The following is a 249,961-nucleotide window of genomic DNA, read 5'->3' on the forward strand; positions in this document are numbered from 1 at the left end:
ATCTCCAGTCAGAGACATGGAACTAGATGTGCTGAGACTTCCGTTGGGACACATTTTTGGAGATGAGACCGGCCGCACACTGGGTTGATGTGGCGAGGGTACTGGTTTTATATGATGTACCCGCATGTGATTAAAACTCGCAGCCATGTACATTGCTTCTCCTGATTCTCGCGGTGTGACTAGAGACCTACCGGGCGGGCCTTCACTCTTTTTCACGAGGAACCCAGGTTATGTATCAGAACGTCGCATTTTGGGTCCATCTCACGCCGTTTAGCATGCTTAGCTTAGCATTGTTAGCCTGACGCGTTATTCGGTAGGTTTAACATGACCCACACGTTTTTTGCTTACTTAGACGTTTTTGTTAGCTTAGCATAACCTAGCTTAGCCTAGCTTAGCATTATTAGCCTTTACCCAATTCGCTACTTTGCATGTTAGTTATGATCTATATCGTTTTTTGACCAATCTAGACGGTTTTTGTTAACTTAGCCTAGCTTAGCATTGTTAGCCTTTACCCAACTCACTAATTTGCATGTTAGACATGGTCTATATCGGTTTTTGACCAAATTGGATGGTTTTTGTTAGCTTAGCCTAGCTTAGCATTGTTAGCCTAACCTAGCTTTGTTAGCCTAGCCCCTCAATTTCTGCCGCTTAGCGTTTGTCCACACGGTTCACGTCGTTTAGATTGGTTTTGTTAGCTTAACCCTACTTAGCATTGTTAGCCTAACCTGACCTCATATTAGAAATCCAGTGGTTCGGGTTAGTTCAGCACTTTGCTCACGCTTTTGAGGCTCCCGTACCTGGTTCCTACTTATATAAGCCCCTAGGTTAGCCGAGCCCCCCTTCACTGGGGCGCTCTACTCCTGGTGGGCACTCTAGTCAGTTACCTTCAACCCGAGGCCTATCATCTCCGTCTCTCTGGTGTCCCTCCCTGCAACCAGGTTTAGTGGGGACACCCACACGCTAGTTGGGACTTGGGGCTCTCTCACATCATGGAGTGTGATCCCCCTCCCTGTGTTTAGTTTGGTTTTTTGAGTACCCGGACACCGTCACCTCTATCAGGGTTCGCCTCCCCTGGATACACTTAGGTGCTCTGACTGGGACCCCCCATTCTCTACCTGATCTGGATGGTATCGCCTGTTAGACACAAATAAATCTGATGTGGAGCCTTCTGGGAGAAGATACAATACACTTGTTTTGGATTTAAAGACCTCCATTGATCGCGTACGCGCGTCTGGACTTCTCCTCCAGACCTGGGTCCACAATACAAACTGTCCCTAATGTCCCCTGCATTCACAACATTCTCACCTAGAAGACCGTGGATGTGTTGGCTGGGGCTTCGACTAATTGACCTTACCAGCTCGCACAGTGGGGGGACCGCTTAGGGGGTGTGGATTTAGTATGGAGCCAGAATGGCCCCCATCAGACTGTCCGTGGAATGGTAGACCTTCCTACTCAGCCTGCCACAGCCGGTGGAGTTTGATTAGCTTGATATTTTCCCTCTAGCCTTTAGCCCGATTCCCCTTAAGCAGCCTCCTATCCTTATCTTACTACCATGAATGGACCTAGGTTGTGTTGCATGACGCTCGGCTCCTGGTTCAGCTGGCCTCCTCGGCCAATCACCCACCGGGAGCCTCCTGACGCCCAATGGCATAATCAGAGGACATGGCTCAACAGCAGCAAGTCAACCTAGCATGCGGAAGCCACTACTCAGAGTTTATTCACATCTAATAGCCTACGTATTTCTAGTTTTTGCTCTCCTTATTTGGATTCACATCCACGGACACTGAGGCCTGGACCGGTACTAAGGGCTATCACCGTGTGTTGGCCACCTGGGGATGTTCCTTTTATACATTCCCTCACTCCCACACGTGACGATGGAGCCCCCACCGCGTCACCCCCCTCACCACATGTGGAGAAGAATGAAGTGGACGCTACGGCCTGTATTCTCACAATACACATCCCTGTACAACTGCAGAGGTTGTGACCAGGTGACATCTACCCACAGAGGTGATTTTACCTGTGGCTGTGCCATTAGGTTTCCTGTGGAGTGGCGCCCTCACGCCTATTTTGTGTTTACACACCACTCTATGTGGTCATCTTCCTGGAGGGATTACACTGGAGACCAAGAAAAAGTGGATGCCACGGCCTGTACTCTCCAAATACACATCCCTGTACAGCTACAGAAGTGGTGACCAGGTGACATCTACCCACAGAGCTGTTTTTACCTGTGGCTATGCCATTAGGTTACCTGTGGAGTGGCGCCTTGACGCCTACTTTGTGTATACACACCACCTTTTGTGGTCATCTTCCTGGAGGGATTACGCTGGAGATCACCATATAGACTGGACCACATTTTTTCACACACATATGGATTTAGGCCTACTCTCTACTCTAGGAATCTAGACTGTTCTGTCCATTGAGGCCTAGGCCGGTGTCTTGATGAGTATCTTGTTCACTGGCTAATACCATAATCTCTGGACCACTTGGACTCACTGCGGGGCGTTTCACCCTCAGCGGTGATCTTGGTCTTGGGCCTTGTCATGGGGTTTTGGCCTTGGGTGACTGCCTGGGGTGGCTGTTGACATCAGGTATATCGGATGTGACCCTGGTGTCTTGCCTACCGGCTGTCATCTGTCAGGGCATGGATTAGGCACCATGGTCTGCATTGATGATTGGGGAATATCGGATGTGACCTCGACCACTTTGCGGACCCTGGTGGTCTGAGTTGTGTTGCTGTCCAGAGTAGGGATGTGCTTGTGTGACGTGGTTTCTCTGTGAGACGGCTGGCTCTAGGCCTCTGGATTATGTTGGTCGTGACCTCTATGGTGATTCTTAGTCTGAGAGCTGCTTTTATCACGTTTCTGCCACTGTTTTTTAGATACTTTGGCCATCCTTAGATTATCTTGGAGTCCTAATTTTACCTTGGAACGTTCTGGTTTTGCCTTTTATTCTAAGGGTTTATTATATAATATATTATATTATATTAATAGGGATAATATTAGTTTACTGTTTACTGCTAATGTGTAGTCCAGTCCCTTATTGCTGCTCAACATAATATTTTTTTCGCCTGTACCTACACCCTGTTGTAGAGACCACGGACGCGCAGGGGCTTCCCTGGGATTTCCTCTCAGTGACGTCACCGCAGCAGGTCGTTCTTCTGCGGCAGCTATTTTTCACATAACGTAGCAGTGCAGACCGGTTCTACACCTGTGTAAAACGTGATTCGTTTTCCCCTACACTCTGAGGATTGTACCACTCTACTGCCTCTTGGTTTGGAATTTTTTCTCATCTCCAAGTCTCCGTTTTCTGCTACCGAACGGCGTTGCTAGTTTTGCAGTGTTTGTTTACATCGGACTTGGCTGCACGTCCCGGTTTGCCACGTCAATCACAGACCTTACACTCCAATGGCTAGTGACGTGATTTGGAGATCCCGCCCCTTGACGTCCTCTCTCCAAAAACTTTTTTCTTCACCGTCACTAATACTCCGGTATTAATAAGCCTGTGTGTTCGTTTGAGACTGTGACTGCCGACCGGAGCTGCGTGACCGTAAGACCATTTCCCACCCCTCAATAATAAGTTTTCTAACTTGCTTTTGCTATCCATAAATTGTTTATCTAGTTTTTTTATCGAATGATTAGCTTGTTTTGTGTCATATTCAGTACCATGCTCTGAACGCATGCGTGCTAGCGGACCTGTTGCTAATTAGCCCACTTGTTTTTTGCCCATAAACGCACCTGCTGCTACCACGCGCTGCAAGCATCCATCTTAGGATCTCCCATCTCATCTTCACTTCTCCATCTTCTGGGGCCATATGTAAGTTTTTCTTTCTAGTCTAGTTTGGTTGCTTGATTGATTTAATAGGGTGCATTTATTAATAACTTGGGCCTACCACCTCATACTCATACCCCACGCGTTTGCATGAACTGCTGATAGTGTGTGTGCATGCTTGTACTACATGTCTGTGTATATGTATGCATGGATATAATGTACTTTCTCTTTTCTTCCCTCTCCCTCCTCCCCCTCCCATTCCATGCTCACACATTCATTTCTGTGCATAAGCACACACACATAATCTTAGGCTTTGCTCACACACATACTCTCTCACACACTCACACACACATTCTGTCTCTCTCTCTCTACTATTCTCTACTGGTCTGTTCCGCTCTCTCTCTTTCTCTAGGCACACACACATTTTAGGCTTCTCTGTGCATTAAGCACTCACACATAAAGACAATCCCCCCCCCCCCCCCCCCTCCTTCCACAGGTTTTTCTGGACCCCCTTTCACTAATCCTAACCCATGCTTCTTCTTTTACAGATCTTCTCCTCTCACTTAGCTTGTTCACCACCCTGAGTGTACACACATGCCTCGCACACACGCGCGCCCTCCCCCTCTCTCTCTCTCTCCCTCTCTACTCTTTTCCCTAGACAATAATTCTGAATACCGCTTCTGGTGGGCTGCCAGGAGGGCACCGGGGTGACCACCATCCTCCTTCTTTGGTGTAGCCTCGAGGTCCCCTGTCAGTCCGTAGCCTAGGATGGCCCTGGTTCCTGCTCATGTTTTATTTCCGTCACCTGACGAGTCCTGGGAGAGGACGAAACCGGTCGTGGCCAGTTAGGACCCCGTATATCCCTGCTTAATTTCTGGCATGGGCCCGGCAGGAGGCACCGCCCAGGGAATGGAGTCCTGCGTTTTTGACTACAACTTTTATTTGCTCTAACAGGAGCGCCTCTCTCTATATCTCTCTCACCCCACTCCCACCACTATTGTCTGCATGGCTTTATCTTCATCGCACTCATGTGCAGTGAGGACAGGGCTATGACACTCATGTATCTTGTTTATTAACCCCTTCCTTCCACAGCCCTGCATTTCCTTGGGGTCCTCCCCACATCTGCACCCGGGATTGGTATAGATTCTTAACTTTCCAGGTAGAACCTTTTTTAGCTTTTCAGATTAAGTTAGCTGCCCGGTCAAGGTAGGACACGCACTCACACACTCAGTTGCACCTCATATGTCCACACAGGCCCTTTATTTAATTTCTATCTATCCCTCCTGCGTTCCTCGGGTACTCCCCCTAGACGCCTGCATATTTCTCCCTTTCTTGCCCTCCTCCGCGTACCTCAACCCAACCGTCACCATCCCATAGGCTGACCTACTGTGATTTAATGGGGTGGAATAGCCCCCCTGTCACCTATCCTAACCCCAACCTGGGAGGGTCTACGCCTAAACTTAACCGTAAAGCTGACCTACTGTGACTTAATGGGCTAGGATAGCCCTCCTGTCACTTATCCTAACCCCAACCTGGGAGGGTCTACGCCTAAAACTTAACCAGACGACTGACCTGCTGTGACTTAATGGGGTGAGATAGCCCCCCTGTCACTTACCCTAACCCCAACCTGGGAGGGTCTACGCCTAAAACTTAACCGGAAGGCTTACCTACTGTGACTTTAAGGGGGTAAGATAACCCCCCTGTCACTTATCCTAACCCCAACCTGGGAGGGCCTACGCCTAGAACTTAACCGGACGACTAACCTACCGTGACTTAATGGGGTGGGATAGCCCCCCTGTCACTTATCCTAACCCCAACCTGGGGGGGGTCTACGCTTAAAACTTGACCGTTGCTTCCCCCCAGTGGGTTTATCTCTGATCACTGGGCCACCTCACTGAGTCATTTTTTCTAACCCCAACCAGTGAGAGTTCACGCCTAAGCGGGTCGAAGCACGAAACTGCTGGGCTCGAGGGATCATCAGACATCAAACCTGATTTATAATCTGAGGATGTGTACCTTGACCCCTTTGGGATCGGGACTCCAAGGATCAATACCATAGTTGGAATAATAACTCGGTTTCAAACAATTTATGACTTTTATATACTCTGATGGTGTTTACTTTGTCCCCAGGTGGACAGAGACCCTCCAGATAATAACTTCTACTAACTACAAGGGGCCTTTCTGACCCTGAGCATGCTTCCGCATTGACCCTGCTACCTGAACATGTCAAGTGGATACGGAGACGGCTATCCATGTGCTCGACCTATACTTATATATTATGCATTGTTTCTTACTGTATGTTTATATATTACTGTCCCTCTGGGTGCTCCTCACTCACCTTGTGTCGGGTGGCGAGCACTTCAGGGGTTACCCGGCCTGGGTTCCCCTCGGGGTTCCTAGAGGGGCCTAGCCCCTGTTCGGATGTGGTGGATGACTCAGCATTGGCATAGCGTGTGCCTCAGTCCTGAGCCTAAGTGGGTCGAAGTACCGAACTACTGGGCTCGGGGGATTTTCAGACGTCAAACCTAACCCGCCGGAGCATACAAGGCTGTGATCTGAATCCACATCAGGATGCCACCAATTTACCTGCCTGTTATATTGGGACCACTAACTTGTTCGCACCGTCTCCCTCCACTAGCGATCCAACCCTTTCATGCAACACCTCCTAGCTGGGCACGGGGATATGCCCCTCTAATTTGTGCATGGCAGATCTCCAGTCAGAGACATGGAACTAGATGTGCTGAGACTTCCGTTGGGACACATTTTTGGAGATGAGACCGGCCGCACACTGGGTTGATGTGGCGAGGGTACTGGTTTTATATGATGTACCCGCATGTGATTAAAACTCGCAGCCATGTACATTGCTTCTCCTGATTCTCGCGGTGTGACTAGAGACCTACCGGGCGGGCCTTCACTCTTTTTCACGAGGAACCCAGGTTATGTATCAGAACGTCGCATTTTGGGTCCATCTCACGCCGTTTAGCATGCTTAGCTTAGCATTGTTAGCCTGACGCGTTATTCGGTAGGTTTAACATGACCCACACGTTTTTTGCTTACTTAGACGTTTTTGTTAGCTTAGCATAACCTAGCTTAGCCTAGCTTAGCATTATTAGCCTTTACCCAATTCGCTACTTTGCATGTTAGTTATGATCTATATCGTTTTTTGACCAATCTAGACGGTTTTTGTTAACTTAGCCTAGCTTAGCATTGTTAGCCTTTACCCAACTCACTAATTTGCATGTTAGACATGGTCTATATCGGTTTTTGACCAAATTGGATGGTTTTTGTTAGCTTAGCCTAGCTTAGCATTGTTAGCCTAACCTAGCTTTGTTAGCCTAGCCCCTCAATTTCTGCCGCTTAGCGTTTGTCCACACGGTTCACGTCGTTTAGATTGGTTTTGTTAGCTTAACCCTACTTAGCATTGTTAGCCTAACCTGACCTCATATTAGAAATCCAGTGGTTCGGGTTAGTTCAGCACTTTGCTCACGCTTTTGAGGCTCCCGTACCTGGTTCCTACTTATATAAGCCCCTAGGTTAGCCGAGCCCCCCTTCACTGGGGCGCTCTACTCCTGGTGGGCACTCTAGTCAGTTACCTTCAACCCGAGGCCTATCATCTCCGTCTCTCTGGTGTCCCTCCCTGCAACCAGGTTTAGTGGGGACACCCACACGCTAGTTGGGACTTGGGGCTCTCTCACATCATGGAGTGTGATCCCCCTCCCTGTGTTTAGTTTGGTTTTTTGAGTACCCGGACACCGTCACCTCTATCAGGGTTCGCCTCCCCTGGATACACTTAGGTGCTCTGACTGGGACCCCCCATTCTCTACCTGATCTGGATGGTATCGCCTGTTAGACACAAATAAATCTGATGTGGAGCCTTCTGGGAGAAGATACAATACACTTGTTTTGGATTTAAAGACCTCCATTGATCGCGTACGCGCGTCTGGACTTCTCCTCCAGACCTGGGTCCACAATACAAACTGTCCCTAATGTCCCCTGCATTCACAACATTCTCACCTAGAAGACCGTGGATGTGTTGGCTGGGGCTTCGACTAATTGACCTTACCAGCTCGCACAGTGGGGGGACCGCTTAGGGGGTGTGGATTTAGTATGGAGCCAGAATGGCCCCCATCAGACTGTCCGTGGAATGGTAGACCTTCCTACTCAGCCTGCCACAGCCGGTGGAGTTTGATTAGCTTGATATTTTCCCTCTAGCCTTTAGCCCGATTCCCCTTAAGCAGCCTCCTATCCTTATCTTACTACCATGAATGGACCTAGGTTGTGTTGCATGACGCTCGGCTCCTGGTTCAGCTGGCCTCCTCGGCCAATCACCCACCGGGAGCCTCCTGACGCCCAATGGCATAATCAGAGGACATGGCTCAACAGCAGCAAGTCAACCTAGCATGCGGAAGCCACTACTCAGAGTTTATTCACATCTAATAGCCTACGTATTTCTAGTTTTTGCTCTCCTTATTTGGATTCACATCCACGGACACTGAGGCCTGGACCGGTACTAAGGGCTATCACCGTGTGTTGGCCACCTGGGGATGTTCCTTTTATACATTCCCTCACTCCCACACGTGACGATGGAGCCCCCACCGCGTCACCCCCCTCACCACATGTGGAGAAGAATGAAGTGGACGCTACGGCCTGTATTCTCACAATACACATCCCTGTACAACTGCAGAGGTTGTGACCAGGTGACATCTACCCACAGAGGTGATTTTACCTGTGGCTGTGCCATTAGGTTTCCTGTGGAGTGGCGCCCTCACGCCTATTTTGTGTTTACACACCACTCTATGTGGTCATCTTCCTGGAGGGATTACACTGGAGACCAAGAAAAAGTGGATGCCACGGCCTGTACTCTCCAAATACACATCCCTGTACAGCTACAGAAGTGGTGACCAGGTGACATCTACCCACAGAGCTGTTTTTACCTGTGGCTATGCCATTAGGTTACCTGTGGAGTGGCGCCTTGACGCCTACTTTGTGTATACACACCACCTTTTGTGGTCATCTTCCTGGAGGGATTACGCTGGAGATCACCATATAGACTGGACCACATTTTTTCACACACATATGGATTTAGGCCTACTCTCTACTCTAGGAATCTAGACTGTTCTGTCCATTGAGGCCTAGGCCGGTGTCTTGATGAGTATCTTGTTCACTGGCTAATACCATAATCTCTGGACCACTTGGACTCACTGCGGGGCGTTTCACCCTCAGCGGTGATCTTGGTCTTGGGCCTTGTCATGGGGTTTTGGCCTTGGGTGACTGCCTGGGGTGGCTGTTGACATCAGGTATATCGGATGTGACCCTGGTGTCTTGCCTACCGGCTGTCATCTGTCAGGGCATGGATTAGGCACCATGGTCTGCATTGATGATTGGGGAATATCGGATGTGACCTCGACCACTTTGCGGACCCTGGTGGTCTGAGTTGTGTTGCTGTCCAGAGTAGGGATGTGCTTGTGTGACGTGGTTTCTCTGTGAGACGGCTGGCTCTAGGCCTCTGGATTATGTTGGTCGTGACCTCTATGGTGATTCTTAGTCTGAGAGCTGCTTTTATCACGTTTCTGCCACTGTTTTTTAGATACTTTGGCCATCCTTAGATTATCTTGGAGTCCTAATTTTACCTTGGAACGTTCTGGTTTTGCCTTTTATTCTAAGGGTTTATTATATAATATATTATATTATATTAATAGGGATAATATTAGTTTACTGTTTACTGCTAATGTGTAGTCCAGTCCCTTATTGCTGCTCAACATAATATTTTTTTCGCCTGTACCTACACCCTGTTGTAGAGACCACGGACGCGCAGGGGCTTCCCTGGGATTTCCTCTCAGTGACGTCACCGCAGCAGGTCGTTCTTCTGCGGCAGCTATTTTTCACATAACGTAGCAGTGCAGACCGGTTCTACACCTGTGTAAAACGTGATTCGTTTTCCCCTACACTCTGAGGATTGTACCACTCTACTGCCTCTTGGTTTGGAATTTTTTCTCATCTCCAAGTCTCCGTTTTCTGCTACCGAACGGCGTTGCTAGTTTTGCAGTGTTTGTTTACATCGGACTTGGCTGCACGTCCCGGTTTGCCACGTCAATCACAGACCTTACACTCCAATGGCTAGTGACGTGATTTGGAGATCCCGCCCCTTGACGTCCTCTCTCCAAAAACTTTTTTCTTCACCGTCACTAATACTCCGGTATTAATAAGCCTGTGTGTTCGTTTGAGACTGTGACTGCCGACCGGAGCTGCGTGACCGTAAGACCATTTCCCACCCCTCAATAATAAGTTTTCTAACTTGCTTTTGCTATCCATAAATTGTTTATCTAGTTTTTTTATCGAATGATTAGCTTGTTTTGTGTCATATTCAGTACCATGCTCTGAACGCATGCGTGCTAGCGGACCTGTTGCTAATTAGCCCACTTGTTTTTTGCCCATAAACGCACCTGCTGCTACCACGCGCTGCAAGCATCCATCTTAGGATCTCCCATCTCATCTTCACTTCTCCATCTTCTGGGGCCATATGTAAGTTTTTCTTTCTAGTCTAGTTTGGTTGCTTGATTGATTTAATAGGGTGCATTTATTAATAACTTGGGCCTACCACCTCATACTCATACCCCACGCGTTTGCATGAACTGCTGATAGTGTGTGTGCATGCTTGTACTACATGTCTGTGTATATGTATGCATGGATATAATGTACTTTCTCTTTTCTTCCCTCTCCCTCCTCCCCCTCCCATTCCATGCTCACACATTCATTTCTGTGCATAAGCACACACACATAATCTTAGGCTTTGCTCACACACATACTCTCTCACACACTCACACACACATTCTGTCTCTCTCTCTCTACTATTCTCTACTGGTCTGTTCCGCTCTCTCTCTTTCTCTAGGCACACACACATTTTAGGCTTCTCTGTGCATTAAGCACTCACACATAAAGACAATCCCCCCCCCCCCCCCCCCTCCTTCCACAGGTTTTTCTGGACCCCCTTTCACTAATCCTAACCCATGCTTCTTCTTTTACAGATCTTCTCCTCTCACTTAGCTTGTTCACCACCCTGAGTGTACACACATGCCTCGCACACACGCGCGCCCTCCCCCTCTCTCTCTCTCTCCCTCTCTACTCTTTTCCCTAGACAATAATTCTGAATACCGCTTCTGGTGGGCTGCCAGGAGGGCACCGGGGTGACCACCATCCTCCTTCTTTGGTGTAGCCTCGAGGTCCCCTGTCAGTCCGTAGCCTAGGATGGCCCTGGTTCCTGCTCATGTTTTATTTCCGTCACCTGACGAGTCCTGGGAGAGGACGAAACCGGTCGTGGCCAGTTAGGACCCCGTATATCCCTGCTTAATTTCTGGCATGGGCCCGGCAGGAGGCACCGCCCAGGGAATGGAGTCCTGCGTTTTTGACTACAACTTTTATTTGCTCTAACAGGAGCGCCTCTCTCTATATCTCTCTCACCCCACTCCCACCACTATTGTCTGCATGGCTTTATCTTCATCGCACTCATGTGCAGTGAGGACAGGGCTATGACACTCATGTATCTTGTTTATTAACCCCTTCCTTCCACAGCCCTGCATTTCCTTGGGGTCCTCCCCACATCTGCACCCGGGATTGGTATAGATTCTTAACTTTCCAGGTAGAACCTTTTTTAGCTTTTCAGATTAAGTTAGCTGCCCGGTCAAGGTAGGACACGCACTCACACACTCAGTTGCACCTCATATGTCCACACAGGCCCTTTATTTAATTTCTATCTATCCCTCCTGCGTTCCTCGGGTACTCCCCCTAGACGCCTGCATATTTCTCCCTTTCTTGCCCTCCTCCGCGTACCTCAACCCAACCGTCACCATCCCATAGGCTGACCTACTGTGATTTAATGGGGTGGAATAGCCCCCCTGTCACCTATCCTAACCCCAACCTGGGAGGGTCTACGCCTAAACTTAACCGTAAAGCTGACCTACTGTGACTTAATGGGCTAGGATAGCCCTCCTGTCACTTATCCTAACCCCAACCTGGGAGGGTCTACGCCTAAAACTTAACCAGACGACTGACCTGCTGTGACTTAATGGGGTGAGATAGCCCCCCTGTCACTTACCCTAACCCCAACCTGGGAGGGTCTACGCCTAAAACTTAACCGGAAGGCTTACCTACTGTGACTTTAAGGGGGTAAGATAACCCCCCTGTCACTTATCCTAACCCCAACCTGGGAGGGCCTACGCCTAGAACTTAACCGGACGACTAACCTACCGTGACTTAATGGGGTGGGATAGCCCCCCTGTCACTTATCCTAACCCCAACCTGGGGGGGGTCTACGCTTAAAACTTGACCGTTGCTTCCCCCCAGTGGGTTTATCTCTGATCACTGGGCCACCTCACTGAGTCATTTTTTCTAACCCCAACCAGTGAGAGTTCACGCCTAAGCGGGTCGAAGCACGAAACTGCTGGGCTCGAGGGATCATCAGACATCAAACCTGATTTATAATCTGAGGATGTGTACCTTGACCCCTTTGGGATCGGGACTCCAAGGATCAATACCATAGTTGGAATAATAACTCGGTTTCAAACAATTTATGACTTTTATATACTCTGATGGTGTTTACTTTGTCCCCAGGTGGACAGAGACCCTCCAGATAATAACTTCTACTAACTACAAGGGGCCTTTCTGACCCTGAGCATGCTTCCGCATTGACCCTGCTACCTGAACATGTCAAGTGGATACGGAGACGGCTATCCATGTGCTCGACCTATACTTATATATTATGCATTGTTTCTTACTGTATGTTTATATATTACTGTCCCTCTGGGTGCTCCTCACTCACCTTGTGTCGGGTGGCGAGCACTTCAGGGGTTACCCGGCCTGGGTTCCCCTCGGGGTTCCTAGAGGGGCCTAGCCCCTGTTCGGATGTGGTGGATGACTCAGCATTGGCATAGCGTGTGCCTCAGTCCTGAGCCTAAGTGGGTCGAAGTACCGAACTACTGGGCTCGGGGGATTTTCAGACGTCAAACCTAACCCTAACCCTAACCCTAAAAAAACACACATTATTTCTCAACAGGTTTTTTTTATTTCTGTTTTCCTTTCTTTTGTTATATACATTTTTTTTAAACACAGGAATAATAGGCCCGTGCTCCTTAGGACCACCCAGTTTTTCTTTTAACCCTACCCTAACCCAAACCTAACCCTAACCCTAACCCTAACCCTAACCCTAACCCTAACCCTAACCCTAACCCTAACTCTTACCCTACACCGGGTTCGTATCCTGTATCCTCCCCCAATCTCCCTCCTGATCCTGAACCTTCCCTGGACTCTGCTGCGGAGCCCCATCCAACACCCCGTTATTACCCCATCTTTAATTTCACCCGTACTCACAGCCCCCAACCCAATCTTCCCCTTAACCCCACTTCCCCTCCTTCCAAAACCACACCTAGCCTGGTCCCTCACCCTAAACCCAACCCCTCGGATCCTGCGCCTAACCCCAACCCTCCCCGCAACCCCACCCCCTCTCCTTTTAATTCTATGGGTAGACCCAACCTGACTTTTAACCCTAATCCCAACCTTCCCGACCCCACGCCTAACCCTAACTCCCCCTTTAACATCTACGCGGACCCGCCCTTTAACCCCATCCCGGAATCACACCCCCCCTTTAACCCTACCTTTCCTCCCACCTCCCCGGCCACCCCACACACAACCGGCACAGACCTAGGTCCACCTAAAATCATAATCCCATTAGTTACGACATTCTCACATAGAACACGCCCACTGCAACATGCATTCAAACACAACTTCACCACAGCTCAACACACATATCCTCCGCTTAAACCATATAGGATCATCTCAGCATATAGAAAAAATAAAAGCCTTAAGGATATTCTTATACATACCAAATTCAGCAATATGCCCCCTCCAATAACCAAACCTCACACACTGCACTACAAGAACAGGAAATTCATTACAAACCCCCATAACCACACGTCGGCTCCAATCCCGGACAGCTTCACCCTACAAACCTCCAATGTGGTTTACATCATCACCTGCACCCTCTGCCATAAACACTACGTAGGAGAAACCGGAGCTTCAATAGACACTAGGTTGAAACAACATCTGAACAACATCTCACGGGCACACCTACAAACAACACTGGTCACACACTTCCAGGAGCACCCCGTCACTCACCTCATCATATCTGGTGTGGAGTCGGGGTCCGGGTGGTCCAGTGGACAGCGGAAGCATGCCGAAAGAAAATGGATCACACAGTTGAACACAATTACACCCCTGGGACTGAATGAGAAAACATAACATTCTTATTTCCACACAGGACCAGCTTCTTTTAATAAATAAAGTGTATACATGGTTTTTCATGGCAATTCTGTTAATATATACTTCCTTATGGTACTGACTACATAACACGCCCACACACATACACATGTCAGATCCATACACAACACATACATCTACACCCTCACACAGAGGCTCAAATATAAACACACACACATAGTCGACCCTTTTATTTATTCACATACAGCTCCACACAGACACATAGACCCATGCACTAAAAAACATTGCAAACACTTACCTTGATCTTCATCTTTAGCATCATCCACTTATTCATCGCCTCACAGCACCTGTAAAATACACTCATACATACTTACATGCACACACATAGATTTACACACTAAAAAGTAATTTCAACAACACTTACCTTGATCCTCAAATCCATAACACCATCCACTCATCCATCGCTACACAGCACCTGTAAAAAAACAAACACAATTTTACAACACATCCACTTGCATTCCTGCCCCTTTTCATTTCAATTTTAATTAGCTTAACAACACAGTAATAATAGGCCCGTGCTTTTTAAGACCATCCAGTTTTTCTTTTAACCCTACCCTAACCCAAACCTAACCCTGCCAGAGCCATTATTTCTGTTGTTTAGCCTTAGTTTAGTATTTACATTCACCTCTCACCACAACACATAAGAAGGACCCGCTGTCCACTGGTCACCATGTTGGGACCCACCGAGAACAAAACAACATCCACAACAACTGCAGCGAAGGCCCCCGGGGTGCCCACCTATGCCTTAGATAACATGCTTACAACAACAAACTCCTGGGATCCTGTATAGCCATGGGATGAACATTATGAGGGTTCTGATGTTTTGTTGGTCTTTGTGCTGTTGAAGCTGTTGTGTGTATGCATGTGAATTTCCAACCCCACAGTGTCAGCTTCTTCCATCCAGCAGCACACGGACACACTACAGACCTACAACACCACACAAGGGACACACTAGAATACTCCACACATCCCTCATAGCATTATGACACTAAACACCAACACACTAGCACACATACACACACATCGTCGTACATAATACAAACTACACTCTTGATGGATAAGAACACTACACTACACCTACACATTTAGCAGTAAAATATACATAATACACTTACCAGCAAAATATGGGACAAAAATGGCGGCATCTAGTGGACAAAGTTTTTAACTGCACCTGCTAGAACAAGAGAAACCAGATTACTGTGCAATTTTCTACAGTCTAGTTGTGCAGTTTCCCCATTTTTTACCATTTCATAACTATTTATCCATGTTTTTAATCTTTTAGTACCTGCCTCATCATGCCCATGATCAGAAAACATATACAATACACAACCCTTTTAAGATTTGCAGCAACATTTTTTTACCCTCATTGATCTACATTAACATATAGTACATTCAACATATCCCTATCTCTATACATAAGATAATCTCCACCATCCACCTTACATGATATCACTGGCCTTTTATACAATACAACACAGGTGTTTTAATTCCATATATACTACATTCACACTTACGTCTCACTCACATATTTATGATAATTGTGATTTTATGAGTACAAATGGTAGTGGAGTGGTCTGGGCATAAAACCCCACCATTTGCTTACGGAATACATATTTTAGGATGCACCCTAGATCCACAACACACACCCACATATGTTTTTTGAGTTACAGTTGTATCTTTTTGGTTTGGGTTCATATTCCCACCGTTTTACAGACTACACCTCCCACAATGCATTGCAGATGACACACACACACACACACAAACACTGACACATATTCCACACACACACACACACACACACACACACACACAGACACACACACACATACACACCTTTAAAAATTTCCACTCTGTATAAACCTCTGGAAACCTCTTAGGAAGGGAATGGAAATGTACCAGCACTCACCCCTATAATTTAAATGGACCAATCACAATAAAGAGGTAACCTAGAGAACCAATTAGAATAAGGTATAGCGTTAGGGACAGAGTGGGGATAACATTTTATCCAATCAGGTAGGGCCAATTAGGGCACCCTTGGGGGAGGGGCACTCCCCTCTCCCAAGGGTGCTAGTTCATAAATATTGGTGTGTTCTCCTGGGAGCCTATCTCCCCTGAGGAAGCAGTAAGTCTGCGAAACGTCGGGACAAAACTTGTCGATGCACACTTTGGTTTTATCCCTAAGCAGTTTGGACTTGATACTTTGTTTTTAAAGCTAATAAAATACAGTTTTAAAATCAGTTTGGGGAGGGCTCCCTTTTAGACTCCCTGCCACCAGAAGAATTCCCCAGGATTGTTTTACTCTTTTTAATCTCTGCCTACAGGCCCGGGCCTTTTTTACCTACACCAGGAACACTGACCCCTTTTTTTTAAATTTCCATTTGGAAACTAAGCACGAGACCTGGACCTGGAGAGAGAGAGAGAAGAGGACTACAACACTGGCCTAATCCACCATCTACGCCTCCTGAAACTCAACAACTACAAAAAGGCGGTAAGGGCCCGATCTGGGCAGCTTCTTAACACACACAGCTGTCCAGATCACCCATTCTGATTTTAAAACATGCACCACGGTAGGGGTAAACCATTTGTGCGCCTCAAGTCAGGAGAGCACACCAATAGATCAGATAGCATTTTTGGCAGTGTAGCCAGGCCTTCTTTACTGGGCCGGCCACCCCTTTTACATCTACAGACCCATCCACCACTCAGAGCACCACACACCTATACTCAATCATATAACACCCAGACACACAATAACTTTACACATAACTTTCACCCACATAATGGCCAGACACATAATAGCTTCACACATGACTTCCACCCACACAACATGCACCCACAGATTCATCCACCATCTAGAGCATCACACATGTACAACAGAACACCATATCCTCCCATTCAACCACACCACACCCAAACACATGATTACCACATTCATCCATACAACGCCCAGACACATAACATACACCCACGCAACACTCAATTGCAGTACACTCAAGCTCGCCAAGCTCAGACATACAACACACAAGGCCACAACACTCACACACACAACACTCAGCCCTACAACACACAGGCCCACAACACTCACCCACGATACATTCCTCCACCTAGGGTGCAGCCACACAACACTCAAACACATAACACTTATGTAGACCAACACAACACTCAGAGGCATAACACTCAGGCACACAACACTCATGTAGACACACATCACACTCAGAGACATAACACTCAAGCACACAACTCTCATACAGACACACACAACATTCAGAGGCATAACACTCAGACACACAACACTCATGCAAACACACACAACACGCAGACACATAGCACATACCACGCTGGAGCCACTGGTCAGGCACCAGATGAGGCCACCAGACAGGCGGCAAAACTGTATTTTAAGATCATACAGGCGGTCCACCATGGCGAAATCATGAACACAGCCATTTTAAGTAAGACTCACCCAAGAGGCATGATGAGGCAGGTGGGGAAACTCACTTCTTTTATCAGACCCTCTTCACCTACAGAACACACCACACAGTTAGTAGCACAAAACACCACATCATGGATGAACAATAACCTGGACATTCTACAGACACATTACAATAAGACCATCCAAACACTCATCCCGACAGCACCCACCTTAAACACCACTGCACTACACATAGCCATGGGCTGGGCACAGAAAAGATACACACACAGACTTACAGACACAACCATCACAACAGTAGAGACACTTTTACAGCTCCCCTCAGCCACACAACACGAACAGGCTCAAAGGACCATTCAAACACCACAATCACCCATCCTGCAGCCAGTCACTACACATAGGGTTACTCTCACAACAGGTCCACCCACACAGCAGCCACACACTACTACCACTACTACCACTACTACACACACAGCCATCCCTACATCACACACACCCACTCAACAGCCACGCAGGACATATGCAGACATGCTTAAACCACAGACACTTAGTCAACAGCCATCCAACACTTCCATACACACGATTACATCACAGGCACCTGCACCTCCATCACCTATTGCACAGCAAGCTACAATACACATAGCCAATAACACCTCACCACCACACACATCACCTAGGGCCAACAACACTACACAACACACACCACATACACTACAGTCATTCGCTCAACAGCAAATGACAACACACATAGCAGACAACACTACACCTCCAACATCACATACAGCCAACAGCATTACACAACACACACCACGTACAGTCAACAACACTGCACAACACACAAGTACACCACATGCATTCAACAACACTACACAAGACACACCACACACAACTAACAACACTAGACCTCATACATCACCCACAACCAACAACACTACACAACACACACCACATGCACTACAATTAGTCTCTCCACAACAAATTACAACACACATAGCTAACAACACCACAACACACACACCACACACAGACACCAGCACTACACAACACACACCCGACAACACTACACAACACTTACAATCTCCACAGCTACCTACCACACGCACAACCAACAACACTACAGCACACTCACACACACAACTTTCACCCATAGAATGCACAGCATCGGCTTCACCAGCACATCAGACCACGACACAGCACTTACCTCCGCCGATCGTCCAGTCCGCCACCTTGCCAGCCCCACGGTCACATCAGGCAGTCACGAACACACCTACAAAAGAGATAATTAACACACACATAGAAACACTTACAGAACAACACAACGCTGACATTTTATCTCACAACACACGGACATCCCCAGAAATCCCACTTCTTCCTAGACCCCCTCATGCATACAAATACACACTTAACTTAGGAGCACGTACATCGCAGATCCCCCTCCTGGCCACCGCACGCAGGACTCCCCCTACATTAGCCACTAAGTCCCTCACTCAGTCCCACTTCAAGAAACACACCTTCTCCCCTTCTAACGTACAGACACATGCACGGGGAGCTTTCTCCGCAGAGATAAGCTTCCCCTCCCCTGTAGGTCACCGATACTCCCCCGCATCAGCCTCCCCCACCCGTCAGCATCCAGTCCCAAACATCACCAAACACCCCTTAACTCCTTCTTTCTTCCTCCCTTCCCCAGGCGCCGAACAGGAGAGTCCCCCAAAAAACAGGCCCTCATTGCAGGCTACCATGATGAAAGGGCACCCAAAAGGCAAATCACCTTTGGCTAAAGCCTGCTCTGAGCCCTCCCCTTTCCACCCCACCAAGGGGCCTGTAGGGGACTCTCCGAAACTCGGCGCCGCAACACGCACATCCCTACAGCCAACACGTACTTCTCTTTTCCCGTCACAAGACCAAACCACCCCCCAATACACCCACACACTAGTTACACCATCTTACCACATGGCCCGGCCCGCACGCAAGGTGGCGGACTGGAACATCAAAGGCCTCAAGTCCCACCTATTCATTGGGGATTCCAATTTAAATAGGATCCCCCCCTTCCAGAACCCTAGGGCACAGGTGGATAGCTACCCCGGGGCCACCTTCAACCACTTCCAAAGGGTCTTGGAAAAAACCCAGGTACACCCACATACAGAGGTGGTGGTCCTCTCGGTGGGTCTCAACAATAAGGATCTCGACCCATACCAGACATCACTTAAACAACTAGCCAGTATGCACAGAGAAGCGAAGAGCACCTTTCCCAACGCCACCATCTACGTCCCCATCATAAGTCACTCACCATTTCTCACTCCACAACAAAAACAAAACATCAGGACCATAAATAGTTACATCAGCACACACTTACCCACACTGTATGAAATACCGCATGATTCATTCCGCACTAATAGGGACAACATTCACTGGACACCAGAAACAGCAGCAGCAATATTTTCACACTGGTGCTCACAATTAAATTTATAATTACTCATACTCACAACCCAGACACCGTTAACATTATCACACATTCACCAAGGACACACACATCTACGGCCCCCTCTCCTCCCCCCGCCCCCCAGCTCCCTCACTCACCACTACCATCCAGTTCCAACATTTTGAATCTGTCCAAAACATTTCACCCATCACCAACACAAGTAGCACTTCTGGAGAGAGGCCTCACTTTTGTGCCCCGCCCCACCACTTTTGACCAGGAGGAGCTTCAAAGGGACATCCACAAATATCACAGACGACTTAAAATACTGGACTACTTTGACTATACAGAGAGCGATAACCATCTGCCCTTCATCAATCCTTCCACCTGGGAGCCTAAACTCTCCCAGGTGGACCACCACATCAGGACCCTCATCAAGACGGACAGAAGGACTTTAAGAGACCACAACACACAGACGGACAGACAGGACAACCTCACTACCACACTCCGAGAATCACTACAAACACTTAAAAACAACCCACACATAGTCATCAAACCAGCGGACAAAGGATCCAAAATAGTTATCTTAGACAACCACCAATACATTTTTGAAGCAAATAGACAGTTAAACAACATCAGACATTATAAAATCATACCGGATAGCATACAACCACAGACACAGGTGAGACTTAGGACCATCATCAAATCACTCTACGACAGACGCTACATTACAGCTAAGCAACGGGACTACCTATACGGACCGGACACCCCACGACAAAGACTCTTTTACTTACTTCCCAAGATCCATAAAGAACCGGACACCTGGACCATTCCCTTTGAAGTTCCTCCTGGTAGACCCATAGTATCGGATTGTAACAGCGAGTCCTACAACATATCGGAATACATTGATCACTACATCAACCCTTTATCCACCCTTCACCCCAGTTATCTCAAGGACACATATCATTTTTTAGAGATGCTCAAGCCCATAGCCGTTCCCTCCCATACACACATTTTCACCATCGATGTCGACAGCCTGTACACCAACATCAACACCACAATGGGTGTACAGGCTGTCAAATCCTTGTTTCAAAAATACCCAGACAACAATAGACCGGATCAGGATATTTTACAGTTACTACAAATTAGTTTAGACAATAATGATTTTTTATTTAACAATAAACATTATCTACAAACAATGGGAACGGCTATGGGCAAGAAATTCGCCCCCGCATATGCAAACATTTACATGGCTGAGTGGGAGAGGGAAGCACTGTCAAAGTGTCCACTGCAACCATCATTCTACTTCAGGTTTTTGGACGATATCATAGGAGCATGGCCACATGACATCAAACACTTTACGGAGTTCATACACATACTTAACTCACACCATCCATCCATCACGGTGAAACACATCATTGATCCACAACAGGTTCACTTTTTAGACACCACGGTTTACTTTAACACAATAAATGCAACACATAAGACGCTTCAGACACGAGTATATTTCAAACCCACAGACACACACGCTCTATTACACAAACAAAGCTATCACCCCAAACACACATTTAAAGGTATCGTCAAATCACAGATCATCCGATTCTATAGAATATCATCTCACAAAGATGATTTACACATAGCCATTCAAACACTATTTCACTCACTCAGACAAAGGGGATATTCCAAAAGGTTTCTGCGCACCATCAAGAATGACACTTTGGCAGCTCTCTCTCCCACTCAGCCCACACACACATCCAACACTACAAACAACGATACACACACAACCAACACACACACATCACACACACCTCAGACACTCCAAATACAAGCAACAGTACATACACAACCTGCAGCAGAGTCCCTCCCCCTCCTGTCCCCCTCCCCCCCGAATCCTTTCCCTTACCCTACACCGGGTTCGTATCCTGTATCCTCCCCCAATCTCCCTCCTGATCCTGAACCTTCCCTGGACTCTGCTGCGGAGCCCCATCCAACACCCCGTTATTACCCCATCTTTAATTTCACCCGTACTCACAGCCCCCAACCCAATCTTCCCCTTAACCCCACTTCCCCTCCTTCCAAAACCACACCTAGCCTGGTCCCTCACCCTAAACCCAACCCCTCGGATCCTGCGCCTAACCCCAACCCTCCCCGCAACCCCACCCCCTCTCCTTTTAATTCTATGGGTAGACCCAACCTGACTTTTAACCCTAATCCCAACCTTCCCGACCCCACGCCTAACCCTAACTCCCCCTTTAACATCTACGCGGACCCGCCCTTTAACCCCATCCCGGAATCACACCCCCCCTTTAACCCTACCTTTCCTCCCACCTCCCCGGCCACCCCACACACAACCGGCACAGACCTAGGTCCACCTAAAATCATAATCCCATTAGTTACGACATTCTCACATAGAACACGCCCACTGCAACATGCATTCAAACACAACTTCACCACAGCTCAACACACATATCCTCCGCTTAAACCATATAGGATCATCTCAGCATATAGAAAAAATAAAAGCCTTAAGGATATTCTTATACATACCAAATTCAGCAATATGCCCCCTCCAATAACCAAACCTCACACACTGCACTACAAGAACAGGAAATTCATTACAAACCCCCATAACCACACGTCGGCTCCAATCCCGGACAGCTTCACCCTACAAACCTCCAATGTGGTTTACATCATCACCTGCACCCTCTGCCATAAACACTACGTAGGAGAAACCGGAGCTTCAATAGACACTAGGTTGAAACAACATCTGAACAACATCTCACGGGCACACCTACAAACAACACTGGTCACACACTTCCAGGAGCACCCCGTCACTCACCTCATCATATCTGGTGTGGAGTCGGGGTCCGGGTGGTCCAGTGGACAGCGGAAGCATGCCGAAAGAAAATGGATCACACAGTTGAACACAATTACACCCCTGGGACTGAATGAGAAAACATAACATTCTTATTTCCACACAGGACCAGCTTCTTTTAATAAATAAAGTGTATACATGGTTTTTCATGGCAATTCTGTTAATATATACTTCCTTATGGTACTGACTACATAACACGCCCACACACATACACATGTCAGATCCATACACAACACATACATCTACACCCTCACACAGAGGCTCAAATATAAACACACACACATAGTCGACCCTTTTATTTATTCACATACAGCTCCACACAGACACATAGACCCATGCACTAAAAAACATTGCAAACACTTACCTTGATCTTCATCTTTAGCATCATCCACTTATTCATCGCCTCACAGCACCTGTAAAATACACTCATACATACTTACATGCACACACATAGATTTACACACTAAAAAGTAATTTCAACAACACTTACCTTGATCCTCAAATCCATAACACCATCCACTCATCCATCGCTACACAGCACCTGTAAAAAAACAAACACAATTTTACAACACATCCACTTGCATTCCTGCCCCTTTTCATTTCAATTTTAATTAGCTTAACAACACAGTAATAATAGGCCCGTGCTTTTTAAGACCATCCAGTTTTTCTTTTAACCCTACCCTAACCCAAACCTAACCCTAACCCTAACCCTGCTCTGGGCGACGCAGCCTCCTGGCTCCGTCCCCTCCGCCTGGCGCCCCGCTGCCACCGGGCACACCGCCGCCTCCGCCTGGCGCCCCGCTGCCACCGGGCACACCGCCGCCTCCGCCTGGCGCCCCGCTGCCACCGGGCACACCGCCGCCGCCACCTGGCGCCCCGCTGCCACCGGGCACACCTCCGCCGCCTGGCGCCCCGCTGCCACCGGGCACACCGCCGCCGCCGCCGCCTGGCGCCCCGCTGCCACCGGGCACACCGCCGCCTGTTGCTCCGCCGCCGACCGCCGCTCCGCTCCCCGGTGCGCCTCCGTCTCCGACCGCCGCTCCACCAACCGCTCCCGTCGCTCCCCTGCCGCCGGTGCTGACGCCGGGTACCCCGACGCAGTCCGCCACGGACGTAACGCCAGCTGCAGGCGCGGGCGTCCCGCTGACCCCTGCAGCTCCGTCGACCCTTCCGCCCTGGGCCCCGCTCGCCTCTCCTCTCTCCTCCGCCAGTGACCGTGCCCCATACACCGCTCGGCCCCGATCACTGGCACCACCGACTCCGCCCTCCGACCCGCCACCGGCCATCACCGCCACACCGCTCTCCGCCACCGCCACTCCGCCGCTCGCCGCCACCGCCGCACCACCGTCCTCGGCCACCGTCTTCTCACCGTCGCTTTTGATAAGAACAGATACTACACTTGATCTTAGCCAAAAGGCCGAGAAGCGATGACCGCATTATCGGACGCCCCCGGCGCGCGGACCCTCCGTGCACCACCTGGGCCGCTCGGTCACCACACCGAGAACGGCCGAAACCACCAAAAGCCAAAACCAAAGCCGAGGCCAAAAGCCGCAGGACAAGCAGGGACGGAAGCGGAAAGCCCAGGCCAAAAGCCGCAGGACAAGCAGGGACGGAAGCGGAAAGCCCAGGCCAAAAGCCGCAGGACAAGCAGGGACGGAAGCGGAAAGCCCAGGCCAAAAGCCGCAGGACAAGCAGGGACGGAAGCGGAAAGCCCAGGCCAAAAGCCGCAGGACAAGCAGGGACGGAAGCGGAAAGCCCAGGCCAAAAGCCGCAGGACAAGCAGGGACGGAAGCGGAAAGCCCAGGCCAAAAGCCGCAGGACAAGCAGGGACGGAAGCGGAAAGCCCAGGCCAAAAGCCGCAGGACAAGCAGGGACGGAAGCGGAAAGCCCAGGCCAAAAGCCGCAGGACAAGCAGGGACGGAAGCGGAAAGCCCAGGCCAAAAGGCAACAGAATTGAAACAGCTACAGAAGAAGCAAAGACAAAACCTGCCTTACCCGCAGGCACGCACCTAACCCCAAAGCCAACCTCACCCTGCTTTTGTCACACGTCCATCAGGCTCTGCCCTCCCTCGGGCAAAGCCTCCCAAAAATACCACGTTCCACTCGTCGGCGCTCCCCTCCACGGAAGTCTTTAGTAAAAGGCGAAAGGCTTGTGCGTGCTGAAGGGGAACCAGAGCGTCGATTTGAAACGACCCAAACGGCCTACCCCCAACCCCTCCGTTGGCCCTGACTCACCCGTCCGCGGGGGCGAACCGGGGAGAACCGGGGCGAACCGCATCCTTCTCGGGAAAAAAAAGGCGCGGAAACGCCACGGGCCGCAGAGGGGCTCGGCCCGCCCGCTTGGCTTTTCTTTCCTTACCGCACTTTCTCCATTTCATTGATGGCTTTTTCTCCATTAAGATCCGTACGTGTTTATCGTATGCGCCTTCCAGCCAGTCCACTCCGTGTTGGTGTCGACTGACACGGCGATAAAAAACTCATTCCGATTGCCTTCCAGTTTTTCACCTCGGCCCCGCTGAATGTCAGCCAGCTCTCTCTCTCTCTCTCTCTCTCTCTCTCTCTCTCTCTCTCTCTCTCTCTCTCTCTCTCTGTCACTCACTCACTCAGTCACTCACTCAGTCACTCACTCACTCAGTCACTCACTTTTTTTTTTTTTTTTTTTTTTTTTTTTTTTTTTATATCTAAAAGGGCGGGAAAACGCCACCGGCCGACAGGGCTCCGCCCACACCCCCTTTTCACCCCGTTTTTTTGGTAGGGATCGCTTGTTCCGCTTTGTTGGGGGGCCCCCCCCTTTTGAGGGTTTTTTGACCCTCACCCCAAAAACCCTAGCCCTAACCTAAACCCCTCTCCCCCAAACCTCACTCATTCAGACATTCCCTCCTTCCCTCCCTCCTTCCTTCCTTCCTTCCTTCCCTCCCTCCCTCCCTCCCTCCCTCCCTCCCTCCCTCCCTCCCTCACTAGCTTTTCTCTTTGACACGCTTAGAAAGATTGCACCCTTCCCGGAGACGCTGCAATACCGGGGCGATGCGCGGAGCGGACGGAGCGAGCCCCTGTTCCGACTCCCTGTTGCAAAAATCCGTTTAATATGTTGTCCTCGCATGGAGGACATATCAGATATTAAACTGATAAGAACAGATACTACACTTGATCTTAGCCAAAAGGCCGAGAAGCGATGACCGCATTATCGGACGCCCCCGGCGCGCGGACCCTCCGTGCACCACCTGGGCCGCTCGGTCACCACACCGAGAACGGCCGAAACCACCAAAAGCCAAAACCAAAGCCGAGGCCAAAAGCCGCAGGACAAGCAGGGACGGAAGCGGAAAGCCCAGGCCAAAAGCCGCAGGACAAGCAGGGACGGAAGCGGAAAGCCCAGGCCAAAAGCCGCAGGACAAGCAGGGACGGAAGCGGAAAGCCCAGGCCAAAAGCCGCAGGACAAGCAGGGACGGAAGCGGAAAGCCCAGGCCAAAAGCCGCAGGACAAGCAGGGACGGAAGCGGAAAGCCCAGGCCAAAAGCCGCAGGACAAGCAGGGACGGAAGCGGAAAGCCCAGGCCAAAAGCCGCAGGACAAGCAGGGACGGAAGCGGAAAGCCCAGGCCAAAAGCCGCAGGACAAGCAGGGACGGAAGCGGAAAGCCCAGGCCAAAAGCCGCAGGACAAGCAGGGACGGAAGCGGAAAGCCCAGGCCAAAAGGCAACAGAATTGAAACAGCTACAGAAGAAGCAAAGACAAAACCTGCCTTACCCGCAGGCACGCACCTAACCCCAAAGCCAACCTCACCCTGCTTTTGTCACACGTCCATCAGGCTCTGCCCTCCCTCGGGCAAAGCCTCCCAAAAATACCACGTTCCACTCGTCGGCGCTCCCCTCCACGGAAGTCTTTAGTAAAAGGCGAAAGGCTTGTGCGTGCTGAAGGGGAACCAGAGCGTCGATTTGAAACGACCCAAACGGCCTACCCCCAACCCCTCCGTTGGCCCTGACTCACCCGTCCGCGGGGGCGAACCGGGGAGAACCGGGGCGAACCGCATCCTTCTCGGGAAAAAAAAGGCGCGGAAACGCCACGGGCCGCAGAGGGGCTCGGCCCGCCCGCTTGGCTTTTCTTTCCTTACCGCACTTTCTCCATTTCATTGATGGCTTTTTCTCCATTAAGATCCGTACGTGTTTATCGTATGCGCCTTCCAGCCAGTCCACTCCGTGTTGGTGTCGACTGACACGGCGATAAAAAACTCATTCCGATTGCCTTCCAGTTTTTCACCTCGGCCCCGCTGAATGTCAGCCAGCTCTCTCTCTCTCTCTCTCTCTCTCTCTCTCTCTCTCTCTCTCTCTCTCTCTCTCTGTCACTCACTCACTCAGTCACTCACTCAGTCACTCACTCACTCAGTCACTCACTTTTTTTTTTTTTTTTTTTTTTTTTTTTTTTTTTATATCTAAAAGGGCGGGAAAACGCCACCGGCCGACAGGGCTCCGCCCACACCCCCTTTTCACCCCGTTTTTTTGGTAGGGATCGCTTGTTCCGCTTTGTTGGGGGGCCCCCCCCTTTTGAGGGTTTTTTGACCCTCACCCCAAAAACCCTAGCCCTAACCTAAACCCCTCTCCCCCAAACCTCACTCATTCAGACATTCCCTCCTTCCCTCCCTCCTTCCTTCCTTCCTTCCTTCCCTCCCTCCCTCCCTCCCTCCCTCCCTCCCTCCCTCCCTCACTAGCTTTTCTCTTTGACACGCTTAGAAAGATTGCACCCTTCCCGGAGACGCTGCAATACCGGGGCGATGCGCGGAGCGGACGGAGCGAGCCCCTGTTCCGACTCCCTGTTGCAAAAATCCGTTTAATATGTTGTCCTCGCATGGAGGACATATCAGATATTAAACTGATAAGAACAGATACTACACTTGATCTTAGCCAAAAGGCCGAGAAGCGATGACCGCATTATCGGACGCCCCCGGCGCGCGGACCCTCCGTGCACCACCTGGGCCGCTCGGTCACCACACCGAGAACGGCCGAAACCACCAAAAGCCAAAACCAAAGCCGAGGCCAAAAGCCGCAGGACAAGCAGGGACGGAAGCGGAAAGCCCAGGCCAAAAGCCGCAGGACAAGCAGGGACGGAAGCGGAAAGCCCAGGCCAAAAGCCGCAGGACAAGCAGGGACGGAAGCGGAAAGCCCAGGCCAAAAGCCGCAGGACAAGCAGGGACGGAAGCGGAAAGCCCAGGCCAAAAGCCGCAGGACAAGCAGGGACGGAAGCGGAAAGCCCAGGCCAAAAGCCGCAGGACAAGCAGGGACGGAAGCGGAAAGCCCAGGCCAAAAGCCGCAGGACAAGCAGGGACGGAAGCGGAAAGCCCAGGCCAAAAGCCGCAGGACAAGCAGGGACGGAAGCGGAAAGCCCAGGCCAAAAGGCAACAGAATTGAAACAGCTACAGAAGAAGCAAAGACAAAACCTGCCTTACCCGCAGGCACGCACCTAACCCCAAAGCCAACCTCACCCTGCTTTTGTCACACGTCCATCAGGCTCTGCCCTCCCTCGGGCAAAGCCTCCCAAAAATACCACGTTCCACTCGTCGGCGCTCCCCTCCACGGAAGTCTTTAGTAAAAGGCGAAAGGCTTGTGCGTGCTGAAGGGGAACCAGAGCGTCGATTTGAAACGACCCAAACGGCCTACCCCCAACCCCTCCGTTGGCCCTGACTCACCCGTCCGCGGGGGCGAACCGGGGAGAACCGGGGCGAACCGCATCCTTCTCGGGAAAAAAAAGGCGCGGAAACGCCACGGGCCGCAGAGGGGCTCGGCCCGCCCGCTTGGCTTTTCTTTCCTTACCGCACTTTCTCCATTTCATTGATGGCTTTTTCTCCATTAAGATCCGTACGTGTTTATCGTATGCGCCTTCCAGCCAGTCCACTCCGTGTTGGTGTCGACTGACACGGCGATAAAAAACTCATTCCGATTGCCTTCCAGTTTTTCACCTCGGCCCCGCTGAATGTCAGCCAGCTCTCTCTCTCTCTCTCTCTCTCTCTCTCTCTCTCTCTCTCTCTCTCTCTCTCTCTCTGTCACTCACTCACTCAGTCACTCACTCAGTCACTCACTCACTCAGTCACTCACTTTTTTTTTTTTTTTTTTTTTTTTTTTTTTTTTTATATCTAAAAGGGCGGGAAAACGCCACCGGCCGACAGGGCTCCGCCCACACCCCCTTTTCACCCCGTTTTTTTGGTAGGGATCGCTTGTTCCGCTTTGTTGGGGGGCCCCCCCCTTTTGAGGGTTTTTTGACCCTCACCCCAAAAACCCTAGCCCTAACCTAAACCCCTCTCCCCCAAACCTCACTCATTCAGACATTCCCTCCTTCCCTCCCTCCTTCCTTCCTTCCTTCCCTCCCTCCCTCCCTCCCTCCCTCCCTCCCTCCCTCCCTCCCTCCCTCACTAGCTTTTCTCTTTGACACGCTTAGAAAGATTGCACCCTTCCCGGAGACGCTGCAATACCGGGGCGATGCGCGGAGCGGACGGAGCGAGCCCCTGTTCCGACTCCCTGTTGCAAAAATCCGTTTAATATGTTGTCCTCGCATGGAGGACATATCAGATATTAAACTGATAAGAACAGATACTACACTTGATCTTAGCCAAAAGGCCGAGAAGCGATGACCGCATTATCGGACGCCCCCGGCGCGCGGACCCTCCGTGCACCACCTGGGCCGCTCGGTCACCACACCGAGAACGGCCGAAACCACCAAAAGCCAAAACCAAAGCCGAGGCCAAAAGCCGCAGGACAAGCAGGGACGGAAGCGGAAAGCCCAGGCCAAAAGCCGCAGGACAAGCAGGGACGGAAGCGGAAAGCCCAGGCCAAAAGCCGCAGGACAAGCAGGGACGGAAGCGGAAAGCCCAGGCCAAAAGCCGCAGGACAAGCAGGGACGGAAGCGGAAAGCCCAGGCCAAAAGCCGCAGGACAAGCAGGGACGGAAGCGGAAAGCCCAGGCCAAAAGCCGCAGGACAAGCAGGGACGGAAGCGGAAAGCCCAGGCCAAAAGCCGCAGGACAAGCAGGGACGGAAGCGGAAAGCCCAGGCCAAAAGCCGCAGGACAAGCAGGGACGGAAGCGGAAAGCCCAGGCCAAAAGCCGCAGGACAAGCAGGGACGGAAGCGGAAAGCCCAGGCCAAAAGGCAACAGAATTGAAACAGCTACAGAAGAAGCAAAGACAAAACCTGCCTTACCCGCAGGCACGCACCTAACCCCAAAGCCAACCTCACCCTGCTTTTGTCACACGTCCATCAGGCTCTGCCCTCCCTCGGGCAAAGCCTCCCAAAAATACCACGTTCCACTCGTCGGCGCTCCCCTCCACGGAAGTCTTTAGTAAAAGGCGAAAGGCTTGTGCGTGCTGAAGGGGAACCAGAGCGTCGATTTGAAACGACCCAAACGGCCTACCCCCAACCCCTCCGTTGGCCCTGACTCACCCGTCCGCGGGGGCGAACCGGGGAGAACCGGGGCGAACCGCATCCTTCTCGGGAAAAAAAAGGCGCGGAAACGCCACGGGCCGCAGAGGGGCTCGGCCCGCCCGCTTGGCTTTTCTTTCCTTACCGCACTTTCTCCATTTCATTGATGGCTTTTTCTCCATTAAGATCCGTACGTGTTTATCGTATGCGCCTTCCAGCCAGTCCACTCCGTGTTGGTGTCGACTGACACGGCGATAAAAAACTCATTCCGATTGCCTTCCAGTTTTTCACCTCGGCCCCGCTGAATGTCAGCCAGCTCTCTCTCTCTCTCTCTCTCTCTCTCTCTCTCTCTCTCTCTCTCTCTCTCTCTCTCTCTCTGTCACTCACTCACTCAGTCACTCACTCAGTCACTCAGTCACTCACTTTTTTTTTTTTTTTTTTTTTTTTTTTTTTTATATCTAAAAGGGCGGGAAAACGCCACCGGCCGACAGGGCTCCGCCCACACCCCCTTTTCACCCCGTTTTTTTGGTAGGGATCGCTTGTTCCGCTTTGTTGGGGGGCCCCCCCCTTTTGAGGGTTTTTTGACCCTCACCCCAAAAACCCTAGCCCTAACCTAAACCCCTCTCCCCCAAACCTCACTCATTCAGACATTCCCTCCTTCCCTCCCTCCTTCCTTCCTTCCTTCCTTCCCTCCCTCCCTCCCTCCCTCCCTCCCTCCCTCCCTCCCTCCCTCCCTCCCTCCCTCCCTCCCTCACTAGCTTTTCTCTTTGACACGCTTAGAAAGATTGCACCCTTCCCGGAGACGCTGCAATACCGGGGCGATGCGCGGAGCGGACGGAGCGAGCCCCTGTTCCGACTCCCTGTTGCAAAAATCCGTTTAATATGTTGTCCTCGCATGGAGGACATATCAGATATTAAACTGATAAGAACAGATTTTTTTCTTTTGAAAGAATTTATTTATCATTTGCAGCCAGACAGAGCGTTAAAAACACATTTCAAGTATAAATTTCAATTTGCATGTCTTAAAAACACTTTAAAAGGGCATAAAATTGGATAAAAAACACATGTGCTCGATCAAATTTAAAAGTATGCATGTTAAAAGACAATACTTAAAACAAAACAATACTTTAAAACACAGTGTAATAAAAGCCATAAAAAGTGTTACATCAATACGGGGTTAAGACATGTTAAGAAATGTGTGTAAAAGTTTTAAAAGTCTCTGTTGTGCAAAGAAGGGGGAGCTTGGAGTCCATGAACGTGGCCGATTCCTCCCGCTCCACCGAACCGGTCACCGCTCCGGTCTTCCTATGGGGCCCAGCGGAGATCCTCGACCACGGCAGCCATTCCGGCGCAGTCAGGCCGCGGCCGCCCGGACCACTTCACGTGGGTGGGGGCCCCTTCCGAATGGCGCGTGGGACGTACCACCCTAGGGTCCCTGTAGCCAGCATCGCCACTGCCTGGGTGGCCGTCTCCACGCGCTTCCCCACCAGCAGGTTTCTGGAGGTCCACAGTGCCTCTTTGTAGCATGTCAGGGTGAGCCAGAGCTGGCGGAATTGTCCCGATGGTATGGGTCTCTGGCTCACCCCGTAGAGCACCAGCTGTGCTGTTAGGACCTCCCCTGCTGGCAGGCTCGGGGTTATCAGGGGCCCCGCTTGGATCCACAGGTCCCGGGCGGCCCTGCACTCCCAGAGCAGGTGCCGCACGGTCTCCTCTCCGCCACAAGTCGGCCGTGGGCACCTCGATGTTGTTCCCATGCCCCGGGAGTGCATGACGGCTCTGACCGGGAGGATCTCGTGGGCCACCATCCAGTTGAGGTCGCGGTGCCGGTTCAGCAGAGCAGGATGGGCCACGTTGCGCCAAACCGTGGAGGGCTCACCTAGCGCGAGCCCGCGCACTGGACTCACCGGCTCCCCCTCCTGCACAACAGAGAGAATAAAACGATGGTTAGTTAAAACTCGCTCTGTCTGCTGTTCAAGATTAAAATCCTTCAAAAACTTTTTTAAAACTGAGTAGGCCGGTGGGAGGTCGAAGGCCACCGGCACTCTCAGGTCGATGGGGAGGAGCCTCAGTGCTCGCAGGTACCCGCCCATCCAGAATCTCACCAGCTGGCCCGTCTTTGTGTCCTTGCTTGCCAGGCCCACATGGAGGGCGGTGTACCTGCTCGTCAAAAATAAAGCAAAATTTGGGAGGCCCCTCCCCCCATTAAAAAGGCTGTGCTTCATGACCTCTCTTTTCAGCCTTTCCCACTTGGACTTCCATACAAAGTAAAAGACCAAGCGGTCCAAGGCTAAAAGCACCCTTCTTGGGGGGATAAAAACAGCTGAAACCAATAAAAACAGAGGTAAAATCACAGTTTTTATGATTAAAATACGTCCTTCGATGGTCAAGTCACGCAGTCCCCAGAAAGCCAGTCGTTGCCTAGTCTTCCCAAGTAGACCACCCCAGTTCCCGCTGCCTAGCCCTAACCGGTCAAATTTAACCCCTAGAACCCTCAAGTCTGTTTGTGTGGTGAGTGGCAGTCCTGTCAAGTCCTGTGTGCGCCAGGGGCCGTGAAACTGGGCCTCTGTCTTGTTTCTGTTCAGTTTGGCCCCTGACGCCAGTCCGAACCAGTCAGTCCTGTCCAGAGTCCTGTCGATGGAAGGTCGGTCGGTGCATAAAACATTGACGTCGTCCATATATAAAACACATGTGGCTGAGAGCCCCCCGCTCCCCGGGACTCCCAGCCCAGTGATCCATTGGTCCCTTCTCAAAACCTGCGCCAAGGGTTCGATACAGGAGACAAAGAGAAGGGGAGATAACGGACAACCCTGACGGACGCCGCAGCGGACATTAACTGCGTTTGTGAGTTTCCCGTTAACTAGAACTCTGCTGTGTATACCCCTATACAACAGCCCCACCCACGCTATAAACCTGTCCGGATAGCCCATTTTTTGCAGTACCTGAAACAGGTACTGGTGCGAGACCCGATCAAAAGCTTTTTCAAAGTCTAAATTTAGTACTGCTAAACGAATGTTTCTGTCTCTCGCAAGACAGATGGCGTCTCTGATCAGTACGAGGCTGTCGGTGATCTTCCTTCCCGGGATGGCGCAGGTTTGATCCGGGTGGATCACTGAACCTAAAACCGTGGACATTCTGTTTGCTAAAAGTTTGCTAAAAAGTTTCAAATCAAAATTTAAAAGCGTGATGGGTCTCCAGTTTTTCAGGTCGGTCCTGTCGTCTTTTTTATGGAGTAATGACACTATCCCTACTCTAAAACTGTCTGGAAGTCTGTCGAGGTCCTCTAAGTCTTTAAAAACAGTCAGGAGGTCGTGTGCTAAAATGTCCCAAAAGGTGAGATAAAACTCCAGAGGCAGCCCATCTGCCCCCGGAGACTTCCCTCCCTTAAAACCCTTGACACACTTGTGTAGTTCTTCTATGTTAAAATCCTCCTCTAGTTGGCCCTTGTTCTCGACTGTTTTCTCTAAAAACCCTAAAACCTCTTTTGTTCGTTCTTTTAAAATTTCTTTTTCCCCAAACAGTTCCCCATAAAAAGTTTCTACTACCTTTAAAATGTCATCAGTTTTCTCCATCATTTTTCCTTCCTTGTTTTTTAACTTGGACATAGTCCCACTCCTACTTAAAATTTTCTTAAAAAAGTACCTGGTGCACTTTTCTCCCTCTTCTAAATCTCTTTCTTTACTTCTTAAAATAACCCCCTTGCTTTTTTCCCACGATAAAATAGCCATCTCTTGTTTTACTGCTTTTATCTCATCGTTAAAATCAATGCCCTGGTTTCTCAAAGTAAAATATCTTTCTAAACGTTTCTGCAGTCCCACCATGCACCTATCTGTTTTCTTTTTCCTAAATCTCCCTAACTGACTAAAAAAGGCTTTGGTCCTACCCTTCACCATCTCCCACCACTGTGCCCTAGTGTCAAAACAGTCCTGGAGGGTCTGCCAGTCCCTGAACTGCTCCCTGTACTGCCTTGCGGCCTCCTCATCCTCCAACAGGGAGCAGTTCAGTTTCCACAGACCCTTCCCTACAGTCACACCCGAGGATAGTGAAAGGGTGCAGGACAGCATAGAGTGGTCCGAGAAGAAAACCGGGGTCAATCTAGCATCGGTTGGGGGGGCGTCCCGGGTAAAAACGTAGTCTATGCGAGAGGCTTTGGTGCCGTCATCACTGAACCAGGTGAGGCCCTCCTCTCTGGGATGCAAGGTCTTGAAACAGTCAGTCAATCTAAAGTCTCGCACTGTACTGCTTAAAAGAGTCGACGCCTTGTCTACCTTAAAATCAACCCCTGCACCTCTCCTGTCAGCCCTGGTTAAAACACTGTTAAAATCCCCTGCTAAAATAAGGGGGGCCCTACCTAGCAGGTGGGACTGCAGATCTTCTAAAAGGGTAAAACGTTCATTTTTATCACTAAAACCATAGACATTGATTACTTTAAAATCCTTCCCTAAAAAAGTCAAATTCAGTAAAAGCGCCCGTCCATTTCTAAAAACAGTGCACCCCTTCACCAACACATGTGGATTCTTTATTAAAACCGCCACTCCGTCATTTTTGTTCGCATTGGAGCCGCTCCAGCAGGAGGGCCCGTGGCTCCACATCCGTTCCCACTTAAAATAAGAGTTTTTAAAAGGCAGTCCACATTCCTGTAATAAAATCACATCGCTTTTTACAGTACTTAAAAATGATAAAACGGACTGCGCCCTAAAAGTGGTCGTGATGCATCTTACATTTATGGTGCTAAAAGTGAGCGCCATTAAAAGGGGTAAAAGGGGTTAAAAGGACGTGCATTTAAACTAAAAACGTGGAGGGGGGGGATCTTAAAAGAGGGTAAAACAATAAAACAGGTACTAAAATCATAAAATCAGGCTTACCTCTTCGCTTTTGACTCCTTTTTTCTTTTTGTCGCGTCTGGGGAGGCCTGAGCTCTCCTTGGGGGTGGAAGTCGTGAGATTCATGTTTAAAAACGACACTTGGTTAGGAGAGCTGGAAGGAAATACCCTAGGAGAGGAATCTGACTCTCCAGAGCTCACTTCAGGCCTCCCCTTTTTACTGGCTGGATCGATGTCAGCGGACAGATCTCTATCGCGTTTGCCGAGTAAAAGCTGCCCACACTGGATAAAATCATCGCTGGCCGCCGAGTCACTGGTGCTGGGAGAGGAGCTGGAAGTTCCTGTCTCCTCTGATCCCCCAGCCTCCTCTCCCGCGCTCTGCTCTTTCTCCTTCTCCATTGACTGTCTGTGCTCGGCGGCCACCTGCTTAAAAGGAATTAAAACAGGGTCCGCCGCCACTTCCTCCACCTCTTCCTCCGCCACCTTCTCCATTTCTTTTACTCCCTCCGCCACCTCTTTGGCCCCCTCCGCCCTCTTTTCCACGGGCCCCCTTTCCGCCACCACAGGCTCCACGGGCGCCCTGACCGCCCGGAGCTTGTTGGCGAAGGACTGAGGACAGTCTCTGAACAGGTGGGAGAGCTCGCCACACAAGTTGCAAGCTCTCCCATTTGGGCACTCCGCGAAGACGTGCCCGATCTCCCGACATTTTCCGCAAACCACCTCCTGGCACGCCTCCGCGAGGTGCCCATGCTTCATGCACTTTCTGCATAACTTTGGCTGTCCCATGTAGTGCACGAAGCCCCTGTTCTCCCCCAACACTATGATTGAGGGTAACTGCCTCAGTCCCTTCAAAACCTGTCGGATCTGGAACCTGCTGGATGGGCACTCTCCAAGCTCCATTCCATATGCCATCCAGATCCTTCACTCTAACTGGAACCCCTTTAACTGTGCAGTACCTTTTCAACCAGACACAGATATCCTCGGGGTTCACAGTTTCATTAAACATCCTGACAATCACCACTTTCAAGGTGTTGTCAGTCAGTTTTTCCACGCAGAACGTTTGGGTAACTTGATCTTTGCTCACCTCGAAACGTGTCCAGAATTCTTTCAGTACCATGGCCGTGCTGAAGCTGACATCGAAGCCCTGCCCAGCAGGCAAGGCCACGATGCAGTTCAGCTCGGCCGGCGAGAACCTGAGCAGCTTCTGCAGCACCTTTCTTGAGAAGTCCAACCTGGACATCTCCACCTTCACTCCACCCACCACCTTGAACAAAAAACGGACACTGTTGTGCCTCCTCATGCCAGCACGAGCGGCCGACATTTTGGAGGCACGAACAACACTGAACAAAAAACAATCAGACACGTGGGGGGGGGGGGTGACACAGCAAGAGGGAACAGGAGGGGGGGGGGGAGGGAACACCAACACAAGAGGGTAGGGGAGAGACAAACACTGGTGTGGGGGGGGGGGGGGATAGGGGAGGGGATGGGGGGGGGGGGGGGGGGGGGGGACACTAACAATACAATGGAGGGTAACAAACACTGAACTGGACTACACAAACACCCCACCAAAAACCAAATCAACAAAGTAAAAGCAACTGAAAAGACCGGCCAAAAGAAATTAACCACAAATACACTTAGACAATACACAAAAACACAAGACAAGAATAAAAGAATACACCAAACGGAAAACTACTGAGACAAACACTCACACTAACAAGACACACCTGCCACCAATCAAGGATTGGTGGCTAGGCTACACCAAACAAACACTAAAACTCACAAAGAGACTATGGACAAACAAGCTATGGACAAACTACTAAAACAAGACAGAAAAGGAAACACCTAACAATATTTAAACAAATAGGACACACAAAACAAACAAGAAGATAAACAAAAAAACAGGCTAAACTACACAAACACAAGACAAGGCCCACAGGGGGACCGGAAAAGTACTGGCCTTGGAGGCACTCACCTGGCCTAGCACTGGGCTAGGCCAGTGGAAGAATGGAAATTTCCGGTGAGTGACTCCTCCTCCAGCACTGGCTCCGGCAACCGTCTGTGGACCTGGGAACAAGGACAGAGACAGAAATCAAACACAGTATCAAGACAAATCAAATTCAAAATGATAAGGACAAACACCAACTGAAAAGGGTAACGCCCACCGGCCGGTCGATCGCCCACGGCCCAAGGAGAGATTTCGATTAGTATCGATGTTACTCGATACTGCTCTTGATCTCAACCAAAAGGCCGAGAAGCGATGACCGCATTATCGGACGCCCCGGCGCGCGGACCCTCCGTGCACCACCTGGGCCGCTCGGTCACCACACCGAGAACGGCCGAAACCACCAAAAGCAAAACCAAAGCCGAGGCCAAAAGCCGCAGGACAAGCAGGGACGGAAGCGGAAAGCCCAGGCCAAAAGCCGCAGGACAAGCAGGGACGGAAGCGGAAAGCCCAGGCCAAAAGCCGCAGGACAAGCAGGGACGGAAGCGGAAAGCCCAGGCCAAAAGCCGCAGGACAAGCAGGGACGGAAGCGGAAAGCCCAGGCCAAAAGCCGCAGGACAAGCAGGGACGGAAGCGGAAAGCCCAGGCCAAAAGCCGCAGGACAAGCAGGGACGGAAGCGGAAAGCCCAGGCCAAAAGCCGCAGGACAAGCAGGGACGGAAGCGGAAAGCCCAGGCCAAAAGCCGCAGGACAAGCAGGGACGGAAGCGGAAAGCCCAGGCCAAAAGCCGCAGGACAAGCAGGGACGGAAGCGGAAAGCCCAGGCCAAAAGGCAACAGAATTGAAACAGCTACAGAAGAAGCAAAGACAAAACCTGCCTTACCCGCAGGCACGCACCTAACCCCAAAGCCAACCTCACCCTGCTTTTGTCACACGTCCATCAGGCTCTGCCCTCCCTCGGGCAAAGCCTCCCAAAAATACCACGTTCCACTCGTCGGCGCTCCCCTCCACGGAAGTCTTTAGTAAAAGGCGAAAGGCTTGTGCGTGCTGAAGGGGAACCAGAGCGTCGATTTGAAACGACCCAAACGGCCTACCCCCAACCCCTCCGTTGGCCCTGACTCACCCGTCCGCGGGGGCGAACCGGGGAGAACCGGGGCGAACCGCATCCTTCTCGGGAAAAAAAAGGCGCGGAAACGCCACGGGCCGCAGAGGGGCTCGGCCCGCCCGCTTGGCTTTTCTTTCCTTACCGCACTTTCTCCATTTCATTGATGGCTTTTTCTCCATTAAGATCCGTACGTGTTTATCGTATGCGCCTTCCAGCCAGTCCACTCCGTGTTGGTGTCGACTGACACGGCGATAAAAACTCATTCCGATTGCCTTCCAGTTTTTCACCTCGGCCCCGCTGAATGTCAGCCAGCTCTCTCTCTCTCTCTCTCTCTCTCTCTCTCTCTCTCTCTCTCTCTCTCTCTCTCTGTCACTCACTCACTCAGTCACTCACTCAGTCACTCACTCACTCAGTCACTCACTTTTTTTTTTTTTTTTTTTTTTTTTTTTTTTTTTATATCTAAAAGGGCGGGAAAACGCCACCGGCCGACAGGGCTCCGCCCACACCCCCTTTTCACCCCGTTTTTTTGGTAGGGATCGCTTGTTCCGCTTTGTTGGGGGGCCCCCCCCTTTTGAGGGTTTTTTGACCCTCACCCCAAAAACCCTAGCCCTAACCTAAACCCCTCTCCCCCAAACCTCACTCATTCAGACATTCCCTCCTTCCCTCCCTCCTTCCTTCCTTCCTTCCTTCCTTCCCTCCCTCCCTCCCTCCCTCCCTCCCTCCCTCCCTCACTAGCTTTTCTCTTTGACACGCTTAGAAAGATTGCACCCTTCCCGGAGACGCTGCAATACCGGGGCGATGCGCGGAGCGGACGGAGCGAGCCCCTGTTCCGACTCCCTGTTGCAAAAATCCGTTTAATATGTTGTCCTCGCATGGAGGACATATCAGATATTAAACTGATAAGAACAGATACTACACTTGATCTTAGCCAAAAGGCCGAGAAGCGATGACCGCATTATCGGACGCCCCCGGCGCGCGGACCCTCCGTGCACCACCTGGGCCGCTCGGTCACCACACCGAGAACGGCCGAAACCACCAAAAGCCAAAACCAAAGCCGAGGCCAAAAGCCGCAGGACAAGCAGGGACGGAAGCGGAAAGCCCAGGCCAAAAGCCGCAGGACAAGCAGGGACGGAAGCGGAAAGCCCAGGCCAAAAGCCGCAGGACAAGCAGGGACGGAAGCGGAAAGCCCAGGCCAAAAGCCGCAGGACAAGCAGGGACGGAAGCGGAAAGCCCAGGCCAAAAGCCGCAGGACAAGCAGGGACGGAAGCGGAAAGCCCAGGCCAAAAGCCGCAGGACAAGCAGGGACGGAAGCGGAAAGCCCAGGCCAAAAGCCGCAGGACAAGCAGGGACGGAAGCGGAAAGCCCAGGCCAAAAGCCGCAGGACAAGCAGGGACGGAAGCGGAAAGCCCAGGCCAAAAGGCAACAGAATTGAAACAGCTACAGAAGAAGCAAAGACAAAACCTGCCTTACCCGCAGGCACGCACCTAACCCCAAAGCCAACCTCACCCTGCTTTTGTCACACGTCCATCAGGCTCTGCCCTCCCTCGGGCAAAGCCTCCCAAAAATACCACGTTCCACTCGTCGGCGCTCCCCTCCACGGAAGTCTTTAGTAAAAGGCGAAAGGCTTGTGCGTGCTGAAGGGGAACCAGAGCGTCGATTTGAAACGACCCAAACGGCCTACCCCCAACCCCTCCGTTGGCCCTGACTCACCCGTCCGCGGGGGCGAACCGGGGAGAACCGGGGCGAACCGCATCCTTCTCGGGAAAAAAAAGGCGCGGAAACGCCACGGGCCGCAGAGGGGCTCGGCCCGCCCGCTTGGCTTTTCTTTCCTTACCGCACTTTCTCCATTTCATTGATGGCTTTTTATGGCTTTTTCTCCATTAAGATCCGTACGTGTTTATCGTATGCGCCTTCCAGCCAGTCCACTCCGTGTTGGTGTCGACTGACACGGCGATAAAAAACTCATTCCGATTGCCTTCCAGTTTTTCACCTCGGCCCCGCTGAATGTCAGCCAGCTCTCTCTCTCTCTCTCTCTCTCTCTCTCTCTCTCTCTCTCTCTCTCTCTCTCTCTGTCACTCACTCACTCAGTCACTCACTCAGTCACTCACTCACTCAGTCACTCACTTTTTTTTTTTTTTTTTTTTTTTTTTTTTTTTTTATATCTAAAAGGGCGGGAAAACGCCACCGGCCGACAGGGCTCCGCCCACACCCCCTTTTCACCCCGTTTTTTTGGTAGGGATCGCTTGTTCCGCTTTGTTGGGGGGCCCCCCCCTTTTGAGGGTTTTTTGACCCTCACCCCAAAAACCCTAGCCCTAACCTAAACCCCTCTCCCCCAAACCTCACTCATTCAGACATTCCCTCCTTCCCTCCCTCCTTCCTTCCTTCCTTCCTTCCCTCCCTCCCTCCCTCCCTCCCTCCCTCCCTCACTAGCTTTTCTCTTTGACACGCTTAGAAAGATTGCACCCTTCCCGGAGACGCTGCAATACCGGGGCGATGCGCGGAGCGGACGGAGCGAGCCCCTGTTCCGACTCCCTGTTGCAAAAATCCGTTTAATATGTTGTCCTCGCATGGAGGACATATCAGATATTAAACTGATAAGAACAGATACTACACTTGATCTTAGCCAAAAGGCCGAGAAGCGATGACCGCATTATCGGACGCCCCCGGCGCGCGGACCCTCCGTGCACCACCTGGGCCGCTCGGTCACCACACCGAGAACGGCCGAAACCACCAAAAGCCAAAACCAAAGCCGAGGCCAAAAGCCGCAGGACAAGCAGGGACGGAAGCGGAAAGCCCAGGCCAAAAGCCGCAGGACAAGCAGGGACGGAAGCGGAAAGCCCAGGCCAAAAGCCGCAGGACAAGCAGGGACGGAAGCGGAAAGCCCAGGCCAAAAGCCGCAGGACAAGCAGGGACGGAAGCGGAAAGCCCAGGCCAAAAGCCGCAGGACAAGCAGGGACGGAAGCGGAAAGCCCAGGCCAAAAGCCGCAGGACAAGCAGGGACGGAAGCGGAAAGCCCAGGCCAAAAGCCGCAGGACAAGCAGGGACGGAAGCGGAAAGCCCAGGCCAAAAGCCGCAGGACAAGCAGGGACGGAAGCGGAAAGCCCAGGCCAAAAGGCAACAGAATTGAAACAGCTACAGAAGAAGCAAAGACAAAACCTGCCTTACCCGCAGGCACGCACCTAACCCCAAAGCCAACCTCACCCTGCTTTTGTCACACGTCCATCAGGCTCTGCCCTCCCTCGGGCAAAGCCTCCCAAAAATACCACGTTCCACTCGTCGGCGCTCCCCTCCACGGAAGTCTTTAGTAAAAGGCGAAAGGCTTGTGCGTGCTGAAGGGGAACCAGAGCGTCGATTTGAAACGACCCAAACGGCCTACCCCCAACCCCTCCGTTGGCCCTGACTCACCCGTCCGCGGGGGCGAACCGGGGAGAACCGGGGCGAACCGCATCCTTCTCGGGAAAAAAAAGGCGCGGAAACGCCACGGGCCGCAGAGGGGCTCGGCCCGCCCGCTTGGCTTTTCTTTCCTTACCGCACTTTCTCCATTTCATTGATGGCTTTTTCTCCATTAAGATCCGTACGTGTTTATCGTATGCGCCTTCCAGCCAGTCCACTCCGTGTTGGTGTCGACTGACACGGCGATAAAAAACTCATTCCGATTGCCTTCCAGTTTTTCACCTCGGCCCCGCTGAATGTCAGCCAGCTCTCTCTCTCTCTCTCTCTCTCTCTCTCTCTCTCTCTCTCTCTCTCTCTCTCTCTGTCACTCACTCACTCAGTCACTCACTCAGTCACTCACTCACTCAGTCACTCACTTTTTTTTTTTTTTTTTTTTTTTTTTTTTTTTTTATATCTAAAAGGGCGGGAAAACGCCACCGGCCGACAGGGCTCCGCCCACACCCCCTTTTCACCCCGTTTTTTTGGTAGGGATCGCTTGTTCCGCTTTGTTGGGGGGCCCCCCCCTTTTGAGGGTTTTTTGACCCTCACCCCAAAAACCCTAGCCCTAACCTAAACCCCTCTCCCCCAAACCTCACTCATTCAGACATTCCCTCCTTCCCTCCCTCCTTCCTTCCTTCCTTCCTTCCCTCCCTCCCTCCCTCCCTCCCTCCCTCCCTCCCTCACTAGCTTTTCTCTTTGACACGCTTAGAAAGATTGCACCCTTCCCGGAGACGCTGCAATACCGGGGCGATGCGCGGAGCGGACGGAGCGAGCCCCTGTTCCGACTCCCTGTTGCAAAAATCCGTTTAATATGTTGTCCTCGCATGGAGGACATATCAGATATTAAACTGATAAGAACAGATACTACACTTGATCTTAGCCAAAAGGCCGAGAAGCGATGACCGCATTATCGGACGCCCCCGGCGCGCGGACCCTCCGTGCACCACCTGGGCCGCTCGGTCACCACACCGAGAACGGCCGAAACCACCAAAAGCCAAAACCAAAGCCGAGGCCAAAAGCCGCAGGACAAGCAGGGACGGAAGCGGAAAGCCCAGGCCAAAAGCCGCAGGACAAGCAGGGACGGAAGCGGAAAGCCCAGGCCAAAAGCCGCAGGACAAGCAGGGACGGAAGCGGAAAGCCCAGGCCAAAAGCCGCAGGACAAGCAGGGACGGAAGCGGAAAGCCCAGGCCAAAAGCCGCAGGACAAGCAGGGACGGAAGCGGAAAGCCCAGGCCAAAAGCCGCAGGACAAGCAGGGACGGAAGCGGAAAGCCCAGGCCAAAAGCCGCAGGACAAGCAGGGACGGAAGCGGAAAGCCCAGGCCAAAAGCCGCAGGACAAGCAGGGACGGAAGCGGAAAGCCCAGGCCAAAAGGCAACAGAATTGAAACAGCTACAGAAGAAGCAAAGACAAAACCTGCCTTACCCGCAGGCACGCACCTAACCCCAAAGCCAACCTCACCCTGCTTTTGTCACACGTCCATCAGGCTCTGCCCTCCCTCGGGCAAAGCCTCCCAAAAATACCACGTTCCACTCGTCGGCGCTCCCCTCCACGGAAGTCTTTAGTAAAAGGCGAAAGGCTTGTGCGTGCTGAAGGGGAACCAGAGCGTCGATTTGAAACGACCCAAACGGCCTACCCCCAACCCCTCCGTTGGCCCTGACTCACCCGTCCGCGGGGGCGAACCGGGGAGAACCGGGGCGAACCGCATCCTTCTCGGGAAAAAAAAGGCGCGGAAACGCCACGGGCCGCAGAGGGGCTCGGCCCGCCCGCTTGGCTTTTCTTTCCTTACCGCACTTTCTCCATTTCATTGATGGCTTTTTCTCCATTAAGATCCGTACGTGTTTATCGTATGCGCCTTCCAGCCAGTCCACTCCGTGTTGGTGTCGACTGACACGGCGATAAAAAACTCATTCCGATTGCCTTCCAGTTTTTCACCTCGGCCCCGCTGAATGTCAGCCAGCTCTCTCTCTCTCTCTCTCTCTCTCTCTCTCTCTCTCTCTCTCTCTCTCTCTCTCTGTCACTCACTCACTCAGTCACTCACTCAGTCACTCACTCACTCAGTCACTCACTTTTTTTTTTTTTTTTTTTTTTTTTTTTTTTTTTATATCTAAAAGGGCGGGAAAACGCCACCGGCCGACAGGGCTCCGCCCACACCCCCTTTTCACCCCGTTTTTTTGGTAGGGATCGCTTGTTCCGCTTTGTTGGGGGGCCCCCCCCTTTTGAGGGTTTTTTGACCCTCACCCCAAAAACCCTAGCCCTAACCTAAACCCCTCTCCCCCAAACCTCACTCATTCAGACATTCCCTCCTTCCCTCCCTCCTTCCTTCCTTCCTTCCTTCCCTCCCTCCCTCCCTCCCTCCCTCCCTCCCTCCCTCCCACTAGCTTTTCTCTTTGACACGCTTAGAAAGATTGCACCCTTCCCGGAGACGCTGCAATACCGGGGCGATGCGCGGAGCGGACGGAGCGAGCCCCTGTTCCGACTCCCTGTTGCAAAAATCCGTTTAATATGTTGTCCTCGCATGGAGGACATATCAGATATTAAACTGATAAGAACAGATACTACACTTGATCTTAGCCAAAAGGCCGAGAAGCGATGACCGCATTATCGGACGCCCCCGGCGCGCGGACCCTCCGTGCACCACCTGGGCCGCTCGGTCACCACACCGAGAACGGCCGAAACCACCAAAAGCCAAAACCAAAGCCGAGGCCAAAAGCCGCAGGACAAGCAGGGACGGAAGCGGAAAGCCCAGGCCAAAAGCCGCAGGACAAGCAGGGACGGAAGCGGAAAGCCCAGGCCAAAAGCCGCAGGACAAGCAGGGACGGAAGCGGAAAGCCCAGGCCAAAAGCCGCAGGACAAGCAGGGACGGAAGCGGAAAGCCCAGGCCAAAAGCCGCAGGACAAGCAGGGACGGAAGCGGAAAGCCCAGGCCAAAAGCCGCAGGACAAGCAGGGACGGAAGCGGAAAGCCCAGGCCAAAAGCCGCAGGACAAGCAGGGACGGAAGCGGAAAGCCCAGGCCAAAAGCCGCAGGACAAGCAGGGACGGAAGCGGAAAGCCCAGGCCAAAAGGCAACAGAATTGAAACAGCTACAGAAGAAGCAAAGACAAAACCTGCCTTACCCGCAGGCACGCACCTAACCCCAAAGCCAACCTCACCCTGCTTTTGTCACACGTCCATCAGGCTCTGCCCTCCCTCGGGCAAAGCCTCCCAAAAATACCACGTTCCACTCGTCGGCGCTCCCCTCCACGGAAGTCTTTAGTAAAAGGCGAAAGGCTTGTGCGTGCTGAAGGGGAACCAGAGCGTCGATTTGAAACGACCCAAACGGCCTACCCCCAACCCCTCCGTTGGCCCTGACTCACCCGTCCGCGGGGGCGAACCGGGGAGAACCGGGGCGAACCGCATCCTTCTCGGGAAAAAAAAGGCGCGGAAACGCCACGGGCCGCAGAGGGGCTCGGCCCGCCCGCTTGGCTTTTCTTTCCTTACCGCACTTTCTCCATTTCATTGATGGCTTTTTCTCCATTAAGATCCGTACGTGTTTATCGTATGCGCCTTCCAGCCAGTCCACTCCGTGTTGGTGTCGACTGACACGGCGATAAAAAACTCATTCCGATTGCCTTCCAGTTTTTCACCTCGGCCCCGCTGAATGTCAGCCAGCTCTCTCTCTCTCTCTCTCTCTCTCTCTCTCTCTCTCTCTCTCTCTCTCTCTCTGTCACTCACTCACTCAGTCACTCACTCAGTCACTCACTCACTCAGTCACTCACTTTTTTTTTTTTTTTTTTTTTTTTTTTTTTTTTTATATCTAAAAGGGCGGGAAAACGCCACCGGCCGACAGGGCTCCGCCCACACCCCCTTTTCACCCCGTTTTTTTGGTAGGGATCGCTTGTTCCGCTTTGTTGGGGGGCCCCCCCCTTTTGAGGGTTTTTTGACCCTCACCCCAAAAACCCTAGCCCTAACCTAAACCCCTCTCCCCCAAACCTCACTCATTCAGACATTCCCTCCTTCCCTCCCTCCTTCCTTCCTTCCTTCCTTCCCTCCCTCCCTCCCTCCCTCCCTCCCTCCCTCCCTCACTAGCTTTTCTCTTTGACACGCTTAGAAAGATTGCACCCTTCCCGGAGACGCTGCAATACCGGGGCGATGCGCGGAGCGGACGGAGCGAGCCCCTGTTCCGACTCCCTGTTGCAAAAATCCGTTTAATATGTTGTCCTCGCATGGAGGACATATCAGATATTAAACTGATAAGAACAGATACTACACTTGATCTTAGCCAAAAGGCCGAGAAGCGATGACCGCATTATCGGACGCCCCCGGCGCGCGGACCCTCCGTGCACCACCTGGGCCGCTCGGTCACCACACCGAGAACGGCCGAAACCACCAAAAGCCAAAACCAAAGCCGAGGCCAAAAGCCGCAGGACAAGCAGGGACGGAAGCGGAAAGCCCAGGCCAAAAGCCGCAGGACAAGCAGGGACGGAAGCGGAAAGCCCAGGCCAAAAGCCGCAGGACAAGCAGGGACGGAAGCGGAAAGCCCAGGCCAAAAGCCGCAGGACAAGCAGGGACGGAAGCGGAAAGCCCAGGCCAAAAGCCGCAGGACAAGCAGGGACGGAAGCGGAAAGCCCAGGCCAAAAGCCGCAGGACAAGCAGGGACGGAAGCGGAAAGCCCAGGCCAAAAGCCGCAGGACAAGCAGGGACGGAAGCGGAAAGCCCAGGCCAAAAGCCGCAGGACAAGCAGGGACGGAAGCGGAAAGCCCAGGCCAAAAGGCAACAGAATTGAAACAGCTACAGAAGAAGCAAAGACAAAACCTGCCTTACCCGCAGGCACGCACCTAACCCCAAAGCCAACCTCACCCTGCTTTTGTCACACGTCCATCAGGCTCTGCCCTCCCTCGGGCAAAGCCTCCCAAAAATACCACGTTCCACTCGTCGGCGCTCCCCTCCACGGAAGTCTTTAGTAAAAGGCGAAAGGCTTGTGCGTGCTGAAGGGGAACCAGAGCGTCGATTTGAAACGACCCAAACGGCCTACCCCCAACCCCTCCGTTGGCCCTGACTCACCCGTCCGCGGGGGCGAACCGGGGAGAACCGGGGCGAACCGCATCCTTCTCGGGAAAAAAAAGGCGCGGAAACGCCACGGGCCGCAGAGGGGCTCGGCCCGCCCGCTTGGCTTTTCTTTCCTTACCGCACTTTCTCCATTTCATTGATGGCTTTTTCTCCATTAAGATCCGTACGTGTTTATCGTATGCGCCTTCCAGCCAGTCCACTCCGTGTTGGTGTCGACTGACACGGCGATAAAAAACTCATTCCGATTGCCTTCCAGTTTTTCACCTCGGCCCCGCTGAATGTCAGCCAGCTCTCTCTCTCTCTCTCTCTCTCTCTCTCTCTCTCTCTCTCTCTCTCTCTGTCACTCACTCACTCAGTCACTCACTCAGTCACTCACTCACTCAGTCACTCACTTTTTTTTTTTTTTTTTTTTTTTTTTTTTTTTTTATATCTAAAAGGGCGGGAAAACGCCACCGGCCGACAGGGCTCCGCCCACACCCCCTTTTCACCCCGTTTTTTTGGTAGGGATCGCTTGTTCCGCTTTGTTGGGGGGCCCCCCCCTTTTGAGGGTTTTTTGACCCTCACCCCAAAAACCCTAGCCCTAACCTAAACCCCTCTCCCCCAAACCTCACTCATTCAGACATTCCCTCCTTCCCTCCCTCCTTCCTTCCTTCCTTCCTTCCCTCCCTCCCTCCCTCCCTCCCTCCCTCACTAGCTTTTCTCTTTGACACGCTTAGAAAGATTGCACCCTTCCCGGAGACGCTGCAATACCGGGGCGATGCGCGGAGCGGACGGAGCGAGCCCCTGTTCCGACTCCCTGTTGCAAAAATCCGTTTAATATGTTGTCCTCGCATGGAGGACATATCAGATATTAAACTGATAAGAACAGATACTACACTTGATCTTAGCCAAAAGGCCGAGAAGCGATGACCGCATTATCGGACGCCCCCGGCGCGCGGACCCTCCGTGCACCACCTGGGCCGCTCGGTCACCACACCGAGAACGGCCGAAACCACCAAAAGCCAAAACCAAAGCCGAGGCCAAAAGCCGCAGGACAAGCAGGGACGGAAGCGGAAAGCCCAGGCCAAAAGCCGCAGGACAAGCAGGGACGGAAGCGGAAAGCCCAGGCCAAAAGCCGCAGGACAAGCAGGGACGGAAGCGGAAAGCCCAGGCCAAAAGCCGCAGGACAAGCAGGGACGGAAGCGGAAAGCCCAGGCCAAAAGCCGCAGGACAAGCAGGGACGGAAGCGGAAAGCCCAGGCCAAAAGCCGCAGGACAAGCAGGGACGGAAGCGGAAAGCCCAGGCCAAAAGCCGCAGGACAAGCAGGGACGGAAGCGGAAAGCCCAGGCCAAAAGCCGCAGGACAAGCAGGGACGGAAGCGGAAAGCCCAGGCCAAAAGGCAACAGAATTGAAACAGCTACAGAAGAAGCAAAGACAAAACCTGCCTTACCCGCAGGCACGCACCTAACCCCAAAGCCAACCTCACCCTGCTTTTGTCACACGTCCATCAGGCTCTGCCCTCCCTCGGGCAAAGCCTCCCAAAAATACCACGTTCCACTCGTCGGCGCTCCCCTCCACGGAAGTCTTTAGTAAAAGGCGAAAGGCTTGTGCGTGCTGAAGGGGAACCAGAGCGTCGATTTGAAACGACCCAAACGGCCTACCCCCAACCCCTCCGTTGGCCCTGACTCACCCGTCCGCGGGGGCGAACCGGGGAGAACCGGGGCGAACCGCATCCTTCTCGGGAAAAAAAAGGCGCGGAAACGCCACGGGCCGCAGAGGGGCTCGGCCCGCCCGCTTGGCTTTTCTTTCCTTACCGCACTTTCTCCATTTCATTGATGGCTTTTTCTCCATTAAGATCCGTACGTGTTTATCGTATGCGCCTTCCAGCCAGTCCACTCCGTGTTGGTGTCGACTGACACGGCGATAAAAAACTCATTCCGATTGCCTTCCAGTTTTTCACCTCGGCCCCGCTGAATGTCAGCCAGCTCTCTCTCTCTCTCTCTCTCTCTCTCTCTCTCTCTCTCTCTCTCTCTCTCTCTCTCTGTCACTCACTCACTCAGTCACTCACTCAGTCACTCACTCACTCAGTCACTCACTTTTTTTTTTTTTTTTTTTTTTTTTTTTTTTTTTATATCTAAAAGGGCGGGAAAACGCCACCGGCCGACAGGGCTCCGCCCACACCCCCTTTTCACCCCGTTTTTTTGGTAGGGATCGCTTGTTCCGCTTTGTTGGGGGGCCCCCCCCTTTTGAGGGTTTTTTGACCCTCACCCCAAAAACCCTAGCCCTAACCTAAACCCCTCTCCCCCAAACCTCACTCATTCAGACATTCCCTCCTTCCCTCCCTCCTTCCTTCCTTCCTTCCTTCCCTCCCTCCCTCCCTCCCTCCCTCCCTCCCTCCCTCCCTCACTAGCTTTTCTCTTTGACACGCTTAGAAAGATTGCACCCTTCCCGGAGACGCTGCAATACCGGGGCGATGCGCGGAGCGGACGGAGCGAGCCCCTGTTCCGACTCCCTGTTGCAAAAATCCGTTTAATATGTTGTCCTCGCATGGAGGACATATCAGATATTAAACTGATAAGAACAGATACTACACTTGATCTTAGCCAAAAGGCCGAGAAGCGATGACCGCATTATCGGACGCCCCCGGCGCGCGGACCCTCCGTGCACCACCTGGGCCGCTCGGTCACCACACCGAGAACGGCCGAAACCACCAAAAGCCAAAACCAAAGCCGAGGCCAAAAGCCGCAGGACAAGCAGGGACGGAAGCGGAAAGCCCAGGCCAAAAGCCGCAGGACAAGCAGGGACGGAAGCGGAAAGCCCAGGCCAAAAGCCGCAGGACAAGCAGGGACGGAAGCGGAAAGCCCAGGCCAAAAGCCGCAGGACAAGCAGGGACGGAAGCGGAAAGCCCAGGCCAAAAGCCGCAGGACAAGCAGGGACGGAAGCGGAAAGCCCAGGCCAAAAGCCGCAGGACAAGCAGGGACGGAAGCGGAAAGCCCAGGCCAAAAGCCGCAGGACAAGCAGGGACGGAAGCGGAAAGCCCAGGCCAAAAGGCAACAGAATTGAAACAGCTACAGAAGAAGCAAAGACAAAACCTGCCTTACCCGCAGGCACGCACCTAACCCCAAAGCCAACCTCACCCTGCTTTTGTCACACGTCCATCAGGCTCTGCCCTCCCTCGGGCAAAGCCTCCCAAAAATACCACGTTCCACTCGTCGGCGCTCCCCTCCACGGAAGTCTTTAGTAAAAGGCGAAAGGCTTGTGCGTGCTGAAGGGGAACCAGAGCGTCGATTTGAAACGACCCAAACGGCCTACCCCCAACCCCTCCGTTGGCCCTGACTCACCCGTCCGCGGGGGCGAACCGGGGAGAACCGGGGCGAACCGCATCCTTCTCGGGAAAAAAAAGGCGCGGAAACGCCACGGGCCGCAGAGGGGCTCGGCCCGCCCGCTTGGCTTTTCTTTCCTTACCGCACTTTCTCCATTTCATTGATGGCTTTTTCTCCATTAAGATCCGTACGTGTTTATCGTATGCGCCTTCCAGCCAGTCCACTCCGTGTTGGTGTCGACTGACACGGCGATAAAAAACTCATTCCGATTGCCTTCCAGTTTTTCACCTCGGCCCCGCTGAATGTCAGCCAGCTCTCTCTCTCTCTCTCTCTCTCTCTCTCTCTCTCTCTCTCTCTCTCTCTCTCTCTGTCACTCACTCACTCAGTCACTCACTCAGTCACTCACTCACTCAGTCACTCACTTTTTTTTTTTTTTTTTTTTTTTTTTTTTTTTTTATATCTAAAAGGGCGGGAAAACGCCACCGGCCGACAGGGCTCCGCCCACACCCCCCTTTTCACCCCGTTTTTTTGGTAGGGATCGCTTGTTCCGCTTTGTTGGGGGGCCCCCCCCTTTTGAGGGTTTTTTGACCCTCACCCCAAAAACCCTAGCCCTAACCTAAACCCCTCTCCCCCAAACCTCACTCATTCAGACATTCCCTCCTTCCCTCCCTCCTTCCTTCCTTCCTTCCTTCCCTCCCTCCCTCCCTCCCTCCCTCCCTCCCTCCCTCCCTCCCTCCCTCCCTCCCTCCCTCCCTCACTAGCTTTTCTCTTTGACACGCTTAGAAAGATTGCACCCTTCCCGGAGACGCTGCAATACCGGGGCGATGCGCGGAGCGGACGGAGCGAGCCCCTGTTCCGACTCCCTGTTGCAAAAATCCGTTTAATATGTTGTCCTCGCATGGAGGACATATCAGATATTAAACTGATAAGAACAGATACTACACTTGATCTTAGCCAAAAGGCCGAGAAGCGATGACCGCATTATCGGACGCCCCCGGCGCGCGGACCCTCCGTGCACCACCTGGGCCGCTCGGTCACCACACCGAGAACGGCCGAAACCACCAAAAGCCAAAACCAAAGCCGAGGCCAAAAGCCGCAGGACAAGCAGGGACGGAAGCGGAAAGCCCAGGCCAAAAGCCGCAGGACAAGCAGGGACGGAAGCGGAAAGCCCAGGCCAAAAGCCGCAGGACAAGCAGGGACGGAAGCGGAAAGCCCAGGCCAAAAGCCGCAGGACAAGCAGGGACGGAAGCGGAAAGCCCAGGCCAAAAGCCGCAGGACAAGCAGGGACGGAAGCGGAAAGCCCAGGCCAAAAGCCGCAGGACAAGCAGGGACGGAAGCGGAAAGCCCAGGCCAAAAGCCGCAGGACAAGCAGGGACGGAAGCGGAAAGCCCAGGCCAAAAGCCGCAGGACAAGCAGGGACGGAAGCGGAAAGCCCAGGCCAAAAGGCAACAGAATTGAAACAGCTACAGAAGAAGCAAAGACAAAACCTGCCTTACCCGCAGGCACGCACCTAACCCCAAAGCCAACCTCACCCTGCTTTTGTCACACGTCCATCAGGCTCTGCCCTCCCTCGGGCAAAGCCTCCCAAAAATACCACGTTCCACTCGTCGGCGCTCCCCTCCACGGAAGTCTTTAGTAAAAGGCGAAAGGCTTGTGCGTGCTGAAGGGGAACCAGAGCGTCGATTTGAAACGACCCAAACGGCCTACCCCCAACCCCTCCGTTGGCCCTGACTCACCCGTCCGCGGGGGCGAACCGGGGAGAACCGGGGCGAACCGCATCCTTCTCGGGAAAAAAAAGGCGCGGAAACGCCACGGGCCGCAGAGGGGCTCGGCCCGCCCGCTTGGCTTTTCTTTCCTTACCGCACTTTCTCCATTTCATTGATGGCTTTTTCTCCATTAAGATCCGTACGTGTTTATCGTATGCGCCTTCCAGCCAGTCCACTCCGTGTTGGTGTCGACTGACACGGCGATAAAAAACTCATTCCGATTGCCTTCCAGTTTTTCACCTCGGCCCCGCTGAATGTCAGCCAGCTCTCTCTCTCTCTCTCTCTCTCTCTCTCTCTCTCTCTCTCTCTCTCTCTCTCTCTGTCACTCACTCACTCAGTCACTCACTCAGTCACTCACTCACTCAGTCACTCACTTTTTTTTTTTTTTTTTTTTTTTTTTTTTTTTTATATCTAAAAGGGCGGGAAAACGCCACCGGCCGACAGGGCTCCGCCCACACCCCCTTTTCACCCCGTTTTTTTGGTAGGGATCGCTTGTTCCGCTTTGTTGGGGGGCCCCCCCCTTTTGAGGGTTTTTTGACCCTCACCCCAAAAACCCTAGCCCTAACCTAAACCCCTCTCCCCCAAACCTCACTCATTCAGACATTCCCTCCTTCCCTCCCTCCTTCCTTCCTTCCTTCCTTCCCTCCCTCCCTCCCTCCCTCCCTCCCTCCCTCCCTCCCTCCCTCCCTCACTAGCTTTTCTCTTTGACACGCTTAGAAAGATTGCACCCTTCCCGGAGACGCTGCAATACCGGGGCGATGCGCGGAGCGGACGGAGCGAGCCCCTGTTCCGACTCCCTGTTGCAAAAATCCGTTTAATATGTTGTCCTCGCATGGAGGACATATCAGATATTAAACTGATAAGAACAGATACTACACTTGATCTTAGCCAAAAGGCCGAGAAGCGATGACCGCATTATCGGACGCCCCCGGCGCGCGGACCCTCCGTGCACCACCTGGGCCGCTCGGTCACCACACCGAGAACGGCCGAAACCACCAAAAGCCAAAACCAAAGCCGAGGCCAAAAGCCGCAGGACAAGCAGGGACGGAAGCGGAAAGCCCAGGCCAAAAGCCGCAGGACAAGCAGGGACGGAAGCGGAAAGCCCAGGCCAAAAGCCGCAGGACAAGCAGGGACGGAAGCGGAAAGCCCAGGCCAAAAGCCGCAGGACAAGCAGGGACGGAAGCGGAAAGCCCAGGCCAAAAGCCGCAGGACAAGCAGGGACGGAAGCGGAAAGCCCAGGCCAAAAGCCGCAGGACAAGCAGGGACGGAAGCGGAAAGCCCAGGCCAAAAGCCGCAGGACAAGCAGGGACGGAAGCGGAAAGCCCAGGCCAAAAGCCGCAGGACAAGCAGGGACGGAAGCGGAAAGCCCAGGCCAAAAGGCAACAGAATTGAAACAGCTACAGAAGAAGCAAAGACAAAACCTGCCTTACCCGCAGGCACGCACCTAACCCCAAAGCCAACCTCACCCTGCTTTTGTCACACGTCCATCAGGCTCTGCCCTCCCTCGGGCAAAGCCTCCCAAAAATACCACGTTTTCCACTCGTCGGCGCTCCCCTCCACGGAAGTCTTTAGTAAAAGGCGAAAGGCTTGTGCGTGCTGAAGGGGAACCAGAGCGTCGATTTGAAACGACCCAAACGGCCTACCCCCAACCCCTCCGTTGGCCCTGACTCACCCGTCCGCGGGGGCGAACCGGGGAGAACCGGGGCGAACCGCATCCTTCTCGGGAAAAAAAAGGCGCGGAAACGCCACGGGCCGCAGAGGGGCTCGGCCCGCCCGCTTGGCTTTTCTTTCCTTACCGCACTTTCTCCATTTCATTGATGGCTTTTTCTCAGATCCGTACGTGTTTATCGTATGCGCCTTCCAGCCAGTCCACTCCGTGTTGGTGTCGACTGACACGGCGATAAAAAACTCATTCCGATTGCCTTCCAGTTTTTCACCTCGGCCCCGCTGAATGTCAGCCAGCTCTCTCTCTCTCTCTCTCTCTCTCTCTCTCTCTCTCTCTCTCTCTCTCTCTCTGTCACTCACTCACTCAGTCACTCACTCAGTCACTCACTCACTCAGTCACTCACTTTTTTTTTTTTTTTTTTTTTTTTTTTTTTTTTTATATCTAAAAGGGCGGGAAAACGCCACCGGCCGACAGGGCTCCGCCCACACCCCCTTTTCACCCCGTTTTTTTGGTAGGGATCGCTTGTTCCGCTTTGTTGGGGGGCCCCCCCCTTTTGAGGGTTTTTTGACCCTCACCCCAAAAACCCTAGCCCTAACCTAAACCCCTCTCCCCCAAACCTCACTCATTCAGACATTCCCTCCTTCCCTCCCTCCTTCCTTCCTTCCTTCCTTCCCTCCCTCCCTCCCTCCCTCCCTCCCTCCCTCCCTCCCTCCCTCACTAGCTTTTCTCTTTGACACGCTTAGAAAGATTGCACCCTTCCCGGAGACGCTGCAATACCGGGGCGATGCGCGGAGCGGACGGAGCGAGCCCCTGTTCCGACTCCCTGTTGCAAAAATCCGTTTAATATGTTGTCCTCGCATGGAGGACATATCAGATATTAAACTGATAAGAACAGATACTACACTTGATCTTAGCCAAAAGGCCGAGAAGCGATGACCGCATTATCGGACGCCCCCGGCGCGCGGACCCTCCGTGCACCACCTGGGCCGCTCGGTCACCACACCGAGAACGGCCGAAACCACCAAAAGCCAAAACCAAAGCCGAGGCCAAAAGCCGCAGGACAAGCAGGGACGGAAGCGGAAAGCCCAGGCCAAAAGCCGCAGGACAAGCAGGGACGGAAGCGGAAAGCCCAGGCCAAAAGCCGCAGGACAAGCAGGGACGGAAGCGGAAAGCCCAGGCCAAAAGCCGCAGGACAAGCAGGGACGGAAGCGGAAAGCCCAGGCCAAAAGCCGCAGGACAAGCAGGGACGGAAGCGGAAAGCCCAGGCCAAAAGCCGCAGGACAAGCAGGGACGGAAGCGGAAAGCCCAGGCCAAAAGCCGCAGGACAAGCAGGGACGGAAGCGGAAAGCCCAGGCCAAAAGCCGCAGGACAAGCAGGGACGGAAGCGGAAAGCCCAGGCCAAAAGGCAACAGAATTGAAACAGCTACAGAAGAAGCAAAGACAAAACCTGCCTTACCCGCAGGCACGCACCTAACCCCAAAGCCAACCTCACCCTGCTTTTGTCACACGTCCATCAGGCTCTGCCCTCCCTCGGGCAAAGCCTCCCAAAAATACCACGTTCCACTCGTCGGCGCTCCCCTCCACGGAAGTCTTTAGTAAAAGGCGAAAGGCTTGTGCGTGCTGAAGGGGAACCAGAGCGTCGATTTGAAACGACCCAAACGGCCTACCCCCAACCCCTCCGTTGGCCCTGACTCACCCGTCCGCGGGGGCGAACCGGGGAGAACCGGGGCGAACCGCATCCTTCTCGGGAAAAAAAAGGCGCGGAAACGCCACGGGCCGCAGAGGGGCTCGGCCCGCCCGCTTGGCTTTTCTTTCCTTACCGCACTTTCTCCATTTCATTGATGGCTTTTTCTCCATTAAGATCCGTACGTGTTTATCGTATGCGCCTTCCAGCCAGTCCACTCCGTGTTGGTGTCGACTGACACGGCGATAAAAAACTCATTCCGATTGCCTTCCAGTTTTTCACCTCGGCCCCGCTGAATGTCAGCCAGCTCTCTCTCTCTCTCTCTCTCTCTCTCTCTCTCTCTCTCTCTCTCTCTCTCTCTGTCACTCACTCACTCAGTCACTCACTCAGTCACTCACTCACTCAGTCACTCACTTTTTTTTTTTTTTTTTTTTTTTTTTTTTTTTTATATCTAAAAGGGCGGGAAAACGCCACCGGCCGACAGGGCTCCGCCCACACCCCCTTTTCACCCCGTTTTTTTGGTAGGGATCGCTTGTTCCGCTTTGTTGGGGGGCCCCCCCCTTTTGAGGGTTTTTTGACCCTCACCCCAAAAACCCTAGCCCTAACCTAAACCCCTCTCCCCCAAACCTCACTCATTCAGACATTCCCTCCTTCCCTCCCTCCTTCCTTCCTTCCTTCCTTCCCTCCCTCCCTCCCTCCCTCCCTCCCTCCCTCCCTCCCTCCCTCACTAGCTTTTCTCTTTGACACGCTTAGAAAGATTGCACCCTTCCCGGAGACGCTGCAATACCGGGGCGATGCGCGGAGCGGACGGAGCGAGCCCCTGTTCCGACTCCCTGTTGCAAAAATCCGTTTAATATGTTGTCCTCGCATGGAGGACATATCAGATATTAAACTGATAAGAACAGATACTACACTTGATCTTAGCCAAAAGGCCGAGAAGCGATGACCGCATTATCGGACGCCCCCGGCGCGCGGACCCTCCGTGCACCACCTGGGCCGCTCGGTCACCACACCGAGAACGGCCGAAACCACCAAAAGCCAAAACCAAAGCCGAGGCCAAAAGCCGCAGGACAAGCAGGGACGGAAGCGGAAAGCCCAGGCCAAAAGCCGCAGGACAAGCAGGGACGGAAGCGGAAAGCCCAGGCCAAAAGCCGCAGGACAAGCAGGGACGGAAGCGGAAAGCCCAGGCCAAAAGCCGCAGGACAAGCAGGGACGGAAGCGGAAAGCCCAGGCCAAAAGCCGCAGGACAAGCAGGGACGGAAGCGGAAAGCCCAGGCCAAAAGCCGCAGGACAAGCAGGGACGGAAGCGGAAAGCCCAGGCCAAAAGCCGCAGGACAAGCAGGGACGGAAGCGGAAAGCCCAGGCCAAAAGGCAACAGAATTGAAACAGCTACAGAAGAAGCAAAGACAAAACCTGCCTTACCCGCAGGCACGCACCTAACCCCAAAGCCAACCTCACCCTGCTTTTGTCACACGTCCATCAGGCTCTGCCCTCCCTCGGGCAAAGCCTCCCAAAAATACCACGTTCCACTCGTCGGCGCTCCCCTCCACGGAAGTCTTTAGTAAAAGGCGAAAGGCTTGTGCGTGCTGAAGGGGAACCAGAGCGTCGATTTGAAACGACCCAAACGGCCTACCCCCAACCCCTCCGTTGGCCCTGACTCACCCGTCCGCGGGGGCGAACCGGGGAGAACCGGGGCGAACCGCATCCTTCTCGGGAAAAAAAAGGCGCGGAAACGCCACGGGCCGCAGAGGGGCTCGGCCCGCCCGCTTGGCTTTTCTTTCCTTACCGCACTTTCTCCATTTCATTGATGGCTTTTTCTCCATTAAGATCCGTACGTGTTTATCGTATGCGCCTTCCAGCCAGTCCACTCCGTGTTGGTGTCGACTGACACGGCGATAAAAAACTCATTCCGATTGCCTTCCAGTTTTTCACCTCGGCCCCGCTGAATGTCAGCCAGCTCTCTCTCTCTCTCTCTCTCTCTCTCTCTCTCTCTCTCTCTCTCTCTCTCTCTGTCACTCACTCACTCAGTCACTCACTCAGTCACTCACTCACTCAGTCACTCACTTTTTTTTTTTTTTTTTTTTTTTTTTTTTTTTTTATATCTAAAAGGGCGGGAAAACGCCACCGGCCGACAGGGCTCCGCCCACACCCCCTTTTCACCCCGTTTTTTTGGTAGGGATCGCTTGTTCCGCTTTGTTGGGGGGCCCCCCCCTTTTGAGGGTTTTTTGACCCTCACCCCAAAAACCCTAGCCCTAACCTAAACCCCTCTCCCCCAAACCTCACTCATTCAGACATTCCCTCCTTCCCTCCCTCCTTCCTTCCTTCCTTCCTTCCCTCCCTCCCTCCCTCCCTCCCTCCCTCCCTCCCTCCCTCCCTCACTAGCTTTTCTCTTTGACACGCTTAGAAAGATTGCACCCTTCCCGGAGACGCTGCAATACCGGGGCGATGCGCGGAGCGGACGGAGCGAGCCCCTGTTCCGACTCCCTGTTGCAAAAATCCGTTTAATATGTTGTCCTCGCATGGAGGACATATCAGATATTAAACTGATAAGAACAGATACTACACTTGATCTTAGCCAAAAGGCCGAGAAGCGATGACCGCATTATCGGACGCCCCCGGCGCGCGGACCCTCCGTGCACCACCTGGGCCGCTCGGTCACCACACCGAGAACGGCCGAAACCACCAAAAGCCAAAACCAAAGCCGAGGCCAAAAGCCGCAGGACAAGCAGGGACGGAAGCGGAAAGCCCAGGCCAAAAGCCGCAGGACAAGCAGGGACGGAAGCGGAAAGCCCAGGCCAAAAGCCGCAGGACAAGCAGGGACGGAAGCGGAAAGCCCAGGCCAAAAGCCGCAGGACAAGCAGGGACGGAAGCGGAAAGCCCAGGCCAAAAGCCGCAGGACAAGCAGGGACGGAAGCGGAAAGCCCAGGCCAAAAGCCGCAGGACAAGCAGGGACGGAAGCGGAAAGCCCAGGCCAAAAGCCGCAGGACAAGCAGGGACGGAAGCGGAAAGCCCAGGCCAAAAGCCGCAGGACAAGCAGGGACGGAAGCGGAAAGCCCAGGCCAAAAGGCAACAGAATTGAAACAGCTACAGAAGAAGCAAAGACAAAACCTGCCTTACCCGCAGGCACGCACCTAACCCCAAAGCCAACCTCACCCTGCTTTTGTCACACGTCCATCAGGCTCTGCCCTCCCTCGGGCAAAGCCTCCCAAAAATACCACGTTCCACTCGTCGGCGCTCCCCTCCACGGAAGTCTTTAGTAAAAGGCGAAAGGCTTGTGCGTGCTGAAGGGGAACCAGAGCGTCGATTTGAAACGACCCAAACGGCCTACCCCCAACCCCTCCGTTGGCCCTGACTCACCCGTCCGCGGGGGCGAACCGGGGAGAACCGGGGCGAACCGCATCCTTCTCGGGAAAAAAAAGGCGCGGAAACGCCACGGGCCGCAGAGGGGCTCGGCCCGCCCGCTTGGCTTTTCTTTCCTTACCGCACTTTCTCCATTTCATTGATGGCTTTTTCTCCATTAAGATCCGTACGTGTTTATCGTATGCGCCTTCCAGCCAGTCCACTCCGTGTTGGTGTCGACTGACACGGCGATAAAAAACTCATTCCGATTGCCTTCCAGTTTTTCACCTCGGCCCCGCTGAATGTCAGCCAGCTCTCTCTCTCTCTCTCTCTCTCTCTCTCTCTCTCTCTCTCTCTCTCTCTCTCTGTCACTCACTCACTCAGTCACTCACTCAGTCACTCACTCACTCAGTCACTCACTTTTTTTTTTTTTTTTTTTTTTTTTTTTTTTTTATATCTAAAAGGGCGGGAAAACGCCACCGGCCGACAGGGCTCCGCCCACACCCCCTTTTCACCCCGTTTTTTTGGTAGGGATCGCTTGTTCCGCTTTGTTGGGGGGCCCCCCCCTTTTGAGGGTTTTTTGACCCTCACCCCAAAAACCCTAGCCCTAACCTAAACCCCTCTCCCCCAAACCTCACTCATTCAGACATTCCCTCCTTCCCTCCCTCCTTCCTTCCTTCCTTCCTTCCCCTCCCTCCCTCCCTCCCTCCCTCCCTCCCTCCCTCCCTCCCTCCCTCCCTCCCTCCCTCCCTCCCTCACTAGCTTTTCTCTTTGACACGCTTAGAAAGATTGCACCCTTCCCGGAGACGCTGCAATACCGGGGCGATGCGCGGAGCGGACGGAGCGAGCCCCTGTTCCGACTCCCTGTTGCAAAAATCCGTTTAATATGTTGTCCTCGCATGGAGGACATATCAGATATTAAACTGATAAGAACAGATACTACACTTGATCTTAGCCAAAAGGCCGAGAAGCGATGACCGCATTATCGGACGCCCCCGGCGCGCGGACCCTCCGTGCACCACCTGGGCCGCTCGGTCACCACACCGAGAACGGCCGAAACCACCAAAAGCCAAAACCAAAGCCGAGGCCAAAAGCCGCAGGACAAGCAGGGACGGAAGCGGAAAGCCCAGGCCAAAAGCCGCAGGACAAGCAGGGACGGAAGCGGAAAGCCCAGGCCAAAAGCCGCAGGACAAGCAGGGACGGAAGCGGAAAGCCCAGGCCAAAAGCCGCAGGACAAGCAGGGACGGAAGCGGAAAGCCCAGGCCAAAAGCCGCAGGACAAGCAGGGACGGAAGCGGAAAGCCCAGGCCAAAAGCCGCAGGACAAGCAGGGACGGAAGCGGAAAGCCCAGGCCAAAAGCCGCAGGACAAGCAGGGACGGAAGCGGAAAGCCCAGGCCAAAAGCCGCAGGACAAGCAGGGACGGAAGCGGAAAGCCCAGGCCAAAAGCCGCAGGACAAGCAGGGACGGAAGCGGAAAGCCCAGGCCAAAAGCCGCAGGACAAGCAGGGACGGAAGCGGAAAGCCCAGGCCAAAAGCCGCAGGACAAGCAGGGACGGAAGCGGAAAGCCCAGGCCAAAAGGCAACAGAATTGAAACAGCTACAGAAGAAGCAAAGACAAAACCTGCCTTACCCGCAGGCACGCACCTAACCCCAAAGCCAACCTCACCCTGCTTTTGTCACACGTCCATCAGGCTCTGCCCTCCCTCGGGCAAAGCCTCCCAAAAATACCACGTTCCACTCGTCGGCGCTCCCCTCCACGGAAGTCTTTAGTAAAAGGCGAAAGGCTTGTGCGTGCTGAAGGGGAACCAGAGCGTCGATTTGAAACGACCCAAACGGCCTACCCCCAACCCCTCCGTTGGCCCTGACTCACCCGTCCGCGGGGGCGAACCGGGGAGAACCGGGGCGAACCGCATCCTTCTCGGGAAAAAAAAGGCGCGGAAACGCCACGGGCCGCAGAGGGGCTCGGCCCGCCCGCTTGGCTTTTCTTTCCTTACCGCACTTTCTCCATTTCATTGATGGCTTTTTCTCCATTAAGATCCGTACGTGTTTATCGTATGCGCCTTCCAGCCAGTCCACTCCGTGTTGGTGTCGACTGACACGGCGATAAAAAACTCATTCCGATTGCCTTCCAGTTTTTCACCTCGGCCCCGCTGAATGTCAGCCAGCTCTCTCTCTCTCTCTCTCTCTCTCTCTCTCTCTCTCTCTCTCTCTCTCTCTCTGTCACTCACTCACTCAGTCACTCACTCAGTCACTCACTCACTCAGTCACTCACTTTTTTTTTTTTTTTTTTTTTTTTTTTTTTTTTTATATCTAAAAGGGCGGGAAAACGCCACCGGCCGACAGGGCTCCGCCCACACCCCCTTTTCACCCCGTTTTTTTGGTAGGGATCGCTTGTTCCGCTTTGTTGGGGGGCCCCCCCCTTTTGAGGGTTTTTTGACCCTCACCCCAAAAACCCTAGCCCTAACCTAAACCCCTCTCCCCCAAACCTCACTCATTCAGACATTCCCTCCTTCCCTCCCTCCTTCCTTCCTTCCTTCCTTCCCTCCCTCCCTCCCTCCCTCCCTCCCTCCCTCCCTCCCTCCCTCCCTCCCTCCCTCCCTCCCTCACTAGCTTTTCTCTTTGACACGCTTAGAAAGATTGCACCCTTCCCGGAGACGCTGCAATACCGGGGCGATGCGCGGAGCGGACGGAGCGAGCCCCTGTTCCGACTCCCTGTTGCAAAAATCCGTTTAATATGTTGTCCTCGCATGGAGGACATATCAGATATTAAACTGATAAGAACAGATACTACACTTGATCTTAGCCAAAAGGCCGAGAAGCGATGACCGCATTATCGGACGCCCCCGGCGCGCGGACCCTCCGTGCACCACCTGGGCCGCTCGGTCACCACACCGAGAACGGCCGAAACCACCAAAAGCCAAAACCAAAGCCGAGGCCAAAAGCCGCAGGACAAGCAGGGACGGAAGCGGAAAGCCCAGGCCAAAAGCCGCAGGACAAGCAGGGACGGAAGCGGAAAGCCCAGGCCAAAAGCCGCAGGACAAGCAGGGACGGAAGCGGAAAGCCCAGGCCAAAAGCCGCAGGACAAGCAGGGACGGAAGCGGAAAGCCCAGGCCAAAAGCCGCAGGACAAGCAGGGACGGAAGCGGAAAGCCCAGGCCAAAAGCCGCAGGACAAGCAGGGACGGAAGCGGAAAGCCCAGGCCAAAAGCCGCAGGACAAGCAGGGACGGAAGCGGAAAGCCCAGGCCAAAAGCCGCAGGACAAGCAGGGACGGAAGCGGAAAGCCCAGGCCAAAAGCCGCAGGACAAGCAGGGACGGAAGCGGAAAGCCCAGGCCAAAAGGCAACAGAATTGAAACAGCTACAGAAGAAGCAAAGACAAAACCTGCCTTACCCGCAGGCACGCACCTAACCCCAAAGCCAACCTCACCCTGCTTTTGTCACACGTCCATCAGGCTCTGCCCTCCCTCGGGCAAAGCCTCCCAAAAATACCACGTTCCACTCGTCGGCGCTCCCCTCCACGGAAGTCTTTAGTAAAAGGCGAAAGGCTTGTGCGTGCTGAAGGGGAACCAGAGCGTCGATTTGAAACGACCCAAACGGCCTACCCCCAACCCCTCCGTTGGCCCTGACTCACCCGTCCGCGGGGGCGAACCGGGGAGAACCGGGGCGAACCGCATCCTTCTCGGGAAAAAAAAGGCGCGGAAACGCCACGGGCCGCAGAGGGGCTCGGCCCGCCCGCTTGGCTTTTCTTTCCTTACCGCACTTTCTCCATTTCATTGATGGCTTTTTCTCCATTAAGATCCGTACGTGTTTATCGTATGCGCCTTCCAGCCAGTCCACTCCGTGTTGGTGTCGACTGACACGGCGATAAAAAACTCATTCCGATTGCCTTCCAGTTTTTCACCTCGGCCCCGCTGAATGTCAGCCAGCTCTCTCTCTCTCTCTCTCTCTCTCTCTCTCTCTCTCTCTCTCTCTCTCTGTCACTCACTCACTCAGTCACTCACTCAGTCACTCACTCACTCAGTCACTCACTTTTTTTTTTTTTTTTTTTTTTTTTTTTTTTTTATATCTAAAAGGGCGGGAAAACGCCACCGGCCGACAGGGCTCCGCCCACACCCCCTTTTCACCCCGTTTTTTTGGTAGGGATCGCTTGTTCCGCTTTGTTGGGGGGCCCCCCCCTTTTGAGGGTTTTTTGACCCTCACCCCAAAAACCCTAGCCCTAACCTAAACCCCTCTCCCCCAAACCTCACTCATTCAGACATTCCCTCCTTCCCTCCCTCCTTCCTTCCTTCCTTCCTTCCCTCCCTCCCTCCCTCCCTCCCTCCCTCCCTCCCTCCCTCCCTCACTAGCTTTTCTCTTTGACACGCTTAGAAAGATTGCACCCTTCCCGGAGACGCTGCAATACCGGGGCGATGCGCGGAGCGGACGGAGCGAGCCCCTGTTCCGACTCCCTGTTGCAAAAATCCGTTTAATATGTTGTCCTCGCATGGAGGACATATCAGATATTAAACTGATAAGAACAGATACTACACTTGATCTTAGCCAAAAGGCCGAGAAGCGATGACCGCATTATCGGACGCCCCCGGCGCGCGGACCCTCCGTGCACCACCTGGGCCGCTCGGTCACCACACCGAGAACGGCCGAAACCACCAAAAGCCAAAACCAAAGCCGAGGCCAAAAGCCGCAGGACAAGCAGGGACGGAAGCGGAAAGCCCAGGCCAAAAGCCGCAGGACAAGCAGGGACGGAAGCGGAAAGCCCAGGCCAAAAGCCGCAGGACAAGCAGGGACGGAAGCGGAAAGCCCAGGCCAAAAGCCGCAGGACAAGCAGGGACGGAAGCGGAAAGCCCAGGCCAAAAGCCGCAGGACAAGCAGGGACGGAAGCGGAAAGCCCAGGCCAAAAGCCGCAGGACAAGCAGGGACGGAAGCGGAAAGCCCAGGCCAAAAGCCGCAGGACAAGCAGGGACGGAAGCGGAAAGCCCAGGCCAAAAGCCGCAGGACAAGCAGGGACGGAAGCGGAAAGCCCAGGCCAAAAGCCGCAGGACAAGCAGGGACGGAAGCGGAAAGCCCAGGCCAAAAGGCAACAGAATTGAAACAGCTACAGAAGAAGCAAAGACAAAACCTGCCTTACCCGCAGGCACGCACCTAACCCCAAAGCCAACCTCACCCTGCTTTTGTCACACGTCCATCAGGCTCTGCCCTCCCTCGGGCAAAGCCTCCCAAAAATACCACGTTCCACTCGTCGGCGCTCCCCTCCACGGAAGTCTTTAGTAAAAGGCGAAAGGCTTGTGCGTGCTGAAGGGGAACCAGAGCGTCGATTTGAAACGACCCAAACGGCCTACCCCCAACCCCTCCGTTGGCCCTGACTCACCCGTCCGCGGGGGCGAACCGGGGAGAACCGGGGCGAACCGCATCCTTCTCGGGAAAAAAAAGGCGCGGAAACGCCACGGGCCGCAGAGGGGCTCGGCCCGCCCGCTTGGCTTTTCTTTCCTTACCGCACTTTCTCCATTTCATTGATGGCTTTTTCTCCATTAAGATCCGTACGTGTTTATCGTATGCGCCTTCCAGCCAGTCCACTCCGTGTTGGTGTCGACTGACACGGCGATAAAAAACTCATTCCGATTGCCTTCCAGTTTTTCACCTCGGCCCCGCTGAATGTCAGCCAGCTCTCTCTCTCTCTCTCTCTCTCTCTCTCTCTCTCTCTCTCTCTCTCTCTCTCTGTCACTCACTCACTCAGTCACTCACTCAGTCACTCACTCACTCAGTCACTCACTTTTTTTTTTTTTTTTTTTTTTTTTTTTTTTTTATATCTAAAAGGGCGGGAAAACGCCACCGGCCGACAGGGCTCCGCCCACACCCCCTTTTCACCCCGTTTTTTTGGTAGGGATCGCTTGTTCCGCTTTGTTGGGGGGCCCCCCCCTTTTGAGGGTTTTTTGACCCTCACCCCAAAAACCCTAGCCCTAACCTAAACCCCTCTCCCCCAAACCTCACTCATTCAGACATTCCCTCCTTCCCTCCCTCCTTCCTTCCTTCCTTCCTTCCCTCCCTCCCTCCCTCCCTCCCTCCCTCCCTCCCTCCCTCCCTCCCTCCCTCCCTCCCTCACTAGCTTTTCTCTTTGACACGCTTAGAAAGATTGCACCCTTCCCGGAGACGCTGCAATACCGGGGCGATGCGCGGAGCGGACGGAGCGAGCCCCTGTTCCGACTCCCTGTTGCAAAAATCCGTTTAATATGTTGTCCTCGCATGGAGGACATATCAGATATTAAACTGATAAGAACAGATACTACACTTGATCTTAGCCAAAAGGCCGAGAAGCGATGACCGCATTATCGGACGCCCCCGGCGCGCGGACCCTCCGTGCACCACCTGGGCCGCTCGGTCACCACACCGAGAACGGCCGAAACCACCAAAAGCCAAAACCAAAGCCGAGGCCAAAAGCCGCAGGACAAGCAGGGACGGAAGCGGAAAGCCCAGGCCAAAAGCCGCAGGACAAGCAGGGACGGAAGCGGAAAGCCCAGGCCAAAAGCCGCAGGACAAGCAGGGACGGAAGCGGAAAGCCCAGGCCAAAAGCCGCAGGACAAGCAGGGACGGAAGCGGAAAGCCCAGGCCAAAAGCCGCAGGACAAGCAGGGACGGAAGCGGAAAGCCCAGGCCAAAAGCCGCAGGACAAGCAGGGACGGAAGCGGAAAGCCCAGGCCAAAAGCCGCAGGACAAGCAGGGACGGAAGCGGAAAGCCCAGGCCAAAAGCCGCAGGACAAGCAGGGACGGAAGCGGAAAGCCCAGGCCAAAAGCCGCAGGACAAGCAGGGACGGAAGCGGAAAGCCCAGGCCAAAAGGCAACAGAATTGAAACAGCTACAGAAGAAGCAAAGACAAAACCTGCCTTACCCGCAGGCACGCACCTAACCCCAAAGCCAACCTCACCCTGCTTTTGTCACACGTCCATCAGGCTCTGCCCTCCCTCGGGCAAAGCCTCCCAAAAATACCACGTTCCACTCGTCGGCGCTCCCCTCCACGGAAGTCTTTAGTAAAAGGCGAAAGGCTTGTGCGTGCTGAAGGGGAACCAGAGCGTCGATTTGAAACGACCCAAACGGCCTACCCCCAACCCCTCCGTTGGCCCTGACTCACCCGTCCGCGGGGGCGAACCGGGGAGAACCGGGGCGAACCGCATCCTTCTCGGGAAAAAAAAGGCGCGGAAACGCCACGGGCCGCAGAGGGGCTCGGCCCGCCCGCTTGGCTTTTCTTTCCTTACCGCACTTTCTCCATTTCATTGATGGCTTTTTCTCCATTAAGATCCGTACGTGTTTATCGTATGCGCCTTCCAGCCAGTCCACTCCGTGTTGGTGTCGACTGACACGGCGATAAAAAACTCATTCCGATTGCCTTCCAGTTTTTCACCTCGGCCCCGCTGAATGTCAGCCAGCTCTCTCTCTCTCTCTCTCTCTCTCTCTCTCTCTCTCTCTCTCTCTCTCTCTCTGTCACTCACTCACTCAGTCACTCACTCAGTCACTCACTCACTCAGTCACTCACTTTTTTTTTTTTTTTTTTTTTTTTTTTTTTTATATCTAAAAGGGCGGGAAAACGCCACCGGCCGACAGGGCTCCGCCCACACCCCCTTTTCACCCCGTTTTTTTGGTAGGGATCGCTTGTTCCGCTTTGTTGGGGGGCCCCCCCCTTTTGAGGGTTTTTTGACCCTCACCCCAAAAACCCTAGCCCTAACCTAAACCCCTCTCCCCCAAACCTCACTCATTCAGACATTCCCTCCTTCCCTCCCTCCTTCCTTCCTTCCTTCCCTCCCTCCCTCCCTCCCTCCCTCCCTCCCTCCCTCCCTCCCTCACTAGCTTTTCTCTTTGACACGCTTAGAAAGATTGCACCCTTCCCGGAGACGCTGCAATACCGGGGCGATGCGCGGAGCGGACGGAGCGAGCCCCTGTTCCGACTCCCTGTTGCAAAAATCCGTTTAATATGTTGTCCTCGCATGGAGGACATATCAGATATTAAACTGATAAGAACAGATACTACACTTGATCTTAGCCAAAAGGCCGAGAAGCGATGACCGCATTATCGGACGCCCCCGGCGCGCGGACCCTCCGTGCACCACCTGGGCCGCTCGGTCACCACACCGAGAACGGCCGAAACCACCAAAAGCCAAAACCAAAGCCGAGGCCAAAAGCCGCAGGACAAGCAGGGACGGAAGCGGAAAGCCCAGGCCAAAAGCCGCAGGACAAGCAGGGACGGAAGCGGAAAGCCCAGGCCAAAAGCCGCAGGACAAGCAGGGACGGAAGCGGAAAGCCCAGGCCAAAAGCCGCAGGACAAGCAGGGACGGAAGCGGAAAGCCCAGGCCAAAAGCCGCAGGACAAGCAGGGACGGAAGCGGAAAGCCCAGGCCAAAAGCCGCAGGACAAGCAGGGACGGAAGCGGAAAGCCCAGGCCAAAAGCCGCAGGACAAGCAGGGACGGAAGCGGAAAGCCCAGGCCAAAAGCCGCAGGACAAGCAGGGACGGAAGCGGAAAGCCCAGGCCAAAAGGCAACAGAATTGAAACAGCTACAGAAGAAGCAAAGACAAAACCTGCCTTACCCGCAGGCACGCACCTAACCCCAAAGCCAACCTCACCCTGCTTTTGTCACACGTCCATCAGGCTCTGCCCTCCCTCGGGCAAAGCCTCCCAAAAATACCACGTTCCACTCGTCGGCGCTCCCCTCCACGGAAGTCTTTAGTAAAAGGCGAAAGGCTTGTGCGTGCTGAAGGGGAACCAGAGCGTCGATTTGAAACGACCCAAACGGCCTACCCCCAACCCCTCCGTTGGCCCTGACTCACCCGTCCGCGGGGGCGAACCGGGGAGAACCGGGGCGAACCGCATCCTTCTCGGGAAAAAAAAGGCGCGGAAACGCCACGGGCCGCAGAGGGGCTCGGCCCGCCCGCTTGGCTTTTCTTTCCTTACCGCACTTTCTCCATTTCATTGATGGCTTTTTCTCCATTAAGATCCGTACGTGTTTATCGTATGCGCCTTCCAGCCAGTCCACTCCGTGTTGGTGTCGACTGACACGGCGATAAAAAACTCATTCCGATTGCCTTCCAGTTTTTCACCTCGGCCCCGCTGAATGTCAGCCAGCTCTCTCTCTCTCTCTCTCTCTCTCTCTCTCTCTCTCTCTCTCTCTCTCTCTCTGTCACTCACTCACTCAGTCACTCACTCAGTCACTCACTCACTCAGTCACTCACTTTTTTTTTTTTTTTTTTTTTTTTTTTTTTTTTATATCTAAAAGGGCGGGAAAACGCCACCGGCCGACAGGGCTCCGCCCACACCCCCTTTTCACCCCGTTTTTTTGGTAGGGATCGCTTGTTCCGCTTTGTTGGGGGGCCCCCCCCTTTTGAGGGTTTTTTGACCCTCACCCCAAAAACCCTAGCCCTAACCTAAACCCCTCTCCCCCAAACCTCACTCATTCAGACATTCCCTCCTTCCCTCCCTCCTTCCTTCCTTCCTTCCTTCCCTCCCTCCCTCCCTCCCTCCCTCCCTCCCTCCCTCCCTCCCTCCCTCCCTCCCTCCCTCCCTCCCTCCCTCACTAGCTTTTCTCTTTGACACGCTTAGAAAGATTGCACCCTTCCCGGAGACGCTGCAATACCGGGGCGATGCGCGGAGCGGACGGAGCGAGCCCCTGTTCCGACTCCCTGTTGCAAAAATCCGTTTAATATGTTGTCCTCGCATGGAGGACATATCAGATATTAAACTGATAAGAACAGATACTACACTTGATCTTAGCCAAAAGGCCGAGAAGCGATGACCGCATTATCGGACGCCCCCGGCGCGCGGACCCTCCGTGCACCACCTGGGCCGCTCGGTCACCACACCGAGAACGGCCGAAACCACCAAAAGCCAAAACCAAAGCCGAGGCCAAAAGCCGCAGGACAAGCAGGGACGGAAGCGGAAAGCCCAGGCCAAAAGCCGCAGGACAAGCAGGGACGGAAGCGGAAAGCCCAGGCCAAAAGCCGCAGGACAAGCAGGGACGGAAGCGGAAAGCCCAGGCCAAAAGCCGCAGGACAAGCAGGGACGGAAGCGGAAAGCCCAGGCCAAAAGCCGCAGGACAAGCAGGGACGGAAGCGGAAAGCCCAGGCCAAAAGCCGCAGGACAAGCAGGGACGGAAGCGGAAAGCCCAGGCCAAAAGCCGCAGGACAAGCAGGGACGGAAGCGGAAAGCCCAGGCCAAAAGCCGCAGGACAAGCAGGGACGGAAGCGGAAAGCCCAGGCCAAAAGCCGCAGGACAAGCAGGGACGGAAGCGGAAAGCCCAGGCCAAAAGCCGCAGGACAAGCAGGGACGGAAGCGGAAAGCCCAGGCCAAAAGCCGCAGGACAAGCAGGGACGGAAGCGGAAAGCCCAGGCCAAAAGGCAACAGAATTGAAACAGCTACAGAAGAAGCAAAGACAAAACCTGCCTTACCCGCAGGCACGCACCTAACCCCAAAGCCAACCTCACCCTGCTTTTGTCACACGTCCATCAGGCTCTGCCCTCCCTCGGGCAAAGCCTCCCAAAAATACCACGTTCCACTCGTCGGCGCTCCCCTCCACGGAAGTCTTTAGTAAAAGGCGAAAGGCTTGTGCGTGCTGAAGGGGAACCAGAGCGTCGATTTGAAACGACCCAAACGGCCTACCCCCAACCCCTCCGTTGGCCCTGACTCACCCGTCCGCGGGGGCGAACCGGGGAGAACCGGGGCGAACCGCATCCTTCTCGGGAAAAAAAAGGCGCGGAAACGCCACGGGCCGCAGAGGGGCTCGGCCCGCCCGCTTGGCTTTTCTTTCCTTACCGCACTTTCTCCATTTCATTGATGGCTTTTTCTCCATTAAGATCCGTACGTGTTTATCGTATGCGCCTTCCAGCCAGTCCACTCCGTGTTGGTGTCGACTGACACGGCGATAAAAAACTCATTCCGATTGCCTTCCAGTTTTTCACCTCGGCCCCGCTGAATGTCAGCCAGCTCTCTCTCTCTCTCTCTCTCTCTCTCTCTCTCTCTCTCTCTCTCTCTCTCTCTCTGTCACTCACTCACTCAGTCACTCACTCAGTCACTCACTCACTCAGTCACTCACTTTTTTTTTTTTTTTTTTTTTTTTTTTTTTTTTTATATCTAAAAGGGCGGGAAAACGCCACCGGCCGACAGGGCTCCGCCCACACCCCCTTTTCACCCCGTTTTTTTGGTAGGGATCGCTTGTTCCGCTTTGTTGGGGGGCCCCCCCCTTTTGAGGGTTTTTTGACCCTCACCCCAAAAACCCTAGCCCTAACCTAAACCCCTCTCCCCCAAACCTCACTCATTCAGACATTCCCTCCTTCCCTCCCTCCTTCCTTCCTTCCTTCCTTCCCTCCCTCCCTCCCTCCCTCCCTCCCTCCCTCCCTCCCTCACTAGCTTTTCTCTTTGACACGCTTAGAAAGATTGCACCCTTCCCGGAGACGCTGCAATACCGGGGCGATGCGCGGAGCGGACGGAGCGAGCCCCTGTTCCGACTCCCTGTTGCAAAAATCCGTTTAATATGTTGTCCTCGCATGGAGGACATATCAGATATTAAACTGATAAGAACAGATACTACACTTGATCTTAGCCAAAAGGCCGAGAAGCGATGACCGCATTATCGGACGCCCCCGGCGCGCGGACCCTCCGTGCACCACCTGGGCCGCTCGGTCACCACACCGAGAACGGCCGAAACCACCAAAAGCCAAAACCAAAGCCGAGGCCAAAAGCCGCAGGACAAGCAGGGACGGAAGCGGAAAGCCCAGGCCAAAAGCCGCAGGACAAGCAGGGACGGAAGCGGAAAGCCCAGGCCAAAAGCCGCAGGACAAGCAGGGACGGAAGCGGAAAGCCCAGGCCAAAAGCCGCAGGACAAGCAGGGACGGAAGCGGAAAGCCCAGGCCAAAAGCCGCAGGACAAGCAGGGACGGAAGCGGAAAGCCCAGGCCAAAAGCCGCAGGACAAGCAGGGACGGAAGCGGAAAGCCCAGGCCAAAAGCCGCAGGACAAGCAGGGACGGAAGCGGAAAGCCCAGGCCAAAAGCCGCAGGACAAGCAGGGACGGAAGCGGAAAGCCCAGGCCAAAAGGCAACAGAATTGAAACAGCTACAGAAGAAGCAAAGACAAAACCTGCCTTACCCGCAGGCACGCACCTAACCCCAAAGCCAACCTCACCCTGCTTTTGTCACACGTCCATCAGGCTCTGCCCTCCCTCGGGCAAAGCCTCCCAAAAATACCACGTTCCACTCGTCGGCGCTCCCCTCCACGGAAGTCTTTAGTAAAAGGCGAAAGGCTTGTGCGTGCTGAAGGGGAACCAGAGCGTCGATTTGAAACGACCCAAACGGCCTACCCCCAACCCCTCCGTTGGCCCTGACTCACCCGTCCGCGGGGGCGAACCGGGGAGAACCGGGGCGAACCGCATCCTTCTCGGGAAAAAAAAGGCGCGGAAACGCCACGGGCCGCAGAGGGGCTCGGCCCGCCCGCTTGGCTTTTCTTTCCTTACCGCACTTTCTCCATTTCATTGATGGCTTTTTCTCCATTAAGATCCGTACGTGTTTATCGTATGCGCCTTCCAGCCAGTCCACTCCGTGTTGGTGTCGACTGACACGGCGATAAAAAACTCATTCCGATTGCCTTCCAGTTTTTCACCTCGGCCCCGCTGAATGTCAGCCAGCTCTCTCTCTCTCTCTCTCTCTCTCTCTCTCTCTCTCTCTCTCTCTCTCTCTCTGTCACTCACTCACTCAGTCACTCACTCAGTCACTCACTCACTCAGTCACTCACTTTTTTTTTTTTTTTTTTTTTTTTTTTTTTTTTTATATCTAAAAGGGCGGGAAAACGCCACCGGCCGACAGGGCTCCGCCCACACCCCCTTTTCACCCCGTTTTTTTGGTAGGGATCGCTTGTTCCGCTTTGTTGGGGGGCCCCCCCCTTTTGAGGGTTTTTTGACCCTCACCCCAAAAACCCTAGCCCTAACCTAAACCCCTCTCCCCCAAACCTCACTCATTCAGACATTCCCTCCTTCCCTCCCTCCTTCCTTCCTTCCTTCCTTCCCTCCCTCCCTCCCTCCCTCCCTCCCTCCCTCCCTCCCTCCCTCCCTCCCTCCCTCCCTCCCTCCCTCCCTCCCTCCCTCACTAGCTTTTCTCTTTGACACGCTTAGAAAGATTGCACCCTTCCCGGAGACGCTGCAATACCGGGGCGATGCGCGGAGCGGACGGAGCGAGCCCCTGTTCCGACTCCCTGTTGCAAAAATCCGTTTAATATGTTGTCCTCGCATGGAGGACATATCAGATATTAAACTGATAAGAACAGATACTACACTTGATCTTAGCCAAAAGGCCGAGAAGCGATGACCGCATTATCGGACGCCCCCGGCGCGCGGACCCTCCGTGCACCACCTGGGCCGCTCGGTCACCACACCGAGAACGGCCGAAACCACCAAAAGCCAAAACCAAAGCCGAGGCCAAAAGCCGCAGGACAAGCAGGGACGGAAGCGGAAAGCCCAGGCCAAAAGCCGCAGGACAAGCAGGGACGGAAGCGGAAAGCCCAGGCCAAAAGCCGCAGGACAAGCAGGGACGGAAGCGGAAAGCCCAGGCCAAAAGCCGCAGGACAAGCAGGGACGGAAGCGGAAAGCCCAGGCCAAAAGCCGCAGGACAAGCAGGGACGGAAGCGGAAAGCCCAGGCCAAAAGCCGCAGGACAAGCAGGGACGGAAGCGGAAAGCCCAGGCCAAAAGCCGCAGGACAAGCAGGGACGGAAGCGGAAAGCCCAGGCCAAAAGCCGCAGGACAAGCAGGGACGGAAGCGGAAAGCCCAGGCCAAAAGCCGCAGGACAAGCAGGGACGGAAGCGGAAAGCCCAGGCCAAAAGCCGCAGGACAAGCAGGGACGGAAGCGGAAAGCCCAGGCCAAAAGCCGCAGGACAAGCAGGGACGGAAGCGGAAAGCCCAGGCCAAAAGGCAACAGAATTGAAACAGCTACAGAAGAAGCAAAGACAAAACCTGCCTTACCCGCAGGCACGCACCTAACCCCAAAGCCAACCTCACCCTGCTTTTGTCACACGTCCATCAGGCTCTGCCCTCCCTCGGGCAAAGCCTCCCAAAAATACCACGTTCCACTCGTCGGCGCTCCCCTCCACGGAAGTCTTTAGTAAAAGGCGAAAGGCTTGTGCGTGCTGAAGGGGAACCAGAGCGTCGATTTGAAACGACCCAAACGGCCTACCCCCAACCCCTCCGTTGGCCCTGACTCACCCGTCCGCGGGGGCGAACCGGGGAGAACCGGGGCGAACCGCATCCTTCTCGGGAAAAAAAAGGCGCGGAAACGCCACGGGCCGCAGAGGGGCTCGGCCCGCCCGCTTGGCTTTTCTTTCCTTACCGCACTTTCTCCATTTCATTGATGGCTTTTTCTCCATTAAGATCCGTACGTGTTTATCGTATGCGCCTTCCAGCCAGTCCACTCCGTGTTGGTGTCGACTGACACGGCGATAAAAAACTCATTCCGATTGCCTTCCAGTTTTTCACCTCGGCCCCGCTGAATGTCAGCCAGCTCTCTCTCTCTCTCTCTCTCTCTCTCTCTCTCTCTCTCTCTCTCTCTCTCTCTGTCACTCACTCACTCAGTCACTCACTCAGTCACTCACTCACTCAGTCACTCACTTTTTTTTTTTTTTTTTTTTTTTTTTTTTTTTTTATATCTAAAAGGGCGGGAAAACGCCACCGGCCGACAGGGCTCCGCCCACACCCCCTTTTCACCCCGTTTTTTTGGTAGGGATCGCTTGTTCCGCTTTGTTGGGGGGCCCCCCCCTTTTGAGGGTTTTTTGACCCTCACCCCAAAAACCCTAGCCCTAACCTAAACCCCTCTCCCCCAAACCTCACTCATTCAGACATTCCCTCCTTCCCTCCCTCCTTCCTTCCTTCCTTCCTTCCCTCCCTCCCTCCCTCCCTCCCTCCCTCCCTCCCTCACTAGCTTTTCTCTTTGACACGCTTAGAAAGATTGCACCCTTCCCGGAGACGCTGCAATACCGGGGCGATGCGCGGAGCGGACGGAGCGAGCCCCTGTTCCGACTCCCTGTTGCAAAAATCCGTTTAATATGTTGTCCTCGCATGGAGGACATATCAGATATTAAACTGATAAGAACAGATACTACACTTGATCTTAGCCAAAAGGCCGAGAAGCGATGACCGCATTATCGGACGCCCCCGGCGCGCGGACCCTCCGTGCACCACCTGGGCCGCTCGGTCACCACACCGAGAACGGCCGAAACCACCAAAAGCCAAAACCAAAGCCGAGGCCAAAAGCCGCAGGACAAGCAGGGACGGAAGCGGAAAGCCCAGGCCAAAAGCCGCAGGACAAGCAGGGACGGAAGCGGAAAGCCCAGGCCAAAAGCCGCAGGACAAGCAGGGACGGAAGCGGAAAGCCCAGGCCAAAAGCCGCAGGACAAGCAGGGACGGAAGCGGAAAGCCCAGGCCAAAAGCCGCAGGACAAGCAGGGACGGAAGCGGAAAGCCCAGGCCAAAAGCCGCAGGACAAGCAGGGACGGAAGCGGAAAGCCCAGGCCAAAAGCCGCAGGACAAGCAGGGACGGAAGCGGAAAGCCCAGGCCAAAAGCCGCAGGACAAGCAGGGACGGAAGCGGAAAGCCCAGGCCAAAAGGCAACAGAATTGAAACAGCTACAGAAGAAGCAAAGACAAAACCTGCCTTACCCGCAGGCACGCACCTAACCCCAAAGCCAACCTCACCCTGCTTTTGTCACACGTCCATCAGGCTCTGCCCTCCCTCGGGCAAAGCCTCCCAAAAATACCACGTTCCACTCGTCGGCGCTCCCCTCCACGGAAGTCTTTAGTAAAAGGCGAAAGGCTTGTGCGTGCTGAAGGGGAACCAGAGCGTCGATTTGAAACGACCCAAACGGCCTACCCCCAACCCCTCCGTTGGCCCTGACTCACCCGTCCGCGGGGGCGAACCGGGGAGAACCGGGGCGAACCGCATCCTTCTCGGGAAAAAAAAGGCGCGGAAACGCCACGGGCCGCAGAGGGGCTCGGCCCGCCCGCTTGGCTTTTCTTTCCTTACCGCACTTTCTCCATTTCATTGATGGCTTTTTCTCCATTAAGATCCGTACGTGTTTATCGTATGCGCCTTCCAGCCAGTCCACTCCGTGTTGGTGTCGACTGACACGGCGATAAAAAACTCATTCCGATTGCCTTCCAGTTTTTCACCTCGGCCCCGCTGAATGTCAGCCAGCTCTCTCTCTCTCTCTCTCTCTCTCTCTCTCTCTCTCTCTCTCTCTCTCTCTCTGTCACTCACTCACTCAGTCACTCACTCAGTCACTCACTCACTCAGTCACTCACTTTTTTTTTTTTTTTTTTTTTTTTTTTTTTTTTATATCTAAAAGGGCGGGAAAACGCCACCGGCCGACAGGGCTCCGCCCACACCCCCTTTTCACCCCGTTTTTTTGGTAGGGATCGCTTGTTCCGCTTTGTTGGGGGGCCCCCCCCTTTTGAGGGTTTTTTGACCCTCACCCCAAAAACCCTAGCCCTAACCTAAACCCCTCTCCCCCAAACCTCACTCATTCAGACATTCCCTCCTTCCCTCCCTCCTTCCTTCCTTCCTTCCTTCCCTCCCTCCCTCCCTCCCTCCCTCCCTCCCTCCCTCCCTCCCTCCCTCCCTCCCTCCCTCCCTCCCTCCCTCACTAGCTTTTCTCTTTGACACGCTTAGAAAGATTGCACCCTTCCCGGAGACGCTGCAATACCGGGGCGATGCGCGGAGCGGACGGAGCGAGCCCCTGTTCCGACTCCCTGTTGCAAAAATCCGTTTAATATGTTGTCCTCGCATGGAGGACATATCAGATATTAAACTGATAAGAACAGATACTACACTTGATCTTAGCCAAAAGGCCGAGAAGCGATGACCGCATTATCGGACGCCCCCGGCGCGCGGACCCTCCGTGCACCACCTGGGCCGCTCGGTCACCACACCGAGAACGGCCGAAACCACCAAAAGCCAAAACCAAAGCCGAGGCCAAAAGCCGCAGGACAAGCAGGGACGGAAGCGGAAAGCCCAGGCCAAAAGCCGCAGGACAAGCAGGGACGGAAGCGGAAAGCCCAGGCCAAAAGCCGCAGGACAAGCAGGGACGGAAGCGGAAAGCCCAGGCCAAAAGCCGCAGGACAAGCAGGGACGGAAGCGGAAAGCCCAGGCCAAAAGCCGCAGGACAAGCAGGGACGGAAGCGGAAAGCCCAGGCCAAAAGCCGCAGGACAAGCAGGGACGGAAGCGGAAAGCCCAGGCCAAAAGCCGCAGGACAAGCAGGGACGGAAGCGGAAAGCCCAGGCCAAAAGCCGCAGGACAAGCAGGGACGGAAGCGGAAAGCCCAGGCCAAAAGGCAACAGAATTGAAACAGCTACAGAAGAAGCAAAGACAAAACCTGCCTTACCCGCAGGCACGCACCTAACCCCAAAGCCAACCTCACCCTGCTTTTGTCACACGTCCATCAGGCTCTGCCCTCCCTCGGGCAAAGCCTCCCAAAAATACCACGTTCCACTCGTCGGCGCTCCCCTCCACGGAAGTCTTTAGTAAAAGGCGAAAGGCTTGTGCGTGCTGAAGGGGAACCAGAGCGTCGATTTGAAACGACCCAAACGGCCTACCCCCAACCCCTCCGTTGGCCCTGACTCACCCGTCCGCGGGGGCGAACCGGGGAGAACCGGGGCGAACCGCATCCTTCTCGGGAAAAAAAAGGCGCGGAAACGCCACGGGCCGCAGAGGGGCTCGGCCCGCCCGCTTGGCTTTTCTTTCCTTACCGCACTTTCTCCATTTCATTGATGGCTTTTTCTCCATTAAGATCCGTACGTGTTTATCGTATGCGCCTTCCAGCCAGTCCACTCCGTGTTGGTGTCGACTGACACGGCGATAAAAAACTCATTCCGATTGCCTTCCAGTTTTTCACCTCGGCCCCGCTGAATGTCAGCCAGCTCTCTCTCTCTCTCTCTCTCTCTCTCTCTCTCTCTCTCTCTCTCTCTCTCTCTCTGTCACTCACTCACTCAGTCACTCACTCAGTCACTCACTCACTCAGTCACTCACTTTTTTTTTTTTTTTTTTTTTTTTTTTTTTTTTATATCTAAAAGGGCGGGAAAACGCCACCGGCCGACAGGGCTCCGCCCACACCCCCTTTTCACCCCGTTTTTTTGGTAGGGATCGCTTGTTCCGCTTTGTTGGGGGGCCCCCCCCTTTTGAGGGTTTTTTGACCCTCACCCCAAAAACCCTAGCCCTAACCTAAACCCCTCTCCCCCAAACCTCACTCATTCAGACATTCCCTCCTTCCCTCCCTCCTTCCTTCCTTCCTTCCTTCCCTCCCTCCCTCCCTCCCTCCCTCCCTCCCTCCCTCCCTCCCTCCCTCCCTCCCTCACTAGCTTTTCTCTTTGACACGCTTAGAAAGATTGCACCCTTCCCGGAGACGCTGCAATACCGGGGCGATGCGCGGAGCGGACGGAGCGAGCCCCTGTTCCGACTCCCTGTTGCAAAAATCCGTTTAATATGTTGTCCTCGCATGGAGGACATATCAGATATTAAACTGATAAGAACAGATACTACACTTGATCTTAGCCAAAAGGCCGAGAAGCGATGACCGCATTATCGGACGCCCCCGGCGCGCGGACCCTCCGTGCACCACCTGGGCCGCTCGGTCACCACACCGAGAACGGCCGAAACCACCAAAAGCCAAAACCAAAGCCGAGGCCAAAAGCCGCAGGACAAGCAGGGACGGAAGCGGAAAGCCCAGGCCAAAAGCCGCAGGACAAGCAGGGACGGAAGCGGAAAGCCCAGGCCAAAAGCCGCAGGACAAGCAGGGACGGAAGCGGAAAGCCCAGGCCAAAAGCCGCAGGACAAGCAGGGACGGAAGCGGAAAGCCCAGGCCAAAAGCCGCAGGACAAGCAGGGACGGAAGCGGAAAGCCCAGGCCAAAAGCCGCAGGACAAGCAGGGACGGAAGCGGAAAGCCCAGGCCAAAAGCCGCAGGACAAGCAGGGACGGAAGCGGAAAGCCCAGGCCAAAAGCCGCAGGACAAGCAGGGACGGAAGCGGAAAGCCCAGGCCAAAAGCCGCAGGACAAGCAGGGACGGAAGCGGAAAGCCCAGGCCAAAAGCCGCAGGACAAGCAGGGACGGAAGCGGAAAGCCCAGGCCAAAAGCCGCAGGACAAGCAGGGACGGAAGCGGAAAGCCCAGGCCAAAAGGCAACAGAATTGAAACAGCTACAGAAGAAGCAAAGACAAAACCTGCCTTACCCGCAGGCACGCACCTAACCCCAAAGCCAACCTCACCCTGCTTTTGTCACACGTCCATCAGGCTCTGCCCTCCCTCGGGCAAAGCCTCCCAAAAATACCACGTTCCACTCGTCGGCGCTCCCCTCCACGGAAGTCTTTAGTAAAAGGCGAAAGGCTTGTGCGTGCTGAAGGGGAACCAGAGCGTCGATTTGAAACGACCCAAACGGCCTACCCCCAACCCCTCCGTTGGCCCTGACTCACCCGTCCGCGGGGGCGAACCGGGGAGAACCGGGGCGAACCGCATCCTTCTCGGGAAAAAAAAGGCGCGGAAACGCCACGGGCCGCAGAGGGGCTCGGCCCGCCCGCTTGGCTTTTCTTTCCTTACCGCACTTTCTCCATTTCATTGATGGCTTTTTCTCCATTAAGATCCGTACGTGTTTATCGTATGCGCCTTCCAGCCAGTCCACTCCGTGTTGGTGTCGACTGACACGGCGATAAAAAACTCATTCCGATTGCCTTCCAGTTTTTCACCTCGGCCCCGCTGAATGTCAGCCAGCTCTCTCTCTCTCTCTCTCTCTCTCTCTCTCTCTCTCTCTCTCTCTCTCTCTCTGTCACTCACTCACTCAGTCACTCACTCAGTCACTCACTCACTCAGTCACTCACTTTTTTTTTTTTTTTTTTTTTTTTTTTTTTTTTTATATCTAAAAGGGCGGGAAAACGCCACCGGCCGACAGGGCTCCGCCCACACCCCCTTTTCACCCCGTTTTTTTGGTAGGGATCGCTTGTTCCGCTTTGTTGGGGGGCCCCCCCCTTTTGAGGGTTTTTTGACCCTCACCCCAAAAACCCTAGCCCTAACCTAAACCCCTCTCCCCCAAACCTCACTCATTCAGACATTCCCTCCTTCCCTCCCTCCTTCCTTCCTTCCTTCCTTCCCTCCCTCCCTCCCTCCCTCCCTCCCTCCCTCCCTCACTAGCTTTTCTCTTTGACACGCTTAGAAAGATTGCACCCTTCCCGGAGACGCTGCAATACCGGGGCGATGCGCGGAGCGGACGGAGCGAGCCCCTGTTCCGACTCCCTGTTGCAAAAATCCGTTTAATATGTTGTCCTCGCATGGAGGACATATCAGATATTAAACTGATAAGAACAGATACTACACTTGATCTTAGCCAAAAGGCCGAGAAGCGATGACCGCATTATCGGACGCCCCCGGCGCGCGGACCCTCCGTGCACCACCTGGGCCGCTCGGTCACCACACCGAGAACGGCCGAAACCACCAAAAGCCAAAACCAAAGCCGAGGCCAAAAGCCGCAGGACAAGCAGGGACGGAAGCGGAAAGCCCAGGCCAAAAGCCGCAGGACAAGCAGGGACGGAAGCGGAAAGCCCAGGCCAAAAGCCGCAGGACAAGCAGGGACGGAAGCGGAAAGCCCAGGCCAAAAGCCGCAGGACAAGCAGGGACGGAAGCGGAAAGCCCAGGCCAAAAGCCGCAGGACAAGCAGGGACGGAAGCGGAAAGCCCAGGCCAAAAGCCGCAGGACAAGCAGGGACGGAAGCGGAAAGCCCAGGCCAAAAGCCGCAGGACAAGCAGGGACGGAAGCGGAAAGCCCAGGCCAAAAGCCGCAGGACAAGCAGGGACGGAAGCGGAAAGCCCAGGCCAAAAGCCGCAGGACAAGCAGGGACGGAAGCGGAAAGCCCAGGCCAAAAGGCAACAGAATTGAAACAGCTACAGAAGAAGCAAAGACAAAACCTGCCTTACCCGCAGGCACGCACCTAACCCCAAAGCCAACCTCACCCTGCTTTTGTCACACGTCCATCAGGCTCTGCCCTCCCTCGGGCAAAGCCTCCCAAAAATACCACGTTCCACTCGTCGGCGCTCCCCTCCACGGAAGTCTTTAGTAAAAGGCGAAAGGCTTGTGCGTGCTGAAGGGGAACCAGAGCGTCGATTTGAAACGACCCAAACGGCCTACCCCCAACCCCTCCGTTGGCCCTGACTCACCCGTCCGCGGGGGCGAACCGGGGAGAACCGGGGCGAACCGCATCCTTCTCGGGAAAAAAAAGGCGCGGAAACGCCACGGGCCGCAGAGGGGCTCGGCCCGCCCGCTTGGCTTTTCTTTCCTTACCGCACTTTCTCCATTTCATTGATGGCTTTTTCTCCATTAAGATCCGTACGTGTTTATCGTATGCGCCTTCCAGCCAGTCCACTCCGTGTTGGTGTCGACTGACACGGCGATAAAAAACTCATTCCGATTGCCTTCCAGTTTTTCACCTCGGCCCCGCTGAATGTCAGCCAGCTCTCTCTCTCTCTCTCTCTCTCTCTCTCTCTCTCTCTCTCTCTCTCTCTCTCTGTCACTCACTCACTCAGTCACTCACTCAGTCACTCACTCACTCAGTCACTCACTTTTTTTTTTTTTTTTTTTTTTTTTTTTTTTTTTATATCTAAAAGGGCGGGAAAACGCCACCGGCCGACAGGGCTCCGCCCACACCCCCTTTTCACCCCGTTTTTTTGGTAGGGATCGCTTGTTCCGCTTTGTTGGGGGGCCCCCCCCTTTTGAGGGTTTTTTGACCCTCACCCCAAAAACCCTAGCCCTAACCTAAACCCCTCTCCCCCAAACCTCACTCATTCAGACATTCCCTCCTTCCCTCCCTCCTTCCTTCCTTCCTTCCCTCCCTCCCTCCCTCCCTCCCTCCCTCCCTCCCTCACTAGCTTTTCTCTTTGACACGCTTAGAAAGATTGCACCCTTCCCGGAGACGCTGCAATACCGGGGCGATGCGCGGAGCGGACGGAGCGAGCCCCTGTTCCGACTCCCTGTTGCAAAAATCCGTTTAATATGTTGTCCTCGCATGGAGGACATATCAGATATTAAACTGATAAGAACAGATACTACACTTGATCTTAGCCAAAAGGCCGAGAAGCGATGACCGCATTATCGGACGCCCCCGGCGCGCGGACCCTCCGTGCACCACCTGGGCCGCTCGGTCACCACACCGAGAACGGCCGAAACCACCAAAAGCCAAAACCAAAGCCGAGGCCAAAAGCCGCAGGACAAGCAGGGACGGAAGCGGAAAGCCCAGGCCAAAAGCCGCAGGACAAGCAGGGACGGAAGCGGAAAGCCCAGGCCAAAAGCCGCAGGACAAGCAGGGACGGAAGCGGAAAGCCCAGGCCAAAAGCCGCAGGACAAGCAGGGACGGAAGCGGAAAGCCCAGGCCAAAAGCCGCAGGACAAGCAGGGACGGAAGCGGAAAGCCCAGGCCAAAAGCCGCAGGACAAGCAGGGACGGAAGCGGAAAGCCCAGGCCAAAAGCCGCAGGACAAGCAGGGACGGAAGCGGAAAGCCCAGGCCAAAAGCCGCAGGACAAGCAGGGACGGAAGCGGAAAGCCCAGGCCAAAAGGCAACAGAATTGAAACAGCTACAGAAGAAGCAAAGACAAAACCTGCCTTACCCGCAGGCACGCACCTAACCCCAAAGCCAACCTCACCCTGCTTTTGTCACACGTCCATCAGGCTCTGCCCTCCCTCGGGCAAAGCCTCCCAAAAATACCACGTTCCACTCGTCGGCGCTCCCCTCCACGGAAGTCTTTAGTAAAAGGCGAAAGGCTTGTGCGTGCTGAAGGGGAACCAGAGCGTCGATTTGAAACGACCCAAACGGCCTACCCCCAACCCCTCCGTTGGCCCTGACTCACCCGTCCGCGGGGGCGAACCGGGGAGAACCGGGGCGAACCGCATCCTTCTCGGGAAAAAAAAGGCGCGGAAACGCCACGGGCCGCAGAGGGGCTCGGCCCGCCCGCTTGGCTTTTCTTTCCTTACCGCACTTTCTCCATTTCATTGATGGCTTTTTCTCCATTAAGATCCGTACGTGTTTATCGTATGCGCCTTCCAGCCAGTCCACTCCGTGTTGGTGTCGACTGACACGGCGATAAAAAACTCATTCCGATTGCCTTCCAGTTTTTCACCTCGGCCCCGCTGAATGTCAGCCAGCTCTCTCTCTCTCTCTCTCTCTCTCTCTCTCTCTCTCTCTCTCTCTCTCTCTCTCTGTCACTCACTCACTCAGTCACTCACTCAGTCACTCACTCACTCAGTCACTCACTTTTTTTTTTTTTTTTTTTTTTTTTTTTTTTTTTATATCTAAAAGGGCGGGAAAACGCCACCGGCCGACAGGGCTCCGCCCACACCCCCTTTTCACCCCGTTTTTTTGGTAGGGATCGCTTGTTCCGCTTTGTTGGGGGGCCCCCCCCTTTTGAGGGTTTTTTGACCCTCACCCCAAAAACCCTAGCCCTAACCTAAACCCCTCTCCCCCAAACCTCACTCATTCAGACATTCCCTCCTTCCCTCCCTCCTTCCTTCCTTCCTTCCTTCCCTCCCTCCCTCCCTCCCTCCCTCCCTCCCTCCCTCCCTCACTAGCTTTTCTCTTTGACACGCTTAGAAAGATTGCACCCTTCCCGGAGACGCTGCAATACCGGGGCGATGCGCGGAGCGGACGGAGCGAGCCCCTGTTCCGACTCCCTGTTGCAAAAATCCGTTTAATATGTTGTCCTCGCATGGAGGACATATCAGATATTAAACTGATAAGAACAGATACTACACTTGATCTTAGCCAAAAGGCCGAGAAGCGATGACCGCATTATCGGACGCCCCCGGCGCGCGGACCCTCCGTGCACCACCTGGGCCGCTCGGTCACCACACCGAGAACGGCCGAAACCACCAAAAGCCAAAACCAAAGCCGAGGCCAAAAGCCGCAGGACAAGCAGGGACGGAAGCGGAAAGCCCAGGCCAAAAGCCGCAGGACAAGCAGGGACGGAAGCGGAAAGCCCAGGCCAAAAGCCGCAGGACAAGCAGGGACGGAAGCGGAAAGCCCAGGCCAAAAGCCGCAGGACAAGCAGGGACGGAAGCGGAAAGCCCAGGCCAAAAGCCGCAGGACAAGCAGGGACGGAAGCGGAAAGCCCAGGCCAAAAGCCGCAGGACAAGCAGGGACGGAAGCGGAAAGCCCAGGCCAAAAGCCGCAGGACAAGCAGGGACGGAAGCGGAAAGCCCAGGCCAAAAGCCGCAGGACAAGCAGGGACGGAAGCGGAAAGCCCAGGCCAAAAGGCAACAGAATTGAAACAGCTACAGAAGAAGCAAAGACAAAACCTGCCTTACCCGCAGGCACGCACCTAACCCCAAAGCCAACCTCACCCTGCTTTTGTCACACGTCCATCAGGCTCTGCCCTCCCTCGGGCAAAGCCTCCCAAAAATACCACGTTCCACTCGTCGGCGCTCCCCTCCACGGAAGTCTTTAGTAAAAGGCGAAAGGCTTGTGCGTGCTGAAGGGGAACCAGAGCGTCGATTTGAAACGACCCAAACGGCCTACCCCCAACCCCTCCGTTGGCCCTGACTCACCCGTCCGCGGGGGCGAACCGGGGAGAACCGGGGCGAACCGCATCCTTCTCGGGAAAAAAAAGGCGCGGAAACGCCACGGGCCGCAGAGGGGCTCGGCCCGCCCGCTTGGCTTTTCTTTCCTTACCGCACTTTCTCCATTTCATTGATGGCTTTTTCTCCATTAAGATCCGTACGTGTTTATCGTATGCGCCTTCCAGCCAGTCCACTCCGTGTTGGTGTCGACTGACACGGCGATAAAAAACTCATTCCGATTGCCTTCCAGTTTTTCACCTCGGCCCCGCTGAATGTCAGCCAGCTCTCTCTCTCTCTCTCTCTCTCTCTCTCTCTCTCTCTCTCTCTCTCTCTCTCTGTCACTCACTCACTCAGTCACTCACTCAGTCACTCACTCACTCAGTCACTCACTTTTTTTTTTTTTTTTTTTTTTTTTTTTTTTTTATATCTAAAAGGGCGGGAAAACGCCACCGGCCGACAGGGCTCCGCCCACACCCCCTTTTCACCCCGTTTTTTTGGTAGGGATCGCTTGTTCCGCTTTGTTGGGGGGCCCCCCCCTTTTGAGGGTTTTTTGACCCTCACCCCAAAAACCCTAGCCCTAACCTAAACCCCTCTCCCCCAAACCTCACTCATTCAGACATTCCCTCCTTCCCTCCCTCCTTCCTTCCTTCCTTCCTTCCCTCCCTCCCTCCCTCCCTCCCTCCCTCCCTCCCTCCCTCCCTCCCTCCCTCCCTCCCTCCCTCCCTCCCTCCCTCACTAGCTTTTCTCTTTGACACGCTTAGAAAGATTGCACCCTTCCCGGAGACGCTGCAATACCGGGGCGATGCGCGGAGCGGACGGAGCGAGCCCCTGTTCCGACTCCCTGTTGCAAAAATCCGTTTAATATGTTGTCCTCGCATGGAGGACATATCAGATATTAAACTGATAAGAACAGATACTACACTTGATCTTAGCCAAAAGGCCGAGAAGCGATGACCGCATTATCGGACGCCCCCGGCGCGCGGACCCTCCGTGCACCACCTGGGCCGCTCGGTCACCACACCGAGAACGGCCGAAACCACCAAAAGCCAAAACCAAAGCCGAGGCCAAAAGCCGCACAGGACAAGCAGGGGAGCGGAAGCGGAAAGCCCAGGCCAAAAGCCGCAGGACAAGCAGGGACGGAAGCGAAAGCCAGGCCAAAAGCCGCAGGACAAGCAGGACGGAAGCGGAAAGCCCAGGCCAAAAGCCGCAGGACAAGCAGGGACGGAAGCGGAAAGCCCAGGCCAAAAGCCGCAGGACAAGCAGGGACGGAAGCGGAAAGCCCAGGCCAAAAGCCGCAGGACAAGCAGGGACGGAAGCGGAAAGCCCAGGCCAAAAGCCGCAGGACAAGCAGGGACGGAAGCGGAAAGCCCAGGCCAAAAGCCGCAGGACAAGCAGGGACGGAAGCGGAAAGCCCAGGCCAAAAGCCGCAGGACAAGCAGGGACGGAAGCGGAAAGCCCAGGCCAAAAGCCGCAGGACAAGCAGGGACGGAAGCGGAAAGCCCAGGCCAAAAGGCAACAGAATTGAAACAGCTACAGAAGAAGCAAAGACAAAACCTGCCTTACCCGCAGGCACGCACCTAACCCCAAAGCCAACCTCACCCTGCTTTTGTCACACGTCCATCAGGCTCTGCCCTCCCTCGGGCAAAGCCTCCCAAAAATACCACGTTCCACTCGTCGGCGCTCCCCTCCACGGAAGTCTTTAGTAAAAGGCGAAAGGCTTGTGCGTGCTGAAGGGGAACCAGAGCGTCGATTTGAAACGACCCAAACGGCCTACCCCCAACCCCTCCGTTGGCCCTGACTCACCCGTCCGCGGGGGCGAACCGGGGAGAACCGGGGCGAACCGCATCCTTCTCGGGAAAAAAAAGGCGCGGAAACGCCACGGGCCGCAGAGGGGCTCGGCCCGCCCGCTTGGCTTTTCTTTCCTTACCGCACTTTCTCCATTTCATTGATGGCTTTTTCTCCATTAAGATCCGTACGTGTTTATCGTATGCGCCTTCCAGCCAGTCCACTCCGTGTTGGTGTCGACTGACACGGCGATAAAAAACTCATTCCGATTGCCTTCCAGTTTTTCACCTCGGCCCCGCTGAATGTCAGCCAGCTCTCTCTCTCTCTCTCTCTCTCTCTCTCTCTCTCTCTCTCTCTCTCTCTCTCTGTCACTCACTCACTCAGTCACTCACTCAGTCACTCACTCACTCAGTCACTCACTTTTTTTTTTTTTTTTTTTTTTTTTTTTTTTTTATATCTAAAAGGGCGGGAAAACGCCACCGGCCGACAGGGCTCCGCCCACACCCCCTTTTCACCCCGTTTTTTTGGTAGGGATCGCTTGTTCCGCTTTGTTGGGGGGCCCCCCCCTTTTGAGGGTTTTTTGACCCTCACCCCAAAAACCCTAGCCCTAACCTAAACCCCTCTCCCCCAAACCTCACTCATTCAGACATTCCCTCCTTCCCTCCCTCCTTCCTTCCTTCCTTCCTTCCCTCCCTCCCTCCCTCCCTCCCTCCCTCCCTCCCTCACTAGCTTTTCTCTTTGACACGCTTAGAAAGATTGCACCCTTCCCGGAGACGCTGCAAATACCGGGGCGATGCGCGGAGCGGACGGAGCGAGCCCCTGTTCCGACTCCCTGTTGCAAAAATCCGTTTAATATGTTGTCCTCGCATGGAGGACATATCAGATATTAAACTGATAAGAACAGATACTACACTTGATCTTAGCCAAAAGGCCGAGAAGCGATGACCGCATTATCGGACGCCCCCGGCGCGCGGACCCTCCGTGCACCACCTGGGCCGCTCGGTCACCACACCGAGAACGGCCGAAACCACCAAAAGCCAAAACCAAAGCCGAGGCCAAAAGCCGCAGGACAAGCAGGGACGGAAGCGGAAAGCCCAGGCCAAAAGCCGCAGGACAAGCAGGGACGGAAGCGGAAAGCCCAGGCCAAAAGCCGCAGGACAAGCAGGGACGGAAGCGGAAAGCCCAGGCCAAAAGCCGCAGGACAAGCAGGGACGGAAGCGGAAAGCCCAGGCCAAAAGCCGCAGGACAAGCAGGGACGGAAGCGGAAAGCCCAGGCCAAAAGCCGCAGGACAAGCAGGGACGGAAGCGGAAAGCCCAGGCCAAAAGCCGCAGGACAAGCAGGGACGGAAGCGGAAAGCCCAGGCCAAAAGCCGCAGGACAAGCAGGGACGGAAGCGGAAAGCCCAGGCCAAAAGGCAACAGAATTGAAACAGCTACAGAAGAAGCAAAGACAAAACCTGCCTTACCCGCAGGCACGCACCTAACCCCAAAGCCAACCTCACCCTGCTTTTGTCACACGTCCATCAGGCTCTGCCCTCCCTCGGGCAAAGCCTCCCAAAAATACCACGTTCCACTCGTCGGCGCTCCCCTCCACGGAAGTCTTTAGTAAAAGGCGAAAGGCTTGTGCGTGCTGAAGGGGAACCAGAGCGTCGATTTGAAACGACCCAAACGGCCTACCCCCAACCCCTCCGTTGGCCCTGACTCACCCGTCCGCGGGGGCGAACCGGGGAGAACCGGGGCGAACCGCATCCTTCTCGGGAAAAAAAAGGCGCGGAAACGCCACGGGCCGCAGAGGGGCTCGGCCCGCCCGCTTGGCTTTTCTTTCCTTACCGCACTTTCTCCATTTCATTGATGGCTTTTTCTCCATTAAGATCCGTACGTGTTTATCGTATGCGCCTTCCAGCCAGTCCACTCCGTGTTGGTGTCGACTGACACGGCGATAAAAAACTCATTCCGATTGCCTTCCAGTTTTTCACCTCGGCCCCGCTGAATGTCAGCCAGCTCTCTCTCTCTCTCTCTCTCTCTCTCTCTCTCTCTCTCTCTCTCTCTCTCTCTCTGTCACTCACTCACTCAGTCACTCACTCAGTCACTCACTCACTCAGTCACTCACTTTTTTTTTTTTTTTTTTTTTTTTTTTTTTTTTATATCTAAAAGGGCGGGAAAACGCCACCGGCCGACAGGGCTCCGCCCACACCCCCTTTTCACCCCGTTTTTTTGGTAGGGATCGCTTGTTCCGCTTTGTTGGGGGGCCCCCCCCTTTTGAGGGTTTTTTGACCCTCACCCCAAAAACCCTAGCCCTAACCTAAACCCCTCTCCCCCAAACCTCACTCATTCAGACATTCCCTCCTTCCCTCCCTCCTTCCTTCCTTCCTTCCTTCCCTCCCTCCCTCCCTCCCTCCCTCCCTCCCTCCCTCACTAGCTTTTCTCTTTGACACGCTTAGAAAGATTGCACCCTTCCCGGAGACGCTGCAATACCGGGGCGATGCGCGGAGCGGACGGAGCGAGCCCCTGTTCCGACTCCCTGTTGCAAAAATCCGTTTAATATGTTGTCCTCGCATGGAGGACATATCAGATATTAAACTGATAAGAACAGATACTACACTTGATCTTAGCCAAAAGGCCGAGAAGCGATGACCGCATTATCGGACGCCCCCGGCGCGCGGACCCTCCGTGCACCACCTGGGCCGCTCGGTCACCACACCGAGAACGGCCGAAACCACCAAAAGCCAAAACCAAAGCCGAGGCCAAAAGCCGCAGGACAAGCAGGGACGGAAGCGGAAAGCCCAGGCCAAAAGCCGCAGGACAAGCAGGGACGGAAGCGGAAAGCCCAGGCCAAAAGCCGCAGGACAAGCAGGGACGGAAGCGGAAAGCCCAGGCCAAAAGCCGCAGGACAAGCAGGGACGGAAGCGGAAAGCCCAGGCCAAAAGCCGCAGGACAAGCAGGGACGGAAGCGGAAAGCCCAGGCCAAAAGCCGCAGGACAAGCAGGGACGGAAGCGGAAAGCCCAGGCCAAAAGCCGCAGGACAAGCAGGGACGGAAGCGGAAAGCCCAGGCCAAAAGCCGCAGGACAAGCAGGGACGGAAGCGGAAAGCCCAGGCCAAAAGGCAACAGAATTGAAACAGCTACAGAAGAAGCAAAGACAAAACCTGCCTTACCCGCAGGCACGCACCTAACCCCAAAGCCAACCTCACCCTGCTTTTGTCACACGTCCATCAGGCTCTGCCCTCCCTCGGGCAAAGCCTCCCAAAAATACCACGTTCCACTCGTCGGCGCTCCCCTCCACGGAAGTCTTTAGTAAAAGGCGAAAGGCTTGTGCGTGCTGAAGGGGAACCAGAGCGTCGATTTGAAACGACCCAAACGGCCTACCCCCAACCCCTCCGTTGGCCCTGACTCACCCGTCCGCGGGGGCGAACCGGGGAGAACCGGGGCGAACCGCATCCTTCTCGGGAAAAAAAAGGCGCGGAAACGCCACGGGCCGCAGAGGGGCTCGGCCCGCCCGCTTGGCTTTTCTTTCCTTACCGCACTTTCTCCATTTCATTGATGGCTTTTTCTCCATTAAGATCCGTACGTGTTTATCGTATGCGCCTTCCAGCCAGTCCACTCCGTGTTGGTGTCGACTGACACGGCGATAAAAAACTCATTCCGATTGCCTTCCAGTTTTTCACCTCGGCCCCGCTGAATGTCAGCCAGCTCTCTCTCTCTCTCTCTCTCTCTCTCTCTCTCTCTCTCTCTCTCTCTCTCTCTCTCTGTCACTCACTCACTCAGTCACTCACTCAGTCACTCACTCACTCAGTCACTCACTTTTTTTTTTTTTTTTTTTTTTTTTTTTTATATCTAAAAGGGCGGGAAAACGCCACCGGCCGACAGGGCTCCGCCCACACCCCCTTTTCACCCCGTTTTTTTGGTAGGGATCGCTTGTTCCGCTTTGTTGGGGGGCCCCCCCCTTTTGAGGGTTTTTTGACCCTCACCCCAAAAACCCTAGCCCTAACCTAAACCCCTCTCCCCCAAACCTCACTCATTCAGACATTCCCTCCTTCCCTCCCTCCTTCCTTCCTTCCTTCCTTCCCTCCCTCCCTCCCTCCCTCCCTCCCTCCCTCCCTCCCTCACTAGCTTTTCTCTTTGACACGCTTAGAAAGATTGCACCCTTCCCGGAGACGCTGCAATACCGGGGCGATGCGCGGAGCGGACGGAGCGAGCCCCTGTTCCGACTCCCTGTTGCAAAAATCCGTTTAATATGTTGTCCTCGCATGGAGGACATATCAGATATTAAACTGATAAGAACAGATACTACACTTGATCTTAGCCAAAAGGCCGAGAAGCGATGACCGCATTATCGGACGCCCCCGGCGCGCGGACCCTCCGTGCACCACCTGGGCCGCTCGGTCACCACACCGAGAACGGCCGAAACCACCAAAAGCCAAAACCAAAGCCGAGGCCAAAAGCCGCAGGACAAGCAGGGACGGAAGCGGAAAGCCCAGGCCAAAAGCCGCAGGACAAGCAGGGACGGAAGCGGAAAGCCCAGGCCAAAAGCCGCAGGACAAGCAGGGACGGAAGCGGAAAGCCCAGGCCAAAAGCCGCAGGACAAGCAGGGACGGAAGCGGAAAGCCCAGGCCAAAAGCCGCAGGACAAGCAGGGACGGAAGCGGAAAGCCCAGGCCAAAAGCCGCAGGACAAGCAGGGACGGAAGCGGAAAGCCCAGGCCAAAAGCCGCAGGACAAGCAGGGACGGAAGCGGAAAGCCCAGGCCAAAAGCCGCAGGACAAGCAGGGACGGAAGCGGAAAGCCCAGGCCAAAAGGCAACAGAATTGAAACAGCTACAGAAGAAGCAAAGACAAAACCTGCCTTACCCGCAGGCACGCACCTAACCCCAAAGCCAACCTCACCCTGCTTTTGTCACACGTCCATCAGGCTCTGCCCTCCCTCGGGCAAAGCCTCCCAAAAATACCACGTTCCACTCGTCGGCGCTCCCCTCCACGGAAGTCTTTAGTAAAAGGCGAAAGGCTTGTGCGTGCTGAAGGGGAACCAGAGCGTCGATTTGAAACGACCCAAACGGCCTACCCCCAACCCCTCCGTTGGCCCTGACTCACCCGTCCGCGGGGGCGAACCGGGGAGAACCGGGGCGAACCGCATCCTTCTCGGGAAAAAAAAGGCGCGGAAACGCCACGGGCCGCAGAGGGGCTCGGCCCGCCCGCTTGGCTTTTCTTTCCTTACCGCACTTTCTCCATTTCATTGATGGCTTTTTCTCCATTAAGATCCGTACGTGTTTATCGTATGCGCCTTCCAGCCAGTCCACTCCGTGTTGGTGTCGACTGACACGGCGATAAAAAACTCATTCCGATTGCCTTCCAGTTTTTCACCTCGGCCCCGCTGAATGTCAGCCAGCTCTCTCTCTCTCTCTCTCTCTCTCTCTCTCTCTCTCTCTCTCTCTCTCTCTCTCTGTCACTCACTCACTCAGTCACTCACTCAGTCACTCACTCACTCAGTCACTCACTTTTTTTTTTTTTTTTTTTTTTTTTTTTTTTTTTATATCTAAAAGGGCGGGAAAACGCCACCGGCCGACAGGGCTCCGCCCACACCCCCTTTTCACCCCGTTTTTTTGGTAGGGATCGCTTGTTCCGCTTTGTTGGGGGGCCCCCCCCTTTTGAGGGTTTTTTGACCCTCACCCCAAAAACCCTAGCCCTAACCTAAACCCCTCTCCCCCAAACCTCACTCATTCAGACATTCCCTCCTTCCCTCCCTCCTTCCTTCCTTCCTTCCTTCCCTCCCTCCCTCCCTCCCTCCCTCCCTCCCTCCCTCCCTCCCTCACTAGCTTTTCTCTTTGACACGCTTAGAAAGATTGCACCCTTCCCGGAGACGCTGCAATACCGGGGCGATGCGCGGAGCGGACGGAGCGAGCCCCTGTTCCGACTCCCTGTTGCAAAAATCCGTTTAATATGTTGTCCTCGCATGGAGGACATATCAGATATTAAACTGATAAGAACAGATACTACACTTGATCTTAGCCAAAAGGCCGAGAAGCGATGACCGCATTATCGGACGCCCCCGGCGCGCGGACCCTCCGTGCACCACCTGGGCCGCTCGGTCACCACACCGAGAACGGCCGAAACCACCAAAAGCCAAAACCAAAGCCGAGGCCAAAAGCCGCAGGACAAGCAGGGACGGAAGCGGAAAGCCCAGGCCAAAAGCCGCAGGACAAGCAGGGACGGAAGCGGAAAGCCCAGGCCAAAAGCCGCAGGACAAGCAGGGACGGAAGCGGAAAGCCCAGGCCAAAAGCCGCAGGACAAGCAGGGACGGAAGCGGAAAGCCCAGGCCAAAAGCCGCAGGACAAGCAGGGACGGAAGCGGAAAGCCCAGGCCAAAAGCCGCAGGACAAGCAGGGACGGAAGCGGAAAGCCCAGGCCAAAAGCCGCAGGACAAGCAGGGACGGAAGCGGAAAGCCCAGGCCAAAAGCCGCAGGACAAGCAGGGACGGAAGCGGAAAGCCCAGGCCAAAAGGCAACAGAATTGAAACAGCTACAGAAGAAGCAAAGACAAAACCTGCCTTACCCGCAGGCACGCACCTAACCCCAAAGCCAACCTCACCCTGCTTTTGTCACACGTCCATCAGGCTCTGCCCTCCCTCGGGCAAAGCCTCCCAAAAATACCACGTTCCACTCGTCGGCGCTCCCCTCCACGGAAGTCTTTAGTAAAAGGCGAAAGGCTTGTGCGTGCTGAAGGGGAACCAGAGCGTCGATTTGAAACGACCCAAACGGCCTACCCCCAACCCCTCCGTTGGCCCTGACTCACCCGTCCGCGGGGGCGAACCGGGGAGAACCGGGGCGAACCGCATCCTTCTCGGGAAAAAAAAGGCGCGGAAACGCCACGGGCCGCAGAGGGGCTCGGCCCGCCCGCTTGGCTTTTCTTTCCTTACCGCACTTTCTCCATTTCATTGATGGCTTTTTCTCCATTAAGATCCGTACGTGTTTATCGTATGCGCCTTCCAGCCAGTCCACTCCGTGTTGGTGTCGACTGACACGGCGATAAAAAACTCATTCCGATTGCCTTCCAGTTTTTCACCTCGGCCCCGCTGAATGTCAGCCAGCTCTCTCTCTCTCTCTCTCTCTCTCTCTCTCTCTCTCTCTCTCTCTCTCTCTCTCTGTCACTCACTCACTCAGTCACTCACTCAGTCACTCACTCACTCAGTCACTCACTTTTTTTTTTTTTTTTTTTTTTTTTTTTTTTTTTATATCTAAAAGGGCGGGAAAACGCCACCGGCCGACAGGGCTCCGCCCACACCCCCTTTTCACCCCGTTTTTTTGGTAGGGATCGCTTGTTCCGCTTTGTTGGGGGGCCCCCCCCTTTTGAGGGTTTTTTGACCCTCACCCCAAAAACCCTAGCCCTAACCTAAACCCCTCTCCCCCAAACCTCACTCATTCAGACATTCCCTCCTTCCCTCCCTCCTTCCTTCCTTCCTTCCTTCCCTCCCTCCCTCCCTCCCTCCCTCCCTCCCTCCCTCCCTCCCTCCCTCCCTCCCTCACTAGCTTTTCTCTTTGACACGCTTAGAAAGATTGCACCCTTCCCGGAGACGCTGCAATACCGGGGCGATGCGCGGAGCGGACGGAGCGAGCCCCTGTTCCGACTCCCTGTTGCAAAAATCCGTTTAATATGTTGTCCTCGCATGGAGGACATATCAGATATTAAACTGATAAGAACAGATACTACACTTGATCTTAGCCAAAAGGCCGAGAAGCGATGACCGCATTATCGGACGCCCCCGGCGCGCGGACCCTCCGTGCACCACCTGGGCCGCTCGGTCACCACACCGAGAACGGCCGAAACCACCAAAAGCCAAAACCAAAGCCGAGGCCAAAAGCCGCAGGACAAGCAGGGACGGAAGCGGAAAGCCCAGGCCAAAAGCCGCAGGACAAGCAGGGACGGAAGCGGAAAGCCCAGGCCAAAAGCCGCAGGACAAGCAGGGACGGAAGCGGAAAGCCCAGGCCAAAAGCCGCAGGACAAGCAGGGACGGAAGCGGAAAGCCCAGGCCAAAAGCCGCAGGACAAGCAGGGACGGAAGCGGAAAGCCCAGGCCAAAAGCCGCAGGACAAGCAGGGACGGAAGCGGAAAGCCCAGGCCAAAAGCCGCAGGACAAGCAGGGACGGAAGCGGAAAGCCCAGGCCAAAAGCCGCAGGACAAGCAGGGACGGAAGCGGAAAGCCCAGGCCAAAAGCCGCAGGACAAGCAGGGACGGAAGCGGAAAGCCCAGGCCAAAAGGCAACAGAATTGAAACAGCTACAGAAGAAGCAAAGACAAAACCTGCCTTACCCGCAGGCACGCACCTAACCCCAAAGCCAACCTCACCCTGCTTTTGTCACACGTCCATCAGGCTCTGCCCTCCCTCGGGCAAAGCCTCCCAAAAATACCACGTTCCACTCGTCGGCGCTCCCCTCCACGGAAGTCTTTAGTAAAAGGCGAAAGGCTTGTGCGTGCTGAAGGGGAACCAGAGCGTCGATTTGAAACGACCCAAACGGCCTACCCCCAACCCCTCCGTTGGCCCTGACTCACCCGTCCGCGGGGGCGAACCGGGGAGAACCGGGGCGAACCGCATCCTTCTCGGGAAAAAAAAGGCGCGGAAACGCCACGGGCCGCAGAGGGGCTCGGCCCGCCCGCTTGGCTTTTCTTTCCTTACCGCACTTTCTCCATTTCATTGATGGCTTTTTCTCCATTAAGATCCGTACGTGTTTATCGTATGCGCCTTCCAGCCAGTCCACTCCGTGTTGGTGTCGACTGACACGGCGATAAAAAACTCATTCCGATTGCCTTCCAGTTTTTCACCTCGGCCCCGCTGAATGTCAGCCAGCTCTCTCTCTCTCTCTCTCTCTCTCTCTCTCTCTCTCTCTCTCTCTCTCTCTCTCTGTCACTCACTCACTCAGTCACTCACTCAGTCACTCACTCACTCAGTCACTCACTTTTTTTTTTTTTTTTTTTTTTTTTTTTTTTTTTATATCTAAAAGGGCGGGAAAACGCCACCGGCCGACAGGGCTCCGCCCACACCCCCTTTTCACCCCGTTTTTTTGGTAGGGATCGCTTGTTCCGCTTTGTTGGGGGGCCCCCCCCTTTTGAGGGTTTTTTGACCCTCACCCCAAAAACCCTAGCCCTAACCTAAACCCCTCTCCCCCAAACCTCACTCATTCAGACATTCCCTCCTTCCCTCCCTCCTTCCTTCCTTCCTTCCTTCCCTCCCTCCCTCCCTCCCTCCCTCCCTCCCTCCCTCCCTCCCTCCCTCCCTCCCTCCCTCCCTCCCTCCCTCCCTCACTAGCTTTTCTCTTTGACACGCTTAGAAAGATTGCACCCTTCCCGGAGACGCTGCAATACCGGGGCGATGCGCGGAGCGGACGGAGCGAGCCCCTGTTCCGACTCCCTGTTGCAAAAATCCGTTTAATATGTTGTCCTCGCATGGAGGACATATCAGATATTAAACTGATAAGAACAGATACTACACTTGATCTTAGCCAAAAGGCCGAGAAGCGATGACCGCATTATCGGACGCCCCCGGCGCGCGGACCCTCCGTGCACCACCTGGGCCGCTCGGTCACCACACCGAGAACGGCCGAAACCACCAAAAGCCAAAACCAAAGCCGAGGCCAAAAGCCGCAGGACAAGCAGGGACGGAAGCGGAAAGCCCAGGCCAAAAGCCGCAGGACAAGCAGGGACGGAAGCGGAAAGCCCAGGCCAAAAGCCGCAGGACAAGCAGGGACGGAAGCGGAAAGCCCAGGCCAAAAGCCGCAGGACAAGCAGGGACGGAAGCGGAAAGCCCAGGCCAAAAGCCGCAGGACAAGCAGGGACGGAAGCGGAAAGCCCAGGCCAAAAGCCGCAGGACAAGCAGGGACGGAAGCGGAAAGCCCAGGCCAAAAGCCGCAGGACAAGCAGGGACGGAAGCGGAAAGCCCAGGCCAAAAGCCGCAGGACAAGCAGGGACGGAAGCGGAAAGCCCAGGCCAAAAGGCAACAGAATTGAAACAGCTACAGAAGAAGCAAAGACAAAACCTGCCTTACCCGCAGGCACGCACCTAACCCCAAAGCCAACCTCACCCTGCTTTTGTCACACGTCCATCAGGCTCTGCCCTCCCTCGGGCAAAGCCTCCCAAAAATACCACGTTCCACTCGTCGGCGCTCCCCTCCACGGAAGTCTTTAGTAAAAGGCGAAAGGCTTGTGCGTGCTGAAGGGGAACCAGAGCGTCGATTTGAAACGACCCAAACGGCCTACCCCCAACCCCTCCGTTGGCCCTGACTCACCCGTCCGCGGGGGCGAACCGGGGAGAACCGGGGCGAACCGCATCCTTCTCGGGAAAAAAAAGGCGCGGAAACGCCACGGGCCGCAGAGGGGCTCGGCCCGCCCGCTTGGCTTTTCTTTCCTTACCGCACTTTCTCCATTTCATTGATGGCTTTTTCTCCATTAAGATCCGTACGTGTTTATCGTATGCGCCTTCCAGCCAGTCCACTCCGTGTTGGTGTCGACTGACACGGCGATAAAAAACTCATTCCGATTGCCTTCCAGTTTTTCACCTCGGCCCCGCTGAATGTCAGCCAGCTCTCTCTCTCTCTCTCTCTCTCTCTCTCTCTCTCTCTCTCTCTCTCTCTCTCTGTCACTCACTCACTCAGTCACTCACTCAGTCACTCACTCACTCAGTCACTCACTTTTTTTTTTTTTTTTTTTTTTTTTTTTTTTTTTTATATCTAAAAGGGCGGGAAAACGCCACCGGCCGACAGGGCTCCGCCCACACCCCCTTTTCACCCCGTTTTTTTGGTAGGGATCGCTTGTTCCGCTTTGTTGGGGGGCCCCCCCCCTTTTGAGGGTTTTTTGACCCTCACCCCAAAAACCCTAGCCCTAACCTAAACCCCTCTCCCCCAAACCTCACTCATTCAGACATTCCCTCCTTCCCTCCCTCCTTCCTTCCTTCCTTCCTTCCCTCCCTCCCTCCCTCCCTCCCTCCCTCCCTCCCTCCCTCCCTCCCTCACTAGCTTTTCTCTTTGACACGCTTAGAAAGATTGCACCCTTCCCGGAGACGCTGCAATACCGGGGCGATGCGCGGAGCGGACGGAGCGAGCCCCTGTTCCGACTCCCTGTTGCAAAAATCCGTTTAATATGTTGTCCTCGCATGGAGGACATATCAGATATTAAACTGATAAGAACAGATACTACACTTGATCTTAGCCAAAAGGCCGAGAAGCGATGACCGCATTATCGGACGCCCCCGGCGCGCGGACCCTCCGTGCACCACCTGGGCCGCTCGGTCACCACACCGAGAACGGCCGAAACCACCAAAAGCCAAAACCAAAGCCGAGGCCAAAAGCCGCAGGACAAGCAGGGACGGAAGCGGAAAGCCCAGGCCAAAAGCCGCAGGACAAGCAGGGACGGAAGCGGAAAGCCCAGGCCAAAAGCCGCAGGACAAGCAGGGACGGAAGCGGAAAGCCCAGGCCAAAAGCCGCAGGACAAGCAGGGACGGAAGCGGAAAGCCCAGGCCAAAAGCCGCAGGACAAGCAGGGACGGAAGCGGAAAGCCCAGGCCAAAAGCCGCAGGACAAGCAGGGACGGAAGCGGAAAGCCCAGGCCAAAAGCCGCAGGACAAGCAGGGACGGAAGCGGAAAGCCCAGGCCAAAAGCCGCAGGACAAGCAGGGACGGAAGCGGAAAGCCCAGGCCAAAAGCCGCAGGACAAGCAGGGACGGAAGCGGAAAGCCCAGGCCAAAAGGCAACAGAATTGAAACAGCTACAGAAGAAGCAAAGACAAAACCTGCCTTACCCGCAGGCACGCACCTAACCCCAAAGCCAACCTCACCCTGCTTTTGTCACACGTCCATCAGGCTCTGCCCTCCCTCGGGCAAAGCCTCCCAAAAATACCACGTTCCACTCGTCGGCGCTCCCCTCCACGGAAGTCTTTAGTAAAAGGCGAAAGGCTTGTGCGTGCTGAAGGGGAACCAGAGCGTCGATTTGAAACGACCCAAACGGCCTACCCCCAACCCCTCCGTTGGCCCTGACTCACCCGTCCGCGGGGGCGAACCGGGGAGAACCGGGGCGAACCGCATCCTTCTCGGGAAAAAAAAGGCGCGGAAACGCCACGGGCCGCAGAGGGGCTCGGCCCGCCCGCTTGGCTTTTCTTTCCTTACCGCACTTTCTCCATTTCATTGATGGCTTTTTCTCCATTAAGATCCGTACGTGTTTATCGTATGCGCCTTCCAGCCAGTCCACTCCGTGTTGGTGTCGACTGACACGGCGATAAAAAACTCATTCCGATTGCCTTCCAGTTTTTCACCTCGGCCCCGCTGAATGTCAGCCAGCTCTCTCTCTCTCTCTCTCTCTCTCTCTCTCTCTCTCTCTCTCTCTCTCTCTCTCTGTCACTCACTCACTCAGTCACTCACTCAGTCACTCACTCACTCAGTCACTCACTTTTTTTTTTTTTTTTTTTTTTTTTTTTTTTTTTATATCTAAAAGGGCGGGAAAACGCCACCGGCCGACAGGGCTCCGCCCACACCCCCTTTTCACCCCGTTTTTTTGGTAGGGATCGCTTGTTCCGCTTTGTTGGGGGGCCCCCCCCTTTTGAGGGTTTTTTGACCCTCACCCCAAAAACCCTAGCCCTAACCTAAACCCCTCTCCCCCAAACCTCACTCATTCAGACATTCCCTCCTTCCCTCCCTCCTTCCTTCCTTCCTTCCTTCCCTCCCTCCCTCCCTCCCTCCCTCCCTCCCTCCCTCACTAGCTTTTCTCTTTGACACGCTTAGAAAGATTGCACCCTTCCCGGAGACGCTGCAATACCGGGGCGATGCGCGGAGCGGACGGAGCGAGCCCCTGTTCCGACTCCCTGTTGCAAAAATCCGTTTAATATGTTGTCCTCGCATGGAGGACATATCAGATATTAAACTGATAAGAACAGATACTACACTTGATCTTAGCCAAAAGGCCGAGAAGCGATGACCGCATTATCGGACGCCCCCGGCGCGCGGACCCTCCGTGCACCACCTGGGCCGCTCGGTCACCACACCGAGAACGGCCGAAACCACCAAAAGCCAAAACCAAAGCCGAGGCCAAAAGCCGCAGGACAAGCAGGGACGGAAGCGGAAAGCCCAGGCCAAAAGCCGCAGGACAAGCAGGGACGGAAGCGGAAAGCCCAGGCCAAAAGCCGCAGGACAAGCAGGGACGGAAGCGGAAAGCCCAGGCCAAAAGCCGCAGGACAAGCAGGGACGGAAGCGGAAAGCCCAGGCCAAAAGCCGCAGGACAAGCAGGGACGGAAGCGGAAAGCCCAGGCCAAAAGCCGCAGGACAAGCAGGGACGGAAGCGGAAAGCCCAGGCCAAAAGCCGCAGGACAAGCAGGGACGGAAGCGGAAAGCCCAGGCCAAAAGCCGCAGGACAAGCAGGGACGGAAGCGGAAAGCCCAGGCCAAAAGGCAACAGAATTGAAACAGCTACAGAAGAAGCAAAGACAAAACCTGCCTTACCCGCAGGCACGCACCTAACCCCAAAGCCAACCTCACCCTGCTTTTGTCACACGTCCATCAGGCTCTGCCCTCCCTCGGGCAAAGCCTCCCAAAAATACCACGTTCCACTCGTCGGCGCTCCCCTCCACGGAAGTCTTTAGTAAAAGGCGAAAGGCTTGTGCGTGCTGAAGGGGAACCAGAGCGTCGATTTGAAACGACCCAAACGGCCTACCCCCAACCCCTCCGTTGGCCCTGACTCACCCGTCCGCGGGGGCGAACCGGGGAGAACCGGGGCGAACCGCATCCTTCTCGGGAAAAAAAAGGCGCGGAAACGCCACGGGCCGCAGAGGGGCTCGGCCCGCCCGCTTGGCTTTTCTTTCCTTACCGCACTTTCTCCATTTCATTGATGGCTTTTTCTCCATTAAGATCCGTACGTGTTTATCGTATGCGCCTTCCAGCCAGTCCACTCCGTGTTGGTGTCGACTGACACGGCGATAAAAAACTCATTCCGATTGCCTTCCAGTTTTTCACCTCGGCCCCGCTGAATGTCAGCCAGCTCTCTCTCTCTCTCTCTCTCTCTCTCTCTCTCTCTCTCTCTCTCTCTCTCTCTCTGTCACTCACTCACTCAGTCACTCACTCAGTCACTCACTCACTCAGTCACTCACTTTTTTTTTTTTTTTTTTTTTTTTTTTTTTTTTTATATCTAAAAGGGCGGGAAAACGCCACCGGCCGACAGGGCTCCGCCCACACCCCCTTTTCACCCCGTTTTTTTGGTAGGGATCGCTTGTTCCGCTTTGTTGGGGGGCCCCCCCCTTTTGAGGGTTTTTTGACCCTCACCCCAAAAACCCTAGCCCTAACCTAAACCCCTCTCCCCCAAACCTCACTCATTCAGACATTCCCTCCTTCCCTCCCTCCTTCCTTCCTTCCTTCCTTCCCTCCCTCCCTCCCTCCCTCCCTCCCTCCCTCCCTCCCTCACTAGCTTTTCTCTTTGACACGCTTAGAAAGATTGCACCCTTCCCGGAGACGCTGCAATACCGGGGCGATGCGCGGAGCGGACGGAGCGAGCCCCTGTTCCGACTCCCTGTTGCAAAAATCCGTTTAATATGTTGTCCTCGCATGGAGGACATATCAGATATTAAACTGATAAGAACAGATACTACACTTGATCTTAGCCAAAAGGCCGAGAAGCGATGACCGCATTATCGGACGCCCCCGGCGCGCGGACCCTCCGTGCACCACCTGGGCCGCTCGGTCACCACACCGAGAACGGCCGAAACCACCAAAAGCCAAAACCAAAGCCGAGGCCAAAAGCCGCAGGACAAGCAGGGACGGAAGCGGAAAGCCCAGGCCAAAAGCCGCAGGACAAGCAGGGACGGAAGCGGAAAGCCCAGGCCAAAAGCCGCAGGACAAGCAGGGACGGAAGCGGAAAGCCCAGGCCAAAAGCCGCAGGACAAGCAGGGACGGAAGCGGAAAGCCCAGGCCAAAAGCCGCAGGACAAGCAGGGACGGAAGCGGAAAGCCCAGGCCAAAAGCCGCAGGACAAGCAGGGACGGAAGCGGAAAGCCCAGGCCAAAAGCCGCAGGACAAGCAGGGACGGAAGCGGAAAGCCCAGGCCAAAAGCCGCAGGACAAGCAGGGACGGAAGCGGAAAGCCCAGGCCAAAAGGCAACAGAATTGAAACAGCTACAGAAGAAGCAAAGACAAAACCTGCCTTACCCGCAGGCACGCACCTAACCCCAAAGCCAACCTCACCCTGCTTTTGTCACACGTCCATCAGGCTCTGCCCTCCCTCGGGCAAAGCCTCCCAAAAATACCACGTTCCACTCGTCGGCGCTCCCCTCCACGGAAGTCTTTAGTAAAAGGCGAAAGGCTTGTGCGTGCTGAAGGGGAACCAGAGCGTCGATTTGAAACGACCCAAACGGCCTACCCCCAACCCCTCCGTTGGCCCTGACTCACCCGTCCGCGGGGGCGAACCGGGGAGAACCGGGGCGAACCGCATCCTTCTCGGGAAAAAAAAGGCGCGGAAACGCCACGGGCCGCAGAGGGGCTCGGCCCGCCCGCTTGGCTTTTCTTTCCTTACCGCACTTTCTCCATTTCATTGATGGCTTTTTCTCCATTAAGATCCGTACGTGTTTATCGTATGCGCCTTCCAGCCAGTCCACTCCGTGTTGGTGTCGACTGACACGGCGATAAAAAACTCATTCCGATTGCCTTCCAGTTTTTCACCTCGGCCCCGCTGAATGTCAGCCAGCTCTCTCTCTCTCTCTCTCTCTCTCTCTCTCTCTCTCTCTCTCTCTCTCTCTCTCTGTCACTCACTCACTCAGTCACTCACTCAGTCACTCACTCACTCAGTCACTCACTTTTTTTTTTTTTTTTTTTTTTTTTTTTTTTTTATATCTAAAAGGGCGGGAAAACGCCACCGGCCGACAGGGCTCCGCCCACACCCCCTTTTCACCCCGTTTTTTTGGTAGGGATCGCTTGTTCCGCTTTGTTGGGGGGCCCCCCCCTTTTGAGGGTTTTTTGACCCTCACCCCAAAAACCCTAGCCCTAACCTAAACCCCTCTCCCCCAAACCTCACTCATTCAGACATTCCCTCCTTCCCTCCCTCCTTCCTTCCTTCCTTCCTTCCCTCCCTCCCTCCCTCCCTCCCTCCCTCACTAGCTTTTCTCTTTGACACGCTTAGAAAGATTGCACCCTTCCCGGAGACGCTGCAATACCGGGGCGATGCGCGGAGCGGACGGAGCGAGCCCCTGTTCCGACTCCCTGTTGCAAAAATCCGTTTAATATGTTGTCCTCGCATGGAGGACATATCAGATATTAAACTGATAAGAACAGATACTACACTTGATCTTAGCCAAAAGGCCGAGAAGCGATGACCGCATTATCGGACGCCCCCGGCGCGCGGACCCTCCGTGCACCACCTGGGCCGCTCGGTCACCACACCGAGAACGGCCGAAACCACCAAAAGCCAAAACCAAAGCCGAGGCCAAAAGCCGCAGGACAAGCAGGGACGGAAGCGGAAAGCCCAGGCCAAAAGCCGCAGGACAAGCAGGGACGGAAGCGGAAAGCCCAGGCCAAAAGCCGCAGGACAAGCAGGGACGGAAGCGGAAAGCCCAGGCCAAAAGCCGCAGGACAAGCAGGGACGGAAGCGGAAAGCCCAGGCCAAAAGCCGCAGGACAAGCAGGGACGGAAGCGGAAAGCCCAGGCCAAAAGCCGCAGGACAAGCAGGGACGGAAGCGGAAAGCCCAGGCCAAAAGCCGCAGGACAAGCAGGGACGGAAGCGGAAAGCCCAGGCCAAAAGCCGCAGGACAAGCAGGGACGGAAGCGGAAAGCCCAGGCCAAAAGCCGCAGGACAAGCAGGGACGGAAGCGGAAAGCCCAGGCCAAAAGCCGCAGGACAAGCAGGGACGGAAGCGGAAAGCCCAGGCCAAAAGCCGCAGGACAAGCAGGGACGGAAGCGGAAAGCCCAGGCCAAAAGCCGCAGGACAAGCAGGGACGGAAGCGGAAAGCCCAGGCCAAAAGGCAACAGAATTGAAACAGCTACAGAAGAAGCAAAGACAAAACCTGCCTTACCCGCAGGCACGCACCTAACCCCAAAGCCAACCTCACCCTGCTTTTGTCACACGTCCATCAGGCTCTGCCCTCCCTCGGGCAAAGCCTCCCAAAAATACCACGTTCCACTCGTCGGCGCTCCCCTCCACGGAAGTCTTTAGTAAAAGGCGAAAGGCTTGTGCGTGCTGAAGGGGAACCAGAGCGTCGATTTGAAACGACCCAAACGGCCTACCCCCAACCCCTCCGTTGGCCCTGACTCACCCGTCCGCGGGGGCGAACCGGGGAGAACCGGGGCGAACCGCATCCTTCTCGGGAAAAAAAAGGCGCGGAAACGCCACGGGCCGCAGAGGGGCTCGGCCCGCCCGCTTGGCTTTTCTTTCCTTACCGCACTTTCTCCATTTCATTGATGGCTTTTTCTCCATTAAGATCCGTACGTGTTTATCGTATGCGCCTTCCAGCCAGTCCACTCCGTGTTGGTGTCGACTGACACGGCGATAAAAAACTCATTCCGATTGCCTTCCAGTTTTTCACCTCGGCCCCGCTGAATGTCAGCCAGCTCTCTCTCTCTCTCTCTCTCTCTCTCTCTCTCTCTCTCTCTCTCTCTCTCTCTGTCACTCACTCACTCAGTCACTCACTCAGTCACTCACTCACTCAGTCACTCACTTTTTTTTTTTTTTTTTTTTTTTTTTTTTTTTTTATATCTAAAAGGGCGGGAAAACGCCACCGGCCGACAGGGCTCCGCCCACACCCCCTTTTCACCCCGTTTTTTTGGTAGGGATCGCTTGTTCCGCTTTGTTGGGGGGCCCCCCCCCTTTTGAGGGTTTTTTGACCCTCACCCCAAAAACCCTAGCCCTAACCTAAACCCCTCTCCCCCAAACCTCACTCATTCAGACATTCCCTCCTTCCCTCCCTCCTTCCTTCCTTCCTTCCTTCCCTCCCTCCCTCCCTCCCTCCCTCCCTCCCTCCCTCCCTCACTAGCTTTTCTCTTTGACACGCTTAGAAAGATTGCACCCTTCCCGGAGACGCTGCAATACCGGGGCGATGCGCGGAGCGGACGGAGCGAGCCCCTGTTCCGACTCCCTGTTGCAAAAATCCGTTTAATATGTTGTCCTCGCATGGAGGACATATCAGATATTAAACTGATAAGAACAGATACTACACTTGATCTTAGCCAAAAGGCCGAGAAGCGATGACCGCATTATCGGACGCCCCCGGCGCGCGGACCCTCCGTGCACCACCTGGGCCGCTCGGTCACCACACCGAGAACGGCCGAAACCACCAAAAGCCAAAACCAAAGCCGAGGCCAAAAGCCGCAGGACAAGCAGGGACGGAAGCGGAAAGCCCAGGCCAAAAGCCGCAGGACAAGCAGGGACGGAAGCGGAAAGCCCAGGCCAAAAGCCGCAGGACAAGCAGGGACGGAAGCGGAAAGCCCAGGCCAAAAGCCGCAGGACAAGCAGGGACGGAAGCGGAAAGCCCAGGCCAAAAGCCGCAGGACAAGCAGGGACGGAAGCGGAAAGCCCAGGCCAAAAGCCGCAGGACAAGCAGGGACGGAAGCGGAAAGCCCAGGCCAAAAGCCGCAGGACAAGCAGGGACGGAAGCGGAAAGCCCAGGCCAAAAGCCGCAGGACAAGCAGGGACGGAAGCGGAAAGCCCAGGCCAAAAGGCAACAGAATTGAAACAGCTACAGAAGAAGCAAAGACAAAACCTGCCTTACCCGCAGGCACGCACCTAACCCCAAAGCCAACCTCACCCTGCTTTTGTCACACGTCCATCAGGCTCTGCCCTCCCTCGGGCAAAGCCTCCCAAAAATACCACGTTCCACTCGTCGGCGCTCCCCTCCACGGAAGTCTTTAGTAAAAGGCGAAAGGCTTGTGCGTGCTGAAGGGGAACCAGAGCGTCGATTTGAAACGACCCAAACGGCCTACCCCCAACCCCTCCGTTGGCCCTGACTCACCCGTCCGCGGGGGCGAACCGGGGAGAACCGGGGCGAACCGCATCCTTCTCGGGAAAAAAAAGGCGCGGAAACGCCACGGGCCGCAGAGGGGCTCGGCCCGCCCGCTTGGCTTTTCTTTCCTTACCGCACTTTCTCCATTTCATTGATGGCTTTTTCTCCATTAAGATCCGTACGTGTTTATCGTATGCGCCTTCCAGCCAGTCCACTCCGTGTTGGTGTCGACTGACACGGCGATAAAAAACTCATTCCGATTGCCTTCCAGTTTTTCACCTCGGCCCCGCTGAATGTCAGCCAGCTCTCTCTCTCTCTCTCTCTCTCTCTCTCTCTCTCTCTCTCTCTCTCTCTCTCTCTGTCACTCACTCACTCAGTCACTCACTCAGTCACTCACTCACTCAGTCACTCACTTTTTTTTTTTTTTTTTTTTTTTTTTTTTTTTTATATCTAAAAGGGCGGGAAAACGCCACCGGCCGACAGGGCTCCGCCCACACCCCCTTTTCACCCCGTTTTTTTGGTAGGGATCGCTTGTTCCGCTTTGTTGGGGGGCCCCCCCCTTTTGAGGGTTTTTTGACCCTCACCCCAAAAACCCTAGCCCTAACCTAAACCCCTCTCCCCCAAACCTCACTCATTCAGACATTCCCTCCTTCCCTCCCTCCTTCCTTCCTTCCTTCCTTCCCTCCCTCCCTCCCTCCCTCCCTCCCTCACTAGCTTTTCTCTTTGACACGCTTAGAAAGATTGCACCCTTCCCGGAGACGCTGCAATACCGGGGCGATGCGCGGAGCGGACGGAGCGAGCCCCTGTTCCGACTCCCTGTTGCAAAAATCCGTTTAATATGTTGTCCTCGCATGGAGGACATATCAGATATTAAACTGATAAGAACAGATACTACACTTGATCTTAGCCAAAAGGCCGAGAAGCGATGACCGCATTATCGGACGCCCCCGGCGCGCGGACCCTCCGTGCACCACCTGGGCCGCTCGGTCACCACACCGAGAACGGCCGAAACCACCAAAAGCCAAAACCAAAGCCGAGGCCAAAAGCCGCAGGACAAGCAGGGACGGAAGCGGAAAGCCCAGGCCAAAAGCCGCAGGACAAGCAGGGACGGAAGCGGAAAGCCCAGGCCAAAAGCCGCAGGACAAGCAGGGACGGAAGCGGAAAGCCCAGGCCAAAAGCCGCAGGACAAGCAGGGACGGAAGCGGAAAGCCCAGGCCAAAAGCCGCAGGACAAGCAGGGACGGAAGCGGAAAGCCCAGGCCAAAAGCCGCAGGACAAGCAGGGACGGAAGCGGAAAGCCCAGGCCAAAAGCCGCAGGACAAGCAGGGACGGAAGCGGAAAGCCCAGGCCAAAAGCCGCAGGACAAGCAGGGACGGAAGCGGAAAGCCCAGGCCAAAAGCCGCAGGACAAGCAGGGACGGAAGCGGAAAGCCCAGGCCAAAAGCCGCAGGACAAGCAGGGACGGAAGCGGAAAGCCCAGGCCAAAAGCCGCAGGACAAGCAGGGACGGAAGCGGAAAGCCCAGGCCAAAAGCCGCAGGACAAGCAGGGACGGAAGCGGAAAGCCCAGGCCAAAAGGCAACAGAATTGAAACAGCTACAGAAGAAGCAAAGACAAAACCTGCCTTACCCGCAGGCACGCACCTAACCCCAAAGCCAACCTCACCCTGCTTTTGTCACACGTCCATCAGGCTCTGCCCTCCCTCGGGCAAAGCCTCCCAAAAATACCACGTTCCACTCGTCGGCGCTCCCCTCCACGGAAGTCTTTAGTAAAAGGCGAAAGGCTTGTGCGTGCTGAAGGGGAACCAGAGCGTCGATTTGAAACGACCCAAACGGCCTACCCCCAACCCCTCCGTTGGCCCTGACTCACCCGTCCGCGGGGGCGAACCGGGGAGAACCGGGGCGAACCGCATCCTTCTCGGGAAAAAAAAGGCGCGGAAACGCCACGGGCCGCAGAGGGGCTCGGCCCGCCCGCTTGGCTTTTCTTTCCTTACCGCACTTTCTCCATTTCATTGATGGCTTTTTCTCCATTAAGATCCGTACGTGTTTATCGTATGCGCCTTCCAGCCAGTCCACTCCGTGTTGGTGTCGACTGACACGGCGATAAAAAACTCATTCCGATTGCCTTCCAGTTTTTCACCTCGGCCCCGCTGAATGTCAGCCAGCTCTCTCTCTCTCTCTCTCTCTCTCTCTCTCTCTCTCTCTCTCTCTCTCTCTCTCTGTCACTCACTCACTCAGTCACTCACTCAGTCACTCACTCACTCAGTCACTCACTTTTTTTTTTTTTTTTTTTTTTTTTTTTTTTTTATATCTAAAAGGGCGGGAAAACGCCACCGGCCGACAGGGCTCCGCCCACACCCCCTTTTCACCCCGTTTTTTTGGTAGGGATCGCTTGTTCCGCTTTGTTGGGGGGCCCCCCCCTTTTGAGGGTTTTTTGACCCTCACCCCAAAAACCCTAGCCCTAACCTAAACCCCTCTCCCCCAAACCTCACTCATTCAGACATTCCCTCCTTCCCTCCCTCCTTCCTTCCTTCCTTCCTTCCCTCCCTCCCTCCCTCCCTCCCTCCCTCCCTCCCTCCCTCCCTCCCTCCCTCACTAGCTTTTCTCTTTGACACGCTTAGAAAGATTGCACCCTTCCCGGAGACGCTGCAATACCGGGGCGATGCGCGGAGCGGACGGAGCGAGCCCCTGTTCCGACTCCCTGTTGCAAAAATCCGTTTAATATGTTGTCCTCGCATGGAGGACATATCAGATATTAAACTGATAAGAACAGATACTACACTTGATCTTAGCCAAAAGGCCGAGAAGCGATGACCGCATTATCGGACGCCCCCGGCGCGCGGACCCTCCGTGCACCACCTGGGCCGCTCGGTCACCACACCGAGAACGGCCGAAACCACCAAAAGCCAAAACCAAAGCCGAGGCCAAAAGCCGCAGGACAAGCAGGGACGGAAGCGGAAAGCCCAGGCCAAAAGCCGCAGGACAAGCAGGGACGGAAGCGGAAAGCCCAGGCCAAAAGCCGCAGGACAAGCAGGGACGGAAGCGGAAAGCCCAGGCCAAAAGCCGCAGGACAAGCAGGGACGGAAGCGGAAAGCCCAGGCCAAAAGCCGCAGGACAAGCAGGGACGGAAGCGGAAAGCCCAGGCCAAAAGCCGCAGGACAAGCAGGGACGGAAGCGGAAAGCCCAGGCCAAAAGCCGCAGGACAAGCAGGGACGGAAGCGGAAAGCCCAGGCCAAAAGCCGCAGGACAAGCAGGGACGGAAGCGGAAAGCCCAGGCCAAAAGCCGCAGGACAAGCAGGGACGGAAGCGGAAAGCCCAGGCCAAAAGCCGCAGGACAAGCAGGGACGGAAGCGGAAAGCCCAGGCCAAAAGCCGCAGGACAAGCAGGGACGGAAGCGGAAAGCCCAGGCCAAAAGCCGCAGGACAAGCAGGGACGGAAGCGGAAAGCCCAGGCCAAAAGCCGCAGGACAAGCAGGGACGGAAGCGGAAAGCCCAGGCCAAAAGGCAACAGAATTGAAACAGCTACAGAAGAAGCAAAGACAAAACCTGCCTTACCCGCAGGCACGCACCTAACCCCAAAGCCAACCTCACCCTGCTTTTGTCACACGTCCATCAGGCTCTGCCCTCCCTCGGGCAAAGCCTCCCAAAAATACCACGTTCCACTCGTCGGCGCTCCCCTCCACGGAAGTCTTTAGTAAAAGGCGAAAGGCTTGTGCGTGCTGAAGGGGAACCAGAGCGTCGATTTGAAACGACCCAAACGGCCTACCCCCAACCCCTCCGTTGGCCCTGACTCACCCGTCCGCGGGGGCGAACCGGGGAGAACCGGGGCGAACCGCATCCTTCTCGGGAAAAAAAAGGCGCGGAAACGCCACGGGCCGCAGAGGGGCTCGGCCCGCCCGCTTGGCTTTTCTTTCCTTACCGCACTTTCTCCATTTCATTGATGGCTTTTTCTCCATTAAGATCCGTACGTGTTTATCGTATGCGCCTTCCAGCCAGTCCACTCCGTGTTGGTGTCGACTGACACGGCGATAAAAAACTCATTCCGATTGCCTTCCAGTTTTTCACCTCGGCCCCGCTGAATGTCAGCCAGCTCTCTCTCTCTCTCTCTCTCTCTCTCTCTCTCTCTCTCTCTCTCTCTCTCTCTGTCACTCACTCACTCAGTCACTCACTCAGTCACTCACTCACTCAGTCACTCACTTTTTTTTTTTTTTTTTTTTTTTTTTTTTTTTTATATCTAAAAGGGCGGGAAAACGCCACCGGCCGACAGGGCTCCGCCCACACCCCCTTTTCACCCCGTTTTTTTGGTAGGGATCGCTTGTTCCGCTTTGTTGGGGGGCCCCCCCCTTTTGAGGGTTTTTTGACCCTCACCCCAAAAACCCTAGCCCTAACCTAAACCCCTCTCCCCCAAACCTCACTCATTCAGACATTCCCTCCTTCCCTCCCTCCTTCCTTCCTTCCTTCCTTCCCTCCCTCCCTCCCTCCCTCCCTCCCTCACTAGCTTTTCTCTTTGACACGCTTAGAAAGATTGCACCCTTCCCGGAGACGCTGCAATACCGGGGCGATGCGCGGAGCGGACGGAGCGAGCCCCTGTTCCGACTCCCTGTTGCAAAAATCCGTTTAATATGTTGTCCTCGCATGGAGGACATATCAGATATTAAACTGATAAGAACAGATACTACACTTGATCTTAGCCAAAAGGCCGAGAAGCGATGACCGCATTATCGGACGCCCCCGGCGCGCGGACCCTCCGTGCACCACCTGGGCCGCTCGGTCACCACACCGAGAACGGCCGAAACCACCAAAAGCCAAAACCAAAGCCGAGGCCAAAAGCCGCAGGACAAGCAGGGACGGAAGCGGAAAGCCCAGGCCAAAAGCCGCAGGACAAGCAGGGACGGAAGCGGAAAGCCCAGGCCAAAAGCCGCAGGACAAGCAGGGACGGAAGCGGAAAGCCCAGGCCAAAAGCCGCAGGACAAGCAGGGACGGAAGCGGAAAGCCCAGGCCAAAAGCCGCAGGACAAGCAGGGACGGAAGCGGAAAGCCCAGGCCAAAAGCCGCAGGACAAGCAGGGACGGAAGCGGAAAGCCCAGGCCAAAAGCCGCAGGACAAGCAGGGACGGAAGCGGAAAGCCCAGGCCAAAAGCCGCAGGACAAGCAGGGACGGAAGCGGAAAGCCCAGGCCAAAAGCCGCAGGACAAGCAGGGACGGAAGCGGAAAGCCCAGGCCAAAAGCCGCAGGACAAGCAGGGACGGAAGCGGAAAGCCCAGGCCAAAAGCCGCAGGACAAGCAGGGACGGAAGCGGAAAGCCCAGGCCAAAAGCCGCAGGACAAGCAGGGACGGAAGCGGAAAGCCCAGGCCAAAAGGCAACAGAATTGAAACAGCTACAGAAGAAGCAAAGACAAAACCTGCCTTACCCGCAGGCACGCACCTAACCCCAAAGCCAACCTCACCCTGCTTTTGTCACACGTCCATCAGGCTCTGCCCTCCCTCGGGCAAAGCCTCCCAAAAATACCACGTTCCACTCGTCGGCGCTCCCCTCCACGGAAGTCTTTAGTAAAAGGCGAAAGGCTTGTGCGTGCTGAAGGGGAACCAGAGCGTCGATTTGAAACGACCCAAACGGCCTACCCCCAACCCCTCCGTTGGCCCTGACTCACCCGTCCGCGGGGGCGAACCGGGGAGAACCGGGGCGAACCGCATCCTTCTCGGGAAAAAAAAGGCGCGGAAACGCCACGGGCCGCAGAGGGGCTCGGCCCGCCCGCTTGGCTTTTCTTTCCTTACCGCACTTTCTCCATTTCATTGATGGCTTTTTCTCCATTAAGATCCGTACGTGTTTATCGTATGCGCCTTCCAGCCAGTCCACTCCGTGTTGGTGTCGACTGACACGGCGATAAAAAACTCATTCCGATTGCCTTCCAGTTTTTCACCTCGGCCCCGCTGAATGTCAGCCAGCTCTCTCTCTCTCTCTCTCTCTCTCTCTCTCTCTCTCTCTCTCTCTCTCTCTCTCTGTCACTCACTCACTCAGTCACTCACTCAGTCACTCACTCACTCAGTCACTCACTTTTTTTTTTTTTTTTTTTTTTTTTTTTTTTTTTATATCTAAAAGGGCGGGAAAACGCCACCGGCCGACAGGGCTCCGCCCACACCCCCTTTTCACCCCGTTTTTTTGGTAGGGATCGCTTGTTCCGCTTTGTTGGGGGGCCCCCCCCTTTTGAGGGTTTTTTGACCCTCACCCCAAAAACCCTAGCCCTAACCTAAACCCCTCTCCCCCAAACCTCACTCATTCAGACATTCCCTCCTTCCCTCCCTCCTTCCTTCCTTCCTTCCTTCCCTCCCTCCCTCCCTCCCTCCCTCCCTCCCTCCCTCCCTCCCTCCCTCCCTCACTAGCTTTTCTCTTTGACACGCTTAGAAAGATTGCACCCTTCCCGGAGACGCTGCAATACCGGGGCGATGCGCGGAGCGGACGGAGCGAGCCCCTGTTCCGACTCCCTGTTGCAAAAATCCGTTTAATATGTTGTCCTCGCATGGAGGACATATCAGATATTAAACTGATAAGAACAGATACTACACTTGATCTTAGCCAAAAGGCCGAGAAGCGATGACCGCATTATCGGACGCCCCCGGCGCGCGGACCCTCCGTGCACCACCTGGGCCGCTCGGTCACCACACCGAGAACGGCCGAAACCACCAAAAGCCAAAACCAAAGCCGAGGCCAAAAGCCGCAGGACAAGCAGGGACGGAAGCGGAAAGCCCAGGCCAAAAGCCGCAGGACAAGCAGGGACGGAAGCGGAAAGCCCAGGCCAAAAGCCGCAGGACAAGCAGGGACGGAAGCGGAAAGCCCAGGCCAAAAGCCGCAGGACAAGCAGGGACGGAAGCGGAAAGCCCAGGCCAAAAGCCGCAGGACAAGCAGGGACGGAAGCGGAAAGCCCAGGCCAAAAGCCGCAGGACAAGCAGGGACGGAAGCGGAAAGCCCAGGCCAAAAGGCAACAGAATTGAAACAGCTACAGAAGAAGCAAAGACAAAACCTGCCTTACCCGCAGGCACGCACCTAACCCCAAAGCCAACCTCACCCTGCTTTTGTCACACGTCCATCAGGCTCTGCCCTCCCTCGGGCAAAGCCTCCCAAAAATACCACGTTCCACTCGTCGGCGCTCCCCTCCACGGAAGTCTTTAGTAAAAGGCGAAAGGCTTGTGCGTGCTGAAGGGGAACCAGAGCGTCGATTTGAAACGACCCAAACGGCCTACCCCCAACCCCTCCGTTGGCCCTGACTCACCCGTCCGCGGGGGCGAACCGGGGAGAACCGGGGCGAACCGCATCCTTCTCGGGAAAAAAAAGGCGCGGAAACGCCACGGGCCGCAGAGGGGCTCGGCCCGCCCGCTTGGCTTTTCTTTCCTTACCGCACTTTCTCCATTTCATTGATGGCTTTTTCTCCATTAAGATCCGTACGTGTTTATCGTATGCGCCTTCCAGCCAGTCCACTCCGTGTTGGTGTCGACTGACACGGCGATAAAAAACTCATTCCGATTGCCTTCCAGTTTTTCACCTCGGCCCCGCTGAATGTCAGCCAGCTCTCTCTCTCTCTCTCTCTCTCTCTCTCTCTCTCTCTCTCTCTCTCTCTCTCTCTGTCACTCACTCACTCAGTCACTCACTCAGTCACTCACTCACTCAGTCACTCACTTTTTTTTTTTTTTTTTTTTTTTTTTTTTTTTTTATATCTAAAAGGGCGGGAAAACGCCACCGGCCGACAGGGCTCCGCCCACACCCCCTTTTCACCCCGTTTTTTTGGTAGGGATCGCTTGTTCCGCTTTGTTGGGGGGCCCCCCCCTTTTGAGGGTTTTTTGACCCTCACCCCAAAAACCCTAGCCCTAACCTAAACCCCTCTCCCCCAAACCTCACTCATTCAGACATTCCCTCCTTCCCTCCCTCCTTCCTTCCTTCCTTCCTTCCCTCCCTCCCTCCCTCCCTCCCTCCCTCCCTCCCTCCCTCCCTCCCTCACTAGCTTTTCTCTTTGACACGCTTAGAAAGATTGCACCCTTCCCGGAGACGCTGCAATACCGGGGCGATGCGCGGAGCGGACGGAGCGAGCCCCTGTTCCGACTCCCTGTTGCAAAAATCCGTTTAATATGTTGTCCTCGCATGGAGGACATATCAGATATTAAACTGATAAGAACAGATACTACACTTGATCTTAGCCAAAAGGCCGAGAAGCGATGACCGCATTATCGGACGCCCCCGGCGCGCGGACCCTCCGTGCACCACCTGGGCCGCTCGGTCACCACACCGAGAACGGCCGAAACCACCAAAAGCCAAAACCAAAGCCGAGGCCAAAAGCCGCAGGACAAGCAGGGACGGAAGCGGAAAGCCCAGGCCAAAAGCCGCAGGACAAGCAGGGACGGAAGCGGAAAGCCCAGGCCAAAAGCCGCAGGACAAGCAGGGACGGAAGCGGAAAGCCCAGGCCAAAAGCCGCAGGACAAGCAGGGACGGAAGCGGAAAGCCCAGGCCAAAAGCCGCAGGACAAGCAGGGACGGAAGCGGAAAGCCCAGGCCAAAAGCCGCAGGACAAGCAGGGACGGAAGCGGAAAGCCCAGGCCAAAAGCCGCAGGACAAGCAGGGACGGAAGCGGAAAGCCCAGGCCAAAAGCCGCAGGACAAGCAGGGACGGAAGCGGAAAGCCCAGGCCAAAAGCCGCAGGACAAGCAGGGACGGAAGCGGAAAGCCCAGGCCAAAAGGCAACAGAATTGAAACAGCTACAGAAGAAGCAAAGACAAAACCTGCCTTACCCGCAGGCACGCACCTAACCCCAAAGCCAACCTCACCCTGCTTTTGTCACACGTCCATCAGGCTCTGCCCTCCCTCGGGCAAAGCCTCCCAAAAATACCACGTTCCACTCGTCGGCGCTCCCCTCCACGGAAGTCTTTAGTAAAAGGCGAAAGGCTTGTGCGTGCTGAAGGGGAACCAGAGCGTCGATTTGAAACGACCCAAACGGCCTACCCCCAACCCCTCCGTTGGCCCTGACTCACCCGTCCGCGGGGGCGAACCGGGGAGAACCGGGGCGAACCGCATCCTTCTCGGGAAAAAAAAGGCGCGGAAACGCCACGGGCCGCAGAGGGGCTCGGCCCGCCCGCTTGGCTTTTCTTTCCTTACCGCACTTTCTCCATTTCATTGATGGCTTTTTCTCCATTAAGATCCGTACGTGTTTATCGTATGCGCCTTCCAGCCAGTCCACTCCGTGTTGGTGTCGACTGACACGGCGATAAAAAACTCATTCCGATTGCCTTCCAGTTTTTCACCTCGGCCCCGCTGAATGTCAGCCAGCTCTCTCTCTCTCTCTCTCTCTCTCTCTCTCTCTCTCTCTCTCTCTCTCTCTCTCTGTCACTCACTCACTCAGTCACTCACTCAGTCACTCACTCACTCAGTCACTCACTTTTTTTTTTTTTTTTTTTTTTTTTTTTTTTTTATATCTAAAAGGGCGGGAAAACGCCACCGGCCGACAGGGCTCCGCCCACACCCCCTTTTCACCCCGTTTTTTTGGTAGGGATCGCTTGTTCCGCTTTGTTGGGGGGCCCCCCCCTTTTGAGGGTTTTTTGACCCTCACCCCAAAAACCCTAGCCCTAACCTAAACCCCTCTCCCCCAAACCTCACTCATTCAGACATTCCCTCCTTCCCTCCCTCCTTCCTTCCTTCCTTCCTTCCCTCCCTCCCTCCCTCCCTCCCTCCCTCCCTCCCTCCCTCACTAGCTTTTCTCTTTGACACGCTTAGAAAGATTGCACCCTTCCCGGAGACGCTGCAATACCGGGGCGATGCGCGGAGCGGACGGAGCGAGCCCCTGTTCCGACTCCCTGTTGCAAAAATCCGTTTAATATGTTGTCCTCGCATGGAGGACATATCAGATATTAAACTGATAAGAACAGATACTACACTTGATCTTAGCCAAAAGGCCGAGAAGCGATGACCGCATTATCGGACGCCCCCGGCGCGCGGACCCTCCGTGCACCACCTGGGCCGCTCGGTCACCACACCGAGAACGGCCGAAACCACCAAAAGCCAAAACCAAAGCCGAGGCCAAAAGCCGCAGGACAAGCAGGGACGGAAGCGGAAAGCCCAGGCCAAAAGCCGCAGGACAAGCAGGGACGGAAGCGGAAAGCCCAGGCCAAAAGCCGCAGGACAAGCAGGGACGGAAGCGGAAAGCCCAGGCCAAAAGCCGCAGGACAAGCAGGGACGGAAGCGGAAAGCCCAGGCCAAAAGCCGCAGGACAAGCAGGGACGGAAGCGGAAAGCCCAGGCCAAAAGCCGCAGGACAAGCAGGGACGGAAGCGGAAAGCCCAGGCCAAAAGCCGCAGGACAAGCAGGGACGGAAGCGGAAAGCCCAGGCCAAAAGCCGCAGGACAAGCAGGGACGGAAGCGGAAAGCCCAGGCCAAAAGGCAACAGAATTGAAACAGCTACAGAAGAAGCAAAGACAAAACCTGCCTTACCCGCAGGCACGCACCTAACCCCAAAGCCAACCTCACCCTGCTTTTGTCACACGTCCATCAGGCTCTGCCCTCCCTCGGGCAAAGCCTCCCAAAAATACCACGTTCCACTCGTCGGCGCTCCCCTCCACGGAAGTCTTTAGTAAAAGGCGAAAGGCTTGTGCGTGCTGAAGGGGAACCAGAGCGTCGATTTGAAACGACCCAAACGGCCTACCCCCAACCCCTCCGTTGGCCCTGACTCACCCGTCCGCGGGGGCGAACCGGGGAGAACCGGGGCGAACCGCATCCTTCTCGGGAAAAAAAAGGCGCGGAAACGCCACGGGCCGCAGAGGGGCTCGGCCCGCCCGCTTGGCTTTTCTTTCCTTACCGCACTTTCTCCATTTCATTGATGGCTTTTTCTCCATTAAGATCCGTACGTGTTTATCGTATGCGCCTTCCAGCCAGTCCACTCCGTGTTGGTGTCGCGACTGACACGGCGATAAAAAACTCATTCCGATTGCCTTCCAGTTTTTCACCTCGGCCCCGCTGAATGTCAGCCAGCTCTCTCTCTCTCTCTCTCTCTCTCTCTCTCTCTCTCTCTCTCTCTCTCTCTCTGTCACTCACTCACTCAGTCACTCACTCAGTCACTCACTCACTCAGTCACTCACTTTTTTTTTTTTTTTTTTTTTTTTTTTTTTTTTTATATCTAAAAGGGCGGGAAAACGCCACCGGCCGACAGGGCTCCGCCCACACCCCCTTTTCACCCCGTTTTTTTGGTAGGGATCGCTTGTTCCGCTTTGTTGGGGGGCCCCCCCCTTTTGAGGGTTTTTTGACCCTCACCCCAAAAACCCTAGCCCTAACCTAAACCCCTCTCCCCCAAACCTCACTCATTCAGACATTCCCTCCTTCCCTCCCTCCTTCCTTCCTTCCTTCCTTCCCTCCCTCCCTCCCTCCCTCCCTCCCTCCCTCCCTCCCTCCCTCACTAGCTTTTCTCTTTGACACGCTTAGAAAGATTGCACCCTTCCCGGAGACGCTGCAATACCGGGGCGATGCGCGGAGCGGACGGAGCGAGCCCCTGTTCCGACTCCCTGTTGCAAAAATCCGTTTAATATGTTGTCCTCGCATGGAGGACATATCAGATATTAAACTGATAAGAACAGATACTACACTTGATCTTAGCCAAAAGGCCGAGAAGCGATGACCGCATTATCGGACGCCCCCGGCGCGCGGACCCTCCGTGCACCACCTGGGCCGCTCGGTCACCACACCGAGAACGGCCGAAACCACCAAAAGCCAAAACCAAAGCCGAGGCCAAAAGCCGCAGGACAAGCAGGGACGGAAGCGGAAAGCCCAGGCCAAAAGCCGCAGGACAAGCAGGGACGGAAGCGGAAAGCCCAGGCCAAAAGCCGCAGGACAAGCAGGGACGGAAGCGGAAAGCCCAGGCCAAAAGCCGCAGGACAAGCAGGGACGGAAGCGGAAAGCCCAGGCCAAAAGCCGCAGGACAAGCAGGGACGGAAGCGGAAAGCCCAGGCCAAAAGCCGCAGGACAAGCAGGGACGGAAGCGGAAAGCCCAGGCCAAAAGGCAACAGAATTGAAACAGCTACAGAAGAAGCAAAGACAAAACCTGCCTTACCCGCAGGCACGCACCTAACCCCAAAGCCAACCTCACCCTGCTTTTGTCACACGTCCATCAGGCTCTGCCCTCCCTCGGGCAAAGCCTCCCAAAAATACCACGTTCCACTCGTCGGCGCTCCCCTCCACGGAAGTCTTTAGTAAAAGGCGAAAGGCTTGTGCGTGCTGAAGGGGAACCAGAGCGTCGATTTGAAACGACCCAAACGGCCTACCCCCAACCCCTCCGTTGGCCCTGACTCACCCGTCCGCGGGGGCGAACCGGGGAGAACCGGGGCGAACCGCATCCTTCTCGGGAAAAAAAAGGCGCGGAAACGCCACGGGCCGCAGAGGGGCTCGGCCCGCCCGCTTGGCTTTTCTTTCCTTACCGCACTTTCTCCATTTCATTGATGGCTTTTTCTCCATTAAGATCCGTACGTGTTTATCGTATGCGCCTTCCAGCCAGTCCACTCCGTGTTGGTGTCGACTGACACGGCGATAAAAAACTCATTCCGATTGCCTTCCAGTTTTTCACCTCGGCCCCGCTGAATGTCAGCCAGCTCTCTCTCTCTCTCTCTCTCTCTCTCTCTCTCTCTCTCTCTCTCTCTCTCTCTGTCACTCACTCACTCAGTCACTCACTCAGTCACTCACTCACTCAGTCACTCACTTTTTTTTTTTTTTTTTTTTTTTTTTTTTTTTTTATATCTAAAAGGGCGGGAAAACGCCACCGGCCGACAGGGCTCCGCCCACACCCCCTTTTCACCCCGTTTTTTTGGTAGGGATCGCTTGTTCCGCTTTGTTGGGGGGCCCCCCCCTTTTGAGGGTTTTTTGACCCTCACCCCAAAAACCCTAGCCCTAACCTAAACCCCTCTCCCCCAAACCTCACTCATTCAGACATTCCCTCCTTCCCTCCCTCCTTCCTTCCTTCCTTCCTTCCCTCCCTCCCTCCCTCCCTCCCTCCCTCCCTCCCTCCCTCCCTCACTAGCTTTTCTCTTTGACACGCTTAGAAAGATTGCACCCTTCCCGGAGACGCTGCAATACCGGGGCGATGCGCGGAGCGGACGGAGCGAGCCCCTGTTCCGACTCCCTGTTGCAAAAATCCGTTTAATATGTTGTCCTCGCATGGAGGACATATCAGATATTAAACTGATAAGAACAGATACTACACTTGATCTTAGCCAAAAGGCCGAGAAGCGATGACCGCATTATCGGACGCCCCCGGCGCGCGGACCCTCCGTGCACCACCTGGGCCGCTCGGTCACCACACCGAGAACGGCCGAAACCACCAAAAGCCAAAACCAAAGCCGAGGCCAAAAGCCGCAGGACAAGCAGGGACGGAAGCGGAAAGCCCAGGCCAAAAGCCGCAGGACAAGCAGGGACGGAAGCGGAAAGCCCAGGCCAAAAGCCGCAGGACAAGCAGGGACGGAAGCGGAAAGCCCAGGCCAAAAGCCGCAGGACAAGCAGGGACGGAAGCGGAAAGCCCAGGCCAAAAGCCGCAGGACAAGCAGGGACGGAAGCGGAAAGCCCAGGCCAAAAGCCGCAGGACAAGCAGGGACGGAAGCGGAAAGCCCAGGCCAAAAGCCGCAGGACAAGCAGGGACGGAAGCGGAAAGCCCAGGCCAAAAGCCGCAGGACAAGCAGGGACGGAAGCGGAAAGCCCAGGCCAAAAGGCAACAGAATTGAAACAGCTACAGAAGAAGCAAAGACAAAACCTGCCTTACCCGCAGGCACGCACCTAACCCCAAAGCCAACCTCACCCTGCTTTTGTCACACGTCCATCAGGCTCTGCCCTCCCTCGGGCAAAGCCTCCCAAAAATACCACGTTCCACTCGTCGGCGCTCCCCTCCACGGAAGTCTTTAGTAAAAGGCGAAAGGCTTGTGCGTGCTGAAGGGGAACCAGAGCGTCGATTTGAAACGACCCAAACGGCCTACCCCCAACCCCTCCGTTGGCCCTGACTCACCCGTCCGCGGGGGCGAACCGGGGAGAACCGGGGCGAACCGCATCCTTCTCGGGAAAAAAAAGGCGCGGAAACGCCACGGGCCGCAGAGGGGCTCGGCCCGCCCGCTTGGCTTTTCTTTCCTTACCGCACTTTCTCCATTTCATTGATGGCTTTTTCTCCATTAAGATCCGTACGTGTTTATCGTATGCGCCTTCCAGCCAGTCCACTCCGTGTTGGTGTCGACTGACACGGCGATAAAAAACTCATTCCGATTGCCTTCCAGTTTTTCACCTCGGCCCCGCTGAATGTCAGCCAGCTCTCTCTCTCTCTCTCTCTCTCTCTCTCTCTCTCTCTCTCTCTCTCTCTCTCTGTCACTCACTCACTCAGTCACTCACTCAGTCACTCACTCACTCAGTCACTCACTTTTTTTTTTTTTTTTTTTTTTTTTTTTTTTTTTATATCTAAAAGGGCGGGAAAACGCCACCGGCCGACAGGGCTCCGCCCACACCCCCTTTTCACCCCGTTTTTTTGGTAGGGATCGCTTGTTCCGCTTTGTTGGGGGGCCCCCCCCTTTTGAGGGTTTTTTGACCCTCACCCCAAAAACCCTAGCCCTAACCTAAACCCCTCTCCCCCAAACCTCACTCATTCAGACATTCCCTCCTTCCCTCCCTCCTTCCTTCCTTCCTTCCTTCCCTCCCTCCCTCCCTCCCTCCCTCCCTCCCTCCCTCCCTCCCTCCCTCACTAGCTTTTCTCTTTGACACGCTTAGAAAGATTGCACCCTTCCCGGAGACGCTGCAATACCGGGGCGATGCGCGGAGCGGACGGAGCGAGCCCCTGTTCCGACTCCCTGTTGCAAAAATCCGTTTAATATGTTGTCCTCGCATGGAGGACATATCAGATATTAAACTGATAAGAACAGATACTACACTTGATCTTAGCCAAAAGGCCGAGAAGCGATGACCGCATTATCGGACGCCCCCGGCGCGCGGACCCTCCGTGCACCACCTGGGCCGCTCGGTCACCACACCGAGAACGGCCGAAACCACCAAAAGCCAAAACCAAAGCCGAGGCCAAAAGCCGCAGGACAAGCAGGGACGGAAGCGGAAAGCCCAGGCCAAAAGCCGCAGGACAAGCAGGGACGGAAGCGGAAAGCCCAGGCCAAAAGCCGCAGGACAAGCAGGGACGGAAGCGGAAAGCCCAGGCCAAAAGCCGCAGGACAAGCAGGGACGGAAGCGGAAAGCCCAGGCCAAAAGCCGCAGGACAAGCAGGGACGGAAGCGGAAAGCCCAGGCCAAAAGCCGCAGGACAAGCAGGGACGGAAGCGGAAAGCCCAGGCCAAAAGCCGCAGGACAAGCAGGGACGGAAGCGGAAAGCCCAGGCCAAAAGCCGCAGGACAAGCAGGGACGGAAGCGGAAAGCCCAGGCCAAAAGCCGCAGGACAAGCAGGGACGGAAGCGGAAAGCCCAGGCCAAAAGGCAACAGAATTGAAACAGCTACAGAAGAAGCAAAGACAAAACCTGCCTTACCCGCAGGCACGCACCTAACCCCAAAGCCAACCTCACCCTGCTTTTGTCACACGTCCATCAGGCTCTGCCCTCCCTCGGGCAAAGCCTCCCAAAAATACCACGTTCCACTCGTCGGCGCTCCCCTCCACGGAAGTCTTTAGTAAAAGGCGAAAGGCTTGTGCGTGCTGAAGGGGAACCAGAGCGTCGATTTGAAACGACCCAAACGGCCTACCCCCAACCCCTCCGTTGGCCCTGACTCACCCGTCCGCGGGGGCGAACCGGGGAGAACCGGGGCGAACCGCATCCTTCTCGGGAAAAAAAAGGCGCGGAAACGCCACGGGCCGCAGAGGGGCTCGGCCCGCCCGCTTGGCTTTTCTTTCCTTACCGCACTTTCTCCATTTCATTGATGGCTTTTTCTCCATTAAGATCCGTACGTGTTTATCGTATGCGCCTTCCAGCCAGTCCACTCCGTGTTGGTGTCGACTGACACGGCGATAAAAAACTCATTCCGATTGCCTTCCAGTTTTTCACCTCGGCCCCGCTGAATGTCAGCCAGCTCTCTCTCTCTCTCTCTCTCTCTCTCTCTCTCTCTCTCTCTCTCTCTCTCTCTCTGTCACTCACTCACTCAGTCACTCACTCAGTCACTCACTCACTCAGTCACTCACTTTTTTTTTTTTTTTTTTTTTTTTTTTTTTTTTTATATCTAAAAGGGCGGGAAAACGCCACCGGCCGACAGGGCTCCGCCCACACCCCCTTTTCACCCCGTTTTTTTGGTAGGGATCGCTTGTTCCGCTTTGTTGGGGGGCCCCCCCCTTTTGAGGGTTTTTTGACCCTCACCCCAAAAACCCTAGCCCTAACCTAAACCCCTCTCCCCCAAACCTCACTCATTCAGACATTCCCTCCTTCCCTCCCTCCTTCCTTCCTTCCTTCCTTCCCTCCCTCCCTCCCTCCCTCCCTCCCTCCCTCCCTCCCTCCCTCCCTCCCTCACTAGCTTTTCTCTTTGACACGCTTAGAAAGATTGCACCCTTCCCGGAGACGCTGCAATACCGGGGCGATGCGCGGAGCGGACGGAGCGAGCCCCTGTTCCGACTCCCTGTTGCAAAAATCCGTTTAATATGTTGTCCTCGCATGGAGGACATATCAGATATTAAACTGATAAGAACAGATACTACACTTGATCTTAGCCAAAAGGCCGAGAAGCGATGACCGCATTATCGGACGCCCCCGGCGCGCGGACCCTCCGTGCACCACCTGGGCCGCTCGGTCACCACACCGAGAACGGCCGAAACCACCAAAAGCCAAAACCAAAGCCGAGGCCAAAAGCCGCAGGACAAGCAGGGACGGAAGCGGAAAGCCCAGGCCAAAAGCCGCAGGACAAGCAGGGACGGAAGCGGAAAGCCCAGGCCAAAAGCCGCAGGACAAGCAGGGACGGAAGCGGAAAGCCCAGGCCAAAAGCCGCAGGACAAGCAGGGACGGAAGCGGAAAGCCCAGGCCAAAAGCCGCAGGACAAGCAGGGACGGAAGCGGAAAGCCCAGGCCAAAAGCCGCAGGACAAGCAGGGACGGAAGCGGAAAGCCCAGGCCAAAAGCCGCAGGACAAGCAGGGACGGAAGCGGAAAGCCCAGGCCAAAAGCCGCAGGACAAGCAGGGACGGAAGCGGAAAGCCCAGGCCAAAAGCCGCAGGACAAGCAGGGACGGAAGCGGAAAGCCCAGGCCAAAAGCCGCAGGACAAGCAGGGACGGAAGCGGAAAGCCCAGGCCAAAAGCCGCAGGACAAGCAGGGACGGAAGCGGAAAGCCCAGGCCAAAAGCCGCAGGACAAGCAGGGACGGAAGCGGAAAGCCCAGGCCAAAAGGCAACAGAATTGAAACAGCTACAGAAGAAGCAAAGACAAAACCTGCCTTACCCGCAGGCACGCACCTAACCCCAAAGCCAACCTCACCCTGCTTTTGTCACACGTCCATCAGGCTCTGCCCTCCCTCGGGCAAAGCCTCCCAAAAATACCACGTTCCACTCGTCGGCGCTCCCCTCCACGGAAGTCTTTAGTAAAAGGCGAAAGGCTTGTGCGTGCTGAAGGGGAACCAGAGCGTCGATTTGAAACGACCCAAACGGCCTACCCCCAACCCCTCCGTTGGCCCTGACTCACCCGTCCGCGGGGGCGAACCGGGGAGAACCGGGGCGAACCGCATCCTTCTCGGGAAAAAAAAGGCGCGGAAACGCCACGGGCCGCAGAGGGGCTCGGCCCGCCCGCTTGGCTTTTCTTTCCTTACCGCACTTTCTCCATTTCATTGATGGCTTTTTCTCCATTAAGATCCGTACGTGTTTATCGTATGCGCCTTCCAGCCAGTCCACTCCGTGTTGGTGTCGACTGACACGGCGATAAAAAACTCATTCCGATTGCCTTCCAGTTTTTCACCTCGGCCCCGCTGAATGTCAGCCAGCTCTCTCTCTCTCTCTCTCTCTCTCTCTCTCTCTCTCTCTCTCTCTCTCTCTCTGTCACTCACTCACTCAGTCACTCACTCAGTCACTCACTCACTCAGTCACTCACTTTTTTTTTTTTTTTTTTTTTTTTTTTTTTTTTTATATCTAAAAGGGCGGGAAAACGCCACCGGCCGACAGGGCTCCGCCCACACCCCCTTTTCACCCCGTTTTTTTGGTAGGGATCGCTTGTTCCGCTTTGTTGGGGGGCCCCCCCCTTTTGAGGGTTTTTTGACCCTCACCCCAAAAACCCTAGCCCTAACCTAAACCCCTCTCCCCCAAACCTCACTCATTCAGACATTCCCTCCTTCCCTCCCTCCTTCCTTCCTTCCTTCCTTCCCTCCCTCCCTCCCTCCCTCCCTCCCTCCCTCCCTCCCTCCCTCACTAGCTTTTCTCTTTGACACGCTTAGAAAGATTGCACCCTTCCCGGAGACGCTGCAATACCGGGGCGATGCGCGGAGCGGACGGAGCGAGCCCCTGTTCCGACTCCCTGTTGCAAAAATCCGTTTAATATGTTGTCCTCGCATGGAGGACATATCAGATATTAAACTGATAAGAACAGATACTACACTTGATCTTAGCCAAAAGGCCGAGAAGCGATGACCGCATTATCGGACGCCCCCGGCGCGCGGACCCTCCGTGCACCACCTGGGCCGCTCGGTCACCACACCGAGAACGGCCGAAACCACCAAAAGCCAAAACCAAAGCCGAGGCCAAAAGCCGCAGGACAAGCAGGGACGGAAGCGGAAAGCCCAGGCCAAAAGCCGCAGGACAAGCAGGGACGGAAGCGGAAAGCCCAGGCCAAAAGCCGCAGGACAAGCAGGGACGGAAGCGGAAAGCCCAGGCCAAAAGCCGCAGGACAAGCAGGGACGGAAGCGGAAAGCCCAGGCCAAAAGCCGCAGGACAAGCAGGGACGGAAGCGGAAAGCCCAGGCCAAAAGCCGCAGGACAAGCAGGGACGGAAGCGGAAAGCCCAGGCCAAAAGCCGCAGGACAAGCAGGGACGGAAGCGGAAAGCCCAGGCCAAAAGCCGCAGGACAAGCAGGGACGGAAGCGGAAAGCCCAGGCCAAAAGGCAACAGAATTGAAACAGCTACAGAAGAAGCAAAGACAAAACCTGCCTTACCCGCAGGCACGCACCTAACCCCAAAGCCAACCTCACCCTGCTTTTGTCACACGTCCATCAGGCTCTGCCCTCCCTCGGGCAAAGCCTCCCAAAAATACCACGTTCCACTCGTCGGCGCTCCCCTCCACGGAAGTCTTTAGTAAAAGGCGAAAGGCTTGTGCGTGCTGAAGGGGAACCAGAGCGTCGATTTGAAACGACCCAAACGGCCTACCCCCAACCCCTCCGTTGGCCCTGACTCACCCGTCCGCGGGGGCGAACCGGGGAGAACCGGGGCGAACCGCATCCTTCTCGGGAAAAAAAAGGCGCGGAAACGCCACGGGCCGCAGAGGGGCTCGGCCCGCCCGCTTGGCTTTTCTTTCCTTACCGCACTTTCTCCATTTCATTGATGGCTTTTTCTCCATTAAGATCCGTACGTGTTTATCGTATGCGCCTTCCAGCCAGTCCACTCCGTGTTGGTGTCGACTGACACGGCGATAAAAAACTCATTCCGATTGCCTTCCAGTTTTTCACCTCGGCCCCGCTGAATGTCAGCCAGCTCTCTCTCTCTCTCTCTCTCTCTCTCTCTCTCTCTCTCTCTCTCTCTCTCTCTCTGTCACTCACTCACTCAGTCACTCACTCAGTCACTCACTCACTCAGTCACTCACTTTTTTTTTTTTTTTTTTTTTTTTTTTTTTTTTATATCTAAAAGGGCGGGAAAACGCCACCGGCCGACAGGGCTCCGCCCACACCCCCTTTTCACCCCGTTTTTTTGGTAGGGATCGCTTGTTCCGCTTTGTTGGGGGGCCCCCCCCTTTTGAGGGTTTTTTGACCCTCACCCCAAAAACCCTAGCCCTAACCTAAACCCCTCTCCCCCAAACCTCACTCATTCAGACATTCCCTCCTTCCCTCCCTCCTTCCTTCCTTCCTTCCTTCCCTCCCTCCCTCCCTCCCTCCCTCCCTCCCTCCCTCCCTCCCTCCCTCACTAGCTTTTCTCTTTGACACGCTTAGAAAGATTGCACCCTTCCCGGAGACGCTGCAATACCGGGGCGATGCGCGGAGCGGACGGAGCGAGCCCCTGTTCCGACTCCCTGTTGCAAAAATCCGTTTAATATGTTGTCCTCGCATGGAGGACATATCAGATATTAAACTGATAAGAACAGATACTACACTTGATCTTAGCCAAAAGGCCGAGAAGCGATGACCGCATTATCGGACGCCCCCGGCGCGCGGACCCTCCGTGCACCACCTGGGCCGCTCGGTCACCACACCGAGAACGGCCGAAACCACCAAAAGCCAAAACCAAAGCCGAGGCCAAAAGCCGCAGGACAAGCAGGGACGGAAGCGGAAAGCCCAGGCCAAAAGCCGCAGGACAAGCAGGGACGGAAGCGGAAAGCCCAGGCCAAAAGCCGCAGGACAAGCAGGGACGGAAGCGGAAAGCCCAGGCCAAAAGCCGCAGGACAAGCAGGGACGGAAGCGGAAAGCCCAGGCCAAAAGCCGCAGGACAAGCAGGGACGGAAGCGGAAAGCCCAGGCCAAAAGCCGCAGGACAAGCAGGGACGGAAGCGGAAAGCCCAGGCCAAAAGCCGCAGGACAAGCAGGGACGGAAGCGGAAAGCCCAGGCCAAAAGCCGCAGGACAAGCAGGGACGGAAGCGGAAAGCCCAGGCCAAAAGCCGCAGGACAAGCAGGGACGGAAGCGGAAAGCCCAGGCCAAAAGCCGCAGGACAAGCAGGGACGGAAGCGGAAAGCCCAGGCCAAAAGCCGCAGGACAAGCAGGGACGGAAGCGGAAAGCCCAGGCCAAAAGCCGCAGGACAAGCAGGGACGGAAGCGGAAAGCCCAGGCCAAAAGGCAACAGAATTGAAACAGCTACAGAAGAAGCAAAGACAAAACCTGCCTTACCCGCAGGCACGCACCTAACCCCAAAGCCAACCTCACCCTGCTTTTGTCACACGTCCATCAGGCTCTGCCCTCCCTCGGGCAAAGCCTCCCAAAAATACCACGTTCCACTCGTCGGCGCTCCCCTCCACGGAAGTCTTTAGTAAAAGGCGAAAGGCTTGTGCGTGCTGAAGGGGAACCAGAGCGTCGATTTGAAACGACCCAAACGGCCTACCCCCAACCCCTCCGTTGGCCCTGACTCACCCGTCCGCGGGGGCGAACCGGGGAGAACCGGGGCGAACCGCATCCTTCTCGGGAAAAAAAAGGCGCGGAAACGCCACGGGCCGCAGAGGGGCTCGGCCCGCCCGCTTGGCTTTTCTTTCCTTACCGCACTTTCTCCATTTCATTGATGGCTTTTTCTCCATTAAGATCCGTACGTGTTTATCGTATGCGCCTTCCAGCCAGTCCACTCCGTGTTGGTGTCGACTGACACGGCGATAAAAAACTCATTCCGATTGCCTTCCAGTTTTTCACCTCGGCCCCGCTGAATGTCAGCCAGCTCTCTCTCTCTCTCTCTCTCTCTCTCTCTCTCTCTCTCTCTCTCTCTCTCTCTGTCACTCACTCACTCAGTCACTCACTCAGTCACTCACTCACTCAGTCACTCACTTTTTTTTTTTTTTTTTTTTTTTTTTTTTTTTTATATCTAAAAGGGCGGGAAAACGCCACCGGCCGACAGGGCTCCGCCCACACCCCCTTTTCACCCCGTTTTTTTGGTAGGGATCGCTTGTTCCGCTTTGTTGGGGGGCCCCCCCCTTTTGAGGGTTTTTTGACCCTCACCCCAAAAACCCTAGCCCTAACCTAAACCCCTCTCCCCCAAACCTCACTCATTCAGACATTCCCTCCTTCCCTCCCTCCTTCCTTCCTTCCTTCCTTCCCTCCCTCCCTCCCTCCCTCCCTCCCTCCCTCCCTCCCTCCCTCCCTCCCTCCCTCCCTCCCTCACTAGCTTTTCTCTTTGACACGCTTAGAAAGATTGCACCCTTCCCGGAGACGCTGCAATACCGGGGCGATGCGCGGAGCGGACGGAGCGAGCCCCTGTTCCGACTCCCTGTTGCAAAAATCCGTTTAATATGTTGTCCTCGCATGGAGGACATATCAGATATTAAACTGATAAGAACAGATACTACACTTGATCTTAGCCAAAAGGCCGAGAAGCGATGACCGCATTATCGGACGCCCCCGGCGCGCGGACCCTCCGTGCACCACCTGGGCCGCTCGGTCACCACACCGAGAACGGCCGAAACCACCAAAAGCCAAAACCAAAGCCGAGGCCAAAAGCCGCAGGACAAGCAGGGACGGAAGCGGAAAGCCCAGGCCAAAAGCCGCAGGACAAGCAGGGACGGAAGCGGAAAGCCCAGGCCAAAAGCCGCAGGACAAGCAGGGACGGAAGCGGAAAGCCCAGGCCAAAAGCCGCAGGACAAGCAGGGACGGAAGCGGAAAGCCCAGGCCAAAAGCCGCAGGACAAGCAGGGACGGAAGCGGAAAGCCCAGGCCAAAAGCCGCAGGACAAGCAGGGACGGAAGCGGAAAGCCCAGGCCAAAAGCCGCAGGACAAGCAGGGACGGAAGCGGAAAGCCCAGGCCAAAAGCCGCAGGACAAGCAGGGACGGAAGCGGAAAGCCCAGGCCAAAAGCCGCAGGACAAGCAGGGACGGAAGCGGAAAGCCCAGGCCAAAAGCCGCAGGACAAGCAGGGACGGAAGCGGAAAGCCCAGGCCAAAAGCCGCAGGACAAGCAGGGACGGAAGCGGAAAGCCCAGGCCAAAAGCCGCAGGACAAGCAGGGACGGAAGCGGAAAGCCCAGGCCAAAAGGCAACAGAATTGAAACAGCTACAGAAGAAGCAAAGACAAAACCTGCCTTACCCGCAGGCACGCACCTAACCCCAAAGCCAACCTCACCCTGCTTTTGTCACACGTCCATCAGGCTCTGCCCTCCCTCGGGCAAAGCCTCCCAAAAATACCACGTTCCACTCGTCGGCGCTCCCCTCCACGGAAGTCTTTAGTAAAAGGCGAAAGGCTTGTGCGTGCTGAAGGGGAACCAGAGCGTCGATTTGAAACGACCCAAACGGCCTACCCCCAACCCCTCCGTTGGCCCTGACTCACCCGTCCGCGGGGGCGAACCGGGGAGAACCGGGGCGAACCGCATCCTTCTCGGGAAAAAAAAGGCGCGGAAACGCCACGGGCCGCAGAGGGGCTCGGCCCGCCCGCTTGGCTTTTCTTTCCTTACCGCACTTTCTCCATTTCATTGATGGCTTTTTCTCCATTAAGATCCGTACGTGTTTATCGTATGCGCCTTCCAGCCAGTCCACTCCGTGTTGGTGTCGACTGACACGGCGATAAAAAACTCATTCCGATTGCCTTCCAGTTTTTCACCTCGGCCCCGCTGAATGTCAGCCAGCTCTCTCTCTCTCTCTCTCTCTCTCTCTCTCTCTCTCTCTCTCTCTCTCTCTCTGTCACTCACTCACTCAGTCACTCACTCAGTCACTCACTCACTCAGTCACTCACTTTTTTTTTTTTTTTTTTTTTTTTTTTTTTTTTATATCTAAAAGGGCGGGAAAACGCCACCGGCCGACAGGGCTCCGCCCACACCCCCTTTTCACCCCGTTTTTTTGGTAGGGATCGCTTGTTCCGCTTTGTTGGGGGGCCCCCCCCTTTTGAGGGTTTTTTGACCCTCACCCCAAAAACCCTAGCCCTAACCTAAACCCCTCTCCCCCAAACCTCACTCATTCAGACATTCCCTCCTTCCCTCCCTCCTTCCTTCCTTCCTTCCTTCCCTCCCTCCCTCCCTCCCTCCCTCCCTCCCTCCCTCCCTCACTAGCTTTTCTCTTTGACACGCTTAGAAAGATTGCACCCTTCCCGGAGACGCTGCAATACCGGGGCGATGCGCGGAGCGGACGGAGCGAGCCCCTGTTCCGACTCCCTGTTGCAAAAATCCGTTTAATATGTTGTCCTCGCATGGAGGACATATCAGATATTAAACTGATAAGAACAGATACTACACTTGATCTTAGCCAAAAGGCCGAGAAGCGATGACCGCATTATCGGACGCCCCCGGCGCGCGGACCCTCCGTGCACCACCTGGGCCGCTCGGTCACCACACCGAGAACGGCCGAAACCACCAAAAGCCAAAACCAAAGCCGAGGCCAAAAGCCGCAGGACAAGCAGGGACGGAAGCGGAAAGCCCAGGCCAAAAGCCGCAGGACAAGCAGGGACGGAAGCGGAAAGCCCAGGCCAAAAGCCGCAGGACAAGCAGGGACGGAAGCGGAAAGCCCAGGCCAAAAGCCGCAGGACAAGCAGGGACGGAAGCGGAAAGCCCAGGCCAAAAGCCGCAGGACAAGCAGGGACGGAAGCGGAAAGCCCAGGCCAAAAGCCGCAGGACAAGCAGGGACGGAAGCGGAAAGCCCAGGCCAAAAGCCGCAGGACAAGCAGGGACGGAAGCGGAAAGCCCAGGCCAAAAGCCGCAGGACAAGCAGGGACGGAAGCGGAAAGCCCAGGCCAAAAGCCGCAGGACAAGCAGGGACGGAAGCGGAAAGCCCAGGCCAAAAGCCGCAGGACAAGCAGGGACGGAAGCGGAAAGCCCAGGCCAAAAGCCGCAGGACAAGCAGGGACGGAAGCGGAAAGCCCAGGCCAAAAGCCGCAGGACAAGCAGGGACGGAAGCGGAAAGCCCAGGCCAAAAGGCAACAGAATTGAAACAGCTACAGAAGAAGCAAAGACAAAACCTGCCTTACCCGCAGGCACGCACCTAACCCCAAAGCCAACCTCACCCTGCTTTTGTCACACGTCCATCAGGCTCTGCCCTCCCTCGGGCAAAGCCTCCCAAAAATACCACGTTCCACTCGTCGGCGCTCCCCTCCACGGAAGTCTTTAGTAAAAGGCGAAAGGCTTGTGCGTGCTGAAGGGGAACCAGAGCGTCGATTTGAAACGACCCAAACGGCCTACCCCCAACCCCTCCGTTGGCCCTGACTCACCCGTCCGCGGGGGCGAACCGGGGAGAACCGGGGCGAACCGCATCCTTCTCGGGAAAAAAAAGGCGCGGAAACGCCACGGGCCGCAGAGGGGCTCGGCCCGCCCGCTTGGCTTTTCTTTCCTTACCGCACTTTCTCCATTTCATTGATGGCTTTTTCTCCATTAAGATCCGTACGTGTTTATCGTATGCGCCTTCCAGCCAGTCCACTCCGTGTTGGTGTCGACTGACACGGCGATAAAAAACTCATTCCGATTGCCTTCCAGTTTTTCACCTCGGCCCCGCTGAATGTCAGCCAGCTCTCTCTCTCTCTCTCTCTCTCTCTCTCTCTCTCTCTCTCTCTCTCTCTCTCTCTGTCACTCACTCACTCAGTCACTCACTCAGTCACTCACTCACTCAGTCACTCACTTTTTTTTTTTTTTTTTTTTTTTTTTTTTTTTTTATATCTAAAAGGGCGGGAAAACGCCACCGGCCGACAGGGCTCCGCCCACACCCCCTTTTCACCCCGTTTTTTTGGTAGGGATCGCTTGTTCCGCTTTGTTGGGGGGCCCCCCCCTTTTGAGGGTTTTTTGACCCTCACCCCAAAAACCCTAGCCCTAACCTAAACCCCTCTCCCCCAAACCTCACTCATTCAGACATTCCCTCCTTCCCTCCCTCCTTCCTTCCTTCCTTCCTTCCCTCCCTCCCTCCCTCCCTCCCTCCCTCCCTCCCTCACTAGCTTTTCTCTTTGACACGCTTAGAAAGATTGCACCCTTCCCGGAGACGCTGCAATACCGGGGCGATGCGCGGAGCGGACGGAGCGAGCCCCTGTTCCGACTCCCTGTTGCAAAAATCCGTTTAATATGTTGTCCTCGCATGGAGGACATATCAGATATTAAACTGATAAGAACAGATACTACACTTGATCTTAGCCAAAAGGCCGAGAAGCGATGACCGCATTATCGGACGCCCCCGGCGCGCGGACCCTCCGTGCACCACCTGGGCCGCTCGGTCACCACACCGAGAACGGCCGAAACCACCAAAAGCCAAAACCAAAGCCGAGGCCAAAAGCCGCAGGACAAGCAGGGACGGAAGCGGAAAGCCCAGGCCAAAAGCCGCAGGACAAGCAGGGACGGAAGCGGAAAGCCCAGGCCAAAAGCCGCAGGACAAGCAGGGACGGAAGCGGAAAGCCCAGGCCAAAAGCCGCAGGACAAGCAGGGACGGAAGCGGAAAGCCCAGGCCAAAAGCCGCAGGACAAGCAGGGACGGAAGCGGAAAGCCCAGGCCAAAAGCCGCAGGACAAGCAGGGACGGAAGCGGAAAGCCCAGGCCAAAAGCCGCAGGACAAGCAGGGACGGAAGCGGAAAGCCCAGGCCAAAAGCCGCAGGACAAGCAGGGACGGAAGCGGAAAGCCCAGGCCAAAAGGCAACAGAATTGAAACAGCTACAGAAGAAGCAAAGACAAAACCTGCCTTACCCGCAGGCACGCACCTAACCCCAAAGCCAACCTCACCCTGCTTTTGTCACACGTCCATCAGGCTCTGCCCTCCCTCGGGCAAAGCCTCCCAAAAATACCACGTTCCACTCGTCGGCGCTCCCCTCCACGGAAGTCTTTAGTAAAAGGCGAAAGGCTTGTGCGTGCTGAAGGGGAACCAGAGCGTCGATTTGAAACGACCCAAACGGCCTACCCCCAACCCCTCCGTTGGCCCTGACTCACCCGTCCGCGGGGGCGAACCGGGGAGAACCGGGGCGAACCGCATCCTTCTCGGGAAAAAAAAGGCGCGGAAACGCCACGGGCCGCAGAGGGGCTCGGCCCGCCCGCTTGGCTTTTCTTTCCTTACCGCACTTTCTCCATTTCATTGATGGCTTTTTCTCCATTAAGATCCGTACGTGTTTATCGTATGCGCCTTCCAGCCAGTCCACTCCGTGTTGGTGTCGACTGACACGGCGATAAAAAACTCATTCCGATTGCCTTCCAGTTTTTCACCTCGGCCCCGCTGAATGTCAGCCAGCTCTCTCTCTCTCTCTCTCTCTCTCTCTCTCTCTCTCTCTCTCTCTCTCTCTCTGTCACTCACTCACTCAGTCACTCACTCAGTCACTCACTCACTCAGTCACTCACTTTTTTTTTTTTTTTTTTTTTTTTTTTTTTTTTTATATCTAAAAGGGCGGGAAAACGCCACCGGCCGACAGGGCTCCGCCCACACCCCCTTTTCACCCCGTTTTTTTGGTAGGGATCGCTTGTTCCGCTTTGTTGGGGGGCCCCCCCCTTTTGAGGGTTTTTTGACCCTCACCCCAAAAACCCTAGCCCTAACCTAAACCCCTCTCCCCCAAACCTCACTCATTCAGACATTCCCTCCTTCCCTCCCTCCTTCCTTCCTTCCTTCCTTCCCTCCCTCCCTCCCTCCCTCCCTCCCTCCCTCCCTCCCTCACTAGCTTTTCTCTTTGACACGCTTAGAAAGATTGCACCCTTCCCGGAGACGCTGCAATACCGGGGCGATGCGCGGAGCGGACGGAGCGAGCCCCTGTTCCGACTCCCTGTTGCAAAAATCCGTTTAATATGTTGTCCTCGCATGGAGGACATATCAGATATTAAACTGATAAGAACAGATACTACACTTGATCTTAGCCAAAAGGCCGAGAAGCGATGACCGCATTATCGGACGCCCCCGGCGCGCGGACCCTCCGTGCACCACCTGGGCCGCTCGGTCACCACACCGAGAACGGCCGAAACCACCAAAAGCCAAAACCAAAGCCGAGGCCAAAAGCCGCAGGACAAGCAGGGACGGAAGCGGAAAGCCCAGGCCAAAAGCCGCAGGACAAGCAGGGACGGAAGCGGAAAGCCCAGGCCAAAAGCCGCAGGACAAGCAGGGACGGAAGCGGAAAGCCCAGGCCAAAAGCCGCAGGACAAGCAGGGACGGAAGCGGAAAGCCCAGGCCAAAAGCCGCAGGACAAGCAGGGACGGAAGCGGAAAGCCCAGGCCAAAAGCCGCAGGACAAGCAGGGACGGAAGCGGAAAGCCCAGGCCAAAAGCCGCAGGACAAGCAGGGACGGAAGCGGAAAGCCCAGGCCAAAAGCCGCAGGACAAGCAGGGACGGAAGCGGAAAGCCCAGGCCAAAAGCCGCAGGACAAGCAGGGACGGAAGCGGAAAGCCCAGGCCAAAAGGCAACAGAATTGAAACAGCTACAGAAGAAGCAAAGACAAAACCTGCCTTACCCGCAGGCACGCACCTAACCCCAAAGCCAACCTCACCCTGCTTTTGTCACACGTCCATCAGGCTCTGCCCTCCCTCGGGCAAAGCCTCCCAAAAATACCACGTTCCACTCGTCGGCGCTCCCCTCCACGGAAGTCTTTAGTAAAAGGCGAAAGGCTTGTGCGTGCTGAAGGGGAACCAGAGCGTCGATTTGAAACGACCCAAACGGCCTACCCCCAACCCCTCCGTTGGCCCTGACTCACCCGTCCGCGGGGGCGAACCGGGGAGAACCGGGGCGAACCGCATCCTTCTCGGGAAAAAAAAGGCGCGGAAACGCCACGGGCCGCAGAGGGGCTCGGCCCGCCCGCTTGGCTTTTCTTTCCTTACCGCACTTTCTCCATTTCATTGATGGCTTTTTCTCCATTAAGATCCGTACGTGTTTATCGTATGCGCCTTCCAGCCAGTCCACTCCGTGTTGGTGTCGACTGACACGGCGATAAAAAACTCATTCCGATTGCCTTCCAGTTTTTCACCTCGGCCCCGCTGAATGTCAGCCAGCTCTCTCTCTCTCTCTCTCTCTCTCTCTCTCTCTCTCTCTCTCTCTCTCTCTCTCTGTCACTCACTCACTCAGTCACTCACTCAGTCACTCACTCACTCAGTCACTCACTTTTTTTTTTTTTTTTTTTTTTTTTTTTTTTTTTATATCTAAAAGGGCGGGAAAACGCCACCGGCCGACAGGGCTCCGCCCACACCCCCTTTTCACCCCGTTTTTTTGGTAGGGATCGCTTGTTCCGCTTTGTTGGGGGGCCCCCCCCTTTTGAGGGTTTTTTGACCCTCACCCCAAAAACCCTAGCCCTAACCTAAACCCCTCTCCCCCAAACCTCACTCATTCAGACATTCCCTCCTTCCCTCCCTCCTTCCTTCCTTCCTTCCTTCCCTCCCTCCCTCCCTCCCTCCCTCCCTCCCTCCCTCCCTCCCTCCCTCACTAGCTTTTCTCTTTGACACGCTTAGAAAGATTGCACCCTTCCCGGAGACGCTGCAATACCGGGGCGATGCGCGGAGCGGACGGAGCGAGCCCCTGTTCCGACTCCCTGTTGCAAAAATCCGTTTAATATGTTGTCCTCGCATGGAGGACATATCAGATATTAAACTGATAAGAACAGATACTACACTTGATCTTAGCCAAAAGGCCGAGAAGCGATGACCGCATTATCGGACGCCCCCGGCGCGCGGACCCTCCGTGCACCACCTGGGCCGCTCGGTCACCACACCGAGAACGGCCGAAACCACCAAAAGCCAAAACCAAAGCCGAGGCCAAAAGCCGCAGGACAAGCAGGGACGGAAGCGGAAAGCCCAGGCCAAAAGCCGCAGGACAAGCAGGGACGGAAGCGGAAAGCCCAGGCCAAAAGCCGCAGGACAAGCAGGGACGGAAGCGGAAAGCCCAGGCCAAAAGCCGCAGGACAAGCAGGGACGGAAGCGGAAAGCCCAGGCCAAAAGCCGCAGGACAAGCAGGGACGGAAGCGGAAAGCCCAGGCCAAAAGCCGCAGGACAAGCAGGGACGGAAGCGGAAAGCCCAGGCCAAAAGCCGCAGGACAAGCAGGGACGGAAGCGGAAAGCCCAGGCCAAAAGCCGCAGGACAAGCAGGGACGGAAGCGGAAAGCCCAGGCCAAAAGCCGCAGGACAAGCAGGGACGGAAGCGGAAAGCCCAGGCCAAAAGCCGCAGGACAAGCAGGGACGGAAGCGGAAAGCCCAGGCCAAAAGCCGCAGGACAAGCAGGGACGGAAGCGGAAAGCCCAGGCCAAAAGCCGCAGGACAAGCAGGGACGGAAGCGGAAAGCCCAGGCCAAAAGGCAACAGAATTGAAACAGCTACAGAAGAAGCAAAGACAAAACCTGCCTTACCCGCAGGCACGCACCTAACCCCAAAGCCAACCTCACCCTGCTTTTGTCACACGTCCATCAGGCTCTGCCCTCCCTCGGGCAAAGCCTCCCAAAAATACCACGTTCCACTCGTCGGCGCTCCCCTCCACGGAAGTCTTTAGTAAAAGGCGAAAGGCTTGTGCGTGCTGAAGGGGAACCAGAGCGTCGATTTGAAACGACCCAAACGGCCTACCCCCAACCCCTCCGTTGGCCCTGACTCACCCGTCCGCGGGGGCGAACCGGGGAGAACCGGGGCGAACCGCATCCTTCTCGGGAAAAAAAAGGCGCGGAAACGCCACGGGCCGCAGAGGGGCTCGGCCCGCCCGCTTGGCTTTTCTTTCCTTACCGCACTTTCTCCATTTCATTGATGGCTTTTTCTCCATTAAGATCCGTACGTGTTTATCGTATGCGCCTTCCAGCCAGTCCACTCCGTGTTGGTGTCGACTGACACGGCGATAAAAAACTCATTCCGATTGCCTTCCAGTTTTTCACCTCGGCCCCGCTGAATGTCAGCCAGCTCTCTCTCTCTCTCTCTCTCTCTCTCTCTCTCTCTCTCTCTCTCTCTCTCTCTGTCACTCACTCACTCAGTCACTCACTCAGTCACTCACTCACTCAGTCACTCACTTTTTTTTTTTTTTTTTTTTTTTTTTTTTTTTTATATCTAAAAGGGCGGGAAAACGCCACCGGCCGACAGGGCTCCGCCCACACCCCCTTTTCACCCCGTTTTTTTGGTAGGGATCGCTTGTTCCGCTTTGTTGGGGGGCCCCCCCCTTTTGAGGGTTTTTTGACCCTCACCCCAAAAACCCTAGCCCTAACCTAAACCCCTCTCCCCCAAACCTCACTCATTCAGACATTCCCTCCTTCCCTCCCTCCTTCCTTCCTTCCTTCCTTCCCTCCCTCCCTCCCTCCCTCCCTCCCTCCCTCACTAGCTTTTCTCTTTGACACGCTTAGAAAGATTGCACCCTTCCCGGAGACGCTGCAATACCGGGGCGATGCGCGGAGCGGACGGAGCGAGCCCCTGTTCCGACTCCCTGTTGCAAAAATCCGTTTAATATGTTGTCCTCGCATGGAGGACATATCAGATATTAAACTGATAAGAACAGATACTACACTTGATCTTAGCCAAAAGGCCGAGAAGCGATGACCGCATTATCGGACGCCCCCGGCGCGCGGACCCTCCGTGCACCACCTGGGCCGCTCGGTCACCACACCGAGAACGGCCGAAACCACCAAAAGCCAAAACCAAAGCCGAGGCCAAAAGCCGCAGGACAAGCAGGGACGGAAGCGGAAAGCCCAGGCCAAAAGCCGCAGGACAAGCAGGGACGGAAGCGGAAAGCCCAGGCCAAAAGCCGCAGGACAAGCAGGGACGGAAGCGGAAAGCCCAGGCCAAAAGCCGCAGGACAAGCAGGGACGGAAGCGGAAAGCCCAGGCCAAAAGCCGCAGGACAAGCAGGGACGGAAGCGGAAAGCCCAGGCCAAAAGCCGCAGGACAAGCAGGGACGGAAGCGGAAAGCCCAGGCCAAAAGCCGCAGGACAAGCAGGGACGGAAGCGGAAAGCCCAGGCCAAAAGCCGCAGGACAAGCAGGGACGGAAGCGGAAAGCCCAGGCCAAAAGGCAACAGAATTGAAACAGCTACAGAAGAAGCAAAGACAAAACCTGCCTTACCCGCAGGCACGCACCTAACCCCAAAGCCAACCTCACCCTGCTTTTGTCACACGTCCATCAGGCTCTGCCCTCCCTCGGGCAAAGCCTCCCAAAAATACCACGTTCCACTCGTCGGCGCTCCCCTCCACGGAAGTCTTTAGTAAAAGGCGAAAGGCTTGTGCGTGCTGAAGGGGAACCAGAGCGTCGATTTGAAACGACCCAAACGGCCTACCCCCAACCCCTCCGTTGGCCCTGACTCACCCGTCCGCGGGGGCGAACCGGGGAGAACCGGGGCGAACCGCATCCTTCTCGGGAAAAAAAAGGCGCGGAAACGCCACGGGCCGCAGAGGGGCTCGGCCCGCCCGCTTGGCTTTTCTTTCCTTACCGCACTTTCTCCATTTCATTGATGGCTTTTTCTCCATTAAGATCCGTACGTGTTTATCGTATGCGCCTTCCAGCCAGTCCACTCCGTGTTGGTGTCGACTGACACGGCGATAAAAAACTCATTCCGATTGCCTTCCAGTTTTTCACCTCGGCCCCGCTGAATGTCAGCCAGCTCTCTCTCTCTCTCTCTCTCTCTCTCTCTCTCTCTCTCTCTCTCTCTCTCTCTGTCACTCACTCACTCAGTCACTCACTCAGTCACTCACTCACTCAGTCACTCACTTTTTTTTTTTTTTTTTTTTTTTTTTTTTTTTTTATATCTAAAAGGGCGGGAAAACGCCACCGGCCGACAGGGCTCCGCCCACACCCCCTTTTCACCCCGTTTTTTTGGTAGGGATCGCTTGTTCCGCTTTGTTGGGGGGCCCCCCCCTTTTGAGGGTTTTTTGACCCTCACCCCAAAAACCCTAGCCCTAACCTAAACCCCTCTCCCCCAAACCTCACTCATTCAGACATTCCCTCCTTCCCTCCCTCCTTCCTTCCTTCCTTCCTTCCCTCCCTCCCTCCCTCCCTCCCTCCCTCCCTCCCTCCCTCCCTCCCTCACTAGCTTTTCTCTTTGACACGCTTAGAAAGATTGCACCCTTCCCGGAGACGCTGCAATACCGGGGCGATGCGCGGAGCGGACGGAGCGAGCCCCTGTTCCGACTCCCTGTTGCAAAAATCCGTTTAATATGTTGTCCTCGCATGGAGGACATATCAGATATTAAACTGATAAGAACAGATACTACACTTGATCTTAGCCAAAAGGCCGAGAAGCGATGACCGCATTATCGGACGCCCCCGGCGCGCGGACCCTCCGTGCACCACCTGGGCCGCTCGGTCACCACACCGAGAACGGCCGAAACCACCAAAAGCCAAAACCAAAGCCGAGGCCAAAAGCCGCAGGACAAGCAGGGACGGAAGCGGAAAGCCCAGGCCAAAAGCCGCAGGACAAGCAGGGACGGAAGCGGAAAGCCCAGGCCAAAAGCCGCAGGACAAGCAGGGACGGAAGCGGAAAGCCCAGGCCAAAAGCCGCAGGACAAGCAGGGACGGAAGCGGAAAGCCCAGGCCAAAAGCCGCAGGACAAGCAGGGACGGAAGCGGAAAGCCCAGGCCAAAAGCCGCAGGACAAGCAGGGACGGAAGCGGAAAGCCCAGGCCAAAAGCCGCAGGACAAGCAGGGACGGAAGCGGAAAGCCCAGGCCAAAAGCCGCAGGACAAGCAGGGACGGAAGCGGAAAGCCCAGGCCAAAAGCCGCAGGACAAGCAGGGACGGAAGCGGAAAGCCCAGGCCAAAAGCCGCAGGACAAGCAGGGACGGAAGCGGAAAGCCCAGGCCAAAAGCCGCAGGACAAGCAGGGACGGAAGCGGAAAGCCCAGGCCAAAAGCCGCAGGACAAGCAGGGACGGAAGCGGAAAGCCCAGGCCAAAAGGCAACAGAATTGAAACAGCTACAGAAGAAGCAAAGACAAAACCTGCCTTACCCGCAGGCACGCACCTAACCCCAAAGCCAACCTCACCCTGCTTTTGTCACACGTCCATCAGGCTCTGCCCTCCCTCGGGCAAAGCCTCCCAAAAATACCACGTTCCACTCGTCGGCGCTCCCCTCCACGGAAGTCTTTAGTAAAAGGCGAAAGGCTTGTGCGTGCTGAAGGGGAACCAGAGCGTCGATTTGAAACGACCCAAACGGCCTACCCCCAACCCCTCCGTTGGCCCTGACTCACCCGTCCGCGGGGGCGAACCGGGGAGAACCGGGGCGAACCGCATCCTTCTCGGGAAAAAAAAGGCGCGGAAACGCCACGGGCCGCAGAGGGGCTCGGCCCGCCCGCTTGGCTTTTCTTTCCTTACCGCACTTTCTCCATTTCATTGATGGCTTTTTCTCCATTAAGATCCGTACGTGTTTATCGTATGCGCCTTCCAGCCAGTCCACTCCGTGTTGGTGTCGACTGACACGGCGATAAAAAACTCATTCCGATTGCCTTCCAGTTTTTCACCTCGGCCCCGCTGAATGTCAGCCAGCTCTCTCTCTCTCTCTCTCTCTCTCTCTCTCTCTCTCTCTCTCTCTCTCTCTCTGTCACTCACTCACTCAGTCACTCACTCAGTCACTCACTCACTCAGTCACTCACTTTTTTTTTTTTTTTTTTTTTTTTTTTTTTTTTTATATCTAAAAGGGCGGGAAAACGCCACCGGCCGACAGGGCTCCGCCCACACCCCCTTTTCACCCCGTTTTTTTGGTAGGGATCGCTTGTTCCGCTTTGTTGGGGGGCCCCCCCCTTTTGAGGGTTTTTTGACCCTCACCCCAAAAACCCTAGCCCTAACCTAAACCCCTCTCCCCCAAACCTCACTCATTCAGACATTCCCTCCTTCCCTCCCTCCTTCCTTCCTTCCTTCCTTCCCTCCCTCCCTCCCTCCCTCCCTCCCTCCCTCACTAGCTTTTCTCTTTGACACGCTTAGAAAGATTGCACCCTTCCCGGAGACGCTGCAATACCGGGGCGATGCGCGGAGCGGACGGAGCGAGCCCCTGTTCCGACTCCCTGTTGCAAAAATCCGTTTAATATGTTGTCCTCGCATGGAGGACATATCAGATATTAAACTGATAAGAACAGATACTACACTTGATCTTAGCCAAAAGGCCGAGAAGCGATGACCGCATTATCGGACGCCCCCGGCGCGCGGACCCTCCGTGCACCACCTGGGCCGCTCGGTCACCACACCGAGAACGGCCGAAACCACCAAAAGCCAAAACCAAAGCCGAGGCCAAAAGCCGCAGGACAAGCAGGGACGGAAGCGGAAAGCCCAGGCCAAAAGCCGCAGGACAAGCAGGGACGGAAGCGGAAAGCCCAGGCCAAAAGCCGCAGGACAAGCAGGGACGGAAGCGGAAAGCCCAGGCCAAAAGCCGCAGGACAAGCAGGGACGGAAGCGGAAAGCCCAGGCCAAAAGCCGCAGGACAAGCAGGGACGGAAGCGGAAAGCCCAGGCCAAAAGCCGCAGGACAAGCAGGGACGGAAGCGGAAAGCCCAGGCCAAAAGCCGCAGGACAAGCAGGGACGGAAGCGGAAAGCCCAGGCCAAAAGCCGCAGGACAAGCAGGGACGGAAGCGGAAAGCCCAGGCCAAAAGGCAACAGAATTGAAACAGCTACAGAAGAAGCAAAGACAAAACCTGCCTTACCCGCAGGCACGCACCTAACCCCAAAGCCAACCTCACCCTGCTTTTGTCACACGTCCATCAGGCTCTGCCCTCCCTCGGGCAAAGCCTCCCAAAAATACCACGTTCCACTCGTCGGCGCTCCCCTCCACGGAAGTCTTTAGTAAAAGGCGAAAGGCTTGTGCGTGCTGAAGGGGAACCAGAGCGTCGATTTGAAACGACCCAAACGGCCTACCCCCAACCCCTCCGTTGGCCCTGACTCACCCGTCCGCGGGGGCGAACCGGGGAGAACCGGGGCGAACCGCATCCTTCTCGGGAAAAAAAAGGCGCGGAAACGCCACGGGCCGCAGAGGGGCTCGGCCCGCCCGCTTGGCTTTTCTTTCCTTACCGCACTTTCTCCATTTCATTGATGGCTTTTTCTCCATTAAGATCCGTACGTGTTTATCGTATGCGCCTTCCAGCCAGTCCACTCCGTGTTGGTGTCGACTGACACGGCGATAAAAAACTCATTCCGATTGCCTTCCAGTTTTTCACCTCGGCCCCGCTGAATGTCAGCCAGCTCTCTCTCTCTCTCTCTCTCTCTCTCTCTCTCTCTCTCTCTCTCTCTCTCTCTGTCACTCACTCACTCAGTCACTCACTCAGTCACTCACTCACTCAGTCACTCACTTTTTTTTTTTTTTTTTTTTTTTTTTTTTTTTTTATATCTAAAAGGGCGGGAAAACGCCACCGGCCGACAGGGCTCCGCCCACACCCCCTTTTCACCCCGTTTTTTTGGTAGGGATCGCTTGTTCCGCTTTGTTGGGGGGCCCCCCCCTTTTGAGGGTTTTTTGACCCTCACCCCAAAAACCCTAGCCCTAACCTAAACCCCTCTCCCCCAAACCTCACTCATTCAGACATTCCCTCCTTCCCTCCCTCCTTCCTTCCTTCCTTCCTTCCCTCCCTCCCTCCCTCCCTCCCTCCCTCCCTCCCTCCCTCACTAGCTTTTCTCTTTGACACGCTTAGAAAGATTGCACCCTTCCCGGAGACGCTGCAATACCGGGGCGATGCGCGGAGCGGACGGAGCGAGCCCCTGTTCCGACTCCCTGTTGCAAAAATCCGTTTAATATGTTGTCCTCGCATGGAGGACATATCAGATATTAAACTGATAAGAACAGATACTACACTTGATCTTAGCCAAAAGGCCGAGAAGCGATGACCGCATTATCGGACGCCCCCGGCGCGCGGACCCTCCGTGCACCACCTGGGCCGCTCGGTCACCACACCGAGAACGGCCGAAACCACCAAAAGCCAAAACCAAAGCCGAGGCCAAAAGCCGCAGGACAAGCAGGGACGGAAGCGGAAAGCCCAGGCCAAAAGCCGCAGGACAAGCAGGGACGGAAGCGGAAAGCCCAGGCCAAAAGCCGCAGGACAAGCAGGGACGGAAGCGGAAAGCCCAGGCCAAAAGCCGCAGGACAAGCAGGGACGGAAGCGGAAAGCCCAGGCCAAAAGCCGCAGGACAAGCAGGGACGGAAGCGGAAAGCCCAGGCCAAAAGCCGCAGGACAAGCAGGGACGGAAGCGGAAAGCCCAGGCCAAAAGCCGCAGGACAAGCAGGGACGGAAGCGGAAAGCCCAGGCCAAAAGCCGCAGGACAAGCAGGGACGGAAGCGGAAAGCCCAGGCCAAAAGGCAACAGAATTGAAACAGCTACAGAAGAAGCAAAGACAAAACCTGCCTTACCCGCAGGCACGCACCTAACCCCAAAGCCAACCTCACCCTGCTTTTGTCACACGTCCATCAGGCTCTGCCCTCCCTCGGGCAAAGCCTCCCAAAAATACCACGTTCCACTCGTCGGCGCTCCCCTCCACGGAAGTCTTTAGTAAAAGGCGAAAGGCTTGTGCGTGCTGAAGGGGAACCAGAGCGTCGATTTGAAACGACCCAAACGGCCTACCCCCAACCCCTCCGTTGGCCCTGACTCACCCGTCCGCGGGGGCGAACCGGGGAGAACCGGGGCGAACCGCATCCTTCTCGGGAAAAAAAAGGCGCGGAAACGCCACGGGCCGCAGAGGGGCTCGGCCCGCCCGCTTGGCTTTTCTTTCCTTACCGCACTTTCTCCATTTCATTGATGGCTTTTTCTCCATTAAGATCCGTACGTGTTTATCGTATGCGCCTTCCAGCCAGTCCACTCCGTGTTGGTGTCGACTGACACGGCGATAAAAAACTCATTCCGATTGCCTTCCAGTTTTTCACCTCGGCCCCGCTGAATGTCAGCCAGCTCTCTCTCTCTCTCTCTCTCTCTCTCTCTCTCTCTCTCTCTCTCTCTCTCTCTGTCACTCACTCACTCAGTCACTCACTCAGTCACTCACTCACTCAGTCACTCACTTTTTTTTTTTTTTTTTTTTTTTTTTTTTTTTTTATATCTAAAAGGGCGGGAAAACGCCACCGGCCGACAGGGCTCCGCCCACACCCCCTTTTCACCCCGTTTTTTTGGTAGGGATCGCTTGTTCCGCTTTGTTGGGGGGCCCCCCCCTTTTGAGGGTTTTTTGACCCTCACCCCAAAAACCCTAGCCCTAACCTAAACCCCTCTCCCCCAAACCTCACTCATTCAGACATTCCCTCCTTCCCTCCCTCCTTCCTTCCTTCCTTCCTTCCCTCCCTCCCTCCCTCCCTCCCTCCCTCCCTCCCTCCCTCCCTCACTAGCTTTTCTCTTTGACACGCTTAGAAAGATTGCACCCTTCCCGGAGACGCTGCAATACCGGGGCGATGCGCGGAGCGGACGGAGCGAGCCCCTGTTCCGACTCCCTGTTGCAAAAATCCGTTTAATATGTTGTCCTCGCATGGAGGACATATCAGATATTAAACTGATAAGAACAGATACTACACTTGATCTTAGCCAAAAGGCCGAGAAGCGATGACCGCATTATCGGACGCCCCCGGCGCGCGGACCCTCCGTGCACCACCTGGGCCGCTCGGTCACCACACCGAGAACGGCCGAAACCACCAAAAGCCAAAACCAAAGCCGAGGCCAAAAGCCGCAGGACAAGCAGGGACGGAAGCGGAAAGCCCAGGCCAAAAGCCGCAGGACAAGCAGGGACGGAAGCGGAAAGCCCAGGCCAAAAGCCGCAGGACAAGCAGGGACGGAAGCGGAAAGCCCAGGCCAAAAGCCGCAGGACAAGCAGGGACGGAAGCGGAAAGCCCAGGCCAAAAGCCGCAGGACAAGCAGGGACGGAAGCGGAAAGCCCAGGCCAAAAGCCGCAGGACAAGCAGGGACGGAAGCGGAAAGCCCAGGCCAAAAGCCGCAGGACAAGCAGGGACGGAAGCGGAAAGCCCAGGCCAAAAGCCGCAGGACAAGCAGGGACGGAAGCGGAAAGCCCAGGCCAAAAGCCGCAGGACAAGCAGGGACGGAAGCGGAAAGCCCAGGCCAAAAGCCGCAGGACAAGCAGGGACGGAAGCGGAAAGCCCAGGCCAAAAGCCGCAGGACAAGCAGGGACGGAAGCGGAAAGCCCAGGCCAAAAGCCGCAGGACAAGCAGGGACGGAAGCGGAAAGCCCAGGCCAAAAGCCGCAGGACAAGCAGGGACGGAAGCGGAAAGCCCAGGCCAAAAGCCGCAGGACAAGCAGGGACGGAAGCGGAAAGCCCAGGCCAAAAGCCGCAGGACAAGCAGGGACGGAAGCGGAAAGCCCAGGCCAAAAGGCAACAGAATTGAAACAGCTACAGAAGAAGCAAAGACAAAACCTGCCTTACCCGCAGGCACGCACCTAACCCCAAAGCCAACCTCACCCTGCTTTTGTCACACGTCCATCAGGCTCTGCCCTCCCTCGGGCAAAGCCTCCCAAAAATACCACGTTCCACTCGTCGGCGCTCCCCTCCACGGAAGTCTTTAGTAAAAGGCGAAAGGCTTGTGCGTGCTGAAGGGGAACCAGAGCGTCGATTTGAAACGACCCAAACGGCCTACCCCCAACCCCTCCGTTGGCCCTGACTCACCCGTCCGCGGGGGCGAACCGGGGAGAACCGGGGCGAACCGCATCCTTCTCGGGAAAAAAAAGGCGCGGAAACGCCACGGGCCGCAGAGGGGCTCGGCCCGCCCGCTTGGCTTTTCTTTCCTTACCGCACTTTCTCCATTTCATTGATGGCTTTTTCTCCATTAAGATCCGTACGTGTTTATCGTATGCGCCTTCCAGCCAGTCCACTCCGTGTTGGTGTCGACTGACACGGCGATAAAAAACTCATTCCGATTGCCTTCCAGTTTTTCACCTCGGCCCCGCTGAATGTCAGCCAGCTCTCTCTCTCTCTCTCTCTCTCTCTCTCTCTCTCTCTCTCTCTCTCTCTCTCTGTCACTCACTCACTCAGTCACTCACTCAGTCACTCACTCACTCAGTCACTCACTTTTTTTTTTTTTTTTTTTTTTTTTTTTTTTTTTATATCTAAAAGGGCGGGAAAACGCCACCGGCCGACAGGGCTCCGCCCACACCCCCTTTTCACCCCGTTTTTTTGGTAGGGATCGCTTGTTCCGCTTTGTTGGGGGGCCCCCCCCTTTTGAGGGTTTTTTGACCCTCACCCCAAAAACCCTAGCCCTAACCTAAACCCCTCTCCCCCAAACCTCACTCATTCAGACATTCCCTCCTTCCCTCCCTCCTTCCTTCCTTCCTTCCTTCCCTCCCTCCCTCCCTCCCTCCCTCCCTCCCTCCCTCCCTCACTAGCTTTTCTCTTTGACACGCTTAGAAAGATTGCACCCTTCCCGGAGACGCTGCAATACCGGGGCGATGCGCGGAGCGGACGGAGCGAGCCCCTGTTCCGACTCCCTGTTGCAAAAATCCGTTTAATATGTTGTCCTCGCATGGAGGACATATCAGATATTAAACTGATAAGAACAGATACTACACTTGATCTTAGCCAAAAGGCCGAGAAGCGATGACCGCATTATCGGACGCCCCCGGCGCGCGGACCCTCCGTGCACCACCTGGGCCGCTCGGTCACCACACCGAGAACGGCCGAAACCACCAAAAGCCAAAACCAAAGCCGAGGCCAAAAGCCGCAGGACAAGCAGGGACGGAAGCGGAAAGCCCAGGCCAAAAGCCGCAGGACAAGCAGGGACGGAAGCGGAAAGCCCAGGCCAAAAGCCGCAGGACAAGCAGGGACGGAAGCGGAAAGCCCAGGCCAAAAGCCGCAGGACAAGCAGGGACGGAAGCGGAAAGCCCAGGCCAAAAGCCGCAGGACAAGCAGGGACGGAAGCGGAAAGCCCAGGCCAAAAGCCGCAGGACAAGCAGGGACGGAAGCGGAAAGCCCAGGCCAAAAGCCGCAGGACAAGCAGGGACGGAAGCGGAAAGCCCAGGCCAAAAGCCGCAGGACAAGCAGGGACGGAAGCGGAAAGCCCAGGCCAAAAGCCGCAGGACAAGCAGGGACGGAAGCGGAAAGCCCAGGCCAAAAGCCGCAGGACAAGCAGGGACGGAAGCGGAAAGCCCAGGCCAAAAGCCGCAGGACAAGCAGGGACGGAAGCGGAAAGCCCAGGCCAAAAGCCGCAGGACAAGCAGGGACGGAAGCGGAAAGCCCAGGCCAAAAGCCGCAGGACAAGCAGGGACGGAAGCGGAAAGCCCAGGCCAAAAGCCGCAGGACAAGCAGGGACGGAAGCGGAAAGCCCAGGCCAAAAGCCGCAGGACAAGCAGGGACGGAAGCGGAAAGCCCAGGCCAAAAGGCAACAGAATTGAAACAGCTACAGAAGAAGCAAAGACAAAACCTGCCTTACCCGCAGGCACGCACCTAACCCCAAAGCCAACCTCACCCTGCTTTTGTCACACGTCCATCAGGCTCTGCCCTCCCTCGGGCAAAGCCTCCCAAAAATACCACGTTCCACTCGTCGGCGCTCCCCTCCACGGAAGTCTTTAGTAAAAGGCGAAAGGCTTGTGCGTGCTGAAGGGGAACCAGAGCGTCGATTTGAAACGACCCAAACGGCCTACCCCCAACCCCTCCGTTGGCCCTGACTCACCCGTCCGCGGGGGCGAACCGGGGAGAACCGGGGCGAACCGCATCCTTCTCGGGAAAAAAAAGGCGCGGAAACGCCACGGGCCGCAGAGGGGCTCGGCCCGCCCGCTTGGCTTTTCTTTCCTTACCGCACTTTCTCCATTTCATTGATGGCTTTTTCTCCATTAAGATCCGTACGTGTTTATCGTATGCGCCTTCCAGCCAGTCCACTCCGTGTTGGTGTCGACTGACACGGCGATAAAAAACTCATTCCGATTGCCTTCCAGTTTTTCACCTCGGCCCCGCTGAATGTCAGCCAGCTCTCTCTCTCTCTCTCTCTCTCTCTCTCTCTCTCTCTCTCTCTCTCTCTCTCTGTCACTCACTCACTCAGTCACTCACTCAGTCACTCACTCACTCAGTCACTCACTTTTTTTTTTTTTTTTTTTTTTTTTTTTTTTTTTATATCTAAAAGGGCGGGAAAACGCCACCGGCCGACAGGGCTCCGCCCACACCCCCTTTTCACCCCGTTTTTTTGGTAGGGATCGCTTGTTCCGCTTTGTTGGGGGGCCCCCCCCTTTTGAGGGTTTTTTGACCCTCACCCCAAAAACCCTAGCCCTAACCTAAACCCCTCTCCCCCAAACCTCACTCATTCAGACATTCCCTCCTTCCCTCCCTCCTTCCTTCCTTCCTTCCTTCCCTCCCTCCCTCCCTCCCTCCCTCCCTCCCTCCCTCCCTCCCTCACTAGCTTTTCTCTTTGACACGCTTAGAAAGATTGCACCCTTCCCGGAGACGCTGCAATACCGGGGCGATGCGCGGAGCGGACGGAGCGAGCCCCTGTTCCGACTCCCTGTTGCAAAAATCCGTTTAATATGTTGTCCTCGCATGGAGGACATATCAGATATTAAACTGATAAGAACAGATACTACACTTGATCTTAGCCAAAAGGCCGAGAAGCGATGACCGCATTATCGGACGCCCCCGGCGCGCGGACCCTCCGTGCACCACCTGGGCCGCTCGGTCACCACACCGAGAACGGCCGAAACCACCAAAAGCCAAAACCAAAGCCGAGGCCAAAAGCCGCAGGACAAGCAGGGACGGAAGCGGAAAGCCCAGGCCAAAAGCCGCAGGACAAGCAGGGACGGAAGCGGAAAGCCCAGGCCAAAAGCCGCAGGACAAGCAGGGACGGAAGCGGAAAGCCCAGGCCAAAAGCCGCAGGACAAGCAGGGACGGAAGCGGAAAGCCCAGGCCAAAAGCCGCAGGACAAGCAGGGACGGAAGCGGAAAGCCCAGGCCAAAAGCCGCAGGACAAGCAGGGACGGAAGCGGAAAGCCCAGGCCAAAAGCCGCAGGACAAGCAGGGACGGAAGCGGAAAGCCCAGGCCAAAAGCCGCAGGACAAGCAGGGACGGAAGCGGAAAGCCCAGGCCAAAAGGCAACAGAATTGAAACAGCTACAGAAGAAGCAAAGACAAAACCTGCCTTACCCGCAGGCACGCACCTAACCCCAAAGCCAACCTCACCCTGCTTTTGTCACACGTCCATCAGGCTCTGCCCTCCCTCGGGCAAAGCCTCCCAAAAATACCACGTTCCACTCGTCGGCGCTCCCCTCCACGGAAGTCTTTAGTAAAAGGCGAAAGGCTTGTGCGTGCTGAAGGGGAACCAGAGCGTCGATTTGAAACGACCCAAACGGCCTACCCCCAACCCCTCCGTTGGCCCTGACTCACCCGTCCGCGGGGGCGAACCGGGGAGAACCGGGGCGAACCGCATCCTTCTCGGGAAAAAAAAGGCGCGGAAACGCCACGGGCCGCAGAGGGGCTCGGCCCGCCCGCTTGGCTTTTCTTTCCTTACCGCACTTTCTCCATTTCATTGATGGCTTTTTCTCCATTAAGATCCGTACGTGTTTATCGTATGCGCCTTCCAGCCAGTCCACTCCGTGTTGGTGTCGACTGACACGGCGATAAAAAACTCATTCCGATTGCCTTCCAGTTTTTCACCTCGGCCCCGCTGAATGTCAGCCAGCTCTCTCTCTCTCTCTCTCTCTCTCTCTCTCTCTCTCTCTCTCTCTCTCTCTGTCACTCACTCACTCAGTCACTCACTCAGTCACTCACTCACTCAGTCACTCACTTTTTTTTTTTTTTTTTTTTTTTTTTTTTTTTTATATCTAAAAGGGCGGGAAAACGCCACCGGCCGACAGGGCTCCGCCCACACCCCCTTTTCACCCCGTTTTTTTGGTAGGGATCGCTTGTTCCGCTTTGTTGGGGGGCCCCCCCCTTTTGAGGGTTTTTTGACCCTCACCCCAAAAACCCTAGCCCTAACCTAAACCCCTCTCCCCCAAACCTCACTCATTCAGACATTCCCTCCTTCCCTCCCTCCTTCCTTCCTTCCTTCCTTCCCTCCCTCCCTCCCTCCCTCCCTCCCTCCCTCCCTCCCTCACTAGCTTTTCTCTTTGACACGCTTAGAAAGATTGCACCCTTCCCGGAGACGCTGCAATACCGGGGCGATGCGCGGAGCGGACGGAGCGAGCCCCTGTTCCGACTCCCTGTTGCAAAAATCCGTTTAATATGTTGTCCTCGCATGGAGGACATATCAGATATTAAACTGATAAGAACAGATACTACACTTGATCTTAGCCAAAAGGCCGAGAAGCGATGACCGCATTATCGGACGCCCCCGGCGCGCGGACCCTCCGTGCACCACCTGGGCCGCTCGGTCACCACACCGAGAACGGCCGAAACCACCAAAAGCCAAAACCAAAGCCGAGGCCAAAAGCCGCAGGACAAGCAGGGACGGAAGCGGAAAGCCCAGGCCAAAAGCCGCAGGACAAGCAGGGACGGAAGCGGAAAGCCCAGGCCAAAAGCCGCAGGACAAGCAGGGACGGAAGCGGAAAGCCCAGGCCAAAAGCCGCAGGACAAGCAGGGACGGAAGCGGAAAGCCCAGGCCAAAAGCCGCAGGACAAGCAGGGACGGAAGCGGAAAGCCCAGGCCAAAAGCCGCAGGACAAGCAGGGACGGAAGCGGAAAGCCCAGGCCAAAAGCCGCAGGACAAGCAGGGACGGAAGCGGAAAGCCCAGGCCAAAAGCCGCAGGACAAGCAGGGACGGAAGCGGAAAGCCCAGGCCAAAAGCCGCAGGACAAGCAGGGACGGAAGCGGAAAGCCCAGGCCAAAAGCCGCAGGACAAGCAGGGACGGAAGCGGAAAGCCCAGGCCAAAAGCCGCAGGACAAGCAGGGACGGAAGCGGAAAGCCCAGGCCAAAAGCCGCAGGACAAGCAGGGACGGAAGCGGAAAGCCCAGGCCAAAAGGCAACAGAATTGAAACAGCTACAGAAGAAGCAAAGACAAAACCTGCCTTACCCGCAGGCACGCACCTAACCCCAAAGCCAACCTCACCCTGCTTTTGTCACACGTCCATCAGGCTCTGCCCTCCCTCGGGCAAAGCCTCCCAAAAATACCACGTTCCACTCGTCGGCGCTCCCCTCCACGGAAGTCTTTAGTAAAAGGCGAAAGGCTTGTGCGTGCTGAAGGGGAACCAGAGCGTCGATTTGAAACGACCCAAACGGCCTACCCCCAACCCCTCCGTTGGCCCTGACTCACCCGTCCGCGGGGGCGAACCGGGGAGAACCGGGGCGAACCGCATCCTTCTCGGGAAAAAAAAGGCGCGGAAACGCCACGGGCCGCAGAGGGGCTCGGCCCGCCCGCTTGGCTTTTCTTTCCTTACCGCACTTTCTCCATTTCATTGATGGCTTTTTCTCCATTAAGATCCGTACGTGTTTATCGTATGCGCCTTCCAGCCAGTCCACTCCGTGTTGGTGTCGACTGACACGGCGATAAAAAACTCATTCCGATTGCCTTCCAGTTTTTCACCTCGGCCCCGCTGAATGTCAGCCAGCTCTCTCTCTCTCTCTCTCTCTCTCTCTCTCTCTCTCTCTCTCTCTCTCTCTCTGTCACTCACTCACTCAGTCACTCACTCAGTCACTCACTCACTCAGTCACTCACTTTTTTTTTTTTTTTTTTTTTTTTTTTTTTTTTTATATCTAAAAGGGCGGGAAAACGCCACCGGCCGACAGGGCTCCGCCCACACCCCCTTTTCACCCCGTTTTTTTGGTAGGGATCGCTTGTTCCGCTTTGTTGGGGGGCCCCCCCCTTTTGAGGGTTTTTTGACCCTCACCCCAAAAACCCTAGCCCTAACCTAAACCCCTCTCCCCCAAACCTCACTCATTCAGACATTCCCTCCTTCCCTCCCTCCTTCCTTCCTTCCTTCCTTCCCTCCCTCCCTCCCTCCCTCCCTCCCTCCCTCACTAGCTTTTCTCTTTGACACGCTTAGAAAGATTGCACCCTTCCCGGAGACGCTGCAATACCGGGGCGATGCGCGGAGCGGACGGAGCGAGCCCCTGTTCCGACTCCCTGTTGCAAAAATCCGTTTAATATGTTGTCCTCGCATGGAGGACATATCAGATATTAAACTGATAAGAACAGATACTACACTTGATCTTAGCCAAAAGGCCGAGAAGCGATGACCGCATTATCGGACGCCCCCGGCGCGCGGACCCTCCGTGCACCACCTGGGCCGCTCGGTCACCACACCGAGAACGGCCGAAACCACCAAAAGCCAAAACCAAAGCCGAGGCCAAAAGCCGCAGGACAAGCAGGGACGGAAGCGGAAAGCCCAGGCCAAAAGCCGCAGGACAAGCAGGGACGGAAGCGGAAAGCCCAGGCCAAAAGCCGCAGGACAAGCAGGGACGGAAGCGGAAAGCCCAGGCCAAAAGCCGCAGGACAAGCAGGGACGGAAGCGGAAAGCCCAGGCCAAAAGCCGCAGGACAAGCAGGGACGGAAGCGGAAAGCCCAGGCCAAAAGCCGCAGGACAAGCAGGGACGGAAGCGGAAAGCCCAGGCCAAAAGCCGCAGGACAAGCAGGGACGGAAGCGGAAAGCCCAGGCCAAAAGCCGCAGGACAAGCAGGGACGGAAGCGGAAAGCCCAGGCCAAAAGGCAACAGAATTGAAACAGCTACAGAAGAAGCAAAGACAAAACCTGCCTTACCCGCAGGCACGCACCTAACCCCAAAGCCAACCTCACCCTGCTTTTGTCACACGTCCATCAGGCTCTGCCCTCCCTCGGGCAAAGCCTCCCAAAAATACCACGTTCCACTCGTCGGCGCTCCCCTCCACGGAAGTCTTTAGTAAAAGGCGAAAGGCTTGTGCGTGCTGAAGGGGAACCAGAGCGTCGATTTGAAACGACCCAAACGGCCTACCCCCAACCCCTCCGTTGGCCCTGACTCACCCGTCCGCGGGGGCGAACCGGGGAGAACCGGGGCGAACCGCATCCTTCTCGGGAAAAAAAAGGCGCGGAAACGCCACGGGCCGCAGAGGGGCTCGGCCCGCCCGCTTGGCTTTTCTTTCCTTACCGCACTTTCTCCATTTCATTGATGGCTTTTTCTCCATTAAGATCCGTACGTGTTTATCGTATGCGCCTTCCAGCCAGTCCACTCCGTGTTGGTGTCGACTGACACGGCGATAAAAAACTCATTCCGATTGCCTTCCAGTTTTTCACCTCGGCCCCGCTGAATGTCAGCCAGCTCTCTCTCTCTCTCTCTCTCTCTCTCTCTCTCTCTCTCTCTCTCTCTCTCTCTCTGTCACTCACTCACTCAGTCACTCACTCAGTCACTCACTCACTCAGTCACTCACTTTTTTTTTTTTTTTTTTTTTTTTTTTTTTTTTTATATCTAAAAGGGCGGGAAAACGCCACCGGCCGACAGGGCTCCGCCCACACCCCCTTTTCACCCCGTTTTTTTGGTAGGGATCGCTTGTTCCGCTTTGTTGGGGGGCCCCCCCCTTTTGAGGGTTTTTTGACCCTCACCCCAAAAACCCTAGCCCTAACCTAAACCCCTCTCCCCCAAACCTCACTCATTCAGACATTCCCTCCTTCCCTCCCTCCTTCCTTCCTTCCTTCCTTCCCTCCCTCCCTCCCTCCCTCCCTCCCTCCCTCCCTCACTAGCTTTTCTCTTTGACACGCTTAGAAAGATTGCACCCTTCCCGGAGACGCTGCAATACCGGGGCGATGCGCGGAGCGGACGGAGCGAGCCCCTGTTCCGACTCCCTGTTGCAAAAATCCGTTTAATATGTTGTCCTCGCATGGAGGACATATCAGATATTAAACTGATAAGAACAGATACTACACTTGATCTTAGCCAAAAGGCCGAGAAGCGATGACCGCATTATCGGACGCCCCCGGCGCGCGGACCCTCCGTGCACCACCTGGGCCGCTCGGTCACCACACCGAGAACGGCCGAAACCACCAAAAGCCAAAACCAAAGCCGAGGCCAAAAGCCGCAGGACAAGCAGGGACGGAAGCGGAAAGCCCAGGCCAAAAGCCGCAGGACAAGCAGGGACGGAAGCGGAAAGCCCAGGCCAAAAGCCGCAGGACAAGCAGGGACGGAAGCGGAAAGCCCAGGCCAAAAGCCGCAGGACAAGCAGGGACGGAAGCGGAAAGCCCAGGCCAAAAGCCGCAGGACAAGCAGGGACGGAAGCGGAAAGCCCAGGCCAAAAGCCGCAGGACAAGCAGGGACGGAAGCGGAAAGCCCAGGCCAAAAGCCGCAGGACAAGCAGGGACGGAAGCGGAAAGCCCAGGCCAAAAGCCGCAGGACAAGCAGGGACGGAAGCGGAAAGCCCAGGCCAAAAGGCAACAGAATTGAAACAGCTACAGAAGAAGCAAAGACAAAACCTGCCTTACCCGCAGGCACGCACCTAACCCCAAAGCCAACCTCACCCTGCTTTTGTCACACGTCCATCAGGCTCTGCCCTCCCTCGGGCAAAGCCTCCCAAAAATACCACGTTCCACTCGTCGGCGCTCCCCTCCACGGAAGTCTTTAGTAAAAGGCGAAAGGCTTGTGCGTGCTGAAGGGGAACCAGAGCGTCGATTTGAAACGACCCAAACGGCCTACCCCCAACCCCTCCGTTGGCCCTGACTCACCCGTCCGCGGGGGCGAACCGGGGAGAACCGGGGCGAACCGCATCCTTCTCGGGAAAAAAAAGGCGCGGAAACGCCACGGGCCGCAGAGGGGCTCGGCCCGCCCGCTTGGCTTTTCTTTCCTTACCGCACTTTCTCCATTTCATTGATGGCTTTTTCTCCATTAAGATCCGTACGTGTTTATCGTATGCGCCTTCCAGCCAGTCCACTCCGTGTTGGTGTCGACTGACACGGCGATAAAAAACTCATTCCGATTGCCTTCCAGTTTTTCACCTCGGCCCCGCTGAATGTCAGCCAGCTCTCTCTCTCTCTCTCTCTCTCTCTCTCTCTCTCTCTCTCTCTCTCTCTCTCTCTGTCACTCACTCACTCAGTCACTCACTCAGTCACTCACTCACTCAGTCACTCACTTTTTTTTTTTTTTTTTTTTTTTTTTTTTTTTTTATATCTAAAAGGGCGGGAAAACGCCACCGGCCGACAGGGCTCCGCCCACACCCCCTTTTCACCCCGTTTTTTTGGTAGGGATCGCTTGTTCCGCTTTGTTGGGGGGCCCCCCCCTTTTGAGGGTTTTTTGACCCTCACCCCAAAAACCCTAGCCCTAACCTAAACCCCTCTCCCCCAAACCTCACTCATTCAGACATTCCCTCCTTCCCTCCCTCCTTCCTTCCTTCCTTCCTTCCCTCCCTCCCTCCCTCCCTCCCTCCCTCCCTCCCTCCCTCACTAGCTTTTCTCTTTGACACGCTTAGAAAGATTGCACCCTTCCCGGAGACGCTGCAATACCGGGGCGATGCGCGGAGCGGACGGAGCGAGCCCCTGTTCCGACTCCCTGTTGCAAAAATCCGTTTAATATGTTGTCCTCGCATGGAGGACATATCAGATATTAAACTGATAAGAACAGATACTACACTTGATCTTAGCCAAAAGGCCGAGAAGCGATGACCGCATTATCGGACGCCCCCGGCGCGCGGACCCTCCGTGCACCACCTGGGCCGCTCGGTCACCACACCGAGAACGGCCGAAACCACCAAAAGCCAAAACCAAAGCCGAGGCCAAAAGCCGCAGGACAAGCAGGGACGGAAGCGGAAAGCCCAGGCCAAAAGCCGCAGGACAAGCAGGGACGGAAGCGGAAAGCCCAGGCCAAAAGCCGCAGGACAAGCAGGGACGGAAGCGGAAAGCCCAGGCCAAAAGCCGCAGGACAAGCAGGGACGGAAGCGGAAAGCCCAGGCCAAAAGCCGCAGGACAAGCAGGGACGGAAGCGGAAAGCCCAGGCCAAAAGCCGCAGGACAAGCAGGGACGGAAGCGGAAAGCCCAGGCCAAAAGCCGCAGGACAAGCAGGGACGGAAGCGGAAAGCCCAGGCCAAAAGCCGCAGGACAAGCAGGGACGGAAGCGGAAAGCCCAGGCCAAAAGCCGCAGGACAAGCAGGGACGGAAGCGGAAAGCCCAGGCCAAAAGCCGCAGGACAAGCAGGGACGGAAGCGGAAAGCCCAGGCCAAAAGCCGCAGGACAAGCAGGGACGGAAGCGGAAAGCCCAGGCCAAAAGCCGCAGGACAAGCAGGGACGGAAGCGGAAAGCCCAGGCCAAAAGCCGCAGGACAAGCAGGGACGGAAGCGGAAAGCCCAGGCCAAAAGCCGCAGGACAAGCAGGGACGGAAGCGGAAAGCCCAGGCCAAAAGCCGCAGGACAAGCAGGGACGGAAGCGGAAAGCCCAGGCCAAAAGGCAACAGAATTGAAACAGCTACAGAAGAAGCAAAGACAAAACCTGCCTTACCCGCAGGCACGCACCTAACCCCAAAGCCAACCTCACCCTGCTTTTGTCACACGTCCATCAGGCTCTGCCCTCCCTCGGGCAAAGCCTCCCAAAAATACCACGTTCCACTCGTCGGCGCTCCCCTCCACGGAAGTCTTTAGTAAAAGGCGAAAGGCTTGTGCGTGCTGAAGGGGAACCAGAGCGTCGATTTGAAACGACCCAAACGGCCTACCCCCAACCCCTCCGTTGGCCCTGACTCACCCGTCCGCGGGGGCGAACCGGGGAGAACCGGGGCGAACCGCATCCTTCTCGGGAAAAAAAAGGCGCGGAAACGCCACGGGCCGCAGAGGGGCTCGGCCCGCCCGCTTGGCTTTTCTTTCCTTACCGCACTTTCTCCATTTCATTGATGGCTTTTTCTCCATTAAGATCCGTACGTGTTTATCGTATGCGCCTTCCAGCCAGTCCACTCCGTGTTGGTGTCGACTGACACGGCGATAAAAAACTCATTCCGATTGCCTTCCAGTTTTTCACCTCGGCCCCGCTGAATGTCAGCCAGCTCTCTCTCTCTCTCTCTCTCTCTCTCTCTCTCTCTCTCTCTCTCTCTCTCTCTGTCACTCACTCACTCAGTCACTCACTCAGTCACTCACTCACTCAGTCACTCACTTTTTTTTTTTTTTTTTTTTTTTTTTTTTTTTTTATATCTAAAAGGGCGGGAAAACGCCACCGGCCGACAGGGCTCCGCCCACACCCCCTTTTCACCCCGTTTTTTTGGTAGGGATCGCTTGTTCCGCTTTGTTGGGGGGCCCCCCCCTTTTGAGGGTTTTTTGACCCTCACCCCAAAAACCCTAGCCCTAACCTAAACCCCTCTCCCCCAAACCTCACTCATTCAGACATTCCCTCCTTCCCTCCCTCCTTCCTTCCTTCCTTCCTTCCCTCCCTCCCTCCCTCCCTCCCTCCCTCCCTCACTAGCTTTTCTCTTTGACACGCTTAGAAAGATTGCACCCTTCCCGGAGACGCTGCAATACCGGGGCGATGCGCGGAGCGGACGGAGCGAGCCCCTGTTCCGACTCCCTGTTGCAAAAATCCGTTTAATATGTTGTCCTCGCATGGAGGACATATCAGATATTAAACTGATAAGAACAGATACTACACTTGATCTTAGCCAAAAGGCCGAGAAGCGATGACCGCATTATCGGACGCCCCCGGCGCGCGGACCCTCCGTGCACCACCTGGGCCGCTCGGTCACCACACCGAGAACGGCCGAAACCACCAAAAGCCAAAACCAAAGCCGAGGCCAAAAGCCGCAGGACAAGCAGGGACGGAAGCGGAAAGCCCAGGCCAAAAGCCGCAGGACAAGCAGGGACGGAAGCGGAAAGCCCAGGCCAAAAGCCGCAGGACAAGCAGGGACGGAAGCGGAAAGCCCAGGCCAAAAGCCGCAGGACAAGCAGGGACGGAAGCGGAAAGCCCAGGCCAAAAGCCGCAGGACAAGCAGGGACGGAAGCGGAAAGCCCAGGCCAAAAGCCGCAGGACAAGCAGGGACGGAAGCGGAAAGCCCAGGCCAAAAGCCGCAGGACAAGCAGGGACGGAAGCGGAAAGCCCAGGCCAAAAGCCGCAGGACAAGCAGGGACGGAAGCGGAAAGCCCAGGCCAAAAGGCAACAGAATTGAAACAGCTACAGAAGAAGCAAAGACAAAACCTGCCTTACCCGCAGGCACGCACCTAACCCCAAAGCCAACCTCACCCTGCTTTTGTCACACGTCCATCAGGCTCTGCCCTCCCTCGGGCAAAGCCTCCCAAAAATACCACGTTCCACTCGTCGGCGCTCCCCTCCACGGAAGTCTTTAGTAAAAGGCGAAAGGCTTGTGCGTGCTGAAGGGGAACCAGAGCGTCGATTTGAAACGACCCAAACGGCCTACCCCCAACCCCTCCGTTGGCCCTGACTCACCCGTCCGCGGGGGCGAACCGGGGAGAACCGGGGCGAACCGCATCCTTCTCGGGAAAAAAAAGGCGCGGAAACGCCACGGGCCGCAGAGGGGCTCGGCCCGCCCGCTTGGCTTTTCTTTCCTTACCGCACTTTCTCCATTTCATTGATGGCTTTTTCTCCATTAAGATCCGTACGTGTTTATCGTATGCGCCTTCCAGCCAGTCCACTCCGTGTTGGTGTCGACTGACACGGCGATAAAAAACTCATTCCGATTGCCTTCCAGTTTTTCACCTCGGCCCCGCTGAATGTCAGCCAGCTCTCTCTCTCTCTCTCTCTCTCTCTCTCTCTCTCTCTCTCTCTCTCTCTCTCTCTGTCACTCACTCACTCAGTCACTCACTCAGTCACTCACTCACTCAGTCACTCACTTTTTTTTTTTTTTTTTTTTTTTTTTTTTTTTTATATCTAAAAGGGCGGGAAAACGCCACCGGCCGACAGGGCTCCGCCCACACCCCCTTTTCACCCCGTTTTTTTGGTAGGGATCGCTTGTTCCGCTTTGTTGGGGGGCCCCCCCCTTTTGAGGGTTTTTTGACCCTCACCCCAAAAACCCTAGCCCTAACCTAAACCCCTCTCCCCCAAACCTCACTCATTCAGACATTCCCTCCTTCCCTCCCTCCTTCCTTCCTTCCTTCCTTCCCTCCCTCCCTCCCTCCCTCCCTCCCTCCCTCCCTCACTAGCTTTTCTCTTTGACACGCTTAGAAAGATTGCACCCTTCCCGGAGACGCTGCAATACCGGGGCGATGCGCGGAGCGGACGGAGCGAGCCCCTGTTCCGACTCCCTGTTGCAAAAATCCGTTTAATATGTTGTCCTCGCATGGAGGACATATCAGATATTAAACTGATAAGAACAGATACTACACTTGATCTTAGCCAAAAGGCCGAGAAGCGATGACCGCATTATCGGACGCCCCCGGCGCGCGGACCCTCCGTGCACCACCTGGGCCGCTCGGTCACCACACCGAGAACGGCCGAAACCACCAAAAGCCAAAACCAAAGCCGAGGCCAAAAGCCGCAGGACAAGCAGGGACGGAAGCGGAAAGCCCAGGCCAAAAGCCGCAGGACAAGCAGGGACGGAAGCGGAAAGCCCAGGCCAAAAGCCGCAGGACAAGCAGGGACGGAAGCGGAAAGCCCAGGCCAAAAGCCGCAGGACAAGCAGGGACGGAAGCGGAAAGCCCAGGCCAAAAGCCGCAGGACAAGCAGGGACGGAAGCGGAAAGCCCAGGCCAAAAGCCGCAGGACAAGCAGGGACGGAAGCGGAAAGCCCAGGCCAAAAGCCGCAGGACAAGCAGGGACGGAAGCGGAAAGCCCAGGCCAAAAGCCGCAGGACAAGCAGGGACGGAAGCGGAAAGCCCAGGCCAAAAGGCAACAGAATTGAAACAGCTACAGAAGAAGCAAAGACAAAACCTGCCTTACCCGCAGGCACGCACCTAACCCCAAAGCCAACCTCACCCTGCTTTTGTCACACGTCCATCAGGCTCTGCCCTCCCTCGGGCAAAGCCTCCCAAAAATACCACGTTCCACTCGTCGGCGCTCCCCTCCACGGAAGTCTTTAGTAAAAGGCGAAAGGCTTGTGCGTGCTGAAGGGGAACCAGAGCGTCGATTTGAAACGACCCAAACGGCCTACCCCCAACCCCTCCGTTGGCCCTGACTCACCCGTCCGCGGGGGCGAACCGGGGAGAACCGGGGCGAACCGCATCCTTCTCGGGAAAAAAAAGGCGCGGAAACGCCACGGGCCGCAGAGGGGCTCGGCCCGCCCGCTTGGCTTTTCTTTCCTTACCGCACTTTCTCCATTTCATTGATGGCTTTTTCTCCATTAAGATCCGTACGTGTTTATCGTATGCGCCTTCCAGCCAGTCCACTCCGTGTTGGTGTCGACTGACACGGCGATAAAAAACTCATTCCGATTGCCTTCCAGTTTTTCACCTCGGCCCCGCTGAATGTCAGCCAGCTCTCTCTCTCTCTCTCTCTCTCTCTCTCTCTCTCTCTCTCTCTCTCTCTCTCTCTGTCACTCACTCACTCAGTCACTCACTCAGTCACTCACTCACTCAGTCACTCACTTTTTTTTTTTTTTTTTTTTTTTTTTTTTTTTTTATATCTAAAAGGGCGGGAAAACGCCACCGGCCGACAGGGCTCCGCCCACACCCCCTTTTCACCCCGTTTTTTTGGTAGGGATCGCTTGTTCCGCTTTGTTGGGGGGCCCCCCCCTTTTGAGGGTTTTTTGACCCTCACCCCAAAAACCCTAGCCCTAACCTAAACCCCTCTCCCCCAAACCTCACTCATTCAGACATTCCCTCCTTCCCTCCCTCCTTCCTTCCTTCCTTCCTTCCCTCCCTCCCTCCCTCCCTCCCTCCCTCCCTCCCTCCCTCCCTCCCTCACTAGCTTTTCTCTTTGACACGCTTAGAAAGATTGCACCCTTCCCGGAGACGCTGCAATACCGGGGCGATGCGCGGAGCGGACGGAGCGAGCCCCTGTTCCGACTCCCTGTTGCAAAAATCCGTTTAATATGTTGTCCTCGCATGGAGGACATATCAGATATTAAACTGATAAGAACAGATACTACACTTGATCTTAGCCAAAAGGCCGAGAAGCGATGACCGCATTATCGGACGCCCCCGGCGCGCGGACCCTCCGTGCACCACCTGGGCCGCTCGGTCACCACACCGAGAACGGCCGAAACCACCAAAAGCCAAAACCAAAGCCGAGGCCAAAAGCCGCAGGACAAGCAGGGACGGAAGCGGAAAGCCCAGGCCAAAAGCCGCAGGACAAGCAGGGACGGAAGCGGAAAGCCCAGGCCAAAAGCCGCAGGACAAGCAGGGACGGAAGCGGAAAGCCCAGGCCAAAAGCCGCAGGACAAGCAGGGACGGAAGCGGAAAGCCCAGGCCAAAAGCCGCAGGACAAGCAGGGACGGAAGCGGAAAGCCCAGGCCAAAAGCCGCAGGACAAGCAGGGACGGAAGCGGAAAGCCCAGGCCAAAAGCCGCAGGACAAGCAGGGACGGAAGCGGAAAGCCCAGGCCAAAAGCCGCAGGACAAGCAGGGACGGAAGCGGAAAGCCCAGGCCAAAAGCCGCAGGACAAGCAGGGACGGAAGCGGAAAGCCCAGGCCAAAAGCCGCAGGACAAGCAGGGACGGAAGCGGAAAGCCCAGGCCAAAAGCCGCAGGACAAGCAGGGACGGAAGCGGAAAGCCCAGGCCAAAAGCCGCAGGACAAGCAGGGACGGAAGCGGAAAGCCCAGGCCAAAAGGCAACAGAATTGAAACAGCTACAGAAGAAGCAAAGACAAAACCTGCCTTACCCGCAGGCACGCACCTAACCCCAAAGCCAACCTCACCCTGCTTTTGTCACACGTCCATCAGGCTCTGCCCTCCCTCGGGCAAAGCCTCCCAAAAATACCACGTTCCACTCGTCGGCGCTCCCCTCCACGGAAGTCTTTAGTAAAAGGCGAAAGGCTTGTGCGTGCTGAAGGGGAACCAGAGCGTCGATTTGAAACGACCCAAACGGCCTACCCCCAACCCCTCCGTTGGCCCTGACTCACCCGTCCGCGGGGGCGAACCGGGGAGAACCGGGGCGAACCGCATCCTTCTCGGGAAAAAAAAGGCGCGGAAACGCCACGGGCCGCAGAGGGGCTCGGCCCGCCCGCTTGGCTTTTCTTTCCTTACCGCACTTTCTCCATTTCATTGATGGCTTTTTCTCCATTAAGATCCGTACGTGTTTATCGTATGCGCCTTCCAGCCAGTCCACTCCGTGTTGGTGTCGACTGACACGGCGATAAAAAACTCATTCCGATTGCCTTCCAGTTTTTCACCTCGGCCCCGCTGAATGTCAGCCAGCTCTCTCTCTCTCTCTCTCTCTCTCTCTCTCTCTCTCTCTCTCTCTCTCTCTCTGTCACTCACTCACTCAGTCACTCACTCAGTCACTCACTCACTCAGTCACTCACTTTTTTTTTTTTTTTTTTTTTTTTTTTTTTTTTTATATCTAAAAGGGCGGGAAAACGCCACCGGCCGACAGGGCTCCGCCCACACCCCCTTTTCACCCCGTTTTTTTGGTAGGGATCGCTTGTTCCGCTTTGTTGGGGGGCCCCCCCCTTTTGAGGGTTTTTTGACCCTCACCCCAAAAACCCTAGCCCTAACCTAAACCCCTCTCCCCCAAACCTCACTCATTCAGACATTCCCTCCTTCCCTCCCTCCTTCCTTCCTTCCTTCCTTCCCTCCCTCCCTCCCTCCCTCCCTCCCTCCCTCCCTCCCTCACTAGCTTTTCTCTTTGACACGCTTAGAAAGATTGCACCCTTCCCGGAGACGCTGCAATACCGGGGCGATGCGCGGAGCGGACGGAGCGAGCCCCTGTTCCGACTCCCTGTTGCAAAAATCCGTTTAATATGTTGTCCTCGCATGGAGGACATATCAGATATTAAACTGATAAGAACAGATACTACACTTGATCTTAGCCAAAAGGCCGAGAAGCGATGACCGCATTATCGGACGCCCCCGGCGCGCGGACCCTCCGTGCACCACCTGGGCCGCTCGGTCACCACACCGAGAACGGCCGAAACCACCAAAAGCCAAAACCAAAGCCGAGGCCAAAAGCCGCAGGACAAGCAGGGACGGAAGCGGAAAGCCCAGGCCAAAAGCCGCAGGACAAGCAGGGACGGAAGCGGAAAGCCCAGGCCAAAAGCCGCAGGACAAGCAGGGACGGAAGCGGAAAGCCCAGGCCAAAAGCCGCAGGACAAGCAGGGACGGAAGCGGAAAGCCCAGGCCAAAAGCCGCAGGACAAGCAGGGACGGAAGCGGAAAGCCCAGGCCAAAAGCCGCAGGACAAGCAGGGACGGAAGCGGAAAGCCCAGGCCAAAAGCCGCAGGACAAGCAGGGACGGAAGCGGAAAGCCCAGGCCAAAAGCCGCAGGACAAGCAGGGACGGAAGCGGAAAGCCCAGGCCAAAAGCCGCAGGACAAGCAGGGACGGAAGCGGAAAGCCCAGGCCAAAAGCCGCAGGACAAGCAGGGACGGAAGCGGAAAGCCCAGGCCAAAAGCCGCAGGACAAGCAGGGACGGAAGCGGAAAGCCCAGGCCAAAAGCCGCAGGACAAGCAGGGACGGAAGCGGAAAGCCCAGGCCAAAAGGCAACAGAATTGAAACAGCTACAGAAGAAGCAAAGACAAAACCTGCCTTACCCGCAGGCACGCACCTAACCCCAAAGCCAACCTCACCCTGCTTTTGTCACACGTCCATCAGGCTCTGCCCTCCCTCGGGCAAAGCCTCCCAAAAATACCACGTTCCACTCGTCGGCGCTCCCCTCCACGGAAGTCTTTAGTAAAAGGCGAAAGGCTTGTGCGTGCTGAAGGGGAACCAGAGCGTCGATTTGAAACGACCCAAACGGCCTACCCCCAACCCCTCCGTTGGCCCTGACTCACCCGTCCGCGGGGGCGAACCGGGGAGAACCGGGGCGAACCGCATCCTTCTCGGGAAAAAAAAGGCGCGGAAACGCCACGGGCCGCAGAGGGGCTCGGCCCGCCCGCTTGGCTTTTCTTTCCTTACCGCACTTTCTCCATTTCATTGATGGCTTTTTCTCCATTAAGATCCGTACGTGTTTATCGTATGCGCCTTCCAGCCAGTCCACTCCGTGTTGGTGTCGACTGACACGGCGATAAAAAACTCATTCCGATTGCCTTCCAGTTTTTCACCTCGGCCCCGCTGAATGTCAGCCAGCTCTCTCTCTCTCTCTCTCTCTCTCTCTCTCTCTCTCTCTCTCTCTCTCTCTCTCTGTCACTCACTCACTCAGTCACTCACTCAGTCACTCACTCACTCAGTCACTCACTTTTTTTTTTTTTTTTTTTTTTTTTTTTTTTTTTATATCTAAAAGGGCGGGAAAACGCCACCGGCCGACAGGGCTCCGCCCACACCCCCTTTTCACCCCGTTTTTTTGGTAGGGATCGCTTGTTCCGCTTTGTTGGGGGGCCCCCCCCTTTTGAGGGTTTTTTGACCCTCACCCCAAAAACCCTAGCCCTAACCTAAACCCCTCTCCCCCAAACCTCACTCATTCAGACATTCCCTCCTTCCCTCCCTCCTTCCTTCCTTCCTTCCTTCCCTCCCTCCCTCCCTCCCTCCCTCCCTCCCTCCCTCACTAGCTTTTCTCTTTGACACGCTTAGAAAGATTGCACCCTTCCCGGAGACGCTGCAATACCGGGGCGATGCGCGGAGCGGACGGAGCGAGCCCCTGTTCCGACTCCCTGTTGCAAAAATCCGTTTAATATGTTGTCCTCGCATGGAGGACATATCAGATATTAAACTGATAAGAACAGATACTACACTTGATCTTAGCCAAAAGGCCGAGAAGCGATGACCGCATTATCGGACGCCCCCGGCGCGCGGACCCTCCGTGCACCACCTGGGCCGCTCGGTCACCACACCGAGAACGGCCGAAACCACCAAAAGCCAAAACCAAAGCCGAGGCCAAAAGCCGCAGGACAAGCAGGGACGGAAGCGGAAAGCCCAGGCCAAAAGCCGCAGGACAAGCAGGGACGGAAGCGGAAAGCCCAGGCCAAAAGCCGCAGGACAAGCAGGGACGGAAGCGGAAAGCCCAGGCCAAAAGCCGCAGGACAAGCAGGGACGGAAGCGGAAAGCCCAGGCCAAAAGCCGCAGGACAAGCAGGGACGGAAGCGGAAAGCCCAGGCCAAAAGCCGCAGGACAAGCAGGGACGGAAGCGGAAAGCCCAGGCCAAAAGCCGCAGGACAAGCAGGGACGGAAGCGGAAAGCCCAGGCCAAAAGCCGCAGGACAAGCAGGGACGGAAGCGGAAAGCCCAGGCCAAAAGGCAACAGAATTGAAACAGCTACAGAAGAAGCAAAGACAAAACCTGCCTTACCCGCAGGCACGCACCTAACCCCAAAGCCAACCTCACCCTGCTTTTGTCACACGTCCATCAGGCTCTGCCCTCCCTCGGGCAAAGCCTCCCAAAAATACCACGTTCCACTCGTCGGCGCTCCCCTCCACGGAAGTCTTTAGTAAAAGGCGAAAGGCTTGTGCGTGCTGAAGGGGAACCAGAGCGTCGATTTGAAACGACCCAAACGGCCTACCCCCAACCCCTCCGTTGGCCCTGACTCACCCGTCCGCGGGGGCGAACCGGGGAGAACCGGGGCGAACCGCATCCTTCTCGGGAAAAAAAAGGCGCGGAAACGCCACGGGCCGCAGAGGGGCTCGGCCCGCCCGCTTGGCTTTTCTTTCCTTACCGCACTTTCTCCATTTCATTGATGGCTTTTTCTCCATTAAGATCCGTACGTGTTTATCGTATGCGCCTTCCAGCCAGTCCACTCCGTGTTGGTGTCGACTGACACGGCGATAAAAAACTCATTCCGATTGCCTTCCAGTTTTTCACCTCGGCCCCGCTGAATGTCAGCCAGCTCTCTCTCTCTCTCTCTCTCTCTCTCTCTCTCTCTCTCTCTCTCTCTCTCTCTGTCACTCACTCACTCAGTCACTCACTCAGTCACTCACTCACTCAGTCACTCACTTTTTTTTTTTTTTTTTTTTTTTTTTTTTTTTTTATATCTAAAAGGGCGGGAAAACGCCACCGGCCGACAGGGCTCCGCCCACACCCCCTTTTCACCCCGTTTTTTTGGTAGGGATCGCTTGTTCCGCTTTGTTGGGGGGCCCCCCCCTTTTGAGGGTTTTTTGACCCTCACCCCAAAAACCCTAGCCCTAACCTAAACCCCTCTCCCCCAAACCTCACTCATTCAGACATTCCCTCCTTCCCTCCCTCCTTCCTTCCTTCCTTCCTTCCCTCCCTCCCTCCCTCCCTCCCTCCCTCCCTCCCTCCCTCACTAGCTTTTCTCTTTGACACGCTTAGAAAGATTGCACCCTTCCCGGAGACGCTGCAATACCGGGGCGATGCGCGGAGCGGACGGAGCGAGCCCCTGTTCCGACTCCCTGTTGCAAAAATCCGTTTAATATGTTGTCCTCGCATGGAGGACATATCAGATATTAAACTGATAAGAACAGATACTACACTTGATCTTAGCCAAAAGGCCGAGAAGCGATGACCGCATTATCGGACGCCCCCGGCGCGCGGACCCTCCGTGCACCACCTGGGCCGCTCGGTCACCACACCGAGAACGGCCGAAACCACCAAAAGCCAAAACCAAAGCCGAGGCCAAAAGCCGCAGGACAAGCAGGGACGGAAGCGGAAAGCCCAGGCCAAAAGCCGCAGGACAAGCAGGGACGGAAGCGGAAAGCCCAGGCCAAAAGCCGCAGGACAAGCAGGGACGGAAGCGGAAAGCCCAGGCCAAAAGCCGCAGGACAAGCAGGGACGGAAGCGGAAAGCCCAGGCCAAAAGCCGCAGGACAAGCAGGGACGGAAGCGGAAAGCCCAGGCCAAAAGCCGCAGGACAAGCAGGGACGGAAGCGGAAAGCCCAGGCCAAAAGCCGCAGGACAAGCAGGGACGGAAGCGGAAAGCCCAGGCCAAAAGCCGCAGGACAAGCAGGGACGGAAGCGGAAAGCCCAGGCCAAAAGCCGCAGGACAAGCAGGGACGGAAGCGGAAAGCCCAGGCCAAAAGGCAACAGAATTGAAACAGCTACAGAAGAAGCAAAGACAAAACCTGCCTTACCCGCAGGCACGCACCTAACCCCAAAGCCAACCTCACCCTGCTTTTGTCACACGTCCATCAGGCTCTGCCCTCCCTCGGGCAAAGCCTCCCAAAAATACCACGTTCCACTCGTCGGCGCTCCCCTCCACGGAAGTCTTTAGTAAAAGGCGAAAGGCTTGTGCGTGCTGAAGGGGAACCAGAGCGTCGATTTGAAACGACCCAAACGGCCTACCCCCAACCCCTCCGTTGGCCCTGACTCACCCGTCCGCGGGGGCGAACCGGGGAGAACCGGGGCGAACCGCATCCTTCTCGGGAAAAAAAAGGCGCGGAAACGCCACGGGCCGCAGAGGGGCTCGGCCCGCCCGCTTGGCTTTTCTTTCCTTACCGCACTTTCTCCATTTCATTGATGGCTTTTTCTCCATTAAGATCCGTACGTGTTTATCGTATGCGCCTTCCAGCCAGTCCACTCCGTGTTGGTGTCGACTGACACGGCGATAAAAAACTCATTCCGATTGCCTTCCAGTTTTTCACCTCGGCCCCGCTGAATGTCAGCCAGCTCTCTCTCTCTCTCTCTCTCTCTCTCTCTCTCTCTCTCTCTCTCTCTCTCTCTCTGTCACTCACTCACTCAGTCACTCACTCAGTCACTCACTCACTCAGTCACTCACTTTTTTTTTTTTTTTTTTTTTTTTTTTTTTTTTTATATCTAAAAGGGCGGGAAAACGCCACCGGCCGACAGGGCTCCGCCCACACCCCCTTTTCACCCCGTTTTTTTGGTAGGGATCGCTTGTTCCGCTTTGTTGGGGGGCCCCCCCCTTTTGAGGGTTTTTTGACCCTCACCCCAAAAACCCTAGCCCTAACCTAAACCCCTCTCCCCCAAACCTCACTCATTCAGACATTCCCTCCTTCCCTCCCTCCTTCCTTCCTTCCTTCCTTCCCTCCCTCCCTCCCTCCCTCCCTCCCTCCCTCCCTCCCTCCCTCACTAGCTTTTCTCTTTGACACGCTTAGAAAGATTGCACCCTTCCCGGAGACGCTGCAATACCGGGGCGATGCGCGGAGCGGACGGAGCGAGCCCCTGTTCCGACTCCCTGTTGCAAAAATCCGTTTAATATGTTGTCCTCGCATGGAGGACATATCAGATATTAAACTGATAAGAACAGATACTACACTTGATCTTAGCCAAAAGGCCGAGAAGCGATGACCGCATTATCGGACGCCCCCGGCGCGCGGACCCTCCGTGCACCACCTGGGCCGCTCGGTCACCACACCGAGAACGGCCGAAACCACCAAAAGCCAAAACCAAAGCCGAGGCCAAAAGCCGCAGGACAAGCAGGGACGGAAGCGGAAAGCCCAGGCCAAAAGCCGCAGGACAAGCAGGGACGGAAGCGGAAAGCCCAGGCCAAAAGCCGCAGGACAAGCAGGGACGGAAGCGGAAAGCCCAGGCCAAAAGCCGCAGGACAAGCAGGGACGGAAGCGGAAAGCCCAGGCCAAAAGCCGCAGGACAAGCAGGGACGGAAGCGGAAAGCCCAGGCCAAAAGCCGCAGGACAAGCAGGGACGGAAGCGGAAAGCCCAGGCCAAAAGCCGCAGGACAAGCAGGGACGGAAGCGGAAAGCCCAGGCCAAAAGCCGCAGGACAAGCAGGGACGGAAGCGGAAAGCCCAGGCCAAAAGCCGCAGGACAAGCAGGGACGGAAGCGGAAAGCCCAGGCCAAAAGCCGCAGGACAAGCAGGGACGGAAGCGGAAAGCCCAGGCCAAAAGCCGCAGGACAAGCAGGGACGGAAGCGGAAAGCCCAGGCCAAAAGCCGCAGGACAAGCAGGGACGGAAGCGGAAAGCCCAGGCCAAAAGGCAACAGAATTGAAACAGCTACAGAAGAAGCAAAGACAAAACCTGCCTTACCCGCAGGCACGCACCTAACCCCAAGCCAACCTCACCCTGCTTTTGTCACACGTCCATCAGGCTCTGCCCTCCCTCGGGCAAAGCCTCCCAAAAATACCACGTTCCACTCGTCGGCGCTCCCCTCCACGGAAGTCTTTAGTAAAAGGCGAAAGGCTTGTGCGTGCTGAAGGGGAACCAGAGCGTCGATTTGAAACGACCCAAACGGCCTACCCCCAACCCCTCCGTTGGCCCTGACTCACCCGTCCGCGGGGGCGAACCGGGGAGAACCGGGGCGAACCGCATCCTTCTCGGGAAAAAAAAGGCGCGGAAACGCCACGGGCCGCAGAGGGGCTCGGCCCGCCCGCTTGGCTTTTCTTTCCTTACCGCACTTTCTCCATTTCATTGATGGCTTTTTCTCCATTAAGATCCGTACGTGTTTATCGTATGCGCCTTCCAGCCAGTCCACTCCGTGTTGGTGTCGACTGACACGGCGATAAAAAACTCATTCCGATTGCCTTCCAGTTTTTCACCTCGGCCCCGCTGAATGTCAGCCAGCTCTCTCTCTCTCTCTCTCTCTCTCTCTCTCTCTCTCTCTCTCTCTCTCTCTCTCTGTCACTCACTCACTCAGTCACTCACTCAGTCACTCACTCACTCAGTCACTCACTTTTTTTTTTTTTTTTTTTTTTTTTTTTTTTTTATATCTAAAAGGGCGGGAAAACGCCACCGGCCGACAGGGCTCCGCCCACACCCCCTTTTCACCCCGTTTTTTTGGTAGGGATCGCTTGTTCCGCTTTGTTGGGGGGCCCCCCCCTTTTGAGGGTTTTTTGACCCTCACCCCAAAAACCCTAGCCCTAACCTAAACCCCTCTCCCCCAAACCTCACTCATTCAGACATTCCCTCCTTCCCTCCCTCCTTCCTTCCTTCCTTCCTTCCCTCCCTCCCTCCCTCCCTCCCTCCCTCCCTCCCTCACTAGCTTTTCTCTTTGACACGCTTAGAAAGATTGCACCCTTCCCGGAGACGCTGCAATACCGGGGCGATGCGCGGAGCGGACGGAGCGAGCCCCTGTTCCGACTCCCTGTTGCAAAAATCCGTTTAATATGTTGTCCTCGCATGGAGGACATATCAGATATTAAACTGATAAGAACAGATACTACACTTGATCTTAGCCAAAAGGCCGAGAAGCGATGACCGCATTATCGGACGCCCCCGGCGCGCGGACCCTCCGTGCACCACCTGGGCCGCTCGGTCACCACACCGAGAACGGCCGAAACCACCAAAAGCCAAAACCAAAGCCGAGGCCAAAAGCCGCAGGACAAGCAGGGACGGAAGCGGAAAGCCCAGGCCAAAAGCCGCAGGACAAGCAGGGACGGAAGCGGAAAGCCCAGGCCAAAAGCCGCAGGACAAGCAGGGACGGAAGCGGAAAGCCCAGGCCAAAAGCCGCAGGACAAGCAGGGACGGAAGCGGAAAGCCCAGGCCAAAAGCCGCAGGACAAGCAGGGACGGAAGCGGAAAGCCCAGGCCAAAAGCCGCAGGACAAGCAGGGACGGAAGCGGAAAGCCCAGGCCAAAAGCCGCAGGACAAGCAGGGACGGAAGCGGAAAGCCCAGGCCAAAAGCCGCAGGACAAGCAGGGACGGAAGCGGAAAGCCCAGGCCAAAAGGCAACAGAATTGAAACAGCTACAGAAGAAGCAAAGACAAAACCTGCCTTACCCGCAGGCACGCACCTAACCCCAAAGCCAACCTCACCCTGCTTTTGTCACACGTCCATCAGGCTCTGCCCTCCCTCGGGCAAAGCCTCCCAAAAATACCACGTTCCACTCGTCGGCGCTCCCCTCCACGGAAGTCTTTAGTAAAAGGCGAAAGGCTTGTGCGTGCTGAAGGGGAACCAGAGCGTCGATTTGAAACGACCCAAACGGCCTACCCCCAACCCCTCCGTTGGCCCTGACTCACCCGTCCGCGGGGGCGAACCGGGGAGAACCGGGGCGAACCGCATCCTTCTCGGGAAAAAAAAGGCGCGGAAACGCCACGGGCCGCAGAGGGGCTCGGCCCGCCCGCTTGGCTTTTCTTTCCTTACCGCACTTTCTCCATTTCATTGATGGCTTTTTCTCCATTAAGATCCGTACGTGTTTATCGTATGCGCCTTCCAGCCAGTCCACTCCGTGTTGGTGTCGACTGACACGGCGATAAAAAACTCATTCCGATTGCCTTCCAGTTTTTCACCTCGGCCCCGCTGAATGTCAGCCAGCTCTCTCTCTCTCTCTCTCTCTCTCTCTCTCTCTCTCTCTCTCTCTCTCTCTCTCTGTCACTCACTCACTCAGTCACTCACTCAGTCACTCACTCACTCAGTCACTCACTTTTTTTTTTTTTTTTTTTTTTTTTTTTTTTTTTATATCTAAAAGGGCGGGAAAACGCCACCGGCCGACAGGGCTCCGCCCACACCCCCTTTTCACCCCGTTTTTTTGGTAGGGATCGCTTGTTCCGCTTTGTTGGGGGGCCCCCCCCTTTTGAGGGTTTTTTGACCCTCACCCCAAAAACCCTAGCCCTAACCTAAACCCCTCTCCCCCAAACCTCACTCATTCAGACATTCCCTCCTTCCCTCCCTCCTTCCTTCCTTCCTTCCTTCCCTCCCTCCCTCCCTCCCTCCCTCCCTCCCTCACTAGCTTTTCTCTTTGACACGCTTAGAAAGATTGCACCCTTCCCGGAGACGCTGCAATACCGGGGCGATGCGCGGAGCGGACGGAGCGAGCCCCTGTTCCGACTCCCTGTTGCAAAAATCCGTTTAATATGTTGTCCTCGCATGGAGGACATATCAGATATTAAACTGATAAGAACAGATACTACACTTGATCTTAGCCAAAAGGCCGAGAAGCGATGACCGCATTATCGGACGCCCCCGGCGCGCGGACCCTCCGTGCACCACCTGGGCCGCTCGGTCACCACACCGAGAACGGCCGAAACCACCAAAAGCCAAAACCAAAGCCGAGGCCAAAAGCCGCAGGACAAGCAGGGACGGAAGCGGAAAGCCCAGGCCAAAAGCCGCAGGACAAGCAGGGACGGAAGCGGAAAGCCCAGGCCAAAAGCCGCAGGACAAGCAGGGACGGAAGCGGAAAGCCCAGGCCAAAAGCCGCAGGACAAGCAGGGACGGAAGCGGAAAGCCCAGGCCAAAAGCCGCAGGACAAGCAGGGACGGAAGCGGAAAGCCCAGGCCAAAAGCCGCAGGACAAGCAGGGACGGAAGCGGAAAGCCCAGGCCAAAAGCCGCAGGACAAGCAGGGACGGAAGCGGAAAGCCCAGGCCAAAAGCCGCAGGACAAGCAGGGACGGAAGCGGAAAGCCCAGGCCAAAAGGCAACAGAATTGAAACAGCTACAGAAGAAGCAAAGACAAAACCTGCCTTACCCGCAGGCACGCACCTAACCCCAAAGCCAACCTCACCCTGCTTTTGTCACACGTCCATCAGGCTCTGCCCTCCCTCGGGCAAAGCCTCCCAAAAATACCACGTTCCACTCGTCGGCGCTCCCCTCCACGGAAGTCTTTAGTAAAAGGCGAAAGGCTTGTGCGTGCTGAAGGGGAACCAGAGCGTCGATTTGAAACGACCCAAACGGCCTACCCCCAACCCCTCCGTTGGCCCTGACTCACCCGTCCGCGGGGGCGAACCGGGGAGAACCGGGGCGAACCGCATCCTTCTCGGGAAAAAAAAGGCGCGGAAACGCCACGGGCCGCAGAGGGGCTCGGCCCGCCCGCTTGGCTTTTCTTTCCTTACCGCACTTTCTCCATTTCATTGATGGCTTTTTCTCCATTAAGATCCGTACGTGTTTATCGTATGCGCCTTCCAGCCAGTCCACTCCGTGTTGGTGTCGACTGACACGGCGATAAAAAACTCATTCCGATTGCCTTCCAGTTTTTCACCTCGGCCCCGCTGAATGTCAGCCAGCTCTCTCTCTCTCTCTCTCTCTCTCTCTCTCTCTCTCTCTCTCTCTCTCTCTCTCTGTCACTCACTCACTCAGTCACTCACTCAGTCACTCACTCACTCAGTCACTCACTTTTTTTTTTTTTTTTTTTTTTTTTTTTTTTTTATATCTAAAAGGGCGGGAAAACGCCACCGGCCGACAGGGCTCCGCCCACACCCCCTTTTCACCCCGTTTTTTTGGTAGGGATCGCTTGTTCCGCTTTGTTGGGGGGCCCCCCCCTTTTGAGGGTTTTTTGACCCTCACCCCAAAAACCCTAGCCCTAACCTAAACCCCTCTCCCCCAAACCTCACTCATTCAGACATTCCCTCCTTCCCTCCCTCCTTCCTTCCTTCCTTCCTTCCCTCCCTCCCTCCCTCCCTCCCTCCCTCCCTCACTAGCTTTTCTCTTTGACACGCTTAGAAAGATTGCACCCTTCCCGGAGACGCTGCAATACCGGGGCGATGCGCGGAGCGGACGGAGCGAGCCCCTGTTCCGACTCCCTGTTGCAAAAATCCGTTTAATATGTTGTCCTCGCATGGAGGACATATCAGATATTAAACTGATAAGAACAGATACTACACTTGATCTTAGCCAAAAGGCCGAGAAGCGATGACCGCATTATCGGACGCCCCCGGCGCGCGGACCCTCCGTGCACCACCTGGGCCGCTCGGTCACCACACCGAGAACGGCCGAAACCACCAAAAGCCAAAACCAAAGCCGAGGCCAAAAGCCGCAGGACAAGCAGGGACGGAAGCGGAAAGCCCAGGCCAAAAGCCGCAGGACAAGCAGGGACGGAAGCGGAAAGCCCAGGCCAAAAGCCGCAGGACAAGCAGGGACGGAAGCGGAAAGCCCAGGCCAAAAGCCGCAGGACAAGCAGGGACGGAAGCGGAAAGCCCAGGCCAAAAGCCGCAGGACAAGCAGGGACGGAAGCGGAAAGCCCAGGCCAAAAGCCGCAGGACAAGCAGGGACGGAAGCGGAAAGCCCAGGCCAAAAGCCGCAGGACAAGCAGGGACGGAAGCGGAAAGCCCAGGCCAAAAGCCGCAGGACAAGCAGGGACGGAAGCGGAAAGCCCAGGCCAAAAGGCAACAGAATTGAAACAGCTACAGAAGAAGCAAAGACAAAACCTGCCTTACCCGCAGGCACGCACCTAACCCCAAAGCCAACCTCACCCTGCTTTTGTCACACGTCCATCAGGCTCTGCCCTCCCTCGGGCAAAGCCTCCCAAAAATACCACGTTCCACTCGTCGGCGCTCCCCTCCACGGAAGTCTTTAGTAAAAGGCGAAAGGCTTGTGCGTGCTGAAGGGGAACCAGAGCGTCGATTTGAAACGACCCAAACGGCCTACCCCCAACCCCTCCGTTGGCCCTGACTCACCCGTCCGCGGGGGCGAACCGGGGAGAACCGGGGCGAACCGCATCCTTCTCGGGAAAAAAAAGGCGCGGAAACGCCACGGGCCGCAGAGGGGCTCGGCCCGCCCGCTTGGCTTTTCTTTCCTTACCGCACTTTCTCCATTTCATTGATGGCTTTTTCTCCATTAAGATCCGTACGTGTTTATCGTATGCGCCTTCCAGCCAGTCCACTCCGTGTTGGTGTCGACTGACACGGCGATAAAAAACTCATTCCGATTGCCTTCCAGTTTTTCACCTCGGCCCCGCTGAATGTCAGCCAGCTCTCTCTCTCTCTCTCTCTCTCTCTCTCTCTCTCTCTCTCTCTCTCTCTCTCTGTCACTCACTCACTCAGTCACTCACTCAGTCACTCACTCACTCAGTCACTCACTTTTTTTTTTTTTTTTTTTTTTTTTTTTTTTTTATATCTAAAAGGGCGGGAAAACGCCACCGGCCGACAGGGCTCCGCCCACACCCCCTTTTCACCCCGTTTTTTTGGTAGGGATCGCTTGTTCCGCTTTGTTGGGGGGCCCCCCCCTTTTGAGGGTTTTTTGACCCTCACCCCAAAAACCCTAGCCCTAACCTAAACCCCTCTCCCCCAAACCTCACTCATTCAGACATTCCCTCCTTCCCTCCCTCCTTCCTTCCTTCCTTCCTTCCCTCCCTCCCTCCCTCCCTCCCTCCCTCCCTCCCTCCCTCCCTCACTAGCTTTTCTCTTTGACACGCTTAGAAAGATTGCACCCTTCCCGGAGACGCTGCAATACCGGGGCGATGCGCGGAGCGGACGGAGCGAGCCCCTGTTCCGACTCCCTGTTGCAAAAATCCGTTTAATATGTTGTCCTCGCATGGAGGACATATCAGATATTAAACTGATAAGAACAGATACTACACTTGATCTTAGCCAAAAGGCCGAGAAGCGATGACCGCATTATCGGACGCCCCCGGCGCGCGGACCCTCCGTGCACCACCTGGGCCGCTCGGTCACCACACCGAGAACGGCCGAAACCACCAAAAGCCAAAACCAAAGCCGAGGCCAAAAGCCGCAGGACAAGCAGGGACGGAAGCGGAAAGCCCAGGCCAAAAGCCGCAGGACAAGCAGGGACGGAAGCGGAAAGCCCAGGCCAAAAGCCGCAGGACAAGCAGGGACGGAAGCGGAAAGCCCAGGCCAAAAGGCAACAGAATTGAAACAGCTACAGAAGAAGCAAAGACAAAACCTGCCTTACCCGCAGGCACGCACCTAACCCCAAAGCCAACCTCACCCTGCTTTTGTCACACGTCCATCAGGCTCTGCCCTCCCTCGGGCAAAGCCTCCCAAAAATACCACGTTCCACTCGTCGGCGCTCCCCTCCACGGAAGTCTTTAGTAAAAGGCGAAAGGCTTGTGCGTGCTGAAGGGGAACCAGAGCGTCGATTTGAAACGACCCAAACGGCCTACCCCCAACCCCTCCGTTGGCCCTGACTCACCCGTCCGCGGGGGCGAACCGGGGAGAACCGGGGCGAACCGCATCCTTCTCGGGAAAAAAAAGGCGCGGAAACGCCACGGGCCGCAGAGGGGCTCGGCCCGCCCGCTTGGCTTTTCTTTCCTTACCGCACTTTCTCCATTTCATTGATGGCTTTTTCTCCATTAAGATCCGTACGTGTTTATCGTATGCGCCTTCCAGCCAGTCCACTCCGTGTTGGTGTCGACTGACACGGCGATAAAAAACTCATTCCGATTGCCTTCCAGTTTTTCACCTCGGCCCCGCTGAATGTCAGCCAGCTCTCTCTCTCTCTCTCTCTCTCTCTCTCTCTCTCTCTCTCTCTCTCTCTCTCTGTCACTCACTCACTCAGTCACTCACTCAGTCACTCACTCACTCAGTCACTCACTTTTTTTTTTTTTTTTTTTTTTTTTTTTTTTTTATATCTAAAAGGGCGGGAAAACGCCACCGGCCGACAGGGCTCCGCCCACACCCCCTTTTCACCCCGTTTTTTTGGTAGGGATCGCTTGTTCCGCTTTGTTGGGGGGCCCCCCCCTTTTGAGGGTTTTTTGACCCTCACCCCAAAAACCCTAGCCCTAACCTAAACCCCTCTCCCCCAAACCTCACTCATTCAGACATTCCCTCCTTCCCTCCCTCCTTCCTTCCTTCCTTCCTTCCCTCCCTCCCTCCCTCCCTCCCTCCCTCCCTCCCTCACTAGCTTTTCTCTTTGACACGCTTAGAAAGATTGCACCCTTCCCGGAGACGCTGCAATACCGGGGCGATGCGCGGAGCGGACGGAGCGAGCCCCTGTTCCGACTCCCTGTTGCAAAAATCCGTTTAATATGTTGTCCTCGCATGGAGGACATATCAGATATTAAACTGATAAGAACAGATACTACACTTGATCTTAGCCAAAAGGCCGAGAAGCGATGACCGCATTATCGGACGCCCCCGGCGCGCGGACCCTCCGTGCACCACCTGGGCCGCTCGGTCACCACACCGAGAACGGCCGAAACCACCAAAAGCCAAAACCAAAGCCGAGGCCAAAAGCCGCAGGACAAGCAGGGACGGAAGCGGAAAGCCCAGGCCAAAAGCCGCAGGACAAGCAGGGACGGAAGCGGAAAGCCCAGGCCAAAAGCCGCAGGACAAGCAGGGACGGAAGCGGAAAGCCCAGGCCAAAAGCCGCAGGACAAGCAGGGACGGAAGCGGAAAGCCCAGGCCAAAAGCCGCAGGACAAGCAGGGACGGAAGCGGAAAGCCCAGGCCAAAAGCCGCAGGACAAGCAGGGACGGAAGCGGAAAGCCCAGGCCAAAAGCCGCAGGACAAGCAGGGACGGAAGCGGAAAGCCCAGGCCAAAAGCCGCAGGACAAGCAGGGACGGAAGCGGAAAGCCCAGGCCAAAAGGCAACAGAATTGAAACAGCTACAGAAGAAGCAAAGACAAAACCTGCCTTACCCGCAGGCACGCACCTAACCCCAAAGCCAACCTCACCCTGCTTTTGTCACACGTCCATCAGGCTCTGCCCTCCCTCGGGCAAAGCCTCCCAAAAATACCACGTTCCACTCGTCGGCGCTCCCCTCCACGGAAGTCTTTAGTAAAAGGCGAAAGGCTTGTGCGTGCTGAAGGGGAACCAGAGCGTCGATTTGAAACGACCCAAACGGCCTACCCCCAACCCCTCCGTTGGCCCTGACTCACCCGTCCGCGGGGGCGAACCGGGGAGAACCGGGGCGAACCGCATCCTTCTCGGGAAAAAAAAGGCGCGGAAACGCCACGGGCCGCAGAGGGGCTCGGCCCGCCCGCTTGGCTTTTCTTTCCTTACCGCACTTTCTCCATTTCATTGATGGCTTTTTCTCCATTAAGATCCGTACGTGTTTATCGTATGCGCCTTCCAGCCAGTCCACTCCGTGTTGGTGTCGACTGACACGGCGATAAAAAACTCATTCCGATTGCCTTCCAGTTTTTCACCTCGGCCCCGCTGAATGTCAGCCAGCTCTCTCTCTCTCTCTCTCTCTCTCTCTCTCTCTCTCTCTCTCTCTCTCTCTCTGTCACTCACTCACTCAGTCACTCACTCAGTCACTCACTCACTCAGTCACTCACTTTTTTTTTTTTTTTTTTTTTTTTTTTTTTTTTTATATCTAAAAGGGCGGGAAAACGCCACCGGCCGACAGGGCTCCGCCCACACCCCCTTTTCACCCCGTTTTTTTGGTAGGGATCGCTTGTTCCGCTTTGTTGGGGGGCCCCCCCCTTTTGAGGGTTTTTTGACCCTCACCCCAAAAACCCTAGCCCTAACCTAAACCCCTCTCCCCCAAACCTCACTCATTCAGACATTCCCTCCTTCCCTCCCTCCTTCCTTCCTTCCTTCCTTCCCTCCCTCCCTCCCTCCCTCCCTCCCTCCCTCACTAGCTTTTCTCTTTGACACGCTTAGAAAGATTGCACCCTTCCCGGAGACGCTGCAATACCGGGGCGATGCGCGGAGCGGACGGAGCGAGCCCCTGTTCCGACTCCCTGTTGCAAAAATCCGTTTAATATGTTGTCCTCGCATGGAGGACATATCAGATATTAAACTGATAAGAACAGATACTACACTTGATCTTAGCCAAAAGGCCGAGAAGCGATGACCGCATTATCGGACGCCCCCGGCGCGCGGACCCTCCGTGCACCACCTGGGCCGCTCGGTCACCACACCGAGAACGGCCGAAACCACCAAAAGCCAAAACCAAAGCCGAGGCCAAAAGCCGCAGGACAAGCAGGGACGGAAGCGGAAAGCCCAGGCCAAAAGCCGCAGGACAAGCAGGGACGGAAGCGGAAAGCCCAGGCCAAAAGCCGCAGGACAAGCAGGGACGGAAGCGGAAAGCCCAGGCCAAAAGCCGCAGGACAAGCAGGGACGGAAGCGGAAAGCCCAGGCCAAAAGCCGCAGGACAAGCAGGGACGGAAGCGGAAAGCCCAGGCCAAAAGCCGCAGGACAAGCAGGGACGGAAGCGGAAAGCCCAGGCCAAAAGCCGCAGGACAAGCAGGGACGGAAGCGGAAAGCCCAGGCCAAAAGCCGCAGGACAAGCAGGGACGGAAGCGGAAAGCCCAGGCCAAAAGCCGCAGGACAAGCAGGGACGGAAGCGGAAAGCCCAGGCCAAAAGGCAACAGAATTGAAACAGCTACAGAAGAAGCAAAGACAAAACCTGCCTTACCCGCAGGCACGCACCTAACCCCAAAGCCAACCTCACCCTGCTTTTGTCACACGTCCATCAGGCTCTGCCCTCCCTCGGGCAAAGCCTCCCAAAAATACCACGTTCCACTCGTCGGCGCTCCCCTCCACGGAAGTCTTTAGTAAAAGGCGAAAGGCTTGTGCGTGCTGAAGGGGAACCAGAGCGTCGATTTGAAACGACCCAAACGGCCTACCCCCAACCCCTCCGTTGGCCCTGACTCACCCGTCCGCGGGGGCGAACCGGGGAGAACCGGGGCGAACCGCATCCTTCTCGGGAAAAAAAAGGCGCGGAAACGCCACGGGCCGCAGAGGGGCTCGGCCCGCCCGCTTGGCTTTTCTTTCCTTACCGCACTTTCTCCATTTCATTGATGGCTTTTTCTCCATTAAGATCCGTACGTGTTTATCGTATGCGCCTTCCAGCCAGTCCACTCCGTGTTGGTGTCGACTGACACGGCGATAAAAAACTCATTCCGATTGCCTTCCAGTTTTTCACCTCGGCCCCGCTGAATGTCAGCCAGCTCTCTCTCTCTCTCTCTCTCTCTCTCTCTCTCTCTCTCTCTCTCTCTCTCTCTGTCACTCACTCACTCAGTCACTCACTCAGTCACTCACTCACTCAGTCACTCACTTTTTTTTTTTTTTTTTTTTTTTTTTTTTTTTTTATATCTAAAAGGGCGGGAAAACGCCACCGGCCGACAGGGCTCCGCCCACACCCCCTTTTCACCCCGTTTTTTTGGTAGGGATCGCTTGTTCCGCTTTGTTGGGGGGCCCCCCCCTTTTGAGGGTTTTTTGACCCTCACCCCAAAAACCCTAGCCCTAACCTAAACCCCTCTCCCCCAAACCTCACTCATTCAGACATTCCCTCCTTCCCTCCCTCCTTCCTTCCTTCCTTCCTTCCCTCCCTCCCTCCCTCCCTCCCTCCCTCCCTCCCTCACTAGCTTTTCTCTTTGACACGCTTAGAAAGATTGCACCCTTCCCGGAGACGCTGCAATACCGGGGCGATGCGCGGAGCGGACGGAGCGAGCCCCTGTTCCGACTCCCTGTTGCAAAAATCCGTTTAATATGTTGTCCTCGCATGGAGGACATATCAGATATTAAACTGATAAGAACAGATACTACACTTGATCTTAGCCAAAAGGCCGAGAAGCGATGACCGCATTATCGGACGCCCCCGGCGCGCGGACCCTCCGTGCACCACCTGGGCCGCTCGGTCACCACACCGAGAACGGCCGAAACCACCAAAAGCCAAAACCAAAGCCGAGGCCAAAAGCCGCAGGACAAGCAGGGACGGAAGCGGAAAGCCCAGGCCAAAAGCCGCAGGACAAGCAGGGACGGAAGCGGAAAGCCCAGGCCAAAAGCCGCAGGACAAGCAGGGACGGAAGCGGAAAGCCCAGGCCAAAAGCCGCAGGACAAGCAGGGACGGAAGCGGAAAGCCCAGGCCAAAAGCCGCAGGACAAGCAGGGACGGAAGCGGAAAGCCCAGGCCAAAAGCCGCAGGACAAGCAGGGACGGAAGCGGAAAGCCCAGGCCAAAAGCCGCAGGACAAGCAGGGACGGAAGCGGAAAGCCCAGGCCAAAAGCCGCAGGACAAGCAGGGACGGAAGCGGAAAGCCCAGGCCAAAAGGCAACAGAATTGAAACAGCTACAGAAGAAGCAAAGACAAAACCTGCCTTACCCGCAGGCACGCACCTAACCCCAAAGCCAACCTCACCCTGCTTTTGTCACACGTCCATCAGGCTCTGCCCTCCCTCGGGCAAAGCCTCCCAAAAATACCACGTTCCACTCGTCGGCGCTCCCCTCCACGGAAGTCTTTAGTAAAAGGCGAAAGGCTTGTGCGTGCTGAAGGGGAACCAGAGCGTCGATTTGAAACGACCCAAACGGCCTACCCCCAACCCCTCCGTTGGCCCTGACTCACCCGTCCGCGGGGGCGAACCGGGGAGAACCGGGGCGAACCGCATCCTTCTCGGGAAAAAAAAGGCGCGGAAACGCCACGGGCCGCAGAGGGGCTCGGCCCGCCCGCTTGGCTTTTCTTTCCTTACCGCACTTTCTCCATTTCATTGATGGCTTTTTCTCCATTAAGATCCGTACGTGTTTATCGTATGCGCCTTCCAGCCAGTCCACTCCGTGTTGGTGTCGACTGACACGGCGATAAAAAACTCATTCCGATTGCCTTCCAGTTTTTCACCTCGGCCCCGCTGAATGTCAGCCAGCTCTCTCTCTCTCTCTCTCTCTCTCTCTCTCTCTCTCTCTCTCTCTCTCTCTCTCTGTCACTCACTCACTCAGTCACTCACTCAGTCACTCACTCACTCAGTCACTCACTTTTTTTTTTTTTTTTTTTTTTTTTTTTTTTTTTATATCTAAAAGGGCGGGAAAACGCCACCGGCCGACAGGGCTCCGCCCACACCCCCTTTTCACCCCGTTTTTTTGGTAGGGATCGCTTGTTCCGCTTTGTTGGGGGGCCCCCCCCTTTTGAGGGTTTTTTGACCCTCACCCCAAAAACCCTAGCCCTAACCTAAACCCCTCTCCCCCAAACCTCACTCATTCAGACATTCCCTCCTTCCCTCCCTCCTTCCTTCCTTCCTTCCTTCCCTCCCTCCCTCCCTCCCTCCCTCCCTCCCTCACTAGCTTTTCTCTTTGACACGCTTAGAAAGATTGCACCCTTCCCGGAGACGCTGCAATACCGGGGCGATGCGCGGAGCGGACGGAGCGAGCCCCTGTTCCGACTCCCTGTTGCAAAAATCCGTTTAATATGTTGTCCTCGCATGGAGGACATATCAGATATTAAACTGATAAGAACAGATACTACACTTGATCTTAGCCAAAAGGCCGAGAAGCGATGACCGCATTATCGGACGCCCCCGGCGCGCGGACCCTCCGTGCACCACCTGGGCCGCTCGGTCACCACACCGAGAACGGCCGAAACCACCAAAAGCCAAAACCAAAGCCGAGGCCAAAAGCCGCAGGACAAGCAGGGACGGAAGCGGAAAGCCCAGGCCAAAAGCCGCAGGACAAGCAGGGACGGAAGCGGAAAGCCCAGGCCAAAAGCCGCAGGACAAGCAGGGACGGAAGCGGAAAGCCCAGGCCAAAAGCCGCAGGACAAGCAGGGACGGAAGCGGAAAGCCCAGGCCAAAAGCCGCAGGACAAGCAGGGACGGAAGCGGAAAGCCCAGGCCAAAAGCCGCAGGACAAGCAGGGACGGAAGCGGAAAGCCCAGGCCAAAAGCCGCAGGACAAGCAGGGACGGAAGCGGAAAGCCCAGGCCAAAAGCCGCAGGACAAGCAGGGACGGAAGCGGAAAGCCCAGGCCAAAAGCCGCAGGACAAGCAGGGACGGAAGCGGAAAGCCCAGGCCAAAAGGCAACAGAATTGAAACAGCTACAGAAGAAGCAAAGACAAAACCTGCCTTACCCGCAGGCACGCACCTAACCCCAAAGCCAACCTCACCCTGCTTTTGTCACACGTCCATCAGGCTCTGCCCTCCCTCGGGCAAAGCCTCCCAAAAATACCACGTTCCACTCGTCGGCGCTCCCCTCCACGGAAGTCTTTAGTAAAAGGCGAAAGGCTTGTGCGTGCTGAAGGGGAACCAGAGCGTCGATTTGAAACGACCCAAACGGCCTACCCCCAACCCCTCCGTTGGCCCTGACTCACCCGTCCGCGGGGGCGAACCGGGGAGAACCGGGGCGAACCGCATCCTTCTCGGGAAAAAAAAGGCGCGGAAACGCCACGGGCCGCAGAGGGGCTCGGCCCGCCCGCTTGGCTTTTCTTTCCTTACCGCACTTTCTCCATTTCATTGATGGCTTTTTCTCCATTAAGATCCGTACGTGTTTATCGTATGCGCCTTCCAGCCAGTCCACTCCGTGTTGGTGTCGACTGACACGGCGATAAAAAACTCATTCCGATTGCCTTCCAGTTTTTCACCTCGGCCCCGCTGAATGTCAGCCAGCTCTCTCTCTCTCTCTCTCTCTCTCTCTCTCTCTCTCTCTCTCTCTCTCTCTCTCTGTCACTCACTCACTCAGTCACTCACTCAGTCACTCACTCACTCAGTCACTCACTTTTTTTTTTTTTTTTTTTTTTTTTTTTTTTTTTATATCTAAAAGGGCGGGAAAACGCCACCGGCCGACAGGGCTCCGCCCACACCCCCTTTTCACCCCGTTTTTTTGGTAGGGATCGCTTGTTCCGCTTTGTTGGGGGGCCCCCCCCTTTTGAGGGTTTTTTGACCCTCACCCCAAAAACCCTAGCCCTAACCTAAACCCCTCTCCCCCAAACCTCACTCATTCAGACATTCCCTCCTTCCCTCCCTCCTTCCTTCCTTCCTTCCTTCCCTCCCTCCCTCCCTCCCTCCCTCCCTCCCTCACTAGCTTTTCTCTTTGACACGCTTAGAAAGATTGCACCCTTCCCGGAGACGCTGCAATACCGGGGCGATGCGCGGAGCGGACGGAGCGAGCCCCTGTTCCGACTCCCTGTTGCAAAAATCCGTTTAATATGTTGTCCTCGCATGGAGGACATATCAGATATTAAACTGATAAGAACAGATACTACACTTGATCTTAGCCAAAAGGCCGAGAAGCGATGACCGCATTATCGGACGCCCCCGGCGCGCGGACCCTCCGTGCACCACCTGGGCCGCTCGGTCACCACACCGAGAACGGCCGAAACCACCAAAAGCCAAAACCAAAGCCGAGGCCAAAAGCCGCAGGACAAGCAGGGACGGAAGCGGAAAGCCCAGGCCAAAAGCCGCAGGACAAGCAGGGACGGAAGCGGAAAGCCCAGGCCAAAAGCCGCAGGACAAGCAGGGACGGAAGCGGAAAGCCCAGGCCAAAAGCCGCAGGACAAGCAGGGACGGAAGCGGAAAGCCCAGGCCAAAAGCCGCAGGACAAGCAGGGACGGAAGCGGAAAGCCCAGGCCAAAAGCCGCAGGACAAGCAGGGACGGAAGCGGAAAGCCCAGGCCAAAAGCCGCAGGACAAGCAGGGACGGAAGCGGAAAGCCCAGGCCAAAAGCCGCAGGACAAGCAGGGACGGAAGCGGAAAGCCCAGGCCAAAAGGCAACAGAATTGAAACAGCTACAGAAGAAGCAAAGACAAAACCTGCCTTACCCGCAGGCACGCACCTAACCCCAAAGCCAACCTCACCCTGCTTTTGTCACACGTCCATCAGGCTCTGCCCTCCCTCGGGCAAAGCCTCCCAAAAATACCACGTTCCACTCGTCGGCGCTCCCCTCCACGGAAGTCTTTAGTAAAAGGCGAAAGGCTTGTGCGTGCTGAAGGGGAACCAGAGCGTCGATTTGAAACGACCCAAACGGCCTACCCCCAACCCCTCCGTTGGCCCTGACTCACCCGTCCGCGGGGGCGAACCGGGGAGAACCGGGGCGAACCGCATCCTTCTCGGGAAAAAAAAGGCGCGGAAACGCCACGGGCCGCAGAGGGGCTCGGCCCGCCCGCTTGGCTTTTCTTTCCTTACCGCACTTTCTCCATTTCATTGATGGCTTTTTCTCCATTAAGATCCGTACGTGTTTATCGTATGCGCCTTCCAGCCAGTCCACTCCGTGTTGGTGTCGACTGACACGGCGATAAAAAACTCATTCCGATTGCCTTCCAGTTTTTCACCTCGGCCCCGCTGAATGTCAGCCAGCTCTCTCTCTCTCTCTCTCTCTCTCTCTCTCTCTCTCTCTCTCTCTCTCTCTCTGTCACTCACTCACTCAGTCACTCACTCAGTCACTCACTCACTCAGTCACTCACTTTTTTTTTTTTTTTTTTTTTTTTTTTTTTTTTATATCTAAAAGGGCGGGAAAACGCCACCGGCCGACAGGGCTCCGCCCACACCCCCTTTTCACCCCGTTTTTTTGGTAGGGATCGCTTGTTCCGCTTTGTTGGGGGGCCCCCCCCTTTTGAGGGTTTTTTGACCCTCACCCCAAAAACCCTAGCCCTAACCTAAACCCCTCTCCCCCAAACCTCACTCATTCAGACATTCCCTCCTTCCCTCCCTCCTTCCTTCCTTCCTTCCTTCCCTCCCTCCCTCCCTCCCTCCCTCCCTCCCTCCCTCACTAGCTTTTCTCTTTGACACGCTTAGAAAGATTGCACCCTTCCCGGAGACGCTGCAATACCGGGGCGATGCGCGGAGCGGACGGAGCGAGCCCCTGTTCCGACTCCCTGTTGCAAAAATCCGTTTAATATGTTGTCCTCGCATGGAGGACATATCAGATATTAAACTGATAAGAACAGATACTACACTTGATCTTAGCCAAAAGGCCGAGAAGCGATGACCGCATTATCGGACGCCCCCGGCGCGCGGACCCTCCGTGCACCACCTGGGCCGCTCGGTCACCACACCGAGAACGGCCGAAACCACCAAAAGCCAAAACCAAAGCCGAGGCCAAAAGCCGCAGGACAAGCAGGGACGGAAGCGGAAAGCCCAGGCCAAAAGCCGCAGGACAAGCAGGGACGGAAGCGGAAAGCCCAGGCCAAAAGCCGCAGGACAAGCAGGGACGGAAGCGGAAAGCCCAGGCCAAAAGCCGCAGGACAAGCAGGGACGGAAGCGGAAAGCCCAGGCCAAAAGCCGCAGGACAAGCAGGGACGGAAGCGGAAAGCCCAGGCCAAAAGCCGCAGGACAAGCAGGGACGGAAGCGGAAAGCCCAGGCCAAAAGCCGCAGGACAAGCAGGGACGGAAGCGGAAAGCCCAGGCCAAAAGCCGCAGGACAAGCAGGGACGGAAGCGGAAAGCCCAGGCCAAAAGGCAACAGAATTGAAAGAAACAGCTACAGAAGAAGCAAAGACAAAACCTGCCTTACCCGCAGGCACGCACCTAACCCCAAAGCCAACCTCACCCTGCTTTTGTCACACGTCCATCAGGCTCTGCCCTCCCTCGGGCAAAGCCTCCCAAAAATACCACGTTCCACTCGTCGGCGCTCCCCTCCACGGAAGTCTTTAGTAAAAGGCGAAAGGCTTGTGCGTGCTGAAGGGGAACCAGAGCGTCGATTTGAAACGACCCAAACGGCCTACCCCCAACCCCTCCGTTGGCCCTGACTCACCCGTCCGCGGGGGCGAACCGGGGAGAACCGGGGCGAACCGCATCCTTCTCGGGAAAAAAAAGGCGCGGAAACGCCACGGGCCGCAGAGGGGCTCGGCCCGCCCGCTTGGCTTTTCTTTCCTTACCGCACTTTCTCCATTTCATTGATGGCTTTTTCTCCATTAAGATCCGTACGTGTTTATCGTATGCGCCTTCCAGCCAGTCCACTCCGTGTTGGTGTCGACTGACACGGCGATAAAAAACTCATTCCGATTGCCTTCCAGTTTTTCACCTCGGCCCCGCTGAATGTCAGCCAGCTCTCTCTCTCTCTCTCTCTCTCTCTCTCTCTCTCTCTCTCTCTCTCTCTCTCTGTCACTCACTCACTCAGTCACTCACTCAGTCACTCACTCACTCAGTCACTCACTTTTTTTTTTTTTTTTTTTTTTTTTTTTTTTTTTATATCTAAAAGGGCGGGAAAACGCCACCGGCCGACAGGGCTCCGCCCACACCCCCTTTTCACCCCGTTTTTTTGGTAGGGATCGCTTGTTCCGCTTTGTTGGGGGGCCCCCCCCTTTTGAGGGTTTTTTGACCCTCACCCCAAAAACCCTAGCCCTAACCTAAACCCCTCTCCCCCAAACCTCACTCATTCAGACATTCCCTCCTTCCCTCCCTCCTTCCTTCCTTCCTTCCTTCCCTCCCTCCCTCCCTCCCTCCCTCCCTCCCTCACTAGCTTTTCTCTTTGACACGCTTAGAAAGATTGCACCCTTCCCGGAGACGCTGCAATACCGGGGCGATGCGCGGAGCGGACGGAGCGAGCCCCTGTTCCGACTCCCTGTTGCAAAAATCCGTTTAATATGTTGTCCTCGCATGGAGGACATATCAGATATTAAACTGATAAGAACAGATACTACACTTGATCTTAGCCAAAAGGCCGAGAAGCGATGACCGCATTATCGGACGCCCCCGGCGCGCGGACCCTCCGTGCACCACCTGGGCCGCTCGGTCACCACACCGAGAACGGCCGAAACCACCAAAAGCCAAAACCAAAGCCGAGGCCAAAAGCCGCAGGACAAGCAGGGACGGAAGCGGAAAGCCCAGGCCAAAAGCCGCAGGACAAGCAGGGACGGAAGCGGAAAGCCCAGGCCAAAAGCCGCAGGACAAGCAGGGACGGAAGCGGAAAGCCCAGGCCAAAAGCCGCAGGACAAGCAGGGACGGAAGCGGAAAGCCCAGGCCAAAAGCCGCAGGACAAGCAGGGACGGAAGCGGAAAGCCCAGGCCAAAAGCCGCAGGACAAGCAGGGACGGAAGCGGAAAGCCCAGGCCAAAAGCCGCAGGACAAGCAGGGACGGAAGCGGAAAGCCCAGGCCAAAAGCCGCAGGACAAGCAGGGACGGAAGCGGAAAGCCCAGGCCAAAAGGCAACAGAATTGAAACAGCTACAGAAGAAGCAAAGACAAAACCTGCCTTACCCGCAGGCACGCACCTAACCCCAAAGCCAACCTCACCCTGCTTTTGTCACACGTCCATCAGGCTCTGCCCTCCCTCGGGCAAAGCCTCCCAAAAATACCACGTTCCACTCGTCGGCGCTCCCCTCCACGGAAGTCTTTAGTAAAAGGCGAAAGGCTTGTGCGTGCTGAAGGGGAACCAGAGCGTCGATTTGAAACGACCCAAACGGCCTACCCCCAACCCCTCCGTTGGCCCTGACTCACCCGTCCGCGGGGGCGAACCGGGGAGAACCGGGGCGAACCGCATCCTTCTCGGGAAAAAAAAGGCGCGGAAACGCCACGGGCCGCAGAGGGGCTCGGCCCGCCCGCTTGGCTTTTCTTTCCTTACCGCACTTTCTCCATTTCATTGATGGCTTTTTCTCCATTAAGATCCGTACGTGTTTATCGTATGCGCCTTCCAGCCAGTCCACTCCGTGTTGGTGTCGACTGACACGGCGATAAAAAACTCATTCCGATTGCCTTCCAGTTTTTCACCTCGGCCCCGCTGAATGTCAGCCAGCTCTCTCTCTCTCTCTCTCTCTCTCTCTCTCTCTCTCTCTCTCTCTCTCTCTCTGTCACTCACTCACTCAGTCACTCACTCAGTCACTCACTCACTCAGTCACTCACTTTTTTTTTTTTTTTTTTTTTTTTTTTTTTTTTATATCTAAAAGGGCGGGAAAACGCCACCGGCCGACAGGGCTCCGCCCACACCCCCTTTTCACCCCGTTTTTTTGGTAGGGATCGCTTGTTCCGCTTTGTTGGGGGGCCCCCCCCTTTTGAGGGTTTTTTGACCCTCACCCCAAAAACCCTAGCCCTAACCTAAACCCCTCTCCCCCAAACCTCACTCATTCAGACATTCCCTCCTTCCCTCCCTCCTTCCTTCCTTCCTTCCTTCCCTCCCTCCCTCCCTCCCTCCCTCCCTCCCTCCCTCCCTCCCTCACTAGCTTTTCTCTTTGACACGCTTAGAAAGATTGCACCCTTCCCGGAGACGCTGCAATACCGGGGCGATGCGCGGAGCGGACGGAGCGAGCCCCTGTTCCGACTCCCTGTTGCAAAAATCCGTTTAATATGTTGTCCTCGCATGGAGGACATATCAGATATTAAACTGATAAGAACAGATACTACACTTGATCTTAGCCAAAAGGCCGAGAAGCGATGACCGCATTATCGGACGCCCCCGGCGCGCGGACCCTCCGTGCACCACCTGGGCCGCTCGGTCACCACACCGAGAACGGCCGAAACCACCAAAAGCCAAAACCAAAGCCGAGGCCAAAAGCCGCAGGACAAGCAGGGACGGAAGCGGAAAGCCCAGGCCAAAAGCCGCAGGACAAGCAGGGACGGAAGCGGAAAGCCCAGGCCAAAAGCCGCAGGACAAGCAGGGACGGAAGCGGAAAGCCCAGGCCAAAAGGCAACAGAATTGAAACAGCTACAGAAGAAGCAAAGACAAAACCTGCCTTACCCGCAGGCACGCACCTAACCCCAAAGCCAACCTCACCCTGCTTTTGTCACACGTCCATCAGGCTCTGCCCTCCCTCGGGCAAAGCCTCCCAAAAATACCACGTTCCACTCGTCGGCGCTCCCCTCCACGGAAGTCTTTAGTAAAAGGCGAAAGGCTTGTGCGTGCTGAAGGGGAACCAGAGCGTCGATTTGAAACGACCCAAACGGCCTACCCCCAACCCCTCCGTTGGCCCTGACTCACCCGTCCGCGGGGGCGAACCGGGGAGAACCGGGGCGAACCGCATCCTTCTCGGGAAAAAAAAGGCGCGGAAACGCCACGGGCCGCAGAGGGGCTCGGCCCGCCCGCTTGGCTTTTCTTTCCTTACCGCACTTTCTCCATTTCATTGATGGCTTTTTCTCCATTAAGATCCGTACGTGTTTATCGTATGCGCCTTCCAGCCAGTCCACTCCGTGTTGGTGTCGACTGACACGGCGATAAAAAACTCATTCCGATTGCCTTCCAGTTTTTCACCTCGGCCCCGCTGAATGTCAGCCAGCTCTCTCTCTCTCTCTCTCTCTCTCTCTCTCTCTCTCTCTCTCTCTCTCTCTCTGTCACTCACTCACTCAGTCACTCACTCAGTCACTCACTCACTCAGTCACTCACTTTTTTTTTTTTTTTTTTTTTTTTTTTTTATATCTAAAAGGGCGGGAAAACGCCACCGGCCGACAGGGCTCCGCCCACACCCCCTTTTCACCCCGTTTTTTTGGTAGGGATCGCTTGTTCCGCTTTGTTGGGGGGCCCCCCCCTTTTGAGGGTTTTTTGACCCTCACCCCAAAAACCCTAGCCCTAACCTAAACCCCTCTCCCCCAAACCTCACTCATTCAGACATTCCCTCCTTCCCTCCCTCCTTCCTTCCTTCCTTCCTTCCCTCCCTCCCTCCCTCCCTCCCTCCCTCCCTCCCTCCCTCACTAGCTTTTCTCTTTGACACGCTTAGAAAGATTGCACCCTTCCCGGAGACGCTGCAATACCGGGGCGATGCGCGGAGCGGACGGAGCGAGCCCCTGTTCCGACTCCCTGTTGCAAAAATCCGTTTAATATGTTGTCCTCGCATGGAGGACATATCAGATATTAAACTGATAAGAACAGATTTTTTTTCTTTTGAGAAAAATTTATTGGTTCTCACCGTTGACAGTTCATAAAAACAATTCGTTTTACATGTCTTTTCTTTTCTTAAAAGGTACATTAATTACAGGGCATAGGGGGCGCTAAAACACTGGTGTAATTACTTTAAAAGCACTGAATCGAAATCGTAGTTAAAAAGTGCCCGCTAAAACAACAAGGTGATCATGAATAAATACAGCAGTGTTAAAAAGCCATAAAAGAATGTACACTTGGTTAAGACATCTTTAAAGGAATGTTTTACAATGTGTCTTTAAAAATGTGACGTGTGTGTGTGACTATGTGTGTGTGTGTGCGTATGTGGCTATGTGTCTTGTGTGGCTATGTGAGTGTGTGTGTGTGAGTGCATTTAAAGGTTCTGTTCCTCAATTGTGCAGGACCGGGATGAGCTTGTCTGGCTTGCCTCTACCTGCCCCGCTGAACAAGCCACCGAGTCCTCCCCCTCCGGGGCCCAGCGGAGATCCTCGACCTGGGCAGCCATTCCGGCGCAGCCAGGCCGCTGCCGCCCGGACCACTTCACGTGGAGGGGGGCCCCTTCCGTATGGCGCGTGGGATGTACCACCCGAGGGTCTCTGCAGCCAGTTCCGCCGCTGCCTGGGTGGACATCTCCACGCGCTTCCCCGCCAGCAGGTTCCTGGAGGTCCAGAGGGCTTCTTTGAAGCATGTCAGGGTGAGCCAGAGTTGGCGGAATTGTCCAGATGTCATGGTCCTCTGGCTCACCCCGTAGAGCACCAGCTGTGCGTTTAGGACCTCCCCTGCCGGCAGGCACGGGGTTATCAGGGGCCCCGCCAGGATCCACAGGTCCCGGGCGGCACTGCACTCCCAGAGCAGGTGCCTCACGGTCTCCTCTCCGCCACAAGTCGGCCGCGGGCACCTGGATGTCGTCGCCAGCCTCCGGGAGTGCATGACGGCTCTGACCGGGAGGATCTCATGGGCCACCATCCAGGAGAGGTCTCGGTGCTTGTTCAGCAGGGCAGGGTGGCTCACGTTCCGCCAGACCGTGGCCGACTCACCCAGGGCGAGTCGGCGCACTCGGGTCACTTCCTCCCGTTCCTGCACAAGAGAGAGAACAGAGCGGTGTTTGGTTAAAACGGTGAGTGGTTCTTTCTCTAAAATGTGTGTCTTTAAAAACGTCTTAATAAAAAGGTAGGCCGGGGGGAGGTTAAAAGACACTGGCGTCCTCAGGTCTTTCGGGATCCACTGCAGGTGCCTGAGGTAGGACCCCATCCAGAATCTGGTCAGGGCCGCGGTCTTGTGGTTTCCGGATGGGGTCGTCGCCAGTGCCAGGTGGAGTGCGGTGTACCGGCTACCAAAGAACACTTTAAAATCCGGGAGTCCCTTCCCTCCGTTTCGTGGGGCTCTCTTCACTACATCTCTTTTCAGGCGCTCCCACTTGGACCCCCAGATGAAATAAAACACCATCCTGTCGAGGACTAAAAGAATGGGTTTGGGGGGGATAAAAACAGAACCGATCAATAAGAACAAGGGTAAAATCACTGCTTTGATGATTAAAACCTTGCCTTCAAATGTCAGTCGTCTGAGTCCCCAGAACGTCAGTCTCTGTCGGGTTTTTGTCAGTAAGCCCTCCCAGTTTCCGCTCCCTCCCCCCTCCCGGTCGAACTGTACCCCGAGGATGCGGAGGTCGGTCTGGGTCGTCGTCATGGGAAGCCTAGTCATGTCTGTCCCACCCCACGGTCCGAAAAGTCTCCCCTCTGTCTTGTCCCTGTTAAGCTTGGCACCCGAAGCGAGGCCAAACCAGTCAGTCCGGTCCAGGGTCCTGTCTACGGATAAAAGGTCAGTGCATAAAATGTTGATGTCGTCCATGTATAAAATGCACTTGGCAGTCAGTCCCCCAGTCCCCGGGATCCCCAACCCACAAATGAGTTGGTCCCTTCTCAAGATCTGCGCCAGCGGCTCTATACAGCAGACATAGAGTAAGGGGGATAAGGGACACCCCTGACGGACGCCGCAGTTAACTTCCACTGCTTTGGATAAGAACCCGTTAACAAGGATTTTGCTGGTAATGTCCCCATACAGCAGTCCCACCCAAGCTAGGAATCTCCCCGGAAAACCCGCTTTTTGCAGTACCTTGAAAAGGTACTGGTGCGAGACCCGATCAAAGGCTTTCTCAAAATCTAAATTTAGGACTACTAGCCGAATGTTTCTGTCTCTCGCAAAACAGATGGCGTCTCTGATCAGTACCAGGCTGTCCGTGATCCTCCTTCCCGGGATGGCGCAGGCTTGATCCGGGTGGATCAAGTCCCCTAAAACACAAGACATACGAGAGGTTAAAATCTTGCTAAAAAGTTTACAGTCAACGTTTAAAAGAGTGATAGGTCGCCAGTTCTTTAGGTCCGCTTTGTCGTTTTTCTTGAATAAAAGGGATACAATGCCCATCCTAAAACTGTCAGGTAGTCGGTCGAGTCGTTCAAAGTCCTTAAAAACAGTCAACAGGTCGTGTCTTAAAATATCCCAAAAGGTCAGATAAAATTCCAGGGGGAGCCCGTCCTCGCCTGGGGATTTCCCTTTTTTAAAACATCTGATGTTTTTGTCCATTTCTAAAAGGGTAAAATCCTGGGATAAAAGCACGGTGTTTACAACTGTTTTGTCTAAAAAGCTTAAAACCTCGTCCATGACGTGATTAAAAACTTCTTTCTTTTCAAACAACTCATCATAAAATTCCTCCACCACCTTCGTAATCTGTTGTGTGTCAGTTTTTAAAATCCCATTTTTATCTTTGATACTCGTTAAAACATTGCTCCTGCTGATTATTTTCTTAAAAAAGTACCTGGTACATTTTTCTCCTTCCTCCAGGTCTCTCTCTTTGCTTCTTAAAATCACTCCTCTGCTCACCTCTTCCGCCATTAAAACCATTTCTTTTTTCACCTCTCTTATTTCATCGTTAAAATCCAGCCCTTCCTGTGTAAGTTTAAAATACCTCTCTAGCCTTTTCTGCAGTCCCACCATGCGTCTCTCTGCTTTCCTTCTTTTTTCCCTCCCTTTTTGCTTAAAAAAAGTCTGTGTCCTGTGTTTTACCATCTCCCACCACTGTGCTCGTGTTTCGAACATGTCCTGAAGGGTCTGCCAGTCCCTGAACCGCTCCCTGTACGACCTTGTTATTCCCTCGTCCTCCAACAGGGAGCAGTTCAGTTTCCACAGACCCTTCCCTACCGTCACACCTGAGGTCAGTGAAAGGGTGCACGTGAGCATACAGTGGTCCGAAAAGAATACCGGGGTTAATCTAGCATCGGTTGGGGGGGCGTCCCGGGTCAGTAAGTAGTCGATGCGAGAGGCTTTGGTGCCATCACCACTGAACCAGGTGAAGCCCTCCTCTCTAGGATGCAGGGATCTAAAACAGTCAACTAGTTTAAAATCCCTACAAAGTCCGTGTAATAAAACCGACGATCTGTCTACTTTAAAAAGTTCCCCAGCTCCTCTCCTATCTCTTCTTGATAAAACACAGTTAAAATCCCCTCCTACCACCAGGGGATCCCTCCCTAGCAGGTGGGACTGCAGATCTTCTAAAAGGTCACACCTCTCATTTTTCCCGCTAAAACCATACACATTTATCAATTTAAAATCCTTCCCTAAAAAGTTCAAATGTAGTAAAAGCATGCGTCCGTTATGTAAAACCGTGCTCCCCTTCACCAAGATGTGTGCATTTTTTATTAAAACCGCCACTCCGTCATTCTTATTATTGTTTGACCCACTCCACACCGAGGGTCCTTGGCTCCACTTATTTTCCCACTGTTGGTAAAAAGTTTTAAAAGGCAGTCCACACTCCTGAATTAAAACAATGTCTGTCTGAACAGTGCTTAAAAAGGTTAAAATGGACTGGGCTCTAAAACTCGACTTAATCGATCTTACATTAAGAGTGGTAAAAGTGAGCGCCATAAAAAGGGTGAAGGGGGTTAAAAGGGACGTGTGCATTACTAAAAACAGGGAGGGGGGTTGGGTCTAAAAAGGTGATCAAATAAAACCAATAAAACAGAGAGACAATAATCAGCAAATAAAACAAGCACTAAAAACAGATCTAGGTGACCTCCACACTATTCTGCTCACTCTTGGCCTTCTTTTTCTTTCGTTGGGGGAGGCCCGAGCTCTCCTTAGGGGACGATGTGACCAGGTTCACAGTTAAAAAGGACAGTTGGTTCGGAGAGCTGGAAGGAAATACCCTGGAAGAGGAATCTGACTCTTCAGAGCTCACTTCGGGCCTCCCCCTCTTCCCGGCGTGATCGATGTCAGCGGACAGATCTTTATGTTTTTCCCCCGCCGGGAGTTGGCCACACTGCATTAAAACCTCACTTTCGGCCGAGTCACGGGAGTCGGAGGAGGAGGAGGTGACCTTGTCGGCCTCTCCTGGGCTCTCTTCCTCCTCTACGCGCTCCTCCCGCCTCCCGTGCTCGGCCTCCTGGTCTAAAATATTTAAAACAGGGACCGTTCTCTTTGCCACTTCCTCCTGCACCTCCTTTTCCGCCCTTTCCTCGTCCACTTCCTTTTCCCCTTCCACCACCTCCACCACCACTCTCTCCTCTGTGGCTGGTCCCATCGGCTCCACGGGCGCCCTGGCCGCCCGGAGCTTGTTGGCGAAGGACTGAGGACAGTCTCTGAACAGGTGGGAGAGCTCGCCACACAAGTTGCAAGCTCTCCCATTTGGGCACTCCGCGAAGACGTGCCCGATCTCCCGACATTTTCCGCAAACCACCTCCTGGCACGCCTCCGCGAGGTGCCCATGCTTCATGCACTTTCTGCATAGCTTTGGCTGTCCCATGTAGTGCACGAAGCCCCTGTTCTCCCCCAACACTATGATTGAGGGTAACTGCCTCAGTCCTTCAAAACCTGTCGGATCTGGAACCTGCTGGATGGGCACTCTCCAAGCTCCATTCCATATGCCATCCAGATCCTTCACTCTAACTGGAACCCCTTTAACTGTGCAGTACCTTTTCAACCAGACACAGATATCCTCGGGGTTCACAGTTTCATTAAACATCCTGACAATCACCACTTTCAAGGTGTTGTCAGTCAGTTTTTCCACGCAGAACGTTTGGGTAACTTGATCTTTGCTCACCTCGAAACGTGTCCAGAATTCTTTCAGTACCATGGCCGTGCTGAAGCTGACATCGAAGCCCTGCCCAGCAGGCAAGGCCACGATGCAGTTCAGCTCGGCCGGCGAGAACCTGAGCAGCTTCTGCAGCACCTTTCTTGAGAAGTCCAACCTGGACATCTCCACCTTCACTCCACCCACCACCTTGAACAAAAAACGGACACTGTTGTGCCTCCTCATGCCAGCACGAGCGGCCGACATTTTGGAGGCACGAACAACACTGAACAAAAAACAATCAGACACGTGGGGGGGGGGGGTGACACAGCAAGAGGGAACAGGAGGGGGGGGGGAGGGAACACCAACACAAGAGGGTAGGGGGGAGACAAACACTGGTGTGGGGGGGGGGGGGGGGGATAGGGGAGGGGATAGAGGGGGGGAGGGGGGGGGGGGGGACACTAACAATACAATGGAGGGTAACAAACACTGAACTGGACTACACAAACACCCCACCAAAAACCAAATCAACAAAGTAAAAGCAACTGAAAAGACCGGCCAAAAGAAATTAACCACAAATACACTTAGACAATACACAAAAACACAAGACAAGAATAAAAGAATACACCAAACGGAAAACTACTGAGACAAACACTCACACTAACAAGACACACCTGCCACCAATCAAGGATTGGTGGCTAGGCTACACCAAACAAACACTAAAACTCACAAAAAGACTATGGACAAACAAGCTATGGACAAACTACTAAAACAAGACAGAAAGGAAACACCTAACAATATTTAAACAAATAGGACACACAAAACAAACAAGAAGATAAACAAAAAAACAGGCTAAACTACACAACACAAGACAAGGCCCACAGGGGGACCGGAAAAAGTACTGGCCTTGGAGGCACTCACCTGGCCTAGCACTGGGCTAGGCCAGTGGAAGAATGGAAATTTCCGGTGAGTGACTCCTCCTCCAGCACTGGCTCCGGCAACCGTCTGTGGACCTGGGAACAAGGACAGAGACAGAAATCAAACACAGTATCAAGACAAATCAAATTCAAAATGATAAGGACAAACACCAACTGAAAAGGGTAACGCCCACCGGCCGGTCGATCGCCCACGGCCCAAGGTGAGATTTCGATTAGTATCGATAAGGCTCGATACTGCTCTTGATCTCAACCAAAAGGCCGAGAAGCGATGACCGCATTATCGGACGCCCCCGGCGCGCGGACCCTCCGTGCACCACCTGGGCCGCTCGGTCACCACACCGAGAACGGCCGAAACCACCAAAAGCCAAAACCAAAGCCGAGGCCAAAAGCCGCAGGACAAGCAGGGACGGAAGCGGAAAGCCCAGGCCAAAAGCCGCAGGACAAGCAGGGACGGAAGCGGAAAGCCCAGGCCAAAAGCCGCAGGACAAGCAGGGACGGAAGCGGAAAGCCCAGGCCAAAAGCCGCAGGACAAGCAGGGACGGAAGCGGAAAGCCCAGGCCAAAAGCCGCAGGACAAGCAGGGACGGAAGCGGAAAGCCCAGGCCAAAAGCCGCAGGACAAGCAGGGACGGAAGCGGAAAGCCCAGGCCAAAAGCCGCAGGACAAGCAGGGACGGAAGCGGAAAGCCCAGGCCAAAAGCCGCAGGACAAGCAGGGACGGAAGCGGAAAGCCCAGGCCAAAAGGCAACAGAATTGAAACAGCTACAGAAGAAGCAAAGACAAAACCTGCCTTACCCGCAGGCACGCACCTAACCCCAAAGCCAACCTCACCCTGCTTTTGTCACACGTCCATCAGGCTCTGCCCTCCCTCGGGCAAAGCCTCCCAAAAATACCACGTTCCACTCGTCGGCGCTCCCCTCCACGGAAGTCTTTAGTAAAAGGCGAAAGGCTTGTGCGTGCTGAAGGGGAACCAGAGCGTCGATTTGAAACGACCCAAACGGCCTACCCCCAACCCCTCCGTTGGCCCTGACTCACCCGTCCGCGGGGGCGAACCGGGGAGAACCGGGGCGAACCGCATCCTTCTCGGGAAAAAAAAGGCGCGGAAACGCCACGGGCCGCAGAGGGGCTCGGCCCGCCCGCTTGGCTTTTCTTTCCTTACCGCACTTTCTCCATTTCATTGATGGCTTTTTCTCCATTAAGATCCGTACGTGTTTATCGTATGCGCCTTCCAGCCAGTCCACTCCGTGTTGGTGTCGACTGACACGGCGATAAAAAACTCATTCCGATTGCCTTCCAGTTTTTCACCTCGGCCCCGCTGAATGTCAGCCAGCTCTCTCTCTCTCTCTCTCTCTCTCTCTCTCTCTCTCTCTCTCTCTCTCTCTCTGTCACTCACTCACTCAGTCACTCACTCAGTCACTCACTCACTCAGTCACTCACTTTTTTTTTTTTTTTTTTTTTTTTTTTTTTTTTTATATCTAAAAGGGCGGGAAAACGCCACCGGCCGACAGGGCTCCGCCCACACCCCCTTTTCACCCCGTTTTTTTGGTAGGGATCGCTTGTTCCGCTTTGTTGGGGGGCCCCCCCCTTTTGAGGGTTTTTTGACCCTCACCCCAAAAACCCTAGCCCTAACCTAAACCCCTCTCCCCCAAACCTCACTCATTCAGACATTCCCTCCTTCCCTCCCTCCTTCCTTCCTTCCTTCCTTCCCTCCCTCCCTCCCTCCCTCCCTCCCTCCCTCACTAGCTTTTCTCTTTGACACGCTTAGAAAGATTGCACCCTTCCCGGAGACGCTGCAATACCGGGGCGATGCGCGGAGCGGACGGAGCGAGCCCCTGTTCCGACTCCCTGTTGCAAAAATCCGTTTAATATGTTGTCCTCGCATGGAGGACATATCAGATATTAAACTGATAAGAACAGATACTACACTTGATCTTAGCCAAAAGGCCGAGAAGCGATGACCGCATTATCGGACGCCCCCGGCGCGCGGACCCTCCGTGCACCACCTGGGCCGCTCGGTCACCACACCGAGAACGGCCGAAACCACCAAAAGCCAAAACCAAAGCCGAGGCCAAAAGCCGCAGGACAAGCAGGGACGGAAGCGGAAAGCCCAGGCCAAAAGCCGCAGGACAAGCAGGGACGGAAGCGGAAAGCCCAGGCCAAAAGCCGCAGGACAAGCAGGGACGGAAGCGGAAAGCCCAGGCCAAAAGCCGCAGGACAAGCAGGGACGGAAGCGGAAAGCCCAGGCCAAAAGCCGCAGGACAAGCAGGGACGGAAGCGGAAAGCCCAGGCCAAAAGCCGCAGGACAAGCAGGGACGGAAGCGGAAAGCCCAGGCCAAAAGCCGCAGGACAAGCAGGGACGGAAGCGGAAAGCCCAGGCCAAAAGCCGCAGGACAAGCAGGGACGGAAGCGGAAAGCCCAGGCCAAAAGGCAACAGAATTGAAACAGCTACAGAAGAAGCAAAGACAAAACCTGCCTTACCCGCAGGCACGCACCTAACCCCAAAGCCAACCTCACCCTGCTTTTGTCACACGTCCATCAGGCTCTGCCCTCCCTCGGGCAAAGCCTCCCAAAAATACCACGTTCCACTCGTCGGCGCTCCCCTCCACGGAAGTCTTTAGTAAAAGGCGAAAGGCTTGTGCGTGCTGAAGGGGAACCAGAGCGTCGATTTGAAACGACCCAAACGGCCTACCCCCAACCCCTCCGTTGGCCCTGACTCACCCGTCCGCGGGGGCGAACCGGGGAGAACCGGGGCGAACCGCATCCTTCTCGGGAAAAAAAAGGCGCGGAAACGCCACGGGCCGCAGAGGGGCTCGGCCCGCCCGCTTGGCTTTTCTTTCCTTACCGCACTTTCTCCATTTCATTGATGGCTTTTTCTCCATTAAGATCCGTACGTGTTTATCGTATGCGCCTTCCAGCCAGTCCACTCCGTGTTGGTGTCGACTGACACGGCGATAAAAAACTCATTCCGATTGCCTTCCAGTTTTTCACCTCGGCCCCGCTGAATGTCAGCCAGCTCTCTCTCTCTCTCTCTCTCTCTCTCTCTCTCTCTCTCTCTCTCTCTCTCTCTCTGTCACTCACTCACTCAGTCACTCACTCAGTCACTCACTCACTCAGTCACTCACTTTTTTTTTTTTTTTTTTTTTTTTTTTTTTTTTTATATCTAAAAGGGCGGGAAAACGCCACCGGCCGACAGGGCTCCGCCCACACCCCCTTTTCACCCCGTTTTTTTGGTAGGGATCGCTTGTTCCGCTTTGTTGGGGGGCCCCCCCCTTTTGAGGGTTTTTTGACCCTCACCCCAAAAACCCTAGCCCTAACCTAAACCCCTCTCCCCCAAACCTCACTCATTCAGACATTCCCTCCTTCCCTCCCTCCTTCCTTCCTTCCTTCCTTCCCTCCCTCCCTCCCTCCCTCCCTCCCTCCCTCACTAGCTTTTCTCTTTGACACGCTTAGAAAGATTGCACCCTTCCCGGAGACGCTGCAATACCGGGGCGATGCGCGGAGCGGACGGAGCGAGCCCCTGTTCCGACTCCCTGTTGCAAAAATCCGTTTAATATGTTGTCCTCGCATGGAGGACATATCAGATATTAAACTGATAAGAACAGATACTACACTTGATCTTAGCCAAAAGGCCGAGAAGCGATGACCGCATTATCGGACGCCCCCGGCGCGCGGACCCTCCGTGCACCACCTGGGCCGCTCGGTCACCACACCGAGAACGGCCGAAACCACCAAAAGCCAAAACCAAAGCCGAGGCCAAAAGCCGCAGGACAAGCAGGGACGGAAGCGGAAAGCCCAGGCCAAAAGCCGCAGGACAAGCAGGGACGGAAGCGGAAAGCCCAGGCCAAAAGCCGCAGGACAAGCAGGGACGGAAGCGGAAAGCCCAGGCCAAAAGCCGCAGGACAAGCAGGGACGGAAGCGGAAAGCCCAGGCCAAAAGCCGCAGGACAAGCAGGGACGGAAGCGGAAAGCCCAGGCCAAAAGCCGCAGGACAAGCAGGGACGGAAGCGGAAAGCCCAGGCCAAAAGCCGCAGGACAAGCAGGGACGGAAGCGGAAAGCCCAGGCCAAAAGCCGCAGGACAAGCAGGGACGGAAGCGGAAAGCCCAGGCCAAAAGCCGCAGGACAAGCAGGGACGGAAGCGGAAAGCCCAGGCCAAAAGCCGCAGGACAAGCAGGGACGGAAGCGGAAAGCCCAGGCCAAAAGCCGCAGGACAAGCAGGGACGGAAGCGGAAAGCCCAGGCCAAAAGCCGCAGGACAAGCAGGGACGGAAGCGGAAAGCCCAGGCCAAAAGCCGCAGGACAAGCAGGGACGGAAGCGGAAAGCCCAGGCCAAAAGGCAACAGAATTGAAACAGCTACAGAAGAAGCAAAGACAAAACCTGCCTTACCCGCAGGCACGCACCTAACCCCAAAGCCAACCTCACCCTGCTTTTGTCACACGTCCATCAGGCTCTGCCCTCCCTCGGGCAAAGCCTCCCAAAAATACCACGTTCCACTCGTCGGCGCTCCCCTCCACGGAAGTCTTTAGTAAAAGGCGAAAGGCTTGTGCGTGCTGAAGGGGAACCAGAGCGTCGATTTGAAACGACCCAAACGGCCTACCCCCAACCCCTCCGTTGGCCCTGACTCACCCGTCCGCGGGGGCGAACCGGGGAGAACCGGGGCGAACCGCATCCTTCTCGGGAAAAAAAAGGCGCGGAAACGCCACGGGCCGCAGAGGGGCTCGGCCCGCCCGCTTGGCTTTTCTTTCCTTACCGCACTTTCTCCATTTCATTGATGGCTTTTTCTCCATTAAGATCCGTACGTGTTTATCGTATGCGCCTTCCAGCCAGTCCACTCCGTGTTGGTGTCGACTGACACGGCGATAAAAAACTCATTCCGATTGCCTTCCAGTTTTTCACCTCGGCCCCGCTGAATGTCAGCCAGCTCTCTCTCTCTCTCTCTCTCTCTCTCTCTCTCTCTCTCTCTCTCTCTCTCTCTGTCACTCACTCACTCAGTCACTCACTCAGTCACTCACTCACTCAGTCACTCACTTTTTTTTTTTTTTTTTTTTTTTTTTTTTTTTTTTATATCTAAAAGGGCGGGGAAAACGCCACCGGCCGACAGGGCTCCGCCCACACCCCCTTTTCACCCCGTTTTTTTGGTAGGGATCGCTTGTTCCGCTTTGTTGGGGGGCCCCCCCCTTTTGAGGGTTTTTTGACCCTCACCCCAAAAACCCTAGCCCTAACCTAAACCCCTCTCCCCCAAACCTCACTCATTCAGACATTCCCTCCTTCCCTCCCTCCTTCCTTCCTTCCTTCCTTCCCTCCCTCCCTCCCTCCCTCCCTCCCTCCCTCACTAGCTTTTCTCTTTGACACGCTTAGAAAGATTGCACCCTTCCCGGAGACGCTGCAATACCGGGGCGATGCGCGGAGCGGACGGAGCGAGCCCCTGTTCCGACTCCCTGTTGCAAAAATCCGTTTAATATGTTGTCCTCGCATGGAGGACATATCAGATATTAAACTGATAAGAACAGATACTACACTTGATCTTAGCCAAAAGGCCGAGAAGCGATGACCGCATTATCGGACGCCCCCGGCGCGCGGACCCTCCGTGCACCACCTGGGCCGCTCGGTCACCACACCGAGAACGGCCGAAACCACCAAAAGCCAAAACCAAAGCCGAGGCCAAAAGCCGCAGGACAAGCAGGGACGGAAGCGGAAAGCCCAGGCCAAAAGCCGCAGGACAAGCAGGGACGGAAGCGGAAAGCCCAGGCCAAAAGCCGCAGGACAAGCAGGGACGGAAGCGGAAAGCCCAGGCCAAAAGCCGCAGGACAAGCAGGGACGGAAGCGGAAAGCCCAGGCCAAAAGCCGCAGGACAAGCAGGGACGGAAGCGGAAAGCCCAGGCCAAAAGCCGCAGGACAAGCAGGGACGGAAGCGGAAAGCCCAGGCCAAAAGCCGCAGGACAAGCAGGGACGGAAGCGGAAAGCCCAGGCCAAAAGCCGCAGGACAAGCAGGGACGGAAGCGGAAAGCCCAGGCCAAAAGCCGCAGGACAAGCAGGGACGGAAGCGGAAAGCCCAGGCCAAAAGCCGCAGGACAAGCAGGGACGGAAGCGGAAAGCCCAGGCCAAAAGGCAACAGAATTGAAACAGCTACAGAAGAAGCAAAGACAAAACCTGCCTTACCCGCAGGCACGCACCTAACCCCAAAGCCAACCTCACCCTGCTTTTGTCACACGTCCATCAGGCTCTGCCCTCCCTCGGGCAAAGCCTCCCAAAAATACCACGTTCCACTCGTCGGCGCTCCCCTCCACGGAAGTCTTTAGTAAAAGGCGAAAGGCTTGTGCGTGCTGAAGGGGAACCAGAGCGTCGATTTGAAACGACCCAAACGGCCTACCCCCAACCCCTCCGTTGGCCCTGACTCACCCGTCCGCGGGGGCGAACCGGGGAGAACCGGGGCGAACCGCATCCTTCTCGGGAAAAAAAAGGCGCGGAAACGCCACGGGCCGCAGAGGGGCTCGGCCCGCCCGCTTGGCTTTTCTTTCCTTACCGCACTTTCTCCATTTCATTGATGGCTTTTTCTCCATTAAGATCCGTACGTGTTTATCGTATGCGCCTTCCAGCCAGTCCACTCCGTGTTGGTGTCGACTGACACGGCGATAAAAAACTCATTCCGATTGCCTTCCAGTTTTTCACCTCGGCCCCGCTGAATGTCAGCCAGCTCTCTCTCTCTCTCTCTCTCTCTCTCTCTCTCTCTCTCTCTCTCTCTCTCTCTGTCACTCACTCACTCAGTCACTCACTCAGTCACTCACTCACTCAGTCACTCACTTTTTTTTTTTTTTTTTTTTTTTTTTTTTTTTTTATATCTAAAAGGGCGGGAAAACGCCACCGGCCGACAGGGCTCCGCCCACACCCCCTTTTCACCCCGTTTTTTTGGTAGGGATCGCTTGTTCCGCTTTGTTGGGGGGCCCCCCCCTTTTGAGGGTTTTTTGACCCTCACCCCAAAAACCCTAGCCCTAACCTAAACCCCTCTCCCCCAAACCTCACTCATTCAGACATTCCCTCCTTCCCTCCCTCCTTCCTTCCTTCCTTCCTTCCCTCCCTCCCTCCCTCCCTCCCTCCCTCCCTCCCTCCCTCACTAGCTTTTCTCTTTGACACGCTTAGAAAGATTGCACCCTTCCCGGAGACGCTGCAATACCGGGGCGATGCGCGGAGCGGACGGAGCGAGCCCCTGTTCCGACTCCCTGTTGCAAAAATCCGTTTAATATGTTGTCCTCGCATGGAGGACATATCAGATATTAAACTGATAAGAACAGATACTACACTTGATCTTAGCCAAAAGGCCGAGAAGCGATGACCGCATTATCGGACGCCCCCGGCGCGCGGACCCTCCGTGCACCACCTGGGCCGCTCGGTCACCACACCGAGAACGGCCGAAACCACCAAAAGCCAAAACCAAAGCCGAGGCCAAAAGCCGCAGGACAAGCAGGGACGGAAGCGGAAAGCCCAGGCCAAAAGCCGCAGGACAAGCAGGGACGGAAGCGGAAAGCCCAGGCCAAAAGCCGCAGGACAAGCAGGGACGGAAGCGGAAAGCCCAGGCCAAAAGCCGCAGGACAAGCAGGGACGGAAGCGGAAAGCCCAGGCCAAAAGCCGCAGGACAAGCAGGGACGGAAGCGGAAAGCCCAGGCCAAAAGCCGCAGGACAAGCAGGGACGGAAGCGGAAAGCCCAGGCCAAAAGCCGCAGGACAAGCAGGGACGGAAGCGGAAAGCCCAGGCCAAAAGCCGCAGGACAAGCAGGGACGGAAGCGGAAAGCCCAGGCCAAAAGCCGCAGGACAAGCAGGGACGGAAGCGGAAAGCCCAGGCCAAAAGCCGCAGGACAAGCAGGGACGGAAGCGGAAAGCCCAGGCCAAAAGGCAACAGAATTGAAACAGCTACAGAAGAAGCAAAGACAAAACCTGCCTTACCCGCAGGCACGCACCTAACCCCAAAGCCAACCTCACCCTGCTTTTGTCACACGTCCATCAGGCTCTGCCCTCCCTCGGGCAAAGCCTCCCAAAAATACCACGTTCCACTCGTCGGCGCTCCCCTCCACGGAAGTCTTTAGTAAAAGGCGAAAGGCTTGTGCGTGCTGAAGGGGAACCAGAGCGTCGATTTGAAACGACCCAAACGGCCTACCCCCAACCCCTCCGTTGGCCCTGACTCACCCGTCCGCGGGGGCGAACCGGGGAGAACCGGGGCGAACCGCATCCTTCTCGGGAAAAAAAAGGCGCGGAAACGCCACGGGCCGCAGAGGGGCTCGGCCCGCCCGCTTGGCTTTTCTTTCCTTACCGCACTTTCTCCATTTCATTGATGGCTTTTTCTCCATTAAGATCCGTACGTGTTTATCGTATGCGCCTTCCAGCCAGTCCACTCCGTGTTGGTGTCGACTGACACGGCGATAAAAAACTCATTCCGATTGCCTTCCAGTTTTTCACCTCGGCCCCGCTGAATGTCAGCCAGCTCTCTCTCTCTCTCTCTCTCTCTCTCTCTCTCTCTCTCTCTCTCTCTCTCTCTCTGTCACTCACTCACTCAGTCACTCACTCAGTCACTCACTCACTCAGTCACTCACTTTTTTTTTTTTTTTTTTTTTTTTTTTTTTTTTTATATCTAAAAGGGCGGGAAAACGCCACCGGCCGACAGGGCTCCGCCCACACCCCCTTTTCACCCCGTTTTTTTGGTAGGGATCGCTTGTTCCGCTTTGTTGGGGGGCCCCCCCCCTTTTGAGGGTTTTTTGACCCTCACCCCAAAAACCCTAGCCCTAACCTAAACCCCTCTCCCCCAAACCTCACTCATTCAGACATTCCCTCCTTCCCTCCCTCCTTCCTTCCTTCCTTCCTTCCCTCCCTCCCTCCCTCCCTCCCTCCCTCCCTCACTAGCTTTTCTCTTTGACACGCTTAGAAAGATTGCACCCTTCCCGGAGACGCTGCAATACCGGGGCGATGCGCGGAGCGGACGGAGCGAGCCCCTGTTCCGACTCCCTGTTGCAAAAATCCGTTTAATATGTTGTCCTCGCATGGAGGACATATCAGATATTAAACTGATAAGAACAGATACTACACTTGATCTTAGCCAAAAGGCCGAGAAGCGATGACCGCATTATCGGACGCCCCCGGCGCGCGGACCCTCCGTGCACCACCTGGGCCGCTCGGTCACCACACCGAGAACGGCCGAAACCACCAAAAGCCAAAACCAAAGCCGAGGCCAAAAGCCGCAGGACAAGCAGGGACGGAAGCGGAAAGCCCAGGCCAAAAGCCGCAGGACAAGCAGGGACGGAAGCGGAAAGCCCAGGCCAAAAGCCGCAGGACAAGCAGGGACGGAAGCGGAAAGCCCAGGCCAAAAGCCGCAGGACAAGCAGGGACGGAAGCGGAAAGCCCAGGCCAAAAGCCGCAGGACAAGCAGGGACGGAAGCGGAAAGCCCAGGCCAAAAGCCGCAGGACAAGCAGGGACGGAAGCGGAAAGCCCAGGCCAAAAGCCGCAGGACAAGCAGGGACGGAAGCGGAAAGCCCAGGCCAAAAGCCGCAGGACAAGCAGGGACGGAAGCGGAAAGCCCAGGCCAAAAGCCGCAGGACAAGCAGGGACGGAAGCGGAAAGCCCAGGCCAAAAGCCGCAGGACAAGCAGGGACGGAAGCGGAAAGCCCAGGCCAAAAGCCGCAGGACAAGCAGGGACGGAAGCGGAAAGCCCAGGCCAAAAGCCGCAGGACAAGCAGGGACGGAAGCGGAAAGCCCAGGCCAAAAGCCGCAGGACAAGCAGGGACGGAAGCGGAAAGCCCAGGCCAAAAGGCAACAGAATTGAAACAGCTACAGAAGAAGCAAAGACAAAACCTGCCTTACCCGCAGGCACGCACCTAACCCCAAAGCCAACCTCACCCTGCTTTTGTCACACGTCCATCAGGCTCTGCCCTCCCTCGGGCAAAGCCTCCCAAAAATACCACGTTCCACTCGTCGGCGCTCCCCTCCACGGAAGTCTTTAGTAAAAGGCGAAAGGCTTGTGCGTGCTGAAGGGGAACCAGAGCGTCGATTTGAAACGACCCAAACGGCCTACCCCCAACCCCTCCGTTGGCCCTGACTCACCCGTCCGCGGGGGCGAACCGGGGAGAACCGGGGCGAACCGCATCCTTCTCGGGAAAAAAAAGGCGCGGAAACGCCACGGGCCGCAGAGGGGCTCGGCCCGCCCGCTTGGCTTTTCTTTCCTTACCGCACTTTCTCCATTTCATTGATGGCTTTTTCTCCATTAAGATCCGTACGTGTTTATCGTATGCGCCTTCCAGCCAGTCCACTCCGTGTTGGTGTCGACTGACACGGCGCGATAAAAAACTCATTCCGATTGCCTTCCAGTTTTTCACCTCGGCCCCGCTGAATGTCAGCCAGCTCTCTCTCTCTCTCTCTCTCTCTCTCTCTCTCTCTCTCTCTCTCTCTCTCTCTGTCACTCACTCACTCAGTCACTCACTCAGTCACTCACTCACTCAGTCACTCACTTTTTTTTTTTTTTTTTTTTTTTTTTTTTTATATCTAAAAGGGCGGGAAAACGCCACCGGCCGACAGGGCTCCGCCCACACCCCCTTTTCACCCCGTTTTTTTGGTAGGGATCGCTTGTTCCGCTTTGTTGGGGGGCCCCCCCCTTTTGAGGGTTTTTTGACCCTCACCCCAAAAACCCTAGCCCTAACCTAAACCCCTCTCCCCCAAACCTCACTCATTCAGACATTCCCTCCTTCCCTCCCTCCTTCCTTCCTTCCTTCCTTCCCTCCCTCCCTCCCTCCCTCCCTCCCTCCCTCCCTCCCTCACTAGCTTTTCTCTTTGACACGCTTAGAAAGATTGCACCCTTCCCGGAGACGCTGCAATACCGGGGCGATGCGCGGAGCGGACGGAGCGAGCCCCTGTTCCGACTCCCTGTTGCAAAAATCCGTTTAATATGTTGTCCTCGCATGGAGGACATATCAGATATTAAACTGATAAGAACAGATTTTTTTTCTTTTGAGAAAAATTTATTGGTTCTCACCGTTGACAGTTCATAAAAACAATTCGTTTTACATGTCTTTTCTTTTCTTAAAAGGTACATTAATTACAGGGCATAGGGGGCGCTAAAACACTGGTGTAATTACTTTAAAAGCACTGAATCGAAATCGTAGTTAAAAAGTGCCCGCTAAAACAACAAGGTGATCATGAATAAATACAGCAGTGTTAAAAAGCCATAAAAGAATGTACACTTGGTTAAGACATCTTTAAAGGAATGTTTTACAATGTGTCTTTAAAAATGTGACGTGTGTGTGTGACTATGTGTGTGTGTGTGCGTATGTGGCTATGTGTCTTGTGTGGCTATGTGAGTGTGTGTGTGTGAGTGCATTTAAAGGTTCTGTTCCTCAATTGTGCAGGACCGGGATGAGCTTGTCTGGCTTGCCTCTACCTGCCCCGCTGAACAAGCCACCGAGTCCTCCCCCTCCGGGGCCCAGCGGAGATCCTCGACCTGGGCAGCCATTCCGGCGCAGCCAGGCCGCTGCCGCCCGGACCACTTCACGTGGAGGGGGGCCCCTTCCGTATGGCGCGTGGGATGTACCACCCGAGGGTCTCTGCAGCCAGTTCCGCCGCTGCCTGGGTGGACATCTCCACGCGCTTCCCCGCCAGCAGGTTCCTGGAGGTCCAGAGGGCTTCTTTGAAGCATGTCAGGGTGAGCCAGAGTTGGCGGAATTGTCCAGATGTCATGGTCCTCTGGCTCACCCCGTAGAGCACCAGCTGTGCGTTTAGGACCTCCCCTGCCGGCAGGCACGGGGTTATCAGGGGCCCCGCCAGGATCCACAGGTCCCGGGCGGCACTGCACTCCCAGAGCAGGTGCCTCACGGTCTCCTCTCCGCCACAAGTCGGCCGCGGGCACCTGGATGTCGTCGCCAGCCTCCGGGAGTGCATGACGGCTCTGACCGGGAGGATCTCATGGGCCACCATCCAGGAGAGGTCTCGGTGCTTGTTCAGCAGGGCAGGGTGGCTCACGTTCCGCCAGACCGTGGCCGACTCACCCAGGGCGAGTCGGCGCACTCGGGTCACTTCCTCCCGTTCCTGCACAAGAGAGAGAACAGAGCGGTGTTTGGTTAAAACGGTGAGTGGTTCTTTCTCTAAAATGTGTGTCTTTAAAAACGTCTTAATAAAAAGGTAGGCCGGGGGGAGGTTAAAAGACACTGGCGTCCTCAGGTCTTTCGGGATCCACTGCAGGTGCCTGAGGTAGGACCCCATCCAGAATCTGGTCAGGGCCGCGGTCTTGTGGTTTCCGGATGGGGTCGTCGCCAGTGCCAGGTGGAGTGCGGTGTACCGGCTACCAAAGAACACTTTAAAATCCGGGAGTCCCTTCCCTCCGTTTCGTGGGGCTCTCTTCACTACATCTCTTTTCAGGCGCTCCCACTTGGACCCCCAGATGAAATAAAACACCATCCTGTCGAGGACTAAAAGAATGGGTTTGGGGGGGATAAAAACAGAACCGATCAATAAGAACAAGGGTAAAATCACTGCTTTGATGATTAAAACCTTGCCTTCAAATGTCAGTCGTCTGAGTCCCCAGAACGTCAGTCTCTGTCGGGTTTTTGTCAGTAAGCCCTCCCAGTTTCCGCTCCCTCCCCCCTCCCGGTCGAACTGTACCCCGAGGATGCGGAGGTCGGTCTGGGTCGTCGTCATGGGAAGCCTAGTCATGTCTGTCCCACCCCACGGTCCGAAAAGTCTCCCCTCTGTCTTGTCCCTGTTAAGCTTGGCACCCGAAGCGAGGCCAAACCAGTCAGTCCGGTCCAGGGTCCTGTCTACGGATAAAAGGTCAGTGCATAAAATGTTGATGTCGTCCATGTATAAAATGCACTTGGCAGTCAGTCCCCCAGTCCCCGGGATCCCCAACCCACAAATGAGTTGGTCCCTTCTCAAGATCTGCGCCAGCGGCTCTATACAGCAGACATAGAGTAAGGGGGATAAGGGACACCCCTGACGGACGCCGCAGTTAACTTCCACTGCTTTGGATAAGAACCCGTTAACAAGGATTTTGCTGGTAATGTCCCCATACAGCAGTCCCACCCAAGCTAGGAATCTCCCCGGAAAACCCGCTTTTTGCAGTACCTTGAAAAGGTACTGGTGCGAGACCCGATCAAAGGCTTTCTCAAAATCTAAATTTAGGACTACTAGCCGAATGTTTCTGTCTCTCGCAAAACAGATGGCGTCTCTGATCAGTACCAGGCTGTCCGTGATCCTCCTTCCCGGGATGGCGCAGGCTTGATCCGGGTGGATCAAGTCCCCTAAAACACAAGACATACGAGAGGTTAAAATCTTGCTAAAAAGTTTACAGTCAACGTTTAAAAGAGTGATAGGTCGCCAGTTCTTTAGGTCCGCTTTGTCGTTTTTCTTGAATAAAAGGGATACAATGCCCATCCTAAAACTGTCAGGTAGTCGGTCGAGTCGTTCAAAGTCCTTAAAAACAGTCAACAGGTCGTGTCTTAAAATATCCCAAAAGGTCAGATAAAATTCCAGGGGGAGCCCGTCCTCGCCTGGGGATTTCCCTTTTTTAAAACATCTGATGTTTTTGTCCATTTCTAAAAGGGTAAAATCCTGGGATAAAAGCACGGTGTTTACAACTGTTTTGTCTAAAAAGCTTAAAACCTCGTCCATGACGTGATTAAAAACTTCTTTCTTTTCAAACAACTCATCATAAAATTCCTCCACCACCTTCGTAATCTGTTGTGTGTCAGTTTTTAAAATCCCATTTTTATCTTTGATACTCGTTAAAACATTGCTCCTGCTGATTATTTTCTTAAAAAAGTACCTGGTACATTTTTCTCCTTCCTCCAGGTCTCTCTCTTTGCTTCTTAAAATCACTCCTCTGCTCACCTCTTCCGCCATTAAAACCATTTCTTTTTTCACCTCTCTTATTTCATCGTTAAAATCCAGCCCTTCCTGTGTAAGTTTAAAATACCTCTCTAGCCTTTTCTGCAGTCCCACCATGCGTCTCTCTGCTTTCCTTCTTTTTTCCCTCCCTTTTTGCTTAAAAAAAGTCTGTGTCCTGTGTTTTACCATCTCCCACCACTGTGCTCGTGTTTCGAACATGTCCTGAAGGGTCTGCCAGTCCCTGAACCGCTCCCTGTACGACCTTGTTATTCCCTCGTCCTCCAACAGGGAGCAGTTCAGTTTCCACAGACCCTTCCCTACCGTCACACCTGAGGTCAGTGAAAGGGTGCACGTGAGCATACAGTGGTCCGAAAAGAATACCGGGGTTAATCTAGCATCGGTTGGGGGGGCGTCCCGGGTCAGTAAGTAGTCGATGCGAGAGGCTTTGGTGCCATCACCACTGAACCAGGTGAAGCCCTCCTCTCTAGGATGCAGGGATCTAAAACAGTCAACTAGTTTAAAATCCCTACAAAGTCCGTGTAATAAAACCGACGATCTGTCTACTTTAAAAAGTTCCCCAGCTCCTCTCCTATCTCTTCTTGATAAAACACAGTTAAAATCCCCTCCTACCACCAGGGGATCCCTCCCTAGCAGGTGGGACTGCAGATCTTCTAAAAGGTCACACCTCTCATTTTTCCCGCTAAAACCATACACATTTATCAATTTAAAATCCTTCCCTAAAAAGTTCAAATGTAGTAAAAGCATGCGTCCGTTATGTAAAACCGTGCTCCCCTTCACCAAGATGTGTGCATTTTTTATTAAAACCGCCACTCCGTCATTCTTATTATTGTTTGACCCACTCCACACCGAGGGTCCTTGGCTCCACTTATTTTCCCACTGTTGGTAAAAAGTTTTAAAAGGCAGTCCACACTCCTGAATTAAAACAATGTCTGTCTGAACAGTGCTTAAAAAGGTTAAAATGGACTGGGCTCTAAAACTCGACTTAATCGATCTTACATTAAGAGTGGTAAAAGTGAGCGCCATAAAAAGGGTGAAGGGGGTTAAAAGGGACGTGTGCATTACTAAAAACAGGGAGGGGGGTTGGGTCTAAAAAGGTGATCAAATAAAACCAATAAAACAGAGAGACAATAATCAGCAAATAAAACAAGCACTAAAAACAGATCTAGGTGACCTCCACACTATTCTGCTCACTCTTGGCCTTCTTTTTCTTTCGTTGGGGGAGGCCCGAGCTCTCCTTAGGGGACGATGTGACCAGGTTCACAGTTAAAAAGGACAGTTGGTTCGGAGAGCTGGAAGGAAATACCCTGGAAGAGGAATCTGACTCTTCAGAGCTCACTTCGGGCCTCCCCCTCTTCCCGGCGTGATCGATGTCAGCGGACAGATCTTTATGTTTTTCCCCCGCCGGGAGTTGGCCACACTGCATTAAAACCTCACTTTCGGCCGAGTCACGGGAGTCGGAGGAGGAGGAGGTGACCTTGTCGGCCTCTCCTGGGCTCTCTTCCTCCTCTACGCGCTCCTCCCGCCTCCCGTGCTCGGCCTCCTGGTCTAAAATATTTAAAACAGGGACCGTTCTCTTTGCCACTTCCTCCTGCACCTCCTTTTCCGCCCTTTCCTCGTCCACTTCCTTTTCCCCTTCCACCACCTCCACCACCACTCTCTCCTCTGTGGCTGGTCCCATCGGCTCCACGGGCGCCCTGGCCGCCCGGAGCTTGTTGGCGAAGGACTGAGGACAGTCTCTGAACAGGTGGGAGAGCTCGCCACACAAGTTGCAAGCTCTCCCATTTGGGCACTCCGCGAAGACGTGCCCGATCTCCCGACATTTTCCGCAAACCACCTCCTGGCACGCCTCCGCGAGGTGCCCATGCTTCATGCACTTTCTGCATAGCTTTGGCTGTCCCATGTAGTGCACGAAGCCCCTGTTCTCCCCCAACACTATGATTGAGGGTAACTGCCTCAGTCCTTCAAAACCTGTCGGATCTGGAACCTGCTGGATGGGCACTCTCCAAGCTCCATTCCATATGCCATCCAGATCCTTCACTCTAACTGGAACCCCTTTAACTGTGCAGTACCTTTTCAACCAGACACAGATATCCTCGGGGTTCACAGTTTCATTAAACATCCTGACAATCACCACTTTCAAGGTGTTGTCAGTCAGTTTTTCCACGCAGAACGTTTGGGTAACTTGATCTTTGCTCACCTCGAAACGTGTCCAGAATTCTTTCAGTACCATGGCCGTGCTGAAGCTGACATCGAAGCCCTGCCCAGCAGGCAAGGCCACGATGCAGTTCAGCTCGGCCGGCGAGAACCTGAGCAGCTTCTGCAGCACCTTTCTTGAGAAGTCCAACCTGGACATCTCCACCTTCACTCCACCCACCACCTTGAACAAAAAACGGACACTGTTGTGCCTCCTCATGCCAGCACGAGCGGCCGACATTTTGGAGGCACGAACAACACTGAACAAAAAACAATCAGACACGTGGGGGGGGGGGGTGACACAGCAAGAGGGAACAGGAGGGGGGGGGGAGGGAACACCAACACAAGAGGGTAGGGGGGAGACAAACACTGGTGTGGGGGGGGGGGGGGGGGATAGGGGAGGGGATAGAGGGGGGGAGGGGGGGGGGGGGGACACTAACAATACAATGGAGGGTAACAAACACTGAACTGGACTACACAAACACCCCACCAAAAACCAAATCAACAAAGTAAAAGCAACTGAAAAGACCGGCCAAAAGAAATTAACCACAAATACACTTAGACAATACACAAAAACACAAGACAAGAATAAAAGAATACACCAAACGGAAAACTACTGAGACAAACACTCACACTAACAAGACACACCTGCCACCAATCAAGGATTGGTGGCTAGGCTACACCAAACAAACACTAAAACTCACAAAAAGACTATGGACAAACAAGCTATGGACAAACTACTAAAACAAGACAGAAAGGAAACACCTAACAATATTTAAACAAATAGGACACACAAAACAAACAAGAAGATAAACAAAAAAACAGGCTAAACTACACAACACAAGACAAGGCCCACAGGGGGACCGGAAAAAGTACTGGCCTTGGAGGCACTCACCTGGCCTAGCACTGGGCTAGGCCAGTGGAAGAATGGAAATTTCCGGTGAGTGACTCCTCCTCCAGCACTGGCTCCGGCAACCGTCTGTGGACCTGGGAACAAGGACAGAGACAGAAATCAAACACAGTATCAAGACAAATCAAATTCAAAATGATAAGGACAAACACCAACTGAAAAGGGTAACGCCCACCGGCCGGTCGATCGCCCACGGCCCAAGGTGAGATTTCGATTAGTATCGATAAGGCTCGATACTGCTCTTGATCTCAACCAAAAGGCCGAGAAGCGATGACCGCATTATCGGACGCCCCCGGCGCGCGGACCCTCCGTGCACCACCTGGGCCGCTCGGTCACCACACCGAGAACGGCCGAAACCACCAAAAGCCAAAACCAAAGCCGAGGCCAAAAGCCGCAGGACAAGCAGGGACGGAAGCGGAAAGCCCAGGCCAAAAGCCGCAGGACAAGCAGGGACGGAAGCGGAAAGCCCAGGCCAAAAGCCGCAGGACAAGCAGGGACGGAAGCGGAAAGCCCAGGCCAAAAGCCGCAGGACAAGCAGGGACGGAAGCGGAAAGCCCAGGCCAAAAGCCGCAGGACAAGCAGGGACGGAAGCGGAAAGCCCAGGCCAAAAGCCGCAGGACAAGCAGGGACGGAAGCGGAAAGCCCAGGCCAAAAGCCGCAGGACAAGCAGGGACGGAAGCGGAAAGCCCAGGCCAAAAGCCGCAGGACAAGCAGGGACGGAAGCGGAAAGCCCAGGCCAAAAGGCAACAGAATTGAAACAGCTACAGAAGAAGCAAAGACAAAACCTGCCTTACCCGCAGGCACGCACCTAACCCCAAAGCCAACCTCACCCTGCTTTTGTCACACGTCCATCAGGCTCTGCCCTCCCTCGGGCAAAGCCTCCCAAAAATACCACGTTCCACTCGTCGGCGCTCCCCTCCACGGAAGTCTTTAGTAAAAGGCGAAAGGCTTGTGCGTGCTGAAGGGGAACCAGAGCGTCGATTTGAAACGACCCAAACGGCCTACCCCCAACCCCTCCGTTGGCCCTGACTCACCCGTCCGCGGGGGCGAACCGGGGAGAACCGGGGCGAACCGCATCCTTCTCGGGAAAAAAAAGGCGCGGAAACGCCACGGGCCGCAGAGGGGCTCGGCCCGCCCGCTTGGCTTTTCTTTCCTTACCGCACTTTCTCCATTTCATTGATGGCTTTTTCTCCATTAAGATCCGTACGTGTTTATCGTATGCGCCTTCCAGCCAGTCCACTCCGTGTTGGTGTCGACTGACACGGCGATAAAAAACTCATTCCGATTGCCTTCCAGTTTTTCACCTCGGCCCCGCTGAATGTCAGCCAGCTCTCTCTCTCTCTCTCTCTCTCTCTCTCTCTCTCTCTCTCTCTCTCTCTCTCTGTCACTCACTCACTCAGTCACTCACTCAGTCACTCACTCACTCAGTCACTCACTTTTTTTTTTTTTTTTTTTTTTTTTTTTTTTTTTATATCTAAAAGGGCGGGAAAACGCCACCGGCCGACAGGGCTCCGCCCACACCCCCTTTTCACCCCGTTTTTTTGGTAGGGATCGCTTGTTCCGCTTTGTTGGGGGGCCCCCCCCTTTTGAGGGTTTTTTGACCCTCACCCCAAAAACCCTAGCCCTAACCTAAACCCCTCTCCCCCAAACCTCACTCATTCAGACATTCCCTCCTTCCCTCCCTCCTTCCTTCCTTCCTTCCTTCCCTCCCTCCCTCCCTCCCTCCCTCCCTCCCTCACTAGCTTTTCTCTTTGACACGCTTAGAAAGATTGCACCCTTCCCGGAGACGCTGCAATACCGGGGCGATGCGCGGAGCGGACGGAGCGAGCCCCTGTTCCGACTCCCTGTTGCAAAAATCCGTTTAATATGTTGTCCTCGCATGGAGGACATATCAGATATTAAACTGATAAGAACAGATACTACACTTGATCTTAGCCAAAAGGCCGAGAAGCGATGACCGCATTATCGGACGCCCCCGGCGCGCGGACCCTCCGTGCACCACCTGGGCCGCTCGGTCACCACACCGAGAACGGCCGAAACCACCAAAAGCCAAAACCAAAGCCGAGGCCAAAAGCCGCAGGACAAGCAGGGACGGAAGCGGAAAGCCCAGGCCAAAAGCCGCAGGACAAGCAGGGACGGAAGCGGAAAGCCCAGGCCAAAAGCCGCAGGACAAGCAGGGACGGAAGCGGAAAGCCCAGGCCAAAAGCCGCAGGACAAGCAGGGACGGAAGCGGAAAGCCCAGGCCAAAAGCCGCAGGACAAGCAGGGACGGAAGCGGAAAGCCCAGGCCAAAAGCCGCAGGACAAGCAGGGACGGAAGCGGAAAGCCCAGGCCAAAAGCCGCAGGACAAGCAGGGACGGAAGCGGAAAGCCCAGGCCAAAAGCCGCAGGACAAGCAGGGACGGAAGCGGAAAGCCCAGGCCAAAAGGCAACAGAATTGAAACAGCTACAGAAGAAGCAAAGACAAAACCTGCCTTACCCGCAGGCACGCACCTAACCCCAAAGCCAACCTCACCCTGCTTTTGTCACACGTCCATCAGGCTCTGCCCTCCCTCGGGCAAAGCCTCCCAAAAATACCACGTTCCACTCGTCGGCGCTCCCCTCCACGGAAGTCTTTAGTAAAAGGCGAAAGGCTTGTGCGTGCTGAAGGGGAACCAGAGCGTCGATTTGAAACGACCCAAACGGCCTACCCCCAACCCCTCCGTTGGCCCTGACTCACCCGTCCGCGGGGGCGAACCGGGGAGAACCGGGGCGAACCGCATCCTTCTCGGGAAAAAAAAGGCGCGGAAACGCCACGGGCCGCAGAGGGGCTCGGCCCGCCCGCTTGGCTTTTCTTTCCTTACCGCACTTTCTCCATTTCATTGATGGCTTTTTCTCCATTAAGATCCGTACGTGTTTATCGTATGCGCCTTCCAGCCAGTCCACTCCGTGTTGGTGTCGACTGACACGGCGATAAAAAACTCATTCCGATTGCCTTCCAGTTTTTCACCTCGGCCCCGCTGAATGTCAGCCAGCTCTCTCTCTCTCTCTCTCTCTCTCTCTCTCTCTCTCTCTCTCTCTCTCTCTCTCTGTCACTCACTCACTCAGTCACTCACTCAGTCACTCACTCACTCAGTCACTCACTTTTTTTTTTTTTTTTTTTTTTTTTTTTTTTTTTATATCTAAAAGGGCGGGAAAACGCCACCGGCCGACAGGGCTCCGCCCACACCCCCTTTTCACCCCGTTTTTTTGGTAGGGATCGCTTGTTCCGCTTTGTTGGGGGGCCCCCCCCTTTTGAGGGTTTTTTGACCCTCACCCCAAAAACCCTAGCCCTAACCTAAACCCCTCTCCCCCAAACCTCACTCATTCAGACATTCCCTCCTTCCCTCCCTCCTTCCTTCCTTCCTTCCTTCCCTCCCTCCCTCCCTCCCTCCCTCCCTCCCTCACTAGCTTTTCTCTTTGACACGCTTAGAAAGATTGCACCCTTCCCGGAGACGCTGCAATACCGGGGCGATGCGCGGAGCGGACGGAGCGAGCCCCTGTTCCGACTCCCTGTTGCAAAAATCCGTTTAATATGTTGTCCTCGCATGGAGGACATATCAGATATTAAACTGATAAGAACAGATACTACACTTGATCTTAGCCAAAAGGCCGAGAAGCGATGACCGCATTATCGGACGCCCCCGGCGCGCGGACCCTCCGTGCACCACCTGGGCCGCTCGGTCACCACACCGAGAACGGCCGAAACCACCAAAAGCCAAAACCAAAGCCGAGGCCAAAAGCCGCAGGACAAGCAGGGACGGAAGCGGAAAGCCCAGGCCAAAAGCCGCAGGACAAGCAGGGACGGAAGCGGAAAGCCCAGGCCAAAAGCCGCAGGACAAGCAGGGACGGAAGCGGAAAGCCCAGGCCAAAAGCCGCAGGACAAGCAGGGACGGAAGCGGAAAGCCCAGGCCAAAAGCCGCAGGACAAGCAGGGACGGAAGCGGAAAGCCCAGGCCAAAAGCCGCAGGACAAGCAGGGACGGAAGCGGAAAGCCCAGGCCAAAAGCCGCAGGACAAGCAGGGACGGAAGCGGAAAGCCCAGGCCAAAAGCCGCAGGACAAGCAGGGACGGAAGCGGAAAGCCCAGGCCAAAAGCCGCAGGACAAGCAGGGACGGAAGCGGAAAGCCCAGGCCAAAAGCCGCAGGACAAGCAGGGACGGAAGCGGAAAGCCCAGGCCAAAAGCCGCAGGACAAGCAGGGACGGAAGCGGAAAGCCCAGGCCAAAAGCCGCAGGACAAGCAGGGACGGAAGCGGAAAGCCCAGGCCAAAAGCCGCAGGACAAGCAGGGACGGAAGCGGAAAGCCCAGGCCAAAAGGCAACAGAATTGAAACAGCTACAGAAGAAGCAAAGACAAAACCTGCCTTACCCGCAGGCACGCACCTAACCCCAAAGCCAACCTCACCCTGCTTTTGTCACACGTCCATCAGGCTCTGCCCTCCCTCGGGCAAAGCCTCCCAAAAATACCACGTTCCACTCGTCGGCGCTCCCCTCCACGGAAGTCTTTAGTAAAAGGCGAAAGGCTTGTGCGTGCTGAAGGGGAACCAGAGCGTCGATTTGAAACGACCCAAACGGCCTACCCCCAACCCCTCCGTTGGCCCTGACTCACCCGTCCGCGGGGGCGAACCGGGGAGAACCGGGGCGAACCGCATCCTTCTCGGGAAAAAAAAGGCGCGGAAACGCCACGGGCCGCAGAGGGGCTCGGCCCGCCCGCTTGGCTTTTCTTTCCTTACCGCACTTTCTCCATTTCATTGATGGCTTTTTCTCCATTAAGATCCGTACGTGTTTATCGTATGCGCCTTCCAGCCAGTCCACTCCGTGTTGGTGTCGACTGACACGGCGATAAAAAACTCATTCCGATTGCCTTCCAGTTTTTCACCTCGGCCCCGCTGAATGTCAGCCAGCTCTCTCTCTCTCTCTCTCTCTCTCTCTCTCTCTCTCTCTCTCTCTCTCTCTCTCTGTCACTCACTCACTCAGTCACTCACTCAGTCACTCACTCACTCAGTCACTCACTTTTTTTTTTTTTTTTTTTTTTTTTTTTTTATATCTAAAAGGGCGGGAAAACGCCACCGGCCGACAGGGCTCCGCCCACACCCCCTTTTCACCCCGTTTTTTTGGTAGGGATCGCTTGTTCCGCTTTGTTGGGGGGCCCCCCCCCTTTTGAGGGTTTTTTGACCCTCACCCCAAAAACCCTAGCCCTAACCTAAACCCCTCTCCCCCAAACCTCACTCATTCAGACATTCCCTCCTTCCCTCCCTCCTTCCTTCCTTCCTTCCTTCCCTCCCTCCCTCCCTCCCTCCCTCCCTCCCTCCCTCACTAGCTTTTCTCTTTGACACGCTTAGAAAGATTGCACCCTTCCCGGAGACGCTGCAATACCGGGGCGATGCGCGGAGCGGACGGAGCGAGCCCCTGTTCCGACTCCCTGTTGCAAAAATCCGTTTAATATGTTGTCCTCGCATGGAGGACATATCAGATATTAAACTGATAAGAACAGATACTACACTTGATCTTAGCCAAAAGGCCGAGAAGCGATGACCGCATTATCGGACGCCCCCGGCGCGCGGACCCTCCGTGCACCACCTGGGCCGCTCGGTCACCACACCGAGAACGGCCGAAACCACCAAAAGCCAAAACCAAAGCCGAGGCCAAAAGCCGCAGGACAAGCAGGGACGGAAGCGGAAAGCCCAGGCCAAAAGCCGCAGGACAAGCAGGGACGGAAGCGGAAAGCCCAGGCCAAAAGCCGCAGGACAAGCAGGGACGGAAGCGGAAAGCCCAGGCCAAAAGCCGCAGGACAAGCAGGGACGGAAGCGGAAAGCCCAGGCCAAAAGCCGCAGGACAAGCAGGGACGGAAGCGGAAAGCCCAGGCCAAAAGCCGCAGGACAAGCAGGGACGGAAGCGGAAAGCCCAGGCCAAAAGCCGCAGGACAAGCAGGGACGGAAGCGGAAAGCCCAGGCCAAAAGCCGCAGGACAAGCAGGGACGGAAGCGGAAAGCCCAGGCCAAAAGGCAACAGAATTGAAACAGCTACAGAAGAAGCAAAGACAAAACCTGCCTTACCCGCAGGCACGCACCTAACCCCAAAGCCAACCTCACCCTGCTTTTGTCACACGTCCATCAGGCTCTGCCCTCCCTCGGGCAAAGCCTCCCAAAAATACCACGTTCCACTCGTCGGCGCTCCCCTCCACGGAAGTCTTTAGTAAAAGGCGAAAGGCTTGTGCGTGCTGAAGGGGAACCAGAGCGTCGATTTGAAACGACCCAAACGGCCTACCCCCAACCCCTCCGTTGGCCCTGACTCACCCGTCCGCGGGGGCGAACCGGGGAGAACCGGGGCGAACCGCATCCTTCTCGGGAAAAAAAAGGCGCGGAAACGCCACGGGCCGCAGAGGGGCTCGGCCCGCCCGCTTGGCTTTTCTTTCCTTACCGCACTTTCTCCATTTCATTGATGGCTTTTTCTCCATTAAGATCCGTACGTGTTTATCGTATGCGCCTTCCAGCCAGTCCACTCCGTGTTGGTGTCGACTGACACGGCGATAAAAAACTCATTCCGATTGCCTTCCAGTTTTTCACCTCGGCCCCGCTGAATGTCAGCCAGCTCTCTCTCTCTCTCTCTCTCTCTCTCTCTCTCTCTCTCTCTCTCTCTCTCTCTGTCACTCACTCACTCAGTCACTCACTCAGTCACTCACTCACTCAGTCACTCACTTTTTTTTTTTTTTTTTTTTTTTTTTTTTTTTTTATATCTAAAAGGGCGGGAAAACGCCACCGGCCGACAGGGCTCCGCCCACACCCCCTTTTCACCCCGTTTTTTTGGTAGGGATCGCTTGTTCCGCTTTGTTGGGGGGCCCCCCCCTTTTGAGGGTTTTTTGACCCTCACCCCAAAAACCCTAGCCCTAACCTAAACCCCTCTCCCCCAAACCTCACTCATTCAGACATTCCCTCCTTCCCTCCCTCCTTCCTTCCTTCCTTCCTTCCCTCCCTCCCTCCCTCCCTCCCTCCCTCCCTCACTAGCTTTTCTCTTTGACACGCTTAGAAAGATTGCACCCTTCCCGGAGACGCTGCAATACCGGGGCGATGCGCGGAGCGGACGGAGCGAGCCCCTGTTCCGACTCCCTGTTGCAAAAATCCGTTTAATATGTTGTCCTCGCATGGAGGACATATCAGATATTAAACTGATAAGAACAGATACTACACTTGATCTTAGCCAAAAGGCCGAGAAGCGATGACCGCATTATCGGACGCCCCCGGCGCGCGGACCCTCCGTGCACCACCTGGGCCGCTCGGTCACCACACCGAGAACGGCCGAAACCACCAAAAGCCAAAACCAAAGCCGAGGCCAAAAGCCGCAGGACAAGCAGGGACGGAAGCGGAAAGCCCAGGCCAAAAGCCGCAGGACAAGCAGGGACGGAAGCGGAAAGCCCAGGCCAAAAGCCGCAGGACAAGCAGGGACGGAAGCGGAAAGCCCAGGCCAAAAGCCGCAGGACAAGCAGGGACGGAAGCGGAAAGCCCAGGCCAAAAGCCGCAGGACAAGCAGGGACGGAAGCGGAAAGCCCAGGCCAAAAGCCGCAGGACAAGCAGGGACGGAAGCGGAAAGCCCAGGCCAAAAGCCGCAGGACAAGCAGGGACGGAAGCGGAAAGCCCAGGCCAAAAGCCGCAGGACAAGCAGGGACGGAAGCGGAAAGCCCAGGCCAAAAGGCAACAGAATTGAAACAGCTACAGAAGAAGCAAAGACAAAACCTGCCTTACCCGCAGGCACGCACCTAACCCCAAAGCCAACCTCACCCTGCTTTTGTCACACGTCCATCAGGCTCTGCCCTCCCTCGGGCAAAGCCTCCCAAAAATACCACGTTCCACTCGTCGGCGCTCCCCTCCACGGAAGTCTTTAGTAAAAGGCGAAAGGCTTGTGCGTGCTGAAGGGGAACCAGAGCGTCGATTTGAAACGACCCAAACGGCCTACCCCCAACCCCTCCGTTGGCCCTGACTCACCCGTCCGCGGGGGCGAACCGGGGAGAACCGGGGCGAACCGCATCCTTCTCGGGAAAAAAAAGGCGCGGAAACGCCACGGGCCGCAGAGGGGCTCGGCCCGCCCGCTTGGCTTTTCTTTCCTTACCGCACTTTCTCCATTTCATTGATGGCTTTTTCTCCATTAAGATCCGTACGTGTTTATCGTATGCGCCTTCCAGCCAGTCCACTCCGTGTTGGTGTCGACTGACACGGCGATAAAAAACTCATTCCGATTGCCTTCCAGTTTTTCACCTCGGCCCCGCTGAATGTCAGCCAGCTCTCTCTCTCTCTCTCTCTCTCTCTCTCTCTCTCTCTCTCTCTCTCTCTCTCTCTGTCACTCACTCACTCAGTCACTCACTCAGTCACTCACTCACTCAGTCACTCACTTTTTTTTTTTTTTTTTTTTTTTTTTTTTTTTTTATATCTAAAAGGGCGGGAAAACGCCACCGGCCGACAGGGCTCCGCCCACACCCCCTTTTCACCCCGTTTTTTTGGTAGGGATCGCTTGTTCCGCTTTGTTGGGGGGCCCCCCCCTTTTGAGGGTTTTTTGACCCTCACCCCAAAAACCCTAGCCCTAACCTAAACCCCTCTCCCCCAAACCTCACTCATTCAGACATTCCCTCCTTCCCTCCCTCCTTCCTTCCTTCCTTCCTTCCCTCCCTCCCTCCCTCCCTCCCTCCCTCCCTCACTAGCTTTTCTCTTTGACACGCTTAGAAAGATTGCACCCTTCCCGGAGACGCTGCAATACCGGGGCGATGCGCGGAGCGGACGGAGCGAGCCCCTGTTCCGACTCCCTGTTGCAAAAATCCGTTTAATATGTTGTCCTCGCATGGAGGACATATCAGATATTAAACTGATAAGAACAGATACTACACTTGATCTTAGCCAAAAGGCCGAGAAGCGATGACCGCATTATCGGACGCCCCCGGCGCGCGGACCCTCCGTGCACCACCTGGGCCGCTCGGTCACCACACCGAGAACGGCCGAAACCACCAAAAGCCAAAACCAAAGCCGAGGCCAAAAGCCGCAGGACAAGCAGGGACGGAAGCGGAAAGCCCAGGCCAAAAGCCGCAGGACAAGCAGGGACGGAAGCGGAAAGCCCAGGCCAAAAGCCGCAGGACAAGCAGGGACGGAAGCGGAAAGCCCAGGCCAAAAGCCGCAGGACAAGCAGGGACGGAAGCGGAAAGCCCAGGCCAAAAGCCGCAGGACAAGCAGGGACGGAAGCGGAAAGCCCAGGCCAAAAGCCGCAGGACAAGCAGGGACGGAAGCGGAAAGCCCAGGCCAAAAGCCGCAGGACAAGCAGGGACGGAAGCGGAAAGCCCAGGCCAAAAGCCGCAGGACAAGCAGGGACGGAAGCGGAAAGCCCAGGCCAAAAGGCAACAGAATTGAAACAGCTACAGAAGAAGCAAAGACAAAACCTGCCTTACCCGCAGGCACGCACCTAACCCCAAAGCCAACCTCACCCTGCTTTTGTCACACGTCCATCAGGCTCTGCCCTCCCTCGGGCAAAGCCTCCCAAAAATACCACGTTCCACTCGTCGGCGCTCCCCTCCACGGAAGTCTTTAGTAAAAGGCGAAAGGCTTGTGCGTGCTGAAGGGGAACCAGAGCGTCGATTTGAAACGACCCAAACGGCCTACCCCCAACCCCTCCGTTGGCCCTGACTCACCCGTCCGCGGGGGCGAACCGGGGAGAACCGGGGCGAACCGCATCCTTCTCGGGAAAAAAAAGGCGCGGAAACGCCACGGGCCGCAGAGGGGCTCGGCCCGCCCGCTTGGCTTTTCTTTCCTTACCGCACTTTCTCCATTTCATTGATGGCTTTTTCTCCATTAAGATCCGTACGTGTTTATCGTATGCGCCTTCCAGCCAGTCCACTCCGTGTTGGTGTCGACTGACACGGCGATAAAAAACTCATTCCGATTGCCTTCCAGTTTTTCACCTCGGCCCCGCTGAATGTCAGCCAGCTCTCTCTCTCTCTCTCTCTCTCTCTCTCTCTCTCTCTCTCTCTCTCTCTCTCTCTGTCACTCACTCACTCAGTCACTCACTCAGTCACTCACTCACTCAGTCACTCACTTTTTTTTTTTTTTTTTTTTTTTTTTTTTTTTTTATATCTAAAAGGGCGGGAAAACGCCACCGGCCGACAGGGCTCCGCCCACACCCCCTTTTCACCCCGTTTTTTTGGTAGGGATCGCTTGTTCCGCTTTGTTGGGGGGCCCCCCCCTTTTGAGGGTTTTTTGACCCTCACCCCAAAAACCCTAGCCCTAACCTAAACCCCTCTCCCCCAAACCTCACTCATTCAGACATTCCCTCCTTCCCTCCCTCCTTCCTTCCTTCCTTCCTTCCCTCCCTCCCTCCCTCCCTCCCTCCCTCCCTCACTAGCTTTTCTCTTTGACACGCTTAGAAAGATTGCACCCTTCCCGGAGACGCTGCAATACCGGGGCGATGCGCGGAGCGGACGGAGCGAGCCCCTGTTCCGACTCCCTGTTGCAAAAATCCGTTTAATATGTTGTCCTCGCATGGAGGACATATCAGATATTAAACTGATAAGAACAGATACTACACTTGATCTTAGCCAAAAGGCCGAGAAGCGATGACCGCATTATCGGACGCCCCCGGCGCGCGGACCCTCCGTGCACCACCTGGGCCGCTCGGTCACCACACCGAGAACGGCCGAAACCACCAAAAGCCAAAACCAAAGCCGAGGCCAAAAGCCGCAGGACAAGCAGGGACGGAAGCGGAAAGCCCAGGCCAAAAGCCGCAGGACAAGCAGGGACGGAAGCGGAAAGCCCAGGCCAAAAGCCGCAGGACAAGCAGGGACGGAAGCGGAAAGCCCAGGCCAAAAGCCGCAGGACAAGCAGGGACGGAAGCGGAAAGCCCAGGCCAAAAGCCGCAGGACAAGCAGGGACGGAAGCGGAAAGCCCAGGCCAAAAGCCGCAGGACAAGCAGGGACGGAAGCGGAAAGCCCAGGCCAAAAGCCGCAGGACAAGCAGGGACGGAAGCGGAAAGCCCAGGCCAAAAGCCGCAGGACAAGCAGGGACGGAAGCGGAAAGCCCAGGCCAAAAGGCAACAGAATTGAAACAGCTACAGAAGAAGCAAAGACAAAACCTGCCTTACCCGCAGGCACGCACCTAACCCCAAAGCCAACCTCACCCTGCTTTTGTCACACGTCCATCAGGCTCTGCCCTCCCTCGGGCAAAGCCTCCCAAAAATACCACGTTCCACTCGTCGGCGCTCCCCTCCACGGAAGTCTTTAGTAAAAGGCGAAAGGCTTGTGCGTGCTGAAGGGGAACCAGAGCGTCGATTTGAAACGACCCAAACGGCCTACCCCCAACCCCTCCGTTGGCCCTGACTCACCCGTCCGCGGGGGCGAACCGGGGAGAACCGGGGCGAACCGCATCCTTCTCGGGAAAAAAAAGGCGCGGAAACGCCACGGGCCGCAGAGGGGCTCGGCCCGCCCGCTTGGCTTTTCTTTCCTTACCGCACTTTCTCCATTTCATTGATGGCTTTTTCTCCATTAAGATCCGTACGTGTTTATCGTATGCGCCTTCCAGCCAGTCCACTCCGTGTTGGTGTCGACTGACACGGCGATAAAAAACTCATTCCGATTGCCTTCCAGTTTTTCACCTCGGCCCCGCTGAATGTCAGCCAGCTCTCTCTCTCTCTCTCTCTCTCTCTCTCTCTCTCTCTCTCTCTCTCTCTCTCTCTGTCACTCACTCACTCAGTCACTCACTCAGTCACTCACTCACTCAGTCACTCACTTTTTTTTTTTTTTTTTTTTTTTTTTTTTATATCTAAAAGGGCGGGAAAACGCCACCGGCCGACAGGGCTCCGCCCACACCCCCTTTTCACCCCGTTTTTTTGGTAGGGATCGCTTGTTCCGCTTTGTTGGGGGGCCCCCCCCTTTTGAGGGTTTTTTGACCCTCACCCCAAAAACCCTAGCCCTAACCTAAACCCCTCTCCCCCAAACCTCACTCATTCAGACATTCCCTCCTTCCCTCCCTCCTTCCTTCCTTCCTTCCTTCCCTCCCTCCCTCCCTCCCTCCCTCCCTCCCTCACTAGCTTTTCTCTTTGACACGCTTAGAAAGATTGCACCCTTCCCGGAGACGCTGCAATACCGGGGCGATGCGCGGAGCGGACGGAGCGAGCCCCTGTTCCGACTCCCTGTTGCAAAAATCCGTTTAATATGTTGTCCTCGCATGGAGGACATATCAGATATTAAACTGATAAGAACAGATACTACACTTGATCTTAGCCAAAAGGCCGAGAAGCGATGACCGCATTATCGGACGCCCCCGGCGCGCGGACCCTCCGTGCACCACCTGGGCCGCTCGGTCACCACACCGAGAACGGCCGAAACCACCAAAAGCCAAAACCAAAGCCGAGGCCAAAAGCCGCAGGACAAGCAGGGACGGAAGCGGAAAGCCCAGGCCAAAAGCCGCAGGACAAGCAGGGACGGAAGCGGAAAGCCCAGGCCAAAAGCCGCAGGACAAGCAGGGACGGAAGCGGAAAGCCCAGGCCAAAAGCCGCAGGACAAGCAGGGACGGAAGCGGAAAGCCCAGGCCAAAAGCCGCAGGACAAGCAGGGACGGAAGCGGAAAGCCCAGGCCAAAAGCCGCAGGACAAGCAGGGACGGAAGCGGAAAGCCCAGGCCAAAAGCCGCAGGACAAGCAGGGACGGAAGCGGAAAGCCCAGGCCAAAAGCCGCAGGACAAGCAGGGACGGAAGCGGAAAGCCCAGGCCAAAAGCCGCAGGACAAGCAGGGACGGAAGCGGAAAGCCCAGGCCAAAAGCCGCAGGACAAGCAGGGACGGAAGCGGAAAGCCCAGGCCAAAAGCCGCAGGACAAGCAGGGACGGAAGCGGAAAGCCCAGGCCAAAAGCCGCAGGACAAGCAGGGACGGAAGCGGAAAGCCCAGGCCAAAAGCCGCAGGACAAGCAGGGACGGAAGCGGAAAGCCCAGGCCAAAAGCCGCAGGACAAGCAGGGACGGAAGCGGAAAGCCCAGGCCAAAAGCCGCAGGACAAGCAGGGACGGAAGCGGAAAGCCCAGGCCAAAAGGCAACAGAATTGAAACAGCTACAGAAGAAGCAAAGACAAAACCTGCCTTACCCGCAGGCACGCACCTAACCCCAAAGCCAACCTCACCCTGCTTTTGTCACACGTCCATCAGGCTCTGCCCTCCCTCGGGCAAAGCCTCCCAAAAATACCACGTTCCACTCGTCGGCGCTCCCCTCCACGGAAGTCTTTAGTAAAAGGCGAAAGGCTTGTGCGTGCTGAAGGGGAACCAGAGCGTCGATTTGAAACGACCCAAACGGCCTACCCCCAACCCCTCCGTTGGCCCTGACTCACCCGTCCGCGGGGGCGAACCGGGGAGAACCGGGGCGAACCGCATCCTTCTCGGGAAAAAAAAGGCGCGGAAACGCCACGGGCCGCAGAGGGGCTCGGCCCGCCCGCTTGGCTTTTCTTTCCTTACCGCACTTTCTCCATTTCATTGATGGCTTTTTCTCCATTAAGATCCGTACGTGTTTATCGTATGCGCCTTCCAGCCAGTCCACTCCGTGTTGGTGTCGACTGACACGGCGATAAAAAACTCATTCCGATTGCCTTCCAGTTTTTCACCTCGGCCCCGCTGAATGTCAGCCAGCTCTCTCTCTCTCTCTCTCTCTCTCTCTCTCTCTCTCTCTCTCTCTCTCTCTCTGTCACTCACTCACTCAGTCACTCACTCAGTCACTCACTCACTCAGTCACTCACTTTTTTTTTTTTTTTTTTTTTTTTTTTTTTTTTTATATCTAAAAGGGCGGGAAAACGCCACCGGCCGACAGGGCTCCGCCCACACCCCCTTTTCACCCCGTTTTTTTGGTAGGGATCGCTTGTTCCGCTTTGTTGGGGGGCCCCCCCCTTTTGAGGGTTTTTTGACCCTCACCCCAAAAACCCTAGCCCTAACCTAAACCCCTCTCCCCCAAACCTCACTCATTCAGACATTCCCTCCTTCCCTCCCTCCTTCCTTCCTTCCTTCCTTCCCTCCCTCCCTCCCTCCCTCCCTCCCTCCCTCACTAGCTTTTCTCTTTGACACGCTTAGAAAGATTGCACCCTTCCCGGAGACGCTGCAATACCGGGGCGATGCGCGGAGCGGACGGAGCGAGCCCCTGTTCCGACTCCCTGTTGCAAAAATCCGTTTAATATGTTGTCCTCGCATGGAGGACATATCAGATATTAAACTGATAAGAACAGATACTACACTTGATCTTAGCCAAAAGGCCGAGAAGCGATGACCGCATTATCGGACGCCCCCGGCGCGCGGACCCTCCGTGCACCACCTGGGCCGCTCGGTCACCACACCGAGAACGGCCGAAACCACCAAAAGCCAAAACCAAAGCCGAGGCCAAAAGCCGCAGGACAAGCAGGGACGGAAGCGGAAAGCCCAGGCCAAAAGCCGCAGGACAAGCAGGGACGGAAGCGGAAAGCCCAGGCCAAAAGCCGCAGGACAAGCAGGGACGGAAGCGGAAAGCCCAGGCCAAAAGCCGCAGGACAAGCAGGGACGGAAGCGGAAAGCCCAGGCCAAAAGCCGCAGGACAAGCAGGGACGGAAGCGGAAAGCCCAGGCCAAAAGCCGCAGGACAAGCAGGGACGGAAGCGGAAAGCCCAGGCCAAAAGCCGCAGGACAAGCAGGGACGGAAGCGGAAAGCCCAGGCCAAAAGCCGCAGGACAAGCAGGGACGGAAGCGGAAAGCCCAGGCCAAAAGGCAACAGAATTGAAACAGCTACAGAAGAAGCAAAGACAAAACCTGCCTTACCCGCAGGCACGCACCTAACCCCAAAGCCAACCTCACCCTGCTTTTGTCACACGTCCATCAGGCTCTGCCCTCCCTCGGGCAAAGCCTCCCAAAAATACCACGTTCCACTCGTCGGCGCTCCCCTCCACGGAAGTCTTTAGTAAAAGGCGAAAGGCTTGTGCGTGCTGAAGGGGAACCAGAGCGTCGATTTGAAACGACCCAAACGGCCTACCCCCAACCCCTCCGTTGGCCCTGACTCACCCGTCCGCGGGGGCGAACCGGGGAGAACCGGGGCGAACCGCATCCTTCTCGGGAAAAAAAAGGCGCGGAAACGCCACGGGCCGCAGAGGGGCTCGGCCCGCCCGCTTGGCTTTTCTTTCCTTACCGCACTTTCTCCATTTCATTGATGGCTTTTTCTCCATTAAGATCCGTACGTGTTTATCGTATGCGCCTTCCAGCCAGTCCACTCCGTGTTGGTGTCGACTGACACGGCGATAAAAAACTCATTCCGATTGCCTTCCAGTTTTTCACCTCGGCCCCGCTGAATGTCAGCCAGCTCTCTCTCTCTCTCTCTCTCTCTCTCTCTCTCTCTCTCTCTCTCTCTCTCTCTCTGTCACTCACTCACTCAGTCACTCACTCAGTCACTCACTCACTCAGTCACTCACTTTTTTTTTTTTTTTTTTTTTTTTTTTTTTTTTTATATCTAAAAGGGCGGGAAAACGCCACCGGCCGACAGGGCTCCGCCCACACCCCCTTTTCACCCCGTTTTTTTGGTAGGGATCGCTTGTTCCGCTTTGTTGGGGGGCCCCCCCCTTTTGAGGGTTTTTTGACCCTCACCCCAAAAACCCTAGCCCTAACCTAAACCCCTCTCCCCCAAACCTCACTCATTCAGACATTCCCTCCTTCCCTCCCTCCTTCCTTCCTTCCTTCCTTCCCTCCCTCCCTCCCTCCCTCCCTCCCTCCCTCACTAGCTTTTCTCTTTGACACGCTTAGAAAGATTGCACCCTTCCCGGAGACGCTGCAATACCGGGGCGATGCGCGGAGCGGACGGAGCGAGCCCCTGTTCCGACTCCCTGTTGCAAAAATCCGTTTAATATGTTGTCCTCGCATGGAGGACATATCAGATATTAAACTGATAAGAACAGATACTACACTTGATCTTAGCCAAAAGGCCGAGAAGCGATGACCGCATTATCGGACGCCCCCGGCGCGCGGACCCTCCGTGCACCACCTGGGCCGCTCGGTCACCACACCGAGAACGGCCGAAACCACCAAAAGCCAAAACCAAAGCCGAGGCCAAAAGCCGCAGGACAAGCAGGGACGGAAGCGGAAAGCCCAGGCCAAAAGCCGCAGGACAAGCAGGGACGGAAGCGGAAAGCCCAGGCCAAAAGCCGCAGGACAAGCAGGGACGGAAGCGGAAAGCCCAGGCCAAAAGCCGCAGGACAAGCAGGGACGGAAGCGGAAAGCCCAGGCCAAAAGCCGCAGGACAAGCAGGGACGGAAGCGGAAAGCCCAGGCCAAAAGCCGCAGGACAAGCAGGGACGGAAGCGGAAAGCCCAGGCCAAAAGCCGCAGGACAAGCAGGGACGGAAGCGGAAAGCCCAGGCCAAAAGCCGCAGGACAAGCAGGGACGGAAGCGGAAAGCCCAGGCCAAAAGCCGCAGGACAAGCAGGGACGGAAGCGGAAAGCCCAGGCCAAAAGCCGCAGGACAAGCAGGGACGGAAGCGGAAAGCCCAGGCCAAAAGCCGCAGGACAAGCAGGGACGGAAGCGGAAAGCCCAGGCCAAAAGCCGCAGGACAAGCAGGGACGGAAGCGGAAAGCCCAGGCCAAAAGCCGCAGGACAAGCAGGGACGGAAGCGGAAAGCCCAGGCCAAAAGCCGCAGGACAAGCAGGGACGGAAGCGGAAAGCCCAGGCCAAAAGCCGCAGGACAAGCAGGGACGGAAGCGGAAAGCCCAGGCCAAAAGGCAACAGAATTGAAACAGCTACAGAAGAAGCAAAGACAAAACCTGCCTTACCCGCAGGCACGCACCTAACCCCAAAGCCAACCTCACCCTGCTTTTGTCACACGTCCATCAGGCTCTGCCCTCCCTCGGGCAAAGCCTCCCAAAAATACCACGTTCCACTCGTCGGCGCTCCCCTCCACGGAAGTCTTTAGTAAAAGGCGAAAGGCTTGTGCGTGCTGAAGGGGAACCAGAGCGTCGATTTGAAACGACCCAAACGGCCTACCCCCAACCCCTCCGTTGGCCCTGACTCACCCGTCCGCGGGGGCGAACCGGGGAGAACCGGGGCGAACCGCATCCTTCTCGGGAAAAAAAAGGCGCGGAAACGCCACGGGCCGCAGAGGGGCTCGGCCCGCCCGCTTGGCTTTTCTTTCCTTACCGCACTTTCTCCATTTCATTGATGGCTTTTTCTCCATTAAGATCCGTACGTGTTTATCGTATGCGCCTTCCAGCCAGTCCACTCCGTGTTGGTGTCGACTGACACGGCGATAAAAAACTCATTCCGATTGCCTTCCAGTTTTTCACCTCGGCCCCGCTGAATGTCAGCCAGCTCTCTCTCTCTCTCTCTCTCTCTCTCTCTCTCTCTCTCTCTCTCTCTCTCTCTCTGTCACTCACTCACTCAGTCACTCACTCAGTCACTCACTCACTCAGTCACTCACTTTTTTTTTTTTTTTTTTTTTTTTTTTTTTTTTTATATCTAAAAGGGCGGGAAAACGCCACCGGCCGACAGGGCTCCGCCCACACCCCCTTTTCACCCCGTTTTTTTGGTAGGGATCGCTTGTTCCGCTTTGTTGGGGGGCCCCCCCCTTTTGAGGGTTTTTTGACCCTCACCCCAAAAACCCTAGCCCTAACCTAAACCCCTCTCCCCCAAACCTCACTCATTCAGACATTCCCTCCTTCCCTCCCTCCTTCCTTCCTTCCTTCCTTCCCTCCCTCCCTCCCTCCCTCCCTCCCTCCCTCCCTCACTAGCTTTTCTCTTTGACACGCTTAGAAAGATTGCACCCTTCCCGGAGACGCTGCAATACCGGGGCGATGCGCGGAGCGGACGGAGCGAGCCCCTGTTCCGACTCCCTGTTGCAAAAATCCGTTTAATATGTTGTCCTCGCATGGAGGACATATCAGATATTAAACTGATAAGAACAGATACTACACTTGATCTTAGCCAAAAGGCCGAGAAGCGATGACCGCATTATCGGACGCCCCCGGCGCGCGGACCCTCCGTGCACCACCTGGGCCGCTCGGTCACCACACCGAGAACGGCCGAAACCACCAAAAGCCAAAACCAAAGCCGAGGCCAAAAGCCGCAGGACAAGCAGGGACGGAAGCGGAAAGCCCAGGCCAAAAGCCGCAGGACAAGCAGGGACGGAAGCGGAAAGCCCAGGCCAAAAGCCGCAGGACAAGCAGGGACGGAAGCGGAAAGCCCAGGCCAAAAGCCGCAGGACAAGCAGGGACGGAAGCGGAAAGCCCAGGCCAAAAGCCGCAGGACAAGCAGGGACGGAAGCGGAAAGCCCAGGCCAAAAGCCGCAGGACAAGCAGGGACGGAAGCGGAAAGCCCAGGCCAAAAGCCGCAGGACAAGCAGGGACGGAAGCGGAAAGCCCAGGCCAAAAGCCGCAGGACAAGCAGGGACGGAAGCGGAAAGCCCAGGCCAAAAGGCAACAGAATTGAAACAGCTACAGAAGAAGCAAAGACAAAACCTGCCTTACCCGCAGGCACGCACCTAACCCCAAAGCCAACCTCACCCTGCTTTTGTCACACGTCCATCAGGCTCTGCCCTCCCTCGGGCAAAGCCTCCCAAAAATACCACGTTCCACTCGTCGGCGCTCCCCTCCACGGAAGTCTTTAGTAAAAGGCGAAAGGCTTGTGCGTGCTGAAGGGGAACCAGAGCGTCGATTTGAAACGACCCAAACGGCCTACCCCCAACCCCTCCGTTGGCCCTGACTCACCCGTCCGCGGGGGCGAACCGGGGAGAACCGGGGCGAACCGCATCCTTCTCGGGAAAAAAAAGGCGCGGAAACGCCACGGGCCGCAGAGGGGCTCGGCCCGCCCGCTTGGCTTTTCTTTCCTTACCGCACTTTCTCCATTTCATTGATGGCTTTTTCTCCATTAAGATCCGTACGTGTTTATCGTATGCGCCTTCCAGCCAGTCCACTCCGTGTTGGTGTCGACTGACACGGCGATAAAAAACTCATTCCGATTGCCTTCCAGTTTTTCACCTCGGCCCCGCTGAATGTCAGCCAGCTCTCTCTCTCTCTCTCTCTCTCTCTCTCTCTCTCTCTCTCTCTCTCTCTCTCTGTCACTCACTCACTCAGTCACTCACTCAGTCACTCACTCACTCAGTCACTCACTTTTTTTTTTTTTTTTTTTTTTTTTTTTTTTTTTATATCTAAAAGGGCGGGAAAACGCCACCGGCCGACAGGGCTCCGCCCACACCCCCTTTTCACCCCGTTTTTTTGGTAGGGATCGCTTGTTCCGCTTTGTTGGGGGGCCCCCCCCTTTTGAGGGTTTTTTGACCCTCACCCCAAAAACCCTAGCCCTAACCTAAACCCCTCTCCCCCAAACCTCACTCATTCAGACATTCCCTCCTTCCCTCCCTCCTTCCTTCCTTCCTTCCTTCCCTCCCTCCCTCCCTCCCTCCCTCCCTCCCTCACTAGCTTTTCTCTTTGACACGCTTAGAAAGATTGCACCCTTCCCGGAGACGCTGCAATACCGGGGCGATGCGCGGAGCGGACGGAGCGAGCCCCTGTTCCGACTCCCTGTTGCAAAAATCCGTTTAATATGTTGTCCTCGCATGGAGGACATATCAGATATTAAACTGATAAGAACAGATTTTTTTTCTTTTGAGAAAAATTTATTGGTTCTCACCGTTGACAGTTCATAAAAACAATTCGTTTTACATGTCTTTTCTTTTCTTAAAAGGTACATTAATTACAGGGCATAGGGGGCGCTAAAACACTGGTGTAATTACTTTAAAAGCACTGAATCGAAATCGTAGTTAAAAAGTGCCCGCTAAAACAACAAGGTGATCATGAATAAATACAGCAGTGTTAAAAAGCCATAAAAGAATGTACACTTGGTTAAGACATCTTTAAAGGAATGTTTTACAATGTGTCTTTAAAAATGTGACGTGTGTGTGTGACTATGTGTGTGTGTGTGCGTATGTGGCTATGTGTCTTGTGTGGCTATGTGAGTGTGTGTGTGTGAGTGCATTTAAAGGTTCTGTTCCTCAATTGTGCAGGACCGGGATGAGCTTGTCTGGCTTGCCTCTACCTGCCCCGCTGAACAAGCCACCGAGTCCTCCCCCTCCGGGGCCCAGCGGAGATCCTCGACCTGGGCAGCCATTCCGGCGCAGCCAGGCCGCTGCCGCCCGGACCACTTCACGTGGAGGGGGGCCCCTTCCGTATGGCGCGTGGGATGTACCACCCGAGGGTCTCTGCAGCCAGTTCCGCCGCTGCCTGGGTGGACATCTCCACGCGCTTCCCCGCCAGCAGGTTCCTGGAGGTCCAGAGGGCTTCTTTGAAGCATGTCAGGGTGAGCCAGAGTTGGCGGAATTGTCCAGATGTCATGGTCCTCTGGCTCACCCCGTAGAGCACCAGCTGTGCGTTTAGGACCTCCCCTGCCGGCAGGCACGGGGTTATCAGGGGCCCCGCCAGGATCCACAGGTCCCGGGCGGCACTGCACTCCCAGAGCAGGTGCCTCACGGTCTCCTCTCCGCCACAAGTCGGCCGCGGGCACCTGGATGTCGTCGCCAGCCTCCGGGAGTGCATGACGGCTCTGACCGGGAGGATCTCATGGGCCACCATCCAGGAGAGGTCTCGGTGCTTGTTCAGCAGGGCAGGGTGGCTCACGTTCCGCCAGACCGTGGCCGACTCACCCAGGGCGAGTCGGCGCACTCGGGTCACTTCCTCCCGTTCCTGCACAAGAGAGAGAACAGAGCGGTGTTTGGTTAAAACGGTGAGTGGTTCTTTCTCTAAAATGTGTGTCTTTAAAAACGTCTTAATAAAAAGGTAGGCCGGGGGGAGGTTAAAAGACACTGGCGTCCTCAGGTCTTTCGGGATCCACTGCAGGTGCCTGAGGTAGGACCCCATCCAGAATCTGGTCAGGGCCGCGGTCTTGTGGTTTCCGGATGGGGTCGTCGCCAGTGCCAGGTGGAGTGCGGTGTACCGGCTACCAAAGAACACTTTAAAATCCGGGAGTCCCTTCCCTCCGTTTCGTGGGGCTCTCTTCACTACATCTCTTTTCAGGCGCTCCCACTTGGACCCCCAGATGAAATAAAACACCATCCTGTCGAGGACTAAAAGAATGGGTTTGGGGGGGATAAAAACAGAACCGATCAATAAGAACAAGGGTAAAATCACTGCTTTGATGATTAAAACCTTGCCTTCAAATGTCAGTCGTCTGAGTCCCCAGAACGTCAGTCTCTGTCGGGTTTTTGTCAGTAAGCCCTCCCAGTTTCCGCTCCCTCCCCCCTCCCGGTCGAACTGTACCCCGAGGATGCGGAGGTCGGTCTGGGTCGTCGTCATGGGAAGCCTAGTCATGTCTGTCCCACCCCACGGTCCGAAAAGTCTCCCCTCTGTCTTGTCCCTGTTAAGCTTGGCACCCGAAGCGAGGCCAAACCAGTCAGTCCGGTCCAGGGTCCTGTCTACGGATAAAAGGTCAGTGCATAAAATGTTGATGTCGTCCATGTATAAAATGCACTTGGCAGTCAGTCCCCCAGTCCCCGGGATCCCCAACCCACAAATGAGTTGGTCCCTTCTCAAGATCTGCGCCAGCGGCTCTATACAGCAGACATAGAGTAAGGGGGATAAGGGACACCCCTGACGGACGCCGCAGTTAACTTCCACTGCTTTGGATAAGAACCCGTTAACAAGGATTTTGCTGGTAATGTCCCCATACAGCAGTCCCACCCAAGCTAGGAATCTCCCCGGAAAACCCGCTTTTTGCAGTACCTTGAAAAGGTACTGGTGCGAGACCCGATCAAAGGCTTTCTCAAAATCTAAATTTAGGACTACTAGCCGAATGTTTCTGTCTCTCGCAAAACAGATGGCGTCTCTGATCAGTACCAGGCTGTCCGTGATCCTCCTTCCCGGGATGGCGCAGGCTTGATCCGGGTGGATCAAGTCCCCTAAAACACAAGACATACGAGAGGTTAAAATCTTGCTAAAAAGTTTACAGTCAACGTTTAAAAGAGTGATAGGTCGCCAGTTCTTTAGGTCCGCTTTGTCGTTTTTCTTGAATAAAAGGGATACAATGCCCATCCTAAAACTGTCAGGTAGTCGGTCGAGTCGTTCAAAGTCCTTAAAAACAGTCAACAGGTCGTGTCTTAAAATATCCCAAAAGGTCAGATAAAATTCCAGGGGGAGCCCGTCCTCGCCTGGGGATTTCCCTTTTTTAAAACATCTGATGTTTTTGTCCATTTCTAAAAGGGTAAAATCCTGGGATAAAAGCACGGTGTTTACAACTGTTTTGTCTAAAAAGCTTAAAACCTCGTCCATGACGTGATTAAAAACTTCTTTCTTTTCAAACAACTCATCATAAAATTCCTCCACCACCTTCGTAATCTGTTGTGTGTCAGTTTTTAAAATCCCATTTTTATCTTTGATACTCGTTAAAACATTGCTCCTGCTGATTATTTTCTTAAAAAAGTACCTGGTACATTTTTCTCCTTCCTCCAGGTCTCTCTCTTTGCTTCTTAAAATCACTCCTCTGCTCACCTCTTCCGCCATTAAAACCATTTCTTTTTTCACCTCTCTTATTTCATCGTTAAAATCCAGCCCTTCCTGTGTAAGTTTAAAATACCTCTCTAGCCTTTTCTGCAGTCCCACCATGCGTCTCTCTGCTTTCCTTCTTTTTTCCCTCCCTTTTTGCTTAAAAAAAGTCTGTGTCCTGTGTTTTACCATCTCCCACCACTGTGCTCGTGTTTCGAACATGTCCTGAAGGGTCTGCCAGTCCCTGAACCGCTCCCTGTACGACCTTGTTATTCCCTCGTCCTCCAACAGGGAGCAGTTCAGTTTCCACAGACCCTTCCCTACCGTCACACCTGAGGTCAGTGAAAGGGTGCACGTGAGCATACAGTGGTCCGAAAAGAATACCGGGGTTAATCTAGCATCGGTTGGGGGGGCGTCCCGGGTCAGTAAGTAGTCGATGCGAGAGGCTTTGGTGCCATCACCACTGAACCAGGTGAAGCCCTCCTCTCTAGGATGCAGGGATCTAAAACAGTCAACTAGTTTAAAATCCCTACAAAGTCCGTGTAATAAAACCGACGATCTGTCTACTTTAAAAAGTTCCCCAGCTCCTCTCCTATCTCTTCTTGATAAAACACAGTTAAAATCCCCTCCTACCACCAGGGGATCCCTCCCTAGCAGGTGGGACTGCAGATCTTCTAAAAGGTCACACCTCTCATTTTTCCCGCTAAAACCATACACATTTATCAATTTAAAATCCTTCCCTAAAAAGTTCAAATGTAGTAAAAGCATGCGTCCGTTATGTAAAACCGTGCTCCCCTTCACCAAGATGTGTGCATTTTTTATTAAAACCGCCACTCCGTCATTCTTATTATTGTTTGACCCACTCCACACCGAGGGTCCTTGGCTCCACTTATTTTCCCACTGTTGGTAAAAAGTTTTAAAAGGCAGTCCACACTCCTGAATTAAAACAATGTCTGTCTGAACAGTGCTTAAAAAGGTTAAAATGGACTGGGCTCTAAAACTCGACTTAATCGATCTTACATTAAGAGTGGTAAAAGTGAGCGCCATAAAAAGGGTGAAGGGGGTTAAAAGGGACGTGTGCATTACTAAAAACAGGGAGGGGGGTTGGGTCTAAAAAGGTGATCAAATAAAACCAATAAAACAGAGAGACAATAATCAGCAAATAAAACAAGCACTAAAAACAGATCTAGGTGACCTCCACACTATTCTGCTCACTCTTGGCCTTCTTTTTCTTTCGTTGGGGGAGGCCCGAGCTCTCCTTAGGGGACGATGTGACCAGGTTCACAGTTAAAAAGGACAGTTGGTTCGGAGAGCTGGAAGGAAATACCCTGGAAGAGGAATCTGACTCTTCAGAGCTCACTTCGGGCCTCCCCCTCTTCCCGGCGTGATCGATGTCAGCGGACAGATCTTTATGTTTTTCCCCCGCCGGGAGTTGGCCACACTGCATTAAAACCTCACTTTCGGCCGAGTCACGGGAGTCGGAGGAGGAGGAGGTGACCTTGTCGGCCTCTCCTGGGCTCTCTTCCTCCTCTACGCGCTCCTCCCGCCTCCCGTGCTCGGCCTCCTGGTCTAAAATATTTAAAACAGGGACCGTTCTCTTTGCCACTTCCTCCTGCACCTCCTTTTCCGCCCTTTCCTCGTCCACTTCCTTTTCCCCTTCCACCACCTCCACCACCACTCTCTCCTCTGTGGCTGGTCCCATCGGCTCCACGGGCGCCCTGGCCGCCCGGAGCTTGTTGGCGAAGGACTGAGGACAGTCTCTGAACAGGTGGGAGAGCTCGCCACACAAGTTGCAAGCTCTCCCATTTGGGCACTCCGCGAAGACGTGCCCGATCTCCCGACATTTTCCGCAAACCACCTCCTGGCACGCCTCCGCGAGGTGCCCATGCTTCATGCACTTTCTGCATAGCTTTGGCTGTCCCATGTAGTGCACGAAGCCCCTGTTCTCCCCCAACACTATGATTGAGGGTAACTGCCTCAGTCCTTCAAAACCTGTCGGATCTGGAACCTGCTGGATGGGCACTCTCCAAGCTCCATTCCATATGCCATCCAGATCCTTCACTCTAACTGGAACCCCTTTAACTGTGCAGTACCTTTTCAACCAGACACAGATATCCTCGGGGTTCACAGTTTCATTAAACATCCTGACAATCACCACTTTCAAGGTGTTGTCAGTCAGTTTTTCCACGCAGAACGTTTGGGTAACTTGATCTTTGCTCACCTCGAAACGTGTCCAGAATTCTTTCAGTACCATGGCCGTGCTGAAGCTGACATCGAAGCCCTGCCCAGCAGGCAAGGCCACGATGCAGTTCAGCTCGGCCGGCGAGAACCTGAGCAGCTTCTGCAGCACCTTTCTTGAGAAGTCCAACCTGGACATCTCCACCTTCACTCCACCCACCACCTTGAACAAAAAACGGACACTGTTGTGCCTCCTCATGCCAGCACGAGCGGCCGACATTTTGGAGGCACGAACAACACTGAACAAAAAACAATCAGACACGTGGGGGGGGGGGGTGACACAGCAAGAGGGAACAGGAGGGGGGGGGGAGGGAACACCAACACAAGAGGGTAGGGGGGAGACAAACACTGGTGTGGGGGGGGGGGGGGGGGATAGGGGAGGGGATAGAGGGGGGGAGGGGGGGGGGGGGGACACTAACAATACAATGGAGGGTAACAAACACTGAACTGGACTACACAAACACCCCACCAAAAACCAAATCAACAAAGTAAAAGCAACTGAAAAGACCGGCCAAAAGAAATTAACCACAAATACACTTAGACAATACACAAAAACACAAGACAAGAATAAAAGAATACACCAAACGGAAAACTACTGAGACAAACACTCACACTAACAAGACACACCTGCCACCAATCAAGGATTGGTGGCTAGGCTACACCAAACAAACACTAAAACTCACAAAAAGACTATGGACAAACAAGCTATGGACAAACTACTAAAACAAGACAGAAAGGAAACACCTAACAATATTTAAACAAATAGGACACACAAAACAAACAAGAAGATAAACAAAAAAACAGGCTAAACTACACAACACAAGACAAGGCCCACAGGGGGACCGGAAAAGTACTGGCCTTGGAGGCACTCACCTGGCCTAGCACTGGGCTAGGCCAGTGGAAGAATGGAAATTTCCGGTGAGTGACTCCTCCTCCAGCACTGGCTCCGGCAACCGTCTGTGGACCTGGGAACAAGGACAGAGACAGAAATCAAACACAGTATCAAGACAAATCAAATTCAAAATGATAAGGACAAACACCAACTGAAAAGGGTAACGCCCACCGGCCGGTCGATCGCCCACGGCCCAAGGTGAGATTTCGATTAGTATCGATAAGGCTCGATACTGCTCTTGATCTCAACCAAAAGGCCGAGAAGCGATGACCGCATTATCGGACGCCCCCGGCGCGCGGACCCTCCGTGCACCACCTGGGCCGCTCGGTCACCACACCGAGAACGGCCGAAACCACCAAAAGCCAAAACCAAAGCCGAGGCCAAAAGCCGCAGGACAAGCAGGGACGGAAGCGGAAAGCCCAGGCCAAAAGCCGCAGGACAAGCAGGGACGGAAGCGGAAAGCCCAGGCCAAAAGCCGCAGGACAAGCAGGGACGGAAGCGGAAAGCCCAGGCCAAAAGCCGCAGGACAAGCAGGGACGGAAGCGGAAAGCCCAGGCCAAAAGCCGCAGGACAAGCAGGGACGGAAGCGGAAAGCCCAGGCCAAAAGCCGCAGGACAAGCAGGGACGGAAGCGGAAAGCCCAGGCCAAAAGCCGCAGGACAAGCAGGGACGGAAGCGGAAAGCCCAGGCCAAAAGCCGCAGGACAAGCAGGGACGGAAGCGGAAAGCCCAGGCCAAAAGGCAACAGAATTGAAACAGCTACAGAAGAAGCAAAGACAAAACCTGCCTTACCCGCAGGCACGCACCTAACCCCAAAGCCAACCTCACCCTGCTTTTGTCACACGTCCATCAGGCTCTGCCCTCCCTCGGGCAAAGCCTCCCAAAAATACCACGTTCCACTCGTCGGCGCTCCCCTCCACGGAAGTCTTTAGTAAAAGGCGAAAGGCTTGTGCGTGCTGAAGGGGAACCAGAGCGTCGATTTGAAACGACCCAAACGGCCTACCCCCAACCCCTCCGTTGGCCCTGACTCACCCGTCCGCGGGGGCGAACCGGGGAGAACCGGGGCGAACCGCATCCTTCTCGGGAAAAAAAAGGCGCGGAAACGCCACGGGCCGCAGAGGGGCTCGGCCCGCCCGCTTGGCTTTTCTTTCCTTACCGCACTTTCTCCATTTCATTGATGGCTTTTTCTCCATTAAGATCCGTACGTGTTTATCGTATGCGCCTTCCAGCCAGTCCACTCCGTGTTGGTGTCGACTGACACGGCGATAAAAAACTCATTCCGATTGCCTTCCAGTTTTTCACCTCGGCCCCGCTGAATGTCAGCCAGCTCTCTCTCTCTCTCTCTCTCTCTCTCTCTCTCTCTCTCTCTCTCTCTCTGTCACTCACTCACTCAGTCACTCACTCAGTCACTCACTCACTCAGTCACTCACTTTTTTTTTTTTTTTTTTTTTTTTTTTTTTTTTTATATCTAAAAGGGCGGGAAAACGCCACCGGCCGACAGGGCTCCGCCCACACCCCCTTTTCACCCCGTTTTTTTGGTAGGGATCGCTTGTTCCGCTTTGTTGGGGGGCCCCCCCCTTTTGAGGGTTTTTTGACCCTCACCCCAAAAACCCTAGCCCTAACCTAAACCCCTCTCCCCCAAACCTCACTCATTCAGACATTCCCTCCTTCCCTCCCTCCTTCCTTCCTTCCTTCCTTCCCTCCCTCCCTCCCTCCCTCCCTCCCTCCCTCACTAGCTTTTCTCTTTGACACGCTTAGAAAGATTGCACCCTTCCCGGAGACGCTGCAATACCGGGGCGATGCGCGGAGCGGACGGAGCGAGCCCCTGTTCCGACTCCCTGTTGCAAAAATCCGTTTAATATGTTGTCCTCGCATGGAGGACATATCAGATATTAAACTGATAAGAACAGATTTTTTAGTTTTAAAAGTTTTATTCACAACATACACAACACAAGAAAGGCGTGGGCCCTAAACCCCACTCACCCAACCGACACTGTCCGCACAAACCCCAATCCCCATAAACACCTCATAGACACCACAATAAACCATCGCCCTTCCCAAAACCCCCACACCCCCAGCCCCTTACACACACAAGTGAAATCCTTAAATAAAACAAATAATAGGAATAACAGGAAACAATAAACGCACACCAACCACCCGTAGTGGCAATACACAAAATCTGAGGCTTCACACAGGGGCAGGGTACACAGGGACACAATCAGGACCTCACTGGGCCAAAGGCCACGCTCAGGGCCAATCCCAGCATAACACAAAAAACACAGACAGGGTGACCCTCCCACACAAAAACCAACACCACCCAAAAAAAACCCCGCCCCTCACAGGAGGCCAAGACCCCCCTTCCACCTCTCTCTGGCCGCGTGCATCCCCCCCCTCCTCACATCCACCCCCACCCTCACCCGTAGACTATCCTCCACCCTCTTAACACACCCCTCCACCCCCCAGTCCACCCCTCTCTGCACCCACTCCTTCCTCGCCTGCCACAACACCCGTTTAAAAAGGCTGATGATCAGCCACAGGAGGAAGCGATTATGCCTCCCCCCTGACCACCCCACACCCCTCTCCACCCTCACCCATGTGAGCCTAAACCCCGTGACCACCCTGCCCAGCAAAAACCCCGCCCTCGCCCACACTACCCCCGCAAAAGGACAGTCCCACATGACGTGTCTTATGGACTCGTCACCGCTACAGGTGGCCCGCGGGCACACCGAGGTCCGTGCCAGGCCGTGCCGGTGCATGATCTCCCGCACCGGCAGGCCCTTGTGAAGGCACAGCCAATTCAGGTCTTTGAGACCGTTGTCAAGACCGGGCAGTTGTACTGACGACCAGACCGCGGCGGGTATCCCCACCACGGCCGGCGCACAGACTCCCTGCACCAACTCGGCATACAGGGCCCTCTGACTCAGGCCCAGTACCGGGTCCCTGGCCGCAGGGTGCAGCTTCATCCACTTGGCCGCTTGGCCAAAGTGCCACGGCAGCTGCTCCGCCCGGGGGCCCAGGTTGGACCACTCTATCAAGTGCCTCGCCTGATACGAAAAGAAAAAACGTAGGAAGTGCCCAGAAGGGTGTAGCACCGGACTGGACAACTCTCCCAAAAGAAAACAAACGAACACGCAGTCAAGTTTCAGCGGGAAGTGCGGCACGTCCCTCCCCCCCTGACTCACGGGGGCCAGCATGCGGACCCTCGACACGATCTCGTATCTCCCCCCCCAGAGGAAGCGAAACACGAGCCGCGTCAAGGGCCGCCGCATGCCAGCCGGCATGGGATACACGTAAGCCAGGAAGAGGAGAGTCGGCAACACCTCCATCTTCAGGACCAGTACTTTCCCCACGAATGTCAAAGTCCTGGCCTTCCACAGGGACAACTTCCGCTCGACCGCGTTTAGGCGCCTGGTCCAGTTGGCCGTGGCGCACTGGGCTGCCTGAAAATGCACCCCCAAGATCCGCAGGGGCCCTGCACAGTGAGCCAGCCCCCCTGATACATCCGTCCTTCCCCTCCAGCGCCCAAAGAACTTCACCGACGACTTGGTGAGGTTGAGCACCGCACCAGAGGCCTTCGTGAAGTCTTGGAAGGTCTCCAAGGCTCGGATCAGGCTAGCGTCGCTCCCCAGCAGCAGAGTGGTGTCGTCTGCGTACTGAGTCATCTTGACCCGTAGGCCCCCGCTACCTGGTACCAGTATCCCATCAACACCGGGGTCGGCCCGAATGACCGCCGCCAGGGGCTCCATGTAAAGGATAAACAGCAAGGGCGAGAGCGGGCACCCTTGCCTAACCCCTGAGACCAAGTCAAACCTCTGTCCCAAGTGCCCATTGATAGAAACCGTGCACCCCACGGCCGAGTACAGAGTACTCAGCCACCCGATGAACACGTGCCCTATCCCTAGCCTCTCTAACACCTTAAACAAAAAACCTCTGTGGACCCTATCGAAAGCCTTTGCCTGGTCGAGGCCGGCTACCATCAGAGGCAGCCCGCGGTCCCCGGCCCAGGCTATGACGTCCCGGAGCAGCTGGAGATTCCAGCGCACGGACCGGCCCCCTACGCCACAGGTCTGGTCCTCGTGCACGACGCCCGGGAGTGCTGTGCGCAGCCGGTCCGCCAAGACCTTGGCCAACAGTTTGTAGTCCACGCACAGCATGGTCAATGGCCGCCAGTTCCCCAGGTCGGTGCCGTCCCCTCCCTTCGACAGGAGGGACAGCACCCCGTCGGCCATCGACCCTCCCAGGGTCGCCGTGCCGAGGACCTCGGTGAGGACCTCGAGGACCGCCGGCCCGATCACATCCCAAAACTTGAGATAGAACTCGGCCGGCAGCCCATCGAGGCCCGGCACCTTCCGCCGGCCCATGCGCCTCAGTGCTCCCTCCAGCTCCCCAAGGGACAACGGCGCCTCCATGGCCGCCGCCACCTCTGGAGGCGCCCGCCGGGTCAACGCTCTAAGGAAGACCTCGCCATAACCCTCATCTACCTCCCTAGCACTAAACAAAACGCGGTAATAGTCGGTGGCGGCCTCCACCATACGGGCAGGCTCCGCTGCTACGTGGCCCTGGAGGTCCCTCACCCCCGCGAACACTGACCTCCTCTTCGCCGCTTTGACCGAGGCGAAGAAAGAGGCCGAGCACGTCTCATTCTCTTCCAAGAAATCCTGACGCGCCCTCAAGAGGTAGGCGCGAGCACGACGCTCGTGGATGACCCTCAAACGGACCTTGAGAGCGGCACACCGCTGCAAGTCGGGGGACACTCCCAGGTTTCCCAAGGAATGCTCCAGCTCAAGTTGGTGCTGCAGCCGTGCGATCTCCGCCCTCAAAGCCTTCGCCTGCCTCCTGCAGTGCCCCTGGATAAAGTCCCTCAGTCGGGCCTTAACAGTCTCCCACCACTCGACCATCCCCGCGTAGAAGGGCTTAAGGCCCACGAGGCCCTGATAGAAGTGGGCCACGGAGTCGCAGAACTCCCGCTCCTCCAAGACCCCCAGGTTGAGGCGCCAGTACCCCCGGCCAAAGACCGGCACCCGGGCCCGCACCGTCAAGAGGACCCCATCATGGTCCGAGAAGAATACAGGGAGCACCCGGCCCGACACCGGTCCCAAAGACCGAGGCAAGAAAACGTAGTCTAAACGCTTCTGGACCCCACGGGAATTACGCCACGTGGGCCCGTCCAACTGAGGGGTAGTGCGCCTCCCCCCATCCACCAAACTATGCCCGCTAAACAAAACCCTCCATGCTGCTACACTCACCTCACCCGTGCCCCCAAACTCAACATTGAAATCCCCCCCTACCACCAACACCCTGTTTGTTGCACAGTGAGGGGCCACACACTCCACCAACTCCCCCCTCGCCACCCTCCCCTGTGGCCCATACACGCAAATCACCCGCATTTTCATTTCCCCCACACAAATATCAGCCCCCATGGCCCTCCCCTGTGATATCATAAAAGACCCTTCCACCCGGACCCCACCGCCCCCAAACAAAATCCCCACCCCTGATGAGTGCACCCCCCCCACACTCCATACAGACCCCCCCCTTCCCCACTCCCGCGTAAACCCCACCACATCACCCCTGTCCCTTAAGTGCACCTCCTGTACCAAACACACAGTGAAATTCAAACCCCCCAAAAACGAAAAAACAGCCGCCCTCTTCACCCTGTCCCTCAATCCCCGCAAATTAAAAGTACAAACAGTGAAAGACATGATACATAAATAAAAGAAAAAAAAACACCAAGACCCCAACCTATCACCCATACAAATCCTCCCCCTCCTCCGTCTCCATCCTTTCCCCCCAGGAGGCCGGCACCGGGTTTGGCTCCCCCTCCCCCTCCCCGCCCTCTATAAAACCCCCACCTAACTCCACCGGGGTGTCGGGCATCGAACTGGGCAGAGTCCGCCCTTGCCCCCTCTCCCCGCTTCGTCTACCCTTCCTCCCCTTCCCCCTCTTACCCCCCGCCACACCCTGCTCACCCTGCTCCCCCTCAGTGAGCGCACTCGCCTTTCGACGGGGGTTCCTCGACCCCCCCACCTCCCCCCCATCCACTCTGTCCAGGACCAGCTGCAGCTGCCCGAGCCCCGCCGGGCCCGCCCCGCCGCCTCCAGCCCTCACCAAACCATCCACCTCGCCACCCGACTCTAGCCTCGGCCGCCAGCATCTAGGGCCACCTCCGCCTGCGCCGTCAGTTCCTCCAAGACCCGTGTCAGCTGCCGCAACCCGTCCACGGTGACCTCTTCGTCCGCCGCCTCCCCCCTCTCCTCCGCCGTCTCTGGAATGACCAGGGTGTCGGGGGCTACGTCCGGAACCTCCGAGGCCCCCTCAGGGGCCTCCTCTGGGGCGTCAGGGGCCCCGCCCGGGGCACCAGGGGCGACGCCTGGGGTGACAGGGGCACCAGCCTCCCTTGCTGCGGCTCCCGCACAACTCCTCTCCCGGGCAGGGCATGACCTCATTAGGTGCCCCGCTGCACCACAGCGGTGGCAGGTCTTTGGCACGTGGCAGCGTGCCACGTGCCCCTCCTCACCACACACACCGCAGCGGGGCCCCCCACATGTCACCTCCGTGTGCCCCACCCGGCGACACCTTCTGCAGCAAGGGGGCTGGCGAGCATAGAACAAGTAGCCCCTGTCACTCCCGATGGAAAAATAGGCCGGGGGGTGCTGTAGCCCGTCCATCCCCGCCCCGTCCTCACCCAACAGCATCTGGTACTGGCGCCGCCCCGTCCAGTACCCCAACGAGTCCAGGACGTACCGAGCCCCTGACTTCACGTCCCCATAGCGGCTGAGAAACGCGGCCACCGCCTGCTCCGACACGTTCCCATTATATAAATGGACCGTCACCACCCTAAAATTCTGGCGGTCAAGGTCCACCACCTCATATGACCCAAGGGGCGCCACCGCCCTCTGGGCCCGCACCAAGCCCAGGACCGACGCCGCAATAGCCGCCGTCTTCAGGGTCACATCGAACCCCCTCTCCTGTACGTTGTCCTGTAGACACAGGACCTCCGCCGGCGTCAGTTTTAAAATGGCGATCACCACCTGCCGGGTGAACACCTCCCTTGACAGCCTCGGCACATCCGGGTCCCTCCATGAAAACCGGAGGGAGTTCTTCATTCCCGTCCTAGGCCGTCCCATCGGCCTCCCGCCACCCGAGGCGCCACCACCACCGCCGCCAGCCGGCCCTCCGCCACCGCCAAGCGCTCCGCCTCCCGGCGCTCCTCCGCCCGGCGCTCCTCCACCCGGCACTCCGCCTCCCGGCGCTCCGCCTCCTCCCGGAACTGGGTTTGGCTCCCCCACCCCCTCCCCGCCCTCTAGAAAACCCCCACCTAACCCTAACCTGCCTTCCCATCCCCACCCTACCTTTAATATCCTTCCTAGTTCCCCACTGGATGTTGACCCGCCCTTTAACCCCACCATTCTTCCCGATCCTGATTTTAACAATACTCAGGATTCTGGTTTCACCCCCCCGGCCCCACCACCCACAACCAACACCGGCACACCGTTCACCTCAGACACCGTTACGGACCCGTTAATAATCATTCCTTTAGTCACCACATTTTCACATAAAACTAGACCCCTACAACATGCATTCAAACATAACTTCACCACGGCTCAACGCACATACCCCGCTCTAAAACCCTACAGGATCATTTCAGCATACAGAAAAAATAAAAGTTTAAAGGACATACTCATACACACCAAATTCAGCACCATGCCCTCTCCAGCAGCCAAACCTCATACACTTCACTAGAGAGGGTACAATTTCTGGGGAAATTGTAGGGTGTGCTTGCTTGCGTCGGTTGCACAGGGGTCCGTTTTTGAATGACATTTTTACAACTGATATTTCTGTATATGTTATATAAAAATGCATACTTATTATTTATAAAGATGACATAGATTTTAAAGCATTTTTTTTGCTGCTCATTTACAACTGAAAATACGAGTGAAGTGTAGAATGAAATAGATGTCTTCTCATTTCCCCTGCAAGAGGCAGCCTCATCGTTACATATAACGAATACATTTGGCAGACCGGTGTAAAAATTGACCTAATCTCTGACTTAAACGTCATTTTAAGTTTTTCCCTTCTCATGATATTTTCAGGCATTTAGCCTACTCATTGCATTCATTCATTAATAAAGAACCCCCTTTGAAGATTATTCTACGACGTTACCCGGTAGTAGAAGATGGAATCGCGATTCAAACAGTACCATCTGCTACCTGAAAATATGCCCCCCAAAACGTAAATAAGCGTGACATTTATTTAGTGGAAAATCGCTCATTCATAAAAAGCTCACTGGTAGCGATCATTGTCAGTAACAACGCAAAATGCGATATAGCCCTGTGTGGAGAAGCTGCCCCGGTAAATTGTACTACTACGGGACAGTACTAGACTACTGCTGTGTTCGTCTTGGTAGCGATTGCGTTGGTTGAATTGGATTTAACGTTCCGTTGTACGGTTTAAACTGAAATTAATTATTTTCATGAACAGATTGACAACGTTTAGGCTGTGGCAATGAAGTTCAGGTTAGTAGTTAGATAGACTTTTGATTTAAGTAAGGGGAGTGCCGAACATGTTCTGTCGCCGTTTGACTTCCTAAACAGCTGTGTAGTGTAGATGTTTTTGTAGTGTGTCTCGCGTAAGCTACAGCGTTGCAGTGAGCTACACTGGTTTGAAACCACAGGTAATGGTAATTTCACCAACAAATCGTTTTCTAATGTCAGAATAAATCCTACAACGAAAATGTATATGTGAGGAATGTTTATTTTAACGATTGAAAACAGATAACGCTACATCATAGACCACTGTAGTATGTGTTGCCCGGGCAACACAGGCTAATGTCATGATGCTAATACTTCAGTGAAATAGTAGACTACTGTTTCTGAAAGTAGATGTACTTCCTTAATAATATCAGCTTATATTGTACATTACACATCACAATTGTGTGTCATATCACAAAGTAAAATGAGTAAATAGTTATCACCCTGGCCTCTTTTCTTGTTGCGTTTCTGCAGCTGCCTTGCAGTAAAGCTATAGTTAGCCTAGCTATCCCCCAAGTTAACAGATGCGAAACGAATGTTCTGCCAAAGGTAGTCACGCGTGTTTTCGTGACGTTAGTAACGTCAGTGACTGTGGCTAGCAAATTAGCCACCGTTAGCTTCACTTTTCGCCACAAAAACTTAACTTAAGCCTAAACCATGCAACGGAACGTAAATTCCAATAGAAGCAACTCAATTGCTACCAAGACCAAACTTTTGACACCTACGTTGTCTATGTAGGCCAAATATTGACTGAGTTTTACATTTACATTTAGTCATTTAGCAGACGCTCTTATCCAGAGCGACTTACAGTAAGTACAGGGACATTCCCCCGAGGCAAGTAGGGTGAAGTGCCTTGCCCAAGGACACAACGTCATTTGACACGGCCGGGAATCGAACCAGCGACCTTCTGATTACTAGCCCCATTCTCTAACCGCTCAGCCACCTGACTCCCATTTTAGGGGGGCAAAAAAAAGAAAAGAAAATAATAATAATATATATGTGAGAGAACAAAGGTTGTGCCCTTGCCGAAGGCAAAGCACACCCAATTATAAATACAGAAAATTCATTACAAACCCTCACAGTCACACATCAGCTCCAGTCCCGGACAACCTCACCTTACAAACCTCCAACGTCGTTTACATTATCACCTGCACCCTCTGCCACAAACATTATATAGGAGAAACCGGCTCTTCAATAGACACTAGACTCAAACAACATCTGTATAACATCTCACGGGCACACCTACAAACAACACTCGTCACACACTTCCAGGAACACCCCGTCACTCACCTCATCATATCTGGTGTGGAGTCGGGGTCCGGGTGGTCCAGTGGACAGCGGAAACACGCCGAAAGAAAATGGATCACACAGTTAAACACAATTACACCCCTGGGACTGAATGAAAACACATAACACTCTTCACCTCATACAAGACCTGCTTCACTCAATGAATAAATTACACCTTCAACAACACTTACCTTGATCAGCACCATCCACTCATCCATCGCCACACAGCATCTGCAAAAGAACAAACACATTACTTCACAAACACTTTGGAACATATACAGGTACACACTCATACACATTCTTACGCATACATCATCAAAAATAAAATATACACACATAACTTACCTGCCTATGTATCCATACACACACACACACTTACATACTGGCACATAGACCTACACACTAAAGAACAAATTCAACAACACCTACCTTGGTCCTCCAATCCTCAGCACCATCCACTCAGTCACCACCACCACACAGCACCTGCAAAAGAAAAAAACATACACATTATTTCACAACAAATTGTTTTGTATTTCTGTTTTCCTTTCTTTTGTTATATTTTAAAACACAGGAATAAGAGGCCCGTGCTCCTTAAGACCACCCAGTTTTTCTTTTAACCCTACCCTAACCCAAACCTAACCCTAACCCTCGACTCAAGCTCTGTGGGCAGCAGTGTCATTCGCCCTGTGGGTGTCGACCCTGTATGAGTCACTGATTTAATTTCCCTCTCCTCTTACCTAAACCCAACCCTCCTGCTCTCGACCCTAACCCCACCTGCACCCTATCCTAACCCCAACCCTAGGCCCCTGGTGGGTCTCTCTCTTTCTTGTCTTAAACCTAACCCTCCTTGCTTTCTCTTCTAACCCTAACCCCCTTAATCCTAGCACAGGTAAGTATTATTGTTGACATTCATGTTGTTTTATTGTTAAGGGACTTTTTATTGGTAAGTATTATTGTTGACATTCATGTTGTTTTATTGTTAAGTGACTTTTTATTGTAAAGACGCTTTGGTTCAAGGCGGCTGTTTAATTAATAAATGTATATGTATTCCGCTGGTGTTTTCTTTATTCTCCCCAGTTACACCTCAAGACTGCATTAGGGTGGACTGTTTTTCTGTGGACTACTATTTTTCCAAATTTATCTGTTGATTCACCAATTGGACTGGAAACACACACTGGGGATTTGATCAACCCTGGTGGGCCTGCCTATGGGGAGGGTGTCTAGTGTTTCGAAGGCCGAAACGCCCGATGATCCTAGGTATACTACTGATGATGTGTTTCCACAATTTAGATTCACATTTGGATTTATTTCTCACTTCTACTTGACTGACAGACGATAAGACAGCTGTACTTATGTTAGCAATGGGGAGTGTTAAAGTCTTCGGACAACAGTATGTCATCCCTGAGGGATGTTAATGCTGATAGGCTCCTACTTGCCAAAAAAGGTTAGGTTTTAAAGAAGACCTGACAGTGACAGAAGACTTTGACACGGGATGTTGGATGAAGACTTGTACACAGGATATTGGAAGAAGACTTGGGCACGGGATTTTGGAGGAAGACTTGGACACAGGATGTTGGATGAAGACTTGAACACAGGATATTGGAAGAAGACTCGGACACGAGATGTTGGATGAAGACTTGGACACAAGATATTTTTATTCTGATGACCTTAGCAATGGGTAGTGTTAATGTCTTCGGACAACAGTATGTCATCCCTGGGGGTTGTTTATACTGATAGGCTCCTATTTGCCAATAGGGTCAGGTTGGAAAGAAGACAACAAGACATGGATATTCTGAACGCAGGATATTGGAAGAAGATTTGGACACAGGATGTGGGATGAAGACTTGAACACAGGTTATTGGAAGAAGACTGGGACACAAGATGTTGGATGAAGACTTGGACACAAGATATTTTTATTCGATGACCTTAGCAATGGGTAGTGTTAATGTCTTCGGACAACAGTATGTCATCCATGGGGGTTGTTAATACTGATAGGCTCCTATTTGCCAATAGGGTCAGGTTGGAAAGAAGAAAACAAGACATGGACATAGGATCATCAGGAACAATACGTCCAAGAAGAATATCCTATGTTACAATTGGTAGTAGTAAAGTCTTTGGACAACTGTATCCCTGAGGGTTACTAATACTACTCCTATTGGTCAATAGGTCTGGCAGTGGAAAGGGAGGAGCCTATAAAACAGACTCCTGCTCATTCATTTCAGGGGGACAGAGTGAGTGGGGTTTCAGGTGCGCGTGCCTAAATGGGGTCTCACCTGTACTGTGGTCCCGTTTGGGTCCCACAGGGTGTTTCCTCGTTATTACTGCCACACCTAACCCTACCTTTAATACCTTCCCTAGTTCCCCACTGAATGTTGACCCGCCCTTTAACTCCACCATTCTTCCCGATCCTGATTTTAACAACACTCAGGACTCTGTTTTCACCCCCCCGTCCCCACCACCCACAACCAACACCGGCACACCGTTCACCTCAGACACCGTCACGGACCCGTTGATAATCATTCCCCTAGTCACCACCTTTTCACATAAAACTCGACCCCTACAACATGCATTCAAACACAACTTCACCACGGCTCAACGCACATACCCCGCACTAAAACCCTACAAAATCATTTCAGCATACAGAAAAAATAAAATCTTAAAGGACATATTCATACACACCAAATTCAGCACCATGCCCTCTCCAGCAGCCAAACCTCATACACTTCATTATAAATACAGAAAATTCATTACAAACCCTCACAGTCACACATCAGCTCCAGTCCCGGACAACCTCACCTTACAAACCTCCAATGCAGTATACATCATCACCTGCACCCTCTGTCACAAACACTACATAGGAGAAACCGGTTCATCAATAGACACTAGGCTCAAACAACACCTATACAACATCTCACGGGCACACCTACAAACAACACTCGTCACACACTTCCAGGAACACCCCGTCACTCACCTCATCATATCTGGTGTGGAGTCGGGATCCGGGTGGTCCAGTGGACAGCGGAAACACGCCGAAAGAAAATGGATCACACAGTTAAACACAATTACACCCCTGGGACTGAATGAAAAAACATAACACTCTTCATCTCATACAAGACCTGCTTCACTCAATAAATAAATTACACCTTCAACAACACTTACCTTGATCAGCACCATCCACTCATCCATCGTCACACAGCATCTGCAAAAGAACAAACACATTACTTCACAAACACTTTGGAACATATACAGGTACACACTCATACATATTCTTACGCATACATGACCCAAAGTAATATACACACACATAACTTACCTGACTATATATCCATACACACGCACACACTTACATACTGGCACATAGATCTACACACTAAAGAACAAATTCAACAACACCTACCTTAATCCTCCAATCCTCAGCACCATCCACTCAGCCACCACCACACAGCACCTGTTAAAGAAAACACACACATTATTTCACAACACATTTTTTTGTATTTCTGTTTTCCTTCCTCTCCTTTGTTATATATTTTTAAACACAGAAATGATAGGCCCGCGCTTTTTAAGACCATCCAGTTTTTCTTTTTAACCCCACCCAAACCTAACCCTAACCCTTGGAGATCCCGTCCCTTGACGTCCTCTATCCAAAAACTTTTTTCTTCGCCGTCACTAATACTCCGGTATTAATGAGCCTGTTTGTTCGTTTGAGACTGTGACTGCCGATCGGAGCTGCGTGACCGTAAGACCATTTCCCACCCCTCAATAATACGTTTTCTAACTTGCTTTTGTTGTCCATAAATTGTTTATCTAGTTTTTTATCGAATTATTAGCTGGTTTTGTGTCATATTCAGTACTGCGCTCTGAATGCATGCGTGCTAGCGGACCTGTTGCTAATTAGCCCACTTGTTTTTTGCCCATGAACGCACCGGCTGCTACCACGCGCTGCAAGCATCCATCTTAGGATCTCCCATCTTATCTTCACTTCTCCATCTTCTGGGGCCATATGTAAGTTTTTCCTTCTAGTCTGGTTTGGTTGATTGATTTAATAGGGTGCATTTATTAATAACTTGGGCCTACCACCTCATACTCATACCCCACGCGTTTGCATGAACTGCTGATAGTGTGTGTGCATGCATGTACTGCATGTCTGTGTATTTATATGTATACATGGATATAATGTACTTTCTTTCTCTTTTCTTCCCTCTCCCTCCTCCCCCTCCCATTCCATGCTCACACATTCCTTTCTGTGCATAAGCACACACACATAATCTCAAGCTTTGCTCACACACATACTCTCTCACACACTCACACACACATTCTGTCTCCCTCTCTCTACTATTCTCTACTGGTCTGTTCCCCTCTCTCTCCTTCTCTAGGCACACACACATTTTAGGCTTCTCTGTGCATTAAGCACTCACACATAAAGACAAACCCCCCCCCCCCCCCTCCTTCCACAGGTTTTTCTGGACCCCCTTTCACTAATCCTAACCCATGCTTCTTCTTTTACAGATCTTCTCCTCTCACTTAGCTTATTCACCACCCTGAGTGTATACACATGCCTCACACACACGCGCGCGCCCTCCCCCTCTCTCTCCCTCTCGATTCCTGGGAGAGGACGAAACCGGTCGTGGCCAGTTAGGACCCCGTATATCCCTGCT

General features: G+C 55.0%; 210 non-coding genes and 7 pseudogenes across 210 annotated transcripts; all 217 read right to left on the minus strand.

Moving 5' to 3' along the window:
- Positions 1–24,174: 24,174 nt before the first annotated feature.
- LOC136951100 (U2 spliceosomal RNA) lies at positions 24,175–24,238 on the minus strand (annotated as a pseudogene).
- Positions 24,239–24,870: 632 nt separating this feature from the next.
- On the minus strand, positions 24,871–24,988 carry LOC136951103 (U5 spliceosomal RNA). Its single transcript, XR_010877596.1, has one exon. It is a non-coding gene; the product is annotated as a U5 spliceosomal RNA (small nuclear RNA).
- Positions 24,989–25,792: 804 nt separating this feature from the next.
- LOC136951149 (U2 spliceosomal RNA) lies at positions 25,793–25,983 on the minus strand. Its single transcript, XR_010877638.1, has one exon. It is a non-coding gene; the product is annotated as a U2 spliceosomal RNA (small nuclear RNA).
- A 632-nt stretch (positions 25,984–26,615) lies between these two features.
- On the minus strand, positions 26,616–26,733 carry LOC136951104 (U5 spliceosomal RNA). The gene has a single exon (XR_010877597.1). It is a non-coding gene; the product is annotated as a U5 spliceosomal RNA (small nuclear RNA).
- Positions 26,734–27,529: 796 nt separating this feature from the next.
- LOC136951238 (U2 spliceosomal RNA) lies at positions 27,530–27,720 on the minus strand. Its single transcript, XR_010877723.1, has one exon. It is a non-coding gene; the product is annotated as a U2 spliceosomal RNA (small nuclear RNA).
- A 588-nt stretch (positions 27,721–28,308) lies between these two features.
- Positions 28,309–28,426, minus strand: LOC136951105 (U5 spliceosomal RNA). Its single transcript, XR_010877598.1, has one exon. It is a non-coding gene; the product is annotated as a U5 spliceosomal RNA (small nuclear RNA).
- Positions 28,427–29,228: 802 nt separating this feature from the next.
- On the minus strand, positions 29,229–29,419 carry LOC136951250 (U2 spliceosomal RNA). Its single transcript, XR_010877734.1, has one exon. It is a non-coding gene; the product is annotated as a U2 spliceosomal RNA (small nuclear RNA).
- A 632-nt stretch (positions 29,420–30,051) lies between these two features.
- On the minus strand, positions 30,052–30,169 carry LOC136951107 (U5 spliceosomal RNA). Its single transcript, XR_010877600.1, has one exon. It is a non-coding gene; the product is annotated as a U5 spliceosomal RNA (small nuclear RNA).
- An 815-nt stretch (positions 30,170–30,984) lies between these two features.
- On the minus strand, positions 30,985–31,161 carry LOC136951093 (U2 spliceosomal RNA; annotated as a pseudogene).
- A 6,752-nt stretch (positions 31,162–37,913) lies between these two features.
- On the minus strand, positions 37,914–38,031 carry LOC136951108 (U5 spliceosomal RNA). Its single transcript, XR_010877601.1, has one exon. It is a non-coding gene; the product is annotated as a U5 spliceosomal RNA (small nuclear RNA).
- Positions 38,032–38,826: 795 nt separating this feature from the next.
- Positions 38,827–39,017, minus strand: LOC136951261 (U2 spliceosomal RNA). The gene has a single exon (XR_010877745.1). It is a non-coding gene; the product is annotated as a U2 spliceosomal RNA (small nuclear RNA).
- Positions 39,018–39,605: 588 nt separating this feature from the next.
- LOC136951109 (U5 spliceosomal RNA) lies at positions 39,606–39,723 on the minus strand. The gene has a single exon (XR_010877602.1). It is a non-coding gene; the product is annotated as a U5 spliceosomal RNA (small nuclear RNA).
- Positions 39,724–40,521: 798 nt separating this feature from the next.
- On the minus strand, positions 40,522–40,712 carry LOC136951036 (U2 spliceosomal RNA). The gene has a single exon (XR_010877540.1). It is a non-coding gene; the product is annotated as a U2 spliceosomal RNA (small nuclear RNA).
- Positions 40,713–41,300: 588 nt separating this feature from the next.
- LOC136951110 (U5 spliceosomal RNA) lies at positions 41,301–41,418 on the minus strand. Its single transcript, XR_010877603.1, has one exon. It is a non-coding gene; the product is annotated as a U5 spliceosomal RNA (small nuclear RNA).
- Positions 41,419–42,210: 792 nt separating this feature from the next.
- LOC136951047 (U2 spliceosomal RNA) lies at positions 42,211–42,401 on the minus strand. Its single transcript, XR_010877551.1, has one exon. It is a non-coding gene; the product is annotated as a U2 spliceosomal RNA (small nuclear RNA).
- A 588-nt stretch (positions 42,402–42,989) lies between these two features.
- Positions 42,990–43,107, minus strand: LOC136951111 (U5 spliceosomal RNA). The gene has a single exon (XR_010877604.1). It is a non-coding gene; the product is annotated as a U5 spliceosomal RNA (small nuclear RNA).
- Positions 43,108–43,901: 794 nt separating this feature from the next.
- On the minus strand, positions 43,902–44,092 carry LOC136951059 (U2 spliceosomal RNA). Its single transcript, XR_010877562.1, has one exon. It is a non-coding gene; the product is annotated as a U2 spliceosomal RNA (small nuclear RNA).
- Positions 44,093–44,680: 588 nt separating this feature from the next.
- On the minus strand, positions 44,681–44,798 carry LOC136951112 (U5 spliceosomal RNA). The gene has a single exon (XR_010877605.1). It is a non-coding gene; the product is annotated as a U5 spliceosomal RNA (small nuclear RNA).
- Positions 44,799–45,588: 790 nt separating this feature from the next.
- LOC136951071 (U2 spliceosomal RNA) lies at positions 45,589–45,779 on the minus strand. Its single transcript, XR_010877573.1, has one exon. It is a non-coding gene; the product is annotated as a U2 spliceosomal RNA (small nuclear RNA).
- A 588-nt stretch (positions 45,780–46,367) lies between these two features.
- Positions 46,368–46,485, minus strand: LOC136951113 (U5 spliceosomal RNA). The gene has a single exon (XR_010877606.1). It is a non-coding gene; the product is annotated as a U5 spliceosomal RNA (small nuclear RNA).
- A 778-nt stretch (positions 46,486–47,263) lies between these two features.
- Positions 47,264–47,454, minus strand: LOC136951082 (U2 spliceosomal RNA). Its single transcript, XR_010877584.1, has one exon. It is a non-coding gene; the product is annotated as a U2 spliceosomal RNA (small nuclear RNA).
- A 588-nt stretch (positions 47,455–48,042) lies between these two features.
- Positions 48,043–48,160, minus strand: LOC136951114 (U5 spliceosomal RNA). The gene has a single exon (XR_010877607.1). It is a non-coding gene; the product is annotated as a U5 spliceosomal RNA (small nuclear RNA).
- A 798-nt stretch (positions 48,161–48,958) lies between these two features.
- Positions 48,959–49,149, minus strand: LOC136951094 (U2 spliceosomal RNA). Its single transcript, XR_010877594.1, has one exon. It is a non-coding gene; the product is annotated as a U2 spliceosomal RNA (small nuclear RNA).
- A 544-nt stretch (positions 49,150–49,693) lies between these two features.
- LOC136951116 (U5 spliceosomal RNA) lies at positions 49,694–49,811 on the minus strand. The gene has a single exon (XR_010877608.1). It is a non-coding gene; the product is annotated as a U5 spliceosomal RNA (small nuclear RNA).
- An 821-nt stretch (positions 49,812–50,632) lies between these two features.
- Positions 50,633–50,823, minus strand: LOC136951106 (U2 spliceosomal RNA). The gene has a single exon (XR_010877599.1). It is a non-coding gene; the product is annotated as a U2 spliceosomal RNA (small nuclear RNA).
- A 588-nt stretch (positions 50,824–51,411) lies between these two features.
- Positions 51,412–51,529, minus strand: LOC136951117 (U5 spliceosomal RNA). Its single transcript, XR_010877609.1, has one exon. It is a non-coding gene; the product is annotated as a U5 spliceosomal RNA (small nuclear RNA).
- An 803-nt stretch (positions 51,530–52,332) lies between these two features.
- LOC136951118 (U2 spliceosomal RNA) lies at positions 52,333–52,523 on the minus strand. Its single transcript, XR_010877610.1, has one exon. It is a non-coding gene; the product is annotated as a U2 spliceosomal RNA (small nuclear RNA).
- A 588-nt stretch (positions 52,524–53,111) lies between these two features.
- LOC136951102 (U5 spliceosomal RNA) lies at positions 53,112–53,231 on the minus strand (annotated as a pseudogene).
- A 793-nt stretch (positions 53,232–54,024) lies between these two features.
- On the minus strand, positions 54,025–54,215 carry LOC136951130 (U2 spliceosomal RNA). The gene has a single exon (XR_010877621.1). It is a non-coding gene; the product is annotated as a U2 spliceosomal RNA (small nuclear RNA).
- Positions 54,216–54,803: 588 nt separating this feature from the next.
- On the minus strand, positions 54,804–54,921 carry LOC136951119 (U5 spliceosomal RNA). Its single transcript, XR_010877611.1, has one exon. It is a non-coding gene; the product is annotated as a U5 spliceosomal RNA (small nuclear RNA).
- A 797-nt stretch (positions 54,922–55,718) lies between these two features.
- On the minus strand, positions 55,719–55,909 carry LOC136951142 (U2 spliceosomal RNA). The gene has a single exon (XR_010877632.1). It is a non-coding gene; the product is annotated as a U2 spliceosomal RNA (small nuclear RNA).
- Positions 55,910–56,453: 544 nt separating this feature from the next.
- On the minus strand, positions 56,454–56,571 carry LOC136951120 (U5 spliceosomal RNA). Its single transcript, XR_010877612.1, has one exon. It is a non-coding gene; the product is annotated as a U5 spliceosomal RNA (small nuclear RNA).
- Positions 56,572–57,369: 798 nt separating this feature from the next.
- LOC136951155 (U2 spliceosomal RNA) lies at positions 57,370–57,560 on the minus strand. Its single transcript, XR_010877644.1, has one exon. It is a non-coding gene; the product is annotated as a U2 spliceosomal RNA (small nuclear RNA).
- A 588-nt stretch (positions 57,561–58,148) lies between these two features.
- Positions 58,149–58,266, minus strand: LOC136951121 (U5 spliceosomal RNA). Its single transcript, XR_010877613.1, has one exon. It is a non-coding gene; the product is annotated as a U5 spliceosomal RNA (small nuclear RNA).
- An 822-nt stretch (positions 58,267–59,088) lies between these two features.
- On the minus strand, positions 59,089–59,279 carry LOC136951167 (U2 spliceosomal RNA). The gene has a single exon (XR_010877655.1). It is a non-coding gene; the product is annotated as a U2 spliceosomal RNA (small nuclear RNA).
- Positions 59,280–59,999: 720 nt separating this feature from the next.
- On the minus strand, positions 60,000–60,117 carry LOC136951122 (U5 spliceosomal RNA). Its single transcript, XR_010877614.1, has one exon. It is a non-coding gene; the product is annotated as a U5 spliceosomal RNA (small nuclear RNA).
- An 818-nt stretch (positions 60,118–60,935) lies between these two features.
- Positions 60,936–61,126, minus strand: LOC136951178 (U2 spliceosomal RNA). Its single transcript, XR_010877666.1, has one exon. It is a non-coding gene; the product is annotated as a U2 spliceosomal RNA (small nuclear RNA).
- Positions 61,127–61,758: 632 nt separating this feature from the next.
- Positions 61,759–61,876, minus strand: LOC136951123 (U5 spliceosomal RNA). The gene has a single exon (XR_010877615.1). It is a non-coding gene; the product is annotated as a U5 spliceosomal RNA (small nuclear RNA).
- Positions 61,877–62,669: 793 nt separating this feature from the next.
- On the minus strand, positions 62,670–62,860 carry LOC136951190 (U2 spliceosomal RNA). Its single transcript, XR_010877677.1, has one exon. It is a non-coding gene; the product is annotated as a U2 spliceosomal RNA (small nuclear RNA).
- A 632-nt stretch (positions 62,861–63,492) lies between these two features.
- On the minus strand, positions 63,493–63,610 carry LOC136951124 (U5 spliceosomal RNA). Its single transcript, XR_010877616.1, has one exon. It is a non-coding gene; the product is annotated as a U5 spliceosomal RNA (small nuclear RNA).
- Positions 63,611–64,423: 813 nt separating this feature from the next.
- On the minus strand, positions 64,424–64,614 carry LOC136951201 (U2 spliceosomal RNA). The gene has a single exon (XR_010877688.1). It is a non-coding gene; the product is annotated as a U2 spliceosomal RNA (small nuclear RNA).
- Positions 64,615–65,246: 632 nt separating this feature from the next.
- Positions 65,247–65,364, minus strand: LOC136951125 (U5 spliceosomal RNA). The gene has a single exon (XR_010877617.1). It is a non-coding gene; the product is annotated as a U5 spliceosomal RNA (small nuclear RNA).
- Positions 65,365–66,155: 791 nt separating this feature from the next.
- Positions 66,156–66,346, minus strand: LOC136951213 (U2 spliceosomal RNA). Its single transcript, XR_010877699.1, has one exon. It is a non-coding gene; the product is annotated as a U2 spliceosomal RNA (small nuclear RNA).
- A 588-nt stretch (positions 66,347–66,934) lies between these two features.
- Positions 66,935–67,052, minus strand: LOC136951127 (U5 spliceosomal RNA). The gene has a single exon (XR_010877618.1). It is a non-coding gene; the product is annotated as a U5 spliceosomal RNA (small nuclear RNA).
- An 825-nt stretch (positions 67,053–67,877) lies between these two features.
- LOC136951225 (U2 spliceosomal RNA) lies at positions 67,878–68,068 on the minus strand. The gene has a single exon (XR_010877710.1). It is a non-coding gene; the product is annotated as a U2 spliceosomal RNA (small nuclear RNA).
- A 720-nt stretch (positions 68,069–68,788) lies between these two features.
- Positions 68,789–68,906, minus strand: LOC136951128 (U5 spliceosomal RNA). Its single transcript, XR_010877619.1, has one exon. It is a non-coding gene; the product is annotated as a U5 spliceosomal RNA (small nuclear RNA).
- Positions 68,907–69,702: 796 nt separating this feature from the next.
- On the minus strand, positions 69,703–69,893 carry LOC136951235 (U2 spliceosomal RNA). The gene has a single exon (XR_010877720.1). It is a non-coding gene; the product is annotated as a U2 spliceosomal RNA (small nuclear RNA).
- A 588-nt stretch (positions 69,894–70,481) lies between these two features.
- Positions 70,482–70,599, minus strand: LOC136951129 (U5 spliceosomal RNA). Its single transcript, XR_010877620.1, has one exon. It is a non-coding gene; the product is annotated as a U5 spliceosomal RNA (small nuclear RNA).
- Positions 70,600–71,433: 834 nt separating this feature from the next.
- Positions 71,434–71,624, minus strand: LOC136951236 (U2 spliceosomal RNA). Its single transcript, XR_010877721.1, has one exon. It is a non-coding gene; the product is annotated as a U2 spliceosomal RNA (small nuclear RNA).
- A 720-nt stretch (positions 71,625–72,344) lies between these two features.
- On the minus strand, positions 72,345–72,462 carry LOC136951131 (U5 spliceosomal RNA). The gene has a single exon (XR_010877622.1). It is a non-coding gene; the product is annotated as a U5 spliceosomal RNA (small nuclear RNA).
- Positions 72,463–73,252: 790 nt separating this feature from the next.
- Positions 73,253–73,443, minus strand: LOC136951237 (U2 spliceosomal RNA). Its single transcript, XR_010877722.1, has one exon. It is a non-coding gene; the product is annotated as a U2 spliceosomal RNA (small nuclear RNA).
- A 588-nt stretch (positions 73,444–74,031) lies between these two features.
- LOC136951133 (U5 spliceosomal RNA) lies at positions 74,032–74,149 on the minus strand. The gene has a single exon (XR_010877623.1). It is a non-coding gene; the product is annotated as a U5 spliceosomal RNA (small nuclear RNA).
- Positions 74,150–74,974: 825 nt separating this feature from the next.
- Positions 74,975–75,165, minus strand: LOC136951239 (U2 spliceosomal RNA). The gene has a single exon (XR_010877724.1). It is a non-coding gene; the product is annotated as a U2 spliceosomal RNA (small nuclear RNA).
- Positions 75,166–75,753: 588 nt separating this feature from the next.
- Positions 75,754–75,871, minus strand: LOC136951134 (U5 spliceosomal RNA). The gene has a single exon (XR_010877624.1). It is a non-coding gene; the product is annotated as a U5 spliceosomal RNA (small nuclear RNA).
- An 811-nt stretch (positions 75,872–76,682) lies between these two features.
- LOC136951240 (U2 spliceosomal RNA) lies at positions 76,683–76,873 on the minus strand. Its single transcript, XR_010877725.1, has one exon. It is a non-coding gene; the product is annotated as a U2 spliceosomal RNA (small nuclear RNA).
- Positions 76,874–77,593: 720 nt separating this feature from the next.
- On the minus strand, positions 77,594–77,711 carry LOC136951135 (U5 spliceosomal RNA). The gene has a single exon (XR_010877625.1). It is a non-coding gene; the product is annotated as a U5 spliceosomal RNA (small nuclear RNA).
- Positions 77,712–78,501: 790 nt separating this feature from the next.
- Positions 78,502–78,692, minus strand: LOC136951241 (U2 spliceosomal RNA). The gene has a single exon (XR_010877726.1). It is a non-coding gene; the product is annotated as a U2 spliceosomal RNA (small nuclear RNA).
- Positions 78,693–79,324: 632 nt separating this feature from the next.
- On the minus strand, positions 79,325–79,442 carry LOC136951136 (U5 spliceosomal RNA). The gene has a single exon (XR_010877626.1). It is a non-coding gene; the product is annotated as a U5 spliceosomal RNA (small nuclear RNA).
- A 786-nt stretch (positions 79,443–80,228) lies between these two features.
- Positions 80,229–80,419, minus strand: LOC136951242 (U2 spliceosomal RNA). The gene has a single exon (XR_010877727.1). It is a non-coding gene; the product is annotated as a U2 spliceosomal RNA (small nuclear RNA).
- Positions 80,420–81,007: 588 nt separating this feature from the next.
- Positions 81,008–81,125, minus strand: LOC136951137 (U5 spliceosomal RNA). Its single transcript, XR_010877627.1, has one exon. It is a non-coding gene; the product is annotated as a U5 spliceosomal RNA (small nuclear RNA).
- A 796-nt stretch (positions 81,126–81,921) lies between these two features.
- On the minus strand, positions 81,922–82,112 carry LOC136951243 (U2 spliceosomal RNA). Its single transcript, XR_010877728.1, has one exon. It is a non-coding gene; the product is annotated as a U2 spliceosomal RNA (small nuclear RNA).
- A 588-nt stretch (positions 82,113–82,700) lies between these two features.
- On the minus strand, positions 82,701–82,818 carry LOC136951138 (U5 spliceosomal RNA). The gene has a single exon (XR_010877628.1). It is a non-coding gene; the product is annotated as a U5 spliceosomal RNA (small nuclear RNA).
- An 829-nt stretch (positions 82,819–83,647) lies between these two features.
- Positions 83,648–83,838, minus strand: LOC136951244 (U2 spliceosomal RNA). Its single transcript, XR_010877729.1, has one exon. It is a non-coding gene; the product is annotated as a U2 spliceosomal RNA (small nuclear RNA).
- A 677-nt stretch (positions 83,839–84,515) lies between these two features.
- On the minus strand, positions 84,516–84,633 carry LOC136951139 (U5 spliceosomal RNA). The gene has a single exon (XR_010877629.1). It is a non-coding gene; the product is annotated as a U5 spliceosomal RNA (small nuclear RNA).
- Positions 84,634–85,422: 789 nt separating this feature from the next.
- Positions 85,423–85,614, minus strand: LOC136951092 (U2 spliceosomal RNA). The gene has a single exon (XR_010877593.1). It is a non-coding gene; the product is annotated as a U2 spliceosomal RNA (small nuclear RNA).
- Positions 85,615–86,202: 588 nt separating this feature from the next.
- LOC136951140 (U5 spliceosomal RNA) lies at positions 86,203–86,320 on the minus strand. The gene has a single exon (XR_010877630.1). It is a non-coding gene; the product is annotated as a U5 spliceosomal RNA (small nuclear RNA).
- Positions 86,321–87,111: 791 nt separating this feature from the next.
- LOC136951245 (U2 spliceosomal RNA) lies at positions 87,112–87,302 on the minus strand. Its single transcript, XR_010877730.1, has one exon. It is a non-coding gene; the product is annotated as a U2 spliceosomal RNA (small nuclear RNA).
- Positions 87,303–87,890: 588 nt separating this feature from the next.
- Positions 87,891–88,008, minus strand: LOC136951141 (U5 spliceosomal RNA). The gene has a single exon (XR_010877631.1). It is a non-coding gene; the product is annotated as a U5 spliceosomal RNA (small nuclear RNA).
- A 793-nt stretch (positions 88,009–88,801) lies between these two features.
- Positions 88,802–88,992, minus strand: LOC136951246 (U2 spliceosomal RNA). The gene has a single exon (XR_010877731.1). It is a non-coding gene; the product is annotated as a U2 spliceosomal RNA (small nuclear RNA).
- A 588-nt stretch (positions 88,993–89,580) lies between these two features.
- LOC136951143 (U5 spliceosomal RNA) lies at positions 89,581–89,698 on the minus strand. Its single transcript, XR_010877633.1, has one exon. It is a non-coding gene; the product is annotated as a U5 spliceosomal RNA (small nuclear RNA).
- Positions 89,699–90,498: 800 nt separating this feature from the next.
- Positions 90,499–90,689, minus strand: LOC136951247 (U2 spliceosomal RNA). Its single transcript, XR_010877732.1, has one exon. It is a non-coding gene; the product is annotated as a U2 spliceosomal RNA (small nuclear RNA).
- A 588-nt stretch (positions 90,690–91,277) lies between these two features.
- LOC136951144 (U5 spliceosomal RNA) lies at positions 91,278–91,395 on the minus strand. The gene has a single exon (XR_010877634.1). It is a non-coding gene; the product is annotated as a U5 spliceosomal RNA (small nuclear RNA).
- An 812-nt stretch (positions 91,396–92,207) lies between these two features.
- Positions 92,208–92,398, minus strand: LOC136951248 (U2 spliceosomal RNA). The gene has a single exon (XR_010877733.1). It is a non-coding gene; the product is annotated as a U2 spliceosomal RNA (small nuclear RNA).
- Positions 92,399–93,030: 632 nt separating this feature from the next.
- On the minus strand, positions 93,031–93,148 carry LOC136951145 (U5 spliceosomal RNA). Its single transcript, XR_010877635.1, has one exon. It is a non-coding gene; the product is annotated as a U5 spliceosomal RNA (small nuclear RNA).
- Positions 93,149–93,980: 832 nt separating this feature from the next.
- Positions 93,981–94,171, minus strand: LOC136951251 (U2 spliceosomal RNA). The gene has a single exon (XR_010877735.1). It is a non-coding gene; the product is annotated as a U2 spliceosomal RNA (small nuclear RNA).
- Positions 94,172–94,759: 588 nt separating this feature from the next.
- LOC136951146 (U5 spliceosomal RNA) lies at positions 94,760–94,877 on the minus strand. Its single transcript, XR_010877636.1, has one exon. It is a non-coding gene; the product is annotated as a U5 spliceosomal RNA (small nuclear RNA).
- Positions 94,878–95,681: 804 nt separating this feature from the next.
- LOC136951252 (U2 spliceosomal RNA) lies at positions 95,682–95,872 on the minus strand. The gene has a single exon (XR_010877736.1). It is a non-coding gene; the product is annotated as a U2 spliceosomal RNA (small nuclear RNA).
- Positions 95,873–96,504: 632 nt separating this feature from the next.
- On the minus strand, positions 96,505–96,622 carry LOC136951147 (U5 spliceosomal RNA). The gene has a single exon (XR_010877637.1). It is a non-coding gene; the product is annotated as a U5 spliceosomal RNA (small nuclear RNA).
- Positions 96,623–97,414: 792 nt separating this feature from the next.
- On the minus strand, positions 97,415–97,605 carry LOC136951253 (U2 spliceosomal RNA). The gene has a single exon (XR_010877737.1). It is a non-coding gene; the product is annotated as a U2 spliceosomal RNA (small nuclear RNA).
- A 588-nt stretch (positions 97,606–98,193) lies between these two features.
- Positions 98,194–98,311, minus strand: LOC136951150 (U5 spliceosomal RNA). Its single transcript, XR_010877639.1, has one exon. It is a non-coding gene; the product is annotated as a U5 spliceosomal RNA (small nuclear RNA).
- A 796-nt stretch (positions 98,312–99,107) lies between these two features.
- LOC136951254 (U2 spliceosomal RNA) lies at positions 99,108–99,298 on the minus strand. Its single transcript, XR_010877738.1, has one exon. It is a non-coding gene; the product is annotated as a U2 spliceosomal RNA (small nuclear RNA).
- A 588-nt stretch (positions 99,299–99,886) lies between these two features.
- On the minus strand, positions 99,887–100,004 carry LOC136951151 (U5 spliceosomal RNA). Its single transcript, XR_010877640.1, has one exon. It is a non-coding gene; the product is annotated as a U5 spliceosomal RNA (small nuclear RNA).
- Positions 100,005–100,787: 783 nt separating this feature from the next.
- Positions 100,788–100,978, minus strand: LOC136951255 (U2 spliceosomal RNA). The gene has a single exon (XR_010877739.1). It is a non-coding gene; the product is annotated as a U2 spliceosomal RNA (small nuclear RNA).
- A 764-nt stretch (positions 100,979–101,742) lies between these two features.
- On the minus strand, positions 101,743–101,860 carry LOC136951152 (U5 spliceosomal RNA). The gene has a single exon (XR_010877641.1). It is a non-coding gene; the product is annotated as a U5 spliceosomal RNA (small nuclear RNA).
- A 795-nt stretch (positions 101,861–102,655) lies between these two features.
- On the minus strand, positions 102,656–102,846 carry LOC136951256 (U2 spliceosomal RNA). Its single transcript, XR_010877740.1, has one exon. It is a non-coding gene; the product is annotated as a U2 spliceosomal RNA (small nuclear RNA).
- Positions 102,847–103,434: 588 nt separating this feature from the next.
- Positions 103,435–103,552, minus strand: LOC136951153 (U5 spliceosomal RNA). Its single transcript, XR_010877642.1, has one exon. It is a non-coding gene; the product is annotated as a U5 spliceosomal RNA (small nuclear RNA).
- A 783-nt stretch (positions 103,553–104,335) lies between these two features.
- LOC136951257 (U2 spliceosomal RNA) lies at positions 104,336–104,526 on the minus strand. The gene has a single exon (XR_010877741.1). It is a non-coding gene; the product is annotated as a U2 spliceosomal RNA (small nuclear RNA).
- A 764-nt stretch (positions 104,527–105,290) lies between these two features.
- On the minus strand, positions 105,291–105,408 carry LOC136951154 (U5 spliceosomal RNA). The gene has a single exon (XR_010877643.1). It is a non-coding gene; the product is annotated as a U5 spliceosomal RNA (small nuclear RNA).
- An 807-nt stretch (positions 105,409–106,215) lies between these two features.
- On the minus strand, positions 106,216–106,406 carry LOC136951258 (U2 spliceosomal RNA). The gene has a single exon (XR_010877742.1). It is a non-coding gene; the product is annotated as a U2 spliceosomal RNA (small nuclear RNA).
- Positions 106,407–107,214: 808 nt separating this feature from the next.
- Positions 107,215–107,332, minus strand: LOC136951156 (U5 spliceosomal RNA). Its single transcript, XR_010877645.1, has one exon. It is a non-coding gene; the product is annotated as a U5 spliceosomal RNA (small nuclear RNA).
- Positions 107,333–108,113: 781 nt separating this feature from the next.
- Positions 108,114–108,304, minus strand: LOC136951259 (U2 spliceosomal RNA). The gene has a single exon (XR_010877743.1). It is a non-coding gene; the product is annotated as a U2 spliceosomal RNA (small nuclear RNA).
- Positions 108,305–109,068: 764 nt separating this feature from the next.
- On the minus strand, positions 109,069–109,186 carry LOC136951157 (U5 spliceosomal RNA). The gene has a single exon (XR_010877646.1). It is a non-coding gene; the product is annotated as a U5 spliceosomal RNA (small nuclear RNA).
- An 808-nt stretch (positions 109,187–109,994) lies between these two features.
- On the minus strand, positions 109,995–110,185 carry LOC136951260 (U2 spliceosomal RNA). Its single transcript, XR_010877744.1, has one exon. It is a non-coding gene; the product is annotated as a U2 spliceosomal RNA (small nuclear RNA).
- A 500-nt stretch (positions 110,186–110,685) lies between these two features.
- Positions 110,686–110,803, minus strand: LOC136951158 (U5 spliceosomal RNA). Its single transcript, XR_010877647.1, has one exon. It is a non-coding gene; the product is annotated as a U5 spliceosomal RNA (small nuclear RNA).
- An 804-nt stretch (positions 110,804–111,607) lies between these two features.
- LOC136951262 (U2 spliceosomal RNA) lies at positions 111,608–111,798 on the minus strand. Its single transcript, XR_010877746.1, has one exon. It is a non-coding gene; the product is annotated as a U2 spliceosomal RNA (small nuclear RNA).
- A 632-nt stretch (positions 111,799–112,430) lies between these two features.
- Positions 112,431–112,548, minus strand: LOC136951159 (U5 spliceosomal RNA). Its single transcript, XR_010877648.1, has one exon. It is a non-coding gene; the product is annotated as a U5 spliceosomal RNA (small nuclear RNA).
- A 795-nt stretch (positions 112,549–113,343) lies between these two features.
- LOC136951263 (U2 spliceosomal RNA) lies at positions 113,344–113,534 on the minus strand. The gene has a single exon (XR_010877747.1). It is a non-coding gene; the product is annotated as a U2 spliceosomal RNA (small nuclear RNA).
- Positions 113,535–114,122: 588 nt separating this feature from the next.
- Positions 114,123–114,240, minus strand: LOC136951160 (U5 spliceosomal RNA). Its single transcript, XR_010877649.1, has one exon. It is a non-coding gene; the product is annotated as a U5 spliceosomal RNA (small nuclear RNA).
- An 800-nt stretch (positions 114,241–115,040) lies between these two features.
- Positions 115,041–115,231, minus strand: LOC136951264 (U2 spliceosomal RNA). Its single transcript, XR_010877748.1, has one exon. It is a non-coding gene; the product is annotated as a U2 spliceosomal RNA (small nuclear RNA).
- A 500-nt stretch (positions 115,232–115,731) lies between these two features.
- On the minus strand, positions 115,732–115,849 carry LOC136951161 (U5 spliceosomal RNA). Its single transcript, XR_010877650.1, has one exon. It is a non-coding gene; the product is annotated as a U5 spliceosomal RNA (small nuclear RNA).
- A 798-nt stretch (positions 115,850–116,647) lies between these two features.
- On the minus strand, positions 116,648–116,838 carry LOC136951265 (U2 spliceosomal RNA). Its single transcript, XR_010877749.1, has one exon. It is a non-coding gene; the product is annotated as a U2 spliceosomal RNA (small nuclear RNA).
- Positions 116,839–117,426: 588 nt separating this feature from the next.
- LOC136951162 (U5 spliceosomal RNA) lies at positions 117,427–117,544 on the minus strand. Its single transcript, XR_010877651.1, has one exon. It is a non-coding gene; the product is annotated as a U5 spliceosomal RNA (small nuclear RNA).
- Positions 117,545–118,346: 802 nt separating this feature from the next.
- LOC136951266 (U2 spliceosomal RNA) lies at positions 118,347–118,537 on the minus strand. The gene has a single exon (XR_010877750.1). It is a non-coding gene; the product is annotated as a U2 spliceosomal RNA (small nuclear RNA).
- Positions 118,538–119,169: 632 nt separating this feature from the next.
- On the minus strand, positions 119,170–119,287 carry LOC136951163 (U5 spliceosomal RNA). The gene has a single exon (XR_010877652.1). It is a non-coding gene; the product is annotated as a U5 spliceosomal RNA (small nuclear RNA).
- Positions 119,288–120,095: 808 nt separating this feature from the next.
- On the minus strand, positions 120,096–120,286 carry LOC136951030 (U2 spliceosomal RNA). Its single transcript, XR_010877535.1, has one exon. It is a non-coding gene; the product is annotated as a U2 spliceosomal RNA (small nuclear RNA).
- Positions 120,287–121,050: 764 nt separating this feature from the next.
- On the minus strand, positions 121,051–121,168 carry LOC136951165 (U5 spliceosomal RNA). The gene has a single exon (XR_010877653.1). It is a non-coding gene; the product is annotated as a U5 spliceosomal RNA (small nuclear RNA).
- A 798-nt stretch (positions 121,169–121,966) lies between these two features.
- LOC136951031 (U2 spliceosomal RNA) lies at positions 121,967–122,157 on the minus strand. The gene has a single exon (XR_010877536.1). It is a non-coding gene; the product is annotated as a U2 spliceosomal RNA (small nuclear RNA).
- Positions 122,158–122,745: 588 nt separating this feature from the next.
- Positions 122,746–122,863, minus strand: LOC136951166 (U5 spliceosomal RNA). Its single transcript, XR_010877654.1, has one exon. It is a non-coding gene; the product is annotated as a U5 spliceosomal RNA (small nuclear RNA).
- An 803-nt stretch (positions 122,864–123,666) lies between these two features.
- On the minus strand, positions 123,667–123,857 carry LOC136951032 (U2 spliceosomal RNA). Its single transcript, XR_010877537.1, has one exon. It is a non-coding gene; the product is annotated as a U2 spliceosomal RNA (small nuclear RNA).
- A 764-nt stretch (positions 123,858–124,621) lies between these two features.
- LOC136951168 (U5 spliceosomal RNA) lies at positions 124,622–124,739 on the minus strand. The gene has a single exon (XR_010877656.1). It is a non-coding gene; the product is annotated as a U5 spliceosomal RNA (small nuclear RNA).
- Positions 124,740–125,556: 817 nt separating this feature from the next.
- On the minus strand, positions 125,557–125,747 carry LOC136951033 (U2 spliceosomal RNA). Its single transcript, XR_010877538.1, has one exon. It is a non-coding gene; the product is annotated as a U2 spliceosomal RNA (small nuclear RNA).
- A 764-nt stretch (positions 125,748–126,511) lies between these two features.
- Positions 126,512–126,629, minus strand: LOC136951169 (U5 spliceosomal RNA). Its single transcript, XR_010877657.1, has one exon. It is a non-coding gene; the product is annotated as a U5 spliceosomal RNA (small nuclear RNA).
- Positions 126,630–127,422: 793 nt separating this feature from the next.
- LOC136951034 (U2 spliceosomal RNA) lies at positions 127,423–127,613 on the minus strand. The gene has a single exon (XR_010877539.1). It is a non-coding gene; the product is annotated as a U2 spliceosomal RNA (small nuclear RNA).
- Positions 127,614–128,377: 764 nt separating this feature from the next.
- Positions 128,378–128,495, minus strand: LOC136951170 (U5 spliceosomal RNA). The gene has a single exon (XR_010877658.1). It is a non-coding gene; the product is annotated as a U5 spliceosomal RNA (small nuclear RNA).
- A 792-nt stretch (positions 128,496–129,287) lies between these two features.
- On the minus strand, positions 129,288–129,478 carry LOC136951037 (U2 spliceosomal RNA). Its single transcript, XR_010877541.1, has one exon. It is a non-coding gene; the product is annotated as a U2 spliceosomal RNA (small nuclear RNA).
- Positions 129,479–130,066: 588 nt separating this feature from the next.
- LOC136951171 (U5 spliceosomal RNA) lies at positions 130,067–130,184 on the minus strand. Its single transcript, XR_010877659.1, has one exon. It is a non-coding gene; the product is annotated as a U5 spliceosomal RNA (small nuclear RNA).
- A 794-nt stretch (positions 130,185–130,978) lies between these two features.
- On the minus strand, positions 130,979–131,169 carry LOC136951038 (U2 spliceosomal RNA). Its single transcript, XR_010877542.1, has one exon. It is a non-coding gene; the product is annotated as a U2 spliceosomal RNA (small nuclear RNA).
- Positions 131,170–131,801: 632 nt separating this feature from the next.
- Positions 131,802–131,919, minus strand: LOC136951172 (U5 spliceosomal RNA). The gene has a single exon (XR_010877660.1). It is a non-coding gene; the product is annotated as a U5 spliceosomal RNA (small nuclear RNA).
- An 804-nt stretch (positions 131,920–132,723) lies between these two features.
- LOC136951039 (U2 spliceosomal RNA) lies at positions 132,724–132,914 on the minus strand. The gene has a single exon (XR_010877543.1). It is a non-coding gene; the product is annotated as a U2 spliceosomal RNA (small nuclear RNA).
- Positions 132,915–133,678: 764 nt separating this feature from the next.
- LOC136951173 (U5 spliceosomal RNA) lies at positions 133,679–133,796 on the minus strand. The gene has a single exon (XR_010877661.1). It is a non-coding gene; the product is annotated as a U5 spliceosomal RNA (small nuclear RNA).
- A 785-nt stretch (positions 133,797–134,581) lies between these two features.
- On the minus strand, positions 134,582–134,772 carry LOC136951040 (U2 spliceosomal RNA). The gene has a single exon (XR_010877544.1). It is a non-coding gene; the product is annotated as a U2 spliceosomal RNA (small nuclear RNA).
- Positions 134,773–135,360: 588 nt separating this feature from the next.
- Positions 135,361–135,478, minus strand: LOC136951174 (U5 spliceosomal RNA). Its single transcript, XR_010877662.1, has one exon. It is a non-coding gene; the product is annotated as a U5 spliceosomal RNA (small nuclear RNA).
- An 802-nt stretch (positions 135,479–136,280) lies between these two features.
- On the minus strand, positions 136,281–136,471 carry LOC136951041 (U2 spliceosomal RNA). The gene has a single exon (XR_010877545.1). It is a non-coding gene; the product is annotated as a U2 spliceosomal RNA (small nuclear RNA).
- A 764-nt stretch (positions 136,472–137,235) lies between these two features.
- On the minus strand, positions 137,236–137,353 carry LOC136951175 (U5 spliceosomal RNA). Its single transcript, XR_010877663.1, has one exon. It is a non-coding gene; the product is annotated as a U5 spliceosomal RNA (small nuclear RNA).
- A 786-nt stretch (positions 137,354–138,139) lies between these two features.
- LOC136951042 (U2 spliceosomal RNA) lies at positions 138,140–138,330 on the minus strand. Its single transcript, XR_010877546.1, has one exon. It is a non-coding gene; the product is annotated as a U2 spliceosomal RNA (small nuclear RNA).
- A 588-nt stretch (positions 138,331–138,918) lies between these two features.
- On the minus strand, positions 138,919–139,036 carry LOC136951176 (U5 spliceosomal RNA). Its single transcript, XR_010877664.1, has one exon. It is a non-coding gene; the product is annotated as a U5 spliceosomal RNA (small nuclear RNA).
- A 794-nt stretch (positions 139,037–139,830) lies between these two features.
- Positions 139,831–140,021, minus strand: LOC136951043 (U2 spliceosomal RNA). The gene has a single exon (XR_010877547.1). It is a non-coding gene; the product is annotated as a U2 spliceosomal RNA (small nuclear RNA).
- Positions 140,022–140,609: 588 nt separating this feature from the next.
- On the minus strand, positions 140,610–140,727 carry LOC136951177 (U5 spliceosomal RNA). The gene has a single exon (XR_010877665.1). It is a non-coding gene; the product is annotated as a U5 spliceosomal RNA (small nuclear RNA).
- A 798-nt stretch (positions 140,728–141,525) lies between these two features.
- LOC136951044 (U2 spliceosomal RNA) lies at positions 141,526–141,716 on the minus strand. Its single transcript, XR_010877548.1, has one exon. It is a non-coding gene; the product is annotated as a U2 spliceosomal RNA (small nuclear RNA).
- Positions 141,717–142,612: 896 nt separating this feature from the next.
- On the minus strand, positions 142,613–142,730 carry LOC136951179 (U5 spliceosomal RNA). Its single transcript, XR_010877667.1, has one exon. It is a non-coding gene; the product is annotated as a U5 spliceosomal RNA (small nuclear RNA).
- A 794-nt stretch (positions 142,731–143,524) lies between these two features.
- On the minus strand, positions 143,525–143,715 carry LOC136951045 (U2 spliceosomal RNA). The gene has a single exon (XR_010877549.1). It is a non-coding gene; the product is annotated as a U2 spliceosomal RNA (small nuclear RNA).
- An 896-nt stretch (positions 143,716–144,611) lies between these two features.
- On the minus strand, positions 144,612–144,729 carry LOC136951181 (U5 spliceosomal RNA). The gene has a single exon (XR_010877668.1). It is a non-coding gene; the product is annotated as a U5 spliceosomal RNA (small nuclear RNA).
- Positions 144,730–145,527: 798 nt separating this feature from the next.
- On the minus strand, positions 145,528–145,718 carry LOC136951046 (U2 spliceosomal RNA). Its single transcript, XR_010877550.1, has one exon. It is a non-coding gene; the product is annotated as a U2 spliceosomal RNA (small nuclear RNA).
- Positions 145,719–146,306: 588 nt separating this feature from the next.
- LOC136951182 (U5 spliceosomal RNA) lies at positions 146,307–146,424 on the minus strand. The gene has a single exon (XR_010877669.1). It is a non-coding gene; the product is annotated as a U5 spliceosomal RNA (small nuclear RNA).
- A 791-nt stretch (positions 146,425–147,215) lies between these two features.
- On the minus strand, positions 147,216–147,406 carry LOC136951048 (U2 spliceosomal RNA). Its single transcript, XR_010877552.1, has one exon. It is a non-coding gene; the product is annotated as a U2 spliceosomal RNA (small nuclear RNA).
- Positions 147,407–148,170: 764 nt separating this feature from the next.
- Positions 148,171–148,288, minus strand: LOC136951183 (U5 spliceosomal RNA). Its single transcript, XR_010877670.1, has one exon. It is a non-coding gene; the product is annotated as a U5 spliceosomal RNA (small nuclear RNA).
- A 786-nt stretch (positions 148,289–149,074) lies between these two features.
- Positions 149,075–149,265, minus strand: LOC136951049 (U2 spliceosomal RNA). Its single transcript, XR_010877553.1, has one exon. It is a non-coding gene; the product is annotated as a U2 spliceosomal RNA (small nuclear RNA).
- A 588-nt stretch (positions 149,266–149,853) lies between these two features.
- On the minus strand, positions 149,854–149,971 carry LOC136951184 (U5 spliceosomal RNA). Its single transcript, XR_010877671.1, has one exon. It is a non-coding gene; the product is annotated as a U5 spliceosomal RNA (small nuclear RNA).
- A 792-nt stretch (positions 149,972–150,763) lies between these two features.
- LOC136951050 (U2 spliceosomal RNA) lies at positions 150,764–150,954 on the minus strand. The gene has a single exon (XR_010877554.1). It is a non-coding gene; the product is annotated as a U2 spliceosomal RNA (small nuclear RNA).
- A 588-nt stretch (positions 150,955–151,542) lies between these two features.
- On the minus strand, positions 151,543–151,660 carry LOC136951185 (U5 spliceosomal RNA). The gene has a single exon (XR_010877672.1). It is a non-coding gene; the product is annotated as a U5 spliceosomal RNA (small nuclear RNA).
- Positions 151,661–152,456: 796 nt separating this feature from the next.
- Positions 152,457–152,647, minus strand: LOC136951052 (U2 spliceosomal RNA). The gene has a single exon (XR_010877555.1). It is a non-coding gene; the product is annotated as a U2 spliceosomal RNA (small nuclear RNA).
- An 896-nt stretch (positions 152,648–153,543) lies between these two features.
- Positions 153,544–153,661, minus strand: LOC136951186 (U5 spliceosomal RNA). The gene has a single exon (XR_010877673.1). It is a non-coding gene; the product is annotated as a U5 spliceosomal RNA (small nuclear RNA).
- Positions 153,662–154,447: 786 nt separating this feature from the next.
- On the minus strand, positions 154,448–154,638 carry LOC136951053 (U2 spliceosomal RNA). The gene has a single exon (XR_010877556.1). It is a non-coding gene; the product is annotated as a U2 spliceosomal RNA (small nuclear RNA).
- A 588-nt stretch (positions 154,639–155,226) lies between these two features.
- LOC136951187 (U5 spliceosomal RNA) lies at positions 155,227–155,344 on the minus strand. Its single transcript, XR_010877674.1, has one exon. It is a non-coding gene; the product is annotated as a U5 spliceosomal RNA (small nuclear RNA).
- Positions 155,345–156,135: 791 nt separating this feature from the next.
- Positions 156,136–156,326, minus strand: LOC136951054 (U2 spliceosomal RNA). Its single transcript, XR_010877557.1, has one exon. It is a non-coding gene; the product is annotated as a U2 spliceosomal RNA (small nuclear RNA).
- Positions 156,327–156,914: 588 nt separating this feature from the next.
- Positions 156,915–157,032, minus strand: LOC136951188 (U5 spliceosomal RNA). Its single transcript, XR_010877675.1, has one exon. It is a non-coding gene; the product is annotated as a U5 spliceosomal RNA (small nuclear RNA).
- Positions 157,033–157,836: 804 nt separating this feature from the next.
- Positions 157,837–158,027, minus strand: LOC136951055 (U2 spliceosomal RNA). Its single transcript, XR_010877558.1, has one exon. It is a non-coding gene; the product is annotated as a U2 spliceosomal RNA (small nuclear RNA).
- A 764-nt stretch (positions 158,028–158,791) lies between these two features.
- On the minus strand, positions 158,792–158,909 carry LOC136951189 (U5 spliceosomal RNA). The gene has a single exon (XR_010877676.1). It is a non-coding gene; the product is annotated as a U5 spliceosomal RNA (small nuclear RNA).
- A 794-nt stretch (positions 158,910–159,703) lies between these two features.
- LOC136951056 (U2 spliceosomal RNA) lies at positions 159,704–159,894 on the minus strand. The gene has a single exon (XR_010877559.1). It is a non-coding gene; the product is annotated as a U2 spliceosomal RNA (small nuclear RNA).
- Positions 159,895–160,658: 764 nt separating this feature from the next.
- Positions 160,659–160,776, minus strand: LOC136951191 (U5 spliceosomal RNA). The gene has a single exon (XR_010877678.1). It is a non-coding gene; the product is annotated as a U5 spliceosomal RNA (small nuclear RNA).
- A 792-nt stretch (positions 160,777–161,568) lies between these two features.
- LOC136951057 (U2 spliceosomal RNA) lies at positions 161,569–161,759 on the minus strand. Its single transcript, XR_010877560.1, has one exon. It is a non-coding gene; the product is annotated as a U2 spliceosomal RNA (small nuclear RNA).
- Positions 161,760–162,347: 588 nt separating this feature from the next.
- On the minus strand, positions 162,348–162,465 carry LOC136951192 (U5 spliceosomal RNA). The gene has a single exon (XR_010877679.1). It is a non-coding gene; the product is annotated as a U5 spliceosomal RNA (small nuclear RNA).
- Positions 162,466–163,259: 794 nt separating this feature from the next.
- Positions 163,260–163,450, minus strand: LOC136951058 (U2 spliceosomal RNA). Its single transcript, XR_010877561.1, has one exon. It is a non-coding gene; the product is annotated as a U2 spliceosomal RNA (small nuclear RNA).
- A 632-nt stretch (positions 163,451–164,082) lies between these two features.
- LOC136951193 (U5 spliceosomal RNA) lies at positions 164,083–164,200 on the minus strand. Its single transcript, XR_010877680.1, has one exon. It is a non-coding gene; the product is annotated as a U5 spliceosomal RNA (small nuclear RNA).
- An 800-nt stretch (positions 164,201–165,000) lies between these two features.
- Positions 165,001–165,191, minus strand: LOC136951060 (U2 spliceosomal RNA). The gene has a single exon (XR_010877563.1). It is a non-coding gene; the product is annotated as a U2 spliceosomal RNA (small nuclear RNA).
- A 763-nt stretch (positions 165,192–165,954) lies between these two features.
- LOC136951194 (U5 spliceosomal RNA) lies at positions 165,955–166,072 on the minus strand. Its single transcript, XR_010877681.1, has one exon. It is a non-coding gene; the product is annotated as a U5 spliceosomal RNA (small nuclear RNA).
- A 791-nt stretch (positions 166,073–166,863) lies between these two features.
- On the minus strand, positions 166,864–167,054 carry LOC136951061 (U2 spliceosomal RNA). The gene has a single exon (XR_010877564.1). It is a non-coding gene; the product is annotated as a U2 spliceosomal RNA (small nuclear RNA).
- A 588-nt stretch (positions 167,055–167,642) lies between these two features.
- LOC136951195 (U5 spliceosomal RNA) lies at positions 167,643–167,760 on the minus strand. The gene has a single exon (XR_010877682.1). It is a non-coding gene; the product is annotated as a U5 spliceosomal RNA (small nuclear RNA).
- Positions 167,761–168,548: 788 nt separating this feature from the next.
- On the minus strand, positions 168,549–168,739 carry LOC136951062 (U2 spliceosomal RNA). The gene has a single exon (XR_010877565.1). It is a non-coding gene; the product is annotated as a U2 spliceosomal RNA (small nuclear RNA).
- Positions 168,740–169,327: 588 nt separating this feature from the next.
- LOC136951196 (U5 spliceosomal RNA) lies at positions 169,328–169,445 on the minus strand. The gene has a single exon (XR_010877683.1). It is a non-coding gene; the product is annotated as a U5 spliceosomal RNA (small nuclear RNA).
- Positions 169,446–170,232: 787 nt separating this feature from the next.
- Positions 170,233–170,423, minus strand: LOC136951063 (U2 spliceosomal RNA). Its single transcript, XR_010877566.1, has one exon. It is a non-coding gene; the product is annotated as a U2 spliceosomal RNA (small nuclear RNA).
- A 588-nt stretch (positions 170,424–171,011) lies between these two features.
- On the minus strand, positions 171,012–171,129 carry LOC136951197 (U5 spliceosomal RNA). The gene has a single exon (XR_010877684.1). It is a non-coding gene; the product is annotated as a U5 spliceosomal RNA (small nuclear RNA).
- A 797-nt stretch (positions 171,130–171,926) lies between these two features.
- Positions 171,927–172,117, minus strand: LOC136951064 (U2 spliceosomal RNA). Its single transcript, XR_010877567.1, has one exon. It is a non-coding gene; the product is annotated as a U2 spliceosomal RNA (small nuclear RNA).
- A 368-nt stretch (positions 172,118–172,485) lies between these two features.
- Positions 172,486–172,603, minus strand: LOC136951198 (U5 spliceosomal RNA). Its single transcript, XR_010877685.1, has one exon. It is a non-coding gene; the product is annotated as a U5 spliceosomal RNA (small nuclear RNA).
- A 789-nt stretch (positions 172,604–173,392) lies between these two features.
- On the minus strand, positions 173,393–173,583 carry LOC136951065 (U2 spliceosomal RNA). Its single transcript, XR_010877568.1, has one exon. It is a non-coding gene; the product is annotated as a U2 spliceosomal RNA (small nuclear RNA).
- A 588-nt stretch (positions 173,584–174,171) lies between these two features.
- On the minus strand, positions 174,172–174,289 carry LOC136951199 (U5 spliceosomal RNA). The gene has a single exon (XR_010877686.1). It is a non-coding gene; the product is annotated as a U5 spliceosomal RNA (small nuclear RNA).
- A 786-nt stretch (positions 174,290–175,075) lies between these two features.
- On the minus strand, positions 175,076–175,266 carry LOC136951066 (U2 spliceosomal RNA). The gene has a single exon (XR_010877569.1). It is a non-coding gene; the product is annotated as a U2 spliceosomal RNA (small nuclear RNA).
- Positions 175,267–175,898: 632 nt separating this feature from the next.
- LOC136951200 (U5 spliceosomal RNA) lies at positions 175,899–176,016 on the minus strand. The gene has a single exon (XR_010877687.1). It is a non-coding gene; the product is annotated as a U5 spliceosomal RNA (small nuclear RNA).
- A 790-nt stretch (positions 176,017–176,806) lies between these two features.
- Positions 176,807–176,997, minus strand: LOC136951068 (U2 spliceosomal RNA). Its single transcript, XR_010877570.1, has one exon. It is a non-coding gene; the product is annotated as a U2 spliceosomal RNA (small nuclear RNA).
- Positions 176,998–177,585: 588 nt separating this feature from the next.
- On the minus strand, positions 177,586–177,703 carry LOC136951202 (U5 spliceosomal RNA). Its single transcript, XR_010877689.1, has one exon. It is a non-coding gene; the product is annotated as a U5 spliceosomal RNA (small nuclear RNA).
- A 788-nt stretch (positions 177,704–178,491) lies between these two features.
- LOC136951069 (U2 spliceosomal RNA) lies at positions 178,492–178,682 on the minus strand. Its single transcript, XR_010877571.1, has one exon. It is a non-coding gene; the product is annotated as a U2 spliceosomal RNA (small nuclear RNA).
- A 632-nt stretch (positions 178,683–179,314) lies between these two features.
- On the minus strand, positions 179,315–179,432 carry LOC136951203 (U5 spliceosomal RNA). The gene has a single exon (XR_010877690.1). It is a non-coding gene; the product is annotated as a U5 spliceosomal RNA (small nuclear RNA).
- A 788-nt stretch (positions 179,433–180,220) lies between these two features.
- LOC136951070 (U2 spliceosomal RNA) lies at positions 180,221–180,411 on the minus strand. The gene has a single exon (XR_010877572.1). It is a non-coding gene; the product is annotated as a U2 spliceosomal RNA (small nuclear RNA).
- Positions 180,412–180,999: 588 nt separating this feature from the next.
- LOC136951204 (U5 spliceosomal RNA) lies at positions 181,000–181,117 on the minus strand. The gene has a single exon (XR_010877691.1). It is a non-coding gene; the product is annotated as a U5 spliceosomal RNA (small nuclear RNA).
- Positions 181,118–181,906: 789 nt separating this feature from the next.
- Positions 181,907–182,097, minus strand: LOC136951072 (U2 spliceosomal RNA). The gene has a single exon (XR_010877574.1). It is a non-coding gene; the product is annotated as a U2 spliceosomal RNA (small nuclear RNA).
- A 592-nt stretch (positions 182,098–182,689) lies between these two features.
- LOC136951205 (U5 spliceosomal RNA) lies at positions 182,690–182,807 on the minus strand. Its single transcript, XR_010877692.1, has one exon. It is a non-coding gene; the product is annotated as a U5 spliceosomal RNA (small nuclear RNA).
- A 786-nt stretch (positions 182,808–183,593) lies between these two features.
- On the minus strand, positions 183,594–183,784 carry LOC136951073 (U2 spliceosomal RNA). The gene has a single exon (XR_010877575.1). It is a non-coding gene; the product is annotated as a U2 spliceosomal RNA (small nuclear RNA).
- Positions 183,785–184,372: 588 nt separating this feature from the next.
- Positions 184,373–184,490, minus strand: LOC136951207 (U5 spliceosomal RNA). Its single transcript, XR_010877693.1, has one exon. It is a non-coding gene; the product is annotated as a U5 spliceosomal RNA (small nuclear RNA).
- A 797-nt stretch (positions 184,491–185,287) lies between these two features.
- Positions 185,288–185,478, minus strand: LOC136951074 (U2 spliceosomal RNA). Its single transcript, XR_010877576.1, has one exon. It is a non-coding gene; the product is annotated as a U2 spliceosomal RNA (small nuclear RNA).
- A 368-nt stretch (positions 185,479–185,846) lies between these two features.
- LOC136951208 (U5 spliceosomal RNA) lies at positions 185,847–185,964 on the minus strand. Its single transcript, XR_010877694.1, has one exon. It is a non-coding gene; the product is annotated as a U5 spliceosomal RNA (small nuclear RNA).
- A 789-nt stretch (positions 185,965–186,753) lies between these two features.
- On the minus strand, positions 186,754–186,932 carry LOC136951095 (U2 spliceosomal RNA; annotated as a pseudogene).
- A 6,840-nt stretch (positions 186,933–193,772) lies between these two features.
- Positions 193,773–193,890, minus strand: LOC136951209 (U5 spliceosomal RNA). Its single transcript, XR_010877695.1, has one exon. It is a non-coding gene; the product is annotated as a U5 spliceosomal RNA (small nuclear RNA).
- Positions 193,891–194,676: 786 nt separating this feature from the next.
- LOC136951075 (U2 spliceosomal RNA) lies at positions 194,677–194,867 on the minus strand. Its single transcript, XR_010877577.1, has one exon. It is a non-coding gene; the product is annotated as a U2 spliceosomal RNA (small nuclear RNA).
- A 588-nt stretch (positions 194,868–195,455) lies between these two features.
- On the minus strand, positions 195,456–195,573 carry LOC136951210 (U5 spliceosomal RNA). Its single transcript, XR_010877696.1, has one exon. It is a non-coding gene; the product is annotated as a U5 spliceosomal RNA (small nuclear RNA).
- Positions 195,574–196,361: 788 nt separating this feature from the next.
- On the minus strand, positions 196,362–196,552 carry LOC136951076 (U2 spliceosomal RNA). Its single transcript, XR_010877578.1, has one exon. It is a non-coding gene; the product is annotated as a U2 spliceosomal RNA (small nuclear RNA).
- An 808-nt stretch (positions 196,553–197,360) lies between these two features.
- Positions 197,361–197,478, minus strand: LOC136951211 (U5 spliceosomal RNA). Its single transcript, XR_010877697.1, has one exon. It is a non-coding gene; the product is annotated as a U5 spliceosomal RNA (small nuclear RNA).
- Positions 197,479–198,266: 788 nt separating this feature from the next.
- LOC136951077 (U2 spliceosomal RNA) lies at positions 198,267–198,457 on the minus strand. The gene has a single exon (XR_010877579.1). It is a non-coding gene; the product is annotated as a U2 spliceosomal RNA (small nuclear RNA).
- A 676-nt stretch (positions 198,458–199,133) lies between these two features.
- LOC136951212 (U5 spliceosomal RNA) lies at positions 199,134–199,251 on the minus strand. Its single transcript, XR_010877698.1, has one exon. It is a non-coding gene; the product is annotated as a U5 spliceosomal RNA (small nuclear RNA).
- Positions 199,252–200,045: 794 nt separating this feature from the next.
- Positions 200,046–200,236, minus strand: LOC136951078 (U2 spliceosomal RNA). Its single transcript, XR_010877580.1, has one exon. It is a non-coding gene; the product is annotated as a U2 spliceosomal RNA (small nuclear RNA).
- Positions 200,237–200,912: 676 nt separating this feature from the next.
- Positions 200,913–201,030, minus strand: LOC136951214 (U5 spliceosomal RNA). The gene has a single exon (XR_010877700.1). It is a non-coding gene; the product is annotated as a U5 spliceosomal RNA (small nuclear RNA).
- Positions 201,031–201,819: 789 nt separating this feature from the next.
- LOC136951079 (U2 spliceosomal RNA) lies at positions 201,820–202,010 on the minus strand. The gene has a single exon (XR_010877581.1). It is a non-coding gene; the product is annotated as a U2 spliceosomal RNA (small nuclear RNA).
- Positions 202,011–202,818: 808 nt separating this feature from the next.
- Positions 202,819–202,936, minus strand: LOC136951215 (U5 spliceosomal RNA). Its single transcript, XR_010877701.1, has one exon. It is a non-coding gene; the product is annotated as a U5 spliceosomal RNA (small nuclear RNA).
- Positions 202,937–203,728: 792 nt separating this feature from the next.
- LOC136951096 (U2 spliceosomal RNA) lies at positions 203,729–203,907 on the minus strand (annotated as a pseudogene).
- Positions 203,908–210,747: 6,840 nt separating this feature from the next.
- Positions 210,748–210,865, minus strand: LOC136951216 (U5 spliceosomal RNA). The gene has a single exon (XR_010877702.1). It is a non-coding gene; the product is annotated as a U5 spliceosomal RNA (small nuclear RNA).
- A 786-nt stretch (positions 210,866–211,651) lies between these two features.
- LOC136951080 (U2 spliceosomal RNA) lies at positions 211,652–211,842 on the minus strand. Its single transcript, XR_010877582.1, has one exon. It is a non-coding gene; the product is annotated as a U2 spliceosomal RNA (small nuclear RNA).
- Positions 211,843–212,430: 588 nt separating this feature from the next.
- On the minus strand, positions 212,431–212,548 carry LOC136951217 (U5 spliceosomal RNA). The gene has a single exon (XR_010877703.1). It is a non-coding gene; the product is annotated as a U5 spliceosomal RNA (small nuclear RNA).
- Positions 212,549–213,336: 788 nt separating this feature from the next.
- On the minus strand, positions 213,337–213,527 carry LOC136951081 (U2 spliceosomal RNA). Its single transcript, XR_010877583.1, has one exon. It is a non-coding gene; the product is annotated as a U2 spliceosomal RNA (small nuclear RNA).
- An 808-nt stretch (positions 213,528–214,335) lies between these two features.
- Positions 214,336–214,453, minus strand: LOC136951218 (U5 spliceosomal RNA). Its single transcript, XR_010877704.1, has one exon. It is a non-coding gene; the product is annotated as a U5 spliceosomal RNA (small nuclear RNA).
- Positions 214,454–215,242: 789 nt separating this feature from the next.
- On the minus strand, positions 215,243–215,433 carry LOC136951084 (U2 spliceosomal RNA). Its single transcript, XR_010877585.1, has one exon. It is a non-coding gene; the product is annotated as a U2 spliceosomal RNA (small nuclear RNA).
- Positions 215,434–216,021: 588 nt separating this feature from the next.
- Positions 216,022–216,139, minus strand: LOC136951219 (U5 spliceosomal RNA). Its single transcript, XR_010877705.1, has one exon. It is a non-coding gene; the product is annotated as a U5 spliceosomal RNA (small nuclear RNA).
- A 786-nt stretch (positions 216,140–216,925) lies between these two features.
- Positions 216,926–217,116, minus strand: LOC136951085 (U2 spliceosomal RNA). Its single transcript, XR_010877586.1, has one exon. It is a non-coding gene; the product is annotated as a U2 spliceosomal RNA (small nuclear RNA).
- Positions 217,117–217,704: 588 nt separating this feature from the next.
- On the minus strand, positions 217,705–217,822 carry LOC136951220 (U5 spliceosomal RNA). The gene has a single exon (XR_010877706.1). It is a non-coding gene; the product is annotated as a U5 spliceosomal RNA (small nuclear RNA).
- A 788-nt stretch (positions 217,823–218,610) lies between these two features.
- Positions 218,611–218,801, minus strand: LOC136951086 (U2 spliceosomal RNA). The gene has a single exon (XR_010877587.1). It is a non-coding gene; the product is annotated as a U2 spliceosomal RNA (small nuclear RNA).
- Positions 218,802–219,389: 588 nt separating this feature from the next.
- On the minus strand, positions 219,390–219,507 carry LOC136951221 (U5 spliceosomal RNA). The gene has a single exon (XR_010877707.1). It is a non-coding gene; the product is annotated as a U5 spliceosomal RNA (small nuclear RNA).
- A 788-nt stretch (positions 219,508–220,295) lies between these two features.
- LOC136951087 (U2 spliceosomal RNA) lies at positions 220,296–220,486 on the minus strand. Its single transcript, XR_010877588.1, has one exon. It is a non-coding gene; the product is annotated as a U2 spliceosomal RNA (small nuclear RNA).
- Positions 220,487–221,074: 588 nt separating this feature from the next.
- On the minus strand, positions 221,075–221,192 carry LOC136951223 (U5 spliceosomal RNA). The gene has a single exon (XR_010877708.1). It is a non-coding gene; the product is annotated as a U5 spliceosomal RNA (small nuclear RNA).
- Positions 221,193–221,975: 783 nt separating this feature from the next.
- LOC136951088 (U2 spliceosomal RNA) lies at positions 221,976–222,166 on the minus strand. Its single transcript, XR_010877589.1, has one exon. It is a non-coding gene; the product is annotated as a U2 spliceosomal RNA (small nuclear RNA).
- Positions 222,167–223,062: 896 nt separating this feature from the next.
- LOC136951224 (U5 spliceosomal RNA) lies at positions 223,063–223,180 on the minus strand. The gene has a single exon (XR_010877709.1). It is a non-coding gene; the product is annotated as a U5 spliceosomal RNA (small nuclear RNA).
- A 786-nt stretch (positions 223,181–223,966) lies between these two features.
- LOC136951089 (U2 spliceosomal RNA) lies at positions 223,967–224,157 on the minus strand. Its single transcript, XR_010877590.1, has one exon. It is a non-coding gene; the product is annotated as a U2 spliceosomal RNA (small nuclear RNA).
- Positions 224,158–224,745: 588 nt separating this feature from the next.
- On the minus strand, positions 224,746–224,863 carry LOC136951226 (U5 spliceosomal RNA). Its single transcript, XR_010877711.1, has one exon. It is a non-coding gene; the product is annotated as a U5 spliceosomal RNA (small nuclear RNA).
- A 788-nt stretch (positions 224,864–225,651) lies between these two features.
- LOC136951090 (U2 spliceosomal RNA) lies at positions 225,652–225,842 on the minus strand. The gene has a single exon (XR_010877591.1). It is a non-coding gene; the product is annotated as a U2 spliceosomal RNA (small nuclear RNA).
- An 896-nt stretch (positions 225,843–226,738) lies between these two features.
- Positions 226,739–226,856, minus strand: LOC136951227 (U5 spliceosomal RNA). The gene has a single exon (XR_010877713.1). It is a non-coding gene; the product is annotated as a U5 spliceosomal RNA (small nuclear RNA).
- A 792-nt stretch (positions 226,857–227,648) lies between these two features.
- Positions 227,649–227,839, minus strand: LOC136951091 (U2 spliceosomal RNA). Its single transcript, XR_010877592.1, has one exon. It is a non-coding gene; the product is annotated as a U2 spliceosomal RNA (small nuclear RNA).
- Positions 227,840–228,427: 588 nt separating this feature from the next.
- On the minus strand, positions 228,428–228,545 carry LOC136951228 (U5 spliceosomal RNA). Its single transcript, XR_010877714.1, has one exon. It is a non-coding gene; the product is annotated as a U5 spliceosomal RNA (small nuclear RNA).
- Positions 228,546–229,331: 786 nt separating this feature from the next.
- LOC136951097 (U2 spliceosomal RNA) lies at positions 229,332–229,510 on the minus strand (annotated as a pseudogene).
- Positions 229,511–236,349: 6,839 nt separating this feature from the next.
- Positions 236,350–236,467, minus strand: LOC136951229 (U5 spliceosomal RNA). Its single transcript, XR_010877715.1, has one exon. It is a non-coding gene; the product is annotated as a U5 spliceosomal RNA (small nuclear RNA).
- A 782-nt stretch (positions 236,468–237,249) lies between these two features.
- On the minus strand, positions 237,250–237,423 carry LOC136951098 (U2 spliceosomal RNA; annotated as a pseudogene).
- Positions 237,424–249,961: the final 12,538 nt, after the last annotated feature.

Source organism: Osmerus mordax, chromosome 10, assembly GCF_038355195.1.
Source record: "Osmerus mordax isolate fOsmMor3 chromosome 10, fOsmMor3.pri, whole genome shotgun sequence".
In the NCBI taxonomy this organism is placed as follows: domain Eukaryota; kingdom Metazoa; phylum Chordata; class Actinopteri; order Osmeriformes; family Osmeridae; genus Osmerus; species Osmerus mordax.